Source organism: Hemitrygon akajei, chromosome 1, assembly GCF_048418815.1.
Source record: "Hemitrygon akajei chromosome 1, sHemAka1.3, whole genome shotgun sequence".
NCBI classification, from domain to species: domain Eukaryota; kingdom Metazoa; phylum Chordata; class Chondrichthyes; order Myliobatiformes; family Dasyatidae; genus Hemitrygon; species Hemitrygon akajei.
The window spans coordinates 31,001,469-31,289,826 of record NC_133124.1 but is presented as its reverse complement, the minus strand read 5'-3'; the positions used below and the strand labels follow the sequence as shown (position 1 = coordinate 31,289,826).

The window sequence follows — 288,358 nt, the reverse complement described above, 5'->3', positions numbered from 1 at the left end:
CCTAATTCTGCTGCTTTGTCTTATGGTCTTATGGACTTATCTATCCTGCGCCCAATATATTGATGCAATTATGAAGAAGGCATGACAGCAGCCATATTTCAACAAGATTTTGAGGAGACTTGGTGTCAAATACTCTCATGAATTTCTACAATTGTACTGTGGAGAAGATTCTAACTGGCTGCAACACTATTTGGTGTGAGGGGCCACTGCACAGATCCAGATATAACTGCAGAAAGTCTCAAACTCAAATAGCCTCCCCAGCATTGAGGACATCTTCTAAAGACTATGATTCAAAAGGGCAGCATCCATCATTAAGGACCCCCATTACCTGGGACTTCTCATTGGTACCATCAAGGAGGAGGTACAAAAGCCTGAAGACACATACTCAACGTTTCAGGAACAGCTTCTTTCCTCTGCCATCAGATTTCTGAATGGACATTGAACCCATGTTACATTAATATTTGAGTAATATTGTAAATATATTATTTTAATTAAGCATTCTTGTTCATTTAACTAATTTATTACAGGTTATATGTAAAAGCACATGAATGGCATACGTCATCATGCCACCATGTCATAAGTGTATGCCTCGCTAAAAGTGAAAATAAAGTTTATATGCATCCTTGGGCTCCCTTGTTTCTCGCTCATTTAGTTTTATGTTTTGGAGTTACAACACATAACTTAAGATGACTACCTGTTGGAATGCAGCAAGATGTTTGAGCAAACAACTGTGCAGCGAGACACTTGAGTTTAAAAAAAATGCACAGTATGCTTTCTTCATAAGAGGAGCAGATGTTCAAGTTTGAAAAAGGCAGGAAACGGACAAGATTCACAGGTTCATAAATGTTGAGTACTGGGTGATAATAACAATAAATTGTTAAAAAGCACAAATGGTTGGCTATATTGAAAAGATAGACATGTTTGATTACACAACAGATAACTGGATATTGTATACAGAACAAATTGAGCAGCATTTTGAAGCAAATGAAATAGCCAATGCAAAGCCAGTGTGAGTTTTGCTGTGTGTACTAGGTGGAAGTGCATACAGTTTACTTAGAAGTTTATTTGCTCCAACCAAACCAGCCAAAATGAGTTTTGCTGATATTGTGTTCACCAGTGTCCATTTTCTATCCAGAGTAGGGTGCTCTACTAACATCAGTGGCACAAATGCAGAGATGGGTTCTGTTTCTTGGAAAACACAATTACTAGATCAAATTCAAAAGGATGGAAATGCTGATAGAAAAAGAAATTCCTGAACTTTTGGAAAAGGAAGTTCCTGAAAATTTTACAAAAGAGGCCATTCCTCTTGACGTATCCTCCCTAATGTCTCCCTACGATTCAAAGGGATACTGGAAAAGAGCCCACACTGACTTGGGTCTACAAGGCAACACAAAATGACTGGAATGTGCTGCAGATTTCCCAGTTTCACCAGTGCTCGGATGAAATTGACCTTGAAGGGTGTTGCCTTTTGTGGGGATAGACAGTTGTTGTACCGACCAGCTTGCCGTGCACTGTTTGGGATTTCAACACGTCCAAAGGTGCCAAAGGCAGCACCTCCCATCCCTGAGAAGGGCCTGTCTTGCCCTGCCAGAGGACTCATGTGGATTTTACCAGACCATTCATAGGTAGAAATTTCTTGGTAGTAGTGGATGCAGCTACAAAGTGGCCGGGGGTGTTCCCTGTAGCCTTCACTACAGCCTCGCACACTGTTGATGTGTTGAGATGCCTGTTCTCAAGGACTGGTGTTCCAGAGCACCTCGTTAGTGACAGTGGACCACAGTTTGTTGAAAATGAATGAAGTTAGGAATATTACATCTGCTATAAGTGTCTTGGCAGAATGGTTTGACTAAGTCTAAAGAACGCACAGCGAGCAATGCCAGCAGAACACACTGACACTGAGTCAGAAATGTGACGAGTTCGTCCTTGCACTTCCCAATGCAGCACCCTCCACAACCAACAAACCACCAGCTATGCTGTTCCTGGGTCATCTCTTGCGATTACGCTTGCATCTTCTGAAACCCAATCTCAGAAGGCGTATGCAGAACAAACAAGCTGAGACAAATTGAAGAAACAAGGAGGTTTGATGTTTCACTCTTGGCGAGGGACTACCGAGGTGATAAAAAGTGGGCACTTAGAAAGAAATGGACTACACAGTAAAGATTGTGCCTGATATCATTTGGGGATGACACATCGATCAGTTGAGAACAGAGTCAAATGTAGGAGCAAAAGGGAGTCCAGAGCTGTCAGAACCACTTCCTGCAGTCCCAGAGTCAACTCTTACAACCACCACGGAGGAGGCTCCAGAACATGAGATTGTTTCACAGGCACAAGTCTCATCTGCCAAGTAGAGTGATCCCACAGGAGTAGAAAATCCTCCACAGTGAATAAATCTCTTGGCCTGAATCACACAATTTAAAATTTGCTATGCTGTGGATGTCCATACAGTAGTTGTATAGAGGTTGGTTGTTTGGCATTGTCTGACTCGAAGGACAATGGGTGATGATGATCATCACAAGCCTGGGCGGAAGGTACGGAGATCCTGAGATGCCCAGTCATCAAGTTCCCCCTCTCAGCCTCACCAGTGTAGTCCAAAGGAAAGCTTATGAAGCAATACGTTTGGCATCGGCTTGGCTGCAGAGGCTGCCGGAAGGATGTTCAGTGATGTCCAGCCCCCTTTGGGGCTCCACTTTGGATTTGCTGTCTGGGTTTATTTCTGTAGTCTTCGACTCTCCCGAGGCTGCCCACAAAGTAGTGGGCTATTTACCCATAACTGTGGATCAGGTTCACGAGCACCAGGACGTGTCCACACACCGGTGGGCCTGCGTGCCACGTGTGCAGGGGCCAGACCTCCTCCCCGTCCTCTGTAGTTCAGCCTGAGTCTGAAAGGAGTTCCGTTTCCATGTGTCGCCAGAGAGGAGGCACTATGTGAGGCTTGCTGTTGGAGAGGCTGTGAGCAGGCAGGGACAGACTTGCACATTCAGCTATCCTTTTCACCAGACTGCTAGCCAGCAGTGGAAGCTGAACGTGACAGCAACAAACACTACCCTCTACACCACACCAGAGGAATCAAAACAACCATTTGGACACCATATCATCTAGTATATTGCATATATACATATGTATATACTGTAAATTGATGTGCATTCTGTGTTGAGTTGGTGTTTCTAACTAAGCAGGGAAGAGCGTTGTGTATTTAATATTTCAGAATTATTTGAGTAATATTGTAAATTCATTGTTTGATTAAGCATTTTTGTTCATTTAAATGATTCATTATTGATTATATGTGAATAGACCATAAGACATAGGAGCAGAATTAGGCCACCTGACCCATCGAGTCTGCTCCGCCATTCAATCATGGTGCTTCTTTTTTTCTATCTCTTCCTCAACCCCAGTTCCTGGACTCCTCCCTGTAACCTTTGATGCCATGTCCGATCTTTGCCTTAAATATTCCCAACAACCTGGCCTCCGTCGCTGCATGTGGCAACAAATTCCACAAATTCACCACCCTTTGGCTAAAGAAATTTCTCCACATCTCTGTTTTGATCCTAAGGCTATCCTGAGGCTGTGCCCTCTTGTCCTAGACTCTCCCACCAGGGGAAACATCCTTTCCACATCTGCTCTGTCTAGGGCTTTCAACATTCGAAAGGTTTCAATGAGATCCCCCCTCGTCCTTCTGAATTCCAGCGAGTACAGACCCAGAGCCATCAGATGTTCCTCGTATGATAACCCTTTCATTCCTGGAATCATCCTTATGAACCTCCTCTGGGACCCTCTTCAATGCCAGCATATCTTTTCTAAGATGAGTGGCCCAAAACTGTACACAATACTCAATGTGAGGCCTCACCACTGCCTTATAAAGCCTCAGCATCACATCCTTGCTCTTGTATTCTAGACCTCTTGAAATAAGTGCTAACATGGCATTTGTCTTCCTCACTACTGACTCAATCTGCAAGTTAACCTATAGGATGTTCTGCAAAAGGACTCCCAAGTCCCTTTGCATCTCAGATTTTTGGATTTTTTTTTCATTTAGAAAATATTCCACACATTTATTTCTACTACTAAAGTGCATGATCGTGCAGTTTTCAACATTGTATTTAATTTGCCACTCTAGAACATAGAACATAGAATAGTACAGCACATTACAGGCCCTTCAGCCCACAATGTTGTGCTGACCCTCAAACCCTGCCTCCCATATAACCCCCCACCTTAAATTCCTCCATATACCTGTCTAGTAGTCTCTTAAACTTCACTAGTGTATCTGCTCCACTACTGACTCAGGCAGTGCATTCCACGCACCAACCACTCTCTGAGTGAAAAACCTTCCTCTAATATCCCCCTTGAACTTCCCTCCCCTTACCTTAAAGCCATGTCCTCTTGTACTGAGCAGTGGTGCCCTGGGGAAGAGGCGCTGGCTGTCCACTCTATCTATTCCTCTTAATATCTTGTACACCTCTATCATGTCTCCTCTCATCCACCTTCTCTCCAAAGAGTAAAGCCCTAGCTCCCTTAATCTCTGATCATAATCCATACTCTCTAAACCAGGCAGCATCCTGGTAAATCTCCTCTGTACCCTTTCCAATGCTTCCACATCCTTCCTATAGTGAGGCGACCAGAACTGGACACAGTACTCCAAGTGTGGCCTAACTAGAGTTTTATAGAGCTGCATCATTACATCGCGTCTCTTAAACTCTATCCCTCGACTTATGAAAGCTAACACCCCATAAGCTTTCTTAACTACCCTATCTACCTGTGAGGCAACTTTCAGGGATCTGTGGACATGTACCCCCAGATCCCTTTGCTCCTCCACTTTCTTGCTCATTCTCCTAATCTGTCTGTCCTTCTGCATCCTACCTGTTTCCTCAACACTAGATAGATAGATAGATAGATAGATACTTTATTCATCCCCATGGGGAAATTCAACATTTTTTCCAATGTCCCATACCCTTGTTGTAGCAAAAACTCATTACATACAATACTTAACTCAGTAATAATATGATATGCATCTAAATCACTAACTCAGAAAGCATTAATAATAGCTTTAAAAAAAGTTCTTAAGTCCTGGCAGTTGAATTGTAAAGCCTAATGGCATTGGGGAGTATTGACCTCTTCATCCTGTCTGAGGAGCATTGCATCGACAGTAACCTGTCGCTGAAACTGCTTCTCTGTCTCTGGATGGTGCTATGTAGAGGATGTTCAGGGTTTTCCATAATTGACCGTAGCCTATCCTGACCTGCCCCTCCACCAATCTTCATGTCATCTGCAAACATGGCAACAAAGCCATCTATTTCATCATCTATATCATTTATGTACAGCACAAAAAGAAGCGGTTCCCAACACCGACCCATGCGGAACACCACTAGTCACTGGCAGCCAACCAGAAAAAGATCCTTTTATTCCCTCTTGCTGCCTCCTACCAATCAGCCAATGCTGTAACCACATTGGTAACTTTCCTGTAATACCACGGGCCCTTAACTTGGTAAGCAGCCTCATGTGTGGACCCTTGTCAAAGGCCTTCTGAAAGTCCAAATATACAACATCCACTGCATCCTCTTTATCTATCCTACTTGTAATCTCCTCAAAGAATTCCAACAGGTTTGTCAGGTAGGATTTTCCCTGAAGGAAACTATGCTGACTTTGTCCTATCTTGCCCTGTATCACCAAGTACTCCATCATCTCATCCTTAACAATTGACTCCACCATCTTCCCAATCACTAAGGTCAGGCTCACTGGTCTATAATTTCCTTTCTGCTGCCCTCCTTTCTTAAACAGTGCAGTAACATTTGCAATTTTCCAGTCCTCTGGCACCATGCCAGAGTCCAAAGATTTTTGAAAGATCATTTCTAATGCCACCATAATCTCTAAAGGTGCCTCTTTCAGAATCCTAGGGTGCAGTTCCTCTGGTCTGGGTGACTTATGCACCTTTAGGTCTTCCAGCTTTTTGAGCACCTTCTCTCTTGTAACAGTAACTGCACCCACTTCTCTTCCTTCACACACTACAACATCAGGCATGCTGTTAGTGTCTTCCACAGTAAAGACTCACACAAACTAAATGATCATTTAGTTCATCAGCCATCTCCTTGTCCCCTATTATTATTTCTGCTGCCTCATTTTCTAGTGGTCCTATATCCACTCTCATTTCTCTTTTATTTTTTAAATACTTGAAAAAACTTTTACTATCCACTTTGATATTATTGGCTAGCTTGCTTTCATATTTCATCTTTTCCCTTCTAATAATTTTTTTAGTTGCTCTCTGTGGGTTTTTAGAAACTTCCCAATCCTCTATCTTCCCACTAGTTTTTGCTTTGTTGTATGCCCTTTCTCTTGCCTTTACAATAGCTTTGACTTTGCTTGTCAGCCATGGTTGTACTATTTTACCATTTAAGTATTTCTTCATTTTAGGAATACACATGTCCTCCCTATCAAATTTCAAGTTGAACTCAATCATATTGTGATCACTGGTTCCTAAGGGTTCTTTTACCTTAAGCTCCCTAATTATCTCCAGTTCATTACATAACACCCAATCCAGTATAGCTGATCCCCTAGTAGGCTCAACGACAAACTGCCCTAAAAAGCTATCTCTTAGGCATTTAACAAACTCACTCTCTTGAGATCCATTACCAAGCTGATTTTCCCAGTCAACCTGCATGTTAAAATCTCCCATGACTGCCATAACATTGCCCTTTTGACTCACCTTTTCTATTTCCTGTTGTAACCTGTGGTCCACCTCCCAGCCACTGTTGGGAGGCCTGTATGTAACTGCCATCAATGTCCTTTTACCCTTGCAGTTTCTTAACCCACAAGGATTCATCATCTTTGATCCTATGTCTGATTTGATGCCATTCTTTACCAGTAGAGCCACACCACCCTCTCTGCCTACCTTCCTATCCCTCCGATATAATGTATAACCTTGGACATTCTGCTCCCAACTACAACTACCCTTCAGCCATGATTCAGTGATGGCCATGACATCATACCTGGCGATCTGTAATATTGCAACAAAATCATCCACCTTATTTCTTATTCTACGTGCATTTAGATGCTACACCTTGAGTACCATATTTGCTATCCTTTTTGATTCTGCATCCCTAATGATTTGATACTCAGCCTGTTGGCTGCAACTAAGTCCCACCACCTGCCTGCCTTTCCTGACAATCTGACTGCATACTACCTTTACTTTTTTTACTATCTGTCCTATCCTGAGTCCCTTCACTCTGGTTCCCACCCCCCTGCCAATTTATTTTAAACCCTCCCCAACAGTCTAATAAACCTGCCTATGAGAATATTGGTCCCCCTCAGGTTCAGATGTAACCTGTCACTTTTGAACAGGTCACACCTCCCCCAGAAGAGATCCCAATTGGTATATGTCATTACACCGCTACGTCATAAGTGCATGCCTCGCTAAAAGTAGAAACAAAATTTATACGCATATCCAGGCCCTCATGTTTTTCTTTCAATTAGTGTTACGTTTTGGAGTTACAAAATATAACACCATGTACACCATCTGTTGTGTGTTTGTTGCAATGGTCAATGCCCATTCTAAGGTTATGTTTCTTTTGGATAATAGACTCTTTTGAATGTTTTGATTATGCATGCTACATACAAACCTATCCTGTAATGTGTCAGAATGTCCATCTCTAAAGTCCGTGTACTGTACTGGGAAAGTTTGTGCAGTTCTGCAATGTATTCAGAAATGCTTTCACTTTTTGACTGGTTCCTTTTGTCAAATCTAAATCTCTGAGCTATTGCCAGCACTTTAGGGCTGAAGTGATTTTGTAAATTGTGACACTGTCTTGCTTGCGGGCTTTTCAGGGGTAACTAGGTTGCTTCAGACACTGTACATTCTTGGGCTCATTAGACTAAGAAGAGTAGGGGCTTTCTTTTGCTCCTCCCCATTGTTCGTGTTACAATACAGTTCCACCCTCTCGATATATGACCCCCAGCCTTCGTTAGCCCTATCAAATTTGTCAACTTTCCTGACTGAAGCCATTGTCATGTTATTTTCACTTCAAATTCATTGTGTCTTACACCGTGACGGTGCACTATACTCTGTGACGGCCTTCTAGTGCTGTTTTACACTCGCTGTTTTGTCCCCTAACTGTTGGTGTAGTTGGTGATATTTTCTGACATTCAAGTTTGTACTCGTCGCCAATATGTTGTGTCAGTGCACAACTACATATCAATTAAATAAAAGCACGCACGTAGGAGATGGCTTTACCTGGTGTATTCACATTGCAGTAAGAGAGAGCAATGTACATGTGTAGACAACAGTTCAATACATGGTTCTGGGGGGGGGGGGGCTATCATTGGTCTAAATAGATCCATACATTATACTATCTCACTATTTTTGTTCTCTTTTTCACTACTTATTTGAAGTATTTCGAGATGATTAATTAATGATGATACACATCAATTGCTTGAGGAGTTCACTCAGCAGGTCAGGCAGCGTCTACGGAAGGGGATAAAGAGTCGTGTTTCTGGCCAAGGCCCTTCATCAGGGCTTTGTGAGTATTACTTTGGATTTCCAGCATCTGCAGAATCTGTTGTGTTTATAAACCCAAAGATCATTTGGAAGGCAAGGAATCAGAAGCAGGCTTAAAATCTCCGGCATACATTGTGAAATTTGTTGTTTTACAGCAGCAGTATATTGCAATACATGATAATAAAAAAGCTATAAATCACAATAGGGTACGTAAGCAATTATTGTGTATCGTCTTTGAGGTTCTGTCTTTCTCCGCTTGCGTGATGCTATTGACCAGGAACTTTCTTTCCTCTGTCGACTCCTTCAAGGTGGAAAGTAAGAGAGAGTAATACAGCACTTAAGTGAACTTTTTTGAATAGCTTTCCAGAATAAATTTGAGAGTTCAGCTGTGTGCTACAGTGAAGTTTGATTTGTTTCAGAAGTCATCTTCAAGCATCCAGCAGCAAGTTGTTAAATTGTAGTAGAGCATGAGCTTCTCTGCAGCAACCTGGTCACTTCCAATGGCTCTTTCATATAATAATGGTGTGCAGAGTCCTTCACAAACGAGAGAAAATCTGCAGATGCTGCAAATCCGAGCAACACGCATAAAATGCTGGAGGAACTCAGCAGGCCAGGCAGCATCTATGGAAAGAGTACAGTCGACATTTTGGGCCGAAAACCTTGAGCGGGACTGGAGAAAAAAAGCTGAGGAGTAGATTTGAAAGGTGGGGGGAGGGGGAGACCAGCCCTTGCACCTCCTCCTTCACCACCATATAGGGCCCCAAACAGTCCTTCCAGGTGAGGCGACACTTCACCTGTGAGTCTGTTGGGGTCATATACTGCGTTCGGTGCTCCCGGTGTGGCCTCTTGTATATCGGTGAGACCTGAAGTAGACCAGGAGTCCGCTTCGCCAAGCATCTACCAGAACAACTCCACCAGAGCAAGCGGGATTTCCCAGTGGCCATCCATTTTAATTCCACTTCCCAATCCCTTTCTGATATGTCCATCCATGGCCTCCTGCACTGTCAGGATAGGGCCACACTTAGGTTGGAGGAACAACACCTTATTTTCCGTTTGGGTAGCTTCCAATCTGATGGCATGAACATCAATTTGTCTAACTTCTAGTAATGACTTCACTCCAACCCCACTTCACCATATCCCATCCCTTTTTCCTCTCTCACCTCATCTCCTTGCCCACCCATCACTCCCTCTGATGCTCCTCCCCCATTCTTCTTTCTTCCATGGCCTTCTGTCTCTTTCATCAATCAACTTTCCAGCTCTTTGCTTCATCCCTCTCCCTCCAATTTTTACCTAACACCTGGCGTTTTACTCCCCCTCCCTCCACCTTTCAAATCTACTCCTCATCTTTTTATCTCCAGTCCTGCCGAAGGGTTTCAGCCCAAAATGTTGACTGTACCTTTTCTCATAGATGCTGCCCGGCCTGCTGAGTTTCTCCAGCATTTTGTGTGCGTTGTGCAGATTCCTTGATGAGTAGCGACTGACAATTCAGCAATTCCTGGGATATGGTTTCCAGCCAGCACTGGCCCCTTTTACATGGATTAATTGATGATGCAGTTTAATAATACTGTGGTCTGATCAACAACGTGCTCCTATAGCACTGGAGAGGACTAGAGTACAAAAGCGAGGATGTGATGCTGAGGCTTTATAAGGCATCAGTCAGACTGCACTTGGAGTATTGTGAGCAGTTTTGGGCCCTTTTCTAAGAAAAGATGTGCTGGCATTGGAGAGAGTCAAGAGGAGATTCATGAGAGCGGTTCCAAAAATGAAAGGAATATTTGATCGCTTGGGCCTGTACTCACTGGAGTTTAGAAGAATGAGGTTGGATGCCATTGAAACTTTTTGAATACTGAAAGGCCTAGATAGAGTGGATGTGAAGAGGATGTTTCCTATAGTGGGGGAGTCTAGTAGCAGAATAGAGGGATATCCATTCAGAACAGAGATGAGGAGGGATTTGTTAAGCAAGAGGGTGTGAAACTGTGGAATTCTTTGCTGTGGAGGCCAAGTCATTGAGCATATTTAAAGGGAAAGTTGACAGATTCTTGATTAGTCAGGGTGAGAAAGATTATGGGGAGAAGGCAGGAAAATGGGGTGAGAGGGATAATAAATCAGCCATGATGGATTGGCAGATCAGGCTCGATAGGTTGAGTGGTCTAATTCTGCTCCAGTGCTTTATGGTCTAACTTGTTGAGAGTAAATGTTTAGAATTACAGTCCATTACACATTTTTAAAAATCACATATTTAAAGTGAAGCTTAAATTCACAGAAAGTTGATTGCCTGATTGCAAGAAATCAAGCAAGTGTCAGATAAAGACAAAAACAGCGATGGCTTAGACATTTCTTAACAACAGCCTGTTTTGTAATGTTTATTTGCTATTTCCGTTATTGAGGTCGTTTGTTTCAGTGGTAATAAATATGATAATTAACGTTTGGGAACTAATCTGTTGTATGCAGGTTGAAAGGAAGCCGATATGTTTCAGTGTTCGTGAGCTCTGCCTCAATGCTCTGAGTCACATCCTTGGTGGAATTGTAATACTATTCTGACACCTATATTTACCACAGGACTGCAGAAAATCAGCTCCAAAATAGATCGCCAAACCCTTTAATGTCCAGTGTCGCTCTCGTACCCTTTCCTCCTGCAACTAGCAACACATCAAATTACTGAAGGCAGGGCAATTAAATTCCAAAGCTCACCCCCACCCCCAACTCTGACTTCATAAGACAGAGTTATGTATTAAAAAATACCCCAGTTAGTTGTTGGTCATAAATTTTGCTGCAGTTGTTGGTGGTATCCATCTAACCCCCAGGAGCAGCAGGGAAGAAGACCGAGGTAAAAATGAATTGTCACTATAAATAATTTCATCATGGAGAAGGATGGATCTTATCTTGTTCTCTGTAATGCCCTTCAGTGCCATAAACCTCTATGGTCAGACTGGGAGAATTTGTGAAGACTCTTTTATTTTCTTGATGGGATGAAATAGAACTTTTAATTATTTCATACATAAATCACCTTGTTGAATCAAATGCCCTTTGAAACCACAAAATACGTATTAGTTTTCCAGCTGATTTTGAAACGGCTGGCAGCTGATGATGTCACTGATCTAGTCTCCTGAGTGCAATGGAGCTGTTTCCATGAGAGGACTTGATGGCCATTGCTTTGGTTGAACTATTCACACACTGGTGTTCCCTGTCAGAAATCATCAGGCTGCCCCACAAGGTTACTGGAGGAAGCCAGGAGAATGGGGATTGAACGGCATAATAAATCAGCTGCCATGAAATGGTGGAGCAGGCTCCATGGGCTGAATGGCTTATTCCGATGGTATGTGTAGTGGATTCAGCCTAGTACAACACGGGTAAGCCCTCCCAACTACTGAGCAAATTTACCTGAAACACTGTCGTAGGAAAGCAGCATCCATCATCAGAGATTCCCACAATCTAGGTCCTGCTCTCTTCTGGCTGCTGCCGTCATGAAGGAGGTGCAAGCACCTCAGGACTCTCACCACCAGGTTCAAGAACAGTTACCACCCCTCAACCATCAGGCTCTTGAACAAAGGAGGATAACTACACTCATTTGCCCACCATTGAAATATTTCTACCGTCAATGATCTCACTTTAAGGACTCATTGTGTTCTCATTGTTTATCGTTATTTATTTATATTTGTATTTGTACAGCCGGTCGTTTTCTGTACTCTTGTTGCACTTTCATTGATCCTGTTATAGTTACTATTCTATAGATTTGCTGAGTATGCCCACAGGAAAAAGAATCTCAGGTTATATATGGTGACATATGTGTACTTTAATAATAAAATTTACTTTGAACTTACCAGGGGTGATTGATAAGTTCATGGCCTAAGGTAGGAGTCAATTTTAGAAAACCTGGCACATTTATTTTTCAACATAGTCCCTCTTACATTTACACACTTAGTCCAGCAGTCGTGGAACTTATGGATCATGGACCTCCAGAAAGTGTCCACAGCAGGGGTGATTGATAATTCTGTGGCCTAAGGTAGAAGGAGATGAGATATACAGCTCTTGTTACATGCACATGCAGGTCAACTCTTTGTGTGATTATGCAGGAAGTTTGAAGTTAATAACTCATCAAGGGTGATTGATAAGTTTGTGGCCTAAGGTAGAAGGAGATGAGTTATTAACTTCAAAATTTCTGCATAATTGCTCAAAGAGTTGACCTCCATGTGCATGTAATGAGAGTTGTATAACTCATCTCCTTCTACCTTAGGCCACAAACTTATCAATCACCCCTCATATGATCTCTGTTCTTGAAGCTGTTATTTTTTCGAAGTGATATATAGTAATGACTGGGTTCTTTGTCATTAATTGACAGCAAAAAAGGTATTGCAGCCTGTCCTAGCTTTACAGGAGTTTCACAGCAGTGTAGTTATGGATAAGTTATGGGTAATGATCAGAACTCAGAACCCTAGGTGCTATCATTATCCCAAGGATCTATAACTGCAGAGCCTTCGAGGAGCAGCTAACTGGGGATTGACTGGATCCATCAAATGTTTGATCTTTGGTCACTCAATGTTGCCTTCATTTTGTATTTTAAGCATGAGCTGCCTTCATGGCAAATTTAACAGGCCTGCATTCCAAGTGCCAATTATTTTCTGCTAGGAATGCAGATTGGAAATAGTCTTCAAAGGTTCTGTGGTGTCGGGGTTATTCGCCTTGAGCAGATTTTGATAACGTAGGATTTGGATTGTCTGGTGCAGGGTAGGGAATCCCACAATTGTATTCCATTGGCAATGAAGCATTTATATTCAGATCAGAATGCAGTGAAGTGGTGTCTGCATAGTATTACTGGCATTGTGCATGTCAGTGACAGATGCCATTGAAGTAATCTTGGCGCATCACTGCAGATTGTATATAGACTACTGTGAATGAGAGAAAGGATTTGATCATTACATCTCGAGCCGGGCAATTTTGAATATTGTCTGAATTTTGTTGCAGATAGAGGTACGTGTGCAGGTGGAGGGATGTAATTCCAATATCCCTTTGATCTTTGCCTTGTTGGTGAAGGGAAGGCTCTTCTGGGTCTGGGATCTGTTCAGAAGCCGTTCCTTATCGTCAATGAACATGGTGCTTGCTTTCTCCTTACATCACCTCCAGTCCCACAACGTTATTGGTAAGAAGTTCCAAGAAGCAGAGCCAGTGATTCTGATGGAAAGCTGATCCTGTCCAAGTCGAGGTGGTGTACGGAGTCGCGGAACACTATACCGCAGAAAAAGACCTTTCAGCCTATTTTTTCTGCACCAAACTATCATTCTGGAAGTGCCATTGAACTGCACCTGGACCATAGTCCTCGATACCCCTCCCATCTGTGGACTTAACCAAGCTTCTCTTGAAATCAAACCTGCATGCACAACTTCAACTGGCAGCTCGATACACCCTCTCACCACCCTGTGAGTGAAGAAATTCCCCTCATCTTACTCTTAAACATTTCAACTTTCACCCTTGACCTATGATGTCTAGTTCCAGTCAGTGGAAAAAGCCTGCTTGCATTTACCCTGTAATAATTTTGTACACTTCTTTCAAATCTCCCCTCATTCTCCTACACTTCAGAGAATAAAGTCCTAACCTATTCAACCTTTCCCTATAACTCAGGCCCTCAGGTCCCAGCAAGAGCCTTGTAAAATTTCTCTGTACTCTTTCAGTCTTGGAGCTGACCCAAGAGATGTTTCAGTGGGGATCTGATCATACTCCTCATTTATTTAGAGATACAGTACGGTAACAGGCCCAACGAGCCCATGCTGCCCAGTTACACTCATGTCACTTACCTGTACGTCCCTGGAATGTGGGAGGAAACTGGAGCACCTGGAGGAAACCCATGCAGTAGCTGGTGGAAGCAGTAAGTTTGGGAAATGATGTTAGAGTGGCTGACATATGGTTTTAATTCACTTACTAGAAGTGAATCAAAATTATGGAAAAGATTTTTGTTTGTGGACTGATGAATGAAGTTATAACATTGAAAGAGCAAAGTCCTGATGAATGAAGTTAAAGGATTATAGTGGGAGCTGCTTTTGGTTTCAGTTCTGGGCAAATTATGACCAAAATCAGGAGAGTCCTGGTGTCCAGTGGCTCATACTGGAAAGGGCATGCATGAGGGACGTTATATTATCTGACGGCCAGAATGGGTCGAACGAGGTCTTCATGATCAAACAACAGCCGCTCTACCTGTAAGTCAAAAATATCTGCAGATGATGGAAACCTGAAATAAAAACAGGCAACTCAGTATGCAGAAGCGTAGCAGAGTTGAACCCAGGTCAGTGGCATGGTAATGCAATTACTTGGGTTCAATTCTGACCCTATCTGCAAGGAGTTTACACCTTTTCCCCGTGACCATGTAGGCTTCCTTCAGGTGCTACTGTCCCCTCCCACATTCCAAAGGCATATGAGTTACTAGGTTAATTCTCACATGGGTGTAATTGGGCCAGAAGGGCCTGTTACTGTACTGATCTGGAAGGGCCTGTTACTGTGTTTGATCCAGAAGGGCCTGTTACTGTACTGATCCGGAAGGGCCTGTTACTGTGTTTGATCCAGAAGGGCCTGTTACTGTATGTGGTGAACTACATATACCTGTCTGGACTGCTCCTGTGGCTCCTCCCACAGACCCCTGCTGACTGCTCCTGTGGCTCCTCCCACAGACCCCTGTATAAAGGCGATTGAGGCCTGAGCCCGGCCTCATTCTCCAGGATGTAGTGTTGTTCATTCTTCCAGTCAATAAAAGCCGATATCTCGCTTCTTACGTCTCAGAGTGAGTTATTGATGGTGCATCACTGTACTGATCTGGAAGGGCCTGTTACTGTACTGATCCGGAAGGGCCTGTTACTGTGTTTGATCCAGAAGGGCCTGTTACTGTACTGATCTGGAAGGGCCTGTTACTGTACTGATCCGGAAGGGCCTGTTACTGTGTTTGATCCAGAAGGGCCTGTTACTGTACTGATCTGGAAGGGCCTGTTACTGTACTGATCCGGAAGGGCCTGTTACTGTGTTTGATCCAGAAGGGCCTGTTACTGTACTGATCTGGAAGGGCCTGTTACTGTGTTTGATCCAGAAGGGCCTGTTACTGTACTGATCCGGAAGGGCCTGTTACTGTGTTTGATCCGGAAAGGCCTGTTACTGTACTGATCTGGAAGGGCCTGTTACTGTGTTTGATCTGGAAGGGCCTGTTACTGTACTGATCCGGAAGGGCCTGTTACTGTGTTTGATCTGGAAGGGCCTGTTACTGCGTTTGATCTGGAAGGGCCTGTTACTGTGCTGATCTGGAAGGGCCTGTTACTGCGTTTGATCTGGAAGGGCCTGTTACTGTGCTGATCTGGAAGGGCCTGTTACTGTGTTTGATCCGGAAGTGCCTGTTACTGTGTTTGATCCGGAAGGGCCTGTAACTGTGCTGTGCCTCTAAATAAAAATAAATATAAATAAAAAAACAAATTACTGAAAAACTGAGAGGGTCAGGCAGCTTCCATGGAAGGAGATATTGTTAGCATGTCAGCCTGAAGCCCCTGCATCAGAACTCTAATTTACTCACAATATTTCTCATTTGAAATAAATAAAGCACATTTAACTGCACCATATTCCCTTAGTACCTCATTAGAGTGTCAGGCTAGATTATTATTTCTGACTCACAAGTGACAATGCTGACAGTATTGGAAGATTGGTGAGAAAACTGGAAACAACTCGTAGGTTGAATCTTGTGGATTGAAAATATATTCATTAGGTGACAATTCTTATACTGTATGTGGTTAATTCAGTGCTGATGCAGGAAGGATTTTATTTTGATGAAAACGCACGCTGCCAACAAAAATGTGAAAACTGGCAGTGATGTCAGGTTGAACTAACCTCCAGTTAACCCACAGCGATATTTCAATTTACTGCGCACTAAACGTGGGTTCATATTTCGTAGGAATAAATAAACTGTCTCTAGAATCTCTGTCAAACCTTATCAGTCACAGGCACATTTTATTTTTGACTTGTTTATTTTCCCGCCTTTGTACAAACTTAAGGATTGACTTTAGTCACTGTTGCATTTACCTACTTTGGCATATTTTGCTGAAACGGAAGTTTCTTTCCTGTTGATTCCTCTCCTGAGGGTTATATTCAGGTAGATGATGTTGAGTTTAGCTACTGGAAACTCAGCAGGATTCTACTGTAGCAATGTGCTACACACAGCGCTGAAATAACGACATGCAGTTGGTAAGTCGTTTCGAGACTAGTTTATTCAAACTTCGCGGCGCTGGCATTTAATCCCTAGTGCCCACCCTCTCCGGGCGGAAATGACGTCAGAGGTGCATTACCAAAATCTCTCGCCGCGCGCTGGCTATTTGTGAGCCGGTTTGCCTGCGCAGAAAGTGGGTTGCCACATACCCCCCCAGAACTGGCGATACACCCCCCAATGTCCACAGTCTGAATCAGCCTCTGTTTGGGAGGTCTGCGTCTGCGCCGCGGTGCCTGAACCTCGACCGGCTGTGCCAAGTCCACATGGGCTGGTTTGAGTCGGTCCACCGTGAAAACCTCCTCTCTCCCCTCAATGTACAGCACGTACGTGGACCCGTTGTTGTTGATCACCTTGAATGGCCCCTCGTACGGCTGCTGTAGCGGTGCCCGGTGTCCGCCCCTTCGTACAAACACAAACTTACAGTTCTGCAGGTCTTTGGGTACATGGGTCAGGGTCCGCCCGTGCTGTGAAGTTGGTACGGGGGCCAAGTTGCCGAGCCTTTCGCGTAGCCTGTCCAGGACTACTGCGGGTTCTTCCTCTTGCCCCCTTGGGGCTGGTATGAACTCTCCCGGGATGGCCAGGGGCGCGCCATACACCAACTCGGCCGACGAGGCGTGCAGATCCTCTTTGGGCGCTGTGCGAATTCCAAGCAGGACCCAGGGAAGCTCATCCACCCAGTTAGGTCCTCTCAGGTGGGCCATGAGAGCCAATTTCAAGTGACAGTGGAAGCGTTCCACCAGTCCGTTCGACTGTGGGTGGCACAGCCGACCACAGGCTGGAGGTGAACTGGGCGCCTCTGTCGGAGGTAATGTGGGCCGGTACCCTGAAACGTGCTACCCAGGTTGCAATCAGCACTCGGGCGCAGGAATCGGCAGATGTGTCGGTGAGCGGGACCGCCTCAGGCCAGCTCGTGAACCGGTCTACCATAGTTAGAAGGTACCGCGCTCCTCGGGACACTGGTAGGGGCCCCACGATATCCACATGAATGTGGTCGAACCTCCGGTGGGTGGGTTCGAACTGCTGTGGTGGGGCTTTAGTGTGCTGCTGCACCTTGGCTGTTCGGCACTGCGCGCACGTTCTGGCCCATTCACTGACCTGCTTGCGAAGTCCGTGCCACGCGAACTTGCTGGAGACCAGCCGGACGGTTGTCCTGATAGATGGGTGCGCCAAACCGTGTATGGAGTCGAAAACTCGCCGCCTCCAGGCTGCCGGGACGATGGGGCGAGGTTGGCCGGTAGCCATGTCGCACAGGAGGGTCCTATCACCTGGGCCTATGAGAAAGTCCTGCAGCTGCAAACCCGAGACTGCGGTCCTGTAGCTGGGCATCTCGTCGTCTGCCTGCTGTGCCTCCGCCAGTGCTGCATAGTCCACCCCCAGGGACGGGGCCTGGACAGCTGGTCTGGAGAGTGCGTCCGCCACGACGTTGTCCTTTCCCGAGACATGCTGGATGTCCGTCGTGTACTCGGAGATGTAGGACAGATGTAGCTGCTGGCGAGCCGACCAGGGATCGGACACCTTCGTGAACGCGAAGGTCAATGGTTTGTGGTCGGTGAACGCGGTACCTTCTAAGAAGTACCTGAAATGCCGGATTGCCAGATACAGTGCCAACAGCTCCCGGTCGAAAGCACTGTACCTGAGTTTGGGTGGTTGTAAGTGCTTGCTGAAGAACGCCAGGGGTTGCCAGCGCCCCTCGATGAGCTGCTCCTGCACCCCACCGACTGCTGTGTCGGATGCGTCCACCGTGAGTGCGGTCGGAACGTCCGTTTGGGGTGCACCAGCATCACGGCATCTGCCGAGGCTTCCTTGGCTTTAATGAAAGCGGCCGCGGCCTCCTCGTCCCAAGTAATGTCCTTGCCTTTACCCGACATCAGGGTGTACAAAGGGCGCATGATACGGGCTGCTGAGGGGAGGAAACGGTGTCAAAGTTCACCATACCAACGAACTCCTGCAGGCCTCTGACCGTGTTGGGCCAGGCAAAGTGGCGGATCGCATCTACCTTGGCGGGCAGAGGTGTTGCCCCGTCTTTGGTAATCCTGTGGCCCAGGAAGTCGATGGTATCGAGACCGAACTGACATTTGGCCGGGTTGATCGTGAGGCTGAAATCACTCAGGCGGGAGTAGAGCTGGCGGAGGTGGGACAGATGCTCCTGACGACAACTGCTGGCTATAAGGATGTCGTCCAAATAGATGAACACAAAGTCCAGGTCGCGTCCCACCGCGTCCATTAGCTGCTGGAACATCTGTGCGGCATTCTTCAGGCCGAACGACATTCGGAGGAACTCGAACAGGCCAAACAGGGTGATGAGTGCTGTTTGTCTTCAGGGTGCACCGGGATTTGATGGTATCCCCGGACGAGGTCTACTTTGGAAAATATTCTTCCCCCGTGCAGGTTTGCTGCAAAGTCCTGTACGTGCGGCACGGGGTAGCGGTCTGGAGTTGTAGCCTCGTTCAGTCTGCGGTAATCGCCGCATGGTCTCCAACCCCCAGCTGCTTTGGGCACCATGTGCAAGGGGGAGGCCCATGGGCTGTCAGACCTCCATACGATCCCCAATTCCTCCATCCTCTTGAACTCCTCCTTCACCAGGCGGAGCTTTTCCGGGGGGAGCCTTCATGCGCGGGCGTGGAGGGGTGGTCCCTGGGTCGGAATGTGGTGCTTTACCCCGTGTCTGGGCATGGCTGCCGTGAACTGCGGTGCCAGAATCGATGGAAAGTCCGCCAGGATTCTGGTGAATTCATTGTCCGACAGCGTGATGGAGTCCAGGTGCGGGGCCGGCAACTTGGCTTCACCCAGGGAGGACGTCTGGAAAGTCTCGGCACGTACCAGTCCTTTCCCTTGCAAGTCGACCAGCAGGCTGTGAGCTCGCAAGAAGTCCGCCCCCAGGAGTGGTTGGGCCACCGCGGCCAGTGTGAAGTCCCACGTGAACCGGCTGGCGCCGAACTGCAGCTGCACTGTGTGGGTGCCGTAGGTCCCTATTGTGCTGCCGTTTGCGGCCCTCAGGGTGGGTCCTGGCTTCCTGTTGCGGGTGTCGTACCCCGTTGGGGGCAAAACGCTGATCTCTGCTCCGGTGTCGACCAAGAAGCGGCGTCCCGACTGTTTGTCCCAGACATACAAGAGGCTGTCCTGGTGGCCAGTCATTAGCGGCAGCTGGCCCTGGCCCTTGCAGGGTGGGCGACAACGGCGGGCTTTTGTGCCCCACCACTGGTGGTAGAAACACCACTGTTCACTGGCCTCCTCACTCCTGCCTCTGTGTTGTGTGCGCCCCCCTGCCGGGCCTGGTCTGGTCTGCTGTTGGGCGCGTGGCCTGGTAATCTGACCAACAGACGCCACACTCTCCCTCTTGGCTTTCCACAGCACGTCTGCCCGGGCCGCCACCTTCCGGGGGTCGCTGAAATCTGCGTGGGCCAGCAGCAGATGTATGTCCTCGGGCAGTTGCTCTAGGAATGCTTGCTCAAACATGAGGCAGGGCTTGTGTCCGTCAGCCAGGGACAGCATCTCGTTCATCAATGCTGATGGCAGTCTGTCTCCCAAACTGTCCAGGTGAAGCAGGCGGGCACCCCGCTCACGCCGTGAGAGGCCAAAGGTCCCAATGAGCAGCGCTTTGCCTTCTTCCGGGGGTGACTGTATGAAATCTGCAACCTGGGCGGCCATCTCCTGGTCAAGGGCGCTCACCACGTGGTAGTAAAGAGGATATCTGCCGAATCTGAACTGGGCTTCTGCTTGGCTAAACCACACGCTTGGTCGCAGCGTCCAGAAAGTCGGCAGTTTTAGCAAAACTGCGTGAACAGATGAAGAGTCGGTCATCTTTGGTCCAAATCCCGTTTGGACCGTCGGGGTCACCAATGTAGCGATGTGCTACACACAGCGCTAAAATAACGACACGCAGTCGGTAAGTCATTTGGAGACTAGTTTATTCAAACTTCACGGCGCTGGCATTTAATCCCTAGCGCCCGCCTTCTCCGGGCGGAAATGACGTCAGAGGTGCATTACCGAAGTCTTCCCCCGCGCGCTGGCTGTTTGTGAGCCTGTTCGCCTTGCGCAGAAAGTGGGTCGCCACACTACCTTCACCTTAATGCAACTGGTCATACTTCCCAGCAGGGGGCTCTGCATCTTCATTGACCCCAAGCAGGAGAAAATCTGCAGATGCTGCAAATCCAAGCAACACGCACAAAATGTTGTGGGAACTTAGCAGGCCAGGCAGCATCTATGGAAAAGAGTACAGTCGATGTTGTGGGCCTAGACCCTTTATCAAGACAGGAGGAGTCTCTGACTCTTCATCTCTTTCTTCCTCTCTCTGGTCTTGATGAAGGGTCTTGGCCCGAAACGTTGACTGTTTTCTGTTCCATAGCTGCTGCCGTGCCTGCAGAGTGTCTCCAGCATTGTGTGTGTATCTTGATTCATTGGCCCCAGTTGGTATTCCTGGAGTCTCATATTGTTGCCCTAGACAAGATCACCTGTCTTAACAGAATTTAGTAACCAGACGTAGAACTTTTTGGTCTATTAGGCAGTGCTATTCTATTATTGAAAAATATCTCATGAGGAGCTGTAGGTGGAACTTTTCTGATGGTCCTCCTGTTGAGGATAAGTAATCCCCAGATTCTTCTGCAAATGGAGAAGTCCCTGACAACACTGGAGTGTGTGAAGCTGAAGTCCGTCCAGTGATCATGCAGGGCTTCTGTGAGTTGCTGATGGATGGACTCTAGTCTTTCAATACTATCCCGAATACGCCTCCTCCACTCTGAATGGTGATCGGCCAGCAGTTTCCAAGTTGGCAGGGAATACGGAAAGTGAAAATTTTCAACACAAGGGATTCAGCAGATGCTCAAAATCTTGGGCAACACACACGAGATGCTGGAGGAATTCAGCAAGTCGGGCAGCGTCTACAGAGGGGAATAAACATTTGACTTTGCATGCTGACGTGCTTCATCAAGGCTGCAAAGGAAAAGGGCAGAAGCCAGCAAAGTAAGTTGGTAGGAAGGGAAGGAATACGGGGTGAGGGGGGGGAATTAAGATAGGTGGAAGAGATAAAGGGCTGAAGGAGAAAGAATCTAATGATAGTGGATCATAGGAAAAAGGAAAGGATATCAGATTTCCATCATTGTCAATAAAAACAGAAAATGCAGGAAGTATTCAGGAGGTCAGGCAGCAATTGCGGAAAAAGAAGCAGAATTAATCTTTCCAGATGAAGTTCCTGGCAAAACGTCTTCTGCCTGAAACATTCAGTGTGTTTTGCTTTCCACAGATGTTGTCTGATCTGTTGACTCTTTCCAGGGTTTGAATTGTTATTTTGCCAGCCCCTGCTGTGAATGCACTTGGAGGAAGCAGGGACTCTGATGCTGGAAACATGAGAGATTGCAGTTGCTGAAATCTGGAACAAGAAATGGAGCTGGCGAAGGAACTCACTGGGTCTATCAGCATCTGTAGAGGGGAAATAGATAATCCGTGTTTCAAGTCAAGAGGCTTCACCAGGACTAAAAGAATTGAGGGTAGATAGCTGGTAGAAAGAGAGGAGGAGGAGGGGAGGGGCAAGAGGTGGGAATTGATAGCTGGATCAGGATTGATGGATGAAATCAGGTGGGGGATGGAAAAGGGAAAGAGGGTGGGAGGTGATAGATAACTCCTCATATCCCCCCCGGGTAGTCCTCAACCGAATAGTATGAGTATTAAATTCTACAGTTTATTTATTTATGGAGATGGCACGTAGCAACCCACAGATTTAATCCTAGCCTAGTCATGGGACAATTTACAGTGACCAATTAACCCACCAACCAGTACGTCTTTGAACTGTGGGTGCAAACCGGAGCACTCGGAAGAAACCCACGCGGTGACCGGGAGAAGGTTAAAACTCCTTACGGGCAGCAGCGGGACTTGAACCCAGGTCACCTGTACTGTAAAGCGTTGTGCTAACCACCACACTACTGTGCTGCCCCATTTCATGGGGCCCATTGCCCCTCTGTCCTTTCCTTCCTGCTTCAGGAACAGCTTCTTCCCCTCTGCCATCCCATTCCTAAATGAACATTGAATCTTTGGACACTACCTCACTTTTAAAAAATTATACAGTATTTCTGTTTTTGCATGTCTTTTAAAATCTATTCAATATACATAACTGATTTTAAAACGCAAACACGAGGAAATCTGCAGATGCTGGAAATTCAAGCAACACACACAAAATGCTGGTGGAACACAGCAGGCCAGGCAGCATCTATAGGGAGAAGCACTGTCGACGTTTCGGGCCGAGACCCTTCGTCAGGACTAACTGAAAGGAAAGATAGTAAGAGATTTGAAAGTAGTGGGGGGAAGGGGAAATGCGAAATGATAGGAGAAGACCGGAGGGGGTGGGGTGAAGCTGAGAGCCAGAAAGGTGATTGGCAAAAGGGATACAGAGCTGGAGAAGGGAAAGGATCATGGGACGGGAGGCCTAGGGAGAAAGAAAGTGGGAGGGGAGCACCAGAGGGAGATGGAGAACAGGCAGAGTGATGGGCCGAGAGAGGAAAAAAAGAGGAGGGGGAAAAAAAATTAAATATATCAGGGATGGGGTAAGAAGGGGAGGATGGGCATTAACGGAAGTTAGATAAGTCAATGTTCATGCCATCAGGTTGGAGGCTACCCAGGCGGTATATAAGGTGTTGTTCCTCCAACCTGAGTTTGGCTTCATCTTGACAGTAGAGGAGGCCATGGATAGACATATCAGAATGGGAATGGGATGTATCCAGCCTTCGGGTCCAATGTATAATTCTCTGTAACTTCTGCCACCTGCAACGGGATCCCACTACCAAGCACATCTTTCCCTCCCCCACTCTTTCTGCTTTCCGCAGGGATCGCTCCCTACGCGACTCCCTTGTCCATTCGTACCCCCCATCCCTTCTCACCGATCTCCCTCCTGGCACTTAACCTTGTAAGCTGAACAAGTGCTACACCTGCCCTTACACTTCCTCCCTCACCACCATTCAGGGCCCCAGACAGTCCTTCCAGGTGAGGCGACACTTCACCTGTGAGTGTGCTGGTGTGGTATACTGTGTCCAGTGCTCCCGGTGTGGCCTTTTATATACTGGTGAGACCTGACGCAGACTGGGAGACCATTTTGCTGAATACCTACACTCTGTCCACCAGAGAAAGCAGGATCTCCCAGTGGCCACACATTTTAATTCCACATCCCATTCCCATTCTGATACGTCTATCCATGGCCTCCTCTACTGTCAAGATGAAGCCACACTCAGGTTGGAGGAACAACACCTTATATACCGGCTGGGCAGCCTCCAACCTGATGGCATGAACATTGACTTCTCTAACTTCCGTTAATGCCCCTCCTCCCCTTCTTACCCCATCCCTGACATATTTAGTTGTTTTTTTTTTCTCTCTCTCTCTGCCCGTCACTCTGCCTGTTCTCCATCTCCCGCTGGTGCTCCCCTCCCCCTTTCTTTCTCCTGAGGCCTCCCGTCCCATGATCCTTTCCCTTCTCCAGCTCTGTATCACTTTCGCCAATCACCTTCCCAGCTCTCAGCTTTACCGCACCCCCTCAGGTCTTTTCCTATCATTTCGCATTCCCCCCCTCCCCCCACTTTCAAATTTCTTACTATCTTTCCTTTCAGTTAGTCCTGACGAAGGGTCTCGGCCCGAAACATCGACAGTGCTTCTCCCTATAGATGCTGCCTGACCTGCTGTGTTCCACCAGCATTTTGTGTGTGTTACATAATTGATTACTTGTTTATTTATTATTATTATCATTTTAATTTTATTAATTTATTTTTTATCTGCTAGAACTGCTGCTGCTAAGTTAACAAATTTCACGTCACGTACCGGTGATAATAAGCCTGGTTCTGATTCTGAAGTGAGGCAGTGTAAGCCATATTTCAGTGAGTCACAGCACACAACAGTCCCTTTGTTCTTGTCGATAGGTCAGTAATTAATAAAAAGTTGAATCCAAAGAGGAGTCACACCAAATTGCGAAGAAGAAGTAGCAAGCCTGAGGATTTGAAGAAATTTGGAATGTGGCAATAAAAAGCACCAGGAGACCAAAATGAGGGGATGAGAGTAAACATGTTTCTGCCCTTGCCTAACTCTACGACACTATGCCTTTCTTTCTATGTTTTGGATGAGGGAACCTTGCAGAATGTATCTGAGTTTGTCACAATTTGACACTGGGTGGGATTGTAAATAATCAGAATCAGGTTTATTATCAACGGCATGTGATCAACTGGGCAAACACGTGGCAGGTGTAGTATAAAGATTAGCTTTATTCGTCACACGTACATCAAAACGTAAAATGAAATGTGTCAGATCAAATCAGTGAGGATTGTACGGGGCAGCCCACAAGGGTCCCCACTCTTCCGGTGCTCACAAAGCACGCCAACAACTCACTAACCAGAACCGATAAACCTTTGGACTGTGGGAGGAAACCGGAGCGCCCGGAGGAAACCCACGTGGTCACGGGGAAAATGCGCAAACACGTTGCAGACAGCGGTGGAAGTCGAACCCCAATCTGATGGCCGGTGCACTGAACGACACAGATGTGCAGCAGTGGCCCAAGCGCCGTGAGACAGAGACCGAGGCAGATCACCAGTTCACTGGCTTTTAATAGGAACTGTGCAGAAATAAAGGAAAAACAATAAACACTAAGCCAACAGTATCGTTAACTAGAACCCTCAAACTAAAGCTAACCCCAAACAGCGGCTCGGCAGTAGTAGCTTAATGATAAAGAAATAGCGCCAGTCTAAATGGTATTCTTCTTTCCCTGAACAAGGACACCGGAAAGCAGGGAGAGTTGATGTTGCATTGGTTTTGGTCAAGTGTCAACAAAACTGAAACAAGGGGAAGGGAGTTAAATACTACCACTCTGGACCATGCATACCCCGAGCGTGACTGCCAAGCCAGTTCCGCAGCTCGCCTGTATGGACGTACAGACTCCGCGGCAGAGTGTGTGGTTGTGACGGGGCACCCCTCCCTAGGTGCAGCTCTTGAGGCGCCAGAGACCTGTGCCTGCTGGAAGTCCCGGATGAGAGACTTGTCCAGGATGCCGGGGGCCAGAACCCAAGAACGTTCCTTAGTGTCATACCCCTCCTAATCCGTGAGATACTGGACCCTGCCCCGCACCTAACGAGGTGCCAGGAGGGACTTTGGCGTCGATATTTTCTCTCAACTCCCCATTTTTGAGCCATGGTTGCCCGGAGTCAATAAATGCTTGGTGTTCATGCGTCTGAGCCCCCCACAGCAAGGAAGCTGGGAGCATCACACATTTACAGGAAGATCTTGCAGGGAGAACCAGCCAGTCAGAACTGCCCTTCCTGCTGACGGGTTTCCTCTTTTGCTGAGCGTTTGGGGCATGAAGCCCGGAAGTGTCTTGAGTCGCCACAACAGAGGCAGGAACGCGATCTCCTGCGCTGATCTCGTTCCTCCTGAGATACGTACATGCACCCCACCTGCGCAGGCCCCTCTGCAGACTGTGTACCGGCTGATGTGGGAGAGGGCACAGACAAACAATGTTCTAAGGAGCAGGTAGCCTGGGGCATTCTTCCCCTGTGCCACTCAGTTGCCCAGTTGTCCGTTTGAATGGCCAGGTTTATCAGGCCATCCTGGCTGTCCTGCTCGTCATGTACTGCAACTTCGTGCTGGACCCCCGTGCTCAGTCCTCGCTGGAAAGCAGTAACGAAGGATCTCTCAGTCCATCCCATCTCCACCACAAGCACGTGAAACTTCACTACATAGTCTCTTAATGTCCCTCTACATTCGCACAGATCCAGGATTCGGTGAGCAGCCTCCCGGAACATCAAAAGCTCTCTTGCACTTGACAACAAATGGCTGAAATGACTGGGCTGCACTGGTAACAGTGCCTCTACTTCCTCAGGAGTCTGCGGAGGGTGGTATGTCATCAAAAACCTTGGCAAACTTCTATAGATGTGTGGTGGAAACTCTGCTGACTGGCTGCATTACGGCCTGGTTTACGGGAACAACAATGCCCACAAAAGGTAATGGATTTGGCCCCGTATATCACAGGTGAAACCCTCCCAACCACTGAGCACATCTACACATAACATTGCCGTAGAAAAGCAGCATGAATCACTGACCAACATGTCAGGACGGGAACGGGAATTGAATTCCAAATGTTTGGCTACTGGGAAGTTCCACTTGTGGCAGATGGAGTGGAGGTGCTTCCTGTTGCTGGATTACGTATTTCTGTTGGCTTTTGCTGGAGCTCCAGTTGTTTTGAGAGCTTCTCTGCACTTGTTGAAAGTTTTAATGTTCCCCAGGGCTTGTTCTGGCTTGCACTTAAGTACTTCTCTGGTAAATTGAAATCATTGCACAAAACAACTGCTTCCAGACACAACTGGCTTAACAAGGTATTAATGTACAGGGAGAGTAACCTTAAGGGAGGCCTTATCTTTGGAGGTTTTAGAACCATTTCTGTTGGAAAACATTCTTTAAGTTCTATTTACTTTTCAAGACGCTGACCGGCATTCATCACCCATTCTCAATTGCTCTTGCATTGGATAGCTTCCTCTGGGCAATACTGTCGAGTAGCAGTTAACACATCACTTTACAGCACTGGCGATCACTGATCGGAGTTCAATTCCCACTGTTGCCTGGAAGGGTTTTGTACTGTGACTGTGTGGGTTTCCTCCGGGTGCTCTTTTACCCCCACGTTCCAAAGAACGTTTCTCACTACCAGGTTCGGGTTAGTGAGTAATGGGTGTGCTATATGGAACCAGTAGCCTGGCAATTGCCCAGAACAATTCTTGCTGATTTGAGTTAACGTAAATGACAAATTTTACTCTATGTTTCAATGAGCATGTGACAAATAAAGCTAATCTTTAATCTTCTTTCCTGGGTACTGCTGTGGGTCTGGATTCGCAGAGAAATAAGTAGACTACTGGTGAAGCTGACGTTTTGAACCACAATCTGATGATTCATATTAAGCAGCCAGTTTATTTATAGAATTTAAATTCAACAGCTGCATTGGTTTCTGGAAGAATAGTTCAATACCTTATCTGCACCACCACGATTCAATGCAGTTATTGTGAGGGCAAGCGTGAGGTGTTGCACTTACAGAGGGATCTCGAGGTTCAGGTTCACAGCTCCCGGAAAGTGATTGGGTGGTAAAGATAACATATGACATGCTTGCCTTTATTTATTGACGTCCTGAGTTCAGGGAGTCAGGAAGCTTTTTTCTTCAACTTTATAAATCTGCGGTGAGGCTGCATCTGAAGTGATTACAGTGAATTATGGTCACTATATTGCTGGAAGGATGCGGAGGCTTGGTGCCGAAGAGATTTACCAGGAGGCTGCCTGGATTAGAGAGCATGCGCTATCAGGAGAGGTTGGACAAACCTGAGTGATTCACTCTGGGGCAGCGGAGGCTGAGGGGAGATGCGATAGTATTACGAGCATAGAGAGACTGTTGGTATCTTTTTCCTAGGCTCAAAATATCTTATACGAGGGGGCATTTATTTATGGTGAGAGGGGGAAAAGCTGAAAGGAGATGTGTGGAACAGGTTTTTTACAAAGTGAGTGGTGGGTGCCTGGAATTCACTGCCAGGAGAAGGCACTGAGCAGGCCCTTCGGTTGATCTGATCTGTGCTACCTAGTTACCATTGTCCCACACCTGGAGCACAGCCCTCCATACCCCTCCCATCCACATACTTATCCAAACTTCTCTTAAATGGTAAAATCGAAGTTGCATCCATCACCAGCATATGAGAGAGATGTTTATAAGGGTCTTAGGTAGACAGAGAATGGGGGAATATAGACCATACACAAAGGGAGGGGGAAAGAAGGGGAGGAGGGGCATTAACAGAAGTTAGAGAAGTCAATGTTCATGTCATCAGGTTGGAGGCTACCCAGCCGGTATATAAGGTGTTGTTCCTCCAACCTGAGTGTGGCTTCATCTTGACAGTGGAGGAGGCCATGGATAGACATATCAGAATGGGAATGGGACGTGGAATTAAAATGTGTGGCCACTGGGAGATCCTGCTTTCTCCGGCAGACAGAGCGTGGGTGTTCAGCGAAACGGTCTCCCGTCTGTGTCGTGTCTCACCAATATATAGAAGGCCACACCGGGAACACCGGACACAGTATGTCACACCAGCCGACTCCCTTTTTTTTCTCTCTGCCCATCACTCTTTGCCTGTTCTCCATCTCCCTCTGGTGCTCCCCTCCCCCTTTCATTCTCCCTAGGCCTCCCGTCCCATGATCCTTTCCCTTCTCCAGCTCTGTATCCCTTTTGCCAATCACCTTTCCAGCTCTTAGCTTCATCCCTCCCCCTCCTGTCATCTCCTATCATTTCGGATCTCCCCCTCCTCCTCCTACTTTCAAATCTCTTACTATCTTTCCTTTCAGTTAGTCCTGACAAAGGGTCTCGGCCCAAAACATTGTACTGTACTTCTTCCTATAGATGCTGCCTGGCCTGCTGCATTTCACCAGCATTTTGTGTGTGTTGCTTGAACTTCCAGCATCTGTAGATTTCCTCGAGGGTGCTATAATGATGGAGTTGTTCTACAGACTCCCCCCTCCAATAGAGTCTAGGATATTAAGGAACAAATTAAGGAAAGGTGTAAAAACAATAGGGATGTTGTCGTGGGGGGACTTCAACCTCCGTGATGTAAACTGGGACTGTTTGAGTGCTAGATGGGGCAGAGTTATTTGCATCCAGGGGAGTTTTGTAGACAGCCCAACAAAAGGAAGAGCTGGACTGAAATCTGATCAGGTGATGAGGCTGGTTGGTTGACTGACATTTCAGTGGGTGAGCAGTTAGGGAACAGTGATCACAGCTCCTTCAGTTTTAAGGTAGCTGTCGGTAAGGATAAGCATGGACCTTGTGGGAGGTATTCAATTGGAGCAGGGCAAATTACAAGAGCATTAGGCAGGAACTAGGGAGAGTTAATTGGGAACAGCTGTTTTTGGGCAAGTCCACATCTGATGTATGGAGGGAGTTAAAAGGCTAACTGTACAGGGTACAGGACAGGTATGTTCCAGTCAGAGGGAAGGACAAGAATGGGCAAGCTCAGAGAACCTTCGGTGTCAAGGGAGGTGATTCACACTTTTTTATTGCTACTAATGACCAAAATTTCTGTTTTTTTCTTTATTTAGTTTAAGGAAATTCAAACTCATCCATTCTGTAATGCTAGTAAGACACTGGACCAGAGGCTTTAGAGCCTCAGGGGTCATCTGGCATAATAGACAGATGTGTGTTGTCTGCAAGGCTATGGTAATTTAGAGCAGAATCGAATCAGGTTTATTATCACCGGCATTTGTCATGAAATTTGTTAACTTAGCAGCAGCAGTTCAATACAATACATAATAGAAGGAATAAATAAATAAGTAAATCAGTGAGAGTATATGTATATTGAATAGATTAAAAATCATGCAAAACAGAAATAATATGTATTAAAAAAAGTGAGGTTGTGTTCATGGGTTCAATGTCCATTTAGGAATTGGATGGCAGAGGGGAAGAAGCTGTTCCTGAATCACTGAGTGTGTGCCTTCAGACTTCTATACCTCCTACCTGATGGTAACAGTGAGAAAACACCTTGTGTTTTGAAATAACCTGACCTAATGGGAACATGTAGAGTGAGAACAACTATGGGTCAGGAATTAATCCTTGTGCCGGCACACCAAACATAATATCATGGATTTTAGATGCACCATCATTACAACCAACAATGAATTTTCTTCTTGTTATGTAAGATTGAAATCAGCTTGAGGCAGTACAAGGAAGACCTACCCATTGACTAAGATGATTTATGAGAACACTGTGATCTACGGTATCAAATGCTGTGCTCAAATCTAAGAGAGCAAGAACTGATACGTTACCTGTGTTGGCACTAAGCTGTAATTCAATAACTACTTTAAGCAATGCAATTTCTGTACTATGATGTGATCTACAACCTGACTGAACCATCAGAGTATTAGGCCATCTGGCCCATTGAGTCTGCTCCACCATTAAACCATGGCCGATCCTTTTTATTTGACTGAAGATTGTCAAGAATAGAACTCTTATTCCAGCAATCTAAAATTTCACCAGGAACAGAGCAGTCTAGATTATTTTTCTTAAGTAGGTGTATAACTAGTGCAGTTTTTAAGGAATCCGGAAAATTCCCAGGAGTTAGTGAGCGATTAACAATGGTAAGTACACTGTCAGTTAGCACGTCAGAAGCAACTTTATAAAAGCCAGTGGGAATAGGATCAAGAACACATGGACAGTTTTAGCTGAACAATTATTTCTCAAAGTTTAGATAAACTTATCATAGTAAGACTTTAGTTCAGTGTTGAGCTCGTTGAGGATCAGCAAGGTCTGTGTAATATTACATCTTATTTATTTTCTCTATTAAAATGCAGCAAAACTCTCACTTTTAGCTTTAGATGTTTTCAGTAACCACTTCATCAATGGAGCTGGGTTTAATTGATGATCAATAGTGAAAATAATACTCTTGGATTATCTGCAGTATCATTAATAATTTTAGCAAAGTACGACTGTCTCTCGAGGCTGTAAGTTATATGAGGGCATCAAGATTTCATAGTGAGCTGTTACTTTAGGCTAACCATCATAATTATTGTCTTGGACATTTTTAATGTGATTGTGAGTATCTGCTGGACATTGATAATGTAGAATACGACAAGTCCCGTTCACTGGTTCATTGGAGAGACCAACAGTGGGAGAGCTGTGTTGCCTCAGGTGTGGGTTACCTGCTGCAGCTGCTCGGGGAGGAGATGCTGGAAGCGGTGTGGGAGAGAGCAGAGGCCTCTGTGGGAATGCTGGAATCTACACAGGGTTGGGGGCTAGCTCCTCGTGTACTGGAGAGGGGGCTGGCCCCTCCTGTCAGTGCTGCCCTCTGGTGTTTGCTCGGCAGAAGAACAAGCTGGACCAGGACAACAACTCATGCACAATCAAGCTACAGGACATGCCACTCAGGGATACAAACTTTTTTTTGTAACTGTATATATTTTTGCTGTTGTAACCATATGAGCTATATGTGCTGTGAGCTGTTGGTAATGTGTTTTGCACCTTGGCCCGAGAGGAACACTGTTTTATTTGGTTATATTCATATATGGTTGAATAGAAGTCCTTGACAAGTAGGGTTAAGGAGAATCCCAAGGCAATCTACAGATATATCATGAGCGAGAGGATAACTAGGGTGAGGGTAGGACAACTCAGGGATAAAGGTGGGGAACATTTGTTTGGATGCAGAGAATGTGGGTGAGGCCCATAATGAGTACTTTACATCAGTATTTACCAAGGAGAAAGATGTGGAGAATAGGGAGGTCACTGTTGAGTGTATTGATATGATAAGGCACTTTGAGGTAAAGGAGGAGGTAGAGTTTGGTCTCTTAAAAGCCAATAAGATAGATAAGTCCTCAGGGCCTGATGGGATATGCTACAGGATATTGATAAAAGCAAGAGAGAGGTTGCTGGGGCCTTGAGCAATATCTTCGTCTCCTCTCTAGCCATAGGCAGGGTTGTGGAGGACAGGCAGGTAGCTAATGTTGTTCCATTATTCAAGAAGGGAACAAGGAATAACCCTGGAAACTATAGACCAGTGAGTCTCATGTCAGTGATAGAGATGTTACCGGAGAGAATTCTTCGGGATGGGATTTAAGTTCAAAGTACGTATACAGTATAAAATCTTGAGATTTGTCTTCTTGCAGGGAGCCACAAAACAAAGAAATATAACCCTTTAAAAGAACCCCCCCACACACAACTGAGTTCCACCGGCACGTTGCGTGTGTTCCCTGCACAACAAGACCATCAGACGCGCGAGAAAAAGAACAAGTTGTGCAAACAGCAAAAGGCGAAGAAATAACTCACAAGGCATTAAAGATCAAAGCATAGAGTCCCCAAAAGTGAGTCCACAGCCTCGAGCCACTGAGGCGAGTAAAGCCAGTCCAGGAGCCGGTTGCTGCAGCCACAGCCACTAGGCTGGTCAGTTCAGCACCATGTCCATGGCTTCAGACCACAACCAGGGCACAATTAGGGAGAGCCAGCAGAGCAAGTCAAGCTTTTCTAACTTGATTGGGGTTTTTTGACGAGGTTTTGAGTGTGATTGATGAAGGTAGAGCTGTGGTTGTTGTCTGCCTGGATCTTAGTAAGGCGTTTGAAAAGGCCCCTCATGGGAAGCTCATCCAGAAGATTAAAGTGCATGGGATGCATGGTGAATTGTCTGTTTGGATTCAGAGCTGGTTTGCCTATGGAAGACGAAGGGTGGTGGCTGAAGGGACTTATTCTAGCTGGGGGTCTGTGGTTAGTGGTGTTCTGAAAGGATGGGCACTGTGACCTCTGCTGTTTGTGATGCAGATAACAGAACTGGATGCAAATGTAACGGGTGGATTAATAAATTTGCAAATGACATGAAGAGTAGAGGTGTTGTAGGTAACACAGAAGACTGGCAAAGAACACAACGGGATGTAGATCAGTGACAGATATGGGTGGGGAAATGACAGATGGTGTTTAGCCTAGCCAAATGTGAAGTGCTGTAGGTTAAATGGAAAGAGACCCTTAACAGTGTAGATGAGTAGAGGGGTCTTGGGGTTCAAGTACAGAGCTCCCTGAAAGCTACACAGGTTGATAGGGTGGTTAAGAAGGGATATGGCGTGCTTGTCTTCATTATTCGAGTTCAGAGGGCAGGATGTTTTGCTGCAGCTTTATAAAACTCTAGCTAGGCCGCATCTCAAGTATTGCATGCAGTTTTGGTCGCCCCATTATAGGAGGGATGTCGAGGCTTTGTGGAGGCTGCAGAAGAGGTTTACCGGGATGCTGTCTGGATTCGAGGGCACGTGCTATAACGAAAGGTTGGACATAGTTGGTTGTTTTCTCTGGAGTGGTGGAGGCTGGGGGGAGATTTGATAGAGGTTGATAAGATTATGAGAGGCATAGATAGAGTAGACAAACAATATCTTTTTCCAAGGGTTGGAATGTCTTATACCAGAGGGCATGCATTTAGGTGTGATGGGGTAATTTCAAAGGAGATGTGAGGGGGCAGACTTTTTTATGCAGAGGGTGGTGAGTGCCTGGAGTGTGCTGTCTGGGGTGGTGGTCAAGGCAGATGCATTAAGAGACTTTTAAGAAGTGGTTAGGTAGGCACATGAATGTGAAGAAAATGGAAGGATATAGTCATTGTGTAGGCAGAAGCGATTAGTTTAGTTAGCCATTTTGCTACTAATTTAATTGGTTTGGCACAACATTGCAGGCCAAAGAGCCTGTTCCTGTTCTGTTCTTCGTCCTGTGTTCACCCAACTGGATTATATTTCACCCAATGGTGTTCATCCTTTTCTGGTACAGGTGGAGGTGACATATACTTGGAAGAAATATCATTGTTGACAATTTATTACTGATGTGTCTGATGATCTACTAGCACAGTCATGAGGAGAGATGCTCTAATCTTTGTGTTGGAGATGCTTCTTGATAGAATTGAGGCATTCATTGGTAAGGCTATGGCTGGTTATAGTGGAATAACCATGCAAAATTATAGTATCCTCTTACTTTGCCCTGTTTCTACAATTAGCAGTCCCTTTCAACTCGCTTTCCCTTATGTTGCTCAGGCTACAAATGGAGAAAGCATCCATCCCTTTGGCCTCCTCAGTGCACCACAACCCTTCCCTTTTCTGTTATCAGACAAATACTTTCCATGTGGTAATCACAGCACAAAGGGTGTAATGGTGAGGTAATCACACCACAAAGGGTGTAACGATGAGGTAATCACACCACAAAGGGTGTAATAGTGAAGTAATCACAGCACAAAGGGTGTAACATGAGGTAACCACAGCATAAAGGGTGTAACAGTGAAGTAATCACAGCACAAAGGGTGTAACATGAGGTAACCACAGCATAAAGGGTGTAACAGTGAGGTAATCACAGCACAAAGGGTGTAATAGTGAGGTAATCACAGCACAAAGGGTGTAACAGTGAAGTAATCACAGCACAAAGGGAGTAACATGAGGTAACCACAGCATAAAGGGTGTAACAGTGAAGTAATCACAGCACAAAGGATGTAACGGTGAGGTAATCACAGCACAAAGGGTGTAACAGTGAAGTAATCACAGCACAAAGGGGGTATCATGAGGTAACCACAGCATAAAGGGTGTAACAGTGAGGTAATCACAGCACAAAGGGTGTAATAGTGAGGTAATCACAGCACAAAGGGTGTAATAGTGAGGTAATCACAGCACAAAGGGTGTAACAGTGAAGTAATCACAGCACAAAGGGTGTAACAGTAAGGTAATCACAGCACAAAGGGTGTAACAGTGAAGTAATCACAGCATAAAGGGTGTAACATGAGGTCACACAGTTTTACACTTGCAGCTACCAGCTTGTACGAGTGACCACATAGGGTTGCCAATATACAGCTCCAAGTTGGCCTCCTCTCATCCCCATCCCATGCCAGATGCCATATTTGTCAGAGCTAGACAGATAGGTGAATCGACGGACTCTCAGCTAAAGATGATGTGGTGAAGTTGGGAGATTTTAGTAATTGAATTAAATTGACTTTTTTACTTACATCCTTGATGTACATGAGGAGTAAAAATCTTTACGTTATGTGGATCAAAATTGTCCAGCTTCCTGACTTTGGGAAAGATGGATAAGTGAATAATTAGCTTTTCTTGGAGGGGCAAGTTGAAATACTTGAAATTTTTGGAATGGTTTGGAATGTTGTTTTTGAGTTCAATGGTCAGTTGTTGGAAATGAGTGACTGACTGATTCTACACGTATCTAATTCAGGGCAATGCTCACAGTTACAGGAGGACCTCAGAGACTGTGCTGGTCCTAATATCTACTGTTTCATACTGGGGATGGTTGAAGCCCCACCCAAAACCTGCCTCTTGTCCTTGTCTTTGGGAATCAGTTTTTGTAACTCTACCCTCACTTCCATGCAGAAATTCCCTTGGGGTTGCATTGTGTTTTCCTGTCTCTGGGAGGATAGCTCCCTTAATGCTTCAAACCATCGGCTTGTGTGTGGAGCATTTAAAATGATCAATGTCACCTTTAACTAAATTCACTTTTTCACCACTTTGTACGTTGTGTCAATATGATATATTTCAACCATCACTGCTACCTGACACTGTAGAATAGTTAGTGATCTGTACTGATGATCAAACCTAAGAGGTGATTCTTGTCAGCAACATTTAATTTCCTATCTCTTCAATTATTCTAAGTCAAAATATATTCTACCGATTTCCACAAATCCACTTTGCAAATGTTGCTTGATCAGAAAATTAGATTGAATAAATGCTCTGGTGAGATTTTCAAATCCATGAGCAATTTTCTTTTCACATATTTTGTTTATAAATAACACAACGCACTGATGTGAGAACAAGAACATCCCTATGCCTTTTGCATAGCGGTACAACGCACCTCCTGACAATATGGATGATCAATCATAGTCAGACTCGGAGAGAAAGCCCTACAATCTTGCTTTAGGATATCGATGACTGTCACTTCAGGTCAGCCATGAAGAAAAACCCAAGCGAGACAAGTTAATTGAACTTGCAGCTCAGTAGACACTAGAATGAATATAAAGCCTATTTTAAAATTTACGCTGGAGTCAGCTGCGTGTTTATACTGGGCACTTCTGCTATGTTGTGTCATGTAGCAATTAGAAGGACTGCTACTTCATCAGCCATTGGGCTTTCATGGAGAAAAAGAAACTTTGCTGACAGAAGGAAGAGCTCACTCATTTAGCGGAGGATAATGGTGCATTTGTATATATTGTGGCTTCAACCTCTCATTCAGCTGCTTGCATTGTAAACAAGAAAACAGTCTAGTGTTTATAATTCTGCACAAGAGCTGGCTAATCATGACAATGTTTTTATCTCTCAAACAAAAATTGGATGCCCTGGAGTGGAAGAAGACAGATTTACATCATTGAGTCAGGGTGTGATTTGTTTCTGTCAGTGAAGTCAACTCTTCCGACCGAGCGTTGGCTGCCTACGTGTTTTGGGAGGAATGGAAGAATGCGACTCCAAGGAAGCTCAACACCATTCAGGTCAAGGCAGCGTATTTGACCAGCTTACCACACAGCAACTTCCTCAGCCAGGGCCACATCGTGGCTGCTGTGTGCTCCATTCACAAGATGAACCATAGTAAGCTGGAGAGATAACTTCAAAGTTCAAAGTATGTATACATTATACAACCTAACAGGCAGCCACGAAACAAAGAAACCCAAATAAAATCTCATAAAAAAAGACCATCAAACACCCAATGTACAGAGGAAGAGAAAACAAATCATGCTAACAATATATGCAAGCCAATAGCATTCTGAACTGAAGTCGACAGAGACAGTACCATTCGTAGAGTCTTAGATCAACGCAGAGCGGAACAGTCAACTGAACCAGCCCGTCCCTCGCTTTGTGCCCTGACTCCCTGACCTTTTCAATCTGGCCTGGCACTTAAATTGTTCAGACATCAGATTCAGTTGCTTCGATACGCTCTGTGGCCACCTCAATTTGGCCTGCAGCCGACCTTAGCGGTTTGGCTCGGCACTAAAGTTGATCAAACCTCGGGTCTTCCTCACCGTCGGCTACAGTCCCACTGCCTCGCCTTGCCTCGGTTCTGCCACATTGAATTGCCTCCAAGTTTAAAGGAAGTTACATGCTATTGTTTGTGATGATCGTTTACCAGAAAAAGGGTGATAACAAAGTATTTAGTTGTTTTCTTTGTTTCATTAGTCACCAGCTACAAGTTGCTGAGATTCACCTGTGCTATCTTAAACCGGAAGTCAGCACTTTCCAAAACCTTCAACACTTGGAAGATCCAGGATAACGGAATCAAGGGAATCCCACCAGCTCGAAGTTTTCCTGAAAGAAGCACATTATCCTAACCTGGAGATGTATCACTCTGGGTAAGTTGTGCATTGATCTCACTGGGCCTGTTCCAGGGCAGTCAAATTTAACTCCAGATTTTGGAATAGTCACTTGTTATCCAGCTACAATTTTTATCCAGCATATTTTCTTTAATAGTTAAACTAAACTGGAAGAACGGGAAAGGGGAAGAGTTGAGGAATGGAACTTGGGATCTGTTTTAGCAGGAACCACAGTGCACAACAAACCAGAACAGCCTTTTATGATACAGATAGTTAAGGCTTTGAAGTAATGCCATAAAGTGGTGTTGAAATGAATTGCATAATGGTTGAACCTGAAAATAGATTGGAGGCGAAGTAGATTTATACCTTCAATTAAATTACACAACCACAATGAATGTAGCATAGTAATGCAGGGAATGCATTTGTTATTATTGATATTTATATTCCATGTGACAACAAATAGGCCATTTGGCCCATCTAGTCTGCTAGCATTCAGAGCAGTCCCATTAATCCCATTTCCCTGTAACCTATCCCCTCTCACATGATCACTGACATCCTACCACCCATTTATTAACTGCAGCTAATTAACCAACCTTCTAGTACACCTTCACTGGTGAAAAGAAATGGGATCCAGAAGAGGCTCAGATTTTTCTGTGTTTAGAGTAGCTGGGAGGAATGGAGGTGAGGAAGAGAAATGTATCAAAAAGAATGAATAATACTTTCTCAAGTGAACCTTCATGTAGTGTATTTGATTCAGATGGAATATTGATACAGTAATTAGGAAATCTCCACAGTATTATTGAAGTTCCAAAATGGCAGCGTGATGCAGTTTGCAGTCGATATGTTATTTGTCAAGTGGGGTGCCGTGCACAATCCTAATCTGATGAAAAACGGATGTGGGAGCACGGAGGAACATCTGGAAATCTCCAGGAAGGCCTTCTTCGTTGCTGCTGCTGTTGTGATGTGTGGGTCTCTGCTGGGAAGAACAGGCCCCCAGTCCTCGGGGACGCGTTGCCAGTGGCCGGTGGCGGGGGCATCGTAGTGCCCTCGGCAGAGGATGGTGCTCAGAGAGGCTGTGCCAGAGGGGATGGTCAGAGGCTCGGAGGTTCAACGGACTCAGAGTCTGCTGCGGTCAGGGCGCTTTCACTGTGTGCTGTGTCTGCGAGGCTGGGTTCGACTGCGCCATGGAAGTCCATAGCGGGAGTACTCCCTTCTGCCGCCTGCGTGGGATGATGAGTCTGTCGGGACCCTGAGGACTTGTGGAAAATGTCTGGTGGTTTCTTTTGAACTTATAGTCTTTTAACATCTTTGGACTATTTCTACTGTGCCCATGGTCTGTTTTTTTTTAATCAATTATGGTATTGTTTGCACTGTTGTAACTGTATGCTGTAACTACCTGGTATTGTGTAGGTCTTGTAGCTTTCGTTTTTGGTTTGTTGGGTGGTAGAGTTGGTCTCCTGACTTGATGTGTCTGGGTAGTCTTGTTTTGTCTGGTGGGTTTGGGGCTCCTTTCCGGGGAACGTGCTAAGATGGTAACGCGATATTAATACGCAGCAGCCTCTCCGGACTCTGGATTGGGGATTGCCAAACATTATGTGGATTTTCTGGTGTAGTCTGTTTTGTCGTGTGCTTTTGTGATATCATTCTGGAGGAATGTTGTTTCACTTTTTAACTGCATTGCAGTTGTGGTTTCTAAATGACAATAAACCAAAATTCAATTCAATTCAAAGTTGTCTTCTAACTGCATATATAACATCAGACAATCTGCAGCAGCAGCCAGGGGTTTGGCATGTTACTGTGAGTGGCACTCTGAAAAGACTTTCTTCCATTGAGAAGAAATAAGTCAAAGTGAACCGGACTGCTTTCCACTTGGCTGGGAGAGTGTCCCTGTTCACACCTCTGTGTGCAGCACACTGGTGTTGTGCAATGTCCAGCTGTTCCACAAGTAGCCTGCCAGTGAAGCCAACACTACGTACCCTGAGTGCACCCGCAACACTTCCATTCTTCACTGGTCTACTATGTTATCTGCACCTGAAGCAAAGACGGGCACATTGAGCTGACAGAAGGAAACTCCACACGGGCAGGTCAGGAGCAAATCTGGATCTCTTGTCCTGTGAGGGATTGTGTAAATATTTCACCACGATATTGCCTTTTAAGCTATTGCTGGAATAATATTTGCTTTCTATATTATTTCAATTTTTTTGTCTTTTCACTTTAAATATTTGGAGAATAGTTTCCAGCTTCTTATCATAAAATCATTGTTGATTTCCAGGAATGATTGGCATGACTGACCTTGATTTATAAATTTGGATTGGAAAGCGTTTGATGATTTTTACTTTAGCATCAGCAGCAGAACGGTTGTGGCTTTGTTGGACAAAAGGGAAATTGCATTGTTCTTTGGTATTAGAGTTGGATTATTTATTCATAGAAACCCTGACAAGAAAGTGGCTACCTAGTATTCCTCAACCTCTTCGGCCATTGCCTCTCCTTCTCACAGATACTCATTGCCAAAGACTGTGGTTTTGTAATGAATAAGATGTGCAGCACCCAGCAGCCTACCAGATATTTCAATACCTGCTCTGATAAGTAACGTATGGCTGCTCAATAGTTGTCCAGGCTGCACAACCATCATTTCACCAAGCAGATATTTTGCTCTGTCGCATTTTATTTGTGGGCAGCATAAAGCCACAAGAAAAATCATCATTGGGTATTCCTTAACAAGAAAAAAATCTGCAGTTTCTGGAAATCAAAACAACACACACAAAGTGCTAGAAGAACTCAGCAGGCCAGGTAGAATCTTTGAGGGGTCTCGGCCTGAAATGTTGACTGTTTGCTCGTTTCCATAGATGCTGCCTGGCCTGCTGAGCTCCTCCAGCATTTTGTGTGTGTCGATTGTTGCTTGGTAGCCAGTCTCTGACTCAGAGGCAGATAGCATAGATAACTACTGAGGAATGAAAGTATTGGGGGTGCAGCCAAGACATCTGGTGCTGGCTCCACTGACTGACTGCCTGTGGTCAAACGCCAGCTGCAGGTTGAGGGGATGGGATCTCTTCTTGCTGCAGTACACTTCTGAGGGGATATGTGGCAGCTGTACAACAGCGTAAAGTGCAGTCAATGGCGCACGTCACAATGGGGAATCTTGCAGCATCTGTAGTGATGAAATGCAGTCAACTTTCCGCGAGCAGAGAGGCTTCAGCGTCAGTCTTATAGAACAGTGGATGACAAGATACAAGGTATTTTAGAACTCCAGGCTGGAAAGTGCCCAATGCATTAAAAGTCACCTTGACAGCCAATGGGTGATGCAGTTCTAACACTGCTCTGAGGCTGAAACAGGTATTGTGAGGTCACTGTTAGCGGAGCATAGCGGTTTGCTTCCTGCTGGGGCTTACGTAGGAGAAATTTTGTGACCATGGCTTCAAGTCAGCGCAAAAACCTTCAACAGTTGTCACATCACCCCCTGTGGAATTTAGCAACTTCAAAGAAAGATACCAAGTGTTTTCAGTAGAAAAGTTCAAAGTAAATTTAGTCTCAACATCACCACGTACCACTCCAAGATCTGGAATTGAACCTGGGGTCGCTGGTTCTGTGTTAACCACTATGCTACTGTGCCACTTTGAACTTTTCTTCCGGATGGTAGCAGCAAGAAGAGGGCATGGCCAAGGTGGTGGGGGTCCTTGATGATGGACATTGTTTTCCTGCTCAGTGCTCCTTGTCGGTGTGCTCAATGGTGGGGAGGGCTTTGCCTGTTACAGGCTGGGTGAGCTTCTTACACCACTTTTTTTAGGCTTTTCCATTCTTGGGCATTGGTGTTGCCGTACAGGGCTACGATGCAAGCGATTGGCAGCTAAAAGAATGCATGCAATGAGAATCTGAATCTAATGCAATAAATGACAATTAATTCATTCTTTGTGATGCATTTCTCTTAGTTGCTGATTGTCCCTTTAAATAGCATTGCTGGGTGTCTATCTGAAAGAATGGTTGATAATGCTGGATATACAGGCAGGTCAGGGGAAAATGAAATAACAACGATAACGTTTCAGGTTGTTAATCTTTAATAAAATCTCAGTGTCGCTCTACGTGTGATTAAGAAAGCATGAGTTTCAAAATGCCACTGTTGTGTCAAATGAGTATGTCATCCCAGCTCCACATTCCTTCAGCAAGCATTAGCTACATACAGTAATGCCTTAACCAGTGTGGCATCCGAGACGACTCCCGTTGTTAATGTGTATGTGTGCATGCAGTGCTGTTTTGGAATTGAAATTGCACTCTAAGTCCAACAGACTGCATGCTATAGATTCTGAATTTTCTTTTCCCCCAGCCCTTTTCATGATTCAACCGCAGGAAAGGTTGATGGAACTAGAGAATTAATTGAGCCCCAAAGAGAGAGAAGTCTGCAAGGTTAATATTTTATAAAGCTCCATCAGTTGAAAGAACAATCCAATAGTTTAATCCATGGCCATTTTGCTAAGGTCAGTTCAGTGTTTTTGTGTCTTTATTATCACACTGAAGAAATATTGAAAATAACAATTCAGGGAGGCGGACAATTTGAACATGACTCTGTTGCTTATGCGATACATCCATGGATCTGTTGTTTACTCTGATTGCCTATTATTTTCATCGTGCACAGACTAAAGTCGGCAAGTGCAGCTTTCATTAGTACTCTTGTCCTTGCTTACTGAGGTAGGTTCTTGTCTGTCTGATCAAACCCGTAACAGTGCCTCTGACTTAAAATCCTTGTTTTTACATCTCGTCCTCTCTCACACCTTGCTTCCCCCTGTCATTTTAATCTCCCTCCCCCACAACCTCTGCTATATTCTCTACCTTTGTGTGCAGCCTCCCGTTTCTCTTAATGTTACTGTTATCATTGGTGTCTTATCTCCAGCTGCTCGATCCCAGGCTCTGGAATTAATTAAACCCTTCCGCAAATCCCCACTGAAATACACCACAATTATTTATTACTGGTTACAAACACCTCTTAAAATTTCAAACATTTACGGTATTCCAATTTGCATCTTCCAAGTTATCATTACAAGTGCCACAGTCAATTGAAAAGGTCATATTAAAATATGCAGAAACACACAGTAATAAACATCTACTTTTGATTTTGTCTATATATTAGACTCTGTTGTTGATGGATTGAATGCCATCACCTCCTACAAAATAAACCAAGAGACAAAAAGGTTTCACTCCCAGATGAGCTCAATGCCAGTTATGCTCACTTTGACTGACAAAACATGAATGCAACTTCACAGACCCCCACAGCCCCTGACACCTCTGTGCTTTCAGTCTCTGAGGCCAATGTCAGGGCATCCTTCAGAATCTGCGAAAAGTATCTGGCCCAGATGGTGCTACTGGATGAATACTGTGCTGATCAACTGGTTGGAGTGTTTACTGAGATCCTTAAACTCTCGCTTCAGCCGTTTGAGGTGCCCACCTGCTTTAAGCTGGCTTCAGTCATACCGGTGCTAAGAAGAACATGGTAACCTGCCTCAATGACTATCTTCCAGTAGCACTTACATCCATTGTGATGAAGTACTTTGAGAGATTGGTCATGAAGCATACCAACTCCTGCCTGAGGTGTGACTTGGATCCTCTCCAATCTGCCTACCATCACGATAGGTCAACAGTAGATGCCACTTCATTGGCTCATCATTCAGCTCTGGAAATTCGGAATGTGAAGGTGCATACATCAGGATGTCTTCATTGATGACAGCTCAGCATTTAACAGTATCATCCTCTCAAAACTAATCAATAAATTCAAAATCCAAGGCCTCAATACCATCTTGAGTAACGGGATCCTCAATTTCCTCACTTGAAGACCCCAGTCAGTTTGGATTGGCAACAACATCTCTTCCACAATCTCCATCAGCACTGGTGCATCACAAGGCTGTGTGCTGAGCCCCGTGATCTTCTCGCTTTATACTTATGACTGCGAGGCTGAGCACAGCTCCGATGCCTTATTTACATTTGTTGACAACACCACTGTCATAGGCCGAATCCAAGGAAGTGACGAATTGGCATATATGAGGGAGATTGAAAATTTGGTTGAATGGTGCCACAACACCAACCTCTCACTCAATGTCAGCAAAACCAAAGAGTACAGAAGGGAGAAATTGGGGGTCCACAAGCTAGTGCTCATTTGGGGACTAGAGGTGGAGAGGGTTATTAGCTTCCTGGGCATTGTAATTTCAGAGGATCTGTCTGGGACCGGCACATAAACACAATTTCAAAGAAAGCACGACAGCCAAAGCCTCTACTTTCTTAGAGGTTTATGCAGATTCGGCATGTCATCTAAAACTTTGAGAAACTTCTCCAGACTCACAGTGGCTGGTTGCATCACAGCCTGGTTTCAAAACACCAATGACCAAGAGCAGAAATGTCTACAGCCCAGTCCATCACAGGAAAAGCCCCCCCACCATTGACCATGTCGACAGTGAGTACTGTAGAATCCATCTTCAAGGACCCCGGCCATCCAGGCCATGCTCTCTTCTTGCTACTACCACCGGGAAGGAGGTCCAGGAGCCTTGTGTCCCATACCAACAGGTTCAAGATCAGCTGTTACTCTTGAACCATTCAACTCCTGAAACAGCACAGACATCTTCACTCACCACAACACTGAATTGATCACTGAACACAACCTCTGGACTCGCTTTCGAGGATTCTACCTCTAATGTCAACAATCTTGTTTTATTTATTTGTTGATTAGTATTATTATTGCTTGGTGTTTTTTTGTACTTGCACAATTTTTTGATCTTCATTGATTCTCTTTTACTTCCTTGTTCTATTTTACTTCCTCCTTCTACTGTGAATGCCTGCAAAAATAAATTCCAGTGTAGAATTAGGTGATGTACATGTACTTTGATAATACAATTTACTTGAAACTTTGAACTTTCATCACTGCAGATAGACAGGGTAGCAGTAATATATGGATAGGTCTGTGCCAGTTGTCAGGAACAGTGTGATCTGGCTAATATTCAGACTCTTGGACACCAGCTTGCCTTGCACAGGTGGACTTGGTGTGCATGCTCCTGCTAATCACATTGTGTAAGGGCAACGATGCGTCCACTTTTGTTATTTAACAGAGAAACAGAAAACGCTGTAAATTCTTAGCAGGTTTGGCAGCTCTCCTGGGAAGATAAACAGAGTTAATATTTCAGTTTGGAAACTCCCCTGCATCAGTCAGTAAATTTCTTTGGAGACCTGCTCAGAACTTACACTTCTCATTTTCTAAGCTTGAGATTAAAAATCTATTCTGCTCTGTTTTCCTCAAATTAACCTCTTTATACCAGGAAACTTGCACAGTTAGTGTAAGATTCCCCTGTGTCTGGCCTGATAATTCTTTCCAGTGTTTTTCTGTCTTTGCTTCAGACTTCCAGCATTTGCAGGTCTTTGTCATTTAACGTGCATGGTACTGAATTAGTACTAATTTTATTTATAAATACTCTACATGACTGACATCCTGGGGCGATGAGTGGTTTAGATTGACAGCTAGATCAGAGTTGGGGCTCTGCTAAAGGCAGGACAGTCAAATCTGTTTCAGGGACAGACCACTACCAAGAGCTTCTGGCTCTGGACTGTAGCCTGCACTTTGCTTGGTAACAATGTGACCTGCAAATCATTAACTCTGGCTTAATATTAGTCATGTAAGCAATGATTTATTGTGCTTCAGCTTTCAACATGATGACAAATATCTTTGTTTTGATTTTTTTTAAAGTGAAGATTATAAATGCTGTCATATCAAATAAATTTTACTGGTTTATAGCCTGATCGAACATATATTTATTCCTCAGCCTAAAACTCTTACTACTATAATTCTTCTGGTTTGAAGGCCAGATGTTAGATCTCAGACTCGCGAATGGAGTGGGGATTTGGCAACAGAAATGATTTTTTGGATCTCAGGGTGTGCTTTGAAATACACTTATTGTATAGATAATAACAATGCCCCATCAGTGGAAAGGATAATCCAATAGTTTAATCCTTGGCCATTTTGCTAAGGTCAGTTCAGTGTTTTTGTATCTTTATTGTCATACTGAAGAAATATTGAAAATTACTATTCAGGGAGGTGGACAATTTGGGTATGGCTGTGTCGCTTTTGTTATGATATCCTCTGACATAAACAGGATGTGACCACAAGCGTAACATACTATAAATTTATTGCTTGTGCATTATAAAATGGTGGCATAGTTTGGAAAAGAATACAGCGTTTGTAATTGAACTGATGATTACAAAGGGGCACGCGAGAGACCAGCTCCATTGGCTTGTTACGGAATAAAACGAGGTTATCTGAGGTCAGCAGCTGTTGCTCTTCACACTTTCATCACGGTTACTGTTTATCAAGGCCTTGATGTATTAGGGGATGATCTTGGCTGACACCATCACATACCTCTAATGCTCATCAGCTATCCGCTGGTAACCGAGTATGTTTATGTATTTTATTTGATGCCCATTGTGTTCCCTGTTACCCTGCTCCAGCTTGCTGTTTTTGCATTCTTCTCTTTTACGCTTTATGGCAGATCTAAATGTATGTCGTCTCAGTACCTTTGGTCATGGCACACTCGATGATCTACACTTGCCACTTGCCTCACTTGACGATTCTCATGAGTTTGAGAAGGAATTTGTCAACTGCTGTTCCATGCCAGCACTCTTGGAGACGCATGAATGACAACTGTGTTGGATACTGTAGCTTAATTGTGAATATGATTTCATTCTTCCCTCAGTTCCTCTGCGCAGAGCTGAATTTCTAATACAGCCGAGCAGTTAATTCACCTGACAACACGCCACCTGCTAGAGTGAAGCACGTGACAAAACTTTTCAATATTTCTAATGACAGTAGTTGGTATGAGGCAATGTGATTTCCTGGGAATTACTGACATGTTGACTCTGTATTCTTTAGAAAGCTGTTGATGATGAGCCAAAAATCCTTCAGGGAATGTGACCTAAAGGAACAGGTTGGGTGCAAGTTAAATTGCTCACTGGTGCACAATACGTGCATGTAAATAATGACTTTATTTTCTATGACATTTCAGATTAAGGGATAACTATTCAAAGGTTCAAAGGTCAAATTTAATGCCAGAGAAATGTATACGATATACATCCTGAAATGCTTTTTCTTCGCAAACATTCATGAAAACAGAGAGGTGCCCCGAAGAATGAATGACAGTTCAAAGTAAGAATCCCAGAGTCCCCCCAGCTTCCTCCTCCCGCACAGAAGCGGCAGCGAGCAACAATCCCCCCTCCCCCCATTGGCAAAAAAAAGCAAGCATTGGCACCCCACTGAGCTCTCAAGCGTGAGCAAAGCAATCGCAAAGACACAGACTTGCAGTTACCCCAAGGACCGCGTTTCACCCGGTATTCGACATACCACAGGCTCTCTCTCTCTCTCTCCTTAAAAGGAGAGAAGGAGGTGTCTCCATTTTTCCAGCGAGTGGGAAGGCATAACAAACAACTCGCTGATTTACGATGTTAGAAGTCCGTTACGTTGCTTTTTCTAGCTCTGTGCCTGAAGATCGCAAAGATACTGGGTCTTCAGGCCCTCAGCAGTAGATTTTCTGACTCCCCCGATGACACGCGGGTGTCCTGCCATGAACCGACCCTCAATCTGCCCATCTCCAGAGCCCCAAGATCTCAGGCTTCCAAATCCGAGCTGGGCTGCCAGGCCGAACCCTTGGCGTGCTGAACAATGGCAAGTCCCAAAAGCCCAAGAACGGGTCCCATTCCAGCAAAGAACTGAAGTTAGCATGTAACTCCAGGTCAGGATCTTCAAAAGAACCTTGAAAGGGAAAAATAAAGATATTAAAGATGGAAATAGAGCTGTTTCCAAAGATGCAAGCAAGGAGTTGCCGTTTAGCGCCATCTTAACTTCGCTTCAGTGTTATTTTCTAAGCATTCAAATTGGACAAGCATTTATATTCAATTTAATCCCATTTATTTCACTGTCAGCTTGGGATCCATGCAATATTATAATGCTATTGCTTATTCATATCTGAACTGAACTTGCAGTATAATTCTAAAAGTTGTATTTTATCCTATTTATGGTACCATTGTTAACATTCATAAGTTAAGACAAATAAATAACTTTTATTTCATAAGTGATGTAAATGCTGAGTTGAAGAGTCGGAACTATTTTTAGAAACTTGATTAAGGCCTTGAAGTTAAATTCCTACGTGCTCTACGTTAACCAAGTTGACAGAGGAATCTCAACTCCCAAGCCTCCATAATAGACAGAAGCAAATTTAATCCCCTGTTTGTGAAGAGACCAATTTGTTGCTAAGTGGGGAAGGCAGCTCTTGTAGCACTTTTCTCAGAAGCTTGTAAGGACTGGCATCAGATGATTCTACTTCTAAATGCAGAAGTCCGGGTTGGACGCTGATCCTCCTGGGTCGGTTTCTGTAGCCACTGGAGATGAAATACCAAGAGGCTGGGAATTTCATTGGATGGTCCCCATGACATCTCCCCACTGTTGTTGGAAACAACATATTTGTCTAACTAGGTTTTCCACAATACACTGGAAAATTCAGCCCCCAACCCTTTGTTCACATAAATGAGTATTACAGCCAGGGATGTTGGTCAATGTAACTGAGAATTTTTATTTGTGAATCACACTCAAAATATAGGGAAAATTGTAAAGCACGAAAAACTGAAAATTCAAAAATTGTAATAGATAAATACTTTATTGATCCCAAAGGAAATTACAGTGTCACAGTAGCATTGCAGGTGCACAGAGTCGATGTGGAAAGGGATGCTTCCCGTGGTGGGGGAGTCTAGGACAAGAGGGCACAGCCTCATGATAGAGGGGTGTCCATTTAAAACACAGATGTGGAGAAATTTCTTCAGCCAGAGGATGGTGAATTTGTGGAAATTGTTACCACAGGCACTGTGGAGGCCAGGTGGTTGGGTGTATTTAAGGCAGAGAATGATAGGTTCTTGATTGGACACGGTATCAAAGGTTATGGGAAGAAGGCGGGGGAGTGGGTCTGAGGAGAGATAAAAGGATCAGCCATGATTGAATGGTAGAGCAGACTCAATGGGCCAAATGACCTAATTCTGCTCCTGTGTCTTATGGTCTTGTGTACCAATATTAGAAGAGAAGTAAGAAAGAATAAAAAAATAAGTTACCTCAAGCAGTCCAACAGGAGGGGCCATCACTCCCCCGGGCTTTAGCTTGACTCATTATAGCGTCTAATGGCCGAGGGTAAGAATGACCTCACATAGTGCTCTTTGGAGCAGTGCATTTGTTTTAGCCAATTACTAAAAGTGCTCCTTTGTTCAGCCAAGGTGGCATGCAGAGGGTCAAGCATTGTCCAGAAGTGCTAGGATTTTCCTTTGTTCCACCACGGCTTCCAGTGTGTCCATTTTGACTCCTATAATGGAGCCAGCATTTCTCATCAGTTTATTGAGCCTGTGATGCACCATCGATAACTCTCTCTGAGACGTGAAGGTGAGATATCGGCTTTATTGACTGGAAGAAAGAACAAGCAGTAGTTGACCACCATACTACATCCTGGAGAATGAGGGCCGGGCTCAGGCCTCAATCGCCTTTATACCGGGGTCTGTGGGAGGAGCCACAGGAGCAGTCAGCAGGGGGCGTGTCCAGACAGGTATATGTAGTTCACCACAGCCTGTTCACATCACCCATTACCCCAGCACACTGCCACATAGAAGATTGTACTGACAATAACAGACAGGTAGAACATGTGAGGGAGAGGCCTGCATACTCCAGAGGACCTCCGCCTCATCAGGAAGTAGAGCCGACTTTGGCCCTTCCTGTACACAGCTCTGTCATGGTGCTTCACTTCAAGTCTGTCATCCAGGTGCACCTCCAGGTACTTGTAGATCCTCACCACATCCACATCCTCACCATCAATAGTAACAGGAAGCAGTGGGGTGGTAGGTGAGGACAGGAAGAGCCCTATCCCTGGTAGGGTGGCGAGAAGATGGGGTAAGAGCTGACGGGTGTGAAATGGAAGAGATGCGGGTGAGGGCAGGGTTGATGGTGGAGGAAGGGACGCCCCTTTCTTTGAAAAAGAAGGGATCTCCTTTGTTCTAGAATGAAAAGCCTCATCCTGAGAGCAGATGCGCTGGAGACGGAGGAATTGAGAGAAGGGGGTGGCATTTTCACAAGTAACAGGTGTGGACAAAGCATAGTCCAGATAGCTGTGACAGTCTGTGGGATTAAGGATAGGGTTCCTCTTGTCTTCACATACCACCCCACCAGTCTCCGTGTTCAGAACATAATTCTCTGAAACTTCCGCCTGGCCATGGATGGACATAACCGAATGGGAATGGGAAATGGAATTGAAGTGTTGCCTCTTCCAGCCTCTGTGTCCAGCACATAATTCTCTGCAACTTCTGCCATCTCCAATGGGATTCCACCACCAAGCACAACTTTCCCTCCGCCCTACCACTTTCTGCTTTCCACACCTATCACTCTCTACGTGACTCCCTTGTTTATTCGTCCCTCCCCACTGATCTCCTTCCTGGCACTTATCCTTGCAAGCAGAACAAGTGCCACACCTGCCTCTACACCTCCTCCCTCACTACCATTCAGGGCCCTAATCAGTCCTTCCAGGTGAGGCAACACTTCACGTGTCAGTCTGTTGGGGTCATTTACTGTGTGCAGTGCTCCCAGTGTGGCCTCCTGTAGATCGATGAGACCCGACGTAGATTAGGAGACCGCTTCACTGAGCACCTAGGCTCTATTTGCCAGAAAAAGCGGGATCTCTCGGTGGCCACCCATTTTAAATTCACTTCCCATTCTGATATGTCCATCCTTAGCCTCCTCCGCTGTCATGGTGAGACCACACTCAGGTTGGAGGAGCAACATCTTGTATTCCATTTGGGCAGCCTCCAAGCTGACGGCATGAACATCGATTTCTCAAATTTCTGGCAATGCAACCGCCCTTCACCATTTCCCATCCCCTTTTCCCTCTCTCACTATACCTACTTGCCCACCCATTGTCTCCCCCGGTGCTCCTCCCCCCTTTTCTTTCTTCCATGCCTTTCTGTCCTCTTCTATCAGACTCCCCTTTCTCCAGCCCAATATGTCTTTCACCAATCAACTTCCCAGCTCTTTACTTCATCCCTCTCCCAACACTTTGCGTTTCTCTCTCCCCTCCCCCCCCTTTTTAAATCTATGGAAGAGTTGACTGTACTTTTTTCCTTAGATTATGTCTGGCCTGCTGAGTTCCTTCATCATTTTGTGTGCGTTGCTCAGATTTCCAGCATCTGCAGATTTTCTCTTGTTTGTGACAGGCAAGGGTATGTTTTTTTTTTAGCAATGCATGTGATGTACCTGCTTTTTTTTTGGGCTCTACTGTGGTGAAAGGAGCATGTGATTCACAAAAAAAAATTCTCATTTCAATTGATCAAATCCCTGGTTGCAATACTAATTTATGTGAGCAAAGGGTTGGAGGCTGAATACTTTCTTCAATCTACACCTTTTGCATGGGGGAATTTTTACCAAATTCCGAAAGAGAGAAAATAATCCAGCTGTCATCAGTGACGATAATACAATTATTTTGTTGAATGGTTTAAGCACTGACTAAGTAGTGGTTAGTAATCTTGAAAAGATCTGTCAGAATTAGGAATGGGCCATGGAACCAAGATCTGACACTTAATATGAAAGTATTTTGAGGTAGGGAAGCTGATTTTAGAAAAGATTGATAGGCTTTTAAACTTCTTTGAACAATGAGAAGTGAAATTTAAAAGATTGTTAGGTGGGGGTTCAGGGTTGGTGGGGTTGGGGGGTGGTGGGACTTGACAGGGAATTTACTGTGAGGAAGGTTCTTCAGATGGGAATCTAAGACTAGGCCATGGTCTCTGCATATTGGTCTCTCATATAAGACACAGGTGAGGAAGAATTTCTCAAAGGGCTATGTTTCTTTGGGATCCTTCGCCTCCAAAGGCATTAGTAACAGAGGCTTTGCACATTGAGTCACTGATGTCCATTAAGTCATGAGTCACTAATTGTCATATGGAGAGCGTCTGATGGCTCTGGGCCTGTATTCACTAGAATTCAGGGGAATGAGGGGTGACCTCATGAGACCCATCAAAAGGTGAAAGGCCTCGATAAGTGGATGTGGAAAGGATGTTCTCTATGGTGGGAGAGTCTAAGACCAGAGGATACAGCCTCAGAATAGAGGGTGTCCTTTTAGAACTGAGATGAGGAGGAATTTCTTTAGTTAGAGAGTGGTGATTCTGTGGAATTCTTCACCACAGGCAGCTGTGGCGCCCACGTCATTATATATACGTAAAGCAGAGGTTGATAGCTTCTTGGTTGGTCAGGGCATGAAGGGATATGGGGAGAAGGCAGGAGATTGGGGCTGAGAGGAAAATTGGAACAGACATGATGAAATGGTGGAGCAGACTTGATGGGCCAAATGGCCTCATTCTGCTTCTATGGTCTTCTTACCCCTTTGTTCCTATTGTCTATGGAAAAACTGAAAAAAAAACCTCAAAATACAGCTGTAAAATGTAAATGGAGTACTGGGGTCTTTCTGTAGGATATTAGGCTATTGACTCAATCTTAACCTGTTAAGAGAATGGACACTATATTTCCTATCATCTCAGAATGAGAACTGAACAATACTGGAACAAAATTAGGAGCATTTAAATCACTGAAAATCACAAAAATAGAATTAATTCCCCAGAGGTTGTGGATTTTAGGATAATTACATGGATTTTATTAGGTAAGTGTATCAGGGGATATGAAATGAAACAAAAAGCAGGAAAGTGAAGTTTAATTATGTAGAATGTCCAGTCCTGCCAATCCTCACTGTGCTGGAGCTTATGCTTTATAATTCTCCCCTTGCGCTTCCTGTCTAGTGCTAAAACATAAAAAGCTTTATTACATTCTTCCTTGTCCTTCTAACACCTCATTTAATGCACCGTCTTTTAACTCTTCTCGTTGACATTGAGGTCCACATTCTCAACAGTCTGATTAAAGAGGTTTCTTCTGAACTTCCCATTTGTCTTATATTAATAGCCACTAGTTTTGCTGTTCTCCAGAAGTGGAACTAATCTGTTTACTCTATTTATAATAGAGCTTTCATAATGATAAATATTTCTATTGCATCATTATTCAAGAATACATCCATTTTTGTCTGGTGGACATAATTTCATAGTTCTGATGGCATTGTCATAAATCCTACCCTATAACCACCACAAGTGTAAACAACAAGAGGCCTAACCTTGGTACAATGTAGGTTGCTCTTGAGGGGTCTTATTCATCGGCCTTATTGCCTGTAATGAGTTGTGCTTTAAGAGTTCCAAGGGATATGAAGTAAAACAAAAAGCGAGACCCGTTTTTGAATCTTCAGGATGATATTACCACATTGGCTGAGCTCTGAGGAAAAATAATGAAAGATTCTGTAACCCAAACTAGTGAGGAAAGTTGGAAGTCTGATTGGTGAAAATCAAGATGCAGGTCAGGCTGTTAAGTACTTCTAGGCTGCTTCTGTGGAACAAGAAAAAGAGTTAAGAAGAGGAGAGAAGTTTGAAGACCTGTTAACTTTCAGGTTTATAAGGGAAACAGATATAAAAATGAGAGCAAATTGTTTTCGTTTTTTTATTCATCCACAGATTGAGTATTGCTGGCAAGATTGGAATTTATTTATTTATTTACTTTAGCTATACTGTCCCTTCAAGCAATGTTGCCCCAGCAACCCCACAACCCAGATTACCCCTAGCCTAATCACAGGGCAATTTACAAAATGAAGTAATCTAGCTGGTACATCTTTGAACTGTGGGAGGAGACTGGAGCACCTGGGCAAAACCCACACATTCCACGGAGACTCCTTACTGATGATGCCAGAGCAGAACGCTGAACTCTGTAACGCCCCAAACAGTAATAGCGTTGCACTAACCGCTCTACTACTGTGGCACCACAATTTACTGCCATTTCTTAATTGTCTGGGAAGGTGGTGATGATCTGGCAGTATAAAGGATATACTGACATTGGAGAGGGTTCAGAGAAGATTCACGAGAATGATTCCAGGAACGAAAGGGTTACTGTATGAAGAACGTCTGTCAGCTCTTGGGCTGTATTCCCTGGAGTTCAGGAGAATGAGGGGGATCTCATAGAAACTTTCCTAATGCTAAAAGTCCTGAACAGATTAGATATGGCAAAGTTTTTTCCCATGGTAGGGGATTCTAGGACAAAAGGTCACTTCAGGACTAGCGGACATCCTTTTAGAACTGAAATGTGGAGAAATTACTTTAGTCAGAGGGTGGTAAATCTGTGGAATTTGTTGCAATGAGTGGCTGTGGAGAACAAGTCATTGGGTGTATTTAAGGCAGAGATAGTTAGGTTCTTGATTAACTAGGACATCAAAGGGTATGGGGTGAAAGCAGAGGAGTGGGGGATGACTGGAAGAATTGGATCAGCCCATGATTGAATGGTGGAGCAGACTCGATGGGCCGAATGGCCTACTTATGCTCCTATATCGTATGGCCTTATGGCTTTTGAATTGAAGTGTTGGTCAGAGGTTGGCACCACAACAGTTCCATTGGGTAGGACAGGGCCAGAATTTTAACCCCACAATGATGAGTGAGCAGAGTATTTCTTTGCTAAGTTAGAGTAGCAGTGTCGTTGTGCGGCCTGCTGTGACTGGTCACTCTTGTGGCTGTGTTTCTGAGAGGTGTATAAAAGTTTTATACCTTTGTGAATTGTTCATTTCATCACTGTTCATCAGGTCTCGGCCTGAAATGTTGACTCTTTAGTCCTTTCACAAACAAGAGAAAATCTGCAGATGCTGGAAATCTGAGCAACACACAAAATGCTGGAGGAACTCACAGGCCAGGCAACATCTATGGAAAAGAGTACAGTCGCCATTTTGGGCTGAAATGTCGACTGTACTTTTTTCCATAGATACTGCCTGGCCTGCTGAGTTCCTCCAGCATTTTGTGTGTGTCTTTATTCCTTTCCTTATATGTTGACTGACCTTCTGAGTTCCTGGCAGCTTCAATGGGAAAGAGTAAACAGTCGACATTTCGGGCCGAGCCATTCATCAGGACTGGAAAGGAAGGGGAGGTCAGAATAAGAAGATGGGGGGAGGAGAGAAATAAGTACTCAGTGGCAGGTGATAGGTGAAACTGGGAGGGGGGAGGAGGAGAAGTAAAGAGCTGGGAAGTTGATTGGTGAAAAAGATTAAGGGCTGGAGAAGGGGGAATCTGATAGGAGAAGATAGAAGACCATGGAAGATAGGGATTGAGGAGCAGCACCAGAGGGAGGTGATGGGCAGGTAAGATGATAAGATGAGAAAGGGAATCAGGAATGGGGAACAATGCAATTACCAGAAGTTTGCGAAATCAATATTTATGCCGTCGGATTGGAGGTACCCACACAGAATATAAGGTGTTGCTCCTCCAACCCAAGTGTGGACTCAATGCAGCAGTGGAGGAGACCATGGACTGACTTGTTGGAATGGGAATGGGAAGTGGAATTTAACTGGCTGGCTACCAGGACATCCTGCTTTTACTGGGATCTATCACCTTGTACTTCTTCCACTCCTCCCACCTTCTTACCCTGACTTCTCCTCTTTTCTTTCCAGTCCTGTTGAAGGGTGTTGGTCCGAAACGTCAACTACTTACTCTTTTCCACATTTGCTGCCTGGCCTGCTGAGTTCCTCCAGCATGTTGTGTATGTTGCTTTGGATTTCCAGCATCTGAAGATTTTCTCGTGTTTGTGAGTTCTGCCAAAATTCTGTGTGTATTAGTCTGGATTTCCTGCCTCTGCAGAACCCCTTGTCTTTGTGGGTTTCTGCCGTGTACTGTATAGATGTTGCTCTTTGCACTCATTGTGAAATTGGGAGAGTGACTGTTGGGTTGCTTGCTGTATCTGGTGCTCCCAATGTGGCCTCTTCTACGTGAGAACCAATGTAGACTAGAAGACCTCTTTGTCAAGTACCTTTGCTGCATCCGCAAAAAGCAGAATTTCCCAGTGACCAGCCATATCAATTCCAGTCCCCATTCCCATTCTGACATGTCGGTCTATAGCCTCCTCTTCTGTCATGATGAGGCCACTCTCAGGGTGGAGGAGCAACGCCTCATATCCCATCTAGGTAGACTCCAATCTAACGGCATGAACATCGATTTCTCCAAATTCTTATAATTTTTCCCAACCCCCACCTCTTCTCTCTTCTTCATTTCCCTACTCTGGCAACCCTCTTACCTCTTCTCATCAGCTACCTATCGCCTCCTGGTGCCCCTCCTCCTTCCCGTTCTCCAGTGGTCCACTCTCCTCTCCCATCAGATTCCTTCCTCTCCAGTTATCACCTCCCAGCTTCTTACTTCATCCCCCTCCCCATCTACCTCGCTTGACCTATCACCTTCTAGGCTGTGCTCCTTCTCCTCCCACCATCTTCTTATTTTGATATCTTCCTCCTTCCTTTCCTGTCTTGATGAAGGGTCTCAGCCCGAAATGTTGACTATTTATTCATTTTGATAGTTGCTGCCTGACCTGCTGAGTTCCTCCACTCATTTTTGTGTGTTGGGGGACTAACTGCTTTGCTAAAGTAGCTTTGATAAGGCGTCAAACAAGTAGGCTGTTTTGTTTTGGATACAAACAGTGAATTTGAATGTTGCTGAAATTGCACCCATCTCTCAAACATCTGACATGACTCATATAGTGGAAAGGCACTGGGAAGTCAAATAATTTACTGCAAGATATCCAGCCTTGGTTCTTTTGGGCATAATATTTATATGACCTCTCTTGTTAGATTTTTCTTTGCATTTGGTAACATCCCTCCTGCTAAATTTTGAATATAGAACATTTACCAATGATAATAGCATTGAGTTTCAAGGCAAAGTAGTTAGAATGTCTCTTGCCAGGAAAGTACATGAATGCACCCATTATGTACTCACATGTTGTCCAGCCTTTGCAACATTCATCAAGGACTACCAAGCTACCATGCAGCTGCTTTTATGATGGATGGAAGACAATTGACCAAGTTCCTAAATTTTTTGTTTCAGCTGTCTTTCTTTGTGCTTGCTATCACCTGGGCCGTTGCTATGGTTTTGTCTCTGATACCCAATAACTTTAATTTTACTGAGGCTTCTCAGTGCTGCTCTTGACTAAATGCTCCCTTGGTGTCAATGGCATTCCCTCTCACTTAACCTTGAATTTTGGACTCTGACCATGTTTGGTGTGTATCGCGTTCTGAAGGTGAGTAGTGGAACCAGAAATGAGCAACGGAAAGTAGGCCATTGGCAAGCGAGAAGTCCTGATGAGATTGTCAATGTGACTTTCCACTGCCTTGTTGATACGTAAGGGTCAAAAGACAGCAATGAGCAGAGTTGAGTTTGTTCTGTTTTTTGGTGGGCACCATGTACCCAGATATTTTCCTCATTGCCAACCGCTAGGAAAAAATGTGAAAATAACTCTTTGTCTACTCATTGGAAACTCTACTGTTGACACATTATCAGCCAGGGAAAAATCTCTTAGCAACATAAGTGCTTTTTAACGTAAGCTTCATGTATTGTGAATCCTTTGTGCTGATAATTCAAAAAATTACCCAAACTAAGCTAAATACTGAAAGTGCATATCTGACTATCTTCAGCAAAACTGCATTTTCCACTTTGGACTAGAAGTAGTAAATCATACAGTGACTAGCACAAAGCTTTTACCGAGGTATTAGAGTGACACATCAAATTTATTATCTGTTTAGAATAGTGGCATTGTGAAGGTTGAGGAAGGACCATAGATCAATCCACATTAGAGATCTGCATATTCCCCAGTGGGCTGTATACTCAAATCATTGAAAATTCTCATCATGTTTAAGCCGAAAACTGACAACTTTGTTGATCACCCTTGACAAATGCATCAGATTTCCCTTTTCATTCTCAGTAATGTAAGGGGCGTTCCCAGGCAGGTGTACGATAGCAGTCCAAATAGTATCATAACTTTTCTAAATTAATATAATTATATAGGCCATGATTTGGAGTGCACCACCATCAAAATGATTGCACAAATGATGCATATGTGACGGGAATAATAATGACAACATGTATTTACATCCCTTTAATTGTCACTACATAGAACATACAAGGAATTTTAGATCACAGTACAAGCTCTCTGGCCCATAGTGTTATGCTGACCTTTAAGATCAATCTAACCCTTCCTACCAACCCAGCCATTCATTTTTCTATCATCCATGTGCCTTTCTATGATTTTCTTAAATTCCCCTAATGTATATGCCTCTACCAACACCCTTGGCAGGGTGTTCCATGCACCCACCATTCTCTGCGTTTAACAAAAAACATCCCTCTATACTTACCTTCACCTTAACATTATGTCACTATGTTTTTTATTTAGGTCAGTGGGTGTGTAGATGCATCAGCACCTGACTTCGAGGCGCATGGTCCTGGGTTCGAATCCGGCTGGCTCCTTGTGCGCTTTCCATGGGTGCAGGGTTGAATGTTGAGCTAGCAAACTTGGCCTCGTTAAAAAAAACAGACAAAATGCTAAAGAAACGGCAAGGTTGCTGCCCGATGGGCCACAGGGCACAGAGAGGAATAATGATAATAACACAACTCCTTTCAAAATAAATCATACTTTTAATTCAAATTGTTTGAAGAAACAAAGTGATTTTAACTCAGTTCGTTCACAGGATGGTTGTCTTATTGGCTCATTCCTACTCTGACATCATTTTACATTGGGCCTTCTGCTGAATGACCTAAATTAACAGATGCACTGATGTAAATTAGAGGATGTGTGCTCTGAACACACTGCTCTGTAAAACTAGTTGCAAGTTTAAAATTATTTTTCTGCAGTCAGTAGGTGCGGCAGTACTTTTTTTCTGTTTGCTTCACACTTGTTGGTCTTCCACTTCAAGGAGAATGCTGTGGACTGGCACATTCCAATGTGTGGGAGAGTATGCTGAGGGACACTCCGAGGCTTAGTGTAGCCACTCGCAAAGGCTCCAACAGGAAAGACCACAGTCGCAGTCTTACCCTGAGGGGCAATTTCATGTGTGACAGCCTCTCAAACATTTCACCGAGGCAATGTTCAAGGATGCAACAAGAGTAATGTCAACATATGGTAATGGAATGTGGAAAATTACTTGGTAAAGTGAGCACGATAATGATGTGTCCTGATTATATTTTTCTATATATTATGAATTAAATATATTTTTAGGAAAAATTTGCATACCTTACTGATTATAGGACATGCCAGAATGCTATTTGTCCTTACTGTTCCCTAGTAATATTAATGTGATGAAAATCTCACGGTAGACAATTTGGACTGGCAGCTGTTTTAGAATGTTAATATTCAATCTCCAAATTAGGAGAGTACTTATCTACTTAAGTAACCTTGTATTCTTTTTTTTCTTTTTTCATTTAGATACTGTCATAATATAACAGTTTGAATATTGAAGTGGTTCAATATGAAATGTACTACACAATTCTGGAAAATACTATAGAATGGAGGGGCTACTGCACAGGACCGAAAGAAGCTGCAGAAGGTTGTAAATCTAGTCAGCTCCATCTTGGGTACTAGCCTACAAAATACCCAGGACATCTGTAGGGAGCGGTGTCTGTGAAAGGCAGCGTCCATTATCAAGGGCCTCCAGCACCCAGGGCATTTCCTTTTCTCACTGTTATAATCAGGTAGGAGATACAGAAACCTGAAGGCACACACTCAGTGATTCAGGAACAGCTTCTTCCCCTCTGCCATCCGATTCCTAAATGGACATTGAACCATGAACACTACCTCACTTTTTTAATATACAATATTTCTGTTATTGCACATTTTTAATAATCTATTCAATATATGTAATTGATCTACTTGTTTATTTATTATTATGATTTTTTCCCTCTCTCTGCTAGATTATGTATTGCATTGAACTGCTGCTGCTAAGTTAACAAATTTCATGTCACATACTGGTGATAACAAACCTGATTCTGATTCTAGATTTTCCCAATATTAGTAGGCTCAAGACAAACAGAACAATCCTGGAAAATAACATGATGAAGGCCAACTGCAGTGAGAAAACCTGGACAACATGTGAAGCAGATTTTCATAAGACCATAAGGCATAGGAGCAGAGTTAGGCCATTCTGCCCATCGATTCTGCTCCACAGTTCCATCATGGCAGATTTATTATCCTGCACAACCCCATTCTTTTGCCTTCTTCTTGTTACCTTTGATTCCCTGACTAATCAACAGGCTATCAACCTCCACTTTAAATGTACCCAATGAATTCCACAGATTCCCCACCTTCCTCCTCATCTCTGTTCTATATGGATGTCCCTCTATGTTGAGGCTGTGCCCTCTGGTCTCATACTCTCCACTCTAGGGTACATTGTTTTCACATCCACTCTATCTTTCAATATTTGATAAACGTTCAATTCTTCCTCATTCTTCTGAACTCCAGTGAGTACAGGCCCATAACCATCAAATGCCACTCATACATTAACCCTTTCATTCCCAGTATTAGAAAAGGCCCTCTGGTGCCACTCATTCTTTACATGCTCCCATCATTCTCTCCTATCCGATTCTGTTCTCTCTAGTCCTGACCTTTCCCACCCACCTGGTTTTACCTATCACTTTCTCGCTAGTCCTTCCTCTACCCCCGCTTTTTTTGTCTGCCATCTTCCCCCTTCCTTTCCAGTCCTGAAGAAGGGTCTTAGCCCACAGCATCGACTGTTTATTCACTACTGTAGATGCTGCCTGACCTGCCGAGATCCTTCAGCATTTTGTGTGTGTTGTTCTGGATTTCCAGCATCTGCAGAATCTCTTGCATTTACTAGGATTTGGAGGGATATGGACATTGTGTAGATAAAAAGGATTAGATTTTGGTGTTTTTGGTTTACTTATTAGTTTGTTCTGCACATTGTGGACTGAAGGGCTTGTTCCTTTGCTGTACTGTTCTATATTTTATGTCTTTATTAAGTTCATCCACCATCTCTTTTTTCCCCATTACTAACTCTCCAGCATCATTTTCCAGCATTCCGATATCCAATCTCGACTCTCTTTTACTCTTTGTATATCCAAAAAACTTTTTGTATTATTGGCTACCTTACCTTCACATTTCATTTAAACTTGCTTTCTGTTGGGTTTTAAAGGCTTCCCAGACCTCTATCTTCCCACTAATTTTTGCTATATGTCCTCTCTTTTGCTTTTACGCTGTCTTTGTCTTCCTGTGTCAGCCACAGTTGCCTGATCCTCCCTTTAGAGTGCTGCTTCCTCTTTGGGATGCATTTATCCTGTGCCTTCTGAATCGCCAGAAATTCCAGACATTGCTGTTCTGTTGTCATCCCTGCTAGTATCACCTTCCATTCAACTTTGGCCAGCTCCTTTCCCATGCCTCTGTAATTCCCTTTGCTCCACTGTAATAGTGATACATCTCACTTCATCTCTCCCTCTCAAACTGCAGGGTGAATTCTGTCATATTATGATCACTGTCTCCTAAGGGTTCCTTTACCTTAAGCTCCTTAATCAAATCTGGTTTATTACACAACACCCAATCCAGAATAGTCTTTCCCCTCATGGACTTGTCCACAAGCTGCTCTGAAAAGCCATCTCATAGGCATTCTACAAATTCTCTCTCCTGGGATCCACGTCCAACCTGATTTTCCCCATCTGAATGAATGAAATTCCCTATGACTATTGAATTCAATTGACTTTATTACTTACATGCTTCATATACATGAGGAGTAAAAATCTTTACGTTACGTCTCTGTCTAAATGTGCAATGTGAAATTTATGGTAATTTATAATAAATAGTATGTGCAACAGGACAGTCAATATAACATAGAAATACAATTGTATCAGCGTGAATTAATCAGTCAGATGGCCTGATGGAAGAAGCTGTCCTGAAGCCTGTTGGTTCTGGCCTTTATGCTGTGGTACTGTTTCCAGATAGTAGCAGCTGGAACAGTTGTGGTTGGGTGACTCGGGTCCCCTATAATCCTACGGGCCCTTTTTACACACTTGTCTTTGCAAATGTCCTGAATAGTGGGAAGTTCACATCTACAGTTCACAACACTCTCTGCAGAGTCCTGCGATTGAAGGAAGTACAGTTCCCATACTGGGCAGTGATGCAGGCAGTCAGGATGCTCTCAATTTTGCCCCTATAGAAAGGATTTGGGGACCCATACCAAACTTCCTCAGCTGTCTGAGGTGAAAGAGGTGCTGTTGTGCCTTTTACACCACACAGCTGGTGTGTACAGACCACGTGAGATCCTCGGTGATGTATATTCCAAGGAGCTTAAAACTCTTCATCCTCTCAACCTCAGATCCATTGAGGTCAATAGGGTTTAGCCTGTCTGCATTCCTTCTGTAGGCCACAACCAGCTTCTTTGATTTTGTGACATTGAGGGAGAGGTTGTTTTTTTGTCACCACTGTGTCGGGGTGATGACTTCTTCTCTGTAGGCTGCCTCATTATTATCTGAGATTAGGCCAAACGGTGTATTATCATCAGCAAATTTAATTAGCAGATTAGAGCTTTGGGTGACGACAGTCATGGGTATACAGAGAGTAAAGTAGGAGGCAGGACACATTCCTGGGGGGCGGAGGGGCCGAGGTGAGGGAGCCCACTCTTACCACCACCCAGCAATCTGACAGGAAGTCCAGGATCCAGCTGCACAAGGCAGGGTGAAGGCCGAGGTCTCTGAGCTTCTTGTCGCGCCTGGAGGGAATTATGGTGTGGAATGCTGAACTGTAGTCCAAGAAAAGCATTCTCACATAAACGTCCTTCTTCTCCAGATGTGCAAGGACGGTATGGGTGGTAGCAAGTTGCAGGTGTAGTCCTTGCCCAGCCTCTTAAAGCATTTGCTTATTATTGAGGTGAGTGTGACCGACATGTTACCTTGGTCTTTCTAGGTACAGGAACAATAGTGGATGTTTTGAAGCAGGAGAGGATTCTACACAGAGAGAGGGAGGGATTAAAGATGTCTGTAAACACACCTACTAGTTGTGTCTCACACACTCTGAGTACCTGCCCTGGGATGCCATCCAGTCCCGCAGCCTTGCGACTGTCCACTTGTTGGAAACACTTGCGTACTTCAGCCTCAGAGATGACCAATCTGTAACATTGGCCCTTTTCTATCTCCCATTGTAATTTGTACCACACATCCTGGCTGCTGTTCAGAGGTCTGTATATAAATCCCATTAGGGTATTTTTAACCTTGCGGTTTCTTACGTCTACCCACAAAGATTCTACATCTTCTGACCCTATGTCACCTATTTCTAAGTATCTGCTTTCACTTTTAACCAATAAGCCACCCCACCTCGTCTGCCTTCTTGCCTGTCCTTTCAATATGAGCTTGGATTCTATAAGTAATTGCTGTCAATAATGTGTTAGCTGGTATTTGATTAAACTATTGGAGTTACCGTAAACTAGTGAGAGTTGGATGGTTTCTTAGTAGCAATGAGAAATTTGGTAATAAAATTTCGTCCACTTTATTAAAAACTATTCTTACCCAGTGAAGGCTTTGATGTATTGTCAGAAATTAGAACAGTAATAGAAAGGAACAGAAAGTAATGAAATAGAACAGGATATTCTGGACAATAATTTATCATTCAGGCAGAATCTTTAAAGAGAGAAAGGAAGTGATTTTAACTATTGACATGACCACACCTTGGTGCTAGGATGGAGCAGTGGGGTGGCTGTGGGGAAAAGTCATTTTTCAATTTCCAAACTGACTGTCCCCTGGTCTTGTCCATTATTAATAAAACTGGTGAGTAAATCAATGAGAGAATGGAATCAGGGTTTCTCACCAGACCAGAGCTGGAATTTCAGCAACATCTGGATGTTGGTTCCTGTTTTTAAATATTTTTGATGGCTATAATGTTAACAATGTTTTGTATTTTTACATGCAATTAATATTTCTGTTTCTGGCGATGGCTTAGTGTACCTGTTTAATAATTTTGGAGGATAATGCTCTGCATCAGAGCTCTTGCGTTAATAGGTTATTTTGGACAACCATGTCCAATGGGATGAAAAGGATCTTAGACGTTAAAACAAACTAGGTTTCAAACTAATGGGCATGGGATAGTCTAGGACCAGAGGTCACAACCTCAGAAATAGAAGGATGTCCCTCCAGAACAGAGATGAGGAGGAATTTCTTTTGCCAGAGGGTGGGGAATGTGTAGATTGCAGTGGAAGCCAAGTCATTGGGTATATTTAAAGAAGAGGTTGATAGTTTCTTGATTAGTAAGTGCATCAAGGGCTATGGGGAGAAGGCAGGAGAATGGGGTTGACAGGGATAAATAATCAGAAATGGTGGAGCTGACTCGATGGGCTGAATGGCGTTGTTATTCTTGTGTTTGTCATTGTGTTGTCAGTGCCAGATGGCCTGAAGAAGAATTAGAAAGGAAAGAAATGCCAGTCTTACTATTATACTGGTGGATTCATCTGAAGCAGCTCCGATCACGTCAGTTCACGCTTTACATGGTAATAGTGTTTAAAAAAAGGTTTAGTTGGCGTCCCAAGTGTGGGAGCGTCGTGGGGACACTACGTCCTCGAGAAGTCATCCCACTTCATTGCTTGTGTTTTCTCATAATCTGACTTGCCTTGAGCCTGGAACAGTAAAGCTCCCTATTCAACATTTAAATTGATTCTGTGCTGGGACATTACAGGTGTGGTTGTGTTTGACTGTGCTGCTGTTTCGGCATGGTGTAGTCAATGCTAGGAAAGCTGCAAGACAAATAACAGCTACAAGCTGCAAACTGAAAATCAACCAAATAAGTGTGATTCCAGTGTACTGCACCATTTAAAAGCCTCTTGGCCACCCCCAGGAAAGATTCCACATTTGTGCCTACCAGATAAGTTTTTTGACTCTGTGTTCTTGGTAGCACCGACATATAGTCTGAGGAGTTTACTTTTCTAGTTGTCCAACAATATTCTGTTTATTGTGTAATATTATAACTAAGAAATGCAAACGTGTCACAACTTGAATCAAATACTGTCACGGCAAGAAGGACCAAGCAATCACTTGGCAAAAACAAAGTTTGATAGAAATCATTAAAGTTGCTTTATTTAACCATAAGTAAACACAGAGCAACAGTTATGATTAGATTCACTTGGTTTTTATCAGTACAACTTGTCTTCATGTAATAGTACAATAATTATGAACACACTATTCACCACATCAGCAAACGCTGTGGCTCAGGTTAAACAAAATCATTTTTCTTTACCCTTCCTTGGATTTCATGTTACAGCAGCTTTTTCTGCCTGATTATTTCTTTTCCAAAAATCTAACTACACATGTCTGTGTTTTGGTAATTTCTTCCTGTACTAGTCACAATCAGATATTGCAAAGCAAACGGTGGAGGTATATTTCCAATTAAATCTTATTATTAACAACTAAAGATCTAACTATGTAATTGTTAGTTCAATAGAATTTAAGACCTTAGCAGTCCAAGGTCATTAACAACAATATTGGTGTGGAAGCTAAATTTCTCCTGTAGTCTGGTTTTTAACCAACAGAATACTTGTCTCATTTTGGGGTATTTCTAACAACTTGGGTGAACTACCAGTGTCTATCACAACACCTATGGCAGCCTGCTTAAATGAAATGGTTCGATATATTGCTTGTCTTCTGACAGCAGCCCTTGGAGAAGGCTGGTTATGGTTGGGTGAATGAGAAGAATGGTAGCCTTTTCCAGGTTGCCAGCCTCCCATGAGCTGTTTGTGAAAATAAATTATTCTTGCTAATTTTTACGTGACTTCTGTGTCACCCTTAATAACACTGACTTTAAACTGGGAGATGATATATTGAGATTCATTTGGATCTGGGAGACTGCACTATAAAATTAGTGCCTTTTGGTCCCCATTTAGCAATTGGACAAAGTATGATATATTTGATTTAACCATGCTCAGGAGAAATACAATACTAAAGTAACTCACTTTATTATTTCCTGCATGTGCAAAATTGGTCAATAGATCTCAATAAAAGCTAATATCTGAGTAGTAGCTGTCATTCAGATAACTAGCGCACACAATGTGACTGTAGGAACAAATAATAGTTTTATTCTCAAGCAATTACAGTCAAGTAAACTGCACAGAACAAATAATGGATGATAGGTTTACAAAGAACAGAATTAAATAATTCCAAGGTTCAGAACACCAGAAAAAGACATTCAAAATGTTAGAATATATAACAATTTATCGACAACTCACAAGAATTGTCCACTTGGCGCATTGTTTGATAAATATAAAGATGTGTATAGCATGTCATTTATTTTAAAAAAAGACAAAAGGATCCATGCTAAAATAGAGCTGTGTACATTTAGAAAAATGCCAGCAGTTTCTGGCTCATGCTTCTTAAAAAAGCTCATGATTTTAATATAAGAAAATTCCTTTTTTTAAAATTAAATTACTAAAGTGAACTTCATTTCCAAAAAACATTCCCAACAACTCTTGATTTTTGTGCCAGACAAAAAAGTTTCTACATAAAAACTTCCGTTACTTTTGCACTGACCCAAAGACACATTCTGAGATAAATTTCTATCTGAAGCAAGGTCAGCTTCGATGCACACTGGTGACAATTTCTCTTTTATTCTCTTTTCCTTTTCAACTTCTCTTCTTCACTTCACACTGTTCACATACATAGGATTTTGAACACACCTCTGCAAAAAACACCATCTATTACCGATCTGAAATCAAACCGATTTCAGATAATAAATTATGTAGCATCTATTAACTCCACAGGACTGATTTCTTGAAATTGTGTCCCAATGATACTATTTTGCATGAAAGCATGCAAACTAACATACGGGTTACATTTAAAATCAGTACCTGTAGAATAGTACATCTTTCTGCAACGCATTATATATAATCTGTTTTAAGTTATGCAGCCCTTACTTTTTCGGAGATTAATATCAATCTAGTGCTCTAGTCTAAAATCAACCACACCAAATACTCAACCCTTTGAAATAAACATGCCACTACAAATAACATGAAGGGTGATAAAGCAAAATGGTACAGAAATCACCATTGACTATATTAGAGTCAATTAAAATAATTAAGACAGATATTCAACAAACATTCCAAATAAATCCTTTGAGGCCAATACATTTGAGGTAAACATGATCATTTCTGAAGACTTGTGAAGGCATCAGCTTCGTTAACATTCAGATTACAATGCTCTACCTGAATGGATTCAACACTATAAAATTAACTCCTTTATTTAAAAAGAAAATACACATGCAAAAAGAAAACCCCATCCTTAATTCTGGTTTCTTGGTGTTGACACATATGCTAATCTGTATTAGTGGTCACCACACTTCAGAAAATCTCATTAACTGAACGGAGGCTCCAAATTATGTCACTGAAGGCAAAGAAAAGGAACTCATTTTGATTTTAAATAAATGCTCTAAATATTAGACAAAAAGAAAAGCTTAATCAGTGACAGAAAATGTATAACTTTCATGCAAAAAAAGTGTGTGAACTGTTATTTTCAAAATGTCTTGAACACTGTACAAGATGATATGAGCAGCAGGTAATGGAATAAGACTGGTTGAGTGATGCTGCTAATGTACTTCTTTTAATGAGATATGAGAAGCCACTGGAAATTGCATTCACAGCACAGAATCTTCCAACCACATTCCTCTGGCAGCCGTCTCCTTCTCCCAACTGCATGGCAAGACAGTAAAAAAGTAAGGCATCTGTTACCATCCATCAACATAAGTGCAGTCTGTACATTTCCAGTGAAGTCATACTCTGCGAGCAGATGGAACAGCCATACACTTCAGTGGTTAGGCTGGTTCAGCAGATTTTTCCAACAACATGGCCACTTGCTTCAGTTTCAGAGGATCCAGAGCCACAAATCATCGCCAGGGAACACATCAGCCCCTGACTTAATTTCCAAGTCTCATCTTTCCTGAGCACCACACCAAATTCAAGTCTCTTTCCCTGTGTCTCAGCATGTCTGGTGTCAGTAATAGGGCTGATGGAACAACTGCAGAGAACGGACGGCTAACACCCTTAATTTTCATGACTTCACTGAAGGGTCAAAACAGTTAGATCATTAAATAATTATGTTGAATCACATTCAGGCACAGCTATAGTCAAACAAGAAAAAATGAACAGTTTAATGACAGTGATAACAGAATAAAGTGAAATTTTATAAACAATCTTTGATGAGGAAAATTAAATTCTTACCTTCGCAAATTCTTGTCAAGTCAGGAAATGGACAAAAAGAATAGCTAAACCAATATTCAACAGCATTACCATGATGACCAAGATTGTATTTGGACTCTGTAATTTTTGTAAATAAGATTTGTTATCAATACAGTTAATGCGAATTGTTTCGGCAGCATAATTTGAATACATCTTTTAAAAATAATTCCAATACTATTTCATTTCTAGACGGCTTCTTCACAATCTCATTGTGTTACACTGTGTAAGTTAATTACTATATCCTAAAAAATTACCGTTCCACAAGTAGCCATGATTAGTTTTAACAGCAATTTTGCAGGACTATATATCTGAAGCCCTATTGCTAAAATAGGACTGAGCATTAGTCAAGCAGACACTGACGTAATCATTTCTGATTTGATGTATGATAATTTTTTATATATCCCTCACCAGGTAATAATGACACATTCAACAAAGTAATTAAATAAGTTTATAACATATCGTACCTTCAAAGGTACAAGATCTTACAAGCAGTCACTTGCAAGAGAGAGAAAAGACCAGGTGAAAATTCATACACTTTACCTGTTGAATGAGTCATGCAGATTGAACCTCATTTAAATTTAAATGGCATATTTTTTAAAGGCAGTAATTTATCAAGGTTACATTCAAATATTCTTTTCTTTTCTTAGTTTGCATATAACCTTTTTTAAAACCTGGTTCTGACATGTATTAATACTTTACTAATGAGCTCCTCCAAAGTACATGGAACAGGTGATCACAACAGCAGTTGAGTTGAACAAGTCACCCGCAAAATTAAAAATACTGGCATGCTGGTTCCAGAACAGAGAGAGCTTGTCTAGTCGTTCATGACTCTTAAAAGTGGTCATCGTATTCAGATTTCCAGCCTCTTTGTCTAAATGTGAGAACTGTGGCCTCAGTAAGTATATGTTAATTAACCATTGGGATTTGGTCAGTGAGAGGACTTTTAATTTTGTTTGGAGCAGAACTTGCTGAAATGCCAAATTGCACTACCAGAGGTAATATCTTTAAATGTAAACTGTAAGCTAAACAGTCTTTAGTGGATGCTTGGCAGGATGAATGGGATGTTAGTATTTACCTTTTTGCTGCTTAAATAAAACAAATGGTCATAATTGAATATAAATTAGTTTAGCTTACTTTTTTATAAAATGTAAACTTCGCTAGCCAGAACTAAAAGTAGCTACATCTGACCGTTGGCACCAAGCTGGATTTGAAGCACTGATGAAGAGTCTCGGTCTCCAATGTGCACTCTTTATTCCTTTCCATAGATGCTGCCTGATCTGCTGTGTTCCTCCAATATTACTCTGGATTTCCAGCATCTACAGAACCTCTTGTATTTTGGATACTTGCTTCTTGCATCAGTTCCAATGTCTTGGGGCAGTAATGGCAATGGCAATGGCCAATGGTGGGCCATGAATTATTCTTGGCACTTTATCAGATCTTCAAAGACAATTGACAGTGTGGAAATGGTGATTACATTATGCCTTGGGCATCAATCTCTTGGCCACTCTATCATGGTTCTTGTTGTAAGCCATTCAGAGAACATTAAACATCAATCCTCTGTAACTTCTCAAAAGGTTTAATCAAGTTACTCAGGGAGAAACTACTCTTTAATATTTTTACATTGGGCTCTCTTTGACGAATGTATAAATTCAAGATTATAGTTTCCCTCAGTATATTTTTTTCTCATTACTTGCTTAACATTAATTCACGATGACTGACCTGGAATTATTTAGCCATTTAGTCAGTTTAAACTATGGTACCATATTAGCAGCCAATAAATCCGCTTGCACCGAGATTGGACCGGAAAAGTGAAGTACAAAAGCCCAGAAGTAAGCTCCACTGAGGGCCCAGTAAGTACAAACATGTATCTGAGCTGTCCCAAGCTGGGAATGAGACAACCGGGGACACCACCAGCAGCAACAAGCCACCAACCATTCGAGGTCTGTTACTGGTTACCAGTCATCCGTAACTACCCATTTGCAGCCTGCCATCTGCCATTAGACTGCCATCTAACCTCATGTGGTCACCTGCTCTGGACATAGAAGCTAGTTGAGTCAGACTCTGGCAAATTCATGGGCACATCAGAAGCACATAAAGAGGTTTAACTTTTCAGCCAGCCTATTTCAGAATGCTAACTGCTTGCTCAAGGGTTGATTCCCATCTTGGAAAGTATTGTGGTCTGATATGCTAGTTCCTGCAAGCAAAGAGATCACTGAGCTTATTAGTAGCTTAACTATAAGAATTCTAAGGGTGCAGAGGAAACAAGGCTGGCTGGGAGAACAAAAGCAATGGCCAGTGCTGGTGGATTGAAAAAGTTACACACACAAAGTGCTGGAGGAACTCAACAGGCCGGGCAGCATCAAGAGAAAAGAGTAAACAGTCAGTGTTTTTAGGGCTGAGCACCTTCATCGGGACAGGAAATAAAAGACACGAGGTGCCATAGAGTAAGAAGGTGGGAGAGGGGAGGAAGAATTACAAGGTAGTGGGTGATAGGTGATACTGGGAGAGGGGGAGGGCTGAAGTAAAGAGCTGGGAAGTTGATTGGTGAAAGAGTTATTGGGCTGGAGAAGGGTTAATCTGATAGGACAAAAGACCATGGAAGAAAGGGAAGGGGGAGGAGCACCAGAGGGAGGTGATGGGCAGGTAAGGAGATAAGGTGAGAGAGGGAATTGTGAATGGTGAAATGGGGGGGGGGGGGGAATTACCAGAAATTCTTGTTGGGGTTTAATTATATTTCTATCGACCTTGTCTCAATCCTGCTTCAAACTCTGAGGTAAGGGTTTTTATCTTTCTACGGTTTCACGGTTTGTTTCCCATGCTGATGTTGGGGCACTTTATCTGGCCAAACATGGTTAAAAAAACATGGCTTTTATGTTATAGATTTTGATTTGCTCTAAGTAGCTGATCTTTAAAGGTTTTATTCTCCATGGAAGTATTTTTAGAAGCCCTACAGGTTTACAAGATATTTATCTTGATTGTCTAGATGTTTATCTTGAATGTCTGGAAATTTATCTAGATTGTCTAAAAGACATGAAAAATATTGGCTGACAGGCACTTTGTAAGTAACAGGAACTGCTCTGAGATTTAGTCTCAATATTTTTTTTCCTTTAGAGGAACCTTACCAAAAGTTGTAGGAAGCTGCTTAAAACTGCTGGATACATACCGTCTCTTCCATTTCTTCTGATTCTTCCACACTATCATCACTTGATTGAGATTTCAACAGTTTCTTTGGTTCTGGAACAACTACGGATAACTGTTTCTTCAATTTTGGCTCCAATTTTTTCTCTTTGACAGAAGACTTTATAGACGACGGCCTTGCCGGTGTCAGTTTTGGTGGGGGTGGTTGCCTTCCAAGTACCACTGGTGTAGGATTGGCCTGCTCTTCTGGCTCATCGGGAGGCAGTTTTACATCTGTGCGCACTAAGTAACTATGGTACGCGCTGTGCAACTGTCCGTTGCCAGCAGCTGTAGAGCTGAAAGCTGCTGACTTTGGCTGTATCCACTCGCTGCTCTGCTTGGTGGAGCTCTTTGATAGCTGCCTATTCATTGAAGCGCTCGAAAAATCCTTGTTTACACTGCTGGCAGAGCCCTTATTCCAACTGGTATTCGGCGTTTTCTTGTATATTGGTGGCGAGGGAGGGGGCGTTGGGCCAGGACTTTGTTCAGGACTGTGGGATGGTGTTGTGCCTTTCCTGTAGAAATGGGGACTGTTATTGGCTGATGCTGGTTTTGTTTCCTTTGGAGGTGGAGGCTCTTCTTTCTTCTCTGTATATCCCATTGCCTCCTGCATTCTCTGCTTAATGTAATCGAGACCTAGAGAAGTAAGGAATATATTTACTAATCAATTGTGGATGAAATGCTGACAGTGAGGAGAAATAAAAAAAAAGTTTTGAAGGAGAGAATGAATCCAATTTAACATCACAGCTAACAATAAAGGCATTGCATGAAAGCAACGAAGCCAATATCTGCATTTTAAATCTAACTTATTTTTGTATATTTATTCTTTATAATTGTTAAATGCTGTTTTTTGCTGCATGTCCTGCCAACACAGCACAGCAAATTCCTAATGCATGTAAATGTAAGTGGCAAATGAAATTGATCCTTGACTCAATTAAATATCAGTTGGTTAAAGATACAAGAAAATTAATATCCACAAAATTTAGTGCAAATCACTCTAACTTATATGTTTGATATTTGAGCATTATGGCAGAAAATTTAAACCGATTGGAAAAGCTGGTAAGTCTTTGAAGGGCAAGGTTGGTGAGAGCTAACAATCAACTTCAAACAGCGTGGATCATTCCAAGGCTGGACATCCAGAGGCAGCTCCTTTTGGAGACAGGTACCCGAATGTGATTGGGAATGTTGGATGGAGTATGCTAGGTTTGGGGCTGAGTATACACATGTAGAAGACAGGGTTGGGATTGGGACCTGGAGACCAGAGCGTGGCCAGGAATTGGGGAAGATGAGCCAAGAGAGGGAGTGGGTCTGTGGGAGGGCTGTAGGAGGTCAGAGCGTGGTTGGGAGAGGAAGGAAGGAAGTGAAGGCCTCAAGCTGTGTAATGTACTATATATATGTGTGTGTGTGTGTGTGTGTGTGAGAAAGTTTGTGCACATGTATGGATGTATTTGCCCATGTATTGGGCAAAAATACTGGTTGGTAAGTGAATGTGGCTCTCACAGTAGAATTTCTGTTTTGTCATCGTTGAGCCCATTTGAAAAATACACTGCCCTATTTCTGGTCCTCATTATTTGCCCGGTTGACTGAAACATCAACCATTAACTAGTTAGTGGATGTCGCCATGTCACCTGAATCTGATAAAAAGTTCACAGGAAGTGCAACAATGAAAAACAAACAGATGAGGTGAAGAAAATATCGGACATTTGGGAAATCTGATGATATTTTAATAAATGAGGAAGGAAATCTAATGAGGTTAAATGGAAGACAAACTGCAAACAAAAGTGAAGACTAGGAACTAAAGGAAATTTCTTGGGCCTTTTGTTGCAATAAAAGACAGAGAATAAATAAAAACAAATGGAAACTCAAAAAGGCCTGAAGTTGAGCCTAAGTCGATTAGTCTGAAATTACTCGTTCTGCTTTACAAAGTGTTCCTTTTTCAAAGTAAATAGACCCATCTTTAACAAAAAAATACTATTGAATAGGCTGACACTTATGCAATGTTTTTCTCCGAAAGAAATTTTGTCTGCAGCAAGAAAACCACATAGGTCAGAGTCAAAGATTTCTAAGTTTTCTGTCAGTCTCACGTACAAACACGCAGGGCATACACTGACATGTAGGGCAGACTTGAGATCCTTACAGTATCCCACTCTGGAAGATGATTACAAACCAGCACCAATCCAGGCACCAAAGCATTTCTAGGTCATAGGGAATAGCAAACTAGGTCATAGTAAAATTCTCTGAAAAAAGCTGACTGGTTGACTCCGTTCATCAAGCCTTCTCCCCCACTAACAGTAAGTTAGTTCAATAGGTAGATATCTGAATATTGGAATGCATCTTATAAGCTTTTGCAAAATTTAATTCCACATGTACTCCAGATCTTGATAACCTCTATACTCCTAACTTCCAATTTTCTCTGAGCTAGATTGCTGGTTCTTAGTTTAACAATATACTGTGTCATAACATTTCATAAATTTGAAAATTGCTACTTAAATCCTGGATACTCCTGCATCTCAAGAGAGCTGGAATCATCTGGGTAAATTTCTGAATGTTCTCCAGGGCATTAATATCTCTCTTTAGCCCACAGTTGTGCCGTGGTCCAGCCAGAGAGATTTGTATATTTGTTGGCTGGTGTTTCTAATTTGCCCGTAACAAATACATGCCGACTGAATTTAACTAGGATATGTTTCTTCAAGTTAAACTAATTTCTTCCTTAATAATAGCCCCCAGTAGCTTGTCACTACTGTTTTAGACTGACATTGAAGTAGAGAACGTGAGTGAAGCAAGTTGCTTCATGTGGACACGATACCAGATGATTTTGCTGTAAGTAGCATTTTTATGATATACATTACAGAATTTCAATTAAAATATTTCTTTAATGAGAGAGGGCAGAGAATGGCCAGACTGGTTCAAGCTGAGAGGAAGGTGACGGTAACTCAAAACCACGTGCTACAACAGTGGTGTGCAGAAGAGCATCTCTGAACGCACAGCACATCGAACCTTGAAGTGGATGGGCTACAGCAGCAGAAGACCACGAACATGGCACCATATACTACCCAGAGATTCATTTTCTTGCAATCATTCACAGTAGAACAGAGAAATACATTAAAATCAATGAAAAACTACAAAGACTAACAAACAACCAATATGCATAAACTGTGCAAATTTTAAAAATCAGTACATAAATACAAGTTGAGTACCCCTTCTCTGAAATGTTTTGGGTGGGAAGTGTTTTAGATTTTGGATTTTTAAAAATTTTGGAATATACAATGAGCTAGCTTGGAATCGTCATAATTTCCAACTCTGAATATATGTGCTACCGGTAAGTAGTCTATATCTTACACATGTTCATCACACATATATATTTAATAGTAAAAATTAAATTACACACCTTTAATATAATGAAAATATAATGTGTGCAAGGTAACAAAAGCTGTACAGCAGCATAGGGAGAGAGTACCTGAATCAGCTGCTGACCAACAACACACAACGGCAGGCTTTGATTAAAAGGTTACAGTACTCTATATTTGTAATTTACTTTTTTTAAGGCTTTATGTAAGGCATCAGCATTGTAGACGTGTTCAGGTATTAGGTTTTCATCAGTGATGATGTTGCCAAACTCATCAATGGATTTCTCCGCAGCTTCGTGATCAGCAGACACTTGATATTTAAAATGTTAAAAATCTTTAAAAATTTAATGCTGTGCCTTCTCTTAAATTTCTGCAACCAGTCTGCTGAATATTCACAGTTACCTTCAATTTTCATTTTGTCGTGACAGGTCTTTGCTTGTTTCATGATCAGCATCCCGTTAAGTGGGATATGTTCACTCCGATGCTGACGATACACGATCGAGTTCTTCATTTCTCGCTTTACACAATGTTTTTCTATTCTTCATTAACTTTTGCTCATTACATATGTGAGCTCACTTATCAGAACTGCTTGCGGTGTGCAGAGACCTGCGCTTCGCTTGGGAATCTTCTCAGCGCTTTGTGGAATTTTCCATTGCTGATTTTATATCAGTACCCCAAAAAAATTTTGGATTTTGGAGATTTTTGGATTTTGAAATTTCAGATAAGGAGCACTCAACCTATAATACTGAGAACATGAGCTCCACAGTCCTTAGGTTGTGCAATCAAATCAGATTTGAGGTGAGTGAGTTATCCACGCTGGTTCAGGAGCCTGATGGTTCCTGAGCCTGGTGATGTGGGACCTAAAGCTCCTGTACTTCCTTCCTGATGGCAGCATTGAGACGAGAGAATGGAGGTCCTTGATAATGGATGCTGCTTTCTTGAGGCAGCATTCTTTACAAATGTATTCAGTGTTGGAGAAGGTGCTTGTGATGGATTGGGCTGTGTCCACAGCTTCCAAAAATAGCTGCAATTTCAGATTATATTCAGACACTTGTTTGAAGTTCCAAATATCCTCAATATTTAGAAGGAGGCATGAGTAACTCACAACTGCCAAATTCATTTTCAACTCATGCCACACTCTGACAGAAAACGTACAGGGCCATTGGAAGCTGAAGGGGATGCAGAAAAGTTTTGTGAGGGCTTGAACTATAAGGAGAGACTGGATAGAGATTCTGTTCCCAGGCGGAAAGGCGGCTGGGGGTTGAACTTAACATAGAACATAGAATAGTACAGCACATTACAGGCCCTTTGGCCCACAATGTTGTGCTGACCCTCAAACCCTGCCTCCCATATACCTGTCTAGTAGTCTCTTAAACTTCACTAGTGTGTCTGCCTCCACCACTGACTCAGGCAGTGCATTCCATGCACCAACCACTCTCTGAGTAAAAAACCTTCCTCTAATATCCCCCTTGAACTTCCCTCCCCTTAACTTAAAGCCATGTCCTCTTGTACTGAGCAGTGGTGCCCTGGGCAAGAGGCGCTGGCTGTCCACTCTGTCTATTCCTCTTAATATCTTGTACACCTCTATCATGTCTCCTCTCATTCTCCTTCTCTCCAAAGAGTAAAGCCCTAGCTCCCTTAATCTCTGATCATAATCCATACTCTCTAAACCAGGCAGCATCTTGGTAAATCTCCTCTGTACTTTTTCCAATGCTTCCACATCCTTCCTATACTGAGGCGACCAGAACTGGACACAGTACTCCAAGTGTGGCCTAACTAAAGTTTTATGGAGCTGCATCATTACATCGCGACTCTTAAACTCTATCCCTTGACTTATGAAAGCTAACACCCCATAAGCTTTCTTAACTACCCTATCTACTTGTGAGGCACCTTTCAGGGATCTGTGGACATGTACCCCAAGATCCCTTTGCTCCTCCACACTACCAAGTATCCTGCCATTTACTTTGTACTCTGCCTTGGAGTTTGTCCTTCCAAAGTGTACCACCTCACACTTCTCCGGGTTGAACTCCATCTGCCACTTCTCAGCCCACTTCTGCATCCTACCAATGTCTCTCCGCAATCTTTGACAATCCTCTACACTATCTACATCACCACCAACCTTTGTGTTGTCTGCAAACTTGCCAACCTACCCTTCTACCCCCACATCCAGGTCGTTAATAAAAATCACAAAAAGTAGAGGTCCCAGAACAGATCCTTGTGGGACACCACTAGTCACAACCCTCCAATCTGAATGTACTCCGTCCACCATGACCCTCTGCCTTTTGCAGGCAAGCCAATTCTGAATCCACCTGGCCAAACTTCCCTGGATCCCATGCCTTCTGACTTTCTGAATAAGCCTATGTGGAACCTTGTCAAATGCCTTACTAAAATCCATGTAGATCACATCCACTGCACTTTCCTTATCTATATGCCTGGTCACCTCCTTAAAGAACTCTATCAGGCTTGTTAGACATGATCTGCCCTTCACAAAGCCATGCTGACTGTCCCTGATCAGACCATGATTCTCTAAATGTCCATAGATCCTATCTCTAAGAATCTTTTCCACCAGCTTTCCCACCACAGACATAAGGCTCACTGGTCTATAATTACCCAGACTATCCCTACTACCTTGGTTTATAGAGGTTTATAAAATAATGAGGGGCAAAGATAGAGTAGATGGTCATTTTTGCAGGTAGGATAGTCTAAAATAGGGCCGGGATATAGCTCAGCTGATAGAGTATCAGACTTTTAATCTGAGGGTCCAAGTTTCAAGTCCCTGTTCAGTCATTGGATTTTACGACCAAGCTGGTGTGGTCTTTCATTGATTACGGTTATTATTCCATTATGGATTTATTGAGTATGCCTACAAGAAAATGACTCAGGGTTGTATTTGGTGACATATATGTACTTTGAAAATTTACTTTGAACTTTTAAAACTAAAGGGCATGGGTTTAAGGGGAGAGGGGAAAGATTTAAAGGGGAACTGAGGGGCAAGATTTTCATACAGAGGATGACAAATAAATGGAATGGCCTGCCTAAGGTGGTGGTAGAGGCAGGTCCAATTACAACGTTTAAGAAAACATTTGGAGAGATACAGAAATAAGAATGACTTTGACGAATAAGTACCAAACACAGGCAAATGGGATCACTTTAGATAGGCACCTTAGTTGGTATTGGCAAGTTAGGCCAAAGAGCCTGCTTTCATGCTGTCTAATTCTATAATCTGTTCAGTAACGGCTGGTGCAAGTAGGTTTTTAATCCCTGGAGGAGAAAGCTGCTCTGTTCCAAAACATGGTATGCTATGTCTTTAATCACCCTATTTCCAAATAATAACTCTAGATATTCCATTTCTTTTCTATTTAACAGGATATGTTTTGTTCATTTTGAATAAAAGTAGTGCTTGCAGGTTCCTCATTTAATTATATTTCTCTCGTTATTCTGTAGTCGCCTTGGAAACACATTTAACCAATGTTGCATAAACCAGAAAGCTTAAACCCAGCCAAAACACAAGGCCTTGGGGCTTTTGATACAAGTTTATATTGGATCATATCTATAACGTTACAAACTAGTAACTTGGTTTAGCCTAGAAAGAATGGCCTTGCATATTGTGTTATGTTGAAAAATCATTTTTAAATACCCATGAAATAAAAATCCTTTCAATCAAGGTTTGCAATTATTCTGTAAAAAAAATAGTGACTGAGTGGTTAACAGCCAATCTTTAACTTTTGAAGTGTGAACTTGCAATTAAAGGCAAAAAACAAAATGCCTACATGATGCAAATTAAGTTTTACACTGCTGGGCAAAAATGACTTTCTATTCCTGCTTCATACCATGAGTCTTCATTGTCCATTCCTACTTCCTGGCAGCGACCGAGGACCACAGCACCAGTGGAGAAGACTATGAAGTTATTGACGGTGGGGTGGGGGGGGGGGGGGCAGTGGAGTCTATACAGAATTGCTTTGAATTGGTCCATATTCAGGGAATCATCTTTGGATCTGAATTTTCCACAGTTGTCATCGACTTCACCAAGACCAATGTAAAGGAGTTCGTGCCTCCATTGTGTCTTCTGATGGTGTGTTGCCCTTCATCAACCATGGGATTGAGTTCAAGCATCATGAGGTAATGTTACAGCTATATAAGACCTGGGTCAGACTCCACTTGGAGTACTGTGTTCAGTTCTGGTTGCCTCACTACAGGAAAGATGTCGATACTATAGAGAGAGTGCAGAGCAGATTTACAAGGATGTTGCCTGGATTGGGGAACATGCCTTATGAGAATAGGTTGAGTGAACTCAGCCTTTTCACCTTGGAGTGACGGAGGATGAGAGGTGACCTGATAGAGGTGTATAAGATGATGAGAGGCATTGATTGTGTGGATAGTCAGAGGCTTTTTCCCAGGGCTGAAATGGCTAACACAGGGGGGCATAGTTTTAAGGGGAATAGGTACAAGGGGTATGTCAGGGATAAGTTTTTCACACAGTGAGTGGTGTGTGCATGGAATGCACTGCCAGCAACAGTGGTGGAGGCAGGTAGAATAGGGTCTTTTATGAGCCTCTTAGGCAGGTACATGGAGCTTAGAAAAATAGACGGCTATATGCTCGGGAAATTCTAGGCAGTCTCTAGAGTAGGTTACATGGTCAGCACAACATTGTGGGCCGAAGGGCCTGTAATGTGCTGTAAATCGCCATGTTCTTTGTTCCCAAACGAGATGCCCTGGGTGAAACAGGAGATCCACGGTCTGCTACTGACTATGATGATCAGGAATGATGATCAAGTCCAGATATGACCTCTAGAAGGCTATCATAAGAGCAAAGTGACAATTCTGGATGAAGCTAGAGGCATCGATGATCGATAGCTGTGGCAGATTACAATCAGCAGAGATCAGAAACCTCATCACCACAGGCACACCTCAGGGCTGCGTGCCCAGCTCCCTGCTCTACCCTCGCTATACTTATGACTGTGTAGTTAAGCGAAGCTCCAGCATCATCTAAAAATTCGCTGATGATACCATTATTGTTAGCAGAATCACGCAGAGTGGTGGTGTGTGGAAGAAGTCACCAGGGAGAGCAGTGGAAGCAGGCAGTTTGGCTGAGTTTAAGAGGCTTTAAGATAGACACATGAATATCAAGGAAATGGAGGAATATGGATGATACACCCAAAGAGGACAATTAGTAGAAATTGACATTAAGATCAGCACAATATTGTGGGCTGAATGGCCTGCCCAGTGCTTTACTGTTCTCTGAACTGGAAATACACAGTTAACTATTCACAGTAAGAATTCACTCAAAATACTGACAATTTTAATGTATCCTACCACATTTATATTTTAAAAGTTAAAAAGGCATAACTGCACCAAGTAGATAAATACCTAAGAACTATTACAAAGTCTTGGTAACATTTAGCATTCTATGTAAAGAGGGCTGCTGTCATAATGGCAGAGCTAAGTATCTTTAGTAATAAACATTGGTTACAAAGAATGATACATTTGATAGAAGAGGTTTTAGATTGAATGACCAGAATGTTTGAATTTGAATGCGATGTTAGCCTTCATTTCAAGAGGACTAGCATATAAAAGCAAGCATGTAATGTTGAGACTTTATAAAGCTCTGGTAAGATCACATTTGGTGTACTGTGAGCAGTTTTGGGCCCCTCATCTAGAAAGGATGAGCTGAGACTGGAGAGGGTTCAAAGAAGGTTTTCGAAAATGATTCCAGGATTGAATGGCTTGTCATATGAAAAGCATTTGGTGGCTTTGGGCCTGTATTCACTAGAATTCAGAAGAATGGGAGTGACCTCATTAAAACCAATTGAATGGTGAAAGGCCTTGATAGAGTGGATGTGCAAAAGATGTTTTCTATGATGAGAGAGTCTAGGACCAGAGGACGCAGCCTCAGAATAGAGGGGCATCCTTTTAGAATGGAGATGAGGAGGAATTTCTTTAGCCAGAGAGTGGTGAATCTGTGGAATTCGATGCCACTGGCAGCTGTGGAGGCCAGGCCTTTAAGAATATTTAAGGCAGAGGCTGATAGATTCTTGATTGGTCAGGGCATGAAGGGATATGGGGAGAAGACAGGAGATTAGAACTGAGAGGAAAATTGGATCAGCCAGGATGAAATAGCAGAGCAGACATGGTGGGCCAAATGGCCTAATTCTGCTTCTATATCTTCTGGTCTAAAAAGAAAGAGTGGTCATCAGAAAATAACAAATACTAAAGCTACCACCATAATGAAAAGTAAAATATGATGGTACCTTAATTTTTGATTTCAGACATAAAGCTGTCATCTTAAAAGTACAATGTAGATAATAGTAGTGCCGTCACTTCTTCAGATAACCAAGTACAGGCAGTTGACTATGGGGAAAAGATAACAAAGGGAGGACTATCCAAGTTGGTACAATAGAGATTATCTACTGACTCTTATAAGGGAGCAGGGGAGGGAGAAGGGAAATTCATTCCCTGATGTTAAACAAAGATCCATTTAACAAATAGTCCTTTAGATTTAACTACATCCGCACTTATCGGATCGTATCTGGCATGGCTTTGCAATTCATATTTTGGGAATATTAATGTTTTCAGAATACATGGGAATGGTTCAGGCAGTGGGGAACAGGATTTGTCTTTGAGCAAAAGAATGTTCTGTGGTTGTTCTAAGATGGGTCCATACAAGACAAGTGGAGGAGAACAAACTCAAGGATACCACTCTCGTTTTTATACAGAGTCACCATCGGTTTTATACAGTGATTGCAATCCTCGATTGAAAGGATTTTTGCTTCAGGTGATATTATAAAAATATTTCTCAAAACAACACATCACTTAAGGTCATTTTTTTCCTAGGCTAAACCAAGCTAATAGTTAGTAATGTTCTAGATATGATCCATTCTACGCTTACAGTTATCCTGGTTAAGTTTTTAAAAAATATGTTAAACTGATTAAGCAGTAAAGTTCTAGAAATTATCTACTCTAAACTGGCACAAAATATCTCTAAGCCATTACCTTCCTGCTGGGTTTAAGCACAATTATTTGTGCTCATTTGGCACTGAACAATAGAGACAGAAGAAGAAATTTCCAAATAAGGGGAAGAATAGCAAAAATATTTTATTCATCCCTATCAAAAAGATTAACACGAAATCAGATTTTGCTCTGACAAGATAACGGGTTTGCCATTTATCTTGGATAATGCTGACTTTCTAGATTTTCTTGTAGTTTGTCAAAGCAGTTCTCTTATTTTGAACACTTAATTTAAAACAGAGTCACAGCAAGGATTCTGTGTTATCTACAAGCAGCATAATCATCCGGGAGGCAACCGGGTTCAAACATCGTCATACAGACTCCAGATTTCCAAACAGGAAGTGCAAAACTGGAAAAATAAATTGCACTTAAACCTTTTCAGAGGAAATGAAATAAAAATGTTGATAAAATGTATATGAAACAGAAAAAACAATCAAGACATTATTTATGTGCAAAATGAATTCCTTTCATGAAGGACTGATTTCCTGAAGGAACGGTAGCTAGTCATTTAGTGGTAATTAGCACTTGTTATGTTTTTCACTCCTGACTGAAGAAGTTGTGACTTTTTAACCTGTATTGGAATTGAGAATAATGAGTTACTGGCTTAATCCAGATCCTGACTGTGATCCCTGTAGCTGTGAAAGGGTTTGGTCTCAGTGACAGCAACTTTAATTGTTCAGTTTATGGACGAATCTAAGATCTGTTCTCATTTTCCACCTATCCCCTACTCTTCCATAAGCTTTGTTAGTTATAATAAGATGTTTCAAGTTGCAAATGTTTATGGGCATTGGTATTTTTGTAGGTTATATCCTGTACCGATGGAAAGTGGTGATAATCTCACTATTCTTAGTACAACTACCGGTACATGTGAGCTATGAAGTATATGACCACAGTGGGGAATTAAATGTGAATCAATACCTTACTTTTTCCAAAGTGAAAAGAAATACTGCTTAAGTCTGTATGTAAAAGTGAGGAAAGGTTCTGAATCTGTAATTACACCACAGCTATGAACAGAAAATAATCAGAGAATGATGACTGCCAAAAAAAAAGCAAAATTCAGCAATATGAAGAGACTTGTCCAAAAATTAACTGGCCATAAAATATAAGCAGATTGGTAGGGGAACATCTTCACCCATAAATAGAAACGCAATTTTCTTGACAGAAAATTGAGATTGTTGGATCTCCTGTTTTGAGATCTTCGACCTTCAGAAAAGCAGCAATGATGTACGTAGCGTATAATCTCCCACCAATGCCTGTTGTGAATGTCAGCCGTTAACACTTTTATAGTAGTAGGAATGCCACAGACTCACCAGCCCAACAATCAGCAACAACTAAAATATGGTAGGGTTATTTCAAATTGTAAGCTTATAGGGAGTGAAGTGAAAAATAATGTAGTAATTCAGTGGTTTGAAGGCATTTTCTTTCATAGTAGGAGAAGTGCTCTCGAGAAGAGGCCCCATCCATCAAGGGTATTCAGGGAACAACTTCCCAACCTGAACTTCAAGAAGGAAAACTGCGTGAAGGTTTCAACATCAGTAATGACGTTCTCACTGAAACCTAACATCTGCTGCAGGTATTCTACAACCTGTGACAGGGTGAAATGAACTTAAATGCATGTGGTTGTTTCTAGGCTACAGCTGGGAATATTCACTTTACTTCACCGTTTACTGTACATGATTACACATTCCAGACTACTGGTGCCCTTTTATTCTAATAATGTTTACCATATTCTCCCTTGGCAGAGAAAAGCAAGCTGAAGGAGTGTAGACCTCAACGATGATGCAAGTACCATTTCCTGTGCAAACCTCCTTTTGTCAGTACTGCATTTTGACTCCATTTTGTATCGGAAATGAAAGGAAGACCATTCCCTTGAGACCCACATAGTCTCTGAGCACAGAATGCAAGTCACATTGGTCAGAATCAGGTTTATTTTCACTGACATATGTCACGAAATCTGTTGTTTTGCAGTAGTACAGAGCAATATATTAAAATTACAATAGATTACAATAAGAAATATAAAAATATTTATAAAATATTTATATAATTAAATATTTGTAGAGTACAAAGAGGGCAAAATAGTGAGATGGTGTCCACAGATTCATGGAAAGTTCAGTAATCTGATGTCTGAGGAGAAGCTGTTCCTAAAAGATTGAGCGTGCATCTTCACATTCCTGTATCTCCTCCCTTAGTGTGTTCTCTGCAGAATATCCTGCAAAATCTGCCACACCTTCATTCAGCAGTAGACTGAAGCCCTCACTGCACTGAATCTGGGTGTATGAAGCTATCCATTTGCACGTGTACGAGTTCCACACTGATGGCCTCAGCGCGGAACTCATGAAAAATGGGATGCCATACTGAAACAAAGATTCCATTGCCTGGACTTCATGAGGGAAGCAATCCTGCTATACACCATACCATCATAGAAATGCAGTAAATAAGGGCAGAAGTATGCCATCTTCCACTTTGAACCTGTCCCAGCATTCAACATGATCACGGCTGATCACCTACCTCAAAACCCCCCTGGTGGATTTTTCCTTTGCATCTAGAAATTGCCTGTCTCTTTCTTCAGATTATTCAGCATCTTTTTTCAACAACCTACTGTGATAGAACATTCCATTCTGAGTGAGGACGTTTCTCAATATCTCAATCCCTTGCCCTGTAATCGCAAACTGCAACCCCTCATCCCAAGCAACACACAGAGTGCTGGAGGAACTCAGGCAGCGTCTGTGGAAATGAGGAGGGAGTCGACATTTTCAGGCCAAGACTCTTTTTCAGGACCCCTCATCCTAGATTCCTTCTCTCCAGGGGAGCATCATTCCCCTATCTTATCCTAACAAAATTTTGTGAGTTTCAGCCAGATGCCCTCTCACTCTTATCAGCTCTAGTGGATACAAATTTGTCAACTTAACGAGTCCTCGTGTGGCATCCCAGCCACCACGAGAATCACTCTGGTGAATCCTTCCTGTACTTCCTCTATGGCAAGAATGTCCCTTAAGGGAGAAGACCAAAATTGTATGCAATATTCCAAGTGCGATCTCACCAAGGTTCTATAGAATTGTAGCAATACTTCTGACCTGCTGTACTCTAATCCTCTTATTGTGAAGCTCAACATATTAACAGCTTACAGCACTTGCAAGTTTCTTTTCACTGACTCTTGCACAAAGTCACCCAGTTCTCTTTGTTGATTGAAATAGCAGTAGATGAGGAAAGAAGGAGAATGAATGAATAATACGGTAACATAGAAATCCATTTTTCCCACGGGCTATCCTTGAAGAGTTCCGTTGGGTGCAATTCCGATTTCTGATTCATCTGCAGACCCCCACTTTAGCTTCCGTCTGTCAATACTTTTGGCCATGAGTCAAAAAATTACCGCATTAAACAAACGTCCAAGCCAAGATTATAAATAAAAACTTGCAATACAGTTTGAAAAAGTCAACTGATTAATTGTATGTGTTGGTGCCTGTGTGTGTCTTTATGTTCCTTTATGATGCTATCTCAAAAACCTGTGAACGACCACTGAATTTCACGAGAACATCTTGAAAGGAAGATCTCTGATATTTCTGAGCCAAAAATGCCCTGATTTGGGCAACATTTTCTTAGCAGGAAGACCATCATTGTGGGATTGTAAATTGAATGACCGCCAACAGCAAATTCCCAGTTGATATTAATTTAATGCTGATGGGGGGTGGGGGGGAGAGGGAGGGGGAGGGGGCAGAGGAAAAGAGTTTTCCTGACAGACTCCACTATATTTGGGTATAAGGTTCACGTATTCAAGCATAACTATCATTCTCAAGACGAGGCATCAAGGCCCCCATTCCAGTACAATAGTGCCGAAAATCCTGTTTCTCAGAGCCTCACCTGTGCTCTCACCTGGCATAAAGTACAAGGGAGTTCCTCTCATTCAGTGATAAGGTCAATATTTATCCCTAGCTACTACAAAAAATTTTGGTGATGCACCACAGAATTGGCCCTTCTGGCCCTTTGAGCAGTTCTGCCCAGCATTCCCTGATTTAACACTAGCCTAATCACGGGACAATTTACAATGACCAATTAACCTACCAACTGGTATGTCTTTGCACTGTGGGAGGAAACTAGAGCACGCAGGGCAGACTATTATTTAAATGGGGAGAGAATTCAAAGTTCTGAGATGCAACGGGACTTGGGAGTCCTCGTGCAGGATACCCTTAAGGTTAACCTCCAGGTTGAGTCGGTGGTGAAGAAGGCGAATGCAATGTTGGCATTCATTTCTAGAGGAATAGAGGAGCAGGGATGTGATGTTGAGGCTCTATAAGGAACTGGTAAGACCTCACTTGGAATACTGTGTGCAGTTTTGGGCTCCTTATTTAAGAAAGGATGTGCTGACATTGGAGAGGGTTCAGAGAAGATACACTAGAATGATTCCGGGAATGAGTGGGTTAACATATGAGGAATGTTTGACCGCTCTTGAACTGTACTCCTTGGAGTTTAGAAGAATGAGGGGGGACCTCATAGAAGCATTTCGAGTGGATGTGGCAAAGTTGTTTCCCATGGTGGGGAAGTCTAGTACGAGAGGACATGACTTGAGGATTGCAGGGCGTCCATTCAGAACAGAGATGCGAAAGAAATTTTTTAGCCAGAGGGTGGTGAATCTATGGAATTTGTTGCCATGGGCGGCAGTGGAGGCCAAGTCACTGGGTGTATTTAAGGCAAAGATTGATAGGTATCTGAGTAGTCAGGGCATCGAAGGTTATGGTGAGAAGGCAGGGGAATGGGACTAAAGGGGAGATTGGATCAGCTCATGATGAAATGGTGGAGCAGACTCGAAGGACTGAATGGCCGACTTCTGCTCCTTTGTCTTATGGTCACCCAGAAGAAACCCACGCAGTCATGGGGCGGTGGAGAACATACAAACTCTCTACAGACCCCGATGTCCCCCTTCCTTTCCAGTCCTGAAGAAGGGCCGCTGCCTGAAACGTCGACTGCTGATTCACTTCAGTAAATAGTGCCTGACCTGCTGAGCTCCTCCAACATTTTATGTGTGTGTTACTTTGGATTTCCAACATTGCAGAATTTCCCTCATTTATTATCTGATGTATTTTTGATGACTTTGCCTGTAAGAGTTGTAGTAAGCTAATTGTTTGCCAAAACTACATTCCATCACCTATTGTACTTAGAAAAAATGTTTACTTTTGCTGTCAAGTATCTTTGGATGGTTTGAATTTGAGAAAGTTGTTGAAGAACTGGATTTTTTAAATCATGATTCAACCCCATTTTGCAATGTTCTCACCAAATGACAATCTAAAAATAACTTGTAATGTTTTCAGATCAGGCATGCTGCATCTAGCCTCTGTTGCCTCTCGCTGTGTCCCACTTGTGTGATAAGATAGAAGAAAGGGTGTAGGTGGGGTTTGGTGTCAAATGCTCTGTATCTAATGAGTCAGCATATTGGAAAGAGATTGAAAATCTGACTGGGTGACGCCACAGATGCAATCTTTCACAAGATGTCAGCAAGACCAAGGAGCTGATTATTCACTTCAGAAGAAGGAAGCCCGAGGTCCATGAGCCAGTCCTCATTGGAGGATCAGCAATGGAGAGGGCCAGCAACTTTAAATTCCTCAGTGTTATTATTTCGGAGGACCTGTCCTGGGCACAGCCCTTAAGTGCAATTGCAAATTAAGAATGGCAGTGCCTCTACTTCCTTAGGAGTTTGCGAACATTTGGCATGACATTTAAAATTTTGGCAAATTTCTAAAGATGCGTATTGGAGAGTATTTTGATTGGCTGCATCACAGCCTGGTATGGAAACACCAATGCCCTTGAATGGAAAATCCTACAACAAGTAGTGGATACAGCCAGTCTTTCACGGGAAAAGCCCTCCCCATCATTGAGCACATCGACATGAAACGCAGTTGCAGAAAAGCAGGGTCCATCATCAAACTTCCCCACCGCCCAAGACATGCTCATGTTCCGTTGCTGCCATCAGGAAGAAGGTAGAGCAGCCTCAGGACTCACATCACCAGGTTCAGGGACAGTCAGGGCTTGAACAAAAGGAGATAACTTCACTCAGCTTCACTTGCCCCATCATTGAAATGTTCCCACAACCAATGGACTTAGCTTTAAGGACTCGTCATCTCATTTTCTCAATATTTATTGCTCATTTGTTTATTGTTATTATTTCTTTCTTGTTGTATTTGCACAGTTTGTTGTCTAAGTTGGTGCTGGCTTTCATTGATCCTGTTATGGTTATTACTCTATGGACTTACTGAGTATGCCTGCAAGAAAATGGGTCTCTAGGTTGTATATGTACTTTGATTATAAATTTACTTTCCACTTTTTTAAATGACTATTTGACAATCTATACAAAGGGAGAAGTGCGTGAGAAGCACGTAACAATATTAAGGATTTAAGGTTAAATCATGGCTGATGGTATTAGAAATAGGCAAGTGATTAGATATGAGATAGGATGATCAGTTCACTAACTTTGACCACTCTTATGGGATCATTCAACTTCTTGTTGTAATTACTTCTCGGAGCACGGGGCTTGACTCGTAAGGCTTTTAAATATCAGATTTCTTTATCACCTTTACATTGAAACATCGACACATACAGTATTGTTTCCATCAACAACCAACAGATCCGAGGATGTGTGAGGAACATCCTGAAGTGTTGCCATGCATTGGTCAACACAGCATGCCTATACTTATTAACTCTAATCTGTACATCTTTGGAATGTGGGAGGAAACAGGAAACCCACTCGGTCACTGGGACAATGTGCAAACTCCTTACAGGATAGCAGAGGGATCTGAACCCCGATCTTATAGCTGGCACTGTAAAACGTTACGCTACCCGCTAGTTCCTTCCAAATGCACATTCAAAAGGCAGTTCATGATCCACTGGTAAGGGACAACCCTCTTCCTTAACAGCGTGACAACTGGAAGTTCAGAGTCCATCCTCCTGTAAGTTTCAATTTCCAATTTTGTTCAAATAAAGGTAAGCAAAGGTTTTGGATGTTCTCTTCATATTTATAAATACCCATTCAAAACTCTATTTGAAGCTATTCTTCAGCTTACACCTTTGTCAGTCATCGGTACTGTCATCAACACTGTAATTTCCTTTGAGATCAATAATGTATCTATCTATCTATCCACTTTGTCAGTCTTCACCTTAAGCAACAGAATGCTGACTTGTAGATTTTGTGAAGAAAGAAGACTTCACTTCCAATCACCTTAAACAGCCTTTAATAAACTTTGAAACACTCCACTTCCTGTTTGTCTCAAACACCGATTTTCATTTGATGGGAGTGAGTGAGTAACCATCTGCTGCTTTAATGAATCTTCAAACACTGGCAACATTTTGTTGTAGGAAACATGGTCTCATTATATCAGTTTACAATAAAGAAAGGAAAATAGCCTTTCAGTTTGTTAAGCATGATATGGTTCATTGTTTACAAGGCACTGGGCAATGATTTGTGTTGTACATGCAGCCTGATACTGACTGAGTGAGATTATAATTAGGCTTAGTGCTCAGGATGCATTTCTCAAGAAAGAACATTAATGGAATTAGCAGCAGATGTATTTTTTTAACATCTCTCTACATTCTCTTTACAGTAGATGTAATCAGGCAGCATGGTAGATAGTGGCTTGTGTATCGATTTACACTGCCGACCCAGGTTCAATTCCCGCTGCTGCCTGTAAGGAGTTTGCATGGTCTTCCCATGATGGTTTCCTCCCATGTTCCAAAGACGGGTGGGTTAGGGTTAGTGAGCCGTGGGCACGCGGTGTTGGCGTCGGAAGCATGGCGACATCTGTGGGCTGACCCAGCACATTCTCGGACTGTGTTGGCCATTGACGCAAAGGATTCATTTCACTGTATGTTTCGATGTACGTGTGACAAATAGAGCTAATCAAATCTAATTATAACATTACGTAAGGAGAGACGCGTTACTAACAACATCCCTCTGCTGAGAAACAGATACAAAATTCTGTCCTCCCTGTTGCTCTGCCAGAAACCTGGAGCGAATCTAGTAGCAAATTGCTCACAGCATTCTCTGTGAAATCTCTGCCTGAGAGGGCTGGTTCTATAAGACATTGGAGAAGAATTAGGCCATTTGCTCCATTGAATCTGATATGCCATTTGATCACGGCTGATTTATTATCCCTCTCAACCCACCTCTCCTGCCTTTTCCCCGTAACTTTTGATGCTCTCACTAAGAAAAGATGTGCTGGCATTGGAAAGGGCCCAGAGGAGGTTCATGAGAATGATTCCAGGAATGAAAAGGTTAATGTGTGAGGAATGTTTGTTTGCTCTGGGTCTGTACTCGCTGGAATTTAGAAGAACGATAGGGTATCTTATTGAAATCTATCGAATGTTGAAAGGCCTAAATCCAGTGGATGTGGAGAGAATGTTTCCTGTAGTGGAGGAGTCTTGAGACCAGAGGGCACAACCTCAGAATAGGGTGACGCCCATTTAGAAAAGGAAATGAGGAGGCATTTCTTCAGCCAGAAAGAGATGAATCTGTGGAATTCATTACCATCGGTGGCTGTGGAGGGCTAGTCATTAGGTATATTTAAAGCGGAGGTTGATAGGTTCTTGACTAGTCAGAACATGAAATGTTATGGGGAGAAGGCAGGAGAATGGGGTTGAGAGGGAAAGCGGACCAGCAAGAAGCAGCATCAGAACAGACTTGATGGGCCGAATGGCTTGATACTGCTCTATGTTTGATGATCTTATGGTCTTAAAAATATCTACCAAACTCCAGAGAAGAGAGACTATTCATTCTTATTGCATCCTATGAAAGCCTTGCTGTTTTTATAGTTATAAAATTGAGGTGTGGTAATGCATTTTGTTAGTTATTGATGAAGCAATTTACATGTGTGGTGTCTTAAGGTGTTGTTCCACAAGGGTATGCAGAAGTACCAAGTAGTCAACAAGAATTCTTGAGCTAATAACAGGCATCATCAGTTTTCCTAAAGTTCATAAAATAGGAATTATTTAAGGAAAATGGAATCTTAAACTGTGCTTCTCCAAAACAGGGAAGTTATTGAACTTCTCATTCTCAAAGTAAATGTACCTCCGTGAATCCAGCAAGCAAGAGAATGAGAGGGTGATTCACACGATTTTGCCAATACTCCCACTCCAGATATTTCTGAAGGATAAGGACTAAAATGTGTCATTTCTCACATAACAGGAGTGGAAGTTTATATGAAATGTATGTTTTGCTGGAACTATTACAAATTACTAAAAACAAAATATGAATTGGTGTGCAGTGTTTTTAAGATAGATACATTAAAATAAATCTTAACACTTAACTGAGATTTCCAAATGTAGCATTTCAATACCAATAATTACAACAGGCATTTTACCTCCACTTTGTTTAATCTCTGAAGGTGAGAATGAAATTTAGATTAAAAAATAGTTTATTATTTGTTTTTATTGGGTATTACAACAAGGCTACTGTTATTGATTCTCACAGAGCTCAGCAATAACTTGTTAGATGACTTCCAACTCTGAGGCTACATCCACACTAGACCGGATAATTTTGAAAACGCTGGTTTCGCGTAAAAACAATAGGCGTCCACACTATGCGTTTTTGAAAATATCTCTATCCACACTGAAATGGAGATTTCAGTGAATCTCCTCCTCCTGCGTATGCACAGGACACATCTACTGAAAACAAGCGACATGTTTGGTGTCGAATCTCGCCATAAAAGTGCACGTTTGTGTAGTTACAGACTAGAAAAACTTAAAACGACAGACAGCTGTTGGCTCTTGTGCAGGAGAACTTAAAACTAAAAAAAACAAATACTGGAGCATACAGTGGCAACCGACAGGGAGCTCACGGACAGATTGACCTGGTTGATGATGAACATTGAAAAACTGACTAACTCTGTTGCATTAATAAAGCACCTTGTTAAATGTATAAAACATGTCTACATCAGTGTTATCTTGTATTTCCATACAATGTTACATTAGGCTGTTACATATCTATTGTCAAAGAAGTACTTGCATAAATAGGTAAACCACCTTCATATGAGCAAGGACAGAAAACAAGGCAAAGTGAGTACAGTATACTTATTTATTCGGTAAGTTATGGGTCAAAGTATTTGGTGAGTACATTTCTAACTCTTCTGGCTTCAGTCTTGTTGCCATCTGTTCTGAAATTGTTAGGTTGCGTTCAAGAAAACAATGAAATAGCGCGCTGCCGTCTGTCAGCGATTTCAGAAGTCTCCGGTTACCCCGTCCGCACTGATCTGCCTGAGCAGCATTTTCAAAAATACCCACCCTGGAAAGCGTTTCTGAAAAGCTCTGGTTTCGGGGGACGAAAACACCGTTTTAGTGTGGATGGAGGGTAAAAACGAAGAGAAAAAGCTTCGGTTACGTATTTATTCGGCGTAGTGTGGTTGTAGCCTCAGATTTCAACTTTACCTTTGTAAACGATAATGCGTTTTTGAAACTAGTTCACATTAACGCCATTTCATACATTTCTATTCAATTGCAGCAGCTCTAACGAGTGCCACATCAACAGGATTCCCTTGCCATTTTATCACATTAGCTGTTATTTGTTGCATTAAAATAATTTCTGCTGATTCTATTGGGATCCAGTTTGGATCTTTTACTCAAATATTGAACATTTGCACAGCAAAATCATTACAATTGGTAAATAATGCTATTTTATATCAGCATGGAAAATAAATACTTCTGCATCTAGAAAAACTAAATTAGCTATGCATCCACAAAATATATCCTCTTCTAACACATTCTAGACTTCAATACTCTACAGTCAAATCTATCACTTATTGATGTTTCACACCAGAATGGAAGCATCCAATGATGTAAGTTAAACTCGTACAACTGCAACGAAACAATATATTAAGGTTAGTTAGGAAGGTTCAATCATTAGGTATTAATATTGAAGTAGTAAAATGGATTCAACAGTGGCTGGATGGGAGATGCCAGAGAGTAGTGGTGGATAACTGTTTGTCAGGTTGGAGGCTGGTGACTAGTGGTGTGCCTCAGGGATCTGTACTGGGTCCAAAGTTGTTTGTCATTTACATTAAAGATCTGGATGATGGGGTGGTAAATTGGATTAGTAAGTATGCAGATGATACTAAGGTAGGTGGCGTTGTGGAGAATGAAGTAGGCTTTCAAAGCTTGCAGAGAGATTTAGGCCAGTTAGAAGAGTGGGCTGAACGATGGCAGATGGAGTTTAATGCTGATAAGTGTGAGGTGCTACATTTTGGTAGGAATAATCCAAATAGGACAAACATGGTAAATGGTAGGGCATTGAAGAATGCAGTAGAACAGAGTGATCTAGGAATAATAGTGCATAGTTCCCTGAAGGTGGAATCTCATGTGGATAGGGTGGTGAAGAAAGCTTTTGGTATGCTGGCCTTTATAAATCAGAGCATTGAGTATAGGAGTTGGGATGTAATGTTAAAATTGTACAAGGCATTGGTGAGGCCAAATTTGGGGTATTGTGTACAGTTCTGGTCACCGAATTATAGGAAAGACAAAATAGAGAGAGTACAGAGAAGATTTACTAGAATGTTACCTGGGTTTCAGCACCTAAGTTACAGGGAAAGGTTGAAAAAGTTAGGTCTTTATTCTTTGGAGCGTAGAAGGTTGAGGGGGGACTTGATAAAGGTATTTAAAATTATGAGGGGGATAGATAGAGTTGACGTGGATAGGCTTTTTCCATTGAGAGTAGGGAAGATTCAAACAAGAGGACATGAGTTGAGAGTTAGGGGGCAAAAGTTTAAGGGTAACACAAGGGGGAATTTCTTTACACAGAGAGTGGTAGCTGTGTGGAACGAGCTTCCAGTAGAAGTGGTAGAGGCAGGTTCGGTATTGTCATTTAAAGTAACATTGGATAGGTATATGGACAGGAAAGGAATGGAGGGTTATGGGCTGAGTGCGGGCCAGTGGGACTAGGTGAGAGTAAGCATTCGGCATGGACTAGAAGGGCCGAGATGGCCTGTTTCCGTGCTGTAATTGTTATATGGTTATATTGATACAATACATGGCCCCATTCTGATCTCTTGCACTGTGAATCCTGATACTTGTAATATAATTTGTCCTGGGCAATGGCTCATTGCTTACAGGCAAATAGCAGCCTATTTATTTATACCCCTTTGAAGAGAAGAAAATCCAATGAGATCTAGTACACTACTTGTCTTTTCAACTTTTTTTGAGATGAATAAATTATCATTTTTTGAGACAATGAGCAATTACCGGTAACAGGAATATGTAAGGAAAAAGAAGTAGTGAATTGGCATGAAAATTAGTCTACATATCAATATTTAAGTATATTGTGGTGAGTATTTGGTCCATGATGACAGATGAGAAAAGCTTGTTTAGCTCAATGGCCACTTTTATTGCGTTAAGCACAAAAACATTGATAGAGTACTGTCGTCAGTTTTGGGCCTGTGTGTATATTTAAGGTGGAAGTTGATAGTTTCCTGAACGGTTAGGGCATCAAAGGATATTGCAAGAAGGCAGGTGTATGGGGTTGAGTGGGATCCTGGATCAGCCATGATGGAATAGTGGAGCAGACTTGATGGGCTGAATGGCTTAATTCTACTTGTACGTCTTATGGTCTAAAAACAGACCTGGTGTGATGATCTGGGAAGACAACTGCTCAGTCTCGTACAGATGGGGAGAGGTGATTATCACACACCCGGTTACAATCAGGATGACTCACAAACGCACAAGCGAATAACTGTATAACCTGAGTGAAAATGTACCAAAAACTGAACTTGAACATCTCACCATAATCCCATGAATACATTTTAAAACAAGAACAATAAGTAACGCTGACCGCCATGAATGCTGGGGCAAGCTGTCGACCACGTCCCCTCCCACCCTAAAATGACACAATGTGATAAAAAGTAGATTTCTTGACTAACAGACTTTAAAGGTTATCCAGGACAAGATTTAAAGGAGCTAAAGTAAAAGACATTCCTTGTGAAATTTAGCTTCCTAATGGTTTGTGTGCTATTGGTGTCAATTTGCCTGCAATATTTTTCCCAAAGTGCCCACACGCGCTTTAAATGCAACTCGTGCTGTCTGTTGGTCAGTGTGGTATCCTGTGCAATGCTCCAACACATCAACGAACTGTATACAGACTAACGAGATTATGTCATCAATCTTTATACAATGCTGACCTGACACCAGAGCTGCCAAGCTGCATTTCATTTGCCGTTAACAATGCATGTTCAACTCACATGGGGAAAGAGCTTCAACAACAGGAGTCCCTTCTACTCCCTTTTGCACTATCTGTCATCCACTACCAGCAAGCTGGTTGACAACCGATCACTGCAATCACTAGTTATTGTTTACATAAGTATTCTGTCCTTCTACACTTCATTCAAACAGTTTTGTCATTCAAAGCTTTCAAAGATTCACCAATTCAAAGTACATTTATTATCGAAGTATGAATCCAGTATACAACCCTGAGATTCGTCCTCTCCACAGACAGCCACAAAACAAAGACGACTATGGAACCGATTCAAAGAAAAACATCAACCCCCTCCTCTACACAAAAAAACCCAAACTGTGCAAACAAAAAACAGGAGTGAAAAATACAGAACATAAAATACAAAATTGAACTGAATAAGTATTTTGCATCATTCTTCACGGTGGAAGACACAGGTGTCAGGGGTCTTGATGTGTCTAAAGTTAACATTACTAGGGAGAAGGTTTTGGGAAACTAGTAGGTCTGGAGGTAGATAAGTCACCTGGACCAAATGGTGTACACCCCATGGTTCTGAAAGAGGTGGCTGAAGAGATTGTGGAGGCATTAGTAATGATCTTTCAAGGATCACTAGATTCTGGAATGGTCCCAGAAGACTGGAAAATTGCAAATGTCACTCCAGTCATCAAAAAGGGAGAGAGGCAGGAAAAGGAAATTATAGGCCAATTAGTCTGGCCTCAGTGGGTGGGAAGATGTTGGAGTTGACTGTTAAGGATATAGTTTTGGGGTGCTTGAAGGCACACGAGTCAAGGGAAAACCTTGCTTCACAAATCTGTTGGAATTCTTTGAAGAAATAACAAGCAGGATAGACAAAGGAGAATCCGTAGATGTTGTGTATTTGGATTTTCAGAAGGCTTTTGACAAGGTGCCACACATGACGCAGCTTAACAAGCTACGAGGCCATGGTATTACAGGGAAGATCTTAATGTGGGTAAAGCAGTGGCTGACTGGCAGGAGGCAAAGGGAGTCATTCCTGGCTGGCTGCCGGTGACTAATGGTGTTCTGCAGAGGTCTGTGTTGGGACTGATTCTTTTTATGTTATACGTTAATGATTGGATGATGGAATTGATGGCTTTCTTGCAAGTTTTTCAGGTGATATGAAGATAGGTGGAGAGGCAAGTAGTTTTGTAAGAGTAGAGAGACTACAGAAGGACTTAGACAGATTAGAATGGGCAAAGAGGTGGCAGATGGAATACAGAAGTGTATGGTCAAGCTCTTTAGTATAAGAAATTAAAGGTTTGACTATTTTCTAAATGGAGAGAAAATACAAAAAACTGATGTGCAAAGGGTCTTGGGAATCCTTGTGCAGGGGTCCCTAAAAGTTAATTTGCAGGCTGAGTCTATGGTGAGGAAGGTAAATGTGATGTTAGCTTTCATTTCAAGAGGAGGACTAGAATATAGAAGCAAGGATGTTTTTATAATGTTGAGATTTTGCAAAGAACTGGTGAGGCTTCACTTGGTGTAGTATGAGCAGTTTTGGGGAAAGATGTTCTGAAACTGGAGAGGGTTCAAAGGAGGTTCACAACAATGATTCCACAATTGAATGGCTTGTCATACGAAGAGCGTTTGATGGCTCTGTGTCTGTATTCACTGGAATTCAGAAGAAAGAAGGTTGCCCTTTTAGAACAGAGATGAGGAGGAATTTCTTTAGCCAAAGAGTGGCTAATCTGTGGAATTCTTTGCCACAGGCAGATGTGGGGGCCATGCCTGTATGTATAGTTAAGGCAGAGGTTGATAGATTCTTGATTGGTCAGGGCATGAAGGCAGGAGATTGGGGCTGTGAGGAAAATGGATCAGCCAGGATGAAATGGCAGAGCAGAGTCGATGGGCCAAATGGCCTAATTCTGCTCCTATGTTTTAGTGGTCTGTGGAAGGAGTCCAGGCCTATGCAATTCAACTCAGAGTTCATTATCTGCAGGCTGCCTTGTTTCGAAATCATGCCAACTAGCAACAAAAAAAAGGAGTGACTGGAAACCAGAAACACATCAGAACGTGAACTAGAGTCCAATCCAGAAATGGTGCTGATTTAACCTGGCCCAAGAACAAGGACGACAACACCATCCTCTGACAGCATTGAAGGAGAGAGAGACGGTCACATGAAGATGCCTTCCACCAGCAGCGAGTGCCAGGCTGATCGATGGCATTGAACACCCTCTTGCCTCCGACACTAACCTTGGTGATTTCGATCTTCCTTGGCACTTGAATCGGCGAGACTGGTGAGAAATAAAGTTGATGATGAGTTCGCACCCCATCTCCAGATTTCTTAGCCTGGAGACCGCACACTTAGCCCGAAATCTCATAGACAGCAAAAAACCAGCTTGCTCAATCGGCCTGAAAACGCACCGCCAAGATGTAGAGTACAGGCTCCAACAGTAGCAGAACCACATTTGAAAGAAAGAGAAGATGTAAAAAAGTGAAAGGAGTAGTTTTGTGAACTGGCTGGAGGCTGTTGCTATATCGTTTGCTGTCAGAGCTCTCTCCCCTGTGTTCATCATAATACAGAGAACGAGAGGCAGCAAGCTGAGAAAGAGAAGAGAGAGACAGGCTCTCATCCACAGACCCATCAATGAAAGTGTGGCCCAGGAACATTTTCCTTTGCGCACCTTGGCAAGATGAAAAGTGCAAGATTATTGTTTTACTCGGGGGGATGTTGAGGGGAACTGCTACAAAATGCAACCACCAAGCAGGGCAGTGAAGCTCATGCTGGCCATTGTATTCCGTGTAACCGGACTCACCAGGGTGCTGCAATAGGAATCTGCACAATTTCCAGCACACCACCGCAACAGGGAGTCGACAGCAAAATCACACAGCCCTTCAGCTGGGATTCAGAATCAGAATATCAATCACGTTTCATATCATTGGCATAAATCATGAAATATGTTGTTTTGTGACCAAAAAAGAGACCAAAAAAAAACAGAAAACAAAATAGTGAGGTCATGTTCATGGGTTCATTGTCCATTCAGAAATCTGATGGTGGTGGGAAAGTAGCCGATCCTAAACCATTGAGTGCGTGTCTTCAGGCTCCTGAACCTCTTCCTTGATGGTAGCAATGAGAAGACAGCACGTCCTGGGTGATGGGAGTCAGTAATGACAGACACTGCCTTTTTGAGGCACCACCTTTTGAAGATGTTCTTGATGCTGGAGAGGCTTTTTCTGATTGTGTGCAGTGGTCCCTCCGTTCCAAACAGTGGTGCAACTAGTTAGGATGCTCTTCCCGGTACATCTGTAGAAATTTGTGAGAGTATTTGGTGACATACCAAGCCTACTCAAAGTCCTACTGAAATATCGTCACTGTCCTACCTTCTTTGTAATTGCATCAATACGTTGGGCCATTCTTCAGAGATGCTGACACCCAGGAACTTGAACCCTTCCACTTTGGATCCCTCAATGAGGACTGGTGACTGTTCCTCGACATCCACTTCCTGAAGTCCACAATCAATTCCTTGGACTTACTGACACTGAGCGCTGATTAACTAGCTGATCTATCTCACTCCTGTACACTTCCTTATCACCAGCTGAAATTCTGCCAATAATAACTGCGTCATCGGCAAATTTAGAGATACTGTTTTGAGTTGTGTGTGTAGAGAGAATAGAGCAGTTGGCTAAGCATGCACCCTTTAGGTGCACCAGTGTTGATTGTCAGCGAGGAGATGTAATTTCCATTGATTGACCGGTTTCCCAAAGAGAAAGTCAATGATTTAGTTGTAGAGGAGGATACAGAGGCCTATGTTTTGCAGTTTGTTGATTAGTGCTGAGATGTTGAATGCTGAGCAGAGCCTGATGAGGGTATTGCTGCTGTTCAGATGATCCAGGCTGAGAGGAGAGCCAGAGAGACTCCATCCACTGTAGATCTATTTCCAAATCTGCAGGGTATGATTGAATGCATGCATATTGTGTTAAATTTGATGCCTGAGAAGAATAGGTTCTCCCAATGAGAGCCCTTCTCTCTCTCTCTCTCTCTCTTTCCTCCTCTTTGCAACAATTCCCTCAACAGGTGCCAAGAAAGAAGGTGCAGCTGGTTTCTTTAAAGGAGCTGGCAAAGGCCTAGTTGGAGTCGTTGCACGGCCAACTGGTGGAATCGTTGATTAGGCAAGCAGCACTTTGCAGGGAATCAAAAAGTAAGATGTACTGCACCAGCAGAGTTCATTCAAATGCTAGACTTTGAACTTCCTGAGACATTCTGCAATCATAAAATATCCTATTTCCTGAATGTCCAGCAAGGACATCATCGTCACTCCTGGTAGTAGTTGTGATGCTGTTAATTTGTAACTATCCACCTCCATTCTCAAGCATCATGTTAGCCCAAAGGGTTTAAAGGCCAACTTTTCCACCCTCTAGCTCCTGACTCCATTCCAAATCAAATAAGCAACATGACTATCAGAGTACTGGTGTTCAGAAACAATTAATCTGCTGCCTGGATTGGTCTGAATGTGTCTTATAGTGCAGGGCAGACTGTGCCCTGAACTTGTCCTTGTATGCTTAAACTCAATATCCTGGCAACACGGCAAGCTTCATCTTCCCTATCAGCTGGGAAGCAGAGTGGAATGGAAACTCTTTCTGGCTAGTTACACTAACTAACCTGATTACAGAATCATGGTGGCACTGGAAGAGACTATACTACTCAATGCATCCTGGCCAGTTCTCTGTAGAGGAACCTCATCATTTCTATTCTGCCACTGTGGCCATAGTCCTGCAGAATGAAACATGAGTGTTAGCCTCCTCAAAAAGGGCAGCAGATTGATGCTGCACAGGGTAACCACAATATCTCTGAAGCAGCAGGTGATATCCGATCTTTATAATCCATTGATAGATTGATTTCTAGAATGTACAAAACTTTGGAAGCGCTCCTTAATATTCTAGTGCCAGCAGTTTGGGCTGGCTGACAGAAATATTAACTTCCACTGAAGCAGGATTCACCAAGCTCGACAGTTTGTGCTAAAATGGAATATGGACCATTAGATGCGGCATAGCGGTTGGGTCTGCAGGACTTAAAGTGGAGCTATCTACACTTTTATGTTCAGGAGGAAGGGTCTGTGCTCTACATTTAACCATGTATAAGACTGGAGAGTCTGCCTTGACATTGCAGTTGATTTTTGGCAAGTCTGTCTAAGCATTTTACTGTGCATTCTTGTTGGCCTTTGCTTGTGGACAGACTCACTGATCTCTCTAGGAGATCTCTATCGAGTTTGTGCAACCTTACCCTCTTGGGAGCTCGGAACCAAAATGCATTTCTTTGGACGTCTTCTGCTGGAGATTCACCGTCTGCAGGTTAAAACCCATAGCATAACCTCCACAGTGCAGCTGCAGGCATCAGTCCTAGTTGCATTTATCACTTTCTTCCTGTGGAGTCAATGCTCTAGGCCAATTGGGATGTCTTGGATATTTCTAATAAACTTTATATTGGTTATTTTAATTGCAGGCAAGACTACATGCATCTGAGGAGCCGTTTGTCAGCTTTTGGGTCTCTGCTGCTGCAGGAAGCGTTTCATATCTCAGTGAGTTGTATGCAGTGTCTCTGATCACAGTTGAACTCTGTGGGTGCAGTTTGAAAGATGAAGGTGTGAGACTTGGAGTAGCAAGAATGAGATGGGATAAATAAATGTAGGTTTGAGGAGAGAGACTGCTTTTGTTGTGTTTTATGGTGTGGTTAATGGGAATGGGATTTGAGGATGCATTCCCCAGATCTTGATCACACATCAAGTTATTGAAAGCTTTCCTGAAAGTCTTTATGGTTTGATTCCTCTAACTGACTGAATAGTGTATTTTTGATTGACTAGATTACTTCTCCGAATTATCAAGGCCTACAAAGAAAATCTGTATGGTTGACGTCAGGCACGTTAAGACTTGGCTAGCTCTGAGGTTCAATGAAAGATTTTCACCCACCTGTTTCTGTAACAAAGGTCCTCTAATTTAAGGTGTACAAATGCACTTTAATCACCCCTAGCTTGTTTGAACAGGTGTTCACTAGTTAAGGACTGAGGTGGTGTTCCAAGGCCAGCAATAATACAATTAGCTCTGGCTGATTGCTGAAACCATTGTATTAAACTTACAGCAAGTACTCTGTGCAAAACTGGCAGTGAATCAACTGGCATTAGTTACTCCCAAAGCATGGTCTATGTAATTTATCTCCCACATCCCATTTACATTTTTATAGCAGCCTTCATAAGCTCAACATGCTCCAAAGTGGCCAGGCAATGGAATTACTCCTTGAAGATGTTCTATTGTGGTAACGTAGAAAAGATAGCAACAAAATTGCCCACTTTATCAGTATGAGAGCACCAATATGATGAAGATCAGGTAATTTAATTATCTGGTGCATTGCACTCTACGTGGCTTCCTCTAATTCAGTGAGATCTGACGTAGATTAGGGGACCTCTTTGCTAAGCAACTTTACTCCATCACAACAAGTAGACAGAGGCCAACCATTTTCCTTCCAATCCCCATTCGCATACTGACATGTTGGCCCACGGTCTCCTCTACTGCAACAAGGAGGGGCTCGGCCCAAAACATCAGCTCTTTTTTCCTTTCCTGACCTGCTGAGTTCCTCCACCATTTTGTGTGTATTACTTTGGTTTTGCAGCATCTGCAGAATCTTTTGTGTTTGTAGTTGACTTAGTGCTAGTTCTTCAGGAACAAATATTGGTGAGGATGACAGAGAATCATTTGCTATTACTGAAAAGAGTCAAGGGATTATATTCACCCAAGAGGACAAATGAAGCTTCAGTCTAACATCTTACCTGACAGGTGCTGGTTGCCAACCGTGCAGCAGTCACTGGAGATTGGTTTGGCCATTTAGAACCTTGAATCTTTTCCACCATTCAGTGAGCTCCCAATACCTATAAAGTGCACCAAATGGCGTGCGACTCTAACAGCCTCCGACAACCAAGTGTGGCTTAGCTACGAGGTCTGGCAGAACCGTTTCTCCTGACAAGAGCGGGGGCAAAGGTGGACCACTAGCACCTGAAAGCCAGTTGTTTCGGGTAGGTGGGGCTCGTCAGCCTTGGACAACAGCCCACCTAGGAGAAGGAAAACTGATTTTAAACCTCCACTGCCTTGTGGCCATACCCACACGTGGAAAAGGCTTCGGGAGTAAAGCCCGAGGAAGAAATCTGGAGCCTGGGCCCCTGAGGCAGTTTGATGTAGTTTACAACTTCACTCTGATAACCTCTGTGACGACACTGATGCCAAGCTGTATTGGTGCTTGCCCTTCCCTTGGACTACGTCAGTGATGTGGAGAGGGGGATCCCGCTGCATGGGCAACAGCCGGTTCTTCAAGTCTTCCCGCCCAGGCTTGTGCCCTGGAGAGGCCACAGTCCACCAGAGGCGCAAACCCATCATCCCCTGGGATTGACGGCTGCCTTCTACCCCTGCCCTCAATACCACAGTGTCACCGTCGAGTTTGAATTGACATCTCTCAGATGTGACCCCAAACCACAACCGCTCACCGCAGAGACATCTGGTTAAATTCAGTGCCTGTCACCAAAACCAAAATCAATAATCTGAATACTTGGCTTCGCAGTATACCATCCAGTCATCTTCTGCGAAAATATTATTACAATACCAAGATACTGTAATACTTTAACAATGACCATTTACTAAAATTAACAGGAGTGTTGGTTGTAAATGGGAAACGCTCTGTCATGGCAACCAACTGCACTCAGTTGTTCCTGATGTTTATTAACTCCAAGCATCACAGGCTGGGAACTTGCCTAAGTTGGAACTTTCAAATCAAAATACTCAGACAGCTCTGTGGGACTAAGCTGATTTAGTTGTAGTAGAATTACACCACAGTGAATGCAGGGAGAACAAGGCAGAATGTTGCATACCAAATTCAGTTGGACAGGTATTTAGTCAGAGTCATAGAGCACTACAGCATAACAGGCCCTCAGAGCCAACCTATTACTCTGCCTACACTTATCGACCTACACCTAGACCACAGCCCTCCATGTCCCAACCATGTACATTACCAAACTGCTCCGAAATGTTGACTTCAAACCTGCATCCAACACTTCCATTGGCAGCTCGCTCCACACTTTCACCACCATCTGAGTGAAGAAGTTCCCCCTCATGTTCTCCCTCAAGATTTCACCTTTCACCCTGAACCCATGAGCTCTAGTTTCTATTCTCACCCAAGCTCAGCGAGGAAGGGGAGGGGGAGGGAAAGCCTGCTTGCATTTACCTTGTCTGTAACCCCTCATAATTTAGCATACTTTCTACATCTGATGAAATGCATTATACTTAAGTGGAGGAGGTGATAGACAGGAGCTACAGGGAGGTAATCAACCCTAAGTTAGAGGGGACAGGTAACTGTGTGACTGTCAGGAGGAGGGGAAATGCACAACCAGGGCAGAGTACACCTGTGGCCATTCCCCTCAATAATAAGTATATAACTTTGGATACTATTGAGGGGGGACAACCTACCCAGGGGAGCCAGTGATCGGGTCTCTGGCACTGAGTCCGGTGCAGTGGCTCAGAAGAGCAGAGAGGTGAAGAGGACTGTAGTGTTGATTAGAAATTCTTTAGTCAGAGCAACAGAGACGAGGTTCCGTGCATGCAATAAAGACACCTGAGACTTCCTGGTGCCAGGATCAGGAACGTTTCGGATCGTGTCCATGGCATTCTCAAGCGCAGAGGGAACAGCCAGAAGTCTTGGTACATATTGGCACCAATGACATAGGTAGGAAAGGTAAGGAGATCCTGAAGAGAGATTTTAGGGAGCTAGGTAGAAAACCGAGAAACAGGACCTCCAGGGTGGTAATCTCTGGATTACTGCCTCTGCCACGTGCCAGTGAGGGTAGGCAAAGGATGATTTGGCAGCTGCACACATGGTGGAGGAACTGGTGCAGTGGGCAGGGTTCAGATTTATGTGTCATTGGGATCTCTTCAGGGGAAGGTACGGCCTATACAAAGGGACAGGTTCCACCTGAACCTGAGGGGTCCAATATCCTTGTGAGCAGTTTGGCTAGAGTTTTGGTGAGTTTAAACTAATTTGGCAGGGGATAGGAACTGGAGTGATAGTGTTGAAGATGAGGTAGTTGGCTTACAGACATAGGTATTATGTTGTGAGACTCCTAGCAAGGAGAGGCTGATGACAGGGCAAAATTGCAGTCAACAGGAGGAGTTGCAATGTAAAAGGTGGACAAAACTGAAAAGGGTGAATACAGGTTAAAGGTGTTATATTTGAATTTGCGCAGTATACGGAATAAAGTCGATGAAGTTGTAGCACAGTTGTAGATTGGCAAGTACGATGTGGGCATCACTGAATCATGGCTGAAAAATTATAGCTGGGAACTTAATGTCCAGGGATACACATCGTATCGAAAAGATAGGCAGGAAGGCACAGGAGGTGGTGTGGGTCTGTTGGCAAAAAATTAAATTATATCATTAGAGAGAAGTGACATAGGGTTGGAAGGTGTTGAATCATTGTGGATAGAGCTAAGGAACCGCAAGGGTAAAAAGACCCTGTAAGTAGTTAGAAACAGACCCCCAAATAGTAGTAAGGATGTGGTCTACAAATTACAACAGGAGATAGAAAATGTGTGCCAAAAGGGCAATGTTACATTAATCATGGGGGATTTCAATATGTGGGTAGATTTGGAAAACCAGATTGGTGCAGGATTCCAAGAGGGGGAGTTTATTGAGTGCCTATGAGAGGGCCTTTTAGAGCAACTCGTGTTTGAGCTCACTAGGGGATCAGCTATTCTGATTGGGTGTTGTGCAATGAACCAAAACTGATTAGAAAGCTTAAGGTAAAAGAACCCTTAAAGGAAATTGATCATAGTATGATCAAATTCACCCTGAAATCTGAGAAGGAGAAGCTAAAGTCAGATATATCTGCATTACGATGGAGTATTGAGAATTACAGAGGCATGAAAGAGGATTGGCCAGAATTGATTGGAAATGAACACTGGCAGGGATGACAGCAGAGCAGCAATGGCTGGAATTTCTGGGAGCAATTTGGAAGGCACAGGATATATATATATATACCAAAGAGGAAGAAGTATTCTAAAGGCAAGATAACACAACTATGGCTAACAAGAGATGTTAAAGCCAACATAAAAAGCCAAAGAGAGGGCATATAATAGAGTAAAAATTAGTGGGAAGTTTAAAGATGGAATATGAAAGTAAGCTAGCCAATAATATTAAAGAGGATACCAAAAGTCTCTTCAAATAAATAAAGTGTAAAACAGAGGCAAGAGTGGATATTGGACCACAGGAAAATGATGTTGGAGAGGCAGTAATGGGAGACAAAAAAATGGCAGTGTTTTACATCAGCCTTCACTATGGAAGATACTAGCAGTATGATGGAAGTTCCAGGTGTCAGAGGTCATGAAGTCTGTGAAGCTACCATACTAGGGAGAAGGTTGTTGGGAAACTGAAATGTCTAAAGTCACTTGGACCAGATGGTTCTGGAGAGTTCTGAAAGAAGTGGCTGAAGAGATTGTGGAGGCATCATGAATGATCTTTCACTAGATTCTGGAATGGTTCTGGAAGACTGGAAAACTGCAAAAGTCACTCCACTGTTCATGAAGGAAGTCTGACTTCAGTGGGTGGTTGGGAAGATGTTAATGTCAATTGTTAAGCACTAGGTTCATTTTTTTATGCACTAGATACTTTTTGTTAAGGATGTTTTCTCGAGGTACTTGGAGACACATGGTAAAATAGGCCATGGTCAGCAGAGAAGGCAGGAGATTGGGGCTGAGAGGAAAAATGGATCAGCCATGATGTAATGGCGGAGCAGACTCAATAGGCCAAATGGCCTAATAGTGTGTCCTATATCTTAAGGCCTCATGGTATTGAACCGGAATAACAACATGTACTTAGCAAGATTTTAGCTCGTCACTTGTCCTGAAAGATTTAAAAGGTTTGTGCAGTTTGCTGACTCGGCGACTGTTTGTTAACCATTTCTCTGGTACTCCTCTACACCAATTGTACAGTACATGCTGATCAAATATAGTGGAATTCATTGCTCTGGGTAGCTTGTACTTTATTCTGCTGAAGTGATGTGTATGTTTTTATATCTTAGATTGCATTTACGGTAATTTGCTACTGATTTTGCAGAGCATGGCTGCTTGATTTATAAAATGGATTTACAATGCTCAGTGGTTTGTTGACCCGCTATTCAGACAATCTAACTAATACTTGTGTCGAATGGTATTCAGTAATCAAGTGAACTCACTGTCCACTGAAACCATATTCTGTAATAAAGTGAAGTTACTTTAGTCATATACACCCACTTTGTATTGTTTTCCTGTTTAAATTGTGAACGTGTTTTATAAGGACATCCTGGAAAGATTGCTTTAGCTTGATTCAAAGCCTTGCACTTTGCACTGAACCTCTGTGCAGAATCTATCAGGAAAATGTTTGGAACACTTTGCTTCTAAACTAAAGAGGTTCTTCTTAAATAAAGGTGATGTGTGTGTGTTTTACATTTTAGAATGCAACTTATTTGCGGCTCATCTTGCAGTGCATGGCTACTTAATTTATAAAATTAAATGCCTTGCTTAGTAATTGGCACAACCCTCCCTGCCATCAAGTTCAAGTTTATTGTTGTCTGACTGTACATACATACAACCAAACAAAACAACATTCCTCTGGACCACGCTGCACCCTCACAGAGCGCATAAACCAAAATACTGCCATAGATTAGTGATTAAAATACAAGTCAGAATGCAGCACAGTTAAACAGTGAGCAACTCGCCGACCAAGTGACAAGACCTTGGTGTGGCAGGGTCTCACAGCCTGAGGGAAGAAGCTTTTATCCAGTCTGGCAATTCTAGTCCTGATGCTTCCCCACCTCCTTCCTGACGGTAGTGAGTCAAAGAGAGTGTGGGATGGGTGGTAGGGATCCTCAACGATTCTTCGGGCTGCAAAGCTCCCAGTCAATGTGAGAAATAGGGAAGAGGGAGACCTCGATGATCCTCTTGGCAGTTTTTACTATCCTCTGTAGATTCTTGTGGTCCAGTGCCTTGCTGCTTCTGAACCATACACTGATGCAGACAGACAGGACACTCTCAATGGTATGCCTGTAGGAAGTTGTTAGAACGGGGGCCTTCAATCTCCTCAGAAAGAGAAAAAGCTGCTGCTGTGCCGTCTTGACTAGTGGGGAGGTGTTGTGGGTCCAGGTTAGATCATCTAGTATGTGCACACCAAGGAACTTTGTGCTCTTCTCTCTCTCCACAGACAATGTCCTGGTGTTTGAGTCATCATTTTTCAGTGGGGGGGGGGGGGGTACAGGATGGAGTGGATGGCCGAGGCTATGGCATCATCAGTGGTTCAGTTTGAGCGGTAGGTGAACTAGAAAGGGTCCATTGCAGCTGGAAGGTGGGATTTTATGCGATCCATTACCAGCCACTCAAAGCACTTCATGATTGTTGAAGTCGGTGCTACTGGGTGGTAGTCGTTTAGGCCAGTTAACGTTGCTCTCTTGGGCACCAGAATAATGGTGGCTGTCTTGAAGCCTGCAGGGACAGTGGATTGTTCAAGATGCTCACCAAGACCTCTGTTAGCTGCCCTGCACTGTCCCTCAGTTGCCTGGCCCACAGCTTTGTGTGGGTTTACCCTGGCTAGGAGCCTCCCCTCCTCAGCTGTGGCCAGACAGGGTGCCTGTTCTTTGGGGGAGAGGGGGCTTTCCTTGATGTCACATCATTCAGTGTGTCAAATCACAACATCTTCTATAAGTGGTATTTCCAAGAAGGTAGCATCCATCTTTAAAGACCCTCACCATCTGTGACATACCCCCTTTGCATTGCTGCCATCGGGGAGGAGGTGAAGGAGCCTGAAGACCCACCTCAATGATTTAGATTTTCTGAATGGTCCATGAACTCATGAACAGTACCCGATTATTCATTTTTTGCACCATTTATTTGTGTTGTACCTTACAGTAATTTTATGCCCTGCACTGGTACTGCTGTCACAAACACCAAATTTAACAACTTTTGCCAGTGATAATAAACCTGATTCAGGTTTGAGATAGCTTATTACTGGAAACGGTGATAGATAACTGCATATGGCTCGGTAAGTGTATGAACTCTATCCTAATGTCTTTGCCATTGCAAAGTACCAGATGAAAGTTAAATTGACAACAGCAATAACAGAAGAGTAAACCAAAATTCATACAGTTGTACAGAATAGTAAAATGTCTGCCATATCTTTGTTAACATGCTTACTGAAACTAATCCCCCTTTTACTTAGATCCATTCCATATCCCCTTTGACTCCAGTCATTCAACTACCTATCCAGATGTCTCTTACAATGTTGTTACTTTTCCTGCCTTCACAATTCCACCAGAAGCTCAATACCCATACTAACTACTTTGTGTTAAAAATGTGCCCCTCAGATCTCTTTTATACTTGCCCCCTCTCATATTAGACCTATGCCCTGCAGTTTTAGATGTCTTTACCACTGAAAGTAGATATGAGCTATCTACCACATACATACCCTTTCATATTTTTAAAACACTAGGGATGGTTGTTGACTTCAGAAGGAGTAGCGGACCGCATAACACCATCTACATCGGTGGTGCGCAGGTGGAACAGGTCAAAAGCTTTAAGTTCCGCGGGGTGAATATCACAAATGACCTGACTTGGTCTAACCAAGCAGAGTCCACTGGCAAGAAGGCCCACCAGCACCTTTACTTCCTGAGAAAGCTGAAGAAATTTGGCCTGTCCCCTAAAACCCTCACTAATTTTTATAGGTGCACCGTAGAAAGCATTCTTCTAGGGTGCAACACAACCTGGTATGGAAGTTGTCCTGTCCAAGACCAGAAGAAGCTGCAGAAGATTGTGAACCTAGCCCAGCACATCACACAAACCAATCTTCCATCCTTGGACTCACTTTACACCACACACTGTCAGAGCAGTGCTGCCAGGATAATCAAGGATAAGTCCCACCCAGCCAACATACTTTTTGTCCCTCTTCCCTCCGGGAGAAGGTTCAGGAGCATGAAGATACGTACGGCCAGATTTGGGGACAGCTTCTTTCCAACTGTGATAAGACTGCTGAACAGATCCTGACCCATAAAGTATTTGTATTTGTATGACTTGGTAGTGTCGTGGTTAGCATAACAGTTACATTGCCAATGATCCAGGTTCAATTTCACTGCTATCTGTAAGGAATTCTCCCTGTGAAAGTGTGGGTTTTCTCCAGGTGCTCTAGTTTCCTCCCACTTTCTAAAGATGTACAGGTTAGTTGGTTCCTACAAAAGGTAATGGATTCAGCCCACTACATCACAGGTAAAACCCTCCCAACCACTGAGCACATCTACATGAAACGTTGCCACAGAAAAGCAGCATCCATCATCAGAGATCCCCACCACCCAGACCATGCTTTTCTCTCACTGCTGCCTTCAGGTAGATGACACAGGAGCCTCAGGACTCGCATCACCAGGTTCAAGAGCAGTTACTACCCCTCAACCATCAGGCTCTTGAACAAAAGGGGACAGCTACACTCATTTAAGGATTCTGTTATATTGTTACTTCATGCTCATTATTTATTGCTATTTATTTGTATCTGCATTCGCCCAGTTTGTTTACAGTTAACAGTTCCTGATGTTTACAGTTCCTGTTCTATAGATTTGCTAAGTATGCCCGCAGAAAAAGAATCTCAGGGTTGTATGTGCTGACATGCATAGACTCTGATAATAAATTTTACTTTGAATTTTAATAGGTAACATGGGTGTAATTGGGCATTGGAGGCTTGTCCAGCTGTGCTGTATCTCCAGATAAATAAAGTAATTTTATACATTTGGATCATGCCACTTCTCAGCCTCCTTTGCTCCAGACCTAGCCTATCCAATTTCTCCTTCAAACTTGGGCTCTCCAGACATCACCCTTGTGAGTATTTTCTGCACCCTCTCTTGCTTAATCATGTCCTTCCTACAGTGTGGTGGTGAGAAATGCAAACAATATTCCAAATAAGAGTACAACTGCAATATGATATCCCAACACTCTCGTACTCAATGCCTCTGTCAATGCAGGCAAGCATGCCATATGTCTTCCTGTTCACCCTAGCCATCTGTGTTCCCATTTTCTGGAAACTGCACTGTATACTTGTACCCCAATATCACTCTGTTTATCAACACTCTCCAAGGCACCGGCATGCACTGTGTTAATGCTACCCTGGTTTACCTTCCCAAAATGCATCGCTTCACAGTTGTCCATTTTAACACCCATCTGTTGTTCTCTTGCTTATTTTCCCATTTGATCTATATCCAGTTCAAACCTTAGACAATCTTTCTCTCTGTCATTCATACCACAAATTTCAGTGTCATCTGCAAACTGACTAATCATGCCACCTACATTCTCATCTAAATCATGACAAAAAATAACAAACAATGGAGCACCCAGCGTTAATTCCTTGCAGCACATCATTGGCTTTCAATCTGAAAACCAACTTGCCACCACCACACACTGCCTCCCACCACCAAGACAAATTTGTATCCCGTTTTCTAACTCACCCTGGATCCCATGTGATCTAGTCTACCAGACCAGCCTACTATGCGAGACCTTGTCAAGGGACTTGCAAAAATCCATGGAGACAATATGGCAATCCTCTTGGGCATCTCTTCAGTAAATGTAATCAAATCTGTAAGACATGATTTCCCATGATGGCCATCCCTTATCAGTTTTTGTCTTTCCAAATGATAAGAAATGCAAATAATCTCCATTCCTTTGAATCCTTCCTAATAACTCTTCCAGAGTCATACATTATTCATTTGAATAGTTTCCTAGCTTATCCATGCTGCTCTTAAATAAAGGAAAAAGCATTAGCTACTTTACCTATCTTCCAACAGCACATCTTTACCTAACAAAGATATGAAAACCCTTCCCAGACTCCAGTGACCTCTTCTTTTGCTTCCCTTAACATGCTAGGATACACCTAGTCAGAGGCTTAGGATAATTAGGCTTTTAAAGGGGGAAGTACTATTTACCCTAGTTTGCAGCATAAGTACTGTAGTAGGCAGGACTTCTATAGCTACCTCGTTCCTCAGTGGCATCACTTCTATCAAGGTTTAAAATTAAGAGTGGGTTCATGAGGTATCACTGTCAATGCATGTCCAACATTGAATGTGCATCGTCAGTAAATGCTTCTCAGAAACTGAACAGAGCAGGGTTGGCTAAAATGTTCTGTGGAAATTGCAAGAGATAGCAAGATGGAATAGTCATGTTAAATAACATTGCCAACAATTTTTTGAGGAATTGGTCCCAATCACTTTTTAGTATTCCAAAGTGAACTGTATTGGATTATCTTGCACCCATATGACCCAATGAAGTTTGGATGTGATCTCAACTCAAGATTCTGAACGTTTGTAACTGAAGACAATGTGGCAATCCTAGATTGTAGACAACAGGATGTCTAAGATTAATGGTTTTGTAAGAATGCAACCACATCTTCTACAGTTGGATATTAAGTTATTATACGATAGACTAAACTTAATTTAGATAATGACTTGTATCTCTCAGAAATACCCTGTGTAATGTAATTACTGAGAAGCACTGTAAATTCTTTGGCGGCCAGTGATGAATGCGCTTACAGAGATAATTAAAGAACTGTAAAATCAAACATTTAGGCTTATTATTAACATACAATGAATGGAACATTAACAGGGAGAAGTTGTAAGTAAGGAGGTATATGAGTGAATACCCTTACTGGCAATGAATATTATGAATGACTTTACACATACGAGGGTGATTGATAAGTTCGCGGCCTAAGATAGAAGGAGTCAATTTTAGATAACCTAGCTCATTTATTTTTCAACATAGTCCCCTCCTACATTTACACACTTAGTTCAGCGGACGTGGAGTATACAGTTCTTGGACCTCCAGAAAGTGTCCACAGCAGGGGTGATTGATAAGTTTGTGGCCTGAGGTAGAAGGAGATGAATTAATTCTGCTCTCATTACATGTACATGCAGGTGAACTTTTTGTGTGATTATGCAGAAAGTTTGAAGTTAATAACTCATCAGGGGTGATTGATAAGTTTGTGGCCTATATGAGTTATTAACTTCAAACTTTCTGCTCAAGATCTCAGGTCTTCACCTACCAGTCTTTTAAATTTAAACAATCTCCCTCAAAAGATAATTGGCAGGTCAGCTTGAACGCGCTTTCACAGGAAAGCAGCATCCATCATCAGGAACCCCCACCACCCAGGTCATGCTTTCTTCTCACTGCTGCCATCAAGAAGAAGCTACAGGAACCTAAGGACTAGTACCAGCAGGTTCAGGAACAGCTATCATCCCTCAACCATCAGGCTCTTGAATCAGAGGAGATAACTTCACTCAATTTCACTTACAGTTCACTGAACTGTTCCCACAACCTATAGACTCACTTCAAGGGCTCTTCATTTCATATTCTCAATATTTATTGCTTTATTATTATTATTATTATTATATTTTTATTTTTTCTCTGCTCAAGCTGGTAAAACCTGAGGTATGGGCATAGCCAAGCACACCCATTTCTTAATTGCTAGGAACTTTAGGACTATTCTAGTGGAGGTTAGTATTGTGGTTTTCTGGAGATTTACATAAATATTACTGTATATCCCTAATTGTTTAATGTTGTTGTGTTGTGACTTTGGGATGATACCGGTCAATATTACTATTGGGAGAATGTATACCCTCTTCATGTTCCATAGTCTTACAATTTCCTCTCTTAATTCAGCATATTTCTGGTGTTTTTCACTGATTGATTTCTGTATGTTGTGTGTGTTTGGAATGGCGATATCTACTAAATAAGTTGTTATTGCTTCTTTATCCTGTATTATTATACCAGGCATATATGGATTGTCCTATCTGTAATAACGGATCGGCCATAATTTAATTAGTGGGACTCTGACTCCAAAACTGGATCAAGCTTGTATTTATAGTAAGGTATGGTTTCTTTTATGAATCTGTATTTTAAATCAAGATTTTGGTGAATGATGTTTCTCACTTGATTGTGCCTGTGTAAGCAATCAGATTGAATTAAACTGCTACAGGATCCTGTAATGTTTAAAGATTGTTTCTGTTTTCTCTTGACATTTTCTGCACTTACTGTCTTGAGTTTGTTGTTGTTATTATTAATATTATTTCTTTTTTTCCCCTTTCTTTTTGTATTAGCACAGTTTGTTGTCTTGCACACTGATTGTCCACCCTGTTGGTGTGGTCTTCCATTGATTCTATAATGGTTGTTTTTACTTATTGAGTATGCTTGCAAGAAAATGAATCTCAGGATTGTATATGATGACATGCAAGTAATTTGATAATAAATTTACTTTGTTTTTTAGAACTTTGCTCCAAAACTGTGAAATTCAATACCTAATACTATACAGGATGCAGACCCAGTTAAGACTATTAAGTGCCAGGTCAAAATCTATTTATTAAACCTTACTTTTAACTAACATCTTTTTGTCTTTCATTTTCACATTATTCCATTGTAAACCACTTTGAACTATGTAGTCTGTATAAAAAGTGCTTTTTAAATAAGTTATCATTATTTATGTGGTACAAACTAAGAAATACGGGAGACCTATTTATAAGGTTCACTTCTTATAATTCACTTGGACATGTTGAGGAAAATTTAATTATGAAATACTGTAACGACAAATTCTCATCAAATTTCTCTGCTGGGTGCTATAAATAATCTAGCAAACTTGACGTGATACTAATTGCATCTGGGTGGAATGTAAGCATTTATGCTAAAACAAACTTTATGGGTAAATGTGGAGGTGCAGCTGAAAATAGCTGAATAACCCATTAATATTGGGGACAACCGTTTTCTGTCTTGACTGGTATAATCTTGAAAGATACTCTGGAGTAATCAGGGTGGTTTGTGGGCTTTAGGAAGAGGGGAAAGTGGGACAGGGAGAGAGTGGTTTGGAGGTGGGGAGTCCATCCAGTTGGGTGCTGAATAGCAGGTGCCACCTTCTTAACTCCTAGCCAACCAGGACTGCTGAAGTAGGCTCACTGCCACAACAGAAATCCAACTAAAATCCATCAATGGCCACTGTTATAAAATTCCTGCACATTAGGTTAGTGCTATACTCTGTACATGACATATTTCAAACCCAGATCCTCTTTCACTTCCTTCGTTGCTACTACTAAGACCACTGTCTTAATAGTAAGGATGAAAGGTTAAGCGGTGACCATGGTTGCACCATCAATTGGATGGAAAATGTCCCAAGGTACAATTCAGACAAGTTTGTTCGAAGCTCCCTTCAAATAAAACCACTGAACCAGCTCATTTGGTTATTAATTTTACATCATTTGCAGGTTATACTCTGTGTAAACTGTCACATTTACAAACTGCTCTTTTGCTTGTCTTCTTAGGTTAACAAATAGGATTTCACAATCCCAGTAGGACTAACGTCAATTAGAATTTTACAAATGGTCATGAGAGGGTGGCCTTAACCAATTCTGAAAGTAGGTGTAGTCCATGTGCTGAAGATAATCACATAGAGTTGTTAGATAGAGAGCCTGGAGCATAGAAATTCATTTCATGATGCCACTTGGACAACTTACATGTTGTACCATTCCTACATGCTGCCTTTTTTTGTTTTGCAGGTAATAGGACGTAGTGGGATTGTGAGACACTGTCAGATAAATCTCTGCAAGTCTCTGCGTTGCATTGCAGACAGCGCACAATGCAATGGACATCTCCTCATTCTCAAGGTCATTCCATCACCTGCAAGGAATGGGAGGATTCTTCAAATTTAGGCTCTTATGTCCATGATGGAATGAGGCTTTGTACTTGTATGATCCTGGCAGTGCTCAACTGAGTATGGATGGATTGACAAGTGCTGCGTGTAGACACCGTGCAAATGAATGAGACAGATAGGGCAAGGATTAGATGGTTCAATCCTGCTCATTGTGCACTAGGCATGCTTGGTCAGTTTTCCAATATCCCCCAATATGCCTGGAACAGCCAGGAAAGATGAATATGAAATGCCCAAAGGCACTGAATAAGAATTCTTACCAAAGCTGATGGATTCAATTCATATCCTGAATAACCAACAGGGTTGACGTCAACTTAATTATTTCAGTGTTATTACATTTATTTCATTATTTTCCTTTTCTCTTCTTTAGAATCCTGGTTCTTAAGGTTGTCACAGCTGGGGTGGTAATGGGGATAAGCTCCCACTACCTATAAAGTGCTCCAAATGGCGTGCATCTCCATCAGCCTCAGACAACCAAGTCCAACTCTTGGCCTTCACCTGTGGCTTAGTTACTAGGCCTGGCGGAACTGTTTCTACTGACAAGGGAAGGGGCAAAGGCAGACCACTGGCATCTCAAAACCAGTTGCTTCAGGCAGGTGGGGCTTGTCAGCCTTGGATGGCAGCCCACCTAGGAAAAGAAAAACTCTGATTTTAAACCTCCGCTGCCTTGCGGCCATGCCCACCCATCAGAAAGGCTTCGGGAGTAAACCTCGAGGAAGAAACCTGGGGCCGCAATCCCTAAGGCAGTTTGATGTTGTTTACAACTTCACTCTGACAACCTCTGCGACGACACTGGGGCCAAGGTGTATTGGTACTTGCCCTTCCCTTGGACTATGTCAGTGACGTGGAGAGGGGAAACCCACTGCATGGGCAACAGCCGGTTCTTCAAATCTTCCCGTCAGAGGCGCAAACCCATGATCCCCTAGGATAGATGGCTGCCTACTACTATTTAGAATCCCACAGGTTAGCTTCTCACCAAAACACTGCCATCAAGTGGGCGCCACGTAGCGCACTGGTTAGCGTGATGCTATTACAGCTGGGGCGACAGAATTCAAAGTTCAATTCTGATGTCATCAGTAAAGAGTCTGTATGTTCTCTCTGTGGAATGTGTGGGTTTTCTCCTGGTCCTCCCATTTCCTTCCACAGTCTGAAGACGTACCAGTTAGTGTGTTTATTGGCCATTGTAAATTGCCCCAGTAATTAGACTAGGGTTAAATCGGGAGATTGCTGGGCAGCACGGCTTGGAGGGCTGAAAAGGCCAATTACACACTGCGTCTCAATATATAAACAGCTTTACAGATTGAACTGGCTCAGACCCAGATAACTTTTCAATCTGACGTTCCACTTGGAAAAAAAAACCGGTAGATTGTATTTTTGATCATTTTGAGATTGCCAGTTTCCTCTTTGTTCCTCAGTAGGCTGTATTCCACAGATATGATGGCCAATTCTGCGCCTTAGTTCCTGTAGAGAAGGGAGTCTCATGAAAAGACCATGATTACATCACAGACACACTGCCTGCAGCCTTTAAACTACTGAATTCTGCTAGATTGAATTGATGGAAACTGGCTTCCAGAATCCAATAGGTTCAGTGATAAGGAGTAAAACTCTTCCATTTTATTAGCACTAATTAGAATATAAAATAGGCATCAAGCAAGATTCCAGGTATGAACTTGATTCTCCACTGCAACGTTATAAAATATTTAAATTAAAACTGTCTTTTAACATTTTAATCTGTTTTTGTTGAAATGTCTTCTTCATGCATCTGAGATAAAGCAGCACGTAAAGCCATTCCTAAAATTAAAGATGTACAAAGCACTTGGATACTCAAAAGTCAAAAGCAATACTATATAGATGTACTGTAAGTATTCGTAATAGTTAAAAATATACCAAGCAATCATCAGGTATAAATAGGCACCATCATGGGCACAAGCCTCCCCAGTATCGAGGACACCCTCAAAAGGCGGTGCCTCAAGAAGGTGACACTCATCATGCAGGACCCTTGCCATTGAAGGCACTCACTCCTCTCATTACTACCATCAGGGAGTGGGTACAGGAGCCTGAAGACCAAACTCTGAACCTGAAGCTTGCACAGAATCAGCATGTCATCTAAAACTGACAAGACTTCTATAGATGAAGCGGAAAGTTTCCTGACTGGTATGGAAACATCAATGCCCTAGAATGGTAAAGCCTACGAAAAGTGATGAATACAGCCCAGTCCATCACAGGAAAAAGCTCCCCTGACACTGAACTGATTCCACGACCTAAGGACTCATATTCAAGGACTCTACAACTCATGTTTTCAGTTTTTTAAGAAAATCAATCTATCTACTTAGTATTATTTCTTTCTTTCTTTCTTTCCACAGTTTGTCTTCTTTTACAGTTGTTCTTTTTCAGTCTTTGTGTGTATCTTTTCATTGATTCTATTGTACTTCATTATTCTACTATGAATGCCTGCAAGAAAATGAATATCAGGGTACATACATTTTGTGACAGGTGCGTACTTTGATATTAAATTTACACTGAACTCTAAAACTTAATGTTCCAGGAGCAGTTTCTTCCTTTTCACCATCCCATCAGATTTCTGAATGGTCCACAAAATCAAGAATGCTATCTCTCTACCGTCTTTTGAACCATTTAGAAGGATGAGAGGGGATCTGATTGAAACATATAAGATTATTAAGGGATTGGACACACTGGAGGCAGGAAGCATGTTCCCGCTGATGGGTGGGTCCAGAACTAGAGGCCACAGTTTAAGAATAAGGGGTAGGCCATTTAGAACAGAGATGCGGAAAAACTTTTTCACCCAGAGAGTGGTGGATATGTGGAATGCTCTGCCCCAGAAGGCAGTGGAGGCCAAGTCTCTGGATGCATTCAAGAGAGAGTTAGATAAGAGCTCTTATAGATAGCGGGGTCAAGGGATATGGGGAGAGGGCAGGAACGGGGTACTGATTGTGTATGATCAGCCATGATCACAGTGAATGGCGGTGCTGGCTAGAAGGGCCAAATGGTCTACTCCTGCACCTACTGTCTGTTGTCTATTGTCTATTTATTTATTGTAACCTATAGTAATTTGTTAAGCCCACACAATACCGCTGCTGCAAAGCAACACACTTCAGGACTTATTGTCAGTGACAATAAACCTGATTTTAATTCTGAAAATTAATAGTTTCTTCCGAAAATGCACAGTATTGCAGTTCATACCACCTCAGAGCCTTTAAAAGGATCCATAAATTTAAATCATTGTGTATAACATTTCCTGATAAAAACTCTATTATTCATGAATTACAGCACTGTGCAAAAGTCTTAGCTAGGGTGCTTAAGACTTTTGCACAGCACTGTAGTAATTTTATGTATTCTTTTTACTGCTGCAAAAAAAAGCAGATTTCATCACATATGCGAGTGATGCTAAACCTGATTCTGATAGGGGTCTCTATTGCAGACTGAGAGTGAGAAGAGGCCGGTGAGAAGGGAATTATGGTTGGGGAAAGGGGAAGAGAGAGGGGAGGGAGTGGGAAGTACCAAAGAGATATTCTGTAATAATAAATAAATCGATTGTTTGGAACCAAATGACCTTGCCTGGTGTCCAAGACTGGGTGTGTCTGCACTTGCACCAATCCCTGCCCCAGCACTCTTCTGCTAAACCCTGTATCATTATATTCAACTTAGGTCCACACCATATGAATATATTGAAAATATGCAACTGAACATTGCATGAACATATACAGTACTTCTCAGCCACTGGCCCCACACCCCTCCTGCAGTGCTCCACCCTCACCCTTCCCAATATCCTTTGCTTGCGTCAGATTTACAATCACACTCTCCGCTCCACACTGACAAATATAGTACTGTGCAAATGTCTTAGGCACTCTAGATATGTATACGTACCCAAGACCTTGGCACACTACTGTATATATTCATAATTAATCATAATTATGAATTATCATCAATCACTGCAATTGATAATATGCAATAGCCAATTGCATATTATCAAGATATTTATATTGATTGAACCTAAACTAAATATAATGGCACAGGGTTTAGCACATTAATGTGAAATGAATTTCTCTGAAACGCTGCAAGAATCCTTCTCAAATCTTCTGACTTTGTACACTGGAGAAGCTGTATAAAGGCATTTTATGCGGATTCTCTGGGTCACTTATTGTGAGAGTAGGAAAGCCCCACACCGTGATTTTTGTGACTGCTGACTCACTGCACCAATCTCAATATCCTTGCCTCCGCAAAATATCCTCTAAAAATACAGAGAGAAAATAAAATCAATGTTTGTTCTGGTGCTGTGTGGGAGGAAAGAAGATAAAGTCCTGGCTACTGATATGTTTGACTGTCAAAGCACCTAGTTTATGTGGTTTGAAGAGTGAGCCACTACCCATGCTTTGCACAGCAGGCCTCAGAACAGCACCATTTGTTAATTGCTGTACATTTTGTTTGAACATTTGCTCCATAGAAGCTCATTATTTCCAAGTGGAAGAATTAGCAGGACCCTCCTCTAAACGGGAGACCTCTTTAGTCCTTTGCTGAATGTAAGTGACTGCACTTTAAAACTTCTCATTGTGTGAGTAGGAGTAGAGAGGGGTGGGAAGCAAGGCAGACAGATTGTTACCTAAACCTCTCTGGGTATTCAGCGGCAACGCTTTAAGAAAACTACACTTCTGTGTGTGTCAAACTCACATATTTTGCCTTATTCGCCCTTCAGCATGCATGGTACTGTAGTGGTTAGCATTATGCTTTACAGTACCAGTGACCCGGGTTCAATTCCCGCCTGGCCTGTATGTTCTCTCTGTTACCGTGTGGGTTTCCTCCCACAATCCAAAGACTAGGATTAAATTGGGGGATGGCGGGGGGCATGGCTTAAAGGACTGGAAGGGCCTACCCCACATTGTACCTCAACAAACAAACAAACAAATAAATAAATAGATAGATGTTTTGGTGAAGAGCACAACTTGATCTGGCCATTTTTCTCTGTATATTTGATAAATTTGTCAGTGTTCTGTTTCTCCTCTCACAAAATGTGCCAGCAAATGTTGGTGATTTTGGTCACACATAGTATCCATTCCCAACTGTCCTTTCTTGTATCTCGTGATAGTCATCGTGGTCACGGTTAACACATGGTGTTAGGTAGAAATTTTCAGGATGCTTATCATGAAAGATGACTTTTATACCAAAACTGGAATAGAGTAGCAATTGATTTGGAAAAACTTGAGGTGATGATACTTCCAGTAATAAAGATCACTGACTAGGACAGGAATGTGTTGAAATATCCCTGAGGAGTTGCTGCGCTTTACTCTGTGTAATCCTAGTGTGTCAGTGATGTGGGTGTGGAAATAGAATTCAGTGAGAGAATAAAACTGTTTAAGTGAAATGTTGAGCTTCCTGCGTGTTAAAATGATTGGACACATCCAGAAGAATATTTCTGAGTGCTTCTACTTGCACAGAAACAGTGAAGGATCATGACACAAATTACTTAGAATATGCATGTCTATCCTGCACTTGTGGCCCCCTTGGGTAATGTCACAGCTGGCTTGATAAAAAGCTTGACTTAAGCTTCTGGTCAATGTCAACCACAAAGGTGTTAGCAGTGGGAGGATTAATGTTGGCGTGTGAAAGGTTAAACTATCTTCCTCAAAGGGCAATGGAAGCAGAGTTCCAAAGTCACATGTCTCTCTCTCTCAAACGGATCATCCCTTCTTTTTTTTAAAATCAGTGACCTTCTAGTTCCAGGTTCTCTCACATGAAGGAACATGCTTTCCCTGTCCACTGTGCCACGATTTCTCAGAATCTGATATGAAGTCTTCTCATCATTCTTCTAAGCTCCAGATACAAGCCTAACCTGATCAATCTTTGATTATAAGGTAGCCTGCCTAATCTAGGTTTAGTATACTTCCTTTGTCTATCTTTCAACATAGCTGGAGACCTATACTGTATACAGAAGTTGATAGTGCCTTATATTTCAGAAGTATGAATTCCCAATTTCTGTAGTTAAACTCTCCGAATCACTTGCTGTACCTACACACGAGCCCCTTGGGAATCATGCACCAGGACAGACAGCTCCCTCTGGGTACCTCAGAGTTCTGCAATCTCTGACTACTCCCATAAAATGTTCCCTTTTATTTTTCCTGTCAAAATGGACATTCATATTTTCCCACTTTATACCCCATTTGCCAAATCTTGGCCCGATCTATCTTTATCACCTTCATGCAGTTGTCCGGCCATCAGAAACTGGGGAATAGATTAATATTACACCCTGTCTTGCCCAGTGAAAAAGGCCAATGGAAAAAGATCTTAATTATCCAAGCCTACTCACTGACCTAAGACAACTTTATTCAAATTATAAGGATACATCAATTTGGAAATGATCAGAAATAAGGGTCAAAATCGGTGTAAGTCCTCAGTGAAGCGGAGGAATCTCTATCAGAGGCTGGTGATTCTGTGGAATTCATTGCCATTGATGGCCAAGTCATTGCATATATTTAAAGCAAAGGTTGATAGGTTCTTGATTAGTAGGGCATCAAAGATCACAGGGAGAAGGCAGAGATATGGGTCGAAAGGGATAATAAACCAGTCATAGTTGAATGGCAGAGCAGACTTGATGGGCCAAATGACCTAATTCTGTTCCTATGTCTTACGATCTTACGGACTTAAAATCAAAAGCCTTGCATATGGATAATTTCTACAATATGGAGGATTATGAAACCTGAACCAGCATTAGTTAAAAAGAGTCAACAAGAAAAATAGTTGGTGGACTGAGTCCAAATGCCCAGAAGTTAATTAGGATTCAGAGAAAAAGGAAAGTTGCAAGCGAAGACAGACTGTTTATTAAAAGTCAGTCAAGTGCACAGGTTATTTCGTTAAATGACATATGCCCAGAAACTATTTGAAAATGCATTATGTAACCAAAGTGGCCTTGGACTTGCACCAGGAGCAATACTGCATTCGCAACCATGATGTAAAAACACCCGAATCTTTTCAATTTACATTGTAAATTTGATTACTTAATTTTCAGTTAATGGTGCATGTGTATTCCTGACAACATTATGCATTAAACAAAGAGCAAAGCACACTTGGAAAGTATACTGGTAATTTGTAACATCTGTTGGATATGGGGTTTACCATGACAACCAACAGATATCCTGATAGCTACTGGTGCCTCGTTTGTATGCAGAGAGAGGGTTCACATGGGAAATTACACAACATACAGAAAACCAACAGGCAAGAAAATAAAAGATTCTCTCCAATATAGGTCTCAGCTTTCTAATGCTGTTGTTCAATTTAAATCTTTTAGATATTAACTGTTGTGACCACAGTTTTGATTCATTTGTTGTGATCAGAAAACAGGTTTGCAATGTAGCAATTACCGGAATACAGATTTCAGAAATATGAATAAAGTATTAGTTTCAAATATTGTAGTTAGATATTTGAGATTCATCAAAATTGATTCTATAAGAAATTAGTTCAACAGAAAAGATTCATATAACAATTACAGCATGGAAACAGGCCATCTCAGCCCTTCCCGTCCGTGCAGAACAATCCCAATTCAATCCCAATTGTTATCACAACTGGTGCATCACTTCATTTCAAAATTGCATGTCGTGAAGTACCAGATTTCCAACTTGTGATTATAAATAAAATTTGAACCCATCTTCTGAATAGTTTCTTTTGTGTGTCAAAATGTAGGAGTTTACCTGGCTGGCAGAAGGTGGGGGACAATTCCCTGGCAACTCCCCTTGCGATGTCGGATTCCTGGCGAGCCGCTTGTGCGGCAGCATCTGCTGCATCAGCTTTGGCCCTTGCGTGTGCGGTTCTGCAGAGAGAGGAAAAAGGTGTCAGCTAGATAGCGGCGGATCTCCTAGACATCAATTTCGGCTCGATGAGGAATCACGTTCCAGGAGGGCTCGCCACGATGCTTTGTATCCCTCAACTACAAAAAAGACAAGAATATGAACGGAGCGATGTTACAATTTGCCCCCGACAAACAGGAGCAAAAAAAAAAAATGCTGTTTTGAATAAAAGCTTTTTTTTACTGTTTAAAGAGAATTATTTGTATCAATTCCAAAAATTAAGAACAACATCATTTGGTTTATTTATATCAATATATGTTATGTAAGAACGTAATGAAAAACAATTTCAAGTAAACAATATATTTGATATACGCCTTTGATGTTGCGCCGTGCTTCTCACAGATTTGCTGGCTTCAGCACTTTTTATTTGAAATACCTTTGTCACTGGGTAATTTTACAGAATTAGAAGAAGAAAGGACATGCTTGGACCTTGCTTTCCTTGGTGCACTTGCCAAGAAATGCGTGAAATGTTAAGACTAGTTCTCTGATCACAATAAGCCAAGTAACTGAGAGCATTAGAGAGAAAATTGGACTCAGGTTCCCAACAAGTTGTAAACACACCTGCACAGAGCTTGAAAAAGACTGGGAAGTGTGCTGTGCTCCAGTCAATATTGCCCAGTACATGACGGGAATGCTCGGATTGTGTGATCTTTAATCCAAATTATCAAAAGCTGATACTGTAAGAGATGGGGAGTTAAAAAAATTGCTATTTATTTATATTTGCATTTGCACAGTTTGTTGTCCATTGACTTTGTTTACAGTTACTGTTCTATAGATTTGCTAAGTATGCCCGCAGTTTTAAAAGAAGTCCCAGGGTTGTTGTACATGGTGATATGTATATACTCTGATAATAAATTTTACTTTGAACTTTGAAATTAACTTTCCTCAGTATTGTCTTTCGGACTTCTAGGAGATAGCAGTTTCAACACAAACACAGCTGCTCTGGCCTTTATTAAGCTGGACAGAGACAATGCCGTCATTGAAGATTAAAGATGTGGCATGTATCCAAATAGCTCGCCTACATACCTTTTGGCATGCAATGAAGTGGACTGCCCTGCACTGTTAAATCCATTTTACAATAGTACACGTTGAATTGTGGTAGAGCGGACACGGCTGAAAGAAAGAGGCATCACAAATACGACGCTGTCATGGCGTAAGCTGGAGAGGTAGTAGTTCAATGGTCTTACTATCCTGACAAAGTCCTTCCCAAGAAGATATGGATTGATTTGCTGGAGAGGAAGCTGGAATGGATGATGAATCTGGACACCCTGATCACTTTGTACTATCAAACCTGATGTCCATAAGACAGCAGTCAAACAAACTCAAGATTAGGCCAACAACTGGCAAAATCAAAATTCTAGGCTTGCTTCTCTGCTGCACTTTAAGGTGATGATTCAAATATTTTAAACCTTGCCATAGGGTTGAGCTGCTTACTGTTTCACCCTCGCAAACAGAAAAAACCATGGGATGGGGACGCACACCCATTAAGCCTCCATCCATTGAACAAACTGACAGGTAGTCCTAGGCTTTGAGTCCCCTGCTCCAGCCTGTTGCCTGTGTCTTCCGGTTCTCTTAGTGACAAAAAATCTCTTAATCTCAGCTTCAGCGCATTTCATTCACAAATACCTGGGTCAGAGAGTTCGGATTGCTTAATTATTATTATTATTATTTTCTCTCTTTTGTATTTGCAGTTTGTTGTCTTTTGTCCATTGGTTGTTTGTCCACATTGTTGGGTGATATTTTCAGAATCAGGATTAGGTTTAATATCACTGGCATATGTTGTAAAATTAGTTGTTATGTGGCAGCAGTACAGTGCAATACATAAACAATAAATACTGTAAATTACAGTAAGCATTACAGAAAATACTGTAATTCTTAATTACATATATAAAACTGTTTATATATATATTTATTTTAAAAGTTAAAATAAACAAGTGTGCAAAAAAATGAAAGCGAAGCACGAAGTAGTGAAGTGGTGTTCATGGGTTCAATGTCCATTCAGAAATCTGATGGCAGAGGGGAAAGGGCTATTTGTTGATTCTAACTGTTGGATTTACTGAGTATGCCTGCACAAAAACAGATCTCACAGTGACAAACATGTACTTTGATAACAAATTTACTTTGAACTTTGAATTAAATTTCTCCTTATCCCACTCTCAACTGTCTGAAGTGTGGACTATGTCACCTCACTCTTTAATAAAAAGGCAGGCTGGTGGTTTCACAACCATTTCTGTTTCATTTGTTATTAACTTTGCTCCTTGAATCTAAAATATGGTGAAGGGATTTAAAATGATCTGCTGCACATGAAATTGACCAGCCCTTTAAATCCCAGTCCAGTAACAGTGATCATGATACTATTGTGCTCACTCAAAATCCCGCATTGATCAGAGTGAAGGGTTTCTTTTTAGTCCTGACGAAGGGTTTCGACCTGAAACGTTGACTGCTTTTTTCAACGGATACTGCCCGTCCTGCTGAGTTCATCCAGCTTTATTGTACGTATTGATCAGATTTCAATTTCTCAGTTCTCAGTTGGGACTTGAATTTGTGCCTCTGTTTTTTTATCCAGACTTCGATGGATAAGGTCCAATATTTTAACATCATATTATTACCTCAATGTGAAGGAGCTTCAGCTATCAGCTGGGAGCAGTAAAGTCAACCTCTGCATTTGTCACATCTGTGGCACCAGCAGTTCTCTGGGTGGGATGTTTATCACAAGATAAAAATGGTGTCCCATTTAGAATCCTACAAGAAGTTGTGGATACAGACCAGTCCATCACGGGTAAAGCCCTCCCCACCACTGAGCACATCTATACAGAGTGTTGTCGCCAAAAGCAGCATCCATCAGAAGCAACCCCCACCACCCAGGTCATGCTCTCTTCTCCCTGCTGCCATCAGGAAGAAGGTACAGGAGCCTCAGGACTTGCACCACCAGGTTCAGAAACAGTTATTACCCCTCAACCGTCAGGCTCTGGAACCAGAGGGAATAACTTCACTTGCCCCACCACTGAAATTTTCCCACAACTCTTCATCTCATGTTCTTGATATTCATTGTTTGCTTGCTTATTAATTGATTGATTATTATTATTTCTCTTTTCCTTTCTTTTTGTATTTGTACGGTTTGTTGACTTTTGTGTACGGATTATTTACCTTTCATTGATTCTGTTATGGTTATGTATTTATGGAGTACACCCATGGGAAAATAAATCTCTAGGTTGTATATGTTGAAATATATGTACTTTGATAATAAATTTACATTGGACTTTGACCATAAGAGAAACAAAGCAAATGAAATCAGTGACTAAATAGTCTGGTTTGCTGTGGTTGACTGGGCATAAGAAGAACGCCCAGTTATCTTTAGAAATGACATGTCACCTCTGATGTCAGCAAAACAAAAGAGGTGGTCATTGACTTCAGGAAGGGGGCTGTGCACTTGCCTCTGTCTTCATCAATGGTGCTGAGGTTGAGAGAGTGCTTCACTGTCCTAGGAGTGACCATTACTTATAGTCTTTCCTGGTCCAAACATGTAGATGTCATGGCCAAGAAAGTTTACCAGCACCTCTACTTCCCCAGGAGGCTGATGAAATTTGGCTCTCCCCATTGACCCATACCAATTTTCTATTGATCTACCATGGAAAAGTAACCTAGCTTTATGTATAAGTTTGGTATGGTTACCGTTCTGCACGTGATGACAAGAAACTGTGGATTCAACACAGTAATCAGCTTCTCTCTAATGAACTCTCTCTTATCTTCTCACTGCCTCAGTAAAGCAGCCGGCATTATCAAATACCCCACCCAGCTCAGACATTCTCGTTTCACCCCTCTCTCATTGGGCAGAAGGTACAAAAGCCTAGAAGCATGTACCACCAGGCTCAAAGACAGCTTCTAACCCGCTATTATAAATCTATTAAATTGTTCCTTAGTATCATAAGATGGACTCATGACCTCACAATCTACCTCGTTATGACCCTACCCGCACTGCACTTTCTCTGTAGCTGTTGCGCTTTAATCCGCACTCTGTTTTTTGTTTCACCTTATTCTACCTCAATGCACTGTTGCAATGATTTGATCTGTAAGACCAGCATGCAAAACAAACTTTTTGCTCTGCCTCGGAACGTGTGACAATAAGAAACCAATTCCAACTCTTTATGGTAAAAAAACTCATAAACCCTCAGTTTGGCATCAGTTCCAAAATACAACACTCACAGTAGAACAACATTCTTTCAATCCTGTTTTGACGTGCTAAGCATAGGTAAAATTGGCCCATCTGTAAACAGGTTTTCATCTTCTAGCAGAAGTAACAAAAGTACTTGTATATTGTATACATGAACCACCTGCTTTAAAGAGTATGTTTTGAATAAACAGGGTAAATTGTGTTTGCTAAAGATTCACAAGTACCTTTGAGAAACAGTATCAATAAATTTGAAATAATTGCTCACTACAGATTTGTAATTTGCATTCCTTTAGTGTGATAAGTAATGATCGACGTGGCTGTGGATAATACTGATATCATCAGGAAAACACTGAAGCAGAGTTAGGATATTTTGCCCGTCAAGCCTGTACCGCCATTAGATCTTGGCTAACTTATTTTCCCTCTCCCACGAGCAATGTGGTAGTGCGGTGGCCAGAACATTGCCCTACAACAGCAGCTGTAAGACTGGGGTTCAAATCCCACTGCAGTCAACAAAGAGCCCGCACACTCGCCCCACAACCTCGTGAGCCTCAATGGGTCCCAAGTATAATTGGCAGTTAAGTGACATTTATTTCCTGAGGTGAAGTATTTGATGCAAATGGTTATCCCTGGGATAACATAGCTAAATTAATTTACATACAACAAAGGATGTGACTGAAAGTTGGACCAGAGTAAACTATGTTGGCCAACTACACGGCAGGGTGTTAATGGAAAGAATTTCCTTTCCGTTGTAGATGGAAAGTGGTATGTAGATGGTCTTTGGCAGGAAAATTCTATTCAATTTTTCAACATTTTAATACATTTTCCTTAAATTCTAAAGATTAAGTGAAATAAAGTAACAAAAGAAATGCAGTTGTGATACAGGCAATATTTAAGTCGTATAATCCTTGGGTCCAATCCCCAGTCAGCCTGATCCCTCCTCCCAACACCTCCCACCCACTCTATCCGGCACACAGGCTTCCAATCTCTATCCTCCCTTTGCCTCTCCAACCGCAGAACTGGACAGGGCCCAGATTCCTTAATGAAAATACTTTTACAAGTATTATTATTTACTTTACTTACTGCATCTACTCCAGTAACTCACTAATACAAACTCTCTCTACAACGACAGCTATTTTCTTCTGAGAATTTTCACTGAAGTGACAATTAGGAAATGCTCAACTCGAGAGTTGGGTGGAGAGGGATAGAAAGACATCTGGTAATGTTCTGATGTTCTGGCCAAGTGCTCAGTTGTTTCACACCTATAAAGTGCCAGGAAATGGACTGACATTATCAGTTTCTATTGTGGGATTTTGCTGATAGCATGCTTCAATGGATTTGGATCATCATGAAAGAAAATGAAAATGTAATGAATGTGAAAGCTATAGATTTATTGCTAGCTATGTGATATTCAAGTACTTTTTAAATGTTATCTGAATTTAGGAGTGGATTAATGACCGCATTCCTTGGTTTGTAACATTTCAGAAAATAAATTCTACAATCTGTGGTGTTGAAAATGATATTAAAGGATATTGTGTTTATGGTCTGTGGGCTTTTTCATCGCCTGTTCCTTTTCCGTTTTGTGGTGCGAGGGGAAGATGTTTGGGGGTTGAAGTTCTGTTGGTTGTTTTTGTGCGGGGGAGGGGTTGCTTTTTGGGGACCGATGTTCCTGTTCCGTTTTGTCTGGGTAGAGGGTGATTTTGGGAGGTTGATGATCGGGATGCTGTTCTTCTTTGTTTGGGGAGGGTGGGTTTGATGTTCCTCTCTGAACAACTTTCACGTTCTTTCTTTCTTTTGTGGCTATCTGGAGAAGACAAATTTCAGAGTTGTGTATGGATATATGCTTTGATAATAAATGAACCTTTGAAAGCAATATGTTGTGATTTATGATTCAGAAGTGTTGGACAAGACAAAATTCAGTTCTTATTAAAGCCTTATTTAGTATAACACAAAAACTTCACACAGAATATTACAGCTTCAAAATTAAGTACGGGAACATTTTGGAAATCCTTGGTTGAAAGATCAGGCCAATCTTAATGGAAAAGAGAAATACAGTTAGAAGAGATATTTATGGAGGGCATTCCAGCTGATAATGGTAATGATTAAAAGCATGAAGATTTAAAATGTTAATGCTATGCTCGTGTAGATATTGACTTTGATCACACTGTCTGCACAACTTAATAATTCTGATGTGGAACATTAACATACAGTTACATCATGCACAATTTCTCTGCTTTTATCTGTAGCAGCAGGTCTTGCCGAAGGACAAAAGTTTCAATAAACAAAGACTGAACCACAGAACATCAGTACAGCCAGGAGCAATAGGATGGGCTAAACCTGGGGAAATGCCAAAGGACGAGAATGTAGATGTGAACAAGAAGATCTCAGTGGAATGGTGACATCAGGCATTCAACACAGAAGCTGGCAGAAAGGATACCACAATGGCAAGATCGTGTGACGGCCACTGCCAGTCTGTATCTGATATTAATTGACAGCATTTGACACAGAAGCAATATAAGCTATTCCAGCCAACTATCCACGAAAGCAGTAGACCCAGCCAGCTATTCATTAAAGCAGCCAGCCATCTATTAAAACAATCAATCTCCATTAATAAACAAGTTCAATTCTTATAACTGAGCTGCCAGATGTCAGATAAACTGGTAATCATTAGAACCACCTCAGCAACAAACTATTTCTTAAGAACAAAGATTCAAGATTGTTTATTGTCATTAATCGGTACACAAGAGTAAATGATTGATACTCTGAATCTGATGCAGGATTAAAAAAAAACACAACAAAAAAGACGAAAAATCTGAATACATAAGATTAGCTTATAGACTGGGTAGATGTACATAAAATAACGCTAGATACAGGAGTATTTGCACACAAGGTGACTCTGACAGGAAATGATATAGTAGTAGTGGGAGGTGTAGTGGGGTGGGTTAATGGATGGAAGTGTTGATCAGCCTGATGGACTTCGCTTCTATTAAAACTGGCCCTTACTTCTATTAACGGGTACAGCGCACTGCTCTTAATCAGTTGGAAGCTTAGATTAAGAGACAAAGGAAAACTAAGAATACAACACTTGGAATCTGATATTTATAAAACCCTCTAAAATACTTTATATTCCAATGTCTCACATTATAACAGTATTCATTTCCACAGGGTTTGTTCAGCAGTACTTCATTTGCAATGCTTGTCCAAAATAGATAGCAAATATAGATCATAACCACATTACAACTTACTGCCACTAACAGCATTTTAATGGTGCGGGAGACAGCAAAGAGCCAACTGTTGAGCAGTGCAGTTTGAGACAGCAATGATAGAATATGTCTTTAATCGTTCTTCTGGCCCCATTTAAAGTTGCTTTACCATTTACAAATGTAATCCTGAGAGCCATTAGCTTTGGCACTACCTTAGTGGTTGAATTCAGCTCTGTCGGCATCATCTGAATGAATTGACTGGTGCACAAGAAATCTATTTTTATTTGTTGCAAGCTGGGTCTTGCCACAGGTCAAATCCCTTCCATACCAAGGCATAAGCTCACATATGAAACAAATATATTTAGTTTAATGTTTTCCGTAAGCTAGCAGCCAATAATAGTCAATAGCTTTAAACTATGATGAATATTGGAAATGAATTGCTAGCTTAATTGTGAACTGTTTATTAGAATAGCGCATTTTGGAAAATGTTTTCAAAAATCTAACCGTGATGATTATTGGAAGAGAACAGGATTATCTTGGAATTTTAGAGATGTTATCTAGAAGTCCACTCTACTGGGTCTCCAGATAAAAACAAACTGAACATTTAAGGTTGCTAAATTTAGAAACATGCTAGTTGGAGTTATAAAGAGACCTAATCTACACACACTAATGGCAAAGCTGCTACTTAAAATGCCAAAATTCCTCTTATACCAGTCTGCAATACTTCCTCAATGAAAGACAGCCATTATTCAAATGCATACCATTTTCAGTTTATTGAAAGCACAACCAAATTTGGACGTGGTTGGGACTGATAGTATTTACTGTATGGGTACAGACAAATCCTTCCAATTGATCCACGTCTGGTGTTTTTCTCCAAACAAGTTACCACCCACTTTATTATCATATCTTTCTCTTCCTCTTACTGATGTTTCTATTAAAATCAGCTATTACTTAGTTCTTGACTCAAAACCATGGGCAGGAATACAGAGGGTGTGGCATTGCTCTGTTGGTAAAAAAATTAAATTAAATCATTAGAAAGAGGTTACATAGGGTCAGAAGGTGTTGAATCGCTGTGGATAGAGCTAAGGAACTGCAAGGGTAAAATAACCCTTATGGGAGTTGTATACAGACCCCCCAAAGATGTGGTCTACAGGTTACAATGGGAGATAGAAAATGCATGCCAAAAAGGCAATGTTACAATAGTCACAGGGGATTTCAACATGCAGACAGATAGGGAAAATCAGGGTGGTGCTGAATTCCAGGAAGGGGAGTTTCTAGAATGCCTACAAGATGGCTCCTTAGAGCAGTTCATGGTTGAGCCCACTAGAGGAACAGCTATTCTGGATTGGGTGTTGTGGAATGAACCAGAATTGATTTGAAAGCTAAAGGTAAAAGAACCCAAGTGATCATAATATGATCAAATTTTCCTTGAAATTTGAGGAGAAGCTAAAGTCAGACATATCAGTATTACAGTGGAGTAAAGGAAGTTACAGAGGCATGAGAGAGGAGTTGGCCAGAATTGATCAGAAAAGAACACCGGCAGGGATGATGGAGAGCAGCAATGGCTGGAATTTCTAGAAGCAACTTGGAAGGTGCAGGATATAGACATCCCAAATGGGAAGAAAGATTCTAAAAGCATTTAAATACGAACATAAGGCAATTAAAAAGTAATTAAGAAGGTAAAGATGGAACACAAAAGTAAGCTAGTCAATAATATTAAAGAGGATATCAAAAGTTTCTTCAGATACATAAAGTGTAAAAGGGAGGTGAGAGTGGATATCAGTCCACTGGAAAATGATCATGGACAAGTAATGGGGGGACAAGGAAATAGTGGATGAACTGAATAAGTATTCTGCATCAGTCTTCACCATACTTCATAGCAGTATGGTGGAAGTCCCAGGTGTCAGGGGTCATGAAGTGTCTGAAGTTACCATAACTAGAGAGAAGGTTCTGGGGAAACTGTAAGTTCTGAAGGTAGATAAGTCACCTGGACCAGATGGACCATACCCCAGGATTCTGAAAGAGATAGCTGGAGGGATTGTGGAGGTATTACTAACGATCTTTCAAGAATCACTAGACTCTGAAATGATTCCAGAAGACTGGAAAATTGCAAATATCACTCCACTCTTGAAGAAACGAGAAAGGCAAAAGAAAGGAAATTATAGGCCAGTTAGTCCGACCTCTAACAGTTGGGAGGATGTTGGAGTCGATTGTTAAGGACATTGTTTCGGGGTACTTGAAGCACATGATAAAATGGACTATACCCAGCATGGTTTCGTCAAGGGAAAATCTTGCTCGACAAATCTGTTGGAATTCATTGAAGAAATAACAAGGAGGATAGACAAAGGAGAATTGGTTGGTGTTGTGTACTTGGATTTTCAGAAGGCCTTTAATAAGGTGTCATACATGAGGCTGCTTAACAAGCTAAGAGCCCATGGTATTATAGGAAAGATTCTTGCATGGATAAAGCAGTGGCTGACTGGCAAGAGGCAAAGAGTGGTAATAAAGGGAGCCTTTTCTGAGTGGCTGCTTGTGATTAGTAGTGTTCCATGGGGGTCTGTGTTGGGACTGATTCCTTTTAAGTTATATGTCAATGATTTCGATGAAATTGATGGCTTTGTTGCAAAGTTTGCAGACGATACAAAGATAGGTGGAGGAGCAGGTAGTTTTGAGGAAATAGGGAGACTACAGAAGGACAGACAGATTAGAAGAAGTGGCAGATGGAATACAGTGTCAGGAAGTGTATGGTCATGCACTTTGGTAGAAGAAATGAAGGAGTTGACTATTTTCTAAATGGAGAGAATTACAAAAAAACTGAAGTGCAAAAGAATTTAGGAGTCCTTGTGCAGGATTCCCTAAAGGTTAATTTGAAAGTTGAGTCCACGGTGAGGAAGGCAAATATGATGTTAGCAGGAGGTTCATGAAAATAATTCCAGGATTAAACACTTGTCATATAAAGAGCATTTGATGGGTCTGTATTTACTAGAATTCAGAAGAATGAGGTGACCTAATTGAAACCTATCAAATGGTGAAAGGCCTTGATAGAGTGAATATGGAAATGATGTTTCCTATGGTGGAAGTATCTAAGACCAAGGGATGCTGTCTCAAAATGGATGGGTGTCCTTTTAGAGCAGAGATGATGGGGAAATTCTTAAGCCAGAGAGTGGTGAATCTGTGGAATTCGTTGCCACAGGCATCTGTGGAGGCAAAGTCTTTAAATATATTTACATTTACTTTTGAGATTGATAAGATTCTTGATTAGTCAGGGCATGAAGGGATACAGGGAGAAGGCAGGAAACTGGGGCTGAGAGGAAAATCGGACTAGCAATGATGAAATGGCGGAGCAGATTCGATGGGCCAAATGGCCTAATTCTGCTCCTATATTTTATGGTCTTATAGCCTAACCATTCAATCCCTCATGTTGAGTTGGATTAGAACATACCACTGGTTATGAAAGCATCTGACTTTCTTCCAAGCTACACTTTTGAACCTGCAATCAGATTTTAGAATCAGAATCAGAATCAGGTTTATTATCATCGGCCTGTGGCGTGAAATTTGTTAACTTAGCAGCAGCAGTTCGATGCTAGCATAATACAAAAGAAAAAAAAACCAATAAAAATAATTATAAATAAATAAGTAAATCAATTACAGTATACATATATTGAATAGGTTAAAATGTGCAAAACAAAATATTGTATATTAAAAAAAAAGTGAGGTAGTGTCCAATGGTTCAGTGTCCATTTAGAAATTGGATGGCAGAGGGGGAGAAGCTGTTCCTGAATCGCTGAGTGTGTGCCTTCAGGCTTCTGTATCTCCTACCTGATGGTAACAGTGAGAAAAGGGTGAGCCCTGGGTGCTGGAAGTCCTTAATAATGGACGCTACCTTTCTGAGACACCGCTCCCTAAAGATGTCCTGGGTACTTTGTGGGCTAGTACCCAAGATGGAACTGAATAGATTTACAACCCTCTGCAGCTTCTTTTGGTCCTGTGCAGTAGCCCCTCCATACCAGACAGTGATACAGCCTGCATGGTGCTGCACGGTACATCTATAGAAGTTTTTGAGTGTATTTGTTGACATGCCAAATCTCTTCCAACTCCTAATGAAGTGTAGCCGCTGTCTTGCCTTCGTTATACCTCGATATGTTGGGACCAGGTTAGAGATCTTGACAACCAGGAACTTGAAGCTGCTCACTCTCTCCACTTCTGATCCCTCTGTAAGGATTGGTATGTGTTCCTTCGTTTTACCCTTCCTGAAGTCCACTATCAGCTCTTTCATCTTACTGATGTTGAGTGCCTGGCTGTTGCTGCGACACAACTCCACTAGTTGGCATATCTCACTCCTGTACACCCTCTCATCGCCCTGAGATTCTACCAACAATGGTTGTATCGTCAGCAAATTTATAGATGGTATTTCAGCTGTGCTTAGCCGCACAGTCATGTGTATACAGAGAGTAGAGCAGTGGACTAAGCACACACCCCTGAGGGGCGCCAGTGTTGATCATCCACGAGGGTAATATGTTATCACCAATCCACACAGATTGTGGTCTTCCGGTTAGTAAGTCAAGGATCCAATTGCAGAGGGAGGTACAGAGGCCCAGGTTCTACAACTTCTCAGTCAGGATTGTGGGAATGATGGTATTAAATGCTGAGCTATAGTTGATGAACAGCATCCTGACATAGATGTTTATGGTGTCCAGGTGGTCTAAAGCCGTGTGGAGAGCCATTGAGATTTCATCTGCTGTTGACCTATCGTAGCAATAGGCAAATGCAATGGGTCCAGGTCCTTGCTGAGGCAGGAGTTCAGTCTAGTCATGACCAAACTCTCAAAGCTTTTCATCACTGGAGATGTGAGTGCTACCGGGCGATAGTCATTAAGGCAGCCCACATTATTCTTCTTAGGCACTGGTATAATTGTTGCCTTTTTGAAGCAAGTGGGAACGTCCGGCCATAGCAGTGAGAGGTTGAAAATGTCCTTGAATACTCCCGCTAGCTGGTTGGCACAAGTTTTCAGAGCCTAACCAGGTATTCCATCAGGACCTTCCGCCTTGTGAGGGTTCACCCTCTTTAAAGACAGCCTAACATCGGCCTCTGAGACAGAGATCACAGGGTCATATGTGATATGGTGCAACTCAAACTACCTGCGTCTCAATATCACCAAGACCAAGGAGATGGTGGTGGACTTTAGGAGATCTAGGCCTCATATGGAGCCAGTGATCATTAATGGAGAATGTGTGGAGCAGGTTAAGACCTACAAGTATCTGGGAGTACAGTTAGACAAGAAGCTAGACTGGACTGCCAACACAGATGCCTTGTGCAGGAAGGCACAGAGTCGACTGTACTTCCTAAGAAGGTTGGCGTCATTCAATGTCTGTAGTGAGATGCTGAAGATGTTCTATAGGTCAGTTGTGGAGAGCGCCCTCTTCTTTGTGGTGGCGTGTTGGGGAGGAAGCATTAAGAAGAGGGACGCCTCACGTCTTAATAAGCTGGTAAGGAAGGCGGGCTCTGTCGTGGGCAAAGTACTGGAGAGTTTAACATCGGTAGCTGAGCGAAGGGCGCTGAGTAGGCTACGGTCAATTATGGAAAACTCTGAACATCCTCTACATAGCACCATCCAGAGACAGAGAAGCAGTTTCAGCGACAGGTTACTATCGATGCAATGCTCCTCAGACAGGATGAAGAGGTCAATACTCCCCAATGCCATTAGGCTTTACAATTCTACCGCCAGGACTTAAGAACTTTTTAAAAGCTATTATTAATGCTTTTTGAGATAGTGATTTAGATGCATATCATATTTTTTACTGAGTTAAGTATTGTATGTAATTAGTTTTGCTACAACAAGCGTATGGGACATTGGAAAAAAAGTTGAATTTCCCCATGGGGATGAATAAAGTATCTATCTATCTATCTATCTATCTATCTATCTATCTATCAGGTGCAGCAGGGATCTTTACAGCTGTAGTGGTGTTCTCCCTTTTAAAGCGTGCATAGAAGGTGTTCAGTTCATCTGGTAGTGAAGCATCGCTGCCATTCATGCTATTGGGTTTCACTTTGTGGGAAGTAATGTCCTGCAAACCCTGCCAGAGTTGCCGTACATCCGATGTCGCCTCCAACCTCGTTCGAAATTGTCTCTTCACCTTTGAAATAGCCCTCTGCAGATCATACCTGGTTTTCTGGTACAGGCCTTGGTTGCCAGACTTGAATGCCACAGATCTATCCCTCAGCAGACGACGTACCTCCTGGTTCATCCACGGCTTTTGGTTTGGGAATGCACAGCAAGTCTCTGTAGGCACACACTCATCCACACGGGTTTTAATGAAGTCGGTAACAACTGCAGCATACTCATCCAGATTCAAAGATTAAATCCTGAATACAGTTCAGTCCACTGATTCAAAGCAGTCCAGTGGGCACTCCTGTGCTTCCTTTGTCCATACTGTAGACTGAAAGTCCAATTTCCGATTTAATTATGATGCTATACGTCACTCAGTCTGTTGGGTTCATACTGGCTCCCAGGACAATCCCATCAGTCCCATTCACACCCTCATTTCCTGGTCCCCTAGCAACTAATCCCCTCTCATGCACCCATCATTACACAAAGGGTAATTTATGGTACTTGTTAACTTAAGAGAAACAAAAGAGATTTTGCAGATGGTGGAATACTGGAAGAGCTCAGCAGGTCAGGCAGCATCTATGGAGAGGAAAAAAGAGCGGACATTTTGGGTCAAGACCCTTGTTCAGGACTGGAAAGGGAAAAGGCTGAAGCCAGAATAAAGCAGTGGGGAGAGTTCAAGCTCAAAGGTGATAGGTGAGATGAGGAGAGGGGGTAGTTAACTGGGTGGGGGAGGAGAGACTTTCAGACACCTCCTCTTACTTACCCCTTGAAGAGGACCACACTCGGAACCATCAAAATATTGTCTTCCACAGTATCACCAACCTCACCAACTCTGGAGATCTCCCAACCACTGCCACCAGCATAGTCCCCTTACCCCACACTGTTCGTTTCTACCTCCCTGCAGTAGCTCTAACTACTGAACCACCATGCCTCTAATTGATGATACCCAAGTGATTAGGAATTAATTAATGCAAATGAGATCTTTACCATCGACTGTTAGAATACTGAATACGGGTCACTGCCATCATCACTCAATAAGGATTTAACAAGAAACTTGCAAGTCAGTGACACTTAATCATGGATAATGGTTTTTTATTCAAAAAGCAGGTTGATCTTTTCTAGAAAGCTTAAAATAAATTCTCAGCCTATATAATTTTGACTTGTAAATTAAGTCTACTTGTCAAGTCTCCAATTCTAAAAGTAACAAACTGAGATATCCTACCACTAAACATATCTTTACCCCTTCCCACCGCTTTCCACAGGGATCACTCCCTCCGTGACTCCCTTGTCCATTCATCCCTCCCCACTAATCTCCCTCCTGGCACTCAACCCTGCAAGTGGCTAAAGTGGTAAACCTGCCCTTTCACCTCCTCCCTCACCTCCATTCAGGACTCCAAACAGTCCTTCCCGGTAAGGCAACATTTCACCTCTGAACCCGATGGGTTTGTCTTTTGTGTCTGGTGCTCTCAACGTAGCCTCCTCTACAATGGCGAGACCTATTGTAAACTGGGGTGGGGCCACGCCACCGAGCACCTTGGCTTCATCTGCCAAAAGCAGAGCTTCATTTTAATTCTGATTCTCATTCCTGTGTCCGGTATTTCGGTCCACGGCCTCCACTTGTGCCAAGATGAGGTCACCCTCAGGGTGGAGGAGCAACACTTAATATTCTGTCTGGGTAGCCTCCAACTGACGGCAAGAATAATGATTTCTCCTTCCAGTTGAAAAAAAAACTCCCTCTCCTTTAATTCTATTCCCAACTCTGATCTTTTACCTCTTCTCACCTGCCTATCACTTCTCCTCCTCTTTCCCTTTCTCCTAAGGTCTACTCTCCTCTCAAAACAGGTTCCTTCTCCTCCACCCTTTATCTTCCCCACTCAGCTGGCTTCACCTATCATCTTCTAGCTAGTCTCCTTCCCCGCCCCCAACCTTTTCATTCTGGCGTCTTCCCCCTTCTTTTCCAGTCCTGAAGAAGGGTCTCGGCCCAAACCATCGACTGTTTATTCATCTTCATAGATACTGCTTGACCTGCTGAGTTCCTCCAGCACTTTGTGTATGCTGCTTGAGATATGCAGCTGATGTAACCTTTTCATATGGACTAAAACCATGCAGATTCCATTAACACAAATCAACACAGTACTATCAGACATTACCAACCTGCTTCTAACATATTCCTGTGGAAGAGGCATTGGTAAACTAGACAAGGGCATTGACATTCACTGGCAAACTTAACTCTGAACACCACCGAATGAAGGCAAGGTTGTCCAATAATTGGTTTCTCATTTTGGCTTCTGTGAGATATTTAGACCATAAGACACAGGAGCAGAATTAGGCCATTTGGCCCATCGAGCCTGCTCCGCCATTCAGTCATGACTGATCCTTGTTTTTCTCCTCCTCAAACCCAGTTCCAGGCCTTCTCCTGGTAACCTTTGATGCCACGTCCAATCAAGAACCTATCAATCTCTGCCTTAATTACACCCAAAGACCTGGCCTCCACAGCTGCACATGGCAACAAATTCCACAAATTCACTACTCTCTGGCTAAAGAAATTTCTCCGCATCTCTGTTTTGAAAGGACACCCCTCTATCCTGAGGCTGTGCCGTCCTATCCTAGACTCTTCTACCATGGGAAACATCCTTTCCACATCTACTCTGTCCAGGCCTTTCAACATTCCAAAGGTTTCAATGAGATCCCCTCTCATCCTTCCAGATTCCAGCGAGTACAGATCCAGGGCCATCAAACATTCCTCGTATGACAATCCTTTCATTCCTGGAATAATTTAGTTTCACAGTAAGTGCTTTTTTTAATCGCCTTTTGTTTATTCAGGCCTATTCTGCATTGCTTTTGCAGGCTTCTCTTTGTATACTCATTGTCATTACCTAACAGCATGAGAGCCAAACTGAGTGGCCTAGTATCATTTATGCTGCTAACCTACATTATTGCATATTTGGCCTGTGCAAGATGTTTGAAGAGAACTGCAGTCAAAGAAGCTAATTCATTCAACCACTATATACCTTTCGTGAGTACAAAAATTTGCATATTCAAAGACATCAATGTGTACAGGATTGAGATAGATCAGCTGGTTCAGTGGTGGGTCACAGCAGTAACCTTGTGCTCAATATCAGTAAGACTGTGGACTTCAGGAAGAGGGACCCCACACCAATCCTCATCTAAAGATGAACAGTAGAAAGGGTTCCTGGGTGTCATCATCTCCGAAGATCTACCCTGGGCTCAACTTATCGATGCAATTACAAAGAAGGCAATCCTGCAGCTATATTTCATGGAGTCTGAGGAGACTCGGTATGTCACCAATAACTCTTGCAAATTTCTACAGATGTACCGTGGAGAGCATTCTACCAGGTTGCAACACCATCTGGTTTGGAGGAGCCACTGCACAGGAATGCAAAGAGCTACAGAAAGTTGGAAATTCAGCCAGCTCCTTCATGGGCATTATCCTCCACAGCATCGCGGACACCTTCAAAAGACAATGCCTCTAAAAGGTGGTATCCATCATTAAGGACCTCCATCATTCATCAGGTTCCTGAATGGTCAGTGAGCCCATGTGCACTGTGCAATACATCACTATTATTTTCTTTTTTTGCTTTTTTTTGCACTACTTATTTAATTCAACTCTCTCTCTCTCTCTATATATATATATATATTAATGTAATATACAGCTTTTTATTATTATGTATTGCTGCCACAAAACAACAATTTTCATTATATATATCAGAAATATTAAACTTAATTCTGGTTCACTAGTTTGGCTTATGGGATGGTAGGTTTACCTTGAGACTGATAGGTAGATAGATACTTCATTGATCCCAGTTGAAATTACAGTGTCACAGTAGCATTACAAATATTAGAAAAGTAAGAAAGAATTAAAAAACAAGTTACCTCAAACAGTCTTAACAGGAGGGGTCATCACTTCCCCGACTTGAGGTTAACTCATTATGGAGCCTAATGGCCAAAGGTAAGAATGTTCTCGTACAGTGGTCTTTGGAGCAGCACAGTTGTTCTAGTCTATGACTAAAATTGCTCCTCTGTTCAGCCAAGGTGAAATGCAGAGGGTGAGAAACATTGTCCAGAATTGCCAGGGTGTTCCAGCGGGTCCTTTGTTCTAACAGTGTGTCCAGTTTGACTCCTATAACAGAGGCAGCCTTTGTAATCAGTTTATTGAGCCTGCTGATGCCATCACCCCAACACACCACCACATAGAAGATTGTACTGGTGACAACAGAGTGGTAGAACATGTGAAGGAGAGGCCTGCATACTCTAAAGGACCTCAGTCTCCTTAGGATGTGGAGGTGACTCTGGTCCTTCTTGTACACAGCCTCTGTGTTGGTGCTTCAGGTGCACCCCCCGGTACTTGTAGGTCCTCACCACATCCACATCCTCACCATCAATAGTAACCGGGAGCAAAGCAGGCTTAGTCTTCCTAAAGTCCATCACCATCTCCTTTGTCTTACTAATGTTGAGCTGAAGATGATTCAGCTCACCTGCAACCCCATTTGAGAAAAGTCCTACACCAGGGCCCTGTATTCATCGTTCTGTCCTTCCTTTATACACCCAACTATTGCTGAGTCATCAGAGAATTTCTGCAGACAACTCAGTGCTGTATCTAAAGTCCGAGGTATACAGGGTAAACAGGAATGGAGCCAGTACTGTCCCCTGTGAGGCCCCAGAGCTGATAAAAGCCCTGTCTGACACACAGCTCTGAAGCTGCCAGTTAGGTAGTCCATTATCCAGGATACAATGGAAGTGCCAACCTGCATTGAACGGAGATTTTCTCTCAACAATGAGGACTGTATGGTATTGAAGGCACTTGAGAAATCAAAAAACACGATCCCCACAGTGCTGATCTGCTTATTCAAATGGGAGTAGGCTCTGTTCAGCAGGTAGATGACAGCATTGTTGACTCCAGTGTGCTCCTAGAGGGAAAAAGCAGAGGATCGAGGGCTGATCTGACCAGGGGTTGGAGGTGAGCCAGGACCAGCCTCTTTAGGGTCTTCAGGATGCGTGAGGTCAGGGCCACTGGACTTTTTGTTGGCTCTTCTTGGGTATTGGAGCAACACGTGATGTTTTCCACACAGTCAGGACCCTTTCCAGGGGGAGACTCAGATTGACAATGCGCTGGAGAACTCCACAGAGCTGCTCAGCACACTCCTACAGGACCCTGGGGTTCACACCATTCTGTCCCAATGCTTTACCGGGTTGGAGTTTCCCCAGAGCCCTTTTCACCTGCTCAGTAGTGAAGGTGAGCCCATGATGACTGAGGAGTTGGTGGGGACGATAGCATTTGGTACGTGGAGGTGTGAATGGTAGGTTCTGGGCAAGGAGGGGATGTAGACAGTGGTAGCCGGTGTTGTTCATCCACGTGAGAAGGCTAGGTCTCTTCTCTCTAGAGTAAAAGATAACATCACTGAAATATATAAGATTTCTTAGAGTGTTGGACAGGCTAGATAAAGGATAGGGAGGATATTTCCTCTGAATAACGAATCTGGAACTTGGTCACCGACTCAAAGAGGTAGCCATTGAATGAAGTGAGGAGACATTTCTCCAGTCAGACAGCGGTGAACATTTGGAATTCTCTACTCCAGAGGCCTGTGGAGGTTGAGTCACAGAGTTCATTCAAAATAGAGACGGAGAGACTTTGGTTACTAAATGAAGAGAGACAAACGTAGAGCAGGAAAATGGTTATTGAAGTAGGGGTTTAGGCATGATCAAGTTGAATTATGGAGCAAACATGAGGGAAAACAGTTGCTATTTCTTAATAGGCACTTCTGGCAATTGAGTTCCTTATTGTCCTTGCTTAATCGCTCCTGAACTGAGAAGAGAATTTAGAGTCGACCACATTTTGAGTCTGAAGTCACATATATTCTTGAGAAGTGATGGTGTCAGATTACTTTCCCCAAACGACAATAAAAAACCATGAAGGTTTTTATAATAATCAAATAAATTCATATTCCTGAGACCAGTCTCTTTTATTTATCCTAGCTTTAATTAATTCTTGTATATGAATTCTCCACCTGTCATCGTGGGATACAACTCATCCATCTCAATCAATGGTCCAGAACTCTGCTTGCTGCTCTGGTAACCCGATCAGTAGGCTGCTGTAACACCTAACTAGTTCATTTTGCTTCATAAGCAACAAGTGATATGTATTGGTAAATGTGCAATATTTTCCAAGAACTAATTGCTGTTCTATCTTTAGCAGGTTAATTGCTCATTGTAAATTGACCCGTGATTAGGCTAGTGTTAAATTGGTGGGTTGCTGGGTGGCATGGCTCAAAGGGCTGGAAGGGCCTTACTTCATGCTGTATCTCAATCAATTAAAAAATATATATAAATAAATGTAGTTATTTGGCTTTCAACAAACTGCAAGATTAGCTTTTGAGGCACCGCATGAGAAACCAGAAGATCGCAAGTACAAATGTAGATAAAGCAAAGCCATCAATTAAACAGGATATTTCAATGCTCTCAGACAGTAATTTCAGTGCCCAGAACACTCAGTAACTCATGCTGTTCTGCATGCAAAATAATTTCGGCAGAGCTGTCCCTCCAAACTGCAAGTAAAAATACAACGATTAATGAGCCAACGAGAACAAACACAGACCTTTTTTAATTCAGGCCCATTTTAATTTATGTAATGCTGTACCAATATAAGAGATCATTGCTGCTTCTTCAATTATATCATAAGTCACCATTAAATCAATGCTGGGCAATCTTTACATCCTGTGATATCACAAAAGATCCATTAGTTTTCTGAAATTGAGTAACTTCATAAGTTTCATTTTTGAGTTCTCCTTCTATCTCTGGAATGAGGATTACATACTTTGACAGTGTTTTGTGGGTTCTGAGGTCAGTGAGGGGCAGGAGGCAGCAGATAGGTGGGTCATTTGTGAGGCAGTGTACCTCTACCACTGCCTATAGAGCTCATCTATGCATTCCCATCGCATGGCCTTGAAGTTCTCAACACCATCTCAGTGGGGGGATGCTGCATTTTTTCAAGGATGTTTACAGCTTACCCCGATTCCTTCCCATACACAACTTGGCATACAGTGTTCATTTGCTTACAATTCTACTATAATATCCAGGAACCAGAGAGCACCGCAACAACTGAACCTGATGTTCAAACGACAATTTAGGCACCGGGCCTTATCGGAATGGTTGGGTTCAGGCCAAATTGAGGTGGCAGGGTCCAGGCCTCGGAGTGTGTCGAAGCCACTGAACCCAATGTTTGGACAGCGATTTTTTCCACTAAGGCTGGGCGGGACTATGACGAGATGTCATGGGTTAAGGATGAAAAGTTTAAGGGAAACATGAGGGGAACCTTCCTCACTTAGAGGGTCATGAGAGTGTGGAACAATCTGCCAGCGCAAGTGGTGCGTGCAAGCTCGATTTCAATAGTTAAGCGAATTTGGATAGGTACATGGATAGTAGGGGTATGGAGGGCTGTGGTCTGGGTGTATGTCATTGGGGATAGGTAGTTTAAATGGTTTCAGCATAGACTAGATGGCCCAGAAGGCCTGTTTCTGTGCCACACTTCTTTATGACTCTATGATTCAGGTGCCAGGCCAGATTGAAAAGGTCAGGGTGTTGGGACCCAAGGCAGGGAATGGGCTGGTTCAGCTTGCTGCTCCACTCTGCACTGAATTAAAGGACTCTCTTTGTGGACTTCAGTCCAAAACTCTATTTGCTTGGTTTTATTGTTTGCATGATTTGACTCTTTTCTCTTTGCACATCGAGTTTTTGATGGTCTTTTTTTCAATATATAGGTTTTTTAGGGTTTCTTTGTTTTGTGGCTGCCTGTTAGGAGATGAATCTCAAGATTGTAAAATGTACTTTGAAGCCATATTTTGGTGCATAAAGTGATTTGATTCTTCAAAACAATAGTTCTGTTTTGTTTAGTATTTCTTCTGCTCCGAGGCCAGTTCCTCTCATGCAGTATACAGTAGATCTTCTGAGCATTGTTCAGTGTCAGCAGATGAAAAGATGGCTGGCTTGGATTTGCATTGTGGGGCTGGCAGAGAGCTCCCTGGCACTCTCTGACGTTCCCAGTAACTGGGGCATGAAGTGCTGAAAAGGAAACTCAAGTGAGTCTTGTGAGGATAGGTGACCAGGGTGCTCTGAAGAGGGTAAATAGGAGACCATACATGCAGCATTCAAAGCTTGGGAGACTTGATGGGGATTGGACTGCACATTTAATTTTATCCCACCATTTTTTTCTCCATTATATATTTATTTCAATTAATCTATGCAACCAAGGCTATGGAAATTGATTATTTCCCTACGATAAAAGCAAAAGGCTCTGGAATTGCCAAGCAAACCAGGCAACATGTGTGGAACGAGAAACAGCTTTTTCACTTTATTTGGAGATGTAGCACGGTAACAGGCCCTTCTGGCCAAACAAGCCCTTGTTGCCCAATTACACCCTTGTGACTAATTAACCCACTAAACCATCTGTACGTCTTTGGAATGTGGGAGGAAACCGGAGCAGCTGGAGGAAACACACACAGTACGAGCTCCTTATAGACAACAGCAATTGAACCCGAGTCACCGTTGCTGCAATAGTGTTACACTGACCACTACGCTACGATGCTGCCCTTTTGTTTCAGATTTGGTCTACGACTGCACAGTTTCCTGAATAGCAAAGGCAGAACTCTGCATTTATTTGATTTTTCTTTTCTTGCCGTTAACAATGCTCCGAAATATTTATGTTAATGATATTCAAAAAGCAAAGCAACAGGAAAATACAGAGAAACATACTGTACATCTAGTAAATGAGCCTACTAGATTTCTGTCTCAGACCTGATTTCCATGGCAACAAACGTTTTCTGCTAAACGAGTGGTTTTGCCACTTTGGTTCCACTTTAATTGTTTTAGACATGGAAATTAACCAAAGCAAAGAGAGTCTGAAGAATGAGCTTAGTCCTAGGCCAGTACAGCAGCATGGTCAGTCAGGGAATGCCAGACTAAAACATCTTTGCAATCTTTTGGCTTCCTAATGGCGTGAATCACTTTTGACCTTCTGCAGGCTCTATTGTTGATGAAGCTCACTTAACCAGAGACACCCCAATGGGCATGTGGATTACGGAAGAAGGGAAATTCTAGACATTGGAAATTTTCTGAATATGTCCTTATCCACTCTTTGAGCCATCTATAGCTCTGGGAATCTTAAGTTCCTACTTCTTGGTTCCAAGGTCAATATCTAGGGATCAGTTTTGCTGATGGAATTCCAAAGGAGTCAAGTGTCTCATCAAGTAATTTAAGCTTTGATGGCAGAACTCGTTTACAGAATTACAGATCAGATTTCAGATTCAAACTCTCCAGCAGTAAAAAAAACATTTTCCAACCAAGGACCTTCAGCTATTAACCGACCCAACACCTAATCTGGCTACAAAAAAATGCAGCAGAGGCATCCAGCGTCTCAATTGATCTATACTCAGAACACTTGGAACAAATTTGAGCCAAGTTGGATTGAAAACTACTTTGGAGCTTGTTCCCTGCATTGAGTCTAATTGACGGCTTATTACTGTTAAGGGTCGTACTGTCAATCCTAGCCTAATGAGGCATGAAAATGGAGCATGAGCTTCGAGTTTTATGCATTCTAATTTGTGCTCGGCTGAGATCAAATTCAAAAGCCTAATTATTATGTTCACATTTAGAAAAGGTAAGCTATGCTGGCACAAACACGAAACAAAATAATATGTTAAAGTTCATCGTCTTTTCACCTCCTGTCATCAATTTTCGCGGCTTTCACCAAGTAGAGATGACATTAGCACTCCAAAATGGATGTTACTGAATATACCTTGTATTCTGGCTCCAGATCTGCACATCGGCATCTTCATTAGGAACTTCACATGGATAGTCTTGGTGTAATTATACACTCAGTGGCCACTTTATTAGGTACCTCCTGTACCTAATAAAGTGGCCACTGGTTACACGTTTGCACTCTTCTGCTGCCGTAGCCCATCCACTACAAGGTCCATGTTGTGCGTTCAGAGTTGCTCTTCTGCACACCACTGTTGTAATGTGCGGTTACTTACGTTACTGTCTCCTTCCTTTCGGCGTGAACCAGTTTGCCATTCTCCTTCACCCTCTCTCATTAACAAGAACTGCTGCTCACTGGATGCTTTTTAACCACACCCTCTCAAGGGCAACTAGGGATGGGCAATAAATGCTGGCCTAGCTGGCGATGCCCACATCCCGTAAATTAATAAATTAAAAAAATAAAATCCTCTGTAAACTCTAGTCTGTTGTGCGTGAAAATCCCAGGGGATCAGCAGTTTCTGAGATAACTCCGTCTGGTATCAACAATCATTCCACGGTCAAAGTCACTTAGATCACATTTCTCCTCCATTCTGAAGTATGGCCTAAACAACAACTGAACCTCTTGACCATGTCTGCACATGATTATGCATTGAGTTGCTGCCTCATGACTGGCTGATTATATATTTGCATTAATGAGCAGGTGTACCTAATAAAGTGGCCATGGAGCGTAAGCCAGCAATGTCTGGGGATATATCCTCGGCTTAATGGTGATGAGTTTAGAGCAGCCACACCAATATTACCTGAAACAGCTTGTTACAATAACGCCTGCACTGTTTAGGGCAGCAACCTATCATGATTTGTTGAAAATTGTGTTTTTTTTCCTGCAGGGTCCACATCCTCAGCCTTAAGTTTTTTTTGTGAGTGTTGGCGGTAGAGGCAGATATATTACGAGCATTTAGGAAACTCTTAGGCACTTGGATATAGGAAAATGGAGCACAGTATAGGAGGGAAGGGTTAAGTAAACCTTAGAGTAGGTTAAAAGATTGGCACAATATCATGGGCCAAGTGGCCTGTACTGCACTGTGATAATCTATGTTTAATGTTTGATATGCTAACTCTCCCCTCCCCGCCCACCACGCACCATTCCTGTCCCTTTAACAACCCGTGGCCAAACCAGCTCCATGGAGCACCAGGCACTCCTGTCCTTTCCTCTCGATAAAAAGCCCGTGCATTATCAGCAGCTGTATTTCAATAATCAAGTTATTTGGAATAAATTCTGGCCACAAAATTGGCCAGACTTGTTCCAGGAATTTGGCAGTCTGGGTTTCTCTACTGCTCTCTACTTGTAAAAGTAAAAGATAGCCCCGATATGCCTAATGTTGAGTAATACTTTGATGCTAGAAAATGCACACTAATGGGTGGTGCACAGCAAAGGGTTGTTATTGAAGAATTCCATTCTGAAGGACTTGGGTTTGTACATGACAGAAGAGGACCTTCATGGTTATTGCACACAAATGCCTTTCCTCCACTTTTTCTTCCATTATTGCATCCGGAAGATATGACTCCCCAATCAGTTCGTGGCAAGGAATTTTTCCCCTGTCCACAGAAACTACCTCAGGCATAGAACGCGGGTATAGAAGTGATTTCTTCACTTGCAGACCACAGTCAGTTCAGATTGGCAACAGCATCTCCTTCACAATCACCGTCAGCACAGGTGCATCACAAGTCTGTGTGTTTGGCCCCTGCTCTGCTCACTTTACACTTATGACAGTGTGGCTAAGCGCAGCTCCAATGCCATATATAAGTCTACTGATGACACCACTGTCGTCTGAATCAAAGGTGATGATGAATCAGCATATAGGAGAGAGACTGAAAATCTGGCTGAGTAATGCCATAACAATAACCTCTGACTCAATTTCGCCAAGACCAAGGAGGTGATTATTGATTTTAGGAGGAATAAACCAGAGGTCCATGAGCCAGTCCTCATTGGGGGATCAGAGGTGGAAAGGGTCAGCAACTGTTCAGAGCATCTGTCTTGGGCTCAGCACATACAGTAAGTGCCATTTCAAAGAAATCATGGCAGCATTCCTATTTTCTTGGAAGTTTGCAAAGATTTGGCATGACATCTAAAACTTTGACAGGTTTCTATATATGTGCGGTGGAGAGTATATTGAGTAGTTGCATCATGGCTTGGTATGAAAACACCAATGCCCTTGAACAGAAAAGCCTACAAAAAGTAGTGGATACAGCCCGTTCCAGCATGGGTAAATCCCTCCCCACCATTGAGCACATCAATACGATGTGCAGTCGCAGGAAAGCAGCATCTATCGTCAGAGACCACTGCTATCCAGGCCACACTCTCTTCTCGCTGCTGTATTCAGGAAGGAGGTGCAGGAGCCTCAGGACCAACACTACCAGGTTCAGGAATAGTCATTACCTCTCAGCCATTAGGGTTTTGAACCAGAAGGGATAACTCACTTAGCTAACTTTTTGATCATACCTAATTTCCTTTGATTCTGCTTGGTAGCCAAGATCTCAGCTAGTTCATAAGCCTTTTTCAGCTCCTTTCTCATATCAGACCCTCCCTGGGCTCTTTCCTGTCTACCTTTCCTCCCTATCCATCACTTGTACCTCCCAACAACTCCGGTCCCCTCGTCACCCTCATGCCCAGTTACTTTAGAGTCCAGCCCCCTGTCATTTTCTAACTGTAAACCTGCCTGTCCACTGCTAGTCCACCCCCCCCCCCCATTTCATCCGCCTCAGCATGAGAAGGGATGGGAATAATTATTGGTGAGTTTGCAAAGGGCAGGATATACCACACTCCCATTTTCTCATCCTCCGAGTCCATATCATCTACTTCTTCAACTTCAAATTTATTTTGAACTTTGAACTTTACTGTCTCCATTCATCTTCTATTTATGCCCGTCCAAATCATTCAGATTAACAAGCATTCATCACCCACTCTTAGATGGCATCAACAGTATGTGTATCACCCGGACAATCTACATCTGTGAAATTTCCTGCATTCTCTGCACCCCACCCTTCTCTGCAATTTCAAATGTACTTGTTTTTTACCCCACTTTTCTAGTTCTGGTGAGAATTCATCAACCTTAAACATTAATTTGTGTTTTTTTTCCAAAGATGCAGATTGTAGGATATTAATACATTTACAAAATAGGCAAGTATTTGGCAAGAGGAGTTTAACACGAATAAACGCAACATAACAGGTGTTTGTATGAAGGAAAGGGAGATCACTTGTTATTCAGAAGGTACAAGACTGGGTAGTATACTGATGCAAAGTGATCTCCCAGAGAGAACTGAAAAGACAGGTGGCTACGCTGAATCTGAGTTGCATCTTGGCTCAGTCAGATGGAATGCCATATGCAGTTCTGGTTGCCATACTGTAAAAAGGATGCAGAAATCCTGGAAAGGATGAAGAAATTTGCAAAGGTGATTCCAAAGATGCAATGGTACACACATCAGAAAAGGGTGAACTGAACCATTCTGGAAAGAAGGGCGAAGGAAGATCCAAAAGAGGTCTTTAAAATCTGGGCTGACTTTGTCAGAGTACACACAAGGAATATGTTTCACCTATAGGGTAGAAGATTGCTAAAGGCTCTCAATGTAAGATAGCCATCAAGAAATCCAAAGGAATTCAAAAGGAACTTCTTAGAATAATGCAACACAGAAACAAGTCATTTGGCCTTACTCATCCATGCCAACTGGGACACCCTCCTGTAATAAAATTTCTTTACCGAAGAGTGATAATGAGGTGGAACCTTGAAGACTATAAGATATAGGAGCAGAACTAGGCCATTCAGCCCATCAAGTCTGCTCCAGAAATGGCTGACTTATTATCCCTCTTAACCCCATGTTCCTGCCTTCGCCCCGTAACCTTTCATGCTTTAAATATACTCACTGACTTGTAGCCACCTCTAGCAATGAATTTCCACAGATCCATCACCTTCAGGTAGAGAATACATACATTTCCTATCCTTTTAGGAAGCTGTTTCCCTACATGATCATATTATGGTGGATCTAATCTGATAGTGAAGTGAAGCAGGGTCGTATTTCAGAGCAGAAAAGCCTCTGATTTGCCTTGAATTAGATTGTGGCATCAATTTACATCAGATTGCTTGATACTAAAGTGAAAATTGAGACAAAACCAGGTTAGCTTAAAAGCAGACATTCCTGTCTCTGTTGTACTTAGACATAGATGAGGAAGAATTTCTTTAGCTTGAAGATAGTGAATCTGTGGAATTCATTAACACAGACAGCTGTGGAGGTCATTAGGTATATTTAAGATGGAGGTTAAAGGGTTCTTAATTAGTAAGACCATTGAGGGTTAAGGGGAGAAGGCAAGAGAATGGGGTTGGGGGGATAATAAATCAGTCATGATGGAATGGCAGAGCAGAATCGATGGGCTGAATGGCCTATTTTTGCTCCCATGTTATATGGTCTTATGGTATACTTAGGCTAACAGTATTGCCAAGAGTTCCTGCTACACTGGCCATTCCCCTTTCTCTGTTCTACTTTCTGCGAGAAGATACAGGAGTTTGAAATCTTGGATGTCCACACTTATTGACCCCTTTGAATCAATCCCCTTCTCGTGGTACTGCAATGTTCTCATACTTTTAACCTCACATCCCTTGGTTATTCTGTTCTTGTTACTTTTTGCACTACATTTCAGATTGCACTACAACCTGTGTACCATTTTTCTGTTTTGCACTCACTGTTGTATTCATTATTGCCATGTGTACTGTTTACTCTGCACGCTTCACGTGAGCAAGGAATTTCATCGCACTGTTTTATGTAATAAACTGAAGTTTGAACACCCCTTATCCGAAATTCCAAAATCCAAAAACTTCCGAAATCCGTCCCAGGCAATGGGCAGGTCTCTGCACACCATGGGCAGTTCTGAGAAGTGACCTCACATACATGATGAACATAAGTTAATGAAAATAGAGCGAGAAATGAAGATCTTGATTGTGTATTGAAAGAGTGGATTCATCAGCATCGGAGTGCACACATGCCACTTAATGGTATGCTAATCATGAAACAGGCAAAGATCTATCACGACACACTGAAAATTGAAGGAAATTGTGAATATTCAGAAGATTGGCTGCAGACATTTAAGAAAAGGCACGGCATTAAACTTTTAAAGATTTAAAACATTTTAACTATTATGTGCCTGCTGATCACAAAGCAGCAGAGAAATTGATGAGTTCACCAAGATTATCACTGATGAAAGTCTAACACACTGAACGGCTGCATCAGTACAGATGTGTGATGAACAAGTGTAAGACAAAGACTGCTTACTGGTAGCGTATAAATTCAGTCAAGAATGATGGTGATGCCAAACAAACATTGATTGTCAACCTGTGTGACCAAGGTAGTGATAGCTTACCTTTCTGATGGTTCAATGTACATACTATTGTTTCATGCACAAAAATATTAAAAATATTATATAAAATGACCTTCTGGGTATATGTATAAGCAGTATATGTAACGTAAAGGAATTTCGTGTTTAGACCTGGGTCCCATCCCCAAGCTATCTCATTATATAGATCCAAAATCTGAAATCTGAACACCTCGAGCCCCAATCATTTTAAATAAGAGGTGTGCAACCTGTAGCCTGAACCTGATGCTGCTGGACTGCCTCCAGCATTTTTGGTGAGTGTTGCTCAAGATTTCCAGCGTCTGCAGAACCTCCTGTGCCTTTGTGTGTCAGGTTAGATGCTCAGCATTATTTGTGTTAACTATTGAAGGAAAAGAATTGCAACAAAGTCAGTAATTACAGCTGGGATGATTTTTGAAGGAAGCTAACTTACTGAAGAGTAACTTTATTTATTTTTGATGAGAGACACAGCATGGCAAGAGGCTCTTCTGGCACACAAGCCTCTGCTGCCCAATCACACTCATATGGCCAATTAACCTAATTTTCCACACGTACAAACAAGCTGAATGAACTCAGCAGGTCGGGCAGCATCCGATGAAATGAGCAGTCAATGTTTCGGGCCGAGACCCTTCATCAGGACTGAAGGAGGAGGGGGCAGGGGCCCTATAAAGAAGGTGGGGGGAGGGGGAAGGTGCGGGTGAAAAACCAATCAGAGGAAAGATCAAGGGGTGGGGGAGGGGAAGCAGGGGGGGGATAGGCAGGAGAGGTGAAGAAGGAATCTAAGGGGAAAGCACTATGGGTAGTAGAAGAACGCAGAATCATAAGAGAGGTGACAGGCAGCTGGAAGAGGAGGCAGAGCGAAAGTGGGATGGGGGAAGGGAGAGGGAGGGAATTACCGGAAGTTGGAGAATTTGATGTTCATACCAAGGGGCTGGAGACTACCCAGATGGTATATGAGGTGTTGCTCCTCCAACCTGAGTTTGGCCTCATCATGGCAGTAGAGGAGGCCATGTATAGACATATCCGAATGGGAATGTGAAGCAGAGTTGAAGTGGGTGGCAGCCGGGAGATCCTGTCTGTTGTGGCGGACGGAGTGGAGGTGCTCGACGAAGCGGTCCCCCAATCTGCGTCGGGTCTCGCCGATGTAGAGGAGGTCGCACCGGATGCAATAGATGACCCCAACAGACTCACAAGTGAAGTGTTGCCTCACCTGGAAGGACTGTTTGGGGCCCTGAATGGTGGTAAGAGAGGAGGTGCAGGGACAGGTGTAGCACTTACTCTTGCAGGGGGTAACCTAATTTTCCATTCGTTTTGTACACTGCAAGTTCGATTCACTGATTTATTGGATGAGAGCAGGGGCGGATGGCAGGGGGGCTCCCTGGCCTCGGTCGTAGGGACATCTCGGCCTGAAGCCATGGTGTTGCCTACTTGCAGCCGCCATTGCACCTCACTGGGGGCTGGTGTCCTCCCGGGGTTTTGCTCAATGTACTCGGGCCTCAAACCGCGGCGGTCGTTTGCTTTTCAGCTGCCCGGGGGAGAGACGCCTGAGCTGTCCTCCTCTACCATGGGCGGCGCTTGTATGTGCAAGGACTGAGCTTCAAGCTGCCGTGTCATGGGGGGAGGGGGGGGGCTGTTGGTAATGCCCGTGGTAACGGCGTCTCATTTGGCTGCACTCTGAGTATTCAGGTAGGGTTGAATGACAATTAAACTTGAACTGAATTGAACTTTTGGAATGTGGGAGGAAACCGGAGCACCAGGAAGAAACCCACGCGATCACGGGGAGAACGTACAAACTCTCTAAAGACAGCGGCGGGAATTTGCACCTGGGTTACCGGCGCTGTAATGGTGTTACGCTAGCCACTAAGCCACTGTGCCGACCCAACCATACTTCAGCAGACTAGGTTGGATAAATTCCTTTTGCTGCCTGGCAGAACTGCGCGCCAGATTTTTATTCTTGGGCCAAGAAATTACTCTGTAGCACCTGTTCCGATATGATGGGTCACTTTGAGGTGCGTGGTAAGTTCCACCATATCGCAGACTCTCTACACACTTGCCAGTGGGGTTCTATGCTAAGCTGCAGTATTGCTGGATTCTGCCAGAATACCCATCAGGACAAAACTTCCTGCACCTGCCTTGCCACTGGGGTTCAGAACATGCAGGTTTAAAATTAGTACACCGAGCACTGTGCTTGTGCTCATTCCAGAGCCACAAAGTTACCAGTTATAGAAAATATGCAGTGTCGTTGGAAGGAACACATCATGAAATATGAAACGCTTCAATACCTTAAGAATAAAGGCTAAGATAGTGGAAAGTGATATCTATTTCTCATCTCATTGTAGACCCGTGGGAAAACAGCTATCCACCTCCGCCAAATGTGTTCAATTCCAGTGCCAGGGCTACAGTACACTATTTTTTGCAAGACCAGGGGTGGAGTGGGTGTGGGGTAAAACACTGGTTAAAGGCGCAGGGGAAAAAAAAAAGCTTTCTAACAACCATCTGCTGAAATTATAACAGCCAACTGGGAAAACCCTGTGAAAGTGCTAAGCACTGTAGGTGGGCCTTCTCTTGATATTAAATTGGGTAAAGTGAGCACTGGCCATTTTTATGTGCGGTCATGCATTTGGAAATGTGCCTGCATGGCTGTATGTACTATTCAGCAGTGTGGCCCAGTATTGTACAGTAAGACATTAATGTTTTGTTCTGGATATTATGGCATGGAAATACCACAAAATTCCCCTGACCACTCCTGTAATCCCAATGGGAGCCACAGGGAAATGGAACCTGTTGCCCTTGTCTTGAAGTCCCCAGTGCTTCTAATGGTCTCTTGCTGGAGATGGCCTGCAGAAAAGATGCCATGGTAGTGTAGTTAGCACAATGCTATTACAGCTCGGGGTGCAGGAGCACATTTGTACATTCCGGTCTGTGTGTGCGTGGGTTTCCTCCAGCTTCCTGCAGAGTCATGGACAAGTTCAGCACGCACGCAGGCCCCTCGGCCCATCTAGTCCATACTGAAACCATTTAAACTGCCTACTCCCATTGACCTGCACCCGGACCATAGCCCTCCAGACCCCTACCATCCATGTACCCATCCAAACCCTTCTTCAGGCCAGAAGGGTCTCGGCTTGAAACATTGACTGTTTACTCTTTTCCATAGATGCTGCCTGACCTGTTGAGCTTTTCCAGCATTTTGTGTGTTGCTTCAGATTGGTATCATGATTAGCGAGGGCATGATAGGCTGAGGGGCCTGTTCCTGTGGCCTTTCTTCTGCACCCACCCTCCTGTACATCTACCCAGCCTATTCTATGACAAGCAGGAAATCCTTCAGTGAGTCAAAACTAGATATGAACACTGTGCCACTCCACTTTCCTGTACTTGCTTATGTTTGGCCTATTGCTTGTTTTACAGCTGGGGCCATTAAATGGTCAATCACAGGGGAACAGAGACACTTTGAAAGCTAACTCCACAAACCTCTGAAGATAGGACAAATAAATAAGACGGCATGTGGATTAGTCTAATGTAGTTTTGTGTTGTTTCAGGTAGTCCATTGTAGTGTTGTGTTGTTTCAGGTAGTCCAGTGTAGTTTTGTGTTGTTTCAGGTAGTCCAGTGTAGTTTTGTGTTGTTTCAGGTAGTCTAGTGTAGTTGTGTTGTTTCAGGTAGCACCATGGTCCTGGAGGAACGTTGTTTCATTTTTACTGTGTACTGTACCAGCAGTTATGGTTGAAATGACAATAAAAGCGACTTGACTTGACTAGATTTAAGGCAATTTGTAGAAGACCAACAGGGAAATTTGAGAAAATATCTCTGCCTTAAAGCACAACAAATTTAAACTTGTGGGCCCTAGAAACCGCTATGCTACCATGGCCCCTGTAGCTCATGACGTCAGAGTTCGGAGTTCAATACTGGTGTCCTCTGCAAGGAGTTTGTACATTCTTCTTTTAATTGTGTGGATTTCCTCCAGGTGCTCCAGTTTTCTCCCACAGTCCAAAGACATACTTTTTAGTAAGTTAATTGGTCATTGTAAATTGTCCTGTGATTAGGCAATGGTGAAGTAGGTGGGTTGCTGGGTGGTGCAGGGGCTGGTAGGGCCTGTTCCACACTGTATATCTAAGCCAGTAAATAAATAATAAAAGCCTACAGGGCAAAGGACCAAGAATAGGGAGGTGGGACTAACCTACAGTCCGTTCTTGAGTGGTGTAGATGTCCTAAGTTCCTACCATTCTACAGTGAGAATTTCTTCCTGCTGTGCCTGACTTTGTGTCAAAGCTGGCTGATAGATGGTTAAGTAGAACGCAGCCAAAATAATAGATGGACCACAAGTCAGGCAGTATCTATGATGGAGAACAGGCAGTTGACGTTTCGGGCCAAGACTCTTGGTCTGGACCAGATAATATCTCCAATACACAGGCCACAGCCTGAAACATTAACTATTCATTCATTTCCATAGATCCTGCCTGACTTGCTCAGTTCCTCCAGCATTGTGCGGATGTTTTTCAAGATTTCCACCATCTGCAGAATCTCTTGGTTTGATGGTTATATGGGCTTCTTGTCCTTTTTTGACATTTGTGCAGACTATGAGAGAACTGCACCTTAAATTCTTTCCCCAATCTGTAATGATCCAGTAGACAAGTCAGAACAAAAATTGGCAACCTCTTCTAACTTAATGAGTTTGAACAAAACACTTGCTGCTAATCCTGATTTGAATACGATGAAGGTGCCTTCGAGGTGATGAGTGACCAGCTTTCTGTCAGCTTCTTCCTGCAAATGGCGAACTTCCATCAAGTGACTTGACTTGTCTTTATACATCCTGCTGCCTGTGGCAACTTAAAGTGCAGAGTGGATGTACATTGTTCTATCACACACTATTTTCAAATCAGTTTTCTGAGGCATGTGTGACCTCTGAAGCTTTGAAGCGTCCTCGGCTCTCATTTCAAGCCGAATTTCATTTCATTTGAAACTGAAATTAACTTCACCCAATGTCTGCAAGTCCAGGGCCACCGTCTGGAGGTCGGAGGCCTCGAGAAGCCACGTTGTGGGGTTGGAGGTGGGAAAGGGGTTTGTTGTGCTGTTGTTGCTCGCTGTGCGTTCTGTTGAGTATCGCGGGCATGCTATGTTGCACCGGAATATGTGGCGGCCCTTGTGGGCTGGCACCAGCACATCCACAGGTGGTGTTGGTTCCTAACGCAAAGGACATATTTCGCTGTACATTTCGATGTACACGTGATTAGTAAATAAATCTAATCTAATCTGATCTGATGCCACAAATTAAAATATCTTATCAACCTGATTAAAAAAAAGCAAATGAAAAGTACTAATTTACCAAAACTGGATCAGGGATTTTACTAACTTGGGAATGCAAAGGCCTACAGGATGAATTCAGTTTGCAGTAGGCAAATGAATTCAGAGCCAATACTGGATTCCAGCAAGCTGTAGTGAAGTCACAACATCTTTAGACTAACTTAATCCTTTCACTATTCAACAGGGCCCATGCCAACAGATGGGAATTCTACTAATGCCCATCAAGATCAGAACACCAAAAAATCCCAAGTAAACTGAGTAAACCCTCAGACCTGCATCCCTAACGAGCAGGGTAGAAATCTGACCCTAAAGGGGTCACTGGCACATGGGACCGAATTCTAGTGGCAAGAGTTACATTTTAAAATCCCGGTTTTTTCAAGTGAACATCCTGGATCCTGCCCTGCGTGGCATTGGTTTTTCAGGTAAAAATTCACAGAAAGAGAAACTTAATCCAGAGGTAAATATGGTGCACACTGCCCAAGATGAAATAAAAGATGCTTGGGACAGCAAAAATAGAAAAAAGAAGTCTTTCAGTATTGCAATAGTATCTCTGTGAGAGATTTTTATATGGTTTCAATAATGTATGGAATTCTCTGTGCATTTCTATTCAATATTCATTTTAGCCAATCAATCTACATGTACAGGAAGCCAGTGGAGGAATTATTAGAAACAGGAAAATCTGCAGATGCTGGAAATCTGAGCAACACGCACGAACTGCTGGAGGAACTCAGCAAGCCAGGCAGCATCTATGGAAAAAGAGTACAGTCGATGTTTCTGGCCGAAGCCCTTCGGCAGGAATTATTAGAATTGTGTACATTAATTAGGCCTCAAAAAACACAAATGGCTAAACTTCTAAAGGTTGACTTTTACAATAGATTTAAGACCATAAATCATAGGAGCAGAATAAGGCCATTGGGCCCATCAAGTCTTCTCAACTATTTGATCATGTTTGATTTATTTTCCTGCTTAACTCTATTCCCCTGCCTTCTTCCCGTAACATTTGATGCCCTTACTAATCAAGAACCTATCAACCTCCGCTTTAAATATACCCAATGACTTGGCCTCCACAGCCATCTGTGGCAATGAGTTCCACAAATTTACCACAATCTGGCTACAGAAATTCCTCTTCATCTATGCTCTAAATGTGCACCTATCAATTTTGAGTCTAGGCTCTATGGTCCTAGACTCTCCCAGTACTGTAAATACCTTTCATTATAATTAATGTCTTTTTATCATTCAGAAATATAGTAACTTCAAAATAAACAAATATGCTGATAACAAATTGCAAAACTTTTGGTCAAATGAGTTCCAAGTTCACCAAGGTTTAAATTAAAATGTTATATACACTTAATAAAACAAGTTCCTGAGGCAAGGAATTAACAAAATATTCCTTTCACATTACTAATTACAAAGTAACTATTACTCTGAATGTCACATCAATATTTAGCCAGATTTTATGAATATTTTTTTCTAAACTAACAAATTGAGTTTTGAAGTCAATAAATTACTCAGAGTTATAGAAAAAAAAGTTACTGTTTTTTAAATCAAATATAATTAGCCACTTGGTCATTTATTTGAGAATAGTATAATAAGAGTATTATTTCTAAACTGATAAATAGAGTTTTGAAGTCAATACATTACTTTCTTAATCAAACATAATTAGCAACATGGTCATTTATAGTGGCATGCAAAAGTTTGGGCACCCAGTCAAAATTTCTGTTACTGTGAATAGCTAAGCGAGTAAAAGATGACCTGATTTCCAAAAGGCATGAAGTTAAAGATGACACATTTCTTTAATATTTTAAGAAAGATTACTTTTTTTATTTCCATCCTTTACAGTTTCAAAATAACAAAAAAGGAAAAGGGCCTGAAGCAAAAGTTTGGGCACCCAGCATGGTCAGTACTTAGTAACACCCCCTTTGGTTAAGTTTCACAGCTTGTAAACACTTTCTGTAGCCAGCTAAGCGTCCTTCAGTTCTTGTTTGGGGGATTTTCACCCATTCTTCCTTGCAAAAGGCTTCTAGTTCTGTGAGATTCTTGGGCCGTCTTGCATGCACTGCTGTTTTGAGGTCTTTCCACAGATTTTCGATGTTTAGCTCGGGGAACTGCGAGGGCCATGGCAAAACCTTCAGCTTGCACCTCTTCAGGTAGTCCATTGTGGATTTTGAGGTGTTTTTCAGATCATTATCCTGTTGCAGAAGCCATCCTCTTTTCATCTTCAGCTTTTTTATAGACGGTGTGATGTTTGCTTCCAGAATTTGATGTTATTTAATTTAATTTAATTCATTCTTCCCTCTACCAGTGAAATGTTCCCCGTGCCACTGGCTGCATCACAAGCCCAAAGCATGATCGATCCATCCCCATGATTAACAGTTGGAGAGGTGTTCTTTTCATGAAATTCTGCACCCTTTTTTCTCCAAACATACCTTTGTTCATTGCGGCCAAAAAGTTCTATTTTAACTTCATCAGTCCACAGGATTTGTTTCCAAAATACATCAGGCTTGTTTAGATGTTCCTTTGCAAACTTCTGATGCTGCATCTTGTGGTGAGGACGCAGGAAAGGTTTTCTTCTGATGACTCTTCCATGAGGGTCATATTTGTGCAGGTGTCGCTGCATAGTAGAACAGTGCACCACTACTCCAGAGTCTGCTAAATCTTCCTGAAGGTCTTTTGCAGTCAAACGGGGGTTTTGATTTGCCTTTCTAGCAATCCTACCAGCAGTTGTCTCAGAAAGGTTTCTTGGTCTTCCAGACCTCAACCTGACCTCCTCCGTTCCTGTTAACTGCCATTTCTTAATTACATTACGAACTGAGGAAATGGCTACCTGAAAACGCTTTGCTATCTTATTATAGCCTTCTCCTGCTTTGTGGGCATTATTTATTTTAATTTTCAGAGTGCTAGGCAGCTGCTTAGAGGAGCCCATGGCTGCTGATTGTTGGGACAAGGTTTGAGGAGTCAGGGTATTTATAAAGCTTTGAAATTTGCATCACCTGGCCTTTCCTAACGATGACTGTGAACAAGCCAAAGCCCTAACAAGCTAGTTAAGGTCTGAGACCTTGGTAAGTTATCTGAGAGCTCAAATCTCTTGGGGGCCCAAACTTTTGCATGGTACTCCTTTCCTTTTTTTTTCTACTTTAAAATTGTACAAAACAAAAATAATACACTAATCTTGCTTAAAATGTTGAAAAGAATGTTTCATCTTTAACTTTATGATTTTTGGAGATCAGTTCATCTTCTACTCACTTAACTATTCACAGTAACAGAAATTTTGACCAGGGGTGCCCAAACTTTTACATGCCACTGTATATGACGAAAATATTACGTGCTAAGATTTTAAATTTTATTAATGAAAGATGTGCGACTGTGTTATAACATAAGCATGTAAAGTCCAGAGAGGAATTGATATGCATTTGAAGTGATTAAACTGAAATCAGCTTTACCTCATGAAATAGAGACTGCATGAACCTTTGCAGACTCAAAGATATAATGCACAAGACTAAAACAAAACTATGGCTTTCAATAGTAACTGGGAACTACAAAGTTTAAATACTTTGGATACCATACATGTAAGCCTTGTAGAGTAATTCTGAAGTGCATATAATAGGGCTTGAGTACTCCTGCCAGATTTGGCTTTAGGAGTCAAATGTAAAATGCACCGTGGCAGTTGAAATTTTCATTGAATCAGCAGTCTGCCTTGGTGATAAACATAATCTGTATAAAACTCTGAGCAGATGACAGCATGGTAGAGATGGGCTTCAATATCAGCTGTTAGTCGACTATATCCCTGAATATATTCCTGTCAACTGCTGATAAGCAAACTCGTGCATTGCCTTATTTAGTAAGGGTTCTCTGCTGACACGCCAAAGTAACACGTGTATTCCGCTCATCTTAAGGAGTTCTTATTCTTGCTAACCAAACATTTTTTATTTACAAAGTGCAAAATAAATCTGCCTTTAAAAACTGAAAAATTGTCCATTTGTAACATTTAAAAAGTGAAAGATCATTTCAGTGAAGTTAATACTTACAATTGCAAGGATTCCAAAGGCTCATTAATGATTTAGGAAGAAATCATTGTCACAATATTCCTTATGAACTGGTGAAGTTGTATTTTTACTTACAGATCTTAAGTATGCAGAATATCATTGGAATCATAAGGGCACAGAGGAAGGGCACTTAGCTTATTAAGCAAGGCCAATTCTTTGTAGAGAAATGCCATCATTCCCATATCCTTATTTTCTTCCTGCAGATCTACAAATTATTTTCTGCTGAATTCCCTTTTGTGAGCCCTCTACTCATATCACTTTTTAGCACTGAATGTCATTATCTACTTTGAAAGCATATGTGAAACATCTGGTATTTACTTCAGTATCTTGTACTAACGTTACATATTTTGCACATCATGCTTTTATCTATGCAAAAGATGTGGTCAACAGAATGTATATTTTTTTTGTTAGATCTGCTATCCTCCCAATAAAATTTTGGAGGATCTCCAGTTTCTCTTTTTGAAGAAAAATTGTGCAGTTGTTGCCTTCAAGTGCACACACTTACATGGTTTTAACAGATTAAAACAGAGATGAATTATAATAATTCTGCAGCTTATAGCCAACCAGAGCTATTCAAATGAGGGCACTTATGCTCGCTGATAGAATGTTACCAACATTTAAATATTATAGGGCTTTTAAATTTTATTACAGTAGTTCGCCTTCAACTGAACAAGGTAAACATTATATAGATCTACAGTTAAATTAAACCACCCTTTTTGAGACATTATTTACATCAGCTACTTCAACATCAATGCAAGTTTTCTTGTATTAACTGAAATAATCAAGATCATGTAAACTGGAATGTCCTTCCAAAATCCTTTAAGTTCCAACTTAATTGTACTCTTCCAAAGCAAGACTTTGTTTGAAAAGGCTGGACATTTAGCAATGGGTTTCAATAAGGAGAAGATTCACAAAGAGGCTAAAGCAGAAATCTGAACCAACTAAACCATACAGATAGCATGCACGAAGAGCTTTGGCACTATTAGATCTTTGTGACAGTTATCCTGACAGAATATAGAAGTACAATTCTGTGTCAAACTGAAGTATATTATATCTCTAATCTCAGCCCCATTCACTTTCATTCAATGGACCCTCACCAAGTCCATCACTTCAGCCATAAGTGAGCATGTTCAGATTGGTTACAGATTGTTAAGCATAAACATTGTCACCAAACCTAATGGCAAGGATATGGAACATAACCTTCACTTTCCTTTACAAGGACAAAAAGTGGCAGAGATCCCAGATTAAATTCCCTGTCAACTTTCTTTACACCAGGAAATTGTATGCTCCAGAATCTGACCGGAAGGAGCAGATTCAATGTGGAACAAGGTGACAAAATCCTCCTCTTTACACCTGCAATAAAGTGGAGTTAATCTTTAGTGGCAGTTTTTAGTAATCACATTATGGTTGTTCACCAAGAATTGTAGCACAGAGTATACGGCAGTTATTCATGGGGACAATGCATTTTTCAGTGGGCATCCTAGGTGCCAATAGAGCAAGGAGTAAAGCAGGCAGACATGGAATGATGAGAAGCACAATCTCTGCTGCGGTATGTTCAACTCTTAGGACCTAAAAAATGACCTTAAAATGGAGAGGCAAATGTACAATGTACTCAGTATTCAAGAGGAACAGAATTTTCAGATAATATGGCTCGTTGTACACTCATCGTCTCCTAAAGCATTATGTTAACCAGATGTAGATACGTTACTGAGAGTGGTCAGTGCAAAAAGAAACTTTGCTAATTTCATTGCCTTGCACTTGTTTAAATGGTCAACTGGACGAAGGAAATGGAAAATGATAGCCTGAATATTGCAGTCAATGGCAAATAAAATCAGCACCAGCTTGCATCTATTTAGACTTCTGCTGGAAAGCAATGATAATCCTTTTCAGCACCATATTCTCAAAGGAACCTGGAAGGTGAATGAATGTCAGAAATAACTTTAACTAGTCAAAATGAAGAACTTGTAATGATTGACATTTGTACAAATCAGTAAGCGCCACTGAGAATAGTGTCACTGGTTAATCTGTTCCATACCTTACATTATTTAATTAAGGCACTTCAGTTTGTTTATGTGTAATCTGTCTGTAGATTTCATCCTTACTTTCACAGTTACTATGTGTTATGTGCTTTACACCCACTGTAGAAGCAGTTCAGAGAAATGTTGTCTCACTTAACTACATGCATGCACTGTATATAGTTAAATGACAATAAACCTGATCACTTGACAAATATGGATCCAGAATTGGCTTTCCCACAGAAGGCAAAGGGTAGTTGTAGATGGTTCGCATTCTGCATGGAGGTCAGTGACCTGTGATGTTCCACAGGGATCTGTTGTGGGACCCCTCTGCTTTATGATTTTTATAAATTACCTGGATGAGGAAGTAGAAGGGTAAGTTTGCTGATGACACAAAGGTTGGGGGTGTTGTGGATAGTCTGGAGGTTTGTCTGAGGTTACAGCAGGACATCGATAGAATGCAGAACTGGGCTGAGAACTGGCAGGTGGAGTTCAACCCAGATGAGTGTGAAGTGGTTCATTTTGATAGGTCGGATTTGAAGACAGAATATAATATTAATGGTGAGACTCTTGACAGTGTGGAGGATCAGAGGGATCTTGGGGCCCATGTCCATAGGACACTCAAAACAGCTTCGCAGGTTGACAGTGCTGTGCACAAGGCAAATGTTATGTTGGCCTTCATCAACCATGGGATTGAATTCAAGCGCCGTGAAGTAATGTTACAGCTATGTAAGACCTTAGTTAGACCCCACTTGGCGTACTATGTTCATTTCTGGTCACCTCACTACAGAAAGGATGTGAATACTAAAGAGAGAGTGCAGAGGAGATTTACAAGGATGTTGCCTAGGAGATTTACAAGGATGATTGGAGAGCATGCCTTATGAGAATAGGATGAGTGAATTTGGCCTTTTCTCCTTGGAGCAATGTAGGATGAGAGGTGACCTGATAGAGGTGTATAAGATGATGAGAGGCATTGACCATGTGCATAGCCAGAGGCTTTTTCCCAGGGCTGAAATGGCTACCATGAGGGGGCGTAGTTTTAAGGAGTTTGGAAGTAGGTACGGGGGGAATGTCAGAGGCAGATTTTTCACAAAGAGTGGTGGGTGCGTGGTATGCACTGCCAATGACAGTGATAAAGGCAGGTGCAATAAGGCCTTTTAAGAGACTTTGAGATAGGTACAAGGAGCTTAGAAAAATAGAGGGCTATGTGGTAGGGAAATTAGAAACATAGAAAAGCTACAGCACATTCCAGGCCCTTCGGCCCACAATGTTTTGCCAACCATGTAACCTACTCTAGAAGCTGCCTAGAATTTCCATAGCACATAGCCCTCTATTTTTTTAAGCTCCATGTACCTATCTAAGAGTCTCTTAAAAAACCACCTTTGCTGGCAGTGCATTATGTGCACCCAACGTAAATTCATTCAACCTATTCTCATAAGGCACGTTCTCCAATCTTGGCACCATCCTTGTAAATCTCTGCACTCTCTCTATTGTATCCACATCCTTCCTATAATGAGGTATCCAGCACTGAACACAGTACTCCAAGTGGGGTCTAACTAAGGTCTTATATAACTGCAACATTATCTCATAGCTCTTGAACTCAATCCCATGGTTGATGAAGGCCAACACACCCTACTCCTTCTTAGCAACATTGTTAATCTGTGCAGCATGGTCCCCAAGATCTCGCTGATCCTCCACACTGCCAAGAGTCTTACCAGCAATATTATATTCTGTCTTCAAATTTGACCCACTGAAATGAACCATTTCACACTTATCTGGGTTGACCTCCATCTGCCACTTCTCAGCCCAGTTATGCATCCTATCAATGTTGCACTGTAACATTTGACAACCCTCCAGACTATCCACAACACCCCCAACTTTTAAACTTACTAACCGACCCTTCTATTTCCTCATCCAGGTCATTTATAAAATTCACAAAGAGGAGGGGTCCTAGAACAGATCCCTGCAGAACACCACTGGTTACCATCCTCTACGCAGAATACAAGCCATCCACAACCACCCCTTGCTTTCTGTGGTCAAACCAAGTCCGGATCCACAAAGCAAGGTCTCCTGGGATCCCATGCCTCATTACTTTCTGAATGAGCCGCACATGGGGAACCTTATCAAATGCCTTACCAAAATCTATATACAATATATATATCCACTGCTCTACCTAGGCAGTTTCTAGAGCAGGTTAAATGGTCGGCATACTCTATACAATTCAGTGTTCAGTTTTCCATTAACTTTTTATTTCAAATTTAAACACAGAAGACTATAGGCCGTGTCTGGAAAATGAGACTTGTTCAGTTAAATGCTTAGTGGGCCATCACATACATGCTGACTAGAAGGCTGTCTCCATGCCACAGCATCCTGGCTCAAAGATACACAAAAAAAGTAAAATAAAATCAGAAAAGCATTCTTTTTAATCATAAAATCTATATAAACGAAAGTACTGTACATGAAAACAGTTCAGATTCCAGTAACTGAAGTCATTTGCCAGTAAGTGAAACATCATCACCCTGTTGACAGGAGAACAGAACATTCAAGGCAAGTCTGCAGGTATCAGACAAAAATGTTTCAACAGCAAATCCCTTTGAGGCAGTTGTACCTCAGATTCTGGGAAAACTGAATAACTTGAACAACATCTTCAAGATTCAAAATTCAAGTTTATTCAAGATGGGCATTGAAACATACACAGAAAAGCATCATTTGTATTAACAACCAACACAACCAAGGTTGTGCTGTGGACAGCCTGCAAGCGTTGCCACACGTTCTGGTGAAAATTTCCACATGTAACTGCACATGCGGTAAATGGAAATTACTGTTCAATGTTTAATGACGTTCACACAGATTGGGCTATGGTTACTTTATGACAAAATCTAGGTCAGCAAATGTGAATTTCCTTGTTCTGTCATCATTTCACCTCTAATGCATTTTTTTAACATGCAGATGGAATTTCTGTCTCATTTTCTGTTAAATTACAATTGTGTAGCTGCTGTTGTTCCTTTTCATGTCTTATGGCGCATTAGGTGGCATTTTTTGCTGTTTCCATAGCATTTGTCTGTTTTTTTTTCCCTAGCTCAGCGCTCAACCCAGCACGGATGGAAAACATGCAAGGAGCTGGCCAGATTTGAACTCAGGACCATTTGCCTCAAAGTCCGTTGGTGATGCCACTACACTACACCACCTGCTAGCTATAATGGTGCAGTTAGCTCTCAGTAAATACCAGATACAGTTCAGTATTTAGGTTGAAAACTGCCTTTACATTTCAAATTGTTACACTAACGCTCTAGCACGCAAATATAACACTGTTAAAAAGAAACCTATCTTTTGTGCCAGACTTTATGGTTTAAATTTGGAAGCTCAGTGTCAGTGAAATGGAAAGCTGTAGTTTATGAATAGAGGGGCAGAGAGTACCAATGTCATACAAATGATTTGTTTCGGACAATAAAAGTAATAAAAAGCATTCCAGAACACTACAAAAATCCATTGTTTAGTTACGCCAATCTAGCTAAACTTAATCATTCATTTTGTGGATAGCATACTACATTTGCTTTACAAGTCACTATTACAAAATTCAGTATAAAAATACTTTTTGATTGCTGTTACCATTTTAAGACTTCTGTTCAGACCTCTGACCATGAAAATCACTTCATAAAATTCACCCCTATTTCTAGTCAGCTGTCAGTCACAGTTTGTTAAAAAAGAGCTGTGTATTTCAATCATACTTAGAATGTTCCTAACAAGACCATACCTTTAGGTACATTATAACTATTGATAATCTCAGATGGCGACGAGAATGTGTACAGGAGTGAGATATACCAGCTAGTTGAGTGGTGTCACAGCAATAACTTTGCACTCAACGTCAGTAAGACTAAAGAACTGACTGTGGACTTCAGAAAGGTTAAGACGAAGGAACACACACCAGTCCTCATACAGGAAAAAGAAGTGGAAAGAATGAGCCATTTCAAATTCCTGGGTGAAAATATCTCTGAGGACCTAACCTGGACCCAACAAATCAATGAAGCTACAAAGAAGGCACGACAGCAACTGTACTTCATTAGGAGTTTGAGGAGATTTGTATGTCAACAAAGACACTCGTAAGTTTCTACAGATGTACCGTGGAGAGCATTCTAACTGGCTGCACCACCACCTGGTATGGCAGGGGGTTGGGCGGGGTGGGGGGGCTACTACACAGGATCGAAATAAACTGCTGAGAGTTGTAAACTTAGTCAGCTCCATCACGGGCACTAGCTTCTGTAGTATCCAAGACGTCTTCAAGGAGTGGTGCCTGAAAAATCCATCATTACGGACCCACATCATCCAGGTCATGCCCTGTTCTCAATGTCACCATCAGGTAGAAGGTACAGAAGCCTGAAGACACACACACTCAATGATTCAGGAACAGCTGCTTCCCCTGGGCTCTCCAGTTTCTGAATGGTCATTGAACCCGTGAACACTACCTCACTACATTTTATTTCTATTTTTGCACTAGTTATTTAGTTTAACTATTTAATATATACCGTATATAAATATATACTTGCTATAATTCCCATTTTTCTATGATTGTGTATTGCATGGTACTGCTGTCGCAAAGACAACACATTTCATGACATTTGCCAGTGTTATTAAACCCGATTCCATTTCTGTCATCCATTTATCTAACTGGCTTCACATTTTATTTCACATTCCTTACACCTTAACACTCATGTAAACATTGATCTTTTGCTAATTTGCAAAGCATTTTTGAGGGAGTAAATGGCTTAGTTCTGATCCTATTTTCACGTGTTCTTCTGTGAAGAGATTTCTCAAGGGGCAGCATTAACTCAAGTATGAAGCAACAATAATATCTGCATTAGGGCCCTCTTGCAGCCTGTGAACATGGGCTTTCAAAAGGTTTAGGTGCTTATGGTAGGCTCAAGATTCAAGGTTAGAGTGTGTGGAATCTGGGGTCAAGTAGCAGATTGAATAATAGCTGTTAAAAGAGAGAGAGAAAAGAAGGCAAAGATAGTTATTCAGAATAGCAGAGCATGACAAGAGGTGTACCATAGGGACATTTTCAAATATTACTTGAATTTATAAATCAAAACATATTATCAAAATAAATACACTGGCCACTTTATTTAGTACAGGAGTGGAACCTGGTGTAGTCTTCTGCTACTGTAGCCCATCCACTTCAAGTTTCGATGTATTGTACATTCAGAGATGTTCAACTGCACACCACTGTTATAACACATGGTTATTTGAGTTACTGACTCCTTCCTGTCAGCTTGAAACAGTCTGGCCATTCTCCTCTGACATTTCTCATTAACAAAGCATTTTTGCCCACAGAACTGCCACTCACTGGATGTTTTTTTGTCAAGTTTAGGGACCATTGTGTATGAAAATCCCAAGAAAACAACAGCTTCTAAAAATACTCAAACCACCCTGTCTGGCACCAACAATCACTCCACAGTCAAAGTCACTTAAATTACATTTCTTCCCCATTTCGATGTTTGGTCTGAACAACAACTGAACCTTGTCTGCATGCTTTTATGCATTGAGTTACTGCACGTGATTGGCCAATTAGATATTTGCATTAATGAGCACACAGGTGTACCTCATAAAGTGGCCACCAAATGGAATATGGTACCAAATGGAAGGCATGGTCAGTACTGAGTAAGACTGTGAAAACAGTACAGGTAAGGAAATATATTTTTTATAAAAGAAGATGTGCATTTGGTAATTAGGAATAAAAGGTTTTGATTCAAGAACTATGAAGGAGGGCGAAAATCTAAACAGAGAAGAAACACAAAGGGATTGATGATTACAGATATACAAAGTATTACAAGCAACAACACATACTGACAAAACCACAAAAAAAACCACTAGAATTTTTTTTTAGCAGGAAAAGGATTTCAAGAGCAGAAAAGTTGTTTACAGAACAAAACACCTTGCAGTGTTCACATTTAAGAGTGCAACACATCGTTCTGGTCTCCAACTTACAAAAAAGATATGGAAAGATGATATCAGAAGTGAGATGGTACCATTATGAAGAAAGGCTCTCGGGGCAGGGGTGCTCTTCTTCAGAAACGACTAAAACATGACCTGCCACTGGTCTTTAAAATGTACTTTAGGAGGCAGATGTGGAGATGTTGTTTACATGGAGGAAAAAGAACAATTAGATAAAACAATAAGACATAGGAGCAGAATCAGGCAATTCAGCCCATCGAGTCTGCTTTGCCATTCCATCATGGCTGATTTATTAACCCTCTCAACCCATTCTCCTGCCTTCTCCCCGTAACATTTGACACCCACATTAATCAAGAACCTATCAACCTCCACCATAAACGAACCCAATGACTTGACCCGCATAACCATCTGCAGCAATGAATTCCACAGGTTCACCAGTTCCTGGCCAAAGAAGATTTTCCTCATCTCTGTTCTAAATGAATGTCTCTCTATTCTGAGAATGTACCCTCCGGTCCTAGACTCCCCCACTATCGGAAACATCCTCTCCACATCCACTTTATCTAGGCCTTTCAAAATCTGATAGGTTTCATTGAGATCCACCCCTCCCCTCCCTCTTACTCTGCTAAACTCCAACAAGTGCAGGTCAAGTGCCATCAAATGCACCTCATATGTTAATGTTTTTATTTCTGGGATCATTCCTGCAAACCTTCCTGGACCCTCTCAAATACCAGTACGTCTTTTTTTTTAGACAAGGGGCCCAAAATTGCTCTCAATACTTTGTGTGGTCTGACCAATGCCTTGTCAAGCCCCAGCATTATATCCTTGCTTTTGTATTCTAGACCTCTCAAAATCAATGCTAACATTGCATTTACCTTCCTATCACCTCTCCATTTTTCCGTAGGAGTCAAAGGTAATAATGCTTCAGCTCCTGTTACTTAAGACAGTCTCTAAGGAGCTGCAGCTCGGTGCACTTTATGCAGATGCAATTTCAGGGAGACCGGAGATCTCCTGAAGTTCCCACATCCCACACAAGGAACATACCACTACCTCCGGACCCATTCTCAGTGCACTGGCTATGAACAAACAGAAAATAAAACTTACTTACAACCTCTGCCTGTGCTTGCCCAAGTCTGTTCCCACCCAAAGTTAAAACAAATTATTATTAATATATGCTACATTATTGGCAATTATCATCAGTTTCTACTTAAAGAAATGTGAGGCTCACTTTCACAAATGGCAGAAGAATTTAAGAGAAAGCCACAAGTACACAAGAGTGAAGAGAAGGATCAGTTGACAAGGGGGGTGGGGGCAAAGTAAACAGTGTATGAGGAAGCTCATGTGGAACTTAACTATTTGCATAGGCTAAATGGTCAGTTATATTTAATTCCAACATTTAACCTTTTGTGGTGTCCAGAACTGTACCATAGAACTTCATTTCCAATTTGTAAATATTTCACACAGCTGCAGTTTCTTTTGTAGTCAAAGACACCCATTTACATAGCAAAGTACCACGTATTTTGTTAAACCCCTCAGCAATCCAGCCTGCTGACCATTTGCAACAGTGAATGCACTAGATTGCTTTGCTCTCTGCGTGTAAACAAGTACAGTTCAGATTATATTTCCCTCTCAATACTGCTTCTCCTTAAGTTCATAGTAGATTCATTAACAGAGTACACGTCACCATATACTATCCCAAGATTCATTTTCTTGCAGGCATTCACAGTAGAACAAAGATGTACAATAGAATCAATGGAAAACTACAAACAACCAATGTGCAAAAGACAAATTGTTCAAATACAAAAATAATAGTGAAAATAATAACAATAAAAATAAATAAATAATACTGAGAATGCAAGTTGCAGCATCCTTGAGAGTAAGACCACAGGTTGTAAAATCAGTGTAGTGTTGGGGTGAGTGAAGTTATCCATGCTAATTCAGGAAGAGCATAATTTTGCCCCTGTACGCATTAGCATTCACTTCAATCTCTCAACTATGTGATCACTTGTCAAGTATGAATTTTTATAATGTAGAGAGCAGTTCTCAAGTACAGCACTTTCCTGCCATTTCATTAAAATACAAACTGACCAAGAATCATAACCAGGACTATTGGACTTCGTAGCCCGCAGAACACAACGAATACCCATTGCATGTACAAAGAGTCTGGCTGGAAATTTAGCCAGAGCCACAAACCTGAGTGGTTAGGATGGTAGAATTGCCTGGTGTGGTCTAACTCTCAGGCCACAATTAGGAAAAAGTGGTACTCAAAAAGCCTCAGCGCTTCAGATCATTGGCCTGGCTACTATGGGCATAAGGTGCTTCCTTAAGTAAAGCTACTTACTTCTGCAAGAGCTAATAGTATACAGGCTCCCACCATCGGTTTCTGCAGCTGGTTGTGCCATCATGGAACTATGGACATGTGGGGCTAATTAGCCAGGAATATTCCCGCTTTCCTGGGGTAATGGACTATTTTTCAACTTTGCAATTTCCAAGTACAAGGCTTGTTCTGCCTCCTGTGGTAGAGTCCTATTCAACTTTGGTGATTTAAAGATGGAAACATGGGAACAGAGGGCTCTTCTTTACTTTCATGTTACTGGCATTACAGAATTCTCTCCCCAGGAAAAGTCAGCCTTGAACCACTTGAAAACAAATAATTGAAAGTTACATTTAATTAAATTCACTTTGGAGATTGTCCCACTCTTGCAAAGATGTTAACAACGACCATGAGGTGGTGGGTGGATTCAGAATACTGCATTCCATCAACATCATGGTATATTCACATTAATAAAATTAACTAACATTTTAGAGAGTATTTATTTGAAAACAGATCAACGAAAAAGGTGTTCTCATTTTCAACATCATCTTCATAAAATGTTATGAAAAAGGCGCATATTTCCTGTCAAAGATAATGAAATTGTAAGGCTGTGGCATTTTGGCCTAGCTTTGCCAGAGTTATTTACAATGCAGTTAAATTCTGGCACAGTGCTTGGTGTAAGATATCGGGGGTTTGGGAGTGGCTGGCAGAAAAGAAGAAAGCAAAATGACATTAATGTATGCATCTTATGTGGCAGCTTTAAGTGCTTATTGCAACCCACTGCGACTCAATTTGGACTGAATATCGAAACATATTTTCTTGGAACAAGGATTAATTCTATAGTGAGTGCAATGCTCATCAGTAAAATCTTTAAGTATCTCATATTTGTCTTGCTTTGATCTGACTTATAACTTGTTGTACAGCAAAGAGTTGAAGAAGGAATTCCATTCAAATGTTGGAGCCATCCCAGAATATGGTTTTGCTGCACGCTTGGATTTTAGATAAGCTCCCAGAAGGTTCAGTAGCTTTCCACAGTAACTAATGCACTGGAATTGATATGATAGATTAATTTTAAAAGATTCTCAAGCCAAAGTGGGGCTTTGATGCTGAACTGGGATTCATGCCATGGAACGTCAGAGATCTGTCATATGAAGTTGGTTCTCAAACAGAGATAGCTATTATTGTATACACAAAGTAAAGGAAGCACACAATGAGGATGGTAAAAATGCCAAACATTGAAAACACTGCTGGAGTTAAACTATAAAAGTGTTACATTAACAATCACAGATAGAAAATTGCTCTTCATATGTTCATATATTCTCAAAAATCAGAAAATTTTCTTGGTACCATGTTTAAGCCACAGGATACAATACATCTGAGAACTTAACAGAAAATTATGTGATTGATAAGGACTGATTTGTTGCTGTATTTATTACAAGTAAGCAAGCAAAATATAATTGCTAATTTTCTACAAACACCAAATGCTAATAACTGTGAGAATGAAGCCCACTGTGCAATCCAGGGCTACATTTCAGAGTTCTAGAGATTTCCAAACTCATGATCTATAATCGTTATCTTTAATTTTGGTCAAATGACACAGGCCCTTCAGAGACAACAAAAGGTTGTCCCATTATGAATTTAAACAGTGAATGAAACAAGGTCCATTGGCCCCTCTGTCATTGGGCGATATCATAACAGATTTAAAGTTGTCCTCCGCACTACTTTCCCACTCTTTTCCCAATAACCCTAGACTCCTTTAATGAATATCTGTTGACCTTCACCTTGAACATATTCAATGACTCCACCTTTCCTGCTCTTGGGAATGGAGAATTCCAAAAACACATAATCCTCAGAGACGAAATCCACCTCCCGAGGGGACACTGGATTATGTAGAGGGACAGAGACTTTAAAAGAGACAAATGGGGACAGTCAGCATATTTTGCATACCACACTCCCGAGGAGACACCGGATTGCGTAGAGGGAGAGAGCGCTTAAAAGAAGCGAGAGGGAACAGCCAGCTCCTCTTGTGCACCACAGTTCAGAAGGAGACACTGGATTGAGTGTAATTAGGAACTTGGTAAGGACTAATAAAAAGAAGTAAGTTTTGAGCAGAGTGGTCATTCTGTGAGTGGGCCAGTGTTAGAGTGGGGAGTTGAGGCTTTGGCTCATCAAGACTTAGAGGAGATGAGAAGCAAAGGTCATATGTAGACTTTTTCCCATTACTTACTCTTTATTTCTTATTGCACATTTAGAGCAGTGGGGCTGCCAGACAGGATACTGGCATGCTCCTCTTGTGGGATGTGGGAAGGCAGGTCCTTGATGACTACACCTGCAAGAAGTGCATAGACTGGCAGCTTCTAACAGATCGTATTAGGTAGGTGGCGTTGAATTGGATGAACTCTGGATCATTCGGGAGGCTGAGGGGTGGATAGACAGGACATACAGTGAGGTAGTTATATCCAAGGTGCAGGACACAGGTAAATGAGTGACTGTCAGGAGTGGAAAGGGGATAGGCAGCCAGTCCAGAGTTGCCTTTCCCCTCAAAAATAGGTATATTGTTTTGGATACTGTTAGGGGGAGATGACCTAGCAGAAGAAAGCCACAACGATCAGGTCTCTGGCTCTGTGGCTCAGGAGGGAAGCAGGAAGTAGAGGCAAGCTGATAGGAGATTTGTTGGCTAGATGAAGATAATGGAGGTTCTGTGGAAGAAAACAAGATTCAGGAAAGTTTTCGTGCCTCCCGGGTGCTACGGTCAGGGACATCTTGGATCGGGTCCACAGCGTTCTTAAGTAGGAAGATGAGCAGGTAGAGGTTGTGGTCCACCTCAGTATCAATGACATGGGTAGGAGGGGTGACGAGTTCCTGCAAAGTGAGTTCAGGGAGTTAGGTGTTAGAATAATAGACAGGACGTCCATGGTTACGGTCTCCCATGCCACAAGCTGGTGATGCCAGAAATAGAAAGATCACACAGTTAAGATCATACATAGCTAAGGAGATGGTTCAGGAGGGAGGGCTACAGAGTTTTGGATTATCGGGCTCTCTTCCAGAGAAAGTGAGACCTGTACAGAAGGGACAGCTTGCACCTGAACTGGAAGGCAACTAATATCCTAGCAGGAAGGTTCGCTGGTGCTGCACAGGAGGGTTTAAACAAGAGCTGCAAGGGGATGGGAACCAGAGTGCTAAAACAGATAGTGGAATGTTTGTGGAGGAAGATGTTAAACTTACACACAAAATCAGAAATCAAAAGGTCAAGCATGGTGGGACTAATGTTCTGAGCTATGTCTATTTCAATGCCAGGAGTATTGTAGGTAAGGCAGATGAGCTTAGGGCATGGTATTTTGACATTGTAGCCATGAGTGAGACTTTGTTGCAGGAGGGGCAGGACTGGTAGCTCAATGTTCTGGGGTTCTGTTGCTTTAGCCGTGATAGAGCAGTAGTGATTAAAGGGGGTGGGGTGGCACCACTACACAGGGAAAATTTCAGGGCAGTGCTCAGTCGTGACAAGCTGGAGGGATCATCTAATGATACTTCATGGATAGAACTGAAGAATAAAAAAGGTATGACCACTTTAATGGGATTATATTAAAGATCACCTGACAGTCCACAGGATTTAGAGAAGCAAATTTGTAGGGAGATTGCAGACTGTTGCAAGAAAGATAAGGTTGTGATAGCAAGTGATTTTAACTTTCCATATATTGATTGGGATGCCATACTGTAAAAAGGCTAGGTGGGAAAAGAGTTTGTCAAATGTGTTCAGGAAAGTTTCCTTAATCAGTACATAGAGGTCCCAACTGCAGAGAATGAGATACTAGATTTCTTATACGGGAATGAGACAGGGCAGGTGACAGAATGTGTGTAGAGGAATACAATGTGTCTAGTGATCATAATGCCATTAGTATCAAGGTGAAAAAGGATAGGTCTGGCCCTCAGGTTGAGGTTCTAAATTGGAGAAAGGCTAAATTTGATGGTATCAGAAAGGATCTGGCAAGTGTGGACTGGGACAGGTTGTTTTCTGGCAAAGTTGTACTTGGTAAGTGGGAGGCCTTAAAAGTGAAATTTTGAAAGTACTGAGTTTTGTATGTTCCTGGTAGAAAAAAAAGGCAAGGTGAACAGGTTTAGGGAACCTTGGTTTTTGAGAGATATTGAGGCTCTGGTTAAGAAAAAGGAGATGCATAGCATGAATAAGCAGATAGGAACAAATGAGGTACTTAAAGAACATGAGGAGTACAAGAGAACAGTTCAGAAGGAAATCTGGAGGGCTAAATGAAGACATGAGGATGCTCTAGCTGACAAAGTGAAGGAGAATCTCAAGAGTTTCTACAGGTGTATTAAGAGCAAAAGGATAGCAAGGGACAAAATTGGTCCTCTGGAAGACCAGAGTGATAATCTAAACGTGGAGCCAAAAGAGATGGGGGGAGATCTTAAACATATTCCTTTGTTATTAACTGTATTAACTTGGGAGACAGACATAGAGTCTTTAGATGTGAGGCAATGCAGCAGCAAGGTCTTGGAACCTATACAGATTACAGAGGAGGAGGTGTTTGCTGCCTTCAGGTAAATCAGGGTGGATAAATTACCAGGGCCTGACAAGGTGCTCCCTCAGATTCAGTGGGAGGCTGATGCAGAAATTGCAGGGGCCCTAGCAGAGGTGGTTGAAACATTTTTATTGACAGGTGAGGTGCCGGAGGATTGGAGGAAAGCTAATGTTGCTCCATTGTTTCAGTAAGGCTCTTATTTCCTGAGAATAAGTCAGGAAATTATAGGCCAAAGAGCCTGACATCAGTTGTGGAAAAGTTATTGAAAGGTCTTCTAAAGTACTGGATTTGTACTTGGATAGATAGGGGCTGTTTAGGGATAGTCAACATGGCTTTGTGCACAGTAAGTCATGTTTTACCAGTCTCGTAGAGTTTTTTGAGGAAGTTACCAGGAAAGTTGATGAAATAAAGGCAGTGGAAATTGTCTACATGGACTTTAGTAAGGCCTTTGACAAGGTTCCACATGGAAAGTTGGTCAAGAAAGTTCAGTTGCTTGGCGCACAAGATGAGATAGTAAATTGGACTAAACATTAGCTCCATGGGAGAAGCCAAAGAGTGGTTGTAGATGGTTGTCTTTCTGACTGGAGGCATGTGACTAGTGGTATGCCACAGGGATCAGTGCTTTGTCCATTGCTGTTTGTTATCTATATCAATGATCTGTTTGATAATGTGGTAAATTGGATCAGCAAATTTGCAGGTGATGCTAAGATTGGGGATGTAGTGGATAGTCAAAACTTGCAGTGGGATCTGGACCAGATGGAAAATGGCAGATGAAGTTAAATGCAGACAAGTGTGAGTTGTTGCATTTTGGGAGGACCAACCAGGGTAGGTCTTACACGGTCAGCAGTAGGGCAATGAGGAATGTGGTAGACCAGGGATCTGGGAATATGAATCCATAATCTCTTGAAAGCGATATCATAGGTAGAAAAGGTCATTAAAAAAGCATTTGGCCTTCATAGATCGAAGTACTGAGTACAGCAGTTGAGATGTTATATTGAAATTGTATAAGACGTTGGTGAGGGCTAAGTTGTAGCATTGTGTCCAGTTTTGGTCACCTATCTACAAGAAAGATGTATATAAGATTGAAGGAGCGCAGAGAAAATTTACAAGGACGTTCTCAGGTCTTGAAGACGTGAGCAGTAGGGAAAGGTTAAATTGGTTAAGGCTTTATTCTCTAGAACATATAAGATTGAGGGGAGATTTGATAGAGGTATAGAAAATAATGGGGGGTATAGATAGGCTAAATGTAGGTAGTTATTTTCCACAGAGGTTAGGTGATGACTACAACTAAAGGCCATCGGTTAAGCAAGACAGGTGAAATGTTCAAGGGGAACTTAAAGGGAAACTTCTTCATTCAGAGGGGTAGCGAAGGCGTGGAACAGCTTGGCAGTGAAAGCGGTGGATGCGGGGTCAATTTCAATAGTTAAGATAAATCTGGATAGGTACATGGATGGGACAGATATGGAGGGATTATGGCCAGGTCCAGGTCAATGGGGAGTAGTCGGATTAACGGCTTGGCACATACTAGAACAGCCTATTTCTGTGTTGTAATGGTCTATGACTGTATGGCCTCATCTCCATTAGAAATGGACAATCCATTATTATGAGATGGTACTCTCTAGTTCTAGTTTCCTGCATGAAGAGAAGTCATTATCTCAGCATCTATCTTCAGAATTTTCTGTGTTTCAATATGATCTCCTGTCATTCTTCTAAGCTCCAATAAGCACTGGCAAACATCACTGATGAAATAGCTTTTGCTATTACTTTCAATTGTATTCAAGTGGCAAATTTCAAGCACCACAGCTCAGGGCCTTCCAACTTCTCAAACCTCAGAAAGAACCCAGTATGAGTGTGGAAATGTTGAAGGCTGGAATAAGTGCCGCTGACAGAACGAGAAATTCATACATTTTGTTGGAATAGATCAAATAAAATTAATATTTTATTTTGAGATACAGCATGCAACAGTCTCTTCTGGCCCAATGAACCCTTGCCTCTGAACTGAACCCGTGTGACCAATTAGACTACTACTAACCCACAAACTGAAGCACCTGGAGGAAACCCACCTGGTTGTGGGCAGAAATTACAAACTCCTTGCAGACACCGGTGGAATAGACCCCGAGTTACTGATGTAGAAACAGCGTTACACTAACTGCTCTGCTACCACGCTGACCCTTTTCTCCCAAACATTGATATTTATTGATGCTGTCAAGACGAAAACTAAAGTCGTTATTTAGGTTCATCAGTGTCACAGGCCTAATACAAGTATAGTTCATGTGGGCCCGTGTAAGGAAGGGAAGGTGGGACACTCCAATTTTTATAAATTTTTTATTAAAATCAGAATTTGGAGACATTGTGTTAGGAGCAGGACATTTAGCACCTTAAACTTGTTCCACCATTCAGTTCCATAACACACAACTCGTCACTTCTGTAGGCCTTTGTACCATTACTGAAAAAAACTTCCGTCATTTTCCCTAGTAATTCCAGTGACTTTTCGCAATCAGCCTAGTCTCAATGAGGCTATTTTTAAGAGGTGTTTTGGATATCACTGTAAAAATCTAGCTCTACTTTCCAAGGTTTACAGTGTTTTGTTCTGATTCTTTTCTATTATTTAATCCATTGAATGCTTTAGTCATCTGGGTTTCCTGTTAGTCTCAATTCTTGATTCAAAATAATATGTTTATGTCTCATAAAAATAATGCATCTTTCACATCAGTTATTTCAGAATAAGATCTTTAACAAAGACGAAGGTCTCGCTCGAAGAACTGGAATATGACTGTAAACAAGGTGGGACAGCAGAAACCTGATTAGTTGAGGACTAACCAATCAACAGAGACAGATGACAGGAATTGAGTATATATACCACCGGACCTGATGTGCGTAGGCATCATCCTTGATGAAGATGGTGGAATTTGTCATTGAAACATCAGTTAAAATTGACACCTGTACTCGGCTGGAAGCCCGAGAAGAGTCATATATGCTGGAAAACCATGAGATCCTTTTTCAATAAGACCACTAGTTCAATGGGCAAAGTGAGAGAACAACTATTACACCTGTCATGATCTTATTGGATGATAAGACATCGGAGCACGTTTAGGTCATTCATCCTATTTAGTCTGATCCGCCTTTTAATAATGGCTGATTTTATCACTTCTCGGTCTTTTGGCCAGGATCAAGTGTAGTAATAATGACTGATTTATTTTTCCTCTCAAGTTCATTCTCCTGCCTTCTTCCCACACCCTTGCTAATCAAGAACCCATCAATCCCTGCTTTAAATATAATCTGGACAGATTTATTATCACTGTCTTATATAACGTGAAAATGACTTGCCCTCCACAGTCACCTGTGGCAATAAATTCCAAAGATTCACCCGTCAGCCAATCTTCTAGAACCTGTTCTGAAATACCTTAGGCTCCTCTTGTTTAGCAGCTTCACGTGCAGTACCTTGTCAAATGCCTTCTAAAAATCCAAGCAAACAACGTTCACCGGCAGCAACACACACAAAATGCTGGAGGAACTCAGCAGGCCAGACAGCATCTGTGGAAAGGAGCAAATAGCCAATGTTTCGGGCCAAGACGCTTCATGCTGCCTGGCCTGCTGAGTTCCTCCAGGATTTTGTGTGTGTTGCTTTGGATTTCCAGTATCTGCAGATTTTCTTGTGTTTGTGGACATCCACTGACTCTCCTTTGTCTATCCTGCCTGTTACTTCCTCAAAGAATTCCAACAGGCTTGTCAGGCAAGATCTCCCCTTAAGGAAATCATGCTGACTTCAGCCTGTTGAGAAAAAGACTTAACATAAATATGATAAAAATGTTATAGGACGTCATTACTTGTTGCAATGTGAAGTAACCTGACAAAATTAAAATTAGAGTCAATAATGCATTGGACCATTTGATTGCATACTTGCAAATAACACTTCTTTTGTCATCTGTTAGATTATGAAGCTTACAAACGTTCTCAAACTAGTCCCAAACCTTGAGCACATAATGTAAATCCTATAATGTACTAGGAAATAAGCAAATTTATATATAACCATATATCAACTACAGCATGGAAACAGGTAATCTCGGCCCTTCTAGTCCGTGCCGAACGCTTACTCTCACAAACAGCTTTCAAAAGCCAATTCAAATGGCTTTCAAAATCCTTTAAAAAAATTATTTGCTGTAATGGTTGCAAACCTACAATTTTTGCTTTCCTTATTTGTATCATATCATCAATATTATCCAATTTCACTTTGTAGTACAACTGTAATTTTCCAAATGGACAAATGAGGAACTTCAGCTTCACAGTATTGGTCAGGCAAGGACAAAAGTGGTTCAACAGAAGCAACATTGTTTTATGGGCAAGAAGTGGAGCGATCCCATTGCTATTCTCACCCATGGCATAAAATAGTTTAGTCAGCCAGCCAATGTGTACAAGTGCAAAGAAAGTCCTGAAAAGAGAAATAATTTTGAGTAACGCAAATGAAAACCAGTTCTCCATGAGTTAACTTCAGTTAAAGAACAATACATTAAGAAACCAGAAAAGTAATATCGCTAAAATATGCAGCCTCAGGCTGAGAAGATATACAGTAATTGCTGAGTCATACATTTTTAAAGAAATAGAACTTCAGAAGCAAAAATATTCATCTTTTTTTTGTGAATCTGCATTCCTTCATTAAATTGTTACAATGAGGGAACAACACAAAAATGGTAAGAAACAAATCTCATTGTACTTTTTATCTTAAATATAAATTTTGAAGTTATTTTCTGATTTTACTTGTACTAATAATGTTTAAAATAACTTCAGAATTTAGTCAGAGCACACCAAAGCATTACTGTATGATTACTCACCTTGAAGCTGCTATATCCACCTTTGTTCTGGCAATTGCTGCAGCTCGATGTGCTCCTTCTATTGCTCTCTCCACTTTTTCTTTAATTTTGCTGGTTCTAATGGGTATAAGGTGCTTTTTCTTTCCTCGAACCAAAATGTTATTTTTATATTTTCCCTCTTCTTTTGTGCCATCGGGAAAGGTAGTACATCCATAACCATTCCTCTGATTATTCAACCATTCTCCCTCATACTTCATACCATTTGAACGTTCACTTACACCAAACCCACTGCGTTTATCGTTTTTCCATTCCCCCATATACGATTCGGTTGTAGTAGCATCAACGTGATCTTCTATTGGTAAATATTCAGAATCACCTTCTCCAAAACTGATTGTCGAATTAGCATCACTATTTGCTGAACTTATTCTGCTCATCGACGCTTCGCTCCGAGCAGAGCTGCGTTTGCTGGCCAGAGATGACTTGGACTCAGATCTTTTGAGCTTTAGATTTCCCAGGAGCGATCCTCTTCTGAAAAAGCCCTTTTTCTTGCCGGTCATTAATTCTGTGTCGCTGTGAAAGGTGAGGACAAACCCACCTCTTGTCCCGGCTGGACTATCTGCAGCTATATCGTGTAGAATTGTGCCATTGCTCTGTTCGCTTCGAAGAGACGCTAGCGAGGTGCGTAGCGGTGACCGGATGACAGTAGCCATTCCAAATGGCACACTCTGGCGTGCACCGTATCCGTGGCGCATTCCTCCAGCCCATTGTCCCTGGTACGTTCCTTCAGAACATGGATTAAGAAGGAGTTACAATGCGCAATTAAGCTCAAATTTTAAAACACCCAATAGAAAATGCAATGATATTCAAAGCCTGTTTTCTGATAATTTAGTCACTTTTACCGATCAAAATAAATTCTTGGCAAATATATGCAGTCTTGTGAATGAGTCAAACAGAAATCTGAAACTAGAAACATTTAATATTTAGTATGTCTATCGAAAATTAGAATCAACTTAATAACTGTTCAATGGTTCCATTTAATATCAGAGAATGTGTACAATATACAGCCTGAAATTCTTGCTCTCCGTGAACATCCATGAAAACAGAAGAACGTCCCAAAGAATGAGTGACAGTAAAAAACGTTAGAACCCCAAAGCCCCATAAGAAAGACCATGATCTGTGTAGTACACTAACCCCTTCACCCAACAATTCGACATATCACAGACTCTCTCATTCCCTAATAAAGGGACAGACAGGTGTCACCCTTTCACATTCTGAATGCTCTTTTCTTGCTTCTAAAATTGTTTACATGATTTAGTGTGACTATTAAATATCATATTAGAATCAAACATTTTCAAAGTTCATTAATCAGGTCTGTAAATTTATATTTTGGTATGATGATTATCACAATTACCAACTGAAATGATATGTGTCAATCTATTGCATGACTATTTCTCAAATAACAATTCAAAATGAAGGGATGAAATCCAAATCCATAAATATAGGCAGGACTAAAATCTACACTACAATGAACTTGCTGATTTTATGTGATATAGCCATTTAGTAATCATCAGATCACTTGCTATATTTATCATTATGGGAACTAGCCTCCCCAGCATCGACGACATTGTCAAAAGGTGGTGCCTCAAATAATCCAGACTGCCACTTATTTGGGACAACTCAAAGAACAAAAGCTAATTGAGAAATCAGCCAGCATTCCCTTCATTTATTTGGGGTGCTATGCCACTTAGATGGGGCAGCAGACTGTTGCCAAACAGTTTCTAACTAGCATCAGGCGTATGCACTTGTGTCAGACACTACACTGTGCTTAGAACGAACAGTTTTTAAACAGAGTCAATTGTGTCCACTTGTGTTTAAAGAGACTTTTGTCACTGAGAGCTGGTGAGAAATAAGAAGTAAGATAATTCAGAACTGTTCTGCACACTGCTGTTTCAGGAACTCAGGCTTGGACATAGCAGAAATGGCCGGGAGTGAAAATGAAATGATTTCACAACTTCAACAAGTTATATCCATGAAGAATTTGAAGGTATTGACAACCATCTTGAATGTTACAATGGAAATGAAGATTTGGAAGAAACAATCATTGATGGCATTATATGAAGGTAGTCCATTATGTACATGGTGTCTGCTCCGATTCTCTTCATTTACAGTCAATCAAAAAAACATGGCAATGTACAGGTACACTGGATGAGTTCCTCCATCAATAACAATTAGGAACTAATACACAGTTTTATAGTACAGTAGTATGATTGCTAGTGCATAATTGGGCCAAAATGTACTAGTCCCAATGTGTCCCAATTAACCAGAATCTACTGTATTTCTTATTGTAATTTATACAATGCCTTGAAAAAGTATTCAACCATACAACTATGCTCGCATTTCACTGTCTCGTTTTCTAAATTTACAATACATAAGTAGTATTTTTTGAGCTAATCTACAAAACATTGTGCATCATGTCAAATCAGAAGAAACATTACAAAACCTGTCAACAATTTACTAAATTTTAAAAGTCCAAAATTGTGAAAAAGTATTCACCCCCTTTGTAATTACTACTATGCTAACTTTCCACAGGTGCAATATTTTGCCTTACCAATTCACCCGATCTGCTGATGTAGAAAATTGGAGGGTCATCTGTTTTCAATGAATTCATAGGAATAAATTCCCCGTCACTTTGTAAGGTTCAACAGTATGGCGGATTTTCAACAGACCAAACCAAAATGAAGATAAAAGAGCGTTCAAGACAAGTCAGGGAAGTGATAATAGAGAAACACAAATCTGGGGAAGGGTACAAGACCATCTCAAAGCCACCAGAACATACCTTGGAGCTCAGTGCAGTCCATCATGTAGAACTGGGAAATCTATGAAACCACAGCCACAATGCCTAGGTCAGGACACCGCTCTAAACTTAGTCGCCAGAGGCGAATGGCACTTGTAAGAGAGGCCAATAGTCTCTTTGAGTGAGCTGCAGAAGTCAATGGAGGAAGGTCTTGCAGTTGATGAGATTAAAGTGGAACTTTTTGGCCTCAACAGTAAGCACTGTATGTTTGGCATAAGTCTAATACTGCACATCAGCCAGGTAACACCATCCCTACTGTAAAGTATGGTGGAGGTAGCATCACACTATGGGAATGTTTTTCAGCATCAGGGACTGGAAATCTGGTCAGGATTGATGGGAAGATGAATGCTGCTTAATACAGAGAGATCCGAGATAAAAACTGGCTAGCCTCTGCCAGAAAGCTGAAACTGGGGAGGAAGTTCATCTTTCAGCAGGATAACAGCCCAAAGCACACTGCCAGAGCAACCATGGAGTGGTTTCGAATGAAGAGAATTGATGTCCTTGAGTGGCCCAGTCAGAGTCCTGACCTTAACCCAATCGAATATCTCCGGGATGCTGTCCACCCCCCCCCCCCCCCCCCAATTAACCTGGCACAGCTTGAGCAGTTTTGCAAGGAGGAATGGGCAAATCTTGCTCCAATACATTGTGCAAAGCTAAAAGAGACTTATCTAAAAGGACTACTAAATGTAATGACTGTGAGAGGTGGTTTAACTAAGCACTGAGCAAAGGGAGATGAAAACTTTTTAAACTGCTGACATTTCAGTTTTTGAATTATTTTTTCCATGCTTTACTATTTTCCATGCTTTTTTGGGCTCTACTGTGAAAAAAGGAGCAGGTGATCCACAAATAAATATTCTCAGTTAAATTGGTCAAAATCCCCGGTTGTAATACTCAAAGGGTTGGGGGCTGAATACTTTTACAAGTCACTGTAGCTTTTTAAAGTATTGCAGTGTGGCAAAACAACTAATTTCACTACATTTATCAGTGACATTAAAGCTGATGCTGATTCTTTATCTTAAAATGCATAGAGCAATCTAAATGTCAATTAGTACTAACTAGAAATTCATCACTTTGTCACATTTTCGACAATGTTCCACTTAGTGTTTCCCATTGGTTGGGGTCAACCATGGATATTATGTACTAACTAACTACGCGATACCCCAGCTCGGGCGTTACAATACTGAGAGCAAACTATTGCCCGTGCAGCAGGCTCCCCCTCTCCGCACAGCTGACGAACCATAGAAACAGCAGAGACTGATACAGTTTGGCTCTGGAGGCATCGCAGGAGCAAACAACTGGTTTTATGGCCCCTTTGTTCCTTATCCTGTCGGTAGAAACGGTTCCACCCGGTTTAGTAATTAAAGCCACATGTGAAGTTCAGGAGCTGGACTTGGTTGACAGAGTCTATTTGGAGATGCACGCCATTGTGACTGCATTTAATAAGTAGTGGGAGATTACCCCACTAATTTAGAAGATTGAGGGGGGATCTTACTGAAATGTATAAAATTCTAAAGGGATTGGACAGGCTAGATGCAGGAAGATTGTTTCCGATGTTGGGGAAGTCCAGAACGAGGGGTCACAGTTTAAGGATAAAGGGGAAGCCTTTTAGGACCGAGATGAGGAAAAACTTCTTCACACAGAGAGTGGTGAATCTGTGGAATTCTCTGCCACAGGAAACAGTTGAGGCTGGTTCATTGGCTATATTTAAGAGGAAGTTAGATATTGCCCTTGTGGCTAAAGGGATCAGGGGGTATGGAGAGAAAGCAGGTACAGGGTTCTGAGTTGGATGATCAGCCATGATCATACTGAATGGCGGTGCAGGCTAGAAGGGCTGAATGGCCTACTCCTGCACCTATTTTCTATGTTTCTATGTTTAATCCCCTTCTACCCCTCCCCCCCAGCTATGACAACCTCAAGGCACCAGTATCTACCACCTTGGCAGAATCTCGCTACATCTAGGCGAAAGATAACACATGATGTACTGCAACTGGGTGGTGGTGGGAGTTCTGCAATCTAGGCAACCTGGACTGTGCTGACTAAATTAATTTCATATAAGCTGTGAAATAAGCTGCTCCAGTAATTCAGTCAGGTATATTACAGTATTTTAAAATACATACCTAAAAGAAGTTCCAAAGCAGTGCCCTTGACTTTCACAGATATTATGCAAAGAGTATGTAGTATCTTTAAGAATTCAGAATCATTTTAAATCTCAATTTGAAGCCGCAAGTACAAATCTTATCTGTCATCTTTCTGCAAAGTTGTTCATTAAATGAAAAATATTAAATATTAAAGCTGCTTAAATACATTAACCACTTCAGAAGCAAAATCTGACCATTCCTCTTCTATATTAGTGAATATTAAGTGTATTTTCATGAAAATACACGATATACTTTTTTGATTACACCCTGTTAAATATTGTCATATTGAGTTTATCAAAGCAACTTTGTAAAGGAAACATTTTTCTATTTTTGTTTTATTAGGAAAATGTAACGGATGCTTTAGTTTTCGTAAAAGCTTGAGGAAGAAGCCAATGACATTTTAAACATTACTGTGTTTCAGATTGTGCTGCAATAGAACACAAAAAGAGATGTCATCACTCCATGGTGCGCTTTTACTAATTCTTGTGAATCTCTCGGATTGAACTACAGAAGCACTACAAAAAATTAATTATATTACAAAGATGTAATATAACATTGGTTAGAACAGCATGGAATCGAGACACTCTGATAATACTTATTTGTTGGCACGTCTGAAATACTGAGCACTTCACTGAAAATAATTAATTTCCTTCATATCTGAGTGGATTGTGTTCTGCTTTGGAAAGATCTTGTAGCCAAAACAAAGTTTTGGAAATGTATCAAAGTTGTTATGGTACCTTCTTAACAAATTATTAAAATTAGCAACAAGGAAAGCTCATAAGGCTGCCAATGACCAATCAAGATATTCCTACGCTTACATTCACTAGCTTCAGAAATAAATTTTGTTACATATCTACTTGTGATTGTATTTTAACGTTGATATAATCCAATTATTTACTGTAGTCAGCTGAACTAACTTGTAGTTAACCATTTCCTTAGAAATGAATATTACTGTAACTGAAAAACAAACCTTGGAATTTGGGCTATATATTATCGTTAGAATTATGAAATAATTTCAGCTTTATCTTTTAATTCTTATATTCATATTAGATGATACAACAATTTTATATTGCTGAATATTTTGCCGTTCCAACAAGCTCCATGGAAACCATTATGTAATAGGCTGCATATAATGTATGATTGGATGATCTGAACAGAGGAATCATTTCAGATTAATGAGGAAAGTAGGCTGGGTAAGGCATATGACAGGCAGACAGAGAGTCAAGGGATATCATACCACTATAGGGTTTGCCTAAAGAAGCTCGTCACATTTGACTTCCAATTTCTAACACTGAGAGACATACAGGAGTACATTGAAAGCTTCAAGGAAGGAGGTGAATATGCTGGAGAGAGTGCAGAGGAGATTCACCAGGATGTCATCCAGATAGAAGGATTTTGGTTTTGGGGGAGAGATTGGATTGGCTGGACTTGTTTTCTCTGGGGTGAAGGAGGAGAGGGTGATCTGATGGAAGTATACAAACTTATAAGAGGCATAGTTAGGGCAGAGGGTCAGAATCTTCCCCCCATAGTCAAAAACAAGAGGGCACAAGTTCAAGGTCAGAAGGATCTTGAGGGGAAAGGCTTCGTTTCACGCAGAGAGTGGTCAACATCTGAAAATACCAGATAAGTCGCTGGAGTCAGATACAATCACTACGTTTAAGAGTAATGCAGACATTTAAATTGGCAAGCCATTGAGGAATAAAGACATTGTGGGCAAATTGGATTAACGTCAATGGGGGAAAAATATTGATGTAGACATGGTGGGTTAGAAAACCCATTTCTATGCTATACAAGTTTACAACTCCAATGGTAGACTACAACAAAGATTACCGTAATCAATTTTTAGTGTATATTCAAAAACTTTTCTCTCAACACTTTCACTACCCCAAATCTATCACATACCTTGCTTGGTTTCCACTTCAAGACCAACATTTATTTACTCCACTGTCTTTGGTCTCCATGTAATTACTTTTCATAGTTTAGGTAAAAATATCCTTCTGTATCGTGGAGATATACCCCTCTTAAGCAGGTACTTTACTTTCATGATGTACAGTTGATAGTCTTTACCCATTTAAAATCAGGCCTTTGTTGAAGCCTTAATTCCTCTCAATACTACCTTGATTATTCCAAAGGACAAAATCAGCTCAGAAAAAGATCATGTTGCCCTTATCCTAATTTATCAAATTGTCCCTTACCCCTATTGATGCACCATCAATAACTCTCTCTGAGACATAAAGGCAAGATATCGTCTTTTATTGACTGGAAGAAGGAACAAGCAGTGGTTGACCACCATACTACATCCTGGAGACAGAGAGGCCGGGCTCAGGCCTCAATCGCCTTTATACAGGGGTCTGTGGGAGAAGCCACAGGAGCAGTCAGCAGGGGGCCTGTCCAGACAGGTATCTCATCAATCTATGATGAATCCAGCAATATCTAGATCTTAACAATTCTCATATTTGTTATTTGACTGTTCATTGATCTTGTCTGTCCAGTTACCTGTAAGCCAAACCCTCTGAAAATATGCACTTTCCAATTCTGACCTTCAGCTGACATGGCTTAAACTCTGCAACTGCTTCAGCAAACTTCTCTGCCTCTCTACAACTCTCTACTTGCTTCAAGATCTTCCTTAAACGTACATGTTTAAACCGGTTTGGATCACCTGCACCAAGCACATCTTGTTAAATATGCTTCCATGAAGGAGCTTAGAGCATTTGAATGGCTTAGCATTTCCAGAAAAGTGTGAGCCACTTGCCAAGGCCATTCTTCCACAAGGCAAGTCTGAAATTGCACTTTGTGGATCCTGTGTCAATGCCCTGCCTGGTGCCAGCTCGACTGCCCACAGAGAGGCCCTGTGAGGGGTCAGGGTTTCATGTGCATAATAGCTGTGAGGCAGAGGGTAAGGAAGTAGAGGTGGGAAAAGAGGGCAGGGCTTAAAACATGTCATACAGACTAAAGGCCAATCAGAATCAGGTTTAATATCACCAGCACATGTCATGAAATTTGTTGACTTTGCGTAACAAGTAGCTACTATAGCTCACAGCAAGTATATATATCTTAAATAGTTAAATTAAATTAAATTAGTGCAAAAATAGAGATTAAAAAAGTAGTGAGGTAGTGTTCATGGGTTCAATGTCCATTCAGAAATCTGATGGCGGAGGGGAAGAATTTGTTCCTGAATCTTTGAGTGTGTGCTTCATATGTACCTCCTTCCTGATGGTAGCAATGAGACCAAGGCATGACTTGGGTGATGGGAGTCCTTAATGATGGACGCTGCCTTTTAGAAGCATCCATCACACTCTCCAACTTAGTTAAGCATCTCACCTACCTATTGAGTTCTTCTGAATTCTTTAAAACGTACAAATTTTTCAAAAATTATAGTATTTAAATTTAAATAATTGGAAGCAATTAAAATACTTAACTAAAATTACATTTATTCTGAAAATGATAACTTAAACTAACCTACTTGCAATGGAAACACTGTTCCTGCTTCAGACTTCTCTCCAGATACGTTGTGGAAAATTACCTCAACTCTTCTGTCAGGGAATGAACTGCAAAGGGCAGTGACTGGCAGCCAGCAAGTGCACACTTTTATATTCATGTGGAAATCTGGACCTTGGTGCTTTCATTTGCTCACAAAATTCCAAGCCATTCAATTTTGTTAGTTACTTTTTACATACATTTTGGATTCTTTTTAATATAAACATATATTTTATTTTAGCTATGTATAACAGAGTAACAGTTAGAGGCAGAGAAAACATTCACCCACACAGCTAATTTATCCACAGTATTCTCATGAATTCCACTGAATTCCAATGGAATTTGTCCTGTTTCTTCTTTGAAAACAATGGCTTTTATTCTGCCATCCACACGCCTGCTAACTATTCTGCATGCTAACTTAGTCATGAATAAAAGAACATTTTAAAGTGCAGAACACTTTTTTTTTATTTCACGAATATGGTTCACCTAACTGAATTCTGCAGGTAACAAAGAAAAGCTCCTTTGGATCAAACTGATCATGAATTTGTAAGGCCAATTAGAAATTAAAAACTGGAGGAGAAATCTCTACAGTGTCCATGACATTAACAGCAGGTAGGTTGCACAAAGAGATGTAGAAAGGTCATCAACTCATGAAGCTAACACTACTTTTCCCTTCAACAACGCTGCCTTACTGACGAGGATTTTCATCTTTTATATTTTTATTTGAGGTGACCTGAAGGTTTTGGTGGAATAGTTCTAGCTTGTGTGCTTGCTTGTTTATGAGTTGTGCAACTTTGCTGCTGATGAGTAGAGATCTGAAGCCTAGCTCGAAGGAACACAATGAAAAGTCAACATACTAATAATTCACCAGTTCGCTTTTGTAACTCAAGCTAACTCTTAACAGTCTTTTCAATGCTGCAAGGAATTTCTCTCATCTTGCGTTTTGTTATACGAGCTTGCTGGGAAACAATGCAGTTGAAAGTTTAAGGGTGGTCTATGTTGACTTTGCTCAGCCAACACCTTTTCATGGTAAATATTGCTTGCAATGCACTTCCTGTTAGTCACTGTCCATTACGTTGCTGGTGTTTAGGGCAGCAATGAAGGTCCTCCATCTGTGTTTGTTCTTGGCCATATATCGTTGCACACAGTTGCAGAAGGATTCTCCATTGCTGTTTCTGTAACAATTTTTTTTGACCAGTCAGGATTGTTAGCCCTGAGCTGAATCTCCGAAACTGGAGGACCAGTGGACCACTCTTAGTCTGGCCTTTACCCTTTGATCTGTCTGGCATGGGTGACCCTACCAGGAGCTAAAGCATAAAGCCCTGACTCCAGCCAACATGCAGTAACTCTCCAAGTCACTGAGGCACGAAAACCTGCAAACCCTACAAGGTTGTGGTCCTCTTGAAGGACACGTTCTGTTATTTCTGTGAAACATTCTGTGGCAAAGTGATACTTTCCAAAACTCCCATTCAATATTTAAATCTGTCATTATGAATCGTACTCCATGTAAAATTCCACAGGAATATTATGAAAACAAATGTTGTCCCATTCCAAGCAATGTGGCATGCCCTCTTTTCACTGTTACCATCAGAGAGGAGGGACAGAGCCTGAAGGTACACACCACTTTTTTTATTTCCTATTTTGTTGTTGCATGACTTATGTAACTAATATATAGTGTGTATATATGTGTATGTACGTACACACACACACACACACTTTCTTTCTATTATTATGTACTGCTGCCATGAAGTTAACACATATCAAGACATATGCTGGTGATATTAAACTGGATTCTGATTCTGACATGCTCTGATCTTTCACTTGTGACGGACAATATCATGAACTATAATGATAGAATTAAATATAAAGGATGGAAACTTAATCATACACAGAATTAGCTGGTCCTGCTCTTCATTGTCAGAGAGCTGTGTTATGCAAAGTCAATGAGGAACCCTGTATATCTGGTTATGAAGTGGCAATAATAAACACTTGGGAGTGGGGTTGCTGTGCCTGCCCCATTGGGTGGAGAATGTTGCTCAAAATAAGGATCATGGGAGCGATAGACCAACAGAACTTGTGTAGGAAAGTGAATATAATTATCTTTCGCATTTTTAATTTCATCATACATATTAAAACTTTAATGAAAATCCAAATGAATTTAAAATTGACTTGATTGGAAGAGTTGAGTGGAGACGGGTAACAGTCTTTGGAATTGTGTCATAAGTTTCAGCTCATTTCTGGTGGTTGCTTTCAAAAATCCTTTCAGGGTCAATAATGTTGGCTATCATGTTCAAGTTTAAGTTTGTTGTCATCTGACTGTACACATAAACAACCAAACAAAACAATGTTACTCCAGACCATGGTGCACCCACAAAACATGTATCACACACAGCACATAGACATCTACAGCACATTACAGGCCCTTCAGCCCACAGTGTTGTGTCGACCATGTACACTAGAACACGTACCTCCAGTAAGTGTTAATGGTTTACCAATCAGATGTAGGAACATTCACCACTGTTATTTCCTTCTGTCACATGGTGACATAGGCAATAAAATATTACCACAAATAAGTTAATCGGATATAATTCAAAGTGCATGTAGTGCACAGCACTGGTAACAGTAAACAGTTTGCTGTCCTAGTGACGAGATCTCAGTGGCATTAGTCTCACAGCCTGAGGGAAGAAGCTGCTACCCAGTCTGGCCGTCCTGGTCCTGATGCTCCTGTACCTCCTTCCTGAAGGTAGTGGGTCAGACGGATGGTAGGGTACAACGTATACATCACTCCCAGTAAATGTCACAATTGGGGGAGGGGAGGAGGGAGGCTCAAGTGATTCTCTTGGCGGTTTTTACTATTCTCTGTACTGTCTTGTGGTCTGATGCCTTTCAGATTCTGAATTACATAATGATGCAGACAGACAGGACACCCTCGATGGTGCTCCACTCCAATATTGTTAGAATAGGGTTGAGAGGCCTAGCACGTTTCCACCTTCTGAATGCAGTTGGCCTAGCAATGGCAGTTTTTGCACATTCCAGTTTGGGGGGAAAAGGTTCCTGAAAAAAATGTTAGGCTTCTTTATATGCATAATGCCTCACAACCTACCTACACAGTGTTGGTATACTCCTGTTATACATGGATGTCCATAGTTTATCTACACTTGCTGACCACTTTATCAGGCACACCTTCACATCTGCTTGTTAATGCAAATGTCTGTATCAGCCAATCATGTGGCAACAACTCAATGCATAAAAGCATACAGACATGGTCAACGGTTTCAGCTGCTGTTCAGACCAAACATCAGAATGGGGAAGAAATGTGATCTAAGTGGCTTTGACAGTGGAATGACTGTTGGAGTCTGATGATATGGTTTGAGTATCTCAGAAGCTGCTGATCTCCTTGAATTGTCACTCACAACAGTCTCCAGAGTTTCCAGAGAATGGTGTGAAATACAAGAATTACGGTCGGTGAGCAGCAGTTCTATGGGCGAAAATGCCTTGTTAATGGGAGAGGTCAGAGGAGGATGGCCAGGCTGGTACAAATTGACATGAAAATGACAGTAACTCAAGTAACTACGCATCACAACAGTGCCGTGCTGAAGAACATCTTGGAGTGCACAACATGTCCCACTTTGAAGTGGATGGGCTACAGCAGCAGAAGACCATGAACATACACTCAGTGGCCACGTTACTAGGTACAGAAGGTACTTAATAAAGTGTACACTGTGTGTAGGTTTCTACTATAACAAAATAGCTTTAGTTCAAAAAAAATTTATAAACATTGCGGACTCTTTCACACCCAAATTCCAGCCCCATAGTCTCTCCACCACAAAAACATACTTTTATTGCTCCATTCCAACCTCAGCATATTTGTTGTTGAATTTTTCATACACATTTTCATCACCTCATACACTACTGAGTGATGTCTTTAATTATCCAGAATTCTACACTGGCAGCCAAGCCTCCAGTTCTCCAGGATCCTAGAATGACAGCCATACCTTCTATTCTCTGGTAGTCCACATTTTGGAATTCCCTTCACAATGCCTGTATCTCCAACTCTTTCTCCAAGATCCTAGCTAAAGTTCACCACTTTGATCAAGCTTTTGACCATTCCAACAGGCATTCATTTTTTTGATTTGGTACATGACCTTGCCAAGAGTGTCATTTTCATTACTTTAAAGGACACTTGTTGCTAACTAAGGTGAAGTTGTGTCATAACCCAATATAGGAAGAGATATGATTTGTTTACTATTGTTCTAATGCAACAGAAGACGTGGGAATGAAATTCTACGAAATGTCATTGTGTGGAGGAAGATCCACAGGTTCCCTTGATGAATACTGTAAAAAGAGGATATTATCCTGTTCTTATTTGGATCTCATATCTTGTGTCCCGAGGTATTTCAGCCTGCTACTAATTTCCTTAATTCCCTGACATAGACTGAAAGAAGATTATAGCTGGGAGCTTAAACCCCAAGGATACACATTGCACCAAAAGGATAGGCAGGAATAAAGAAGGGGTGGCATAGCTCTGTTGGTAAAAAATGAAATTAAATCTCCTTCTACCTGAGGCCATTAACTTATCAATCACCCCGATGAGTTATTAACTTCAAACTTTCTGCATAATCACTCAAAGAGTTGAACTGCACGTGCATGTAACGTGCGCTGTATAACTCATCTCCTTCTACCGTAGGCCACGAACTTATCAATCACCCATCTGTGGACACTTTCTGGAGGTCCAAGATCCATATGCTCCACGACCACTGGACTGAGTGTGTAAATGTAGGAGGGGACTATGTTGAGAAATAAATGTGCTAGGTTTTGTAAAATTGACTCCCTCTACCTTGGGCCACAAATTTATCAATCACCCCTCGTATCATATCGTGAGCAGATTTGGGCCCTTCTCTTATAAAGGATGTGCTGAAACTGGAGCAGGTTCAAGGAAATTTTTCAGGATTAAACAGCTTGTCATATGAAGAGTGTTTGATGGCTCTAGAGTTCAGAAGAATGAGGGGTAATCTCAGTGAAACCTATTGATTGATGAAATGCTTTGATAGAGTGGATTTGGAGAGGATGTTTCCTATGCTGGGAGAGTGTAAGACCAGAGGGCACAGCCTCAGAATAGAGAGACGTCCTTGTAGAATGGAGACAAAGAGGAATTTCTGTAGCCAGAGAGTAGTGAATCTGTGGAAATCATTGCCACAGACAGCTGTGGAGACCATCTTTATGTATATTTAAGGCAGGGGTTGATAAATTCAGGGAATGAAGGGATACCAGGGTAAAACAGCAGATTGAGGCTGAGAGGAAAAATCGATCAGCCATGATGAAATGGCAGAGCAGACTTGATGGGCCAAATGGCCTAATTCTGCTCCTATATCTTATGGTCTTATAGAGCTCTATTCAGTCATGGTGAGCTAAACCAAGTGCCTGGAAAACTATCTTGGACAAGATAACCTTGTTCTTTGAAAAAAAAGGGATTAAATTACTGTGTTAGAGTAAATTTATAGAAGAGTTTAATATGCCACTGCATATTAAAAAAAATCTAATATGCTAATGTATTCTTCTTGCTCCTGAAAATTCCACATACTTCTTGATCTTTAAGTTATTAGTTTAAGCCTAATTTATAAGATGCAACAAAAAGGTATTGTTAGGAGAAATTAAAAGCATAAAAGGAATTAACAGGTTATTTCCAATGTGTGACGATTTAGTGCAAAGCCTCATTTTGAATTTTCACATTTGTCTTGCCCACTAAAACTTATTTTTGCAGAATATAAAATAACAACTTAAATGAAAACAACTAATATCTTTTTATTAGCATCTTAAAATCCTAATATATAGTTAGGATGTATCCTATGTATAGTTATACATAAACTTCTCAACTGCTTTCCTAATTTAGAACTAATCAATCATTTTATTTTAAAGTATTTTGTCCAAAATATATTTTTGCTGATAGTAATCTTTATTACTATTACTAGTTAGTAAAATATAATACTGTCAAAAATATGTTCTTTAAACTCAAATTCTCACCCTAAATTACTGTTTTCTAAAATTTAAAAGAAAACATTAGAACATGTAGCCAAATCCAAAGAAATCCTGTTTCTATGGCAACATTGATTTTTTAGCATTGCTTTGAGACTAACTAAGACAAAAATATTCACTTGTTTTAAGGATTGAATTACCAAACAACCAATGGGAAGAATTTCATGGTCAGCAAATGCAATGTAGATTTGTGCCCATTCCAAAATGTCAAATAATACATCAACCGATCAACATCATGTTGACCTCAGGCAAAGGGAGAAAGTTACTGATGGAATTAAAAATCTGCACTATACTTAAAAAATTTGTTGGTTGTAAGCTTTAAGATTTAATATTTAGTGAATGGATGTGTTAAAAATAGTAATTTGCTATAACATAGTCATTGATCCCAATGAGAATATGCAAATTGACATGGAAGAAAAATTCTAAAATTGATCATAGTTTCAATTCAAATTCCCAACAATGACAATTCTAATGGGGTTGAGATACACAGTTAATTTTAATCATATTCAGAAACCTGTCAAGAATCAAACTGCTCAAAGCTACACAAACTTGCATGGATTAAAAAAGTTCTTTCTCCCTTTCAGCAGGACCTGAACATTTAAGATTTAATAACAATATCAAAACTGCCACCATGGACAGTGAACCTGTTTAGCTAAATAATGCAAGCACTGCATTTAAATAATGGAATCCCTTGTCTATTTTCCAAAATCAAATTTTATGTAAGGAAATAGTCTTGTGAATTATTTCCCAAGCTGTCAACGTTGCTCCACGCAGTCGCTTGATTTCAATGCAGTAACCATTAGTTAATTTACTTAGTTAATTTTGCTTTGCTGGGATACACACTATACTTGAGAGTGCTTTTAAATGTCATCCTCAGTTCTCTGCTCCCAGGTTGGGTATTTTGGTCAATGATGACATGGGTTAGTAAGTTAGAAAGCTATTTTTAGTTGATGATCTGATTACTCTGAACCACCTCAATAAACTCCAGTCTTTTCCATTAGTAGGCAGGTGACAAACAGCTTAATGCCTACATCCAAATGAACAATGTTCACAATTTTATTGTACAATAAATATTTTACATTTAAAAGCTAATGTCATGTGACCTTTTTTAAAAAAAACACTTCACTACCTGAAAACAGCATGATTTAAGCCGATCCTTTTAGAATACCCAAATCCAGACTGTGGTGAGTTCAGTGTTGTGGGGTTTCATTCTGACAGTTGTACTGTGTATTTATATTAGCCTTCTTTAAAAAAAATGTGGAGTCAACGTGGTCATTTATTTCACATGACTTATGATTTCTCTAACCTAGAGTGTCAAAAGAATACCTGAATTTTTATTTTAGATCTTTTTTCCAATTTTTCTCCTCTTGTATAGCAAGGAACTTATGTTATAGCTCCATAGTGATCAACAGTCCTTCAACACCATGGTTGATATTACCTCTATCAACCACTGCCAGCAGGATACTAGACCACGTTGATTCGGGTTTGAACACATGAAATTTCCATCAGGCAATTCAAGGTACCATATAATATTGGGATTGGTATATTCTCCTTCCTTCCCGAACTGAGGGACACTGTACAACTTACACTAAAAAATCTAACCCGAGTAAGTTAACTGAAAGCAGTCTAGAGATCCTATTTACAGGGTTCAAAACATCATGGGCAATGAATTTAATTGTTGAGCTACATGGGATGCCTTGATCCTGACTGTAGATGAATTAACAATTTAAATATTGTTCCAGCCAAGTGTCTCTCTTGCCTTTGAAATGGAAATTAAACCATGTTTTGTGCACCTCACCGCACTTACATGCACATATGCTCTACTTAAACTCTACGTCTTACTACTACCAGAATCAGATTTAATATCACCGGCATATGTCGTGAAATTTGTTAAATTTGTGGCAGCAGTACAATGCGATGCATAATAATGGAGAGAAAAAGAAAACTGTGAATTACAGTAAATATATAAAGTAAATAAATTAAATAAGTAGCGCAAAAATAGGAAATAAAAAAGTAGTGAGGTAGTGTTCATGGGTTCAATGTCCATTCAGAAATTGGACGGCAGAGGGGATGATGTTCCTGATTCTGATTCTAAAATACCACATACAGTAAATTAATCAAAAAGAATTTTAACTATTACCACATTACCTTTTCACAATGCACGTGCCTGAAAATAGTCATTGTGAAAATGAAGTACAATTATATACTACTACAAGAAATTAACAAGGAAATTACTTAAAGTGACTGCAATTTTATAGCCAATCTTGTTATGGTGACATCTGAAGATAAGGCAAATCTGGACAATTTTGGCTTGTTTTCCTATAATATTTCCATTGTAATTGTATACATGAATTCAATACTGCAAGCACCTTCTCTTGAAATCACTCCAGCAAAAATAGTTTCATTACTTACCTATGAAATGTCAAATAAGAACCATGGCTGTCTGCAGGTTAAGACAATACAGTGGCAACCCTGATTCAGTAAGGTCATAGACCATTTCAGAATCTGCAACAGCACTTTGTTTTGTGTCACCTTTCTTACACGTGGTAAGCGAAGGACCCAGCTGCTAGGAGTGGACTACCAGTGTCTTGAGTTGTCTAGCTTTGGCTCAGCAGGCTTGGGCAAGCACAGACGCAGGCTCGAAGTAAGTTGTTTTTTCTCTGTTAGTACATAGCTTGTGTACTGAGAATAGATACACAGGTATGTGTGCAATCTGGGAACTCTGCGAGACCTTCAGACTCCCTGATAACTGCATCTGCATGAAGTGCATCAAGCTGCAGCTTCTAAAAGACAGTCTTAAGGAAATGGAGGTGCAGTTGGCTGACCTTCGGCTCATACGGGAGAATGAGGGAGTGATGGATAGGAGCTACAGGGAGGCAGTCACCCCTAAATTGCAGGAGGCAGGTACCTCCGTGACTGTCAGGAGACAGAAAAGGAATAGGCAGTCAGTGCAGAGTACCCCTGTGGACATTCCCCTCAATAATAAGTACACTACTTTAGATACTGTTGTGAGGGCCAAGAATGACCCATGGGGGGTGGGGGGGAGCTACAGTGATCAGAGGCAGCAGACCATCCGGGTGTCTCTCTCACATCAACAGAATCTGCTCTCACTGGGGGAATGACAATTCTGGATTGGATTATTACTAAAAAGAAGGTGCTTAGGAAGCTGGAATGTCTGAAGGTAGATAAGTCACCTGGTCCAGATGGGCCACAGGGTTCTGAAAGAGTTAACTGAAGAGGTGTGGAAGGCATTAGTAATGATCTTTCAAGAATCACTATGTTCTAGAATGTTTCCTGAGGACTGGAAAATTGTAAATGTCACTCCACCCTGTAAGAAGGGAGGAAGGCAAAATAAAGGAAATTATAGGCCAGTTAGCTTGACTTCAGTGGTTAGAAAGATGTTGGAGTCCATTATTAATGATGAAATAGGCTGAAGTCAGCATGGTTTTCTAAAGGGGAAAACTTTGCCTGACAAATTTATCTGACTTACTTGAGGAAATAACAAGCAGGATAGAAAAGTGGATGTTGTTCACTTGGATTTTCAGAATGCCTTTGACAAGGTGCCACACCTGAGGCTCCTTAGCAAGATAAGAGCCCATGGTATTACAGGAAAGAGACTAGTGTGGATAGAAGATTGGCTGACTGGCAGGAGGCAAAGAGTGGAAATAACACGAGCCTTTTTCTCATTGGCTGCCAGTGTTTAGTGGTGTTCCGCAGGCTGAGTCAGCGGTAAGGAAGACAGACGCACTGCTAGCATTCATGTTGGGACTGCTTCTTTTCATGTTTTCTGTCAATGATATGGGTGACCAAATTAGTGGTTTTGTGGCCAGGTTTGCAGACGATACAAAGATAGGTGGAGGAGCAGGAGCCTGCCAAAGGGCTCAGACAGATTGAGAGAATAGTCAAAGAAGCAGCAGATGGAGTATAGCGTAGGGAAGAGTATGGTCATGCACTGAGGTAGAAGGAAGATAGGCGTAGACTGCGGAGCAAATTCAGAAACCAGTGGTGCAAAGGGACTTGGGGGTCCTTGTGCAGGATTCCCTAAAGGTTAACTTGCAGATTGAATCAGTGGTGAGGAAGGCAAGCACACTGTTAGTATTCATTTTGTGATTATAAAGGAATAAAAAGCATGCTGAGGCTTTATAAGGCACTGGTCAGAGCACACTCGGGCATTGTGAGCAGCTTTGCACTCCTTATCTAACAAACAGTTTGTTGGCATTGGAGATGGCCCAAAGGAAGTTCATGAGGCTGATTCCAGGAATGAACGGAGTGTTTGATGGCTCTGGGCCTGTACCCACTGGAGTTTAGAAGAAATGGGGGGGGGGGGGCTATTGAAACCTATCAAATATTGAAAGGCCTAGGAAGATGGATATGGACAGGATGTTTCCTGTATTGGGAGAGTCTCAAACCAGAGGACAGTCTCAGCTTTGAGTGATGCCCATTTAGAACACAGATGAGGAATAATTTCTTCAGCCAGGGGTTGGTGAATCTGTGGAATTCATTGTCATAGACGCTGAGCAGGCCAAGTCATTGGGCGTATTTATGGTGGAGGCTGATAGGCTCTTGATCAATCAGGGTGTCAAACATTAATGGGGTTGAGAGGAATAAAAAAAATCACCCATGATGGAGTGACAGAGCAGTCTCAATGAGCGGAATGGCCAAAATAGGCTCCCTGCCTTACAGCCTTATCATTGTATGGGGGGGGGGGGGGGGGGGGAGTGGAGTACTGGGCAAGATAAGCATAACAACAAAATACAGTGTCACTTAATTAAAAAATAAAATAGAAGTAATTGTCTAAACCCAACACACTGTAGTTTTGTCATTTTGCAAAGGGAATACATAATTTAATTAAATATTTACTTTTCCATGAAAATCGTGAACAATTTTTAATATTTAAAATCACATCTGCCCTCCTTGAAAACAAATAGAAATGCAGAATTCATAATTAACTGGCTTTGAATTAATTAATGTTAATATACCATGTCTGTCACACTAATTTTTATGCCACAGAGTCCACAGGGTGAACTGACCCTGCGCTCTTCCCCCGCGGTATTTGCAGCAAGCACCTCAGTCACCGACACACATCCTGTCCCTTATCCTTCGGTTTACATGGAGGTGGAACTCTGTCACAGCATTTATCTCACTGCCCTTTCACGGCTGACTTAAAATGCACGACTTTCTACAGAAATGTGATCAAGGGCTGTATGGGTTCCTCCATTTCTTACTTTCAATGTTCTTCTTCACCACGGTTCCGTTAGTGAGCCACCCGATTCCTAAATGTGACCTCTTGGGCTCGGTGGATACTATTTGGACCATTTTGGGCATCAGCCAGAAAACTCATTTCACCATGATGACTACATAAAACCCGTGCAATTCTCAGAGAGAGGAGAAAAAAAACGACTTCAAATATTTTGGCATACTCCATTGTCGCTGCAGGTTAGATTTAAAAACCCGAATTATTCTAGCTTCGTTCGTTCGCCTGTGCGGCGCGACAGGGCTCCTTCCCCAGTATAAACCCGCTCTTTACACGAATGTATCAGGTAACAAATATTCTTAAATAGTGATCACTTCCCAAACGTTTCACCACAGGTGCGGGCACCTCTCCCCCACCACACTGGCCGCTGCACTGCCTCGCCGAGCAGTTCAGTAAATCAATCGGCTTGAGCTGGGTAATTTTTCGTTGCTGGTGGCCGTGCCTGACAGCCAATGGAGTGGAAATCTGCTCGTGGGGCGAAGTTTTCCACGGCGCGAGTTGCGTTCACAACCGCTACACACGCCGCGTGTGGGGGTTCACACTCGGCGTGCGGTGTACCTGTCTGTGGGTGTTCGCACCCGGCGAGGGCTTTGCATGTGTGTGTGTGTGGTTGTTCACACTCGGCATGTGTGGTGTATCATCAGTGTATGTTCACACCCGGTGTGAGCCGAGCGCGGGCGGCGACACAAACGCGCGGAGGATGGGACTGGAATCGGTCTTATCCGAATGAACCAACTACCAATTCCCGAGGTGGCGATGTTTTTGACTACATTAGCAGAGAAGGCAACACATTAAGGGCGTGAATGAAGTCCAGGTGTTCATTAAGCCTGCGAATCTACGCGTTAATTGCCCCGTCCTCCTGTGGGTGAAGTTTCCCCGGGTCCGGCGACCAGGCCCGTACTCACCGCCATCTCCATACGTCTCCACACCGTATCCATCCTGTAGCCCGTTGCTCCATGTGCCCTCGTACCTGGCCGGGCTGCTGAGACTCTGCCGGAGCCCGTACCTGCCTTTGAAGCCATGGGTCCACTCTCCGCGGTAACACCAGCGCCCCTTGGTCTCTACCCCCAGCCCGTGGCGCTTCCCCTGGCTCCAGTAGCCCTGGTAGGTGTTGCCACTCGGCCAGGTGTAGACTCCCACCACCTCGAAGCCGTGCGCCCAGGAGCCGCTGTACTCGCCCTGGCCCTTCGGCCCCGTGCAGATGCCGTGACCGTGGGCTTTGCCATCTTCCCAGCCGCCGCAGTAACTCCCGCCATCATCGAAGTCGAACCTTCCTCCAGTCATGCATGAAACGGTGCGACCGGATCGCCGACGTAAACGGACTCGGGGCAGTTAGGAGCGGGCAGGAAACCAGCGTGTGTGCAAAGAAAGTGCGAGCGGCGTCTGACTAGAGAGAGAGAGAACGCTAGCGAGGCGGGATCACTGACTTTAACTGGAGAGATTGGTGGAGGAGGCGGGCTCGTCAGCCACTGGAGAAGGCGGGCACAGGGACTGAGAGGGGAGAGGGCGGCCGCGGGGATTTATTCTCGGGAGAGGGACGTGGACCGGGACTAGAAGTCTGGGGAGAGGGGCGGGCGTGTGCATTGGAGACATTAGGGAGGGGAAGAGGCAGAAACGGGATAGAGATTGGATGAGAAGAAATAGCGAGTGAGAGGTACAGTGACTGGGGAGTGATGGGCAAGAATCTGGCGAGAGGAAACAGGGAAAGGTACTGGAGACTGCGGCGGCGTGGGCAAGTAGACAAGCGACTGGGTAGAAGCACTGAAAACATGCGGAGTTAGGGATAGATATTGGGCACTAGGACTGCTGTAGCAGGTGAGCGAGATGGGCAAAACTCTTGCGAGATAGTGGAAACAGGGACTAAACAATGAAATGGAATGGGCCCAGGGAATAGAGTCATGGCATGGAGATCGAAGAGACTTAAAAATGAGGAAGATCACTATGCGGACTGGAGGTGGGGAAGGAAATGGACACAGGGGTTGTCCAGTTTTGGACAGGGAGGTGCGTCAGAAATCGGAGGCACGGGAGAAACTTGGGTGCGGGAACATCAGTTCTACCGAAGGGTCTCGGCCCGAAACGTCGACAGTGCTTCTCACTATAGATGCTGTCTGGCCTGCTGCGTTCCACCAGCATTTTGTGTGTGGTGCGGGAACATTAGATGGGAAAGAAAGTTGAGAAATTGTGGCCCAAACAGTTTCTTTGCACACACGAACTGTTTAGTGGGGATCAGGAACTGGAGAGAGACTGGCAGGAGGTGAAAATGGACTTTGGGGAAATGGGAAGTGGGCACGGCGCCTGAGATGTCAGGAGGAAGACAGGCACAACGGGTGGGAGCAACTGGGGAGAGAAACTGTGGTGTGTAGGGGGTGCAGGCATGTGGACTGATGAGTTTGCAGAGGGAGGTGGAAGATCCAGTGGGACTGGAAACTTCATAGCACAGGGAGTGGGTAGGCAAAGAGAGTCAGGACTATTGAGGGGTCTGGCCAATGACTGTGGAGTCTGGGAAAGGTTGAGCCCAGGTACTAAAGAATTTGGCTGGTGTGGGCACGGCAATTGCGAAGCTGGTGCTGAAGGGTGCACCTGGTTTGATTACATTGATGGAGAGGCCGGTGCACAGAATGTACACAGAGACAGGGATGAAAGCATTTCAGTTGACAAAGAATATGAGAGACTGAGTGGAAAACAAAAATTAGGGAAGAAAGTCACATGAGAGAGCGGCAGAAAACGGGAATTAAAATAAAAGAGAAACCAATGGAGGAGTAAAGAACCAATAAGAATAGGCATTTGAAAAGTAACAGCTAAATTTTAAATAGTATTAATATATTGTGTGTGTACAGGGTATGCTGGCACCTCTGGTGAAGGGGCTTGTTCTGTCCATTCTGAGGCAGCTTTCTGACCTTTGGTCTTCACTCGGCTCTCACCTGTGGCTCCAAGTAGCAGTTAGCATGCGACACGTACCGGCCCACTCCCCGGTACACCGCTTTGAAAGGCGGGCTGGATCAGATGAAGGTAGCCGGTGGATCTCATACCCTGGTGAGATAGAGACATGCCCGTCCTAGCAGGTGAAGTCAGCCGGAGGAGATCCAACGACCCGCAACGCTTCGTGGAGAGCGCGGAGAGGCGCAGAAATAGTCATGGTCACCCACTGCAACCAAGGAGGAACCCGGACCACCGGAGTCGGACTTCCGAGATCGGGAGTGCAATGATTCTTCCACTTTAAAAACTCGCGCGGGACTCCTGCCATTGTTGGATACGACGGACAACCAAACACCGCTATTGATACTTAATGTTGGAAGTGCGAATTACAGTCAAGATGAACACGAAGAAAATAGAAAGAATGAAACCGTCGTTCGGTGATCCGGACTAAAGGCAAAGTGGTACCAATGGAGAAGGGAAGAGATCTCATCTCAGATAGGCCTCCTTGTAAGGGGTGCGAGAGATGGGGAAACGAATGCGCTAATTAACACGAATAAAATTAGAAATAAGTACTGGAGACTGGGAGCACACCGAGTTATCTGATGGCTAATGCATAGAAGATTTATTCTCTTCTATTGCCCCTTATGATCAAGGACGATTCTCCAGCTCTTGAGAAGTAAAAGGTGCGTGTGGGTGAATTCTTACCGAGCGCTGCCAACGCGCAAACTTTTTAAAAAAAGAGCGACTGAAATAAGACGGAAGTTTTAGCAACGCCAGGCATCAATAGAAAAATGCTAACATTATTAGGCAAGGTAATTACTCAAATGGGATGTAAATGCAATTGCGTGGGGGCGGCCGATCAGATGGTGCAATTACTTTTTAACGGTGTTGCATCACCGTCACTAACCCTGGACGTTGCTCCTGTAGCTCAGGAATGCTTTCAATATTCGTGATGATAATTCAACCCCTTTTCATATAACCGTTTGGGTGTTGCATGCTGTGACACAATTAGCTTTTTATGTGCAGAGTCAAATTTCCCTTCCCCTGTTAGTTTACCAGTTGAACGCGTTGCTGATATCCACACTCGTCCATACAAATTATCTTGTTTGTAATAAGAACCTTACAAATCTGAAGCTTTGGTAAAAGTTGGTCCCCTCTACATAGAAACCAATCAGTATTCCCGATCCAAAAGCTCAAAGCATCGAACAACATTGGTGACGAGAAGCGCCAAATCGGATTTTAAAAACATTGCGAGAACTCGGCTCTGATTTTTGACCATGATTGAGTGTGACGCCAGATGTTGTTCAATCTGTTAAATACTGTAAACGGAATGCGTAATTTGAGAAAAAGTGCGTCACGAGGTTCCCAGAATAGAAGGAAGAATAAATATGGTTATGGTTGCGCAGCGTTGGGCTCAGGAGGCTCAGGCTGGCGAAGTACAGAGATTCGCACAGGGATTGTCGGAGTGAAAATCAGACTAACGTGGCGTTCATACAAATATCTCCACAGCTGTTCGGGCAACTGGCGAACGGAATCTGATAGCACGGTCAGGAGGAGTCCAGGTAGACCCGGTGAGCTGACGCAGATCATTTCACGTGTATTTCGATTTTGTAGAAAACATTTATGGACCAAGTATACTGAAGGTGGAGTGAAGTACTGTATATACTGAGATACTGATCCTGAAATCAATCAGGTGGGGAATAAAAGGATGCTGGTTACATGTCAGGTGTGAGTTAAACCTGCGCTGACGATCTTATTGCAGCAGACGCGGGAGTAACTATAAGCAAAAAAAAACACGTTTACATAATGTTACATACTGTGCACGCAGTTTTTTTTAACAGTGATTTGTTATTATAGTTGAGGTCCAAGGTGTATGAGAATAATATACTGGGAATTGTACAGGGCAGTATCATTCTCCCACCAACTCTCTTTTCATTGAGTTAGATGTGTACGAAAATCTGCGCCAACTTTGAAATATCACACAAAATGCTGGTGGAACACGGAAGGCCAGGCAGCATCTATAGGGAGAAGCGCTGTCGACGTTTCGGGCCGAGACCCTTCGTCAGGACCCTTCCCCCTATAGATGCTGCCTGGCCTGCTGTGTTCCACCAGCATTTTGTGTGTGTTGTTGTTTGAATTTCCAGCATCTGCAGATTTCCTCGTGTTTGCTCTTTGAAGTATCACTGCACGTTTTGTAAAGGACCTGGCTGCCCGATTATAAATGTGGTTCACACTTTTTTCACAATGCAAGATCAAGTAGTGGTCACGCTAAGAAGCAGGTTAACATTGTTCCCTATGTTTAACTATTTTCTATATTTTACTTTATTGTGTTATTTTACTGCAAATACCTACATCTTCCATAAGCAGAGATGATCATTTATTCAAAGATGAAATAAAATATTGACTTATTAATAGGAAAAAAATGCACCCACAGACAAATCTCAGGAGGCCCTGCAATTGAATATGCAAGACTGTTTACTGCCTAGCCTAAAAAAATCCCACAGAAATTGAAAAGGCTAATTTCCTAATTTAACTGACGAAACAACTCAACAAATCTACTGATCAAGGTTTCAAATTCTTTATGGGAATTCCTCTGATTTTTGAAACTGTTTATACTTAAAGGGCAATATTTATAGGACGAACTTGATTTAGATGGCAGTGCATTAAGGTTGTATTAGAATTGTATGGTTGCACTGTAAGATCATCTTAGGATAAATAATAATACCAAGCCAAACATGATGACCTGATGGCTTTTCGGAATAGTAATACTTTTAGGAAATATTTTAGGAGTGAATGAAATGGTGAGCTGAAGAGTTTTGAGAGAACATTCCAGAAGTTGGGACCACATAGATGAATATATGACATAGCTCAAAAACCATTATAAATTTGTTGGCAGAACCTCAGATGGTGACAAAAGGGTGTACAGGAGTGAGATATGCCAGTTAGTTGAGTGATGCCACAACAACAGTCTTGCACTCAAGGTCAGCAAGATTAAAGAGCGATTGTGGACTTAAGAAGGGATAAGATAAGAGAACACAATCCAATCTTCACAGAGGAATCAGAAGTGGAGAGAGTGAGCAATTTCAGGTTCCTGGGTGTCAATATCTCTGCAGGCCTAACCTGGATGCAACATATTGTTGCAGCTATAACAAAGGCAAGGCAGTGGCTATATTTCATGAAGAGTTTGAGGAGATTTGGTTTTTCAACTAAAACACTCAAAAACTTCTATAGATGTACCATGCAGATCATTCTGACTGGTTGCATCATCGTCTGGTATGGGGGTGCGGTGGGGTGAGCTACTGCACAAGATCGAAATAAGTTGCAGAAACTTGTAAAACCAGTCAGCTCCATCATGGGTACTAACCTCCATAGTATCCAAGACATCTTCAATGACTGGTGCCTTAGGGAAGTGGTGCCCATCATTAAGGATCCCCCACCACCCAGGACATGCCTTCTTCTCATTGTTACCATTGGGAAGGAGGTACAGAAGCCTGAAGACACACACTCAGTGATTCAGGAACAGCTTCTTCCCCTCTGCCATCTGATTCTTAAATGGCCATTGAACCCGTGAACACGAGCTCACTACCTTTTTATTTCTTCTTTTTGGAACTACTTATTTTAACTGAACTATTTAATAGACAGACATATTCTTAATGTAATTCAGTTTCTTCTCTATATTTATCATGTATTTCATTGTACTGCTGCCATAAAGTAAAAATTTTTATGACATATGCGTGATATTAAACCTGATTCTGATATATGCACCATCTTCCACACTTAAACCTGGCCAAGAGAAATGTACGGTCATATGAGATGAGTGTCATAGGCCTAGAGAGGATTAATAAATAGGGATGTAAGATCATAACAGATTTGAACTGGTTGAAAATACTATAAGTTTATAATTAAAAATGTGTTTACTGGATGCCACTGCAGGCCAAAGCACTTGGATGATAGTTGAATGGGACATTCTGTGATAAGAGTAGGAATCTAGTTTATAGAAATTGCAGAGCTGGGTGACAATAAGGGTTGGATAAACATATTACTGAAAGAAAAGAAAATCTTTTGCCGATGGGGAAATGCTCTGAACTCAGTGATGTGATATAAGTTTTCATTGAAATATAACAGATCAACGTATACCTGTCGTATTTCCTGTAAGACCGCACACTACATCTAAGAATATTCAGTGCATCCTAGAGTCATAGAATACCACAGCAATGAAGCAGGCCCTTTGGCCCATCTAGTCTATGCCAAACCATTAATCTGTCTATTCCCATTGACCAGCAACCGGACCATAGCTCTCCATATCCCTCCCATCTAAGTATCTGTCCAAATCGAACCCTCATCCACAGCTTGTGTTGGTAGCTCTTTCCATAATCTCACCATCTTCGGAGTGAAGAGGTTCCCACTCATGTTCCCTTTAAACATTTCATCTTTCACCCTTAACCCATCATCTCTAGTTCTAGTCTCACCCAACCTCAGTGGAAAAAGCCTATTTGCACTTACCTTATCTTCACCCCTCATAATTTTGTACACTTTTATAAAATCTCCCCTCAATCTTCTATGTTCTACGGAATAAAGTTCTAACCTATTCAACCTTTCTCTATAATACAGGTCCTCAAGTCCTGGCAACATCCTTGTAAACTTTCTCTACCCTCTTTCAATCTTATTTATATCTTTTCTGTACGTAGGTGACCAAAACTGCACACAATACTCCAAATTAGACTTCACCAACATCTGACACAATTTCAACAGAACATCCAAACTCCTGTACTCAGTATATTGATTTATGAAGGCCAATGTTACAACCCTCACCACCTGTGACACCACTTTCAAGGGATAATGGATCTGTATTCTCAGATCCTTCTGTTCTACCATAGTGCTCAGTTCCCTACTGCTCACTGTGTGAGATCTACACTGGTTGGTCTTCTCAAATTGCAACACCTCACACTTGTCTGCATTAAATTCCATCTGCCATTTTTCAGCCTATTTTTCCAGCTGGTCCAGATCCCAATGAAAGCTTTGACAGCCTTTCTCACTGTCCACTATACCCCATTCTCTGTGTCATCTGCAAATTTGCTGATCCACTTTACCACATTATTATCCAGATCATTGATATAGATGACAAACAACAACAGACCCAGCACCAGTCCCTGCAGCATACCACAAGTCACAGGCCTGCCAGTCAGAGAATCAACCATTTACTACCACTCTTTGGCTTCTCTTGTGAAATTGCTACTTCAATTTGCTACTTCATCTTGAATGTCAAGTGACTGAACCTTCTTGACCAATTTCCCATGCTGGACCTTGTCAAAGACCTTGCTAAATTCCATGTAGATAACATCCACTGGCTTGTCTTCATCAACTTTCCTGGTAACTTTCTCAAAAAATTCTCTAAGATTGATTAGACATGACCTATCATGCACAAAATCACGTTGACTATCCCTAACTAGTGTCTGTCTATCTAAATACTTGCAGTATATATCCCGATCCTTAAAGCACCTTACAATAACTTCCCCATTATTGATATTTTAGAGCCTTTCTTAAATAATGGAACAACATTAACTATCCTCTAATCCTCTAGCCACCTCATCAGTGGCTAAAGATGTGTTAAATATCTCTGCTAGTGCACCTGCAGTTTCTGCATTTGCCTCCTGAAGGGTCAAACAAAACACCTTTTTCGGGCCTGGGGATTTATCCATCCTAACCTGCCTTGGCCTCTGTAATCTGTATAGGGTCCATGACCTTGCTTTTGCTTTGCCACACTTCCATAGACTTTGTCTGTCTCCCAAGTAAATACAGAGGCAAAAAATTCCATTTAAGATCTCCCCCATTTCTTTTGGCTCCGCACATAGATTGCCACTTTGATCTTCCAGAGGACCAATTTTATCTCCTTTTATCATTTAGCTCTTAATACATCTGGTGGAGCCCTTAGGATTCTACTTCATATTGTCTGCTAGAGCAATCTCATGTCTTCTTTTAGACTTCCTGGTTTCTTCCTTAAGTGTTATACTCCTCAACTACCTCATTTGTTCCTGCCTGCCTGTACCTGCTATGCACCTCCTTCTTTTTCTTAACCAGGGCCTTAATAACCCTTGAAAACCAAGGTTCCCTAGACCTGCTATTCTTGCCTTTTATTCTCACAGGAACATACAAACTCTGTACTCTCAAAATTCCTCTTTTGAAGCACTCCTACTTATCAAGTACATCTTCGCCAGAAAACAACCTGTCCCAATCCACACTTGCCAGATCCTTTCTGATACCATTAATATTGGCCGTTCTCCAATTTAGAATCTGAATCTAATGACTAGACCTAGCTTTTTCTATAATTACCTTGAAAAAACTGTATTATGATCACTGAATGAGAAGTCTTCCCCTGCACAAATTTCTGTCACCAACTCAGTCTTATTCCCTAATAGGAGATATAGTATCACACTTTCCAGTGGGGACTTCTATATATTGATTAAGGAAACTTTTCTGAACATATTTGACAAACTCTTTCCCATCCAGCTCCTTTACGTATTGGCATCCCAGATAATATGTGCAAAGTTACAATCACCTACAATCACAACCTTATGTTTCTTTCAACAGTCTGCGGTCTCCCTACAAATTTGCTCCTCTAAATCCTCAGTTCTACCCATAAAGACTCAATATACATACTCTCCAGTCTGTCCTGTCTGAGCACTACTGTGACATCCTCAAGGGATGACTCTAGGATAATATGTTATAATATTTCCACTCTAGGTTAATGCTACCTCCTTTAAAACAAAGCCCTGTGAAAAGAGCTCTATTAAAAAAGTAAATCTTAAACCTAACTACTAAGTGGCTTTAATGGATATTTAGTAAGTTAACTCTAATGGACACTCCTGATGGAGCTCCATGGATCATCAGTAATTCTAAGAGTATAAGAGGGAGCCATCATAGTTTGCTTTCACTGCCTAGACATCAATAATGAAGTAGTTCCATGTGGTAACTGATTGACTTTCTTCCTCATCTGACTTGGTCTTAATGCAAGAAGTGAAATTGGAGTTACTGCTGGATGGATAGAATGGAAGAAGACAACAGGAAGGAAACAATCTTTATTGGTGCAGAAAATAGCTGCTTCCCTCTTTCATTGAGATGAAAGGCATCCTTAAATATTAAGCAAAATGATAAAAACAGAATGAAAGAATCATGAAATGCAATTCAGCGTCTAACTCTCAGACTAATTGTTTTAGCAAACAAATAGGAAAGTAAAGGAAACTCTAACCTCCAAAAAGCAAAGATGTTAAATCATGTGGACCAAACATTGAATGTTCTTCCAGTCCTTCTAATGGATGTCTTGCCCAGATGATGAGAAATTTGCACTTTATTGTAAGAAGTACTTATACCAGTGTAGCATGGAAGTTGTGATTGGCATCATACTTAAATATAATTTAATGCAGTAATTCTAACTTCCTCCCAGCACCATTTTTAATTTGACATATTTGAATCATGAGTTAAAACTTTTCATGTTAATTTCTTGTACTATCCGTACAACCAACATACATTTTTATTTTGTCAATTGCTGAAATTTGTCCAGTTTGGGTACTGTCAGGAGCATCAGCTACATAAGTCATTTCAGCCTGGTTCCAAATATCCACAAAGGAAGTACATTTCAGAGATGTAAAGGAATCATTTGACTAAACACAAACAAGAGAAAATCTGCAGATGCTTGAAATCCAAAGAAACACACACAAAATGCTGGAGGAACTCAGCAGGCCAGGCAGCATCTATGGAAAAGAGTAGAGTTGACAATTTGGGTCGAGACCCTTCAGCAGGACTGTTAACTTGACTGAACATGGCATCGGAGCCCTGGTAAAACTGAAGATGAAAGGAATCAGGGAAACTCTCAGTTGGCTGAAGGAAACCTCATTCAACAGAAGACATTTGTATTTGTTGTAACTCAATGTTGCAGCACCAGGGCATTGCTGCAGGGCTTCCTCAGACAGTGTTATAAGTCCAGTCATCTTCAGCAGCTTTATCAATAAGCTTCCTTCTACCACTTTGGAATGCCATGCTTCAGAAAATGAGTGGCTCATATGTGCATGCAGCAAGATTAGGACAACATCCACAATGGACTTATTAATTGTAAGTGACAGCCAATGACAAAATCGAATATGGGAGAAGGTAATCATCATTCCAAAGCCCCTAACTGACAACATCTTGAGTTTGCCATTTACAAGCAACTACCTACATAAAATACTACATAAATACTGTGGTTAGATCCTGCAGAGAATGGGTTATCTTCTGAGACCTGAGAGACGTTTCATTATCTACAAGGTATGAGTCAAAGATGTAATGGAATATGCATTATGAGCCTGAATGAGGGTAGTTCTAACAATGTAGGTTTGACACTGCCCATTCTCACTTAAATGGAATGACATCTGCTATCCTAAATTTTCATTAGTACACCATATTTGGAATACATGATAGTTGTACTGACCAAATACATAGTGGTGACTTGTCGAGACTACTCTAAATCCCTCCCAAACATGATACCATTTTCAGCAAGGAAGACCAGAGCAAGAAGCCTATGGAAACGCTGTCACCAGAAGGTTCTCCTTCAAGTTCCATTCTGACTTGAAAATACTCTTCATTCAGGACTGTGGTTCCAAATCCAGGAACTCCCCATTCAACAATGCTGTAGGTGTATCTTCCTGCAGGAGGATTGCAGAAGTCCAAGGATGTGACTGATCTCCACCTTCTCAAGGCTGATTAGGCATGAATGATAAATACTGGTATTGCAAGTCCTGTCCGAGTCCCTTAAGTGAATAAATGCAGTCTTCAACATAAATGATCTTATTATACCTTTGTGCAAGCCTCTGAATTGCTTGCCCTGAGTCTTTTTGATTTTAATTTCATGAGAAGTTCTAGAAGCTAAGGCAATCATGTGTACTACAGTTTAAGAATTCAACATTTCTGTTTGATGTTTGTACTAAGGCTGTAATGAGGACTGGAATTAAGTGGTCATGGAAAAACAATGTTAATGCTGCTTAGTAGCTCTTGTCTATAATATATTCCATATGTACACCAATGGGTGAGAAGAAGCTGATGGAGCATTTATTGTCTGATTTGGATTTGTCCTGCCTTTTGTGAACAGGGTAATTTTCACTTTGTTGGCTAGGCTGATATGTTTCACTTGCATTATAACAGCTTGGCAATATCACAAAGGTCCACTGTTGCAATCAAACTGTTCTCAAATCCTTCCCAATGTGCATAATCTTTGAGAAAATTATTTGTGAATGGGTGAAATCTAGAGAAGCAAAAGTGGATTGAACAATGAGCTTTTGCGTCTCATCATGGATGACAAGGTGGAGAAATGTCTCTACCAAAGGAGGTACAAGGCACTTTTTCCCTCCACTAACATGCAAGTCACCCTCAGGCAAGTTGTACCCCCCCCCCCACCTCAATCAGGGTCATATGAAGCCACGAGAGCAGGTGGTGGATGGTCTTATGAACAGTTGGTGCATATCACAAGACCACTGACGCCAGGCAGACAATCTCTGTAGAGTATTGATAATGACTGGGGTCACCTGTCTTGTAAAGACACTGCCCAGAAAAAGGCAATGGCAAACCACTTCTGTAGAAAAATTTGCCAAGAACAATCATGGTCATGGAAATACCATGATCGCCCAAATTATAGACATGGCACATAATGCACAGACAAACAAATGAACGACAGCTGAACATATTCTGCCTTGTATTTTATGAGCATGTGTTAGAATCATTGTTGAGGATTTGGGTGATAATGGAGCTTCCTTCTCCTCCTCTTCTTTTTCGATGTGTAACACATCTTTAATTTGTTTTTCCAAGACAGCAGAGCTTTGATTGAATCCAATGATTAAGACCATTAGTACATTGAGTCTGCCCTGCCATTCAAATATGGCTGATCTATTTTCCGTCTCAACACTATTTTCCTGCCTTCTTCCCTTTGACGCCCTTACTAATCAAGAACCTATCAGCTTTTGCTTTAAATATACCCAGTAACTTGGTCCTACAGCCATCTGTGGCAATAAATTCCACAGATTTACCACCCTCTGGCTAAAGAAATGTATCCTTGTCTCTGTTCTAAAAGGATGTCTTTCTATTCTGATGCTATGCTCTCTGTTCTTAGACTCTCCCACAATTGGAAACATCCTCTTCATGTCCACTCAGTATAGACATTTCAATATTTGGTAGCTTTCAATGAGATTCCCCCTCCCATTCTTCTACACTCCAGCCAGTACAAGCCCAAAGCCAGCAGATGTTAACCCTTTTATTTCCAGATCATTCTTGTAAACCTCCTCTGGACCCTCTCCAAAACCAGCACATCCCCTCTTAGATGCGGGCTTGAAAACTGCTCATAATACTCCAAATGTGGTCTAACCAATGCCTTATAAAGCCTCAGCAGTACATTCTTGCTTTTATATTTTAGTTCTCTGTAAGTGAATGCTAACATTGTATTTTAATTCCTTACCACCGACTGAACCTGCAAGTTAATGTTTAGGGAATCCTGTACTAGGACTCCCAAGTCCCTTTGCAGCTTAGAAAATATACCTTCTGCCAGAGTGCATGACCACACACTTCCCGACATGGTATTCCATCTACCACTTTTTTGCCCATTCTCCTCATCTGTCCAAGTCCTTCTGCAGACTCTCTGCTTCCTCAACACTACCTGCCTTTACTTCAACTGCAGACTTGGTCAGAAAACCATGAATTCCATCATGTAGATCATGAAGGTAAAATAGTAAAATTAGTGGATCCAACACTGTCCCCTCAAGAACACCATTAGTCACTGGCAGCCATCCAGAGAAAGCTCCCTTTATTCCAACTCTTTGACTTCTGTCTGGATTTCTTACTTCTGTTGCTAATTGTGTGGTACTTCACCATTTTAGGCACATCTGATGCCTCGACACATTGAACCATCGTAATGAAAGTGAATGATGTTTTGAGATGTGAGACTCAGATTGAAGGATATTTTGCTGCTCTAATAGTCGAAATACATCAGGGATGATTTATTTTATTTCTATATTCTAGTAGAACAGAAATTACGCTGGGATGATTCTATTCAACCCTTCCTGAACTAGCACGGGCATCTCCACAACACACTGAACTGATCACTAAACACAACTTATGTATGGACTCGCCTTCAAGGACTCTACAACACATGTTCTCAGTATTATTTATTGACTTATTCATTATTGATATTATTACTATTAGCTTCTTTTTGTTTTGCACAGTTTATCTTCTTTTGAACATTGGTTGCTTTTCAGTCTTTGAGTGCAGTTTTTCATTGATTCTATAGCACTTTGTTTTACTGTGAATGCCTGCAAGAAAATGAATCTTGGGGTAGAATTTAATGACATTTATGTACTTTGGTAATCAATTTACTTTGAAATGTAAGCTTTTATTAGACTGATCTCTGGAATATTAACTGAAATTAATGACTACCATGGTGTAATTGCTTGAGCTGTCTGTTTGAAAGCTCTGCCGATTCTCACACAGATTCCCATATGCTAGGGAGGAGGACTTTGGAGGGCTGCACGAGATGAACGTGTGTTGCCATGTCAGATTTCTAGTTTGTGCTGGCTGGTCTGACCTTTCCCAGTCCAAGGATTATGCTGGGGGCAGCCTGCAGATGCCATGCTTCCAGTGCCAATGTAGCATGCCCACAACTCACTAACCCTAACCATACACCTTTGGAACGTGGGAGGAAAGCAGAGCACCAGGCAACACAAACTCCTCACAGGCAGCAGTGGGAATTGATCCCTGATCAGAGATTGCTGGCAACGTAAAGCGATGCACTGACCACTAAACTACCATGGCTGCCAGACCAGGTTAAAACAAAAAGTTTCCTTCTCTAACAGAGAGAAGTGAACCAGGTAAATTTTTATGACCAGTTTCATTAACTATCATTGATCCCAGCTTTTCGTTCCAGATTTTGCTTAATGATTTTAATTTGTTAGTTTCTTTGAAGAGATTTTAACTAATGTTTCTAGATTATTAAATCAAACCTCTGGATTTTCAGTCTTATTACATTATCACTGAGCTACACTACCCATTAGTAGTAAAAATAAAGGCAGCTCTAAAATGTGACTGTGTTCAGGTCATATGAAATATGAAACTAAATAATTTACCATCACTCCTCATAAAGCACAATGCTTTATTCTCTGTACAACTGAGTGAAGTACAATTATTTTAATCTTGTTACTTGTTCCAATGGCTGGGTGTGAAACAGCTATACATGCTCATCTCGAAGCAGTCTAGAAATCAACAAACCTACTGTACATCTGTATAATGTAATAAAAGATATATAATTATTTTGCTTTGTTTTTATTTCAAAAATAAACTTTATTCATAATGAAAATATATACAAACACAAAAGAAAAACAGTCCATGGCTGTTTACATTTATAGTGTTATTGGTTCTATATTAAGCAACAATGGTACGAAGAACACCAAGATTATTGTCACTCATATGGCCTCCTGGGGCAATACAGACTGCATTTGAAGGACTTCCACTCCAGAACCAGCCCCTAGATGTAGAGCGGCAGAAGGACCATAGACCGAAGCTTTTGTGAAAATCTTTGTGTTGGCCATGCTGAGTTTCAGTGAGTCCCTGAATAAGTAATCTTGCAGCCCAGAATGTGCCAGTTCCTTACAGACTGGAAATACCAGCAAATCTTGGAGAGGCCAAAGATCATCTTTCATTAGACCGACGATTTTCCGAAAGCACTTGATGTCCATCTCTGTGTATATCCCTGGGAACAGCTGGTAGTCAGAAAGTCCTCTATTATACGGCTACTTGGGGTGAACCATGAGAAGGACCCTTGCATTCCTCTCCACAACCTCTTTGACAATACATGGTCTGCAAAGAAGTGGGCGACTATTTCCTTGTAATTGCAGTCATTCCAAGGATGGCATGCATTGGAAGTAAGATTCTAGCTGTACAGGAAAAATCCAACTGAGGGACCTCCTCTCACTGCTAGCCAAACAAGGTTTTGGTGCTTATTGTTGAGTTTTAATGATGAGGCTCTCTACTAGATGGTTCGGACAGTGTGCTTGGGAAACTACCCCACAGGATCCATCATACCTTTGTCCTGTAGGTCACCGCTTGACGGACTTGTGGCCCAATTTGTTTTCCTGGAAAAACTTTTCCATAAATAATAGCTAGTATGGCAATGTCCAGCTGACTAGGGCATTGTACAGCAATGGGCCCAGGCCCACCCTTCATAACACTGGGAAAAACTATTACCATAGCATATATTGACACTTGGTCCATATATTTTGGATCTAAGCTCAGCCTGATGCAGCCACACACAAAGATGTCCACGGACAAGGGTGATGTTGGGTATTCTACTTCCCCAGTTATACAACAACTTGAACATCATGACATATCAGAATGATTCCATCCTGGATACCCAGATGAACTTGAAAATGGCTCCTTTGACTGTCAGGGCAGAGGACTGAGGAATGGGCCTTTCTTCTATTCTTCCATTTGTTCCTATCTTCAGTTATGCTGTAGGTTTAATGTGGGTATGGGGCATGACACAATAGGCTAGATACTTCAATTATTTTTTGAGATACACTCATTTCCCTGTCGGCCGTCATTTGTACCAAGGATGACGAAGATGAAGAAGGCACACCTGTGAAAATCTGTAAGGAGCTTGAGGAGATTTGGTATGTCACCAAAGACTCGAGCAAATTCCTACAGATGTACTGTGGAGAACATTCTAACAGGTTGGATCACAGCCTGGTAAGGAGGTTCCAATGTGCATGACTGAAGGAGGCTGCAGAGGTCTGTAGACTCAACCAGCTTCCTCACCTTTGAAGACGTCTTCAAAAGGTGGTGTCTGAAGAAGGTAAAATCCATCATTAAGGACTCTCACCATCTGGGACCTGCCCACTGACCATTACTACCTTTGGGCTGTAGTACAGGAACCTGATGACCCACACTTAATGAGTCTGGAACAGCATCTTCCTCTGCATCATCAGATTTTTGAACAGTCCATGAAGACTACCTTATTATTTTTTGCACTATTTATTTATTTCATAATTTATAGTAATTTTCTCTCTGCACTGTATTGCTGCCATAAAGAAATGTCATATAAGACAGTGATAATATAGCTGATACTGATGTTGAGATACTCTGTTGAGAAATTATTAATGCTATTGTTATTTTACTGCTGTAACATTAGATAATAATTCAGAATCAGAATCAGGTTTATTATCAATGGCATGTGACATGAAATTTGTTAACTTAGCAGCAGCAGTTCAATGTAATGCATAATATAGAAGAAGAAAAAAATTAAATAATAATAATAATAATAAATAAGTAAATCAATTACAGTATACCTATATTGAATAGATTAAAAATCATGCAAAAACAGAAATAATATAAGTGAGGTAGTATTCTCAATCATTTTTAGAGATAATTACACCTGTGTATAGTCTCTTTGATATAGGAATTGAAAATGTTCTGTAGAGGCCACTAGAATGGTTTTTTTTGGGGGGGGGGAATCTTTGGTAATTGGGGAGACTTAAAATCTCAGCTGATTTTATTTTTCAAAATGCAGTGTTTCCACCAGTAAGAAGGATATGGTAAAATATAAAAAGTTAACTCAATCATAGTGTCAGTCAAATAGTATCCTGACTTGAGCACATCCTAGTGTTCTGGCATCATTGCAAAGTTTTAAAATATTCTGGAAATCCCAATCTAGCACTGTGGGAGAATTTCAATGAACAGACGTCAGAAGTAAAAGAACATGTCTTTCTGTTGTTTTCTGTTAGACAGCTAGGGATGGTTTCCTTGTCAGCAAATGTTATATGCTAAGACTGCATGAAATTACTTGAAGTGATCTCATACAAGCAGCTAAAATGAATAGATAATTAATTTGCATTCCTTTTGACATATTATTTCAAATAGGTTGACGGGGGGAACAATAGCGTTCAGCAATATGTAACAAAAAGGTAGGTAAGTTAAGTATTAGGCAATTTATATTTTCCCCAGGTGTATAATTTCAGAAAAGAAATGCCTATTAATGCAGTGACAAACACAGGGATACCTCAGATGTTGGAAATCCAAAGTAACATGCACGAAATTCTGGAGGAACTACACAGGTCAGGCAGCATCTACGGGAAGGAATAAAGAGACGATGTTTTGGGCTGAGACCCTTCACCAGGACTGGAAAGGAAGAGGGGAATAAGCCAAAATAGGGTAATTGGGGGAGGGGGCAGAGGGGAAGGAATACACACTAGAAGGTGGTAAGTGAAGCCAGGTGAGGTGGAAAGTAGGTGCATGGGGGAGGGGGATGAAGAGAGAAGCTGGGAGGTTATAGGTGGAGAAGGTAAAGGATGATGAAGAAGGAATCTGGCAGGAGAGGAGAGTGAATCATGGGAGAAAGGGAAGGAGGAGTGGTATGGCAGTGAGTTTTGACTTTCTTCAAACATTTTGAAGAGAACTAAATTAATTGCTACTTCTGGTTGAGATAATGGCTTGTATAAGGAATGTGAAATACGACTGCATTTTATTTTCAAGCCCATTGTTTTTTTTTCTAGCTGGAGCTGAATTTTTTATGGAATCTTTACAAAGCCCAGGTATAATTGTTAGTATTAGAAAGGCAGCAGCTGCTGTAATTTATGGAATATGAAACTATCTCTAAGGAAATGCTTAAATTTGTCTTCTAGCTTCCGGAAAATATTATCTTTCTACTCAGAGTTTGAATACCTCCAAACCCTCAGAACGCATTGCACATCATTGGTGATAAACAAATGATTAGTTATAATTTAAGTACAGAGTGACAATTATGCCCTTACAGATGATTGGCTTAGATTTTAAAAATGTAATTTCATGCTGCTTGGTAGAGAAACAATCTGTATTTAAAACAAATTATAAAGTAGAGGTATAAATTATAGGCTATGTGATATCACTGTCATGAATAATAAAGTCATGCATTGAAATATCTCACCAAATACTATCACAGAAAGAACTTGTGCCGCTGTTATGCAGGAAATGCTTTATAACTGATATAATTTTCATTCAGAATGCACAGCTTGCTCAAAGAGCTGAGCCCATTATACTTGTTAACATGATCTTATATGGCATCTTACTGATGTAGCTGGATACTTGTGGTGAAAAATCCACATTTGTGTTGTTTGCTTTTACATCTCTATTTATCAAGCCTTGTGAGTGTACTTGTTTTTTTTATATTATCACACGCTCTGAATTCCTGCGTTGTCACAGTCTTTGCTTTATGCTTCTTAGCAATTTTTTCTTTCTCTGCTTACTTTCACATTGTGGTGGTCTTGTAGTTTCACCGCAACTGGTTGTAAGACATCTGTGAAACGAATCAGTGTTGCGTCCTATTGTTTTCCAGAAAACATTTTGTTAATGAAATTTTCACATTCAGATCTGTGGTTTATGTATTTATTCTTCTTGAGCCCTTGCCAACTTAGTGGTACAATGTGCACTCAGGAAATAAAATAAAATTCACCATTGAGTGATGCGCCTTTATTTCCTGCGGAGCATCAAGAAAACTCACCTCTGTCCCAGGATACTGATGGACTTTTACCGCTGTACCATTGACAGCATACTCACCAACTGCATCTCAGTGTGGTATGGCAATTGTCCCGTATCGGACTGCAAAGCACTCCAGTGGGTGGTGAAAACTGCTCAGCGGATCATCAGCACCCAATTGCCCACCGTTGAGAACATCTACCATAAACGCTGCCTGGGCAGGGCGAAAAGCATGATCAAGTATGCATCTCACCCTAACCATGGACTTTTTACTCTCCTCCCATCTGGTAGGCACTACAGAAGCCTCCACTCCTGTATCAGCAGGCACAGGAAGAGCTTCTTCCCTGAAGCTGTGACCCTGCTGAACCTCACATCACAGCGCTAAGCAGTATTGCACCCATAGTGAACTGCCTCAGTACTTTTATATTTGTGTGCTGTAACACTTTTTATTCACAGTTATTTTGTAAATAACACTATTCTTTGCATTTCTGGTGAGATGCTAACTGCATTTCATTGGCTTTGTATCTGTACTCAGCACAACGACAATAAAGTTGTATCTAATCTAATGTGGTATATCTACACTTAACAGTATAATTCCTTACTCAGTCTTGCTAAGTGACATTGCTGGGGAATCATTTTGTTTTAGCGGGGTTCCTTGGTTACTGATCCTGTTGGATTGTGGCATCTTTAAAATTGGCTTGTACCTTCCTGCTACAATAAAAAAATGTGTCAAATGTGTCAAGTGCAAGAATGGGCCAGTGGGACTAACTTTATTGCTGTTCTTAACAGGCAGAATAAGTATTGTGCACTGAATTTATCTCCACTTCTGTGTAAGATCCTATGATTATCCAAAAGAGCCATTTACCTTGAGTGAATTGAGCTATTGGTTAGTGCAGGAAAGTCTGTGCTTTAAAACATCGACTCTTTTCTATAGATGTTGCCGGGCCTGCTGAGTTCCACCAGCATTTTGTGTGTGTTGCTTTGATTTCCAGCATCTGCAGTTTTTCTCTTGTTTGTGTTCCTGTTTTATATTTGCTGCCCATTTATAATTATGTGTATTGGTATTAGACCATAAGACATAGGAGCAGAATTAGGCCGTTCAGCTCATCGAGTCTGCTCCGCCATTCCATCATGGCAAACTTATTATCCCTCTAAATCCCATTCTCAACCACTGCTTTAAATATACCCAATTACATCCTTCTATTCTGAGGCTGTGCCCTCTGGTGCTAGATTCACCAACTAAAGGAAAAATACTCTCCACACCCACTATATCCATGCTTTTGACTAATTGATAGATTAAAATGAGATCTTCCATCAGTCTTCTAAACTACAGCAAGTACAGCCCCAGAGTCATCAAAAACTCCTCATATGTTAAACCTTTTCTCTTCAGGATCATTCTTGTGACCCTCCTCTGGACTGTTTCCAATGCCACCACATTCTTTCTAATATAAGGTTCCCAAAGCTGCTCATAATACTCCAAATGTGGTCTGACCAGTGCCTTATAAAGCCTCAGAATTACACCTTCCCTTTTATATTCTGATCCTCTCTAAATGAATGCTAACATTGCTTTTGCCTTCCTCACTGCTGACTCAACCTGCAAGTTAACCTTTAGAGAATCCTATACGAGGACTCCCATTGCACTTCTGATATCTGAATTTTCTTCTTGTATAGAAAACAGTCTATGTCTTTATTACTTCAAACAAGGTGCATAACCATACACTTCCCTGCACTACATTCCACCTGCTACTACTATGGACATTCTTCTAACTAAAGTCCTTCTGTAGACCCCCTGCTTCAACACTATCTGCCCCTCCACCTTATCCTTAATAGTGGACTCCAACATCTTTCCAACCACAGAAGTCAGGCTATCTGGCATATGATTTCCTGTATTTTGCCTCCATCCCTTCTTAAAGAGTGCAGTGATATTTACAATTTTCCGTTTTTCTTGAACCATTCTAGAATCTAGTGATTCTTGAAAGATCATAACTAATGTCTCCACAATCTCTTCAGCAACCTCTTTCAGAACCTTGGGGTGCAGTCCTTCTGGTCCGGGTGACTTATCTACCTTCAGACCTTTCAGTTTCCCAAGCACCTTCTCCCTACTAATAATCCAATTAAGAATTGCTATTCCCCTAGTGGTCTCAACCACAAAATCTCTCTTGTAGACGTTCTAGAAATTCCTTCTCTTAGGATTCAATACCAACTTGATTCTCCTAATCTATCTGCATATTGAAATCCCTATGACAATTGTGACGTTGCCCTTAATAACACGTCTTTTCTACCTCCCAGTGTAATTTGTACCCAACTTTCTGGCTACTGTTCAGAGAGCTGTATATAACTCCTATCAAGGTCTTTTTATCCTTGCAGTTTCTTAACTCTACCCACAAGGAGTCTACATCATCTGATCCTTTGTCACCTCTTTCTAAGGATTTGATTTAAATTTTTACCTACAGGACTACCCCAACCCCTCTGCCTGTCTGCCTGTCCTTTCATTACAACATGTATCCATAAGACCATAAGATCTAGGAGCAGAATTAGGCCATTTGGCCCATTGAGTCTGCTCCACCATTTCATTATGGCTGATCCAATTTTCCTCTCAGCCCCGATCTCCTGCCTTCTCCCTGTATCCCTTCCTGCTCTGACCAGTCAAGAATTTATCAGCCTCTACCTTAAATATTCATAAAGTCATGGCCTCCACAGCTGCTTGTGGCAAAGAATTCTACAGATTCACCACTCTCTAGTTAAAGGAATTCCTCCTCATCTCCATTTTAAAAGGACACCCCTCTATTCTGAGGCTGTGTCCCCTGGTCTTAAACTCTACCACCATTGGAAATATCCTCTGCACATCCACTCTATCAAGGCCTTTCACCGTTCAATAGGTTTCAATAAAATCACCCCTCAATCTTTTGAATTCTAGTGAGTACAGGCCCAGAGCCATCAATGTTCTTCATATGACAAGCTATTCAATTTGTGAATCACCTCCTTTGAACCTTCTCCAGTTTCAGTACATCCTTTCTAAGATAAAGGGCTCAGAACCGCTCACAATACTCCAAGTGAGGCCTCACAAGTGCTTTATAAAGTCTCAACATTACATCCTTGCATCCCTGGATGTTAAGCTCCCAAAAATGATTTTCATTCAGCCATGACTCAGTAATGCCCAGAATGTCATACCTGCTGAATTTTAACTGTGCTGCAAAATCATCACCCCTGAATTTGTCACCCTTTTTGATTTGACTCTCATGTTACTGTAAGATAAATTCTTAATCCTTTCTAAACTTTTTTTTCTTTATCTGCAAACTTCCATAACCTCTCCTGCAATCTCCTTTCCTTTTATTTTTTCCCCGGTTTTTCAAACTGGTGCACCTTCTATATACAGTAGCTTAAGGACACACTTAAGCACATCCTACTGACTGCAATTTTGTCTTTTCATCTGTTTATCTTTCCTCACCGTCTCACTACAGGTTGCATCTACTTGTTTGCCAACTACCCCATCATTTGCCCTATCACTCCGCACTGACATGGTATCGACCGTGACTTGTGAGGCACCCTTCTTATCGATTACACTGCCAATTTTCTTTTCCAGAGTAGAGCTAGACTTTCTATAGCCACAGTACTGATTTTCCTAGCTGGAAATAACTATCCAGTTTGATTAGTAGTGTAATGGAAGCAGTTATTGACTTCGCAAAAATAGAAAATTTGCTTCATTATCTAGTGTCTGTGTTTTGTGAAAATTAACTGGCTTTAGACTTCTTTGCAGTCTTTGATAGATGATTTAGAAACAGTTCATGAACTTGATGTAAACCTGAGTTTAGCATGAATAAACCACAATAATACCAGGTTTATTGGGTTTATATGACCTAGCATAGGAATGTTACAGTGTTAGTTCTCTGGCACAGAGTCTGGCTCTATGACTCAGAAGGGCAGGGGAGAGAAGAGGCAAGTTATGGTGATAGTTAGTATTTGTTAGTTAGGGGAACGGACACGAGGTTCTGTGGATGAGAACAAGATTCTCGGATGGGATGTTGCCTCCCAGGTGCCAGGGTCTGGGACAACTTGGATCGAGTCCTCAACATTCTTAAGTGAGAGTGTGAGCAGCCAGAGGTCATGTCCATGTTGGTACCAATGACAAAAGTACAAAGAGGGAAGAGGTTCTGCAAAGTGAGTTCAGGAAGTTAGATGCTAAGTTGAAGGACAGGACCTCCAGGGTTGTGATCTCAGGATTGCTACCCATGCCATGTGCTAGTGAGGCCAGAAATGAGAAGATCATGCATTTTAACATGGCTAATGAGTTGGTGTAGGAGGGAGAGCTTCAAGTTTTTGAATCATTAGGCTCTCTTCCAGGGAAGATGGGACCTATGCGGAAGAGATGGTTTGCACCTGAACTAGAAGGGGACTAATATCTTAGTGGGAAGGTTTACTAGTAGTGCATGGGGTAGGGTGAGGTTTTAAATTAGAGTATTAGGGGGACTGCCAGAACAGAGAGTGGAGTGGTTGTGGAGACAATTGTTAAGACAAAGTCATGAATAAAAAGGTTGAGCCTGGTGGTACTAATGTTATGAGTTGTGTATATTTCAAAGCAAGAAGTATTGTAGGAAAGGCAGAAGAACTCAGGACATTGATAAACACATGGAATTATGATATTGTAGCCATTACTGAGACTTGGTTGCAGGATAATCAGGACTGGCAGCTCATTATTCCGGGGTTATGTTGTTATATACGCAATAGAGCATGAGGGATTAAAGCCGGAGGCGTGGCATTTGTAGTCAGGGAAAATGTCACAGCAATGCTCAGACAGGGCAGACCGGAGAACTCATCTGAGGCTCATGTGAGGCTTTATGGGTGGAACTGAGGCTATATTATTGACCACACAACAGTCTGTGGGATTTAGAAGACCAAATTTATAGAGAGATTGCAAACTGTTGCGAGAAACATAAGGTTGTGATAGTAGGTGATGTTAACTTTCTACATATTGACTGGGAATCCCAAACTGTAAAAGGAATAGAAGGGATAGAATTTGTCAAATGTGTTCAGGAAAGTTTTATTAATCAGTACATAGAAGTCCCAATGAGAGAGTGTACAATACTTGATCTCCTACTTAGGAATGAGACAGGGCAGGTGACAGAAGTTTGTGCAGGGGAACAACTTGCATCTAGTGATCATAATGCCATTAGTTTTGATAATCATGGAAAAGGATAGGTCTGGTCTGTGGGTTGAGATTCTAAATTGGATAAAGGCCAATGTTGATGGTATTAAGAATTATCTAATGAATGTGGATCGGGATGGACTTTATTCTGGCAAAGGTGTACTTGGTAAGTGGGAGGCCTTTAAAAGTGAAATTTTGAGGGTACAAAGCTCGTATGTGCCTGTCAGAATAAAAGGCAAGGACAACAGGTTTAGGAAACCTTGTTTTTTGAGAGATATCAAGGACCTGATTAGGAAAAGAAAGGAGGTGCATGGTAGCTATAGGCTTCAAACACAAATGACGAACTTGAGGAATATGTCTTTAGAAAGAAATGAGGATGGCTAAAAGAAGGAATGAGGTTGCTCTAGCAGGCAAGATGAGGGAGAATCCTAAGGGCTTCTCCAGATATATTGAGCCCTCGGAAAGCCAGGGACAAAATTGGTCCTTTGGAAGGTCAGAATGATAATCTATGTGTGGAGCCAAAAGAGAAGCAAAGAGAAGAGAAAAGAAATCTTAAACAGATTTTTTTCATTTTTATTTATATGGGAGATGGACACCAAGTCTACAAGTGAGGCAAAGCAGCAGTGAAGTCATGGACCCTGTGCGGATTACAGGAGAAGAGGTGTTTGCTGTCTTTAGACACCAGGGTAGATAAATCCCCAGGGCCTGACAGTGTTTTCCCTCAGACCCTGTGGAAGCCAAGTGCAGAAATTGCAGGGGCTCTAGCAGAGCTAATTAAAGCATACTTAGCGATGAGTGAGGTCCCGGATGATTGAAGTTTAGCTAATGTTGTTACTCTGTTGTAGAAAGGCTCTAAGAATAAACCCAGAAATTATGGGCTAGTAAACCTGACTTTGGTACATAAGATAATAAAAAATAGCAACAGGAGTCGGCCACCTGGCCTGTCAAGCCTGCTCCGCCATTCAATAAGATCATGGCTGATCTGACCATGGACTCATCTCCACCTCCCTGCCTTTTCTCCATAATCCTTAATTCACACACTATGCAAAAATCTATCCAACCTTGTCTTAAATATATTTACTGAGGTAGCATCCACTGCTTCATTGGGCAGAGAATTCCACAGATTCACCACTCCCTGGGAAAAGCAGTTTCTCCTCATCTCCATCTTAAATCTACTCTCCCGAATCTTGAGGCTATGCCCCCTAGTTCTAGTCTCACCTACCTATGGAAAGAATTTTTCTGCCTCTATCTTATCTATCTCTTTCATAATTTTATATGTTTCTATAAGATCTTCTCTCATTCTTCTGAATTCCAGCGAGTACAGTCCCAGGCAATTCAATCTCTCCTTATCGTCTAACCCTCTCATCTCTGGAATCAACTTGGTGAACCTCCTCTACACTGCCTCCAAAGCTACAATATCCTTCCTCAAGTAAGGATACCAGAACTTCAGGCAGTACTCCAGGTGTGGCCTCACCAGTACCCTGTACAGTTGCAGCATAACCTCTTGCTCTTAAATTCAGTCCTTCTAGCATTGAAGGCCAGCATTCCATTTGCCTTCTTGATAGCCTGCTGCACCTCAAACCAACCTTTTGTGCACTCCCAAGTCTCTGCACAGCAGCATGTGAAAGAAGTGAAATATGTAGTATCATAAACTATTCAGAAGATGACAACCAAGCAGTACTTTACACAGGTGCCATCTTGACCAGAAGTTTCACTTTTAACTGGCCGATAGTTTCCTTTCTTCTGCCTCTCTCCCTTCTTGAAGTATGGAGTGACATTTGCAATTTTTCAGTCTTCTGGAACCATTTCAGGATCTAGTGATTCTTGAAAAATCATTACTAATGCCACCACAATCTCTACAGCCACCTCTTTCAGAACCCTGGAGTGTATATCATCTGGTCCAGGTTCTATCTCCAGACCTTTCAGTTTCCCAAGAACCTTCTCTCTAGTAATTTTAACTACACACACTTCATGCCCCCAACACCTGGAACTTCCACATACTGCTTGTGTCTTCCGCAGTGAAGACTGATGCAAAATACTTATTCAGTTTGTCTGCCATTTCCTTGGCCCCCATTATTACCTCTCCAGCATCATTTTCCAGTGGTCCAACATCCACTCTCGCCTCTCTTTTACACTTTATGTATCTGAAGAAACTTTTGGGATCCTCTTTAATATTACTGGCTAGCTTACTTTCATATTCTATCTTTGCCTTAATGACTTTTTCACTTGCCTTCTGCTGGTTTTTAAAAGCTTCCTAATCCTCTAACTTCCCATTAATTTTTGTTCTATTATATGCTCTCTGTCGTTTATGTTGCCTTTGACTTCGTTTGCCATGGTTGCATCATCTTGTGCTTAAGTATACTTTCTCCTCTTTGGGATGTATATATGCAGTGCCTTCTGAATTGCTTCCAGAAATTCCAGCATTGCTGCTCTACCATCATCCCTGCCAGTGTTCTTTTCTAATCAATCTTGGCCAACTCCTCTCTCACATAATGTAATGTTATTCACTTTACTCCACTGTTATACTGATACATCTGACTTTAGCTTCTCCTTCTCAAATGTCAAGGTGAATTTGATCGTACTATGATCAATTTCCCTTAAGGGTTCTTTTACCTTAAGCTCCCTAATCAATTCTGGTTCATTGCACAACACCCAGTCCAGAATAGCTGACTTCCTAGTGGGCTCGATCCCAAACTGCTCTAAAAAGCCATCTTGTAGGCATTCCTTTCTAAATTCCCCTTCTTGGAATCCTGCACCAGTCTGATGTTCCCAATCTACCTGCATATTGAAATCCCCCGTGACCATTGTAACATTACCCTTTTGGCATGCATTTTCTATCTCCTGTTGTAATTTGTAGACCACTTCCTTACTACTGTTTGGGGGTTTGTATACAATTCCCATCAGGCTCTTTTTACCCTTGCAGTTCCTTAGCTCTATCCACAACGATTCAACACCTTCTGACTTTATTTTTATTTCCTTCTAATGATTTGATTTCATTTTTTTACGAAGACAGCAATGCCACCCCCTCTGCCTTCCTGCCTGTCCTTTCAATACAATGTGTACTTTTGGACATTAAGCTTCTGACTATTATCTTCTTGATTCAGTGATGCCTACAACATCATACCTGCCATTCTGCAGCTGTGCTACTGATGCACCATCAATAATTCTGAGACGTGGGTTAAGGTAGGCTTTTATTGGCTGGAAGAAAGCACAAGCAGCAAGTGACCATCACACGACATCCTGGAGACTGAGGAAGGGTCTGTGGCTCCAATTGCCTTTTTACCGGGGTCTGTGGGAGGAGCCACAGGAGCAGTCAGCAGGGGGGGCGTGTCCAGACAGGTATATGTAGTTCACCACAGCTACAAGTACATCTACCTTATTCTGTAGATCGCACACATTTAAGTATAACACCTTCTGTCCTGAATTCACCCTTTTCGATTTTGTCCGCCTTTACCTTGCAACTCATCCTGTAGACTGTAATTTGTCCCTATCAACAGCCTCTACTCACTACACATCACCTCTGTTTGTAAACCATCTTCAGCACTATCTTCTGCCTTTCCTATTGAATTCCTTGCATTGAAATACAGGCAGTTCAGGACACTACTCACAGCATGCTTAACCTTTTGGTTTCCAAGTTTGTCTGAGATTTTACCAACAACTGTCTTCGCAACCTCTCCACTAACTGTTCTGGCACTCTTTTTCCCTTTCTTCTGCAGCTCTATTTTAAACCCCACAGTGCAGCGTTAACAAACTTTCCTGTTTGGGTATTAGTCCCCCTGCAGTTCAGGTGCAAACCATTCCATCTGTACAGGTCCCACCTTCCCTGGAAGAGAACCCAATGATCCAAAAATACTATGCCCTCCCTCTTACGCTAGCACGTAGCATGGGTAGCAATCCTGAGATCACAACCCTGGAGGTCCTGCCCTTTAACTTTGCACCTAACTCCCTGAACTCCCTTTGCAGAACCTCATCACTCATCCTACCCATGTCATAGGTACCTACATGGACCACGACTTCTGGCTGTTCACCCTCCCACTTAAGAACACTGAGGACTCGATCCAAGGTGTCCCAGACCCTTGCACCCAGGAGGCAATATTCCATCTGGGAATCTTGTTCTTTCCCACAGAGTCTCCTGTTCATTATCCTAACTAACAAATCCCCTATTACCATAGTATGCCTCTTCTCCTCCCCTTCTGAGTTGCAAAGTCAGTCTTAGTGCCAAAGACTCAACCATTGCGACTTTCCTCTATTAGGTCAACTCACATCATCCACTTCCCAACAGTATCCAAAGTGATGCACCTGTTGTTGATGGGGATGGCTACAAGGATACTCTGCACTAGCTCCTTACCACCCTTCCCATTCCTGACTGTCACTCAGTCTCCTGTGTCCTGCACTTTGGGTGTAACTACCTCTCTATATGCCCTATCTATCACCCCTCAGCCTCCCAAATGATCCGGAGTTAATCCAGTTCCAGCTCCAACTCCTTAATGCAGATTCTTAGAAGCTGCAGCTGAATGCACTTCTCGCTGTTGGTCGTCAAGGACACCGGAGGTCTGCCTGCCTTCCCACATCCTACAAGACGAGCATTCGACTATCCTGCTTGACATCTCTACTGTCCCAGCTGGTCAAGAAGGTTCAGTCGCTCAGTGTTTAAAGTGAGGTTGTCAATTGGATTAGATGTTGGCTTTGTGGGAGAAGCCAGAGAGTGGTTGTAGATGGCTGGCTCTCTGACTGAAGGCCTGTGACTAGTGATGTGCCATAGCAACTGGTGCTGGGCCTGTTGTTGTTTGTCATCTGTTTCAGCGATCTGGTTGATAATGTGGTAAACTGGATCAGCAAATTTGTGGATGACAGCAAAATTAGATGTGTGGTGGACAACAAGGAAGACTATGAAAGCTTGCAGTTGGATGTGAACCAGCTGGAAAAATGGGCTGAAAAATGGCAGATGGAATTGAATGCAGATAAGTGTGAGGTGTTGCACTTTGGTAGGACCAACCAGGGTTGTGCCCTTCTGTTCACTTATAAAATGAGTGGTAAGGCACTGAGGAGTGTGGTAGAACAAAGGGATCTGGGAATGCAGGTCATGATTCCTTGAAAGGGCTGTCACAGTTAAATAGCACTGTAAAGACTGCATTTGTCACTTTGACCTTCATAAATCAAAGTACTGAGTACAGGAGATGGGATGTTATGTTGAAATTGCATAAGACATCAGTGAGGCCTGACTTGGAGCATTGTGTGCAGTTTTGGTCACCAAATTACAGGAAAAATGTAAATAAGTTTGGAAGAGTACCAAGAAAATTTACAAGGGTGTTACCAGGACTGGAGGACCTGAGTTATAAGGAATGATTGAATAGGTTAGAAATTTATTCTTTGGAACTTAGAAGATTGCAGGGAGATTTGAGGGAGTATACAAAAAATTATGAGGGGTATAAATAGAGTAAATGCAAACAGACTGTTTTCACTGAGGTTGGTGAGACTACAACTAGAGGTCATGGGTTAAAGGTGAAAGGTGAAATGTTTAAGGAGAACATGTGGGGAAACATCTTCACTCAGAAGGTAGTTAGAGTGTGGAATGATCTGCTAGGACAAGCGATGGGTGTGATTTCAATTTCAACATTTAAGAGAACTTTGGATAGGTACATGGATAGGAGGGGTATGGAAGGCTGTTCTGTGTGTAGGTCAATGGGACTAGGCAGTTTAAATGGTTTGGCGTGGACTACATTGGCTGAAGGGTTTGTTTATGTGCTGTACTTCTCTATGACTCTAAGAAAAAAACATTTAGTGAGATTAGTTATGGCTAATGAACGAGAACTAATTATGATTACTGTAAGCTAGTGACTGGAGCCCATCAATAATAGTGTAGATTTCTGGAGGGAAGTATTTTTGAACTAATCACATCCAAATTCTCCATTATTGCATATGATTGTTTTCTCCTTATTGCATATCCTGGAACAAGGCTGTTACTGATGATTGTTTATCGTTGAACTCTGTTTTCAAGTCCTCAGATAATCTGGTATCCAATGGAAAATGGACAAGTATTCTGCCTTGAACTTGGAAGTGATAGGAAGCACCCAGACAATGCCTAAAGTAAAATTCTATGATGTTCTTTGACACATGATCACTGAACTTCCGTCATCAACATTTTGGTAGTGATGATGTAGATTCCAGAATGTAAGACTCAAGATAGTTTGTGACAATCACTAGCCGTCTAACACCTCAAAGTCCTTGACTAATCACAAAGTTTACACCAGGAGCATGGGGTGGGGTTGGCGGGTGGGGATGTAGCTGCAGTTTAATTCAATGATCTCAGTGCCATCCATAACAGCTCCATGTTGGTCACAACTCTTCCCACCATCAAGAACATTTTCAAGAGGTGGTGCCTCAGGATGACAGTATCCATCACATGACCTGATACATGCCTTCTTTCCATTAGAACCACTGGAGAGGAAGGACCCAAGCCTGAAGACCCACGGTCAGTGTTTCTGGAACATCATCCACCCCTCCACACCCATCAACAGATTTCTGAGTGGTCCATGAACGCTACTTCATTATTTTTTGCACTATTTATTTTGTAGTTTATAGTCTGTATTTACCCTATATTACTACTGTAAAACAACACATTCCCCATCATAGATGTCAGCGATAATAAACCTGATTCTGATTCTCAACAGGTTCATAAAGGTTGTCATAGCCAGGGGTGGTAATGGGGACAAGCTCCCACTACCCATTAAATGCTCCTGGTAGTGTGCGCCTCAAATAGCCTGTGACAACCTGGTCCAGCTCCTGGCCTTCACATGTGGCTTAGCTACTAAGCCCAGTGGGATCATTTCTACTGACAGGAGAAGGGGTAAAGGTGGGTTACTGCACCTTAAAACCAGTCGCTTCGGGCAGATGGGGTTCATCAACCATGGATGGCAGCTCATCAAGGAGAAGGAAAACTCTGATCTCAAACCTCTGCTGCCTTGTGGTTATACCCACTCATGGGGAAGGCTTTGGGAATAAACCCAGAGGGAAAAATCCGAACAAGAGAAAACCTGCGGATGTTGGAAATCCAAGCAACACACACAAAATGCTGGAGGAACTCAGTAGATGGAAATAAGTACAGTTGTCATTTCAGGCCAAGACCCAAAATATCAACTGTACTTTTGTTCTATAGATGCTGCCTGGCCTGCTGAATTCCTCCAGCATTTTGTGTGGGAAAAATCTGGAGCTGGAGTCCCTAAGGTAGTCCTACATTGAGTTCAATGCGGATTGCCAGTTCCTGCGACGTTGTTGGTGCCAAACTGTATTGGTCTCTGCCATTCCTTTGGATTCAGCGGATGTGTGGAGAGATGGAGCTTGCTGCATGGTCAACAGTTTGCTCTCTATATTGTTCTGCCCAGGCTTATGTACCAATACAGCTAGGCTGCGACATCCAAGGTAGACCCTGACCAGTGGAGGCCTCATCATCATCGATTCTCAGTAATTATTTGTTCATCACCTTTGGATTGGACTCTGTCACCATTGCTGATGAATGCAATAGCTGTAATTTACAAAACAGTTTGCTACAAATCAGTCAGCTTACTTTGATTCTACTTTTGCTGTGAATTGTAGCACTATGTTGGAAAGGGCTGCCTGTTGTGAAATGTCATCAGCTTCAAGTTCTCATAAAAGGTGGTCAATTTGAAATATTAACGCTGTTTCACTGCCTGTTGTTTTGTACCTAACCTACCAATTACAACAACAGAACGCAGGCTAGCCAGGAATATAAAGGAGGATAGCAAAAGCTTTTTTAGGTATGTGAAGAGAAAGAAGATAGTTAAGAACAATGTTGGGCCCTTGAAGAATGAATTGGGTGAAATTGTTATGGGAAACAGAGAAATGGCAGAAGAATTTAATAAGTACTTTAGATCTGTCTTCACTAGGGAAGACACAAACAATCTCCCAGATGTATGGATGGGCCAAGGACATAGGGTAACAGAGGAAATGAAACAGATTGACATTAGGAAGGAAACAGTGATGAGTAGACTGATGGGACTGAAGGCTAACAAATCCCCAGGGTCCAGATGGTCTGCATCCTCAGGTACTAAAGGAGGTGGCTCTGGAAATTGCGGATGCATTGGTAATCATTTTCCAATGTTCCTTAGATTCAGGATCAGTTCCTGAGGATTGGAGAATGGCTAATGTTATCCCACTTTTTAAGAAAGGAGGGAGGGAGAAAACAGAGAACTATCATCCTGTCAGCCTAACATCAGTAGTGGGGAAGATGCTAGAGTCCATTATTAAAGATGAAATAGTGGCATATCTAGATAGCAGTGATAGGATTGGGCCGAGCCAGCATGGATTTACCAAGGGCAAATCATGCTTGACTAATCTATTGGAGTTTTTCGAGGATGTAACCAGGAAGTTAGACAAGGGAGATCCAGTGGATGTAGTGTACCTCGATTTTCAGAAGGCATTTGATAAGGTCCCACATAGGAGATTGGTGGGTAAAATCAAAGCTCATGGCATTGGGGGGAAAGATATTGACATGGATAGAAAACTGGTTGGCAGATAGAAAGCACAGGGTAGTGGTGAATGGGTGTTTCTCAGAATGGCAGGTGGTGACTAGTGGGGTGCCACAGGGCTCGGTATTGGGACCACAGCTGTTTACGATTTACATCAACGATTTAGATGAAGGCATTGAGAATAACATCAGCAAGTTTGCTGATGATACAAAGCTGGGTGGCAGTGTGACATGTGATGAGGATGTTAGGAGAATTCAGGGTGACTTGGATAGGCTGGGTGAGTGGGCAGATACTTGGCAGATGATGTTTAATGTGAATAAGTGTGAGGTTATCCACTTTGGGAGTAAGAACAGGAAGGCAGATTATTATCTGAACAGTGTAGAGTTAGGTAAGGGAGAAATACAAAGAGATCTAGGAGTCCTTGTTCATCAGTCACTGAAGGTGAATGAGCAAGTGCAGCAGGCAGTGAAGAAGGCTAATGAAATGTTGGCCTTTATTACAAAGGGAATTGAGTACAAGAGCAAGGAAATCCTTTTGCATTTGTACAGGGCCCTGGTGAGACCACACCTGGAGTATTGTGTACAGTTTTGGTCTCCAGGGTTAAGGAAGGACATCCTGGCTGTAGAGGAAGTGCAGCGTAGATTCACAAGGTTAATTCCTGGGATGTCCGGACTGTCTTACACAGAGAGGTTAGAGAGACTGGGCTTGTACACGCTGGAATTAAGGAGATTGAGAGGGGATCTGATTGCAACATATAAGATTATTAAGGGATTGGACAAGATAGAGGCAGGAAATATGTTCCAGATGCTGGGAGAGTCCAGTACCAGAGGGCATGGTTTGAGAATAAGGGGTAGGTCATTTAGGACAGAGTTAGAGAAAAACTTCTTCTCCCAGAGAGTTGTGGGGGTGTGGAATGCACTGCCTCAGAAGGCAGTGGAGGCCAGTTCTCTGGATGCTTTCAAGAAGGAGCTAGATAGGTATCTTATGGATAGGGGGATCAAGGGATATGGGGACAAGGCAGGAACCGGGTATTGATAGTAGATGATTAGCCATGATCTCAGAATGGCGGTGCAGGCTCGAAGGGCCAAATGGTCTACTTCTGCACCTATTGTCTATTGTCTATAATTATTTCCAGCATTTTCTGTTGTTTCAGATTTCCTGTGTTTATATGCATCCTGAGAAGGTGCTTGATGTTTCAGGGTCTATCCATATATATATATGGCTGACAGGCACTGCGGATTGTTTTAAACTGAAGATATCTTGGTGTCAAACCAGTGTATGATGTGTTCTGGTTAAAAGTGAACTGTAGCAGGAAATTCCAACTGGTATATATGTTGGGATTGATGAAAGATTTATAAGTGCATTGTTTAATTCCTTTGACTTTGAAAAATCATGTCATTCAATAAAATTGCAGTGTTGCCCATTGTCTAAGGATAAGCAATGAAATGACTTTGTGTAGAACTGTTCTTGAATTTCCCTTTTGATTTGCTTTCCAGTATATTTGGTGAAGGTATGCCTAGTATACTAGGAGACTATGATCAGGACTTTCTTGGACTTTGACTTGAATGAAGTAAAATGACAATATATTTCTAGATCAGAATGTGTGTAATTTAGAGTGGCATTCACTTCCTATAAATCATTTTGAGTGTGAGGTTGCTCTCTATTTGCCTGGATGAGTACAGCTACAACAACACGTGAAAAAGCTACACATCCCAAGACATGATTGGCACCTTCTCCATCACCCTAAGCATTTACTCCCACCGGTGTCCTATGGCTGCAGTGAGTATCCTTTACAACATGCACTGTAGGATTATATACCCAGCCTAATCCATCAGCATGTTCCATGCCCCCAAGGACAGGAAGAATCACTCCTTTCACGTCACACATCGTTCTGATTTGAAACACAAATCATTGCTTCATCAAAAATCACAGGAATTCTCTACCCCATAACATTGCAGAAATAATTTTCCTAAGAACTGCCAATTCTAGAAGGTAGCCCACTACCACCTCCTTGAGGACAGTAATAAGTAGGCCATAAATGGTGGCTTTACCAGCAGCGGTTGTGTTCTGTAAAATATATTAAATAAATACTTCGCTTAGATTTATTTGGTCCTTTTGAACTAAAAGAGGTCATGTGCTTGGAAGGGGTTGCTGAATAAAGAGTTGAGTGTAGTTTATCTTGTATGTGGTGTTTGTTACATAAGAAATAGGAGCAAGAGTAGGCCATCTGGTTCGTTGAGTCTGCTCCACCATTCAATAAGATCATGGCCAATCTGGTCATCTCTATCTACCTGCCTGTTCCCCATAACCCTTAATTCCCCTACTATGCAAAAATCTATCCAACCTTGTCTTAAATATATTTACTGAGCTAGCCTCCACTGTTTCATTGGGCAGAGGTACTGATGGATTGGTGATGGAAGGGAGGAGTATTCAGGGAGGTGAAGGGAATGACAACAAGCGGACTCTTTTGACCTGGATTATGTCCACCTTCTTTATTTGTTTGAGCTGCACTCCTTCAAACAAAGGTACACTATTGCCTCCCGTACTTTATGTACCTCATTGGTGACATATAGATTTTGAGAGCACGTGATTTTGGTCAAAGACAATTTTGTAAAATCCTGGTTAAGGATTCAATGTCCAGATTTAGATTCTCACCTTTTGGAAATGTTCATTACGTGAAAGTTCCTGGACTGGCTGCAGAGGAGAACTGGCTCCGTGCCTGCAGGCTTACTTTCGGAAACACTGAGGTTCATGTTCACTGTGTTATTTGTTCACTTTTTATTGTTTGTACATATTGTTCTTTTTTTCCACACATTGGGCGTTTGAAAGCCTTTGTTGTGTGTTTTTTTTTCCCCGTGAGTTGGGTTCTATTGTGTTTTTTTATGGGTATTGTGTTTCTATGAGGTTGTACGGTATGTGGTATCCAAACATGTATTTGAACTTTTGAACTTCAATGTTATTTACCCTTCCCAAATGCAGATGAATATTGTTCAGGCCCTGCAGCATCAAGACAAGTCAAGTCACTTTTATTGTCATTTCAACCATAACTGCTGGTACAGTACAAAGTAAAAATGAGACAATGTTTTTCAGGACCATGGTGTTACATGACACAGTACAAAAACTAGACTGAACTACGTAAAAAAAAAACACAGAAAAAAGAAACAACACTAGACTACAGACCTACCCAGGACTGCATAAAGTGCACAAAACAGTGCAGGCATTACAATAGATAATAAACAAGACAATAGGGCAGTAAGTTGGTGTCAGTCCAGACTCTGGGTATTGAGGAGTCTGATAGCTTGGGGGAAGAAACTGTTACATAGTCTGGTTGTGAGTATGTAAGTGCAAACAGTATTATGAATGGAATTAACAACATGAAATCATCAGTTAGCTTCCACACTGATCTTAAGGCAGAGAGGTCATGGATGAAGTAATTAAAAAATATTTATTTGGTACTTTTAGGCTCCTCAGATGACCTGACTTAAAAGATGTGATTTTTTTTTCATATTTTGGCAGCAGTACAGTTCAAAGACAAAAAGTTACTATAAATTACACAACAGATAAATAATGCAGAAAGGAAGAATGACATAGGTTTATAAACCATTCAGAAATCTGATGGTGGAAGAACAAAATCTGTTTCTAAACCATTGTATGTGGATGCTCAGGTCCTGTTACTCATCCCCAATGGTAGTAATAAAAAAAAGGCATGTCCTGAATGATGGGGTTCCTTTTGAGTTATAGAACAGTAAAGCACAAAACCAGGCCCTTTGGCCCATCTAGTCCATGCTGAACCACTTAAACTCCCATTGACCTGCACTTGGACTATAGCCAATAATACCCCTACTATCCATGTGCCTATCAAAACTGCTCTTAAAAGTTGAAATCAAGATTGCATGCACCACTTGCACTGGCAGCTCATTCCACACCCTCACAACCTTATGAGAGAAGAAGTTTCCTCTTATGTTCTCCTTAACCTTTTCACCTTTTACCCTTAAACCATGACCTCTAGTTGTAGTCCCACCCAACCTCAGTGGAAAAAGCCTGCATGCACTTACCTTATCTATACCTCTCATAATTTTATATGCCTCTATCAAATCTCCCTTGAGCCTTCAATTTTCCAAGGAATAAGTTCTTAACCTATTCAATCTTTCCTTATAGCTCAGCTCTTCCTGTCATGGCAACACAGTTGTAAATTTTCCCTGTACCCTTTCAACCTTATTTACATCTTTCCTGTAGGTAGGTGACCAGAACGGCACACAATACTCCAAATTAGGCCACGTTAACATCTTATACAACTTCAAGATAAAATTCCATCTTCTGTACCCAATACTTTGATTTATGAAGGCCGGTGTGCTAAAAACTGGATGGATGCTGCCTTTTTGAGGCACTGATTTTTGAAGATGCCCTTGGTGGGGGGGAGTTTTGCACCCATAATGGAGCTGACTGAGTCTACAACTCTCTGCAGCCTCTTGCAAGACTGAACAACATTCTCCTGGACCTGGGAGGGGCAAATTGGAGCCTCCATACCAAGCTGTGATGCAACCATTCAGTATGCTCTCCACTCTACAGTGGTAGAAATCTATAAGAGTGTTAGGTGACCTGCATCAGTATTCTGGGACTTAGATAATCTAATTTACCCACAGAAAATAATCTTCCGTGTAAGATATGACTGCAGCCAGAAAGCAGAGTCTCCTGCCATTTGGCTCAAGGTTTACCTGGGACCTTTGATGACAAAGACTGCCTTGTTGTACAAACACTCATTCTCACCTCACTTTACTTCTAGAATTTAGTTCCATTGCTTGTTTTTGGATTAATGGTCCTTTCAGTACTTAAACTGAGCATTGTTGATCCATTTATTGGTTAGTATTGAGTCATAGAAAAGTACGGCACAGAAACAGGCCTTTTGGCCCATCTAGTCCATGCCGAAACATTTAAACTGCCTACTCCCATTGACCTGGACCAGGACCAGAGCCCGCCATACCCCACCATCCATGTAGCTACCCAAACTCCTCTTAATTATTGAAATCGAAATCGTGCCACACTCTTAACGGCCCTCTGAGAGAAGAAATTTCCCCTCATATTCCCCTTAAACTTTTCACCTTTCATCCTTAACCCATGACCTCTGGTTGTAGTCCTTCCCAACCTCAGTGGAAAAAGCCTGCTTGTATTTACCCCATCTTTACCCCTTCATAATTTTGTATACCTCTATCAAATCTTCTCTCAATCTTCTACATTCCCAGGAATAAAGTACTAACCTTGCTTAATAGCCCAGTTACTAACTTCTTTCATCACTCTAGTAGTGTTTGAGAATACAAAGTTAAGGTGGTAGCCAGAATGAACTTGGTCTGCTTCTGTGAAGAGGGGATGACAGGTCCATTTTCTACTCAGTATTTCCAATCAAACATTTCATTTCAATTTTTCACGTAGGGAGATTACGGTGTTGTACTTGTGCTGAAACAGTCTGCCTACTTCAGGAGCAGAGGTCTTCAATATCACAGCTGAGGAATTGTTGGGCCCCACAGCTTCTGCTGTATCCAATGCACTCAGCTGTTCCTTGAGGTCACATTGGGTGAATCACATTGACTGAAGGTTGGCATCTGTGTTTGTGTAGCCTTTTGGAGGAGGATAACTCATCCAGTTGCTTTGGATTCACATCTCGGCCTCCCCCATCAACATTTCAGGGCTATGTAACAAGCTTCCATTGAATTAGAGGAGAGTGAGAGTGGATTTGATCAAAACATTTAAGATCCTGAACAACACAGTACGCAAGGTCTTGTCGAAGAATTGAGAATCACAGGACATTGTTTAAAACCAGGGGATTCTTCGTTTAAGAGAGAGCTGAGCCATTTTTTTTTTCAAATAGTCCTCTGGGTCTTTGGAACTCTCCTCATCAAATGGTAGCAGGAGTATTGTATTTGAGTATTTTTAAAACAGAGGTAAACAATTATTTGATAAGCAAGGGGTTAAACAGTTACCTCGGGCAGGTGGGGCTCACCAGTCTTGGACAGCAGCCCACCTAGGAGAAGGAAATCTCTTATTTTAAACCTCTGCTGCCTTGCGGCCATACCCATCCATGGAAAAGGCTTCGGGAGTAAATTCCGAGGAAGAAATCCGGATCCGGGGTCTCTAAGACAGTTTGATGTTGTTTACAACTTCACTCTGGCAACCTCCGTGACGACACTGGTGCCAAGCTGTATCGGCGCTTGCCCTTCCCTTGGACTACATCAGTGATGTGGAGAGGGGGAGCCCACTGTATGGGCAACAGCCGGTTCTTCAAATCTTCCCACCCAGGCTTGGCCCTGGAGAGGACACAGTCCACCATAGACGCAAACCCATGATCCCCTGGGATCGATGGCTACCTATTAAACAGTTACTGTGAGTAGAATTGAGGGTACAATCAGATCAGTTACCAATTCTGTCCAGCGAACACGTGTACCTGCCCATTTTTCTTAATCTTTCTGCCACTCAGTTTCCCGGTCACTAAGGTGCATTCAGTATTTTAGGTACTTAGGAAAATTCAAGGTAACCAGGCGGAGATAATATAGAGAAATTGGTTTTGATGCAGTTTTGAGGGGCTAGTTTTATTTCCTAATATGCATGTTTGTTTGATAGTTAAAACAATTGGAATTGTAGGATATACATGGCAAGTTGCAGGATATTCAGATAATGTTTTTGACTATTAATATGGAGAGGAAAAATCTGACATACTGTAAACGTCAAACAAAATAGTCAAAACAGGAAAGAAACTTTTGTAGACATAAAGAGTGTACAGTTTTATTTTAACCATTTCCTGTTGACCTTGCACACAGGATAATTTTCACTTTGAGTTCACATAGGAAACTGTCTGTTGTGCACCAGCCAGCCAACAGTTATACAAATTAATTCAGCAGAAAATAATATCAGGCAGGGTTTACATGGAAAATCCACACTGCCAAACTTCCTCAAAGTATAAACAATCCCTGAAGATCCTGTGCAGACTTCAAGGAGTGTGAGTGGGGAGAAACCAACCTTCTTCAATATCATAAGAAGTTATGTTGGAAGTAGGAAGAAGCTGAAAAGGAAGTTTGGAAGGGTCGCTTGAAGCATCTGGACCCGTGACAAAGGATGTTGGCCTGTTCCAGGTCGGTGGGTCCTGGGATCAGATGTCCATGCAAGCAGGGGGCATGAGGGCTGGTGAGTTGGCAAGCCTGGAATTCACAGTCCCATCATTGGCTCATCTGGGGATCAATACTGAAGATCAAAATCGGAAGGTCGATCGGAAGTCTGAGACTGGGAGCTTGTCCTGGGATTGGGGGGCCGTCCATATGTGTGGGTGGGAGGGAGGAAAGGAACTTGTTTTGCTGTTGTTATTTTGTTGTTTTGTTGTGTTCTGTATTGTTCTGCCAAGTGTGGTGGATATGCTACGTTAGAGCTGGAATGTGTGGTGACATTTGCGGCCCGCCCTCAGCAAATCCTTAGGTTGTGTTGGTTGTTAATGCTAATTATGCATTTCACTGGGTGTCTCGATGTACATGTGACAATTAAATATTGATCTGAATGTGATAGGGAATGGGAATAAGGAAAGGATGAACAGAGTGTCCTTAAAACTATATATTATAAATTATAACAAATAAATTAGGGAATGCTAAAACAAAATTAAAAGAAATGCTAGAAAGATTCAGCAGACCAATAAGGTAAACTAGTGGAAAAAGGTTTCAAGTTCCAAGGGTCAGAAAATTGCTAGCATAGCATTGCAGAAATCTCTCCCAATTAAATACAGGGAGCGATTTCAGCAATGCAGGATTTTGTCACAATTTTTCTATAATCACTGAGTCCATTTTCTCTCCTGACACCTGACTGAACAAAGCAATTTACAAACAGGATTTCTGTACCATATTTAATCCATATTGTATCTTAGATAAGTGTACCCACATCATAACGCTACTCAACGTAACCTCTGCTACACCTTGTCTGAACCTTCATCTATGTCTTTGTGTATCTGTGCTTGATTATTTGCAATGTACAACTCTTTAGCTTCCCTTATAGTGTTGAGGTGAAAGAAAAATGCAGTGCCTATAACTTAATTTGCACAAATCCCTTCATCCAACCATTCCCTTGCTTGTTGATCCATATTAAATCCTGTTTATGATTAAGTTTTATGATTTCTTGCCAATTTTATCATAATAACTGTCCAATAACTATGAACTTCACTCTGGTTTCTTGTTCATCTCTAGTTTTAACCACTCCAATCTTGAAAGCTGGGCCTTAATTGTCTGGGCTCTGGATTTCCTGTCTTCATCCGTTTCTCTCACTTCAGCCCTTTCTCCTTTAAAAACTTTAAACCAAAGTATTGCAATATCTGCCCTCTTTCATGGTGGCATCAATTTTCTAAGCTACTTACTGGCTGTGAAATATTTTGGGCCATATTTCCTTGACTAAAACTACTATACTTAAAAAGTTGTTTTAGAACCTATTATTAAGCAGGGGTCACCAACCTTTTGCACCGCGGACCGGTTAACAATATTCTTGCGGACCAGCCGACGGGTGGGTGGGGGGGGGGGTGTTAATCATAACAGGAATATAGGTGATAAGTCGACTATAAGTCACTCATAAGTGGCTAATACACTCAATTTCATTTCTAAAAGGGTTTATCTAACAAATTTGATATCAAACACACAGCGCATATTTTCCTTGCATGAATATAGTGATAAGTCATTTATAAGTCAATAGCATCATAACATTTTAAGTAACGTTTGGATATTAAACACACAGCCATAAAGGATCAAGTACATTTGTGAACCACCTGGATCTGATCTGTAGCTTCTGATTTATTACTGAAAATTATCAGGGTTTGGGGGAGGGGGGAACTGGCAGTCAACAAAACATATGAACTCAGAGAACTCATCCCTTGGAACTAGAAATTGAATGATTTGCGAATTCTCTAATTATGAAATATTGGATGGACACCATCGCACCTTTCAATCCGCAACCTCTCTGCAAATTTTGGATTGAAGGGACCACCACATTGCACCATGGGAATTGTAGTTCCATCTCTAAGAGCATGACGCAAGGTGGTCGGTTTCCCAGAATCCACGGGAAAACGGTGCAGGCGCAGAGGTGAGCAGAGAGGCAATGGCGGATTTCGGTCAGGTTGGCACCGAGGAAGTCGGCAGGGATGTGGAGGTGCGAGGCCAGGAGCAGGGCGGCACGTCCCAGCCCATCGCTTTAAAATGCGAGAACACTCGCATCAAACTGGTTCTGTACCACTGGTCGCAGTCTTTTTGTTCACAGAAAGTGAGTTGGTGCGGAGTGAGTGGATGTTGGAAGGGGATGGGAGAGGAGGGTGTGGCGAGGGGGTGTGGGCCGGGTTGGAGGGGAGGACGGGGCTTGTGGAGGTGGATGAGATGGGAAGGGAGGGCGGGGAGTGGGTGTCCAATGTTGCTGGGCTTTCAAATGGTTGGTGGAATGGAGGCTTGAGATGATGCTCGTTGTGATTGTTTTAATGTTTGATATTTACAAATCCATCTGTGACGATCTTTTCACTGGTCCTCAACGCTGTACGAATTTCCATTGGAGGAATTTTAATTTTGGCGAGTCACTGTTTGGTCCCATTGTTTTAAGAAAGAATATTGTATCATAGGAGATTCCTAAGTTGAATTCTTGAATTGTCCAGAAAAGCTAAACAAGTTGGTTTTATATTATTCAGAACAAGTGGTGATCTCATTGAAAGACCTTTGATTCCAAAGGGAGGTACGATAGGGTAGATTTCAAGATGTTTTCAGTAATGTGGGATCTCCAATGTTATTTCTCTGTAACTTTTGACACCCTTACTAATCTAGAATTAAATATACCCAATGTCTTAGCCTCCACAGGCATTGGTTGTCTGTGGTCCACATCCTCTGGCTAAAGAGATTTCTTCACTTCTTTGTTCTAAAGAGATGTGTTTCTATTCTATAGCTGTGCCCTCTCTCACTATTGGAAATATTTGTTCCATGTCTATTCTATCCATTCTTTCAATGTCTTGTAGGTTTCAATGATATCTCCCTCCTGCCCCTCATTCTTCTAAACTCCAGCAAGTACAGGCTCAGAGCTAACAAATGCTTCTCATTCATTAACTGTTTCATTCTGGGACCAGATTTCCCCTGGCCCCTCTCTAATGCCAACATGTTCTTCTGTAGGTGTGCTCGCAATACTCCAAATATGGTCTAACCAATGCCTAATAAAGCCTCAGCCTTACATCCTTGATTTATATTTGAATCTTTTAGAAATGAATACTAGCATTGCATTTGTTTTCTTTACTGCTAAGTTAGCCTTTTGGGGAATACTGCACAAGGATTCCTTATTCCCTTTGTACTTCTGATTTCTGAACTTGCTCCCTGATTTCATAAAAGTATTCTACACCTTTATTCTTTCTATCAAAGTGCATGCCCATACACTTCCCAACACTGTATTCCATCTGCATCTGCTTTGTCCATTCCCCTAATCTGTCCAAGTCTTTCTACAGACTCTGCTTCTTCAACACTATCTGCCCTTCCACCTATCTTAATATCATCCACATTTGTGTCCACAAAGCTATCAATTCTGTAATGCAAGTCATTAACATATAACATGAAAAGTAACGGAACAAACAGAGACCCCTGCAAAACATGACTAGTCACCAGCAACCAACCAGAAAAGGTCCCCTTTATTCCCACTCTTTGCCATCCTGGCTGATGGAGGGCTAGAGCAGGCATGGGCAAACTACGGCCCGGGGGCCATATGCGGCCCGTTAAGCTTTTTAATCCGGCCCGCAGAACTTGATGAAATTATATTAATAAACCTTGTTAACGTTTTTTCCCCGCAATTCGTTTTCCCAATAGATGACGCACTCTATATACATTGACCTTTGTTGAGGTGCAGCGTATTATTCCACATTTGCGCTTTACTCTTTGACCTCTCACCCCTTCTGTAAAGATGAGTGGAGCTAAGAAAAGAAAAGTGGATAGAGAATGTCGGGTGTTTAATAAGGAGTGGACAACTAAATATCTTTTTACCGAACACCAATCAACTGCTGTATGCCTGATATGCCAAGAGACTGTGGCGGTTTTTAAAGAATATAATATCAGCCGTCACTTTGCCACAAAACATGCCAACTATGCTAGCAACCAGTCAATGAAAGAACGGGAAGCTAATGCTCAGAGGTTGGCAGCTAATTTACAGGCTCAATAAAAAATTTTTCACCGTCAAACTGCCATTCATGAGTCAAGTACCAAGGCGAGTTTTATGCTGTCATTCAAATTAGCAAAGGCCAGCAAGCCTCTGTCTGAAGGCGAGTTTTTAAAAGAATGTATGGTGGAGACAGCAGGTGTATTGTTTCCGGAGAGCAAAGACAAATTTGAAAAAATCAGTTTATCACGCAGGACAGTGACTCGCCGTGTGGAACTGATAGATGAAGATATAACCAGCGACTTAAATAAAAAGGCAGAGTCATTCACGTTATATTCATTAGCACTGGATGAAAGCAACGATGTAAAAGACACTGCTCAGCTCCTCATTTTTATCCGAGGAATTAACAATACGTTTGAAATAACAGAGGAGTTTTTGACAATGGAGTCTCTGAAAGGAAAAACACGGGGAGAGGACTTGTATGACCGGGTGTCTGCTGTCATCGAAAATATGAAGCTCCCTTGGAGTAAACTTATCAACGTCACCACAGATGGATCTCCTAATTTGACAGGGAAAAATGTCGGCCTGCTGAGGAAAATACAGAATAAAGTGAAAGATGAAAATCCTGACCAGGATGTTATTTTCCTTCACTGCATCATCCACCAGGAATCTCTATGTAAATTGGTATTACAGCTGAATCATTTTGTGAATCCTATCGTAAAACTTGTCAACTTTATACGTGCAAGGGGACTTCAGCACTGTCAGTTTATCACGTTCCTGGAGGAAACTGATGCGGATCACCAGGACCTACTTTATCACTCCCGTGTCTGCTGGTTAAGTTTGGGCAAAGTGTTTCAACGAGTATGGGAGCTCAAAGAGGAGATCGGTGCATTTTTGGAGTTACTGAGGAAGGCCGGCGAATTTCCTGAGCTGAGAAACAAGAGCTGGCTTTGTGACTTCGCGTTTGCTGTGGATATATTTTCACACATGAATGAACTGAACGTGAAGCTACGGGGAAGGATCAGTTTGTGCATGACATGTACACAAACGTGAAAGCCTTTAAATCCAAGCTGGCTTTTTTCTCCAGGCAAATTTTGAATAAGTTATTCACTCATTTTCCCACACTAGCCACGCTGGAAGAGGCCGGCGCAAATGTGAAAAAATACAGCGAGTCACTGGATGCGCTGCACAGAGAATTCTGCTGTTGCTTTTCTGATTTTGAAAAAATTGACAAGTCACTTCAGTTGGTGGCCTGTCCCCTGTCACAAGATCCTGAAACAGCACCAGAGGAGCTACAGCTGGAACTGATCGACCTTCAGTCTGACCCCGTCTTAAAAGAGAAGTTCAACTCTCTTAAACTGAATGACTTTTATGCTTCACTTGGTAAAGAGGTGTTTCCAAACCTCCGGAGGACGGCACAGAAGATGCTGGCGTTGTTCGGCTCGACCTATTTGTGTGAACAGGCGTTCAGCGTCATGAACATCAACAAAGCCAGCCACAGATCCAAGTTAACTGACCAACACCTCAGATCCATCCTGAGAATCGCCACAACAAAACTAAATCCAGACTTTGATGCGCTGGCTAAAAAGGGAGACCAACAACACTGTTCCCACTGAAATTAAAAATAAGTTTCTTCGTTGTGTTATGTAAAAAATGCATTTGAAAATATTTTTTTCAATAAGCCTTACATGTTACATGTCATTTCTGTTAAGTGATGGACATGAGTAGTGCGCAGGTGCACGTACGTTCTCAAAATAAAAAATGCGCTCCAGATCAAATAACGCGCTCCGCATACTGGCGCACTGTCACTGTTCTGTCCTTGTGCTGGTCGTTGTTGAGTTTTGGCACAGGGGACAATTGAATAAGAAGGAGCAGGACAAGTAGACCTGCATCTCCTACCGTTTTTGAAATAAAGACAGTCAGGAGGTGAGTGATGATGATAATATCTTGAAGGATAACAGAATTTTCAGTGCTTTAAAATAATAACCGTTACTATTAAAAAAGCTGTATTTTATTCATTTAATTTTCAGTGTTTTAAAAGTCATTTCAATAAATAGCTAAATACCATGGGACTTCAAAGACAGATATTTTGTTGTAATGCATTTGTTCATTTTCAATTGAAATTAAAGCACATGTTTTCTACATATCCCATGATATTTTATTTTCTCTTATGAGGTGTATTACCAAAACACTCTGTCCATCTGCTCCTGGTCCGGCCCCCCTGTCAAATTTTAGAACCCCTTGTGGCCCACAAGTCAAAAAGTTTGCCCACCCCTGGGCTAGAGTGTCTAAAATCAAAATAAGTGGTAAGTTTGCAGTTTAGCATATGCAGTTAAATTGTTAAATAGTTTAAATGAAGATGTATATTTTAAAAGGGTTTTTATTCTCTGGGCATCAACTATCTTCTGTCTGTTTTGCAACTCATTGACGATTGTGTTTTCATTGCAAGATTTTCAGTGACTTGTATGCAGTTCTTGTGGTTACCCTTAGAAGCTTTGGTCACCAGAGAAGAGTGGACTCATTTCTTTGAATTGTGTGGCCCAATCATGATGCCAAATTGGATACTTTTGAGCAGGTCAAGCGGCTGGAGGCAGGGAATCACGCAGAATGCTGTAGGAACTCTGTAGATCACGTAGCATCTTTGGAAAGGAATAAAGAGTTGGTGTTTTGGGCTGAGGCTCTTCATCAGGACTGTAAAAGAAAAGGGAAGAAGCCAGAATAAGGAGGTGTGGAGAAGGGAAGGAGTACAAGCTGGCAGGTGAAACCAGGTGAGGGTTGGGTGGGGGAGGGGCATGTAGTGAGAAGCTGAGAGAAAGAGGGAAATGGCTACAGAACAGGTGTTCCCAACCTTTTTATTGCCATGGAGCCTTACCATTAACCTAGGGATCTGTGGATCCCAGGTTGAGAACCCCTGCTGTAGAAGGAATCTCATAGGTGGGAAGAATGGACCATGGGGGGAGAAAGGGAAAGGGGGGCCAACAGAGGGAGCTGATGGGTAGGTGAAGAGGAGAGAAAGATTAAGAGGGGAACTAGAATGGGGAAATATGAAACAGAGAAGGGAGAGGGGGAGAAATTACCAAAAATGAGAGAACTTTATGATTAGTCTACCCAGATGGAATATGAGATGTTGCTACTTCACCCTGAGGGTGGTGTCATTATGACAGCAGGGGAGTCAATGGACAGACATGACAGAATGGGAAGTCAAACTGAAATAGGTGGCCACCTGGAAATCCTGCCCACATCTGAATTCTCATTTCTTTTTTCAATCTTTTTTATTGATTTTCAAATAAAGAATATACAAATACAGATCGAAAGAGGAGTTTAACAAGTAGATAATATAAAAGACATATAAATAGCAATATTAAAGACAAAAAGCATATAATATCAAACTCAAATAGGTAATATATTATGCTGTTATATATACAATGGTCAGAGAGAAATTACAACCCCTCATAGCAATCGTAAAAAAAAAAGATTGGAAATTTTATTGATAGAGAAAGAAAAACCCCACTAACTAAACTAAAACAAAAAAGAGAGAAAGAAAAAAAAAAGAAAGAAAAAGAAAGATTGGGCAGTCCAAATGAGGATAAACTTAAAAAGAAAGAGAGAGAGAGAGAGAAAAAAACGCATCCTTCCAGTCATCTCCGAACCTTCATGGACAAGGATATTCTCCAAAGAGAATAAAGAAAAATAAATAAAGATAAATTAAATCATGTGAAAATATTGAATAAAGGGTTGCCAGACGTTCAAAATCAAAAGATGTGTCAAATGTCCGGCTTCTAATTTTCTCCAAGTTTAAACATGACATGATGGAGGAGAGCCAATAGAAAACAGTGGACGAGTTAGATTCTTTCCAGTGTAGCAAAATAGCTCTCCTAGCCAGTAAAGTTAAAAAAGCTATCACATGTTGGGCGGAGGCAGACACTTTGCTTGCTTCCTCTGGGAAAATCCCAAAAATTGCTGTAAGTGGATTAGGTTGAACATCCATATCTATAACTTTAGATAATATTCCAAACACATCCCTCTAAAAATTATTTAAACTTACACATGACCAAAACATATGGGTTAGAGTGGCCACTTCTGCATTACATCTATCACAAATAGGGCATATATTAGGAAAAATATGCGCCAATTTATCTTTGGACATATGGGTCCTATGTACTATCTTAAACTGAATTAAAATATGGCGTGCGCAGATAGATGAATTATTAACTAAATAATAAATTTTACTCCATTGGTTATCTGAGAGTGAATGTTGAAGTTCTACTTCCCAGGAGCATTGAACCCTATCATTAGGCGATGTGCGAGCATTCATTAACTGTTTATAAATGATAGCTATTAATTGTTTTTGAAAAGGTTTAAACTGAAAAATAACATAAGCCAAATTTGAAGAGCAGATCAAGGGGTAATTTGGTAAAAAATCAAGTAAGAAATTCCTAACCTGTAAATACCTGAAAAAATGTGTATTGGAGATATCATGTTTATCCATTAACTGAAAAAGACATTAAACAGTCTTGTAAAAACAAATCTAAAAAAGTTTTTATTCCCTTAATTTTCCATGTTAGAAAAGCCTTATCCAAAGTTGATCGTTTAAAAAAAGAAGTTAGAATAAATATTACTAGAAAGTAAAAAATCATTTAATTCAAAAAATCTACGGAATTGAAACCAAATTTTTAAAGTATGTTTAACAATAGGGTTAAGAGCTTGTTTACCTATTCTGGAGAACGAAAAGGGAAGAGGAGCTCCTAATAAAGAAGCTAACGAAAACCCCACTACTGAATTTTCCTCCAGCTGTAACCATGAAGGGCGATCTTGATTGTCTATATCTATTCATTGACTACAGTTTGGTGTTCTATACAATCAGGTAAACTGTCCTTGTTGGGTATCAATTCCTCTTTATATAACTGGATCTTGGGTTTCTTGACAGAGAGACCTCAGACGGTCTGTGTTGGCAGCAACCTCATTAGCTCCATCATGTTGAGCCCTGGTGCCCCCCAGGGCTATATGTTCAGCCGCTGTTGGTCACACTGCTGATGCATGACTGTACTGCTAGATCCAGCTCCTGCCACATTATTAAGTTTGCTGATGACTTGACAGTGGTTGGCCTCATCATCAACCAGTCTGCATACAGAGAGGAGATAGATTGACTAGTGGACTGGTGCAAACACAACAACTTGAGTCTCAACGTGGATCAGACTAAAGGGATGATTGTGGATTCGGGAAGGTGCAGGCTGACACTCCCTGCTGTACATCAACAGCTCCACAGTGGAAAGAGTCAGGAGCACCAAGAGTCAGTGCACATCATGGATGATCTCACCTGGTCCCTCAGTGCCACCTCTTGAGTCAGGAAAGCACAGCAGTGCCTCCACCTCCTAAGGAGTTTGAGGCAAGCGAGGCTCCCTGCCCCCATTCTAACCACATTCTACCAGGCACCATCAAGAGTGTCCTGACCAACTTGATCACGTCTGGAATGGGAATTGCAAAACATCTGACCACTAGACACCACAACAGATTGCAGGGACTGAAGAAAGGATTATCAAGCACATAGCAAATATATGAAACACCCTGGTTCACATTTTTACTGCGATGCTGTAGTTATTTCATTTTAGCAATCTGTTCTGCTTTCAGCCTTGTTTGGTTATTATTGAAGATAAGGGATGCTGAGGAATGTGTGTCATCCAATTGGGAGAGGATTCAAGAAAACACTGGGGGAGGGTGGGAGGTTGTGAGGGACACAAAGGTTGGTCTTGGTTTTTTTTTGTGTTTGGCTGGAGATGAAGAGAGAAGGAAGGAACCGGTCATAGGATTCGACCTGGTGGGGACCATGATTCGATGGAGCAAGGTGCCGGGATCTACTGAAGATCGGTGAACATGTGTGACTTTTGGAAGAATTGAGCTCCAACTTGTGCATAGTTGACTGTTTAATTATAATAGGTCCTTTTTGTTTTTTCCCCCTTTTCTTTACTAACCCTTTAGTTAAGTTAAGATTCATAAATGTAATTCCTTTAATTGGATGCAGCGTGCTGCCTCTTATTTCCTGGCACTTAGTTGTAACGGTAGCAAATGACACAACATCCACACAAACTGGGGTTTGGGGTGGGAGAGCTGTCTCAATCTCATGGGTTTGGTGGGATGGGAGTGTGTATTCCCTAGACTTGTGCAACCAAGGAAACCAGGGGGTTTCACATATCGTCATTTAATCAGTCCTGGGCACTAAACCTAGTTCAATAAAGATTTGTAGAAATTATTGAAAATTATGCTAACTGATTTATAATCCAACAACATCCTGTCTGTAGTGCTGAAGACATCTTTTCTAGAGTGACAGGCTATCCCAGCTTAAGGAATGGGTTCTGTTTATTACTAATAGACATGCCTAAGTTGGTTTTGTCCACAAGTCTCAAAATACACAAAAGTTGCTTAAGGTGGTAACTGTCAGTCATATAATGAACAGCATCAAAGACTGGTGAGAAAGAACAATTACCAGAAGTGAGGAGAGAGAGCCAACTAGTTCTGCCATTGACAGGAGCAAATGCATGTATTTGCATCAGACTTCTGAATTTGATAATATTCTGGGACCTCATTTTTAAGTAGGGGTGACCATAAGTCAGGTGTTCTTAAACTGGACACAGCCTTTAGCTGTGCCTTTATTTGAGTGTTCCAGTAATGTGAATGTTGCCTATTGCCTATCCAAAAATGGGCAAGCACTGGCATCCTCTCATTGGCAAAGTGATAGTATATAACAATGGCAATGTTGTCAGTAGTCTGACTACACTGATTAGGATTGTGGTGAATATTGGTAGCTCAGGTTGAAAGATTGAAAGAATTAAATCTTTTTAGCCTAAGTAGCCCTGGTAAAAAGGGTGTAAGTCAAGTGGATGCCAGCTGCTACTTCAAAATTAATCCATCATCAAGGACATGAGGCCATAGGTGGAGACTGATTAAGGGGAGATTTCAGACGAACATCAGGAAGCATTTCTTTACACAGTAAGTTCTGGACACCTGGAGCAAACTACCTAGTTGTTTTCAGAAAGTTTTTGACAAGGTGCCACACATGAGGCTGCTTAATAAGCTATGAGCTCATGGTAATAGAGGAAAGATTCTAGCATGGATAAGGCAGTGGGCTGATTGGCAGGAGGCAACACATAGGAATAAAGGGATCCTTCCCTGGTTGGCTGCCGGTAACTACTGGTGGTCCACAGGAATCTGTGTTGGGATCAATTCTTTTTACGATATATGTTAATGATTTGGATGATGTAATTGATGGCTTTGTTGCAAGGTTTGCAGACGATATGAAGAGAGGGTGGAGGGGCAGGTAGTTTTGAGGAAGCAGAGAGGCTGCAGAAGGACAGATAGATTAGGGGAATGGGCAAAAAAATGGCAGTTGGAGTACAGTGTCGGGAAGTGTATGGTCATGCACTTTGGTAGAAGAAATGAAAGAAAGCATGCAACAGAGATGATAGAAAGGAGAGACAGGAGATGAGGCATAATCACAGCCAGTGGGATGAGTAACACAGCAATAGAGGTGTGGTACAGTTAAAACAGAAAGCAACAAATACTGGACTGAAGATGTTATATTTGAATGTACGCAGCATAAGAAATAAAATGACTATGTTGAAATTCAGCTACAGATTGGCAAGTACGTTGTTGTGGCCATCTTTGAAACTTGGCTAAAGGATGACTGCCATTGGGAGCTGAATGTCCAAGGATATACAGTGTATCGCAAAGATCGGTTAGTAGGCAGAGAGGGTGGTGTGGCCCTGTGTATTAAAAAAATACACGATGATAAATAATAAATCATTAGAAAAGATCAGAAGGTGTAGTGTCTCTATGGGTTGAGTTAAATGGCAAGGGTAAAAGGACCTTAATGGCAGTCGTATACAGGCCTCCAAACAGCAGCCAGGATGTGGATTACAGATTACAGCATGAGTTAGAAAAGGCATGTCAAAAGGGCAATGTTATGATAATTGTTGGAGATTTTAACATGAAAATGGATTGGGAAAACCAGATCAGTACTGTACCTCAAGAATTTGTAGAATGTCTGAGGGATGGCTTTTTAGAACAGCTTGTTGTTGAGCCTATTAGGGGATGGGCTGCGCTGCGCTGGATTGGGTGTTGTGCAATGATCCAGAGATGATAAGAGAGCTTAAGGTTAAGGAACTCTTAAGGAACAGTGATCACAATATGATCGAGTTCACTTTGAAATTTGAGAAGGAGAAACTAAATTCTGATGTGTCGGTATTTCAGTGGAATAAAGGAAATTACTGTGGCATGAGAGGGGAACTGGCCAAAGTTAACTGGAAAGGGACAGTAGCAGGAAGGCAGCAAAGCAGCAGTGGCTGGAGTTACTGTGAAAAATGAGGGAAGTGCAATATTAAATAAGAAGAAATTTTCGACTGGAAGGAGGACACTACCGTGGCTGACAAGTGAAGTCAGAACCAAAGTAAAAGCAAAAGGGGGGGGGGGCATGCAAGGAAGCCAAAACTAGTGGGAAGATAGAGGATTGGGAAGGTTTTAAAAACTAACAGAAGGAAATTAAGGTCATTAGGAAGAAAAAGATGAGATTTTATAAAGCACTGATGTGTTCTCACTTGGAGTATTGTGAGCAGTTTTGGGCCCCTTATTTTAGAAAGGATGTGCTGAAACTCTAGGTTCATGAAAATGATTCTAGGATTAAATGGCTTGTCATATGAAGAGTGTTTGATTGCACTGGGCCTGTATTCACTGGAATTCAGAAGAATGAGGGTTGACCTAATTGAAACCTATCGAATGGTGAAAGGCCTTGATAGAGTGGATGTGGAGAGGATGTTCCCTATGGAGGGAGTGTCTGAGACCAGAGGACGCAGCTTCAGAATAGAGGGGTGTCCTTTTTGCATGGAGATTAGGAGGAATTTCTTTAGCCTGAGAATGTTGAATTTGTGGAAATCTTTGCCACAAGCTGCTATGGAGGCCAAGTCTTTATATATATATATTTAAGGCAAAGATAGATTCTTGATTGGCCAGGACATGAAGGGATATGGGGAGAAGACAGGAGATTGGGGCTGAGATGAAAATTGGATCAGCCATGATGAAATGGTAGAGCTGACTCAGTGGGCCAAATGGCCTAATTCTGCTCCTGTATTTTATGGTCTTTTGGTCTTTGTGTAGTTGGAGTAGTATCTTTAGATACTTCCAAATCTAAACTTAATAATTATTTCAACACAATATGTGAATAGGAATTTGACAAGCTTTGTTGGGCCAATTGGTCTTTTGTCAAAAACTTTCTAATGTACTAAAGTTTGAAGTTGTGGTGTTTGCTGAGCTTGGTAATTAGCTTGCAGACGTTTGAGGTGACATCACCACATTGGAGGCGACATCTTGAAAGGGCAGTTGTTGGTATTTCTCTCTGGGAATGCTTATGTTTATTCGGGCTCCTGTTTGCCTGCCTTGGTCCTGTTTGACAACCCCTTCAGTTGACCTTTGTATTCTTTTGGCTCATGTTTCTTTTGCTCTTTGGGGTTCATAGATGGCATCTATTTTGATATGTTTATTACAGATTTAACAGAAGAGAACCATGCTTCTAAAAATTCTTGTCTGCTTCATGTTTGCCTGCACCAGAACCTCTGCGGTGTCCCAATCTCAGTCTTCATGTACTGAGATCAGCAACGGTGGATCATGTCTGTGTACTGCCAGTTTGTGTTCCCATAAATGAATTGAGAGTTTACGTCCTGTCTGGCTGATGCAGTTCTTGTTGCAGTCTCCACAGATGATCCTGTACTCACATTACATTTTGTTGATTGCTTGTACAGTTCCCTTGTTCTTGAGGCAAGCTTCCTTAAATTCCTCATTTATTTGTGAGCAGATGGGATGCCGTGAGGTTCAAGCAGTCGAGCTGTCACTTCTGGAGATATTCTTGATGTAGAGCAAGGTTGTGCGTTGAGTAAGGTCTGCGTTTGGCAGACTACTGCTAAGGTGTTTGGCCTGACTACTCAGTGCAAAGGCAGGAGTGTGGTAAAATGCTCTCCTCCTTTTTTCATGAGTACAGCTATGACAGCAGACTAGAAGGTTGACGTTATCCAAGATGAAGAATTATGTTTGATTGTCATTCTATCTGTCTGAAGCAGTCATTCTCTCTCTATCACTAGAGCAGTACAGCTACAGTTTGTATCATTTATAAGGTGCATTTCAGCTTGTTTTGACAGGCTCCATTAAAAACTCTTTGATCTCTGAAGAATATGGCCAGAAGGCATGTTTACTCATTCCCAATTGTCAAGTAACCTTCCAAATTGCACAATATTCCATAGTATTTGACATCATTATTATTGAGTAACATTCTTAGAACTTGTAAACTTCAATTCTGGGAATATCTTTACCTGGTCTGCAGTGTTTATGTGAATAGTTTCAAAAGAAACTAGAAAGGCAGTAAAAATTGGTCTTGACAGCAATGCCCAGATTACCTGACGCTTATGAAAATAAATTAGATGGGATTGCACACTGCCATGGATGGGGTGGGAGCATTTAAAATGAAATTGAAGATCAGGTTCATGTGACTGAAACATAAAAGACTGCAAAAGTACCAGAAAAACTCAGCAGTTCAGGCAGCATCTATAGAAGGGAAAGGGACAGTCACTGTATACCACACTGACCTGTCTGTCCTTGGATGACTCCACTGCCAATGAGGCCAAACACACTGCATGAATAACATCTAATAAACTGTCTGGGTAATCCACAACCCAAGGGAATGAACAGTGAATTCTCCAATTTCAGGAAACCTGCACCTCTCTGACCCTTTCTCTTTCCAGTCCCTCCTACATCAGTCCCCATCACTCAGTTCCTTTCCTCACCTCCACCTACTGCATCTGCCTACACTCTTTCCCTCTCAACCCCTCACAACATTCTTTCTATTTGCCCTTCTATCTTTACTTGATTCCATGGTCTACCTTCCTTTCCTATCAGATTGCATCACCCTTTGTTGCCTCTACCTATCATCTCCAACACTTACTATTTCCACACTTCCCTCCTCCATTTGCCAGTTAGCCCTCTTCACCTCGATCCACCTCGCTAGCTCTTTCCCTGACCCTACCCCTCACCTCTTTAAACTGGCTGTTTGCTCTCTCCTGTTTCATTCTGGATGAAGGGCCTCAAAATGTCGACTGTCCATTTCCCTCTAAGGATTCTGTCTGAGCCTCTTGAGTTCTTCCAGCAAGGTGTTTCACTTTGATTAGGATGGTTATGTTCCTTTTTTGTGTGGTTGGAAATGCAAGCTATGGAGTTCTGAATGGAGTTGGGAATGCAGATCTGGAGTATTGGAGAAGGCAAGCCTTCAGTTCAAGAATATATGAAATCAGGGTTCAGGCATCATGAGGGGAAATTGGCATTGTGTTCCTGGGACCTGAAGAGCTACTATGAAAGAATTTTGGCTCTGAAACCTGAGTGTGAACTTGATGATGGGTGGCGAGTTTGATAGTGTTCAGAAACAAGATTTCGGAGGCAAATTCAGTATGATGGGCTTTCTAAAAATTGGGTTTCTTGATTTTTGAATGTTCTTGCATTGCTTTCCAGTACCAATAATCACTCACTTGGGTTCAGTGCTGCTGTCTGTTAGGAGTTTGTACTAACAGACAGTGTTACTGCGTCAGTTCCTCCTGCTTCTCTGGTTTCCTGCCACATTCCAAAGATGTACGAGTTAGGCTTAGTAAGTTCTGGGCATGCTATGTTGGTGACGAAAATGTGGTGACACGTGGGCTGCACAGCACAATCCTTGCTGATTGGACTTGACACAAGCAATGCATTTCACTGTATCGTTTGATGGTTCAATATACATGTGACAAATAAAGCTAATATTTAAATGTTTCCTTTTAGATCACTTGAGTGCTAACGTGTACTAGTTTAGTATGATGAAAGCAGCGATCAAGTCGATCTGTATAACAAAGAACAGCGTAAGTGCTTTGTGCCAGAAAACAAAGAAATTAAAATGATTAGTATTGATGGTGCCTTTTTCTTGTATTTCAGGTTCGTTTGGTTATTGCAGAAAAGGGGCTAAAATGTGAGGAATATGATGTTAACTTACCACTAAGTGAGCACAATGAACCATGGTTTATGCGTTTGAACCCGGCAGGAGAGGTGCCTGTGTTAATACATGGAGACAACATAATCTGTGAATCCGCTCAGATCATTGATTACCTCGAGAGCAAATTTGAAGATGGTAAAGTTTAAGAAATGTGTGTGTGTGTGTGGGGGGGGGGGGGGGTTGTAAGCTTAATTAAATCTAAAGTAGAATTTTATTAAGAAAGCATTTTCCACAACTCTTCAGCTATTCTTTTTCTTGAGCTCTAAAAACTTGGTGAAGCTGCATTTTCTTTTAAAGGGTATGAACAGTGTTTCTCATTTTTCTTGCGCTCAAACAGAAAACTTCAGTAGGTCATACGAATTGTGTGGCCATCTGATCCAAGCCCATACTGTCACATCTAGTAGCAAGTGCATTTCTTTTCCCTGTTCGTGCAGTGTGTGGCCACTGCGTAATCCTGTCACAACCCTGTTGGGTTCTAGAGGTAAATCATTCTATACAGAGTGATGATTAGCTCAAGTACTTAATCTCTTGACAAGCTGAGGGAATGCAGGAGTCCTGTTTCTTGTGTGACTCAGGATATGAGAAAATCAGGATTTTCTGGAAAATAAGCTTATAATCACCACAATACATATTAATTACAGTTCCCTGCCATTAAATAAAATACTGGATCTCAAAGTTGATGCCAGAACAATGTGTACTTTGGCTTATGTTGTTGATTTGTCTTGGTTTGGCTCAGCTTCCAAAGTTTCCTAGTGTGAGAGTATTAGTAATCCTGATGCTAAAGCAGAAATGAGGAACAGCACCCTCTGGTGTAAGTTTAAAAAAAAGTCTCTCTTGGTAGCACTGTTGGTTTGAAAGCTGTGTGTACACTTCATGCATTTTTATTAGGGACCACATAGCATCATTCACTATTTAAAGAAAAATCTATTTAGACATGTTTCATTGGGCGTAATTTTATGTGCTAAAATATAGTCCTGTTATTCATGAGTTAGATTATTACACAGCTAATTGGGGACTATTGGATTATTGAAAGTATAGGTAGTATTGTGGGACCCACGAATCAATAGTCCCCCACTTACATCTATATTTTTCTAAAGGAAGTATTATAACAACTGCATAAAGCCAGGGGATAAACCTTCTGACACATTTGTTATGTACAGAATAATCTAGTGGTTGATATTTTAACATGGAGTAGTTTTTCTTCTTTCACCTGATGCAAGGGAGATAGGGTCCACTTTGCTAACCATCACTATGTAAATTTGCCTGATCTGGGAGAAAACATACCCCGAGCAATTGTAAGTAATTTGGAATGAATAATGTCTAGCAAAGTAACTACAGAAACCTCTGTCTAAATAATCTGTGCTGGTCGAATTGTTAGGAGAGTTTCTGGTGTAAATCAGCATGTTGAAAGATCCAAGTAATTTAAGACAGGCAACAGAGTTAGTGGATTTGTTAAGAGGAGATGATTTCTGATGAATACTTTGAGGTAACAAATGGTAACATTTTTGTTGTAATTTGTTTATACTTGAAGTCTTTAGATGAAATATCACATGATCACAGTGGTTGGGAAGATGTTGGAGTCAATTGTTAAGGATGAGGTTATAGAGTACTTGGTGACACTGGATAAGATAGGACAAAGTCAGCACGGTTTCTTTGAGATAAAATCTTGCCTGACAAAGCTGTTGGAATTCTTTGAGGAGATTACACAGAGGATAGATAAAGGGGATGTAGTGGATATTGTATATTTGGACTTTCAGAAGGCCTTTGACAAGGTGTCACACATGAGGCTGCTTACTAAATGAGCCCATGGTATTACAGGAAAGTTGCTAATGTGGTTAGAGCATTGGCTGATCGGTAGGAAACAGCAAGTGGGAATAAAAGGATCCTTGTCTGGTTTGCTGCCAGTGACTAGTGGTGTTCCACAGGGGTCGGTGTTGGGACCGCTTCTTTTTATGCTGTATATCACTGATTTAGATGATGGAATAGATGGCTTTGTTGCCGAGTTTGCAGATGATACCAAGATTGCTGGAGGGGCAGATAGTGTTGAGGAAAAAGGTAGGTTGCAGAAGGACTTAGACAGATTAGAAGAATGGACAAGAGAGTGGCAAATGAAATACAGTGTTGGAAAATGCATGGTCATGCACTTTGGTAGTAGAAATAAATGTGCGGACTATTTTCTAAATAGGGAGAAAATCCAAAAATCTGTGATGGAAAGGGACTTGGGAGTCCTTTTGCAGAACACCCTAAAGGTTAACTTGCAGGTGGAGCTGGTGGTCAGGAAGGCAAATGCAATGTTAGCATTAGCATTAATTTCAAGAGGTCTTGAATACAAGAGCAGGATGTGATGCTGAGGCTTTATCAGGCACTGGCGAGGCTTCACCTTGAGTATTGTGAACAGTTTTGGGTTCCTCATCTTAGAAAATATGTGCTGGCATTGGAGGGGGTCCAAAGGAGGTTCACAGGGACGATTGCAGGAACTAAAGGGTTATCATATGAGGAAAGTTTGGTCTGGGTCTGTACCCTCTGGAATTTAGAAGGATAAGGGGGTATCTCATTGAAATCTTTTGAATGTTGAAAGGCCTAGACAGAGGAGATGTGGAAAGGATGTTTCCCGTGGTGGGGGAATCTAGGACAAGAGGGCACAGCCTCAGGATAGAGGGGAATCCACTTAAAACAGAGTTGTGGTGAAATTTCTTTAGCCATAGGATAGTGAATTTGTGGAATTTATTACCACAGGCAGCTGTGGAGGCCAGGTGGTTGAGTGTATTTAAGGCAGAGTTCTTGATTGGACGTGGCATCAAAGGTTATGGGGAGAAGGCCAGGAACTGGGGTTGAGGAGGAGGAAAAAGGATCATCCATGATTGGATGGCAGAGCAGACTCAGTGGGCCAAATAGCCTAATTCTTCTCCTATGTCTTAGGTTCTTATCTGTAAAGTTGCTGTGGAAATGATCAAATTGAATGAGCTCATTGGGAGAAAGTAAGTGCTATACTCAATGAGAATTTTAGTGATTATAGGGCTATATATAATGTTCATTTCTAGGTCCCTTGCTTTAAGTGAAATACTAACAACTTGAACTTGACTGTAAAGATGTTGCTTGCGTTTTGATAATCATAAAGCTTAGTGTGGTGGATAGTGAAGCAGAAAGTTCTGGGCTGTTGTAAGATGTCAAAGAATTTATTAGGTGGAATGGAGAATTGCAATGAAGAACAAATAAGGTGAAAAATAACTCATTAAATGTAGAATACTAAGGTATATAGAGAACTAGGATTTTGGCATGGATGTTCCCAGGTGTTACTTGGCAAGTAAATAAGATGGCTTCAGGGATTTTTGATCTTAATAGGATAGGTATGGTATATAAAAGCAGGAAGCTCATATTAAGATTGTCTAAACTCTAACCTCTGGCCATTATAACAGAAGCATTTGAACGAGAGGGTGCAGAGGTGTATTACAAAGATGTTGTCAGAATTGGAAAATTATAAGAGTGCCGAGATTGGAGTTTTCTTTGCACCAAACAAGTGAGATTTAACAGAGTACAAAAAATTCTGAGAAGACAAAGCGAGTTAGAAGGACCTACTTGGTTTAGCAGAGAGAAATTAGGAGAAGGTATTGTCCTATGAGGCAAGATGAAGCAGATTCGACTGGTATTCTACAGAGTTTATCAAATGAATAGTCTCATTAAAATGTGCAAGATTCTTACAGGGCTTGGCTCGGTCAATGCAGAAATAACATTTTCCCTTGCTGAAGGTTGTAGAGTCAGTGTTTACATTATTAAAATTAGGGGAATTATTCATTCATGATTTACAGAATTATCTTTATTCAGAACAGTAGAATTCTGTTCTAAAGGACAGTAAGCACTCAGATCAATACAGTTTTGAATATTAAGGGAATCAAGCAAGATGGAATGAATTGAGGAGAGTAGAGCTGAGGTAAAAGTTTAGCTTTTACCTAATTGAATAGTGGTGCAGATTTGAGAGACCAGTGGCATACACCAATTATTATTTGTTATGCTCAGTAACTAAGGAATATAAATTGGCTAGTGGAGGAAATAAAGATCTCTTAAAGGAAATAATGACCAGTCCTGTGGATCTGGAATTCACTTGTGTTCAGATGAAGGGTCTTGACTCAAAATATTATTTCCCTCCAAGAATGCTGCCTGAGTTGCTTAGTTCCTCTAGTTCCTGTTCCTTGCACCATATTCCAGCATCTGCAGTCTTTTGTGTCTTATCTGGGATTCACTGCCTGAAGGGACTATAAAGCAGAAATTTTTAAACGAAAATTATTATCTGAATGAGCACTTGAGTCATGATCTACAAGACTGGGGGATGGGAATAATAGAAGTTACTCAATTGCACTTGATGGATTGAATGGATGCTTCCTGTGCCATAGGTATCATGACAAGGCTTTGGATTGGGCCTTTTGCCTTTATTTGCCTTGTGCTGTGAAATGTATTTAAAGTCAGAATATTGAGAAATTTAACTATGAAACCATTTGGGGCCCATCACACACTGAGAGATTATATCTTAATGCATTGGCCACAACTTCTGCACAAGTTTCAGGCACCATGATTACTAATGCATTCACTTTGAAAAATGAACACCTTTGCCTTTGGTTCTCTACCTCTTTCCCTTTATTCCATCGTCTATTAGATTCTTCTTTCTTCAGCCCGTTACCTCTAACCTATCACTTCCCGGCATCTCACATCGCGTCATTCAATGTCTGTAGTGAGATGCTGAAGATGTTCTATAGGTCAGTTGTGGAGAGCGCCCTCTTCTTTGTGGTGGCGTGTTGGGGAGGAAGCATTAAGAAGAGGGACGCCTCACGTCTTAATAAGCTGGTAAGGAAGGCGGGCTCTGTCGTGGGCAAAGTACTGGAGAGTTTAACATCGGTAGCTGAGCGAAGGGCGCTGAGTAGGCTACGGTCAATTATGGATAACTCTGAACATCCTCTACATAGCACCATCCAGAGACAGAGAAGCAGTTTCAGCGACAGGTTACTATCGATGCAATGCTCCTCAGACAGGATGAAGAGGTCAATACTCCCCAATGCCATTAGGCTTTACAATTCAACCGCCAGGACTTAAGAACTTTTTAAAAGCTATTATTAATGCTTTTTGAGATAGTGATTTAGATGCATATCATATTTTTACTGAGTTAAGTATTGTATGTAATTAGTTTTGCTACAACAAGTGTATGGGACATTGGAAAAAAGTTGAATTTCCCCATGGGGATGAATAAAGTATCTATCTATCTATCTTGCACCCCCCTGTCTTCCACCTCTCTCTGGACTCACCTACTACCTGTCAGCATGCACTCCTCCCCCAACACCTTCCATTTTTATTCTGGTTTCTGTTCTCGTGCTTTCTAGTCCCAATAAAAGGTCTCGGCCTGAAATATTGACTGTTCATTTCCCTTCATAGATGTTGCCTGACATGCTGAGTTTCCCTCAGAATTTCACATGCTGTAATTATTTTTCTTCAAGCTGAGTACATGTATTAGAAGTGTCTTTTTAGTATGTGTTTCTAGCATATTATTTCACATTTTTAGTTAAAATTTGACATTTTTGCATTTTATATTTTAAGTTAAGGATTCTTAGATTCACTTTATTAATTTTGAACAAATGTGCACATTTTTCTTTTCGTTTACAGTTATTCCTTTGTTACATCAAATCATACTGATTTTCAACTGTTATAGACTGTGTAGACTAGCAGTCACCACAGCTGGAATGTTTCAGTTCTTGAGGTAACTTGTGTACTCATTCTGATTCAATGAATTATGTGATTCAGCTTAGAGCAGGGGTTCTTTACCTGGGGTCCATGAACCTCTCTGGGGTGGGGGGGTCCACGGATAGATTCCAGAGGGTCTGTGAATTTGGATGGGGGAAAAATACATGATTGTTTTTATTAATCTTTAACTGAAATTTAGCATTTCCTTCAATTATGAATGTAGGTAACAAACCACAATAGTATTAGCAGTACCTGTGACTTTGTCACCAATAGAAATCATAGATATTTTCATATTACTTTTAAAAATTTTGGAACATATTGTATACAAAAAATATTGTCACTTCTTCAAAATTATGATAGTTATTAGACCTGGCACTAGATCAAATGTGATTGCAGTCTTCCTGTCTGCATACGTTCGTGCGACGTAGCTGGCCAACTATCGGACAGCCCTGCGATTGGATGTCCAACATGACATGCATTTTGCTTTGTCAAAGTGACCCCACAGTTTAATGTTCTTATTCGAGCTAAGCAACAAAAGCCTTCACACTGATGTCTTAAAAAAAGAGTTTAACTTTTTTATATTTGAAATGCATAGTTTTATTATTTAATGGGTTAATGAAAAAGCGCATATATTATTGTCACAAATTTATTTTTAATATCTTTGAGTGTGTTGCAATATAATTGGTTTCTTTTGTAATCATTTTGTATTTTATATATTTAAATACATTATTCTGAGTAGGGTTCACAGGACTGTCATAGGGGTCCATGGCATAAAAAAGGTTAAGAACCCCTGGCTTAGAGGATATTTGGTATAGTATACATTCCTTATATTTTATTCAAAGAAATTTTAATTTGCAATCTCATTAGGATATTACATAGCAAAATAAAAGGGTTAGTGACTCATTGGTATTGAAATAAATTTCATGCTTAGTTATTGGGTTTTTAGTTCTTTGAGAGTCAGAAAATTAAAAAAAACTTCGTTGCATGAACTATGTTTTAAGTCTTGTGTCATGTTTGGTGAGAGAGACCCGTGTGAAGAGAAATACATAATCTTTTAAAAGAAATTACCTGTAAATGAATGTTTTTCATATCATATTGATTTCTGTGGTAAGAATAAATTTTATTTATTTGTACCTTCAGCAAACATTCCTAAATTGATGCCAGAAGAAGGAAGTTTGTTCTTCCCAAGAGTACAACATTATAGAGAATTGTTAGATTCTCTTCCTGTGGATGCCTACACACATGGCTGTATTCTTCACCCGGAATTAACTCTGGATTCCATGCTTCCTGCATATGCAACCACGAGAATTCGCAGTAAGTAGGATTTGGCAATTTAGTAGTTCGCCTGATATCCTTTTGAATCCAGTTGATGGATAACTTAAAAAATAATTTAGGATTTTTCCATGGTTTGAATTCAGATCATATTGATAATTGCAATTGTCCATTGCTCAAATCTAAAATAATTTGAAGAAGCCAAATACTTGAAAAATATTTTAAATGAAGAGTGATAATTATCCTTGCATAGCTGAAGGTGGCATACGAGTGTTGTATATTTTAAAATGTGACTGCAGTTTTAGTGTAATTGGACCTATACATGTATTTTACAATGTAAGGCTAAGGGGTGTATAACTGATGCATTTTAATCTCTTGGTTGCAGTTAATGTCACATTGATTAGTTAAGGAGTTTCAGCTAATGTAGAGCCAGATGCACCACTGTGGCTACGAGAATTTAGTGTTACGTTATCTTATTGATGGTGTATTATCCCTCTGGATATAACTCAAGTGGTAAGTAGTCAGATTTGTACCAAAACTGGAAAAGAAAAAAAACATTGTTTGAGCAGCTCATGTGTATCACAGATCTCCTATAGAGGGCAGCATTGTGAAATTGATGACTGCAGCATTACTGCTCAAGCCCACAAGATCTGAATTAAATTGACTTTATTAGTTACATCCTTAATGTACATGAGGAGTAAAAATCTTAAACCTCTTAGTCTTACATTGTAGAATACATGTATAGCTCTATCTAAATGTGTAATGTGCAATTTATAGTAATTTATAATAGTATGTACAACAGGACAGTCAGTATAACATAGAAATACAATTGTATCAGCGTGAATTAATCAGTCTGATGGCCTGGTGGAAGAAGCTGTCCCGGAGCCGGTTGGTCTTGGCTTTTATGCTGTGGTACCGTTTCCCAGATGGTAGCAGCCGGAACAGTTTGTGGTTGAGGTGACTCAGGTCTCCAATGATTCTTTGGACCCTTTTTACACACCTGTCTTTGTAAATGTCTTGAATAGTGGTAAGTTCACATCTACAGATGTACTGGGCTGTCTGCACCACTCTTTGCAGAGTCCTGCGATTGAGGGAAGTACAGTTCCCATTCCAGGCAGTCAGGATGCACTCAATTGTGCCCCTGTAGAGAGTTCTTAGGATTTGGAGGCCCATCCCAAACTTCCTCAACATTCTGAGGTGAAAGAGGTGCTGTGCCTTTTTCACCACACAGCCAGTATGTACAGACCACGTGAGATCCTCGGTGACGTTTATGCTGAGGAATTTAAAGCTGTTCACCCTCTCAATCCCAGATCCATTGATGTAAATAGGGGTTAGCCTGTCTCCATTCCTCCTGTAGTCCACAACCAACTCCTTTGTTTTTGCGACATTGAGGGAGAGGTTGTTTTCTTGACACCACTGCATCAGGGTGATGGCTTCTTCTTTGTAGGCTGCCTCATTATTATTATTTGAGATTAGGCCGATCAGTGTAGTGTTGTCAGCAAATTTAATTAGCAGATTGGAGCTGTGGATGGCAACACAATCATGGGTATACAGAGAAGAAAGGAGGGGGCTTAGGACACAGGCTTGAGGGACACCTATGTTGAGGGGCAGAGATGAGGGAGTCCACTCACCCTGACAGGAAGTCTAGGATCCAGCTGCACAAGGCAGGGTGAGGGCAGAGGTCTCTGAGCTTCTTGTCGAGCCTGGAGGGAACTATGGTGTTGAATGCCGAATAGTAGTCCAAGAACTGCGTTCTCACATAAGCAACCTTCTTCTCCAGATATGTAAGGACTGTGTGTAGAGCTGTGGTTATTGTGCCATCTGTCAATCAGTTGTGTTGGTAGGCAAATTGTAGGGGGTCCAGTGTGGGTGGCAGCATGCTGCAGATGTAGTCCTTGACCAGCCTTTCAAAGCATTTGCTTATTATTGATATGAGTGCAACAGGACGCCAGTCGTTCAGACATGTTGCCTTGGTCTTTTTAGGTACAGGAACAATGATGGATGTTTTGAAGCAGGAGGGCACTCTACACTGGGAGAGGGAGAGTGTAAAAATGTTTGTAAACACACCTACCACTTGTGCCGTGCACATCCTGTGTACCCACCCTGGGATGCAGTCCGGTCCCACAGCCTTGCGGCTGTCCACTCATTTGCTGATGATACTAAACTGAGTGGAAAATTGACCATGAGGGAGTGGAACGTCTGCAGAGGGATATAGATAGGTTAAGTGAGTGGGCCAAGGTCTGGCAAATGAAAAACAACGTTGGTAAATGCGAGTTCATCCACTTTGGAAGGAATAATAGAAGAGCAGTTTATTATTTAAATGGTGAAAGATTGCAGCATGCTGTTCTAGGAGTGCTTGTTTGTGAATCGCAAAAGGTTGGCTTGCAGGTACGACAGGTTATTAAGAAGGCAAACAGAATGTTGGCCTTCATTGCTAGAGGGGTTGAATTCAAGAGCAGGGAGGTCATGCTGCAACTATACTGGGTACTGGTGAGGCCACACCTGGAGTACTGTGTGCATTTCAGGTCTCCATACTTGAGGAAGGATATACTAGCTTTGGAGGCAGTGCAGAGGAGGTTCATCAGGTTGATTCCATGGATGAAGGGGTTAACCTATGAGGAGAGATTGAGTCGCCTGGGACTATACTCTCTGGAGTTCAGAAGAATGAGACGGGATCTTATAGAAACATACCAAATTTTGAAAGGGAAGAAAAGATTGAAGTAGGAAAGTTGTTTCCATTGGTAGGTGAGACTAGAACCAGGGGACATTGCCTCAAGATTGAGGGGAGAAGATTTAGGATGGAGATGAGGAGAAACTGTTTTTCCTAGAGAGTGGTGAGTCTGTGGAATTCTCCGCCCAGGGAAGCAGTTGAGGCTTCCTCACTAAATATATTTAGGAAACAAATGTTCTTCAAGCATATTTAAGAAAAATGGTAAGACTCTTGGCAGTGTAGAGGATCTTGGGGCCTGAGTCCATAGGACGCTCAAAGCAGCTGTGCAGGTTGACTCTGTGGTTAAGAAGGCATACGGTGCATTGGCCTTCATCAATTGTGGAATTGAATTTAGGAGCCGAGAGGTAATGTTGCAGCTATATAGGACCCTGGCCAGACCCCACTTGGAGTACTGTGCTCAGTTCTGGTCGCCTCACTGCAGGAAGGATGTGGAAACCATAGAAAGGGTGCAGAGGAGATTTACAAGGATGTTGCCTGGATTGAGGAGCATGCCTTATGTAAACAGGTTGAGTGAACTCAGCCTTTTCTCCTTGGAGCGATGGAGGATGAGAGGTGACCTGATAGAGGTGTATAAGACGATGAGAGGCATTGATCGTGTGGATAGTCAGAGGCTTTTTCCCAGGGCTGAAATGGCTGCCACAAGAGGATACAAGTTTAAAGTGCTTGGGAGTAGGTACAGAAGAGATGTCGGGGTAAGTTTTTTACTCAGAGTGGTGAGTGCATGGAATGGGCTGCCAGCAACGGTGGTGGAGGCGGATACGATAAGTTCTTTTAAGAGACTTTTGGATATGTACATGGAGCTTAGAAAAATAGAGGGCTATGGGTAAGCCTAGTAATTTCTAAGGTAGGGACATGTTCGGCACAACTTTGTGGGCCAAAGGGCCTGTATTGTGCTGTAGGTTTTCTATGTTTCTAAATAGATAGGTTTTTACATAGTAAGAGAATTAAGGGTTATGGGGAAAAGGCAGGTAGATGAAGCTGAGTTTACGGACAGATCAGCCATGATCTTATTGAATGGCGGAGCAGGCTTAATGGGCCGGATGGCCTACTCCTGCTCCTATTTCTTATGTTCTTATTTGAAACACCTGCATACTTCGGCCTCAGGGATGACCAAGCTGCAGGTCTCTTCGGCGGCTCTCCTCAGGGACTCAGTGTTGCAACATCAAATTGAGAGTAAAAAAAGATTTACCGTAGATTCCGGACTACAGAGCGCACCTGATTAAAAGCCGCAAGCTCTAATTTTAGAAATAAAATCAATTTTTTAATTGTAAAGGCCGCACCGGATTTTAGGCCGCACCGCTACTTTTAAATATACATACGTATCGGTAACACAAATTACGTTGCATATACTTTTTTACTGAACAGCACGAACAACATTCCAATATCTCCTAGCGGCTGGTAAAAATATATATACTGCAGCTTACCAGGAAAAGTTATTGATCGACTTTAACTTAAAAGCAGCGTTTTCGCTCGGGTCTAATCGGGTCTCACGCGCTTGCGCAATGCGATCGGGTCTAATCGGCTCTGACGCGCTTGCGCAATGCGATCGGGTCTAATCGGCTCTGACGCGCTTTCGCAATGCGATCGGGTCTAATCGGCTCTGACGCGCTTTCGCAATGCGATCGGGTCTAATCGGGTCTGACGCGCTTGCGCAATGCGATCGGGTCTAATCGGCTCTGATGCGCTCGGGTCTTGCTTTTCTTCGAGTATTTTCCATGTTGATGAGGGTGAGTACAAATGACTGATTTACAATAATTTAATTGTGAAAGTGCGCTTGATTTATCGTACAATTTCATTGGACCTCTGTGAACTACTCATCAATTTTATTGGTCTACTGTTACGAGGCAAAATGTTTACGAGGCGGCATGAAAAAAAACCATGTATTAGCCGCTCTGGATTATAGGCCGCAGAGTTCAAAGCTGTTCAAAATGTGGGAAAAAAGTAGCGGCTTATAATCCGGAATCTACGGTAATTCATCTGGGCGAGAAGCAGTGATGTTGGAAATTCCACTGCATTTAGCTTTGAAGTCTGCAATGGTGTGCAGACTTTGCTATAAGCTGTGTGTGTTGTTGGTGGATCTCTGTGGGTTATTGTGAATGCATACCTGTTTGCATGTTTATATACAGTTTTAATAGTTGACTACTTGCTTTGGTATGTAAATGTCCATGATTTAATTTCTTATGGATTTGAGGTGCAAAAGGACTTGGGAGTCATCGTGCAGGATTTCCTCAAGGTTAATTTGCAGGGTGAATCGGTGACGAGGAATGAAAATGCGAAGTTAGCATTCACTTTGAGGATTGGTATATAAAAGCAAGGATGTAATGCTGAGGCCCTGTGAAGCGCTGGTGAGGCCTGACATGTAGTAGCGTGAGCAGTTTTGGGCCTCTTAACTAAGAAAGGATGTGCTGACATTGGAGAGGGTTCATAGGAGGTTCATGAAAATTATTCTGGTTTTGAAAAGCTTATCATACGAAGAGTGTTTAATAGCTCTGGGCCCGTACTCACTGCAATTCAGAAGAATGAGGGATGACCTCATTGGAACCTATTGAATGTTGAAAGGCCTTGACAAAGTGGAGAGGATGTTTCCTATGGTGGGAGAGTCTAGGACTAGAGGACACAACCTCAGGATGGAGGGACGTTCTCAGAATAGAATGGAGATGAGTAATTTCTTTAGCCAGAGGGTGGTGAATCTGTGGAATTTGTTGCCACAGGCAGCTGTGGGGGGCCAAGTCATTGGGTATATTTAAGGCAGATGTTGATAGATTCTTGTTTAATCAGGGCATGAAGGAATGTGGGGAGAAAGCAGCAGATTGGGGCTGAGGGAAAAACGATTAGTCATGATGAAATTGCGGAGCAGACTTGACAGGCAATTAGAGATGTGTCAGTGTGATGCTGTGGGCATCACTGAATCATGCCTGAAAGGCTATAGTTGGCAGCTTAACATCAAAGGATATACTTTGTATTGAAAGGACAGGCAGGAAGGCATAGGCAGTGGTGTGGCTCTGTTGGTAAGAGATGGAATTACATCTTTAGAAAGAGGTGACATAAGGTCAGAGAATCTTTGTGGGTGGAGTTAAGAAACTGTAAGGGTAAAAAAACCATTGTGCGAAGCATATTTTTGGTCTCCAAATAGTAGCCAAGATGTGGGGTTGAGATTGCAAAGGGAGCTGGAAAAGGTATGTAATAAGGGTAATGATACAATTGTAATAGGGAACTTCAATATGCAAGTGAATTGGGAAAGTCATTTTGGTGTTGGATTGCAAGAGAGGGAATTTGTTGAATGCCTATGAGATGGCTTTTTAGAGCAGCTTGTGCTTGAGCCGACTCAGGGAAAGGCTTAGATTGGGTGTTGTGTAATAATCCGGATCTTATTAGGGAGCTTAATGTAAAAGGACACTTAGGAGGTGGTGTTTATAATATGATGGAATTCATTCTGCAATTTGAGAGGGAGAAACATAATTCACATGTATCAGTATTAAAGGGAATTACAGAGGCATGAGAGAAGAGCTTCCCTAGGTGGATTGGAGGAGGATACTGGTGGAGATGATGGCAGACCAGAGATGGCTGAAGTTTCTGGGAATAGTTCACAAGGTGCAGGATAGATAAGTCCCACAGAAGAAGTAGTTCTCAAATGGCAGGGATTACAAGGGAAGTTAAGGACTGCACAAAAGCCAAGGAAAGGGCATAGAAAGTAGTAGAAGTGAGTGTGAAATCGGATGATTGGGAAGCTTTTAAAACCCAACAAAGGGCAATAAGAAGGGGAAAAATGAAATATGAGGGCAAACTAACCAATTATATAAATCTGGATGCCAAAATATTTTTCAGTTATATAAAGAATAAAAGGGAGGTGAGAGGTATTATTGGATCTCTAGAAAATGATGCTGGTGAGTTAGTAATGGGGGACTAGGAATTGGCAGATGAACTTAATGGGTATTTTGCATCTGTCTTCACTGTGGAAGACACTATCTTGTGCCAGAGGTCTGTGAGTGACAGAGAGGAGGAGTGAATGCCATTGAACATAAGAACTAGGAGCAGGAGTAGGCCATCCAGCCCAGCGAGCCTGTTCCACCAATCAATAAGATCATGGCGGATCTGACAATGGACTCCTCTCCACCCGCTTGCCTTTTCCCCATAAACTCTTAATTCCCCTACTATGCAAAAATCTATCCAACCTTGTCTTAAATATATTTACTGAGGTAGCCTGCACTACATTGGGCAGAGAATTCTACAGTTTCACCACTGTTTGGGAAAAACAGTTCCTCCTCATCTCTCTCATAAATCTACTCCCCCGAATCTTGAGGCTATGTCTCCTAGTTCTAGTCTCACCTACCAGTGGAAACAAATTTCCTGCCTCTATCTTAAAATTATCCCTTTCATAATTTTACCTGTTTCTATATGATCTCATCTCACTCTTCTAAGTTCCAGCGAGTACAGTCCCAGGCGACTGGATCTCTCCTCATAGTCTTAAACCCCCCCAATCTCTGGAATTAACCTCATGAACCTCCTCTACACTGCCTCTAAAGGCAGTATAACCTTCTTCACATAAGGAGACCAGAACTGCACGCAGTACTCCAGGTGTGGCCTGACTAGTACCTTGTACAGTTGCAGCATAACCTCCCTCCTCTCAAATTCAATTCCTCTAGCAATGAAGGGTAACATTCCATTTGCTTTCTTGATAGCCTGCTGTACCTGCAAACAAATCTTTTGTGATTCATGCATAAGCACTCTCAAGTCTTTTTGCACAGCAGCATGCTGCAATTTTTTACCATGTAACTATTAATCTGCTCTTCCATTTTTCCTTCCAAAGTGGATGACCTTGCATTTACCAACATTGTACTCCATCTGCCAGATCCTTGGCCAGTCACTTAATCTATCTATATCTCTCTGCAGACTCTCCGTATCTTCTGCACAATTTGCTTTTCCACTCAATTTCGTGTCATCAGCAAACTTGGATACGCTACACCTGATCCCCTCTTCTAGATCGTTAATGTATATCGTGAACAGTTGTGGACCCAGCAACAACCTCTGCGGCACACTGCCTCCCACTGATTGCCAACCAGAGAAACACCCATGCTGCCCAACTCTCTGCTTTCTATTGGTTAACCAATCCTCTATCCATGCCAGCACATCACTCCCAACTCTCCCACCAAAGGAAGCATCCTTTCCTCATCCACTTTGTTAAGGCCTTTCACCTTTCGATAGGTTTCAGTGAGGTTACTCCTCATTCTTCTGAATTCCAGTAAATACAGGCCCAGAGCCATCAAACACTCTTCATGAGAAGCCATTCAATCCTTGGAATCAGTTTTTGAACCTCCTTTGAACCCATTCCAGTTTCAGCATATCCTTTCTAAGATAGAGCTTCTGATTTAATATTTTCTCGCATTATTGGTTTCAGTTGCTAAAGCCATATGGTCATATCTTTTTAAACTGGCTCTGTTCCTGTTTAAAAATGTATTTGCTGTTGCTACTGGTCTCGTATCTGTTGCATTAGATTGATGGTCTAACCTCTCATTTGTGTCCTTTGTTACATGATGGCTTTGATTATCTCAGCCATCTCACAGCTACCTCCACTTTCCATGAACTTCAGCTAATCCATAGTTCTGTTTCACATTTCCTAGTTTGTCCCAAGTCTATTAATTGTTTACTTTTGGTTGTTGATTACATTGGCTCATGGTCTGGCAGTGCCTATAGTTTATCTTCCTGTTCAAATAACTGCTTGTCTTTGTTCTTCACTTTTTTTAATATCTTCAAGCTGTCTATCTCTGGGATCTGTGTTTCAGTAATGAGCTTTTGTATGTGCCTGCTTTCTTTATCCCACCAATGTTGGCTGTGGATTCAATTGCTAGGGCCACATGGCATTACCTTTCTATAAGCTTCACTAGCTCTGTTCCATTGTATTTAAAAATGCATTTAGTAAATGCTTGTTGTTCCTTTTTTATGATAATTCTCCTGGCTGGTTAGTAAAATGTCCCTATATAAAAGGTGCTATATAAATGCAAATTGTTATCCATGCCTGATAAATGAAATTTAATTTGGAAGAGAATGTGGTGCACATCAGAAAAAATTTCTACAGGTAGGATACTGAAATAAAAGGCATGTTGGAAATATCTGCTCTGGCATCATGGTGGGTGTGTGGGGAGTCGGGGTGGGAACAAAATTATTTTGGACACAAAGTAGAGAGAAATGACAGGATTGAAGTGAAGATCTGTGATAAGGTTGAAGACCTGACAGTAAATCACATTGGTTGATTGACAGCAAAGGGATGGTGTCAGAGCATCATAGGGAGTAAAACATGCGTCTTGGAGAGGTACGTGGTTTCTGGTAATGATTCTGCTTTCCATTGGCTGAAGTAGGGTTTTCAGTGATATGTGCTGAGGGTGGGATAGGATGTATGGCTCTGCATACAGTTGATGTGCAGCACACAGTCTATTGAATTGAGAAACAGCCTGTTCAAAGAATAGAAGAAACAAATTTAATCAGAATTATTTCCTGGAAAAATGCTACAAATTAGGGATAGTTGGATTTATTTATTTAGAGGTAAATTTAGAGACAAGCCCTCCTGGCCCATCTAGCTGAATTAACCCTAGCCTAATCATGCGACAATTTACAATGAGCAATTAACCTACTACCCGGTACGTCGTACGTTTTTGAAATGTGTGAAGAAACCAGAGCATCTGGAGGAAGCCCAAGCATTCATGACGTTCACTGAAATATACATTTTAGTAACCTGCAGCAGTGAGCTTGACTGCCAGTGAGGTTACCTATTCATCTGCACATTGATTGCTGAGGGCCTACCACTGCGCGCAATCTACCTGAAGTTGTTAAACTCCTAAAATTTGATTTTTCTTAACGTAAGGTAAAGTTCAGATCTTCAAGTTGTATTCAACCACTGTTGGAGGTAGAGAACAGAGGGCAGAGTCGGAGTTGAATGGAGATGACCTGCCGATCTCTTTATAATCTAAAGGACATTTATTTGATTTCAGGCCAAATTGCAAATACAGAATCTGAATTAAAGAAACTTGCTCAGGAACACCCAGAATTAAGTGAAGCATATTTAACAAAGCAAAAACAAATAAAGGTAAGAGGTTTTAAACTTCCAGTTAATGAATCAAGCATGTTTTTTTTTCTCTTGTTATTGTTTAACATGGAAATCAGCTTTCAAAATCCTTTCTTGCATTTCCTGTAATATGTTTAGAGCATAAGACGTGCAGAATTAGGCCATTTGGCCCATCATGGTTGATTGAACCCCACTCAACCCCATTCTCTTGCCTTTTCTCTGTAACCTTTGACACACTGATTAATCAAGAACCTATCAACCTCTGCTTCAAATATACCCAAGCACTTGGCCTCCACAGCTGTCTTTGGCAGTGTACCCCACAGATTCACCACCCTTTGCCTAAAAAACCTTCCTCCTCATCTCTGTTCTAAATGAATGTCTCTCTATTGTGAGGCTGTGCCCTCTAGTTTTAGACTGATCCATTAGGTGAGTCTTCACATCTAATCCTCTCCACATCACTGTCCAGACCTTTCAATATTCGACAGGTTTCAATGAGATTCCCCCTCATTCTTCTAAATTCCAATGAGTACAAGCCCAGAGCTATCAAATGCTCCTCGCATATTAACCCTTTCATTCCAGAAATTATTCTTATGAATCTCCTCTGGACCCTCTCCAATCCTAGCATATCCTTCCTTAGATAAGGGCCCAAAACTCACCAGTGCTTTATAAAGCCTCAACATTACATCCTTGCTTTTTTATTGTAGTCCTCTCGAAATGAATGCTAATATTGCATTAGCCTTTTTTACCACTGACTCAACCTGCAAGTTGACCTTTAGGGAATCCTGCAAAATGACTTCCAAGTCCCCTTGCATCTCTGATTTTTGAAATTTCTTCCTGTTCAGAAAATAATCTACACTTTTATTCTTTCTACTAAAGTGCATGATCGTACGATCCCCTATGATTCCATCTGCCACTTCTTTGCCCATTCTCCTAATTTGTCAAATCCTTTTGCAGATTCCATGCTTCCACATCACTACGTGCCCCTCCACCTATTGTCTTATAGTCTGCAAACTTGGGCACAAAGCCATCAAGTCTGTAATCCAAATCATTGACATATAACGTGAAAAGAAGTGGTTCCAACACTGCGCCCTGAGGAACACCACAAATCACTGGCTGCCAACTCTGTTTCCTGCCAGTCAGTCAGTCTTCTATCCATGCTAGTATCTTTCCTGTAATGTCATGGGCTCTATCTTGTTATGTGGCTTTGTGTGCAGCACCTTGCCAAAGACCTTTCTGGAAATCCAAGTAAACAACATCCACTGGCTCTCCTTTGTTTATCCTGCCTGTTATTTCCTCAAAGAATTCCAACAGATTTGTCAGGCAAGATGTTTCCTTAAGAAAACCATGCTTTGGCCTATTGTATCATGTTCCGTGAATCTTATATTTAACAAAGAATTCCAACATCTTCCCAGCCACTGAAGTCAGACTAACTGGCCTATAATTTCCTTTTATCTAACTTCCACCCTTAAAGAGTGGAGTGACATTTGCAATTTTCCAGTCCTCTTGAACCACTCCAGAATCTGGTGATTGTTGAAAGATAACTATTAATTTTATTTATTGAGGTCCTTCTGGCCCTTCGATTTGTGATGCTGAGCAATCCCCTGATTTAATCCTAGCCTAAACACAGGACAATTAAAGTAACCTACCAACCTACCTTTCGGACTGTGGGAGGAAACTGGAGCCTCTGGAAGAAATGCATGCGGTTGCCTTCTGTGGATTTTTCAAAAGCTTCCAACTTCCCACCGATTTTTGCTATATTATGTGCTGTCACTTTTCCTTTTATGCTGTCTTTGACTTCCCGTATCAGCCAGGATCGCCTCATCCTCTTTTAGAGTACTGCTACTTTGTGATGTATCTATTCTGCGACTTCCAAATTGTTCCTAGAAACTTCAGCTATTGCTGCTCTGCCATTGTCCCTGATGGTGTCCCCTTCCAATCATCTTTGCCCAGCTTCTCTTTCATGTCTCTGTAATTCTCTTTCATAGTCATCTTTATGTGCTGTGTCGTATGATGTGGGTGACCATGGTCTGTGACCATGATTGTTTTTGGTAAATTCTACAAAAGTTGTTTGCCATTGCGGTCTTTTGGATGACCCCAGCCATTATAAATGCCCTTCAGAGATTGTCTGCCTGGTGTTAGTGGTCGTGCAACCAGGACTTGTGATGTGCACCAGCTGCTTGTACGATCATCCATCACCTGAACCTGCACCATCTGCTTCATGTGACATTGATCAGAGAGCCAAGCAGATGCTACACCTTGTCCAAGGGTGACCTGCAGGCTAACAGAGAGAAGGAGTTTCTTGCACCTCCTTTGGTAGAGACGCATCTCCACCCTGCCACCCTTACTCGACGGTAATGCTGATATATCTGACTATAACTTCTCACTTCAAACTGCAGGGTGTATTCTATCATTTTATGATCACTGTCTTCTAAGAATCTCTTACCTTAAACTCCCTATTCAAATCTGGTTCATTGCGCAGCATCCAATCTAAAATTGCCCTTTCCCCAGTGGGCTCAACCACAAACTGTGGTTTAATTTGTACCCAACTTTCCGGCTACTGTTCAGAAACCTGTATTCTTAAATCTACCCACAAGAATTCTGCATCTTCTGATTCTGTGTCACCTCTTTCTAAGGATTTGATATGATTTTTCAGCAATAGAGCCACACCAACCCTTCTGCCTACCTACCTGTTCTTTTGATACAATATGTATCATCGGATGTTAAGCTCCCAACTGTGATCTTCTTTCTGCCACAACTCAGTGATGCCCACCTCCCAATATTTAACTGTACTACAAGATCACCTACCTTATTGTGTATAGTGCTTGCATTAAAATACAACATCTTCAGTCCTGTTTTAATCACTCTTTTCAATTTTGCACCTATGTTATACTCCTCTCACTGACTGCAATTTTGTCCTATTATATGCCTGTCCATCTTCACAGTCTCACCACGCACTGCATCATTGTCAGCCCTACCACTCTGGTTCCCAGCCCCCTGCCAATTTAGTTTAAGCACTCCCCAACTACTCCAGCAAAACCGTCTGCAAGGATATTGGTCTCCCAGGAGTTAAGGTGTAACCTGTCCTTTTTAACAGGTCATTCATCATTTCCTTAGAAGAGATCCCAGTGATCCGGAAACCTGAAATCTTCCCCCACACTAATTCCTCAGCCACACATCCATCTGCCAAATCATCCTATTCTTACTCTCACTGGTGCATGCCACGGGCAGCAGTCCAGAAATTACTGCCCTTGGAAGTCCAGCTTTTTCTGATCCAGTGCAGTGGGCCCTCCATACTAGACAGTGATACAACCAGTTAGAATGCTCTCCACGGTGCACCTGTAGAAATTTGTGAGCGTCTTAGTTGACATACCAAGTCTTCATTCTAACTTCGAATGAAATCTAACCGCTGTTGTGCTTTCTTTGTAATTGTATCAATCTATGAGAGAGATCTTCAGTGATGTTGGCTCCCAGGAACTTGAAACTGCTCACCCGTTCCACTGCTGATCCCTTGATGAGGACTCAACTTCCCCTTCCTGAAGTCCACAATCATGATGTTGAGTGCAAGGTTGTTGCTGCAACTCCACTTAACCAGCTGATCTAAGATTCTGCTAACAATAGTTGTGTTGTTGGCAAATTTTTAGACGGTGTTTGAGCTGTGCCCTGCCACACAGTTGTGGATGTAAAGAGAGTACAACAGTGGGCTCAGTATGCATCCCTGATGTGGCAGTGAGATGTTTTTTATTTCTGTTCTGCACTGTGGTCTCCCAGTGAGGAAGACAAAGGATTCACTTGCAGAGGGAGGTAGAGAGGGCCACATTTTGGAGTTTGTTGATTAGAACTGAGGGTATGATTGTGTTGAACACTAAGCTGTAGTCAATAAGCAGCATCCTTATTTACTATTGTCCAGGTGATGAAAGGCAGTGAGCAAGTGAGATTGGATCACTGTAGATTTATCCGAAGCGGTATTATTATTGAGTGGAGCGGCCCCAGGTACTCTGCACTAGTTGCTTATTCCGTTTCCCTCTCCTGGAACAGTCATTTAGCTACCTGTCTCCTGCAATTTAGTGGTGACTACCTCCCTGTGGCTTATATCTATCATCTCCTCATTCTACGTATGAGCAGAAGGACATCAAGCTGCACCTCCAGTTCCTTAATGATCCCTAATGGACTGTAGCTCATTGCACTTGGTGCAGATGTATTTATCAGGGAAACTGAAAGTCTCCCAGGTTTCAAGAAGACTAGAATATAAAAAATAGGATGTAGTGCTGAGGCTTTATAAAGCACTGGTGAGGCTTCACTTAGAGTATCGTGAGCAGTTTTGGGCCCATTATCTCTATTAAAAAAAACCATATATATAACATATAACAATTACAGCACGAAAACAGGCCATCTTGAGTCCATGCCGAACGCTTACTCTCGCCTAGTCCCACCGACCTGCACTCAGCCCATAACCCTCCATTCCCTTCCTGTCCATATACCTATCCAATTTTTTTTTTAAATGACAATACCGAACCTGCCTCTACCACTTCTACTGGAAGCTGGTTCCACACAGCTACCACTCTCTGAGTAAAGAAGTTCCCCCTTGTGTTACCCCTAAACTTTTGCCCCTTAACTCTCTACTCATGTCCTCTTGTTTGAATCTCCCCTGCTCTCAATGGAAAAAGCACGTCAACTCTATCTATCCCCCTCATAATTTTAAATACCTCTATCAAGTCCCCCCTCAACCTTCTATGCTCCAAAGAATAAAGACCTAACTTGTTCAACCTTTCTCTGTAACTTAGGTGCTGAAACCCAGGTAACATTCTAGTAAATCTCCTCTGTACTCTCTCTGTTGTGCTGACATTGGAGAGGTTTCAAAGCGGGTTCATGAAAATAGAAAAGACTTGTCATATGAAGAGCATTTGATGGCTCTGGACCTATACTCACTGGAATTCAGAAGAATGAGTGGTGGCCTAATTGAAACCTAATTGACCTATATTGAAATGCCTTGATAGAGTGGATGTGGAGAGGATGTTTCCTATGGTGGGAGAGTCTAGGACCGGAGAATACAGCCTCAGAATAGATGGGTGTTCTTTTGGAACAGAGATGAGGAGGATTTTCTTTAGCCAGAGAGTGGTGAATCTGTGGAATTCTTTGCCACAGACAGTTATGGAGGCCGTGTCTTTATGTATATTTAAGGCAGAGATTGATAGATTCTTGATTGGTCAGGGTATGAAGGAATATGGGGAAAAGGCAGGAAATTGCGGCTGAGATGGAAAATGGATCAGCCATGATGAAATGGTGGAACAGACTCGATGGGTCAACTGGTCTAATTCTGCTCCTATACCTTATAGTCTTAATTTTCACGTCTCACACAAAGAACATACCCCAGACCCACTTTCCATGTACTTATAAACAAAGAATGAGGGGGAGAAAAAGAACTTGCTGAAAAACTGGCTGACTTCAGCATGTTCTCGCTGAAGCCTATTGATCCTAAAGTGTCCCACTCGAACACTGGCCCATTCCAATATAGGTGCTCCCACAATGGCCACTCCACTTGCACTTTGCTTCTTTTAATTGGCCTTTGCTAAGCTATTAATAACTTTACTCGCTTTTTAAACCTGGTGCGTAAAATCCACGAGGAACTGTTTTCAACTCTCTGTCATCTTGTGCTCAGCAGACAAGTCACGACAGTGTCCACTCGCTCTTTTGTATTATTTCTAGCAATGCTGACTTCTAGTAATCTAGAATTATTTGGAACAGTTTTTTTATTAAAACTGTATTGTGCTAAATATTAATTTGCCATAGAAAGGGTGCAGAGGAGATTTACAAGGATGTTGCCTGGATTGGGGAGCATGCCTTATGAGAATAGGTTGAGTGAACTCGGCTATTTCTCCCTGGAGCGACAGAGGATGAGAGGTGACCTGATGGAGGTGTATAGGATGATGAGAGGCATTGATTGTGTGGATAGTTAGAGGCTTTTCCCCAGGGCTGAAATGGTTGCCACAAGAGGACACAGGTTTAAGGTGCTGAGGAGTAGGTACAGAGGAGATGTCAGGGGTAAGTTTTTTTTTACTCAGAGTGGTGAGTGCGTGGAATGGGCTGCCGGCAACGGTGGTGGGGGCGGATACGATAGGGTCTTTTAAGAGACTTTTGGATACGTACATAGAGCTTAGTAAAATAGAGGGCTATGGGTAAGCCTAGTAATTTCTAAGGTAGGGACATGTTAGGCACAACTTTATGGGCTGAAGGACCTGTATTCTGCTGTAAGTTTTCTGTGTTTCTATGTTTCTAAATTCAAAAATGGTGTAATTCATTGACAAACTGTCTTCTATGATTCAAACACAGTTAATTTGAATCAAAGTTCTGTCAGTTAGTTTTTGTGCTTGTATATTCACAAGGAGGCATCCTTTCTTTAGGAGGTTGGAAAGATCATATTGCAGGAAAAAATGCTGATGAGGTACAAATATACTTATTGAAAATGCCTAATTATTCTGTGCCTCAATACATAGTGTCGTTGTAAATCCTCTTGGTTAATTTGATATCTTTGTACTTCTCTAAAAAAGGAAATAAACTCCCTTCCTCCATATAAATTACATTGACGTAGTTTTCTTACTGTTTTTCCTTCAGTCTAAGATACGGGATCATGATAATGTAAACTATCTGAAAAAAATATTCTGTGAGCTGGAAAATGTTCTAGACCAGGTGGAGACTGAGTTGCAGCGAAGGATTGAAGAAACTCCGGGTCAGTATCAAATAAATTACTTTTACATTTAATTCCACATAATTCTACTTCTTTCTCATTGCCACAGGATAAATTTGAGGGTAAAGTAGAATCCCGCAATGCCAAGTACAGGAAATTTGAGGTCTTTAATATTTTGCTGTATAAGATCCATTGGAGTAGATAGTTTGAGGATCTTTTTTGTTTTCTCACTTGTTGGAAAGTACTTCAAAAATGAAAGGAAGTCAAGACTCTATTGGTGTCCATCCATGTTAAAATTCTAGCCTCGATTAGTGTTAATAAGTACTTAAAATGAAGTAAAATATCATCATCTTAGATCTTGACTTCCATGTCCTTGTGTTGTGTTGTTCTTGAGTCTTGTTAGATCACATCTTGATTCGCATTTCCTGTTTGGTGTTTTTTAAGAATACGACTCTCCTCCCTAGCCGATGAGGGAAGTCTAAAATTGTTGCTTTGTTAATGTAGTTTCATTGGGAGGAGAACTTGTAATAGTGAACTAATAAAACAACACTTGAAATTGTGGAAAATACCATATAAGAATAAATATAAGAAATATAAGTATAAAACTTGCAACATATTTATCTGGATTTCTTTCTCTTGAGCAGAAGAAGGACATCAGCCATGGCTCTGTGGTGAATCTTTCACACTTGCAGATGTCTCACTCAGTGTAACATTGCATCGCCTGAAGTTCCTTGGACTTGCCAGAAAATACTGGGGAAGTGGAAATCGCCCAAATTTAGAATCTTATTATGAACGTGTGTTGCAACGAAGGACTTTTCGAAAGGTCTTGGGAAATGTGAACAACATTTTGCTTTCTGCAGTACTGCCTACGGCTTTCCGTGTTGCTAAGAAACGGGCTCCCTCCTTTTTGGGGGCTAGTTTTGTAGTAAGTCTGCTGGGGGGATTGGGTTACTTAGCATTCGTGTTCCTAAAAAAGAGACTATCATAGGTTTTCTCAGCATGAAATTACTATGTATTCAGCAAAACTTTCGCTGAGCTGTGATGCTGCAATCATTGCGCTTAGTAGACTAAGATAGACTAATTAATCAAGGAACATTGAAGTTATGTTTGTGTAAAGGAATTGCTGTCATTTTATTTAATTATTTTTAAAGAGTAAGTTTGTGAAACGTGGAATCTTTGCACAATGCAACTCAATTGTAAACTTTTAAGAACTCTTAACATTTGTTTTTTGCTCCAGGTAATTGTGTGAATAAATTATTCTGTTGTAATGTTTATGGAATTTACACATTCATGGATAAACTTCAGACTGCAGGCAAATCAAAAGTTTGTAGCTACTTGTATTTGTTACTTACACACTACTTAATGTCCAGCCAGTGTGTTGACTAGACTCTGTAGGTTCAATGTCTATTCTGCACAATCAAGTTAAAGATCATGAGCAATGTATTGATCTTTGTAGGATGTGTTCTACCTTTTTCTGAAGTATCATTTTGGGCCTTTCTGCCTTAATTAAAGATTTTTTTGGTTAAAAAGGTGTCTTAATTTGTTTTCTATGCTCAGTACGTTTGAACATTTACTTTCTTGCAATATACTTTGTAGCTTTCAATATTTATTACTTGGGCATGCATAAGAGAAATCAAGAGTTGAGGAAATTTAACACACTTGTAGTAAAATTCTATTTTAAAAAAAAGAAAGCATTTGCCTATCTTTATTTTGACATATCTTTAAGACAGTTCAGATGTGCACGAGGATGCAATATTGTTCCTATAATGAATTCTCTTCTCAAAGTTAAACTCTATCATCTTCCCTTTTATACATAATACTTAAAAGGGCTAGAGCTGATCATTCATTTCAGATTCCTCCTTTCCCCTGTCTGCTACATCAGTTAATGCTTTTCTATTAGAACAAGTTCAAAACAATTAAGAACATCAATAGGACATTCTGTCCTTCATGTTTGCTTTGCCCTTAAGCATTGTTCTTTTACCTCAGTGCTACTTGTTCTGATCCCTTAATATGGTAATATCTACCTTGAATAAACTCCAAAAGAGCATGGAACAAGACTTTACCCTCCTTTGGGCTAGAGTGAGGAAGAATTCCAAAGATTTAATATCTTCTGGGTGAAGAAATTTCTCATATCCTCAATGGCTCTTTTTGATTGTATCCTGGTTCCAGAGAACATGTGTGGAAACACCACTTCTGTAAACTATCTAGTGAATTCCTGCTAGCAATTTATATACTTCAATTCAATCACTTCTCTTCCTTGCATAGAAGAGGTGCATTTTGGTTAATCTGTCCCTGGTACACAAAAGCCATGGCCTAGGAATCAACTAATACTTCTTGATCACCAGTAGAGTAAACCACACTAATCTGAGATCTCTGGTTTAGCATCTGTGGTGGGGGGGGGGGGGGCACTGAAAATTAAAAAAGAAAAGGTGCAAAAGCCTTAGCAGGAAACTTAATTTCTTTAGAATGGGGAAGAGAACCATAGTTTTTGTTCCCTGGAAGTTATAATGTTAAAAAATAAGTTTCACCATCATTTTTAAGATTTTGAGGAGAATTGCTAGGGAGAGAAAGTGTATATATTTCTGGTACATGGTGTTTGGGGAAGGTGTATTGGAGGTGCTGTTGTTTTAAGAAGAGCCAAGTCTTTTGTTAGTGTAATTAGGGAAAAATAAACTACTGCATGTAAAGAGTGGTAAAAGTTAGGAATTTCTTTTGTCTACAACGGTTGATGCTATGTTAATTGTTAGGTTTAGCAGAGAGTGATAAATTAACCATAAACTTTAAGGGGTAAGTAGATCATCATTCTGCAATAACCTTTGATTGTTGGACAGTTACTGGAGTAAATGGCCTACTTTTTGTACTGGTGAATACAAATTGGGTTAATGTAATCTCTGAGTAACCTAGCTTTTAGTGAATATGTGTTGCATTTCTTCCAATGTCAATATTTCCTTTCCAATTTGTGTTGCCAGAACATGGAATAATATTATCCCAGAAGATGGAAGCTCTCTGTGATGGCTTGGCTGATTGAAAAGTTCACTTCATTGTATTTCTGCACACTGTTGGAAGCAGAGCAGCAAAATGCATGCCCAGCAAGCTGTTTATTCATTGCTATCCTGTCATTTCATGAGAGAGGAGGAGGAGCAGTGGAAAGGAGAGGCTGGCAATACCAGTCATTAATCTATAAAGGCATTAACTGTCAGATGAAATAATTAGTGCGGCCAGTAGGTGGTGATCCTGAAATTAGTTTTCATCAAAAAATGTTGTTTTGCAAATCACGATCTTAAACTGCCAGTGGTACTGTTCACATGTTGATGAAGAAAACATGTATCTTCATCAAGAAGATGAAGAAAATTTGTATCAGTCTAGTTATATCCTCACCAAGGAATGGGTATGAACATAAAGCAGAATATTGCAACTCTTATAAAGTGTGTAGAAGTGACCTGATTCAGGTGAGAACTCACTTTATATAAAATTGTTCTATTGTGAAGCACTTTAACACATAGTTCCTTGAGTCTGTAAATAGCTTCATATTGTCTGAAGTTTCATACATTCGTGCAGTCATCACTGACTTTGATGGCTGTTTGCAAAATAGATCTATTAATCAAGGTCCTATCACATCTCAAGAGCACCAAACCTATCATAAAGGAAATCAGGCTCTGCCTGCTGAGCTCATCTCAGTGGAAACTTAATTCTTGATGACTATTTGTACTTAATCTTTACCCCAAAATACTCTTAACTTTCTATAGTTATTCTCAGTTTATGGACTGAAGTTATTTTTTTAACCAACATCATTGTATAGAGGCCAGTGTTGGAGTTTGTTCTAGAGCATAGGCCTGTAGTATTACCAACTATCGCTTAGAGCCATTGCTGTAAGCTAGTGTTTCCCTGATTCACTTAGACTAGATTGAAATGAAATCTATATTGTCTGGGATCTTGGGAGGTGGGTGTAAAAGCCTCTGAGTGAAATTATTGTAAGTGCCACAGCTTTCACTCTTGCACTCTTACTGCAATAAAAGTTCAAGATTTCCTTTACTGATTAATTGACACTAGCATTCATAATAGATTTAGTCCAAGTTGCAGAACTTTAACATCATTATTTGTTATGGCATCATTTAGCTATTGTTAGAAATAGCCAAACCACAGACGCCAGCTCCTACCTTATTATGGAAACATAGCAAACCTACAGCACAATACAGGCCCTTTGGCCCACAAAGCTGCACCGAACATGTCCTTACCTTAGAAATTACCTAGGCTTACCCATAGCCCTCTATTTTCCTAAGCTCCATGTATCTATCCAGTGGAGTCTTAAAAGACCCTATCGTTTCCGCCTCCACCACCACCTTTGGCAGCCCATTCCACACACACACACACCACTCTCTGCGTTTAAAAAAAACCCAACTTATCCCTGACATCTCTGTACCTACTTCCAAGCACCTTAAAACTATGCCCTCTTGTGCTAGCCATTTCAGTCCTGGGAAAAAGTTCTCTGACTATCCACAGGATCAATGCCTCTCATCTTTTACACCTCTGTTGCTCCAAGGAGAAAGAGCTGAGTTCACTCAACCTATTCTCATAAGTCATCACAAAGTACACTGTAGATGCTGTGGTCAAATGAACATGTACAAACAAGCTGGATGAACGCAGCAGGTCGGGCAGCATCCATTGAAATGAGCAGTCAATGTTTCCGGCCAAGACCCTTTGTCAGGACCCTTTTCATAAGTCACGCTCCTCAAACCAGGCAAATTCCTTGTAAATCTTCTCTGCACCCTTGTTATGGTTTCCACATCATTCCTGCAGTGAAGTAGCCAGAGCTGAGCACAGTACTCCAAATGGGGTCTGACCAGTGTCCTATATAACTGCAAGGTTACCTCTCGGCTCTTAAACTCAATCCCATGATTGATGAAGGCCTATGCACCGTATGCCTTCTCACACTTTATCTGGGTTGAACTCCATCTGCCACTTCTCAGCCCAGTTTTGCAGCCTATCGATGTCCCACTGTAAACTGACAGCCCTCCACACTATCCACAACACCCCCAACCTTTGTGTCATCAGCAAATTTTCTAACCCATCCCTCCACTTCCTCATCCAGGTCATTTATAAAATTCACAAAGAGTAGGGGTCCCAGAACAGATCCCTGAGGCACACCACTGGTCACCAACCTCCATGCAGAATATGACCCATCTACAACCACTCTTTGCCTTCTGTGGGCAAGCCAGTTCTGGAACAACAAAGCAATGTCCCCTTGGATCCCATGCCTCCTTACTTTCTTAATAAGCCCTGTATGGGGTACCTTATCAAATGCCTTGCTGAATTCCCATATACACTACATCTACTGCTCTACCTTCATCAATGTGTTTAGTCACATCCTCAAAAAATTCAATCAGGCTCGTAAGGCACGACCTGCCTTTGACAAAGCCATGCTGACTATTCCTAATCATATTATACCTCTCCAAATATTCATAAATACTGCCTCTCAGGATCTTCTCCATCAACTTAACAACCACTGAAATAAGACTCACTGGTCTATAATTTTCTAGGCTATCTCTATGCTCTTTCTTGATTAAGGGAACAACACCCACAACCCTCTAATCCTCCAGAACCTCCCTTGCCTCCCATAGTAGCCTGGGGTACATCTTGTCCGGTCTCGGAGACTTATCCAACTTTTTTGATGCTTTCCAGTGGGTCCAGCACGTCCTCTTCCTTAATATCTACACACTCAAGCTTTTCAGTCCGCTGTAAGTCATCCCTACGATCGCCAAGATTATACATACATATGCACAATGCATAGTAGCCTTTGTCTATATGCCCTTTCTTACTCGTCTTGCCATTGTTGATCATTACTGTAATTGCATTATTTGGGTCCATCAATAAAATTAAAAAAACTTTCAGCACAGAAGAAGGAAGTTTGGTCTGTTGTGATGTTAAATTTATCAAAACTCCTTATTTTGACAAACCATATTAGGTCATCACTAATTCTCTTGGTCTTAGGAGAACTTTACAAACTTTCTAACCTTCCTTATACTTGTTTCTTATCCTTGGAAATATCTGGAAGGCCTGCTGTTTACATTTTTCCTGATGTGTGATGTTCACATTACTCCTGTTACAACCTAGTCAGTAGTTTAAAAGATTCTAGCATATTTTGCTTTTATTCTATTACTTTGTTTATAATTGATGTGCTGTGTTATTTTTTTAAAATTTTATTTAGTAACAAAGCACAGAGTAGGCCCTTCAAGACAACTCATCCCAACAGCCCATTACAAACCAGATTAACCCTAACCTAATCATGGGACAATTTACGGTGACCAATTAACCTGCCTGGTACATCTTTAGTCTGTGTGAATAACTACCCTTCCATTAATTTAAAAGCTGAAGTCAATTTATATGACATGATCCTTTTGCATACAGAATTATAGCAATGAATGTTGTCAGTATTTCATTAAATTGTAGAAAATAGCATTAAAATAACTAAGTACATTAAAAAATATATATAATTAAAAGTGTAAACATTTGATAAATAAAATTCTGAAACTATTCCACATAGCTGAATAGATTACTATGATTGTCACATAATCTGAAGTAATATTAGAATCTACTCCAGCATGAAAACACACCTTTTAGAGGGATCAGAAGTGGAGAGAGTGAGCAGTTTCAAGTTCCTGGGTGTCAAGATCTCTGAGGATCTAATCTGGTTTTAACATATCGATGTAGTTATAAAGAAGGCAAGATAACAGTTATACTTTATTAGGAGTTTGGAGAGATCTGGCATGTCAAAAAACACACTCAAAACTTCTATAGTTGTACTGTGGAGAACATTCTGACAGGCTGTATCACTATCTGGGATGGAGGGGCTACTGCACAGGACTGGAAGAAATTGCAGAAGGTTGTAAATCTAGTCAGCTCCATCTTGGGCACTAGCCTACGAAGTATGCAGGACATCTTCAGGGAGCGGTGTCTGTGAAAGGCAGTGTCCATTATTAAGGACCTCCAGCACCCAGGACATGCCCTTTTCTCACTGTTACCATCAGGCAGGTGATACAGAAGCCTGAAGGCACACAGTTAGCGATTCAGGAACAGCTTCTTCCCCTCTGCCATCCGATTCCTAAATGGACATTGAATCTTTGGACACTATCTCACTTTTTTAAAATATATAGTATTTCTGTTCTTGCACATTTTAAAAATCTATTCAATATGCATATAGTGTAATTGATTTACTTGTTTAATTATTATTATTTTATTTTTTTCTCTCTCTGATAGTTTATGTATTGCATTGAACTGCTGCTGCTAAGTTAACAAATTTCATGTCACATGCCGGTGATAATAAACCTGATTCTGATTCTGATTCTCCTTCAGCTCACTGAATCTGTGCTGTCAAATTTCAGTATCCCTGCACACATTTATCATATTTTCTCTCCCCTTTCCCACTGACTCACGTGAAACTCTACACTCACCTACACACTAAAGACAATTTGCAATAGCTTATGAACTTAAAGTAAACCTATACAATCACAGGGAGAACATGCAAAATTCAGATTAAAGATTTTGTCACATGTACACCCAAATATCAAAACATACAGTGAAAGTAAGTAATTAGTGTCAACACAGTCCTAATACGTGCTGGGGTCGTCCCTCAAATGTCGCCACACCCCCAGCGCCAAGATAGCATGGTCACAACTTACTAATTGTAACATGTACTTCTTGAAATGTGGGAGGAAACCCATGCATTCACAGGGATAAAGTACAAACTCCACGCATAAGGTGGGAATTGAACTCTGATTGTTGGTGCTGTGATAGGGCTATGCTACTTGTGCTGCTCTACAGAAGATCAATGGAACTTTGTGAGATAATGGCTCTACTAGCTATGCAGCATAAAGTTAATGTAACTAAAAGCCAAAAATTGACAAAGTTATTGTAAATAATTTGAGAGTATAAAAACATTTATCAAAATTGTGGAAATGTTAAAAAATGTAGACTTCTGAAGTTGAAGTTCAGGTTTAATTATTCAACCATTCATGAATACTGGCAAATGAAACAGTGTTCCTCTAGGGCCAAGGTGCAAAACACAGTAGCAACAGCACACAGTACAGCACACATAACACAAATAGTACATATGGTTATGATTTCAGAAAGACGTACGGTAACAAAAAATATATAACATATAGCCCAAGTCCTTGAATGACATGATGGTAAGTTGTCCTCATCGAGCTTGTTCTTCCACCAACCGAGCACCAGAGGGCAGCACCCACAGGAGTGCCAGCTCCAGACCCAGTACAGATTACAACAGAGGCCCGTGTTCTCTCCCACACCGCCTCTGGTGTCTGCACCCCTGGGTGACTGTAACAGGTCACCCTGAGGAGAGGGCCCTGCCATTGCCACAACCGAAGCAACGCATCTCCCTCATTATCGGTCTTGTCAAACAGTGCTAATGGTATTTCACGTTGCCAATGTCCAACGGGGTTCTGTGATCACAATAAAAACAGTCCATGACAATGACACCAACTCAGCGCAACAGAACACAACAAGTCCAGGAGACAACGCAAAAACAGTAAGCAGTAAGTCCAGCTATATCACTATTGAGCAACTTGATGATGGGATAGTCCTCCAGTACTTAATGTTCTCCATAATCAGCAGTGAGTTGCAATCACATAAAAGACATACAGGATGAACAAGTACACCTTTGATTGGACCTGGATAGGCCACTGCGTCTGAGACCGCCACCATCTTATTTGGAATGAGGTCTGTTAGGAGAAGGAGCATTGCTGAGAAAAAGTAAACACGTGATAAAAAGGAATGCAGTCTTTAACAGAATAATAGAATTGAGAAGAGTCATCATGGATTTGTTAAATATTCAACTGATATTCTGGAGTTCTTTGAGAATAACGGAATATATAAAATTGAACTGATTAACGGGCTGCATATGGAGTTTCTGAAGACTTTTGATGGAGGTCCCACACAGGAAGTTGGTTAACAAGGTAAAGCATACCAAGCTGAAGATAATTTACTAAAACAGATTGATAATTGGTTATTGGACTGAAAACAAAGTGAGAAGAAAGCTTTTTCTAATGTAGGTAGGCTGTGACTAATGGGGTACTGCAGGAATTGGTATCTGGGTCCCACAAAGAAATCAATGATTTGGCTAAAAGAACTAACTGTTAACCTGTCACCTTCTAGCTAGCCTCTTTCCCCACCCCACCCCATCCCCTTACCTTTTTATTCTGGCATCTTCCCCTTCCTTTTCAGTCCTGAAGTCTAGTCTCAGCCTGAAACGTTGACTGTTTATTCATTTCCAGAGATGCTGCCTGACCTGATTTACTCCAGCGTTCTGTGTGTGTTGCTCTGGGTTTCCAGCATCTGCAGCATCTCTGGTGTTTATTACTGTTATATTTC

General features: G+C 41.7%; 2 protein-coding genes across 9 annotated transcripts; one reads left to right on the top strand and one right to left on the bottom strand.

Annotated features, from left to right (window-relative positions):
* Positions 1-47,149: 47,149 nt before the first annotated feature.
* LOC140725192 (junctophilin-1-like) lies at positions 47,150-200,756 on the bottom strand. Of its 5 annotated transcripts, XR_012098298.1 has the most exons (7): positions 200,187-200,756; positions 179,547-180,306; positions 121,761-121,879; positions 70,775-71,424; positions 67,594-67,689; positions 52,675-52,829; positions 47,150-47,255 (listed from the first exon to the last, which is right to left on the bottom strand). XR_012098298.1 is itself a non-coding variant. In XM_073040335.1 (6 exons), the coding sequence occupies exons 1-5, from the start codon at positions 200,563-200,565 to the stop codon at positions 67,609-67,611; spliced, it is 1,989 nt and encodes a 662-aa protein (XP_072896436.1). In that variant the 5' UTR covers positions 200,566-200,756; the 3' UTR covers positions 64,439-67,493; positions 67,594-67,608. The 5 variants fall into 5 exon arrangements, 4 of the variants coding, with proteins under 4 accessions (XP_072896436.1, XP_072896428.1, XP_072896444.1 ...); XM_073040335.1 differs by lacking the exons at positions 47,150-47,255; positions 52,675-52,829 and adding an exon at positions 64,439-67,493; XM_073040327.1 differs by lacking the exons at positions 47,150-47,255; positions 52,675-52,829 and adding an exon at positions 64,439-67,434.
* Positions 200,757-201,076: 320 nt separating this feature from the next.
* On the top strand, positions 201,077-280,503 carry gdap1 (ganglioside induced differentiation associated protein 1). Of its 4 annotated transcripts, none has more exons than XM_073040308.1 (6): positions 201,077-201,096; positions 255,451-255,643; positions 262,373-262,546; positions 272,219-272,313; positions 278,902-279,016; positions 279,619-280,503. In XM_073040308.1, exons 2-6 carry the CDS (start codon positions 255,538-255,540, stop codon positions 279,960-279,962), a joined length of 834 nt encoding a protein of 277 aa, XP_072896409.1. In that variant the 5' UTR covers positions 201,077-201,096; positions 255,451-255,537; the 3' UTR covers positions 279,963-280,503. The 4 variants fall into 4 exon arrangements, with proteins under 4 accessions (XP_072896409.1, XP_072896399.1, XP_072896388.1 ...); XM_073040298.1 differs by lacking the exon at positions 201,077-201,096 and adding an exon at positions 203,610-203,768; XM_073040287.1 differs by lacking the exon at positions 201,077-201,096 and adding an exon at positions 241,420-241,611.
* Positions 280,504-288,358: the final 7,855 nt, after the last annotated feature.

Excerpts from the sequence above, each read along its gene's own strand:
- LOC140725192 (XM_073040335.1), bottom strand. The coding sequence starts at position 200,565 with ATGACTGGAGGAAGGTTCGACTTCGATGATGGCGGGAGTTACTGCGGC. Across the intron at positions 71,425-121,760 it reads CCCCACCTTCTGCCAGCCAG|GTCTCGATTACATTAAGCAG; the intron begins GTAAACTCCTAC and ends TTACTTCTCTAG. Across the intron at positions 67,690-70,774 it reads CAGAAGAAATGGAAGAGACG|AGTCCAAATACAATCTTGGT; the intron begins GTATGTATCCAG and ends CAAAAATTACAG.
- gdap1 (XM_073040287.1), top strand. The coding sequence starts at position 241,450 with ATGGCGGATTTCGGTCAGGTTGGCACCGAGGAAGTCGGCAGGGATGTG. Across the intron at positions 255,644-262,372 it reads CGAGAGCAAATTTGAAGATG|CAAACATTCCTAAATTGATG; the intron begins GTAAAGTTTAAG and ends TTGTACCTTCAG. Across the intron at positions 272,314-278,901 it reads CAAAGCAAAAACAAATAAAG|TCTAAGATACGGGATCATGA; the intron begins GTAAGAGGTTTT and ends TTTTTCCTTCAG.